The sequence below is a fragment of the Netta rufina genome (genome assembly GCF_964035555.1).
Source record: "Netta rufina genome assembly, chromosome: 8".
Classification (NCBI taxonomy): domain Eukaryota; kingdom Metazoa; phylum Chordata; class Aves; order Anseriformes; family Anatidae; genus Netta; species Netta rufina.
The window spans coordinates 26,301,300-26,530,909 of NC_140131.1; the positions used below are offsets into that span (position 1 = coordinate 26,301,300).

Consider the following 229,610-nt stretch of genomic DNA (forward strand, 5'->3'; position numbering starts at 1 on the left):
ATGTCCATGACATCACTAAAGCTCTTACCAGCATTACTAATTTTGAAAACAGAAATCGCTGGACTAAGAATGTACTGGGAAACATGCAAGCGAGCTGCTAGAAACTAGACTTTTTACCAGTCTTGTTTAAAATCTATGCCAATATTAATCATTGTGTTTAACCTTATTTCCCTACAATACGTTTGGTCCTATTCTGCCTACCCATGAAGGCCTACTTGAATCCTTCACACAGAAATTATTAGAGGGCACAGAAAGGCTCTAAATGAATCTACAAAAGCTAACTCACTGCTGCCAGGGTAGAAGGCAAATTCAGGCTGTCTTTGCTGCTGACTGCCAGCTGCCACTCCTGGCTCTGGCAGCCAGTGGCAGCTGTTACAAAACAGAGGAGCCTTCCAGCGCCTGTACTTTCTGCTAGCGGCTGGCTAGGTGGCTACACAGCTCTAGGATTCAAGTCTCAAAAGCTTCCTTTATGTCAGCCTCCGCTACTGCTCAGAGTGACTGTTATTGTTGGGCTCTAGCCTACAGATTTTTAAAATCTAAAACGTCACCCTGTACACAGAGTATTCAATGCAGTCTTAATAGTTCAATTAAAAAAAAATACACTTCAGGGATAATTTTTTCCACTGACTCACCGTGAAGATCTCTGACGTTCATTTTGCAGACCTGTAACTTATTTGGCATTCTTCTCACTAGCAGAAATCTTTGTCACGTGCTAAATACTTTGTACATGACTTCCAAGCAAAACAGAGGATGAAGTAATTGTGACTAATTTACCTAAATAAATTTGCATCTTCAGCTAAAATCGTTCCCAAAAGCATTTTCTTGCAATATAGATACTTGGTCACTGAGCCGACCCTTTGTCCATGACTTTTTAACAGAAAAGTATACCAGAGTTCAAAAGGAAAACATTTTATTACTTTCATTTATCTCCAAAATAATGTGCATCATTTTCACTGCTCCTTCCCTAGAAGTGTTTCTTTCCTGTTTACTTCTCTTACACAGAGAAAAGAATGAGCAAAACAACTGTTAACATTTGCTATGGCTAACACTCATTTTTTCCCATAACTTTTTTCATAAACACCATATATATAAATTTGAGAAGCTAGAAAAGCAAGGCTAGAGCCTCCTGCCAGTTCCTCTGTACTAAATAATGTATAAACACTTGCCCAAAGGTTTGTTTGTTTGTTTTCCTATCACCTGTGAGGCCGTGGTTTTCATTAGCTGTAACAAATAACATAGTGGTAAAAAAGTAATCTGGATGTGGCCTTAGCAGCATTACCTTTCTGTCCTAATAGCCAGAATACACAATAGAGTGTTTATGCCAGCTGCACCAGCTACAACACCTAACTCCATATAGAACCTATCAACAGAAAGCTACCATGCTGAAATTTGAAAGGGAAAAACAATTTTATAGTGGACAAATGGTTTGCATTATATAGCACTGTTAGTGCCAGAAATGATTCAGTGTCATTTAACTAAGACTTCAAATACAGTTCTGCCCCTTTAGTTCTTCATATAATCATTTTCTAAGTATTTCTATGCAAAGATGAAATAAGATAGCTTCCCGTGTAGTAGAACTTCTTTATTTTTTCTAAAAATGTATTTCAATATAGCTAAAAATGCCACAATCGAGCCATTACAGAACCAATGCACTACTCAGATTTTATGGACTTAAAACACCTGGGCAATGTGTGAAAGCATATGTTAAAATTCCAATATTTCAATTTGCTCAGTTATTTTTCTTGCTTCATCAATACAAATAATTACCATTAATGTGATCATTTAACTAAATTTATCCTGGCACTTGGATATTCATGCATGGCAAGGATGAACTGTCCTCCCAGACAAATGCTACTGTATGCATAGATGTGCAACAGTCATCCTACAAAACACAAAAGCAGAAATTAAAGAATGACAGAGTAACAGCACTGAATAGCAAGTCTTGGAGTTATTTATACCTATCTCCTGGCATAAAGTGCCTAGGATGTAAGGGAGTAAAACATTTTATGCTACATCCTAATCTGAGAAAACCAAAGCCCCATGGATCAGTCTGAAGATGGACTGGGTAAACAAGAAAAGGAGCAATCTGTGTAAATCGAAAATTAACTTCACCCTAGGCCTTAGTAGTCCATCTCTGAACACATACCTTGTCAAAACTTGGCTCTAATTACAGGTTTCTCAGGTTGTTCTTATTTACATTCTTCTAAGAAACCCAGTTCAGACAAAACAACTGAGCTCCAAGTTCAAGTTCAGCTAACTCCGCACTTGCTGGTACCAGGACATTAATTCAGAATATCCCCTCAAATTCAAACCTAAAAAGTAGAAATTATTCTTGAATTTGAAAACAGCTTCCACTCCATCCCCTCCAAGTCCAGTGAAGACACTCTCGGAACATAGCTTGGCTCCTCTGATCAGAGAATGGCACTGCACCAAATACTGGATAACGTATGGATTTTTCACATAAATGTAATTCTTACACAGCTCAGCAAGGAAGAACACTATTAAATATGAAAACATAAAACTGAAGAACTATTATCTTATGGGATATATCTAAACTCAGTAATGTATAATTAAGCTTTACAGCATAAAAGAGAATGTTGTCTCTTTTAGACTACACATAACAGCAAATACAGTTAAGGTGTGATAAAGCTGAGGCCTTGGAAGGACCGAGTAAGTGGAACTACTAATAAACAGCAATTATACAAGACTAGAGTATTCAAGGTTACCAAAAAAAAGGAGATTATATCACTAAATGCTCAAGAAAATAAACCCTTTAACTCCCTTGAGCTTTTGCTTCTATGAACCATCACTATTCACCACTTAGTTACACTAAGCAGACAAACCTCCACTTCTCGCACGTTGTGGCCCTAAGTTGTCAGGCTGTTTAATCACAGGTTGCAGGTCCATGAAGCTCTGAAGATAAAGCCACAGATTTGTCCTGAAATTCAGCAAGTTTCCTGAACTTTGTTTGCTGTGAGAACATGCAGGCGATGCACTAGCTCAGGTTGATAAAGCATGGCAGCTATTAAAAAGAAAGTGAGCCTAAAATACACAACAGATCTCTCACTACCACACTTGAATGACTGCTCCCTATGCTTTTTATTAGAAAAATTCAAAGATGCCAGTAACCTTACAGCTGGTGACTCCACAATAACAGAGGGTAGCAAGACAGAAATAATGAATGCCTCCTTGTTAAGCAGTTTAGTTTGTACTGTTCCAAGAGAGATCTGCCAAGAACTTTCCATGCAAACCTTATTTTTCTGGGATTTGTAAATTGGCTACAAAAAATTCCAGCATGATAATGCCTGCTTCAACTCAGATTATAAGTTTTAATATATACTTCTAAATTTTGGAATCACTTAAATTTATACTAAATAAACAATTTAGCACTTTATTCATTTTTAGTTTTTATATTGAAAATAATTCTGATTAGCAACTTTGCACTCCAGATCACTACGTGTTTTCTAACCCTTTGGGTATTAAAGTCTGAAGTACTGCAGTGTAAAAGGAGACTTTTGTGCTATATGTTAAAGACTCCACTGACGTATTTTCTTTTTAAGGAAAGCAATATGAAATTCTTATGAAAGACTCATGGGATTCTATCTGCTGAACAACTCAGTGGCTTAAATCTGTGCAAATTCGTAATACAACTCAGCTGACTTGGGTGTTAGGATAGGTTGTGAAAAAATTGGCAAAATAACACACCATTCTTACACAACGCAAGCTTAGAATTTCCATGTTAAAATGGTTTGGTTTTGTTTAAATCCAATGATTCAAAACTGAGCTGTGCTAAAGTCCAATTTCACTGCTCCAGCTTTCTTTTCTGGCACACAACCCATTAGGACAAGGTCATTCTGTACAGTTTCTTGCCACAGCAATATTGTTTTCAGTGGCAACTAGCAAGATACATAGAAATTAGATTTCAGACACAACAGAGGCCGAAGCCCATGCTAAAGAAGCTCTCTTTCAGGCAATGGTGAGGTATCAAGAAGCAAGAAGGCTATGACAGTTGCCCAAGCACTGAAAAGAGCTGTGGAAAGGTGGTGGCTTAGGCTCATGCCCAAGAGGAAGAAACCTCTCAGCAATTAAAAACTAAGAGAGAGAATGAAAATATACCAATCAATTGGTATGTTCTGGATATATCTGGTGAGATCATTTCAAAGGAAATACTGGAAGGAACAGGGCCAGAAAATACCAACAGACAAAAGTAGCCCAGAAATGTTTCTGCTCTCTAGGCTAATTTCTTTTTTCCTTGGAGAGAAGGTGGGGGGGATGCCTAGAGCATGTTGGCCCCCAGAATATCTCTGCCTGCCTTACAGTTAAGCACAAATTAATACTAAGTAAGCCTATGAAACAGCAATTCCGCTGACAATATTTGCAATTCAGCCAAACATGCTGGATATGTAAGGAAAAAGGCCAGAGACATGCTTCACCGGTCCCAAGTAGCCTGTGTGAAATGACGAGGAGTTAAGTCATGGCTCTCATTCTCATTCCATTCAGCTTCAGAGTAAACTAAAGCTGCAGGGAAACATCTCCCCTTGACATTAGTGATTTAAATACTTGAAAATAGAGCATTGCTGCACTATACAACCTGAACAAGGAAAAAGTGTGGCTAGACAGACAAGAGACAAGTAAGAACAAAGAGCTCCTACCAGATCAGTGGGACTGGGAGCAAAAAACATAAGGTAGAGAAAAGGCTTCTGTGTTACCAACACCGTCTGTTCTGCAAGAAGCTGCAAAGGTAGGCAGTGGTTATAAGAGGGTGTTGGCCCTGGGAAGCATGACAGTGTGTCTTCAATGATTAAAGAGCCAGCAGAAGTGCAGACACACAGCATCTCCATGCAGATGGCTCTTAATCTTCTGCTGATACACAGGAAACCTGCTCTCCAGCAGCAGCAAGGGTATTTCTGTGGGACTCAAGTAATGAAATCAGAGCAATATAATAATATCAAAGCCTTATTTGCTACTGCTTGCTACCTAAAACATTATCATTCTGACTCTGAACTAACATAGTTCATCACTTTGTTCTGCACTGTGATATCCTGGCCTCTGACTAAAGCTTCTACAACACAACACAAGAAAAATAGTATTTATAATTCTTATTTTTCATCTCTTTGTGCTTCGATATCCCACCTCCAATTCATCTCTTCCCTCAAAGAAGACAAATAGTGTTGCTAATTATACCAGCAAAAAAACACTTAAAGCCTTGGTGGTAATAGGGAAGAAAACACGACACTGTGCTCTCTACTTCGCGTACACTTTCTTACTAAGCCAGTTTTTGCTTCCCAGTGTCTCTCTTCTGGTGACCACAACTTACTGCTCTTCCCGATCCTAAAAGAAAACACTTCCAGCTGAGACAGAGCCTTAAGTACCCAATCCCAACAGACGCCCTATGCATAGCAAACTGCTCACTCAACTGAACAAGCTGGACCTGCATCAACGCAGGGGTTCATTGCAATGATATCTCTCCTGCTACCTTACATTCTCCAGTCAGGCAATTGCTTCCTTTATGTTAAGAACAGAAAATAAAGCAGGGAAGAGCTTACCACAGACAAAATTTGCCAGACCAAAGAGAAACTTACAGATATATACCCCATCATCTCCACTTTCTTGTACAAAATCTCCAGGGGTTACTTCTGTTGCTTCACATAACCATCCCCTTGATTCAATGCAATGCCTACAGGCATGCTCTTACCCTGGCTGCATCTTCCCTCATTTAGTAAATTGTCAGCTGTAAGGACTGTACTGTGGCTGTTAAGACAAAGCCTGTATTATGCGGGATTATGAAGAACTGTGCAGAACTAAGAGCCCCAGATGTTCTTTGTCTGGCTTAACTGTGTGCAGGGCAATGACCGTCACAACCCGGGCTCACATATTCCCTTAAAGAGGAAGTTTCAGCCTTCCTTCATCCTCATTCAACTACACTGGGTACTACAAAGAGATGGCTCCGATTCTGGCACCCTTGATTTCGACTGCCACTTCCATACTCTGTGCGAACAGTGGAACCATGGCTGCTCCCTGCCCAGGTAAGACAGCCAAGAGAATGCCTTGTGCTTCACCACAGCTGTGTATACTGTATGGCAGCAGAGCAACCCGGCCTCTGGTTGCTTTAGGGCAGCTGAGAAAGAGCTAGTTGATAGGTACTGGGGTGGAGCAGTTGATGAGAGTCTGCAGTTAAGCATATAGTCAGCTGAAGTCATCCTAAAGAAATGGGCTCCACTTCATAACATCAGTAAATGAAGATATGGTAATATATGGTGACTGTATGGTAATATCCACACACAATATAGGGCAGTATTCACACACAGCTTTTAAGAAGCTGTCAAGAAGCATCATTACTGACATTAACAGAATGGGCAGAAAATTAAATTGTGCAATTCTTAAATGAGCAGAATCCTATTAGGATCAACATTTGTTTCAGCAGGAGAGCACCCGGATTAGTGTCTGCAGTAATGGACTATGATATTTACATGTTCATGTTAACTGGTCAAATAGATCTGCAGCAAAAAGTTGTAATTCTATCCATTTCCAATAAATTTCTATAGGTGTTATAGTAAAGGTGAAGTAAAAATCTCTTTAACATTACAGTTATTCACATAATAACAAAACGCTCTTTATGAATTGTTTAGCAATAGATAGTCACTAACCAAACAAACAAACAGACCAAATGTAATACTGGAGTCATATGACTGGAGGGGCTTAAAGATGCAGGGGGCTGCACGCTGCTGGATGGGTACAAGGGAAATGACAGAAGGAAAAGCGAAATTATACAGAAGCCTTCAAGAAAACAGCAAAGTTACAGCAAACCGTTACAGATGGTATTAAAAAAAATAAAATTCTAACCTTAAACAGTGGTGTGAAAGGTGCTGACATAACAGAGGAACTCTTTACATGCCTTCTTGGTGAATAAACAGCTAATAGAAAAGTAACCATCCAATCCACTTAGCAGTTTTTCAACCTGCTGGAAACAAAGTGCAGGATATTAAATGCTGGAAAAGCTGTCACATCAGAGTAGGTAAAGCATCCCACGTATAACAGATGAGGCTGTAAGTACCCCGAACTGTTGGGTGGTAGGCTAAGTGATTATGTGAAGGTTAACCAGAGCAGTGAAGACTAAACAAGTAGAGGACAGAACAACCAGACAGATGCATAAATCTTTTGTAGTTAATTTCTCTTTTGAGACTCTGTAGAAGAAAGAAATCATCCGGGTTATTTCTTCAAGAACAAATATTCTGCATGACACCTTTAACCCAGAAAGCCAATTATATACAGACTTAAATTTAATCACGTCTGTAGTGGCAGTGATTTCAAATGGGAACTACACATACAATTAACCTTAAAAATCTTTGTTGGAGCCTAGTATTTATTACTAAATATAAATGTAAACACATACATTTAGTTTAGGGCGACCATTAAAGTAATTGTTGCTCTTTCCATGTTTCTAATATATATTGAAATAGGAGACTATTTAAATCAAGTTGTTCTACATGAGGCTTAGACATCCTATACAGTTTTGTACATTGAAAATGTTTCCAAATTAACTCTAAGGTATACTTCTTTAAAGCTACTCAGAAAATATTATAAACAAATTAAAAAGATGGCAGAAGAGAACTAAATGAAGTAGAATTCTGTGCACTCAAATTGTGATGACCTTCCCATGTGTGCATAACCAAAATCTCCAGGAACAGCGAGGGTGACAATATACCGATGAAAGGATACAGCACAACTCTTTGTGAAGCACACTTTCCGCAGCCACTTTTCAAAAAGCGTTCCAGCTATTTGTACTTCTTTCCTACCAAAATCTTTAAAAAATCCTCAATAACATGCAACCTCTCTGGAAGTTAAGGGAAACTTAGAAACTGCCTAAAAATTCAGTGAATTAGATGATATTTTGAAGTAGATAAATAGAATAAAAAAACTTCTTCAGGTAGTTCTACACTATTCTCTTGCTTTCCCCTCTTCATCCACCTTCACTACCATGCCTTCTAAAAACATAATTCTGTTGCAATTAAATTTTCCCATTCTAACAGAGCCATTCTCTAGTATTTGCTGCTGGTTTCACTCAGACACACACAGGCTTCAAGGAAAACTGAAAGCAGGACCAGAAGATGGAAAACTAAAGTCTATTCATGCTCCACCAACAAACACGCATATGCTTCCAACAAATTACCTCTTTTGAGCACTGAAAACTTTCTTCACGTACAGAAGCAGAATGAAAAACAAAACATCCAGTCACTTCAGTATAGTTCAGGGTAATTCAACAGGAAAAAGCGCACAATTTAGTACTTGCTCTCATTCACACTTGGTAAAAAAGTCTTGCTAACTGCTTTAAACTTCTTAGACCTGAATACACAATTCAAAAACTAGAGACATATCCATTTTCCTCTGAACTAGAGTACAAATAAAGCTTTACCTAACAGCTGTCATTATGGTAATAACACTGCATTTTATTTTTCTACAACGTGTTTTTTGAATTAAATTACCCATTATAAAATTTATCTTACAGTGCAGCTAAGCTAGCTCTAGTCTTTAAAGGTAACATTTGTAAAATCATGCTTAGGATTTTCCTCAGAAAACAGTTCAGGCACCTAGATGGCCATAAAGGAAATAGATCTCTCTTACTGAAAGAGGGCAGGATCTATTCCGTAGGTTTCCAATAAAAAACATCAGTTATAGTAGGGGAAACAGTAGTATTCTCTCTCTGCACACACACCCTGATGGTATTGGAACGTTAAGAAGAGAACAGTGGAATTAGGGAGTACTACACGGTGCCCAGAAAGAGAAGTCATCGAAAAACCCCTGGCACAAGTACAATTCCAGGAGATGGGCAGGACGTGAAAGCTGCCAATGGGAAAAACAGATGTAAACCAACAAACAAAAAAATCTTGGAAAAGACACAAAAGTAAGCAGAGAGAAAAGGACAAGGGGAGACAAACCAACACATTGTAAGTATCAAGCAAGCTGAAAGTTTTCATTTCTGATTGCAAATTAACAGAAGTTGAAACATGAAAAATACTTAACTGTTCCTGCACTTTTGTATCATCCTGAAACAGGAAGAGCACACTCCCCTCCAAAATCATGCCCTGAGAAAACTCCTACCTTGCAGAAACTGCATACATACACGTACATTTCCGTAATGACACCGGAGAAGTTTAATTATTCAGACAATCACTTGCATTTAGCAACACCTATTAAAAAAATACACTTTCCTAACTCTCCCGCTTTTACTGCTCTTATCATCACTTATGAAGAAGTATTTTAAAAAAATACTGTAAGATTTAAAGGCTGGCATATCATAGAATCATAGAATATCCCGAGTTGGAAGGGACCCATAGGATCATCAAGTCCGACTCCTGGCACCGCACAGGTCTACCCAAAAGTTCAGACCATGTGACTAAGTGCACAGTCCAATCTCTTCTTAAATTCAGACAGGCTCGGTGCAGTGACTACGTCCCTGGGGAGCCTGTTCCAGTGTGCAACCACCCTCTCGGTGAAGAGCCTCTTCCTGATGTCCAGTGATATAAAACATATCATATAACATATATATCCACATAGCAGTGATTCAATTTCAGACATCATCCTTACGTTGTAGTATCTGTAAGTGAATCCTTTATAGACTACTTGCTCAGTCTCATACATCCAACCCAGACCTTCTAAGGTCAACAAGCACACTTCTAAGGATTGCAGCAGGATGTGACTGGTTCTTCATCTGCACATTGCCAGCCTGGCAGCATCACATCAAGCTGGGCACGCTGCCTCTTCACCAGGGGCTACAGGGCACACCTCACCCCTCAGCTGCTGCCCTTTCTGTCACGAGTGCTGTAACCTCTAGAAGAGCTAAGAAAAATAAATGGGAGCATCTTACGTAGGCAAATTTCATAGTAGTAATTAAAGATAATATCCCCACGGTGTTCTTCCTAGCCTTTTTCCAACATCAGGACTAAGGTACTACAGGCTAGAAAACTTTCCATAAACTGCTGTTTGTGGATTTTCCCTACTACAGTAGTTTAAAGCAGCTGTTGCTGGTTGGTATTGTCAATTAAAACATTTTACTTCACTGTTATCACACAGTATTATTAAAAATATATACATATATATGCATTAGATCTTATTCCAGCCTGAACATTCCCTAATCTAGTGCTAGCCCTAATTTAGACTAAGGACATGTACTCTAGACACAGCTTCTTCAGAAGCCCTGTGAAATCTTGACACAAGTGAGAAAACCAAGATACATCATTGTTAGTCAAGGTTCGTTCCACTATCTCCCAAGGTTAAGACTATTAGCAACAGCCATCATCCACACCATTATTCATAGCTTCGTGGTCAGATCTGTTCCTGGTGCCTGACACTGGCTACAGGCTCGGTACAACTGCTGGGTGCGTGACCAGGCACGTGACAGTGAAGATCAGGTCTATGATATAATTTCAGAATAAAACTGGGCAAATGGGTTTCTAATCCAGGGGAGAGGGAAGGTGAGCAATGGAAGGGAAAAAGAAGGAAAAGACATCTGGGAGCTGCTGGTTTTATTTCTTAATGCTTCGCATTTCCACTTGGAATAAACTTTAAAGTATAAAATACTTTGCAACAAAAAGATTGTGTACAGAAGAGATTATCACTATTTAAAACATTTTGAGATGAATAGACAGGAACAAAGCAGAAGGGGATGAGTCCTTGCTCAGTTTTTCTGCTTATCTCCTCTGGACAATTAAATTTTAATCGTTTTCCATGTTGACTGTTGTTATCTTTGACAATGCAGTAAGCAAGATCACATCTGGCACGTTTGCAAAAGCAGAAGAACTGGCATGAGCAACCAGTGGTGGTGGTCTTTTCCACTTACACAGACTTCATATCCACTTGTTCACTTCTAAAAGCAAGCTAAAAACATTTTTATTACACTTACCACAGCCCACCTTTTCCAAAAATTCTTCTGGGGCTTTTAAAATCTTGTGACCTTTTACAGTGGACCCATACCCATCATACCTAAACGATGGCCTTAGAATTTTCATAAACATGTCTTCCTGTAAGTCAACCTAACTTTTAGGTATTTTCTTAGTCATACAAGAAGCAAGTGACTTGGAACATAGGAACTTGTTTTAGGTCTAATCATTTGAGGTTTTAAAGTTCCTGAATTCCAGGTGTTTGTTGGTATATATATAGGAGGGATTAAACAGGCTTTTTAGAAACAATGTAAAAAATCCATATCAGGTAAAATAATTTTAAGTGTCTTATATGTAACTTAGTTCCAAAGTATATTAAAAAAAAAAACATAACTAATTCAGGAAAACACAGAAGTACAGGTGTAACTTTAGTTGTTGAAAGCTAAGTATGTACTCTTTCTGAATGCAGAACATGTTCCTGAGTCACACCTATATTTTAATTTGTTCTTATTCCTCTTCCTGCTGGGGAGGATCTGGGAATTTCAGCCATATGCGTGCTAAGAAAGGGATTTCTAAACTTTTCTCCTTCCCTGCCTCCTGCTGCATCCTGCAAACAGCAAGCCCTTGTTGTGTAGCTGGCTGTGCAGCACTTATGAGCGGTATGCATGACAGCCTGGGAATCCCGTCCCAGAGAGCATGTGTCAGCAGCAGCCTCCTCACACGCTGGCCTCCCCAACCCCTTCATTTATGCGCTCACTGCTGTAACTACAGACTGCTGACACTGAAGCTGGGGAGCACAGCACGGCCTCCTAATGACAGCCTGGTATCACCAGCGCTAGCAGCAGGGCTGGCCGCGGAACCACGCCAAGCCCTGTGCCCTGATCCATTTCAAGTCCTTTTTAGAAGTAACGAGGTGATAATTTCTATGAAATGCCCCCTGAAAGCCTTACCGCCCCGTGCCCAGGCTGCACCTAAAGCCTCCCCTCCACATTCAGCTGGGGAATATAAAGCTGCTGCCGGGCGGGAATGGGGGCGAGTGGGCGAGCTTATTCTTGCTCGGGGCAGCTCCCTTCACGGAAAACCTCTGCGAAAAAAAGAAATATTAAAAAAAAATAAGTTTCCAGTCAGGCGAAGCGGCTGCACAGAGCAGGAGACGCTCGGGGTCACCTCAGCGGGCCGGACCCGGAGGGAGGACTCAGGCGGGATCCCCCCACACCCCTCACGGGGTCGCTGAGGGGGTCCCTGAGGGGGTCGCTGAGGGGGTCCCGGTCCCTCACCGCCCCCAGGGCCCTCGGCCCGGGCCCAGCGCCCTCCCGCCCCGCCCCGGCGGGGAGGCGGCAGCGCCTGCGCACGGCGCCTCGCCCGGCCAGTGCGGCAGCGGCGGGCGGGCGGCAGCCGCAGCGGCGGCGGCGGGCGGGGGGCCGAGGGCGGCGGGCGGCGGCGGCAGCGCCCGGCTGAGGGGCGGCGGGGGGCGGCCGGCCCCGCTCCCGGCTCGCTGCGGGTCGCTGCGTTTTGTGGGGCGGGGGCCGCTCAGCCGGCGATTTGACATCTCGGGGCCGGGCAGGGCCCGGCCGGCGGCTGTCGGGGCCGAGCCGGGGGCTGGCGGCCGGTTTTGGGGGGGGCGGTGGCGTGAGGGAAGCGAGACAAAGAGCGAGGAGGAGGAGGAGGAGGAGGAGGAGGAAGGGGACGCTCGGGCTCTGCCACATTCCTGCGCGGAGGAAGGCGGCGTTAGCCCGGCACGGCCAGCTGGGCTCCGCGCCCTCGGCTGCTCCTGCAGGAGGAGGAGGAGGAGGAGGAGGAGGAGGATCAACCATGTAAGTTGGGAGCCGCCAGGGGTCCTGCAGGAAGATGGGGGATGCCGCGGACGCCAAGGAGATGAGGAAGACTTTCATCGTGCCCGCCATCAAGCCCTTCGACCATTATGATTTCTCCCGAGCCAAAATCGCCTGTAATCTCGCCTGGCTGGTGGCCAAAGCCTTTGGGACAGGTAGGTGGCGTCGGCTCCTTCCCGGCCTTTGATGCTGGTTCCTGCCTGGTGGCTCCGCTCCCCAGCAGCTGCCGAGGGGCGGCAGGAGGCAGCTCGGTCCTGGGGGGTTTCTTGTTCCCCTCATCACCTTCTGGCCTCCTCAGCACCGCCGCCTCCTTCAGTATTTTCGTGTATTTTACAGCCAGTGTAATTTTATTTTAGGATTTGAACTCTACAAATCGTGGTTTGTCTTATTTTTTTTTCCCGGGGTCACGCTTCTAAAAGGCCAAAAATAAATTAAAAAAAAAAAAACAAAAACAAGCCAGCAAAACAAGCCTGTGTTTGGGTGTTGGAGAGCTGAATTGAGGGTTAGCGATGGAAATGGACGTGCGCTGCAGTTTTGACGTGTGTGCCAGGAGCCTGTAGCCATTTGAGTGGTTAAGCAATAAGAAGGATTTGGGGGAAAAGCGTTTAATGCCGGGTTTTGGCCTGCAGAGTACAGCAGGCTTTCCTTGTCCGAGTGTAAATAGAGCTGATTGTAATGCCTCTGAGAGGCGACACTTCGGGGTCTCGGAAATCCCGGGCCTTGAGGAATACCAGAGCTATTATCCTATCCTTGAAATGCTGTCAGGCGCTGAGGAACACCAGGCTGCAGAGGTCTTCTGAGGAAGGCATCTTGAAAACTTATCAGGCTGGGTGGTTTTGTTGTTGTTGTTGTTTGTTTTTATAGCTGTCGTATATTAATCGTCTGGTTTTCTATGATTTAAAAACAGGGGTTTTCTTTGAAAGGTGAGCTAAATGTTCGCAGTCTATATTTTCACCCCTCTCCTGTGTAGAATAACAGGAAAAGGTCCCTCCTTTTGGAATTTTGTGGCTTTTGTATTTAAGGCCAGAGCATTGTTTCACATACTTCACCAGGGTTAAAGGTGTGCCATTATGATGCCCCTGGGAACCAATGATATTTGACATGGGGCTTCCAAAAAGCTGCTTTCAAAGTGTTTGAACCCAGTGAAATTTTGCTAAGGTCAGTGACTACTGAAATGAAATGCATATTCATCACATGAGAAACGAAAACAGTACTTTGATGTTTTTCCATTATAAAAACTTGCCAGTAAGTATTCCTTACTTTCCTTTGTAAAACTGAGGAGGTACATAATGCTTTTGTATAAGGCTTTATCAGCTTTGCAGGCATAAGAGGGAAATAGTACTAGTGATAATTCTTCAAGTCCTTGTTCCTAGGTGTTGAGAGATGATGATCTTTTTGAGTAGCTCGGCTTTATAGGCTGTATTTGTGGGGTGTTGGGTGCACAGTGCTTGTGCAATTGCATAACCCAGCATTCTAACCTGAAAAGCTTTTGCTATTGGAGTTGGACACATTCTCAGGCTGTGGTTGAAATGTCTTGGTTCACCTTGGTGGAGTTGTTATTGGATGTGTAAAGCAACCTCCCGGGTACTTGTCAGTTAACACTTTATGGAAAGCGTGATCCAAAACAGGTTCTTGTGCTCCTTGTTACTGTGGTGGTTCAGAGACACACAAATGAGACATCATTAGAGGAGGTGATCACTCCTTTTGCCCCCTAAATAATTCCATAACCTAACTGGTAAGAGGAGAGCTAAACAAATGCACTTGTAGTGTTTCTGTTCTCACGGTTCCTCTATCTGGTTAATATCACTAGTAGCTTCAGAGTTCCTGTCTAAAGCAGGGACAAACGGTACACGAGACTTACATGTCTGCAATACAAACGCTTCCTTTATGCTTGGAGAGAAACAGAAGAACTGACCTTCACCTCTTCCAAGAAGGAAGGAAGTTTGACAGGATTGGATTTTTTAAACTATTTGTTTTAGTTCTTCAGACTAGATCACAACCTCAGCCACGTCTCCTGCCGGCTATCACTATATGCATTCATACAAAGGAATTACAGAGGATTATTAGAGTGCTTACAGAGGCCACATTTTATTTCTTTTTTTAATCCTTGAAATACTGGAATTCCGTGAGTGGGTGGGGGAAGTGAAGGATTTTTCCCCACCCTCTCTGCAAGAAATGATTGCTGTTCACTTGGATTAATGAAAGACATAAGTTGCTGTGATCCACTGGAGAAGTCCATATCTTTATATATCAGATGGGTACATCTTTCAGCTCCAGTGGGCATGTTTTGCATTCCTAAAAGCATATTGAAGTACAGTCAAAATTGTTGGGTAAAGCTTGAGTAGGAGTTGTGAAGAGAATTCTCTTGAAGAAGAATTCTGGAATATGGAGCATCCATTAAGACGTAGCAGTGACTTTTGGTGGTTGATAATTGTTATCTGCATCGAAAACCAGAGACCGATTGTGTGTTGTTATCCGTGAAGCTGTGAGAACAGTCTGGCTGACAACATAGCCAAGTCAAAGTAAGTTGTCTTGCTGGTAAGCTGTCTTTATAAGAGTAAGTACACTAACATCTTGAAGGCATCTTGTTTGAAGAATATTTTATAGGAAGATTTTTTTTTTTAAGAAATACTGACTGAAGACAGCATTCATATTTATGTATTGACAGTCTAGGGTTTTGTATCTTGATGGTTCTTGTTTTGTTTTGCAAAAAGCATCTCCATGTTAGTGCAGGATAGATTAAACATTTTGTGATAACATTTTGTGATGATTTTAGTGACACAGCTAGCAGTAACTGAGGGGCAATGTTTCACCTTAGAAATGAAATCTGCAAGCACTCAATTTCAGCATTAGCTCCCAATGCTGGGAGTTAACTATTTGAGTATAGAAAAACTGCTTTCCAAAGGAGTGCTTGAATTGTGCTGATGATATTATATGTTTTGACTTAAAATATAATAATAATTACTGATCTTATTAAAAAGAATCTAATTAACAAGAATAAATTTTAAAAGGTCTTGGTGTTTTGCTCTGTATCTGTTTTTTCTGAAACAACAAAAGTGAATGTCATCATTTTTCAAGTGTGAGGTTTTGTCTTCTCACTCTGCTGTAGTCACAGAAGATGTAGCTGGAAAAGCTCTTCTGTCCAGCATCCTGAAGATAGGCTGAGCTAAATATACATTATTCCTGATGTTTGTTTAGCCTGGGTCCTTTTTTTGTTTTGTTTTTAATCTGTAATTATAGAGATTCCATTGTATGTCTGGTAGTCAGTTTGAATCCTTATATATCTCTAGATCTTGGAAGAGTATAATAATCTTGGTGCTTCTTGCCACATTGTAAATCCATTACTTCCTTGTTTTATTGCTGGTGGATGTGAGGACTGTGGACGCCTTACCTCTTTATAACACCTTTCTCATAATAAAGACATCATCTCCTCTCTGTTCTGCAGTTTAGACAAAACAAGCCTTTTTCAAATTCATTTTAAGTCAAGCTTTTCTGGATTCTTTTTTTCCTCTTCATCATGTCTTCTGTGATCCTGTTCAGCGTGAATGCTGTACACGAACCTAGATCTAATTGTCCAGCTAAGCCCTTGCCAAATTTACAGGGTAGATTTGAAAAAAATTGCCTCATCTTTCCAACCTATAATATTCTCTTTTATTCACTAGAATATGTTTGTCATTTTTGCATCAGCCTAGAATTGTTGACTCATACAATTTGTGATTCACTATCGCTCCATATCTTTCGCTGCAGAACTACTGCCTACTCAGTTGTTCCCATCTTGTAATCGTGTGGTTGTAGGTTCCTGCTTTGCAGCTATACTTATATAACTGCATCCTATTTCCAAACCACTTCTTCCACTAATCAAAATCATCTTGAATTATAATTTTGTTTTCCAAAATGCTTTTAATCCCTTTGGAGCTTGGAATCAGTTCTCTAGAACCTTGGCCAGTGTGAATGAAAGCTCTCATTCTTGAACCTTGAACCATACGTTCTTCCAATTTGGTAGGGAACCTCTGAATAGTTTTTGAATATCTCTTTTTTTCAGCCAGCTTTGCATCCAATTTTTAGTTTCTAAGTTAAGACTCTCTGACATTTATGATTCTGAGAATATTATGGGAACAATTTTAAAGTCAAGCTAAACCTCTTGCTTTTCTGCTATCCACACAACATGTTATGCTGCCACAGTAATAAATTTCACTGACTTAGCATGATTCTTTTTGACAGGACTGAAGCTAAATAAAAGCTGCACAGGTCTGAGTGCTTGCGCTAAACCTCAGTTTGAGTGTCTTCTGCAGTCAAAACAGAATAGTCCGTGTGGCTTTCAACATCCAATTTGCCACCTATAGGTGTCTGAAGCAGTAGATTATGAATTGCATCATTTGCAACTAAACATTAGCCAAGAAACTTAAAAATAGCTTGCTCCTGATGATTAATATGTTCAGAATTGATTATATGCTGCTACTTACTGCTGTTTGCAGATGTTGCCAGTCGAACCAGGAAGGGAGGAAATGCACATTGTGTGTCTGACAGAAGCAAGTTTTAACTAAATACTCTCATTTGCTGTGCTGGTTGTTGCAGGCCAGAACGCCTCATCATCTTTCCTTAGCAGAACTCATTTCTTTACTCTGGCTCAGTTTGACAGCTAGCTAAAACTTGCACAAGAGTTGGGAGTATAAAAGCAGACGTTAGGGATTCTTGCCAGGATAACCTTTTATTTTTTTATATATATATATATGTATGTATGTATGTATCATGATGTTTTTTCTCACCTTTCTAAACTATTTACTGACAAATTGATACTTTGGTCAATCCTACTAGAATCAGTTGATTGGACTAATCATCGACTGTGATGGTCTACTTGAAGTTTATTGTATCCCTAATTTCTGTCTAATGAAATGTCTAATGAATGAATGTTTGATTGTAGATTTTTTCTTTTATTTTATTTTTTTTAAGTAAATAAAAGCAAATGAGCTTTTGAGCTTAACAGGTTTGCCAAAGTCATTTGTAGTTATAGACTGTGCATACACAGAAGTATGGAAGATGAATTATTAAGTTGTTAGGATTCTTACTACATGATAAAACGCCAGGTAAGGGAGTTTATGATCTATTCTTTCAATGACTTGATGTTATCCAGCCTACCTGGAGCATAGCTGTCATTAAACCTGAAGTGCCTGCCTGCAGAAGGTGATGTGAAGAGGCTAACGAAATGCTCATCTATGTGACAAGATGAAGTATACTTCCCTTTTATATTCTTCAACGATAATTGCCACTACTACAGCAGTCCTCTAGCTTCATTCCTTCAGTGATTTAGGATAGTTGGTTGGGTTAATTTAGTGACTCCATGTTTAAAGGTGCTCTCATTCTGACTATCTGTCCATGGAAAGTGAATTGGGAACTTCTCAGCTTTCCCATATGAGATGTTCTTGTAAGTTCATTTTTCTAGCTACCTGGGGGACTTGAATGAGCAGAGCTGGATACGATGCCGTTGCAGAAATGAGTAACTTTTATCCACTTGCTTTGGCAAACCCAGGGCTCTGAATGAATGCTTTTGGTGATCACAGTCCAGAAAATACTGCTGGGGGTGAAAATCCCTCCAGGCTTGCAAGAAAAATTAAGCAACCCGCCCCCCTTCCCTCCCAAAAGTACATCATTACTGGTTCAGGCGGTAGTAATGGGAGATCCTTGCTACAAAGTTGAAATGTGTTTGCCTAATGCAAGAGTTGTATAGTTCTAGCAGTTTCTTAACCATTTTATTTTCCTCAATTAGAAGCTAAGAGAGCCTGTAGTACAGACACCGAGGTAGATGTTTCACCTCCTGTCTGTGTAGTTATGGCTGACAAAAAGTTTTCTTTTGTGGTTTGAGGTCCTTAAGTTCAAGAAGTAACTTAATCTTTTTATCTCTAAATTTCTGAAGTAATCCTTTATTTAAAACAGTTACAATAAAGATCTGTTATCAAGATGCCAAATGAGTGTGATGGGATTATAACTATAGGATTATCTTTATTTCTTGTATCTCACCCATTCTGAAATCAAGTTCTGAAGGTATTTATGCAAGTTAGAGTTGATCCCTTTACTTCCAGGGGTAATTTTAAGTTATTCTTAGGTTTATCAGAACTTGAATAAATAGGCAGGTGTTGGTAAAGCGGATGTTACACTTTCCCGTTTTTTCCTGTATGCTTGGTGAGCATTTCCTGTTGTGCTACTGAAGACAGAATATGGGACAGGCTAGACAAGTAGTGTGGCCCAGAACAGCTTTTCTTACGTGATGCTCAGCGCTCCAGAAAAATAACTGAGGTCTGGATGGGGCATGAAGTTAGAGTCTGTTTTGTTTACTTTGTGGTGTTTGTTTTGTTTTGCGTCTGAGATAAGAAATCTTTCTAGAAACTGCGACCCCTATAAAAAATAATAATAAAAAAAAAGCCTCAATGACACTATACCTGAAATTTAGATCTGATATAACTAGCACTCTTCAAAACAATACTGTGTTGCAAGAAAATATATTTGGCTTATTGTTCGATAGCGTGTCTTCTATAAAACATTTTTTTCCATACAAAGATCAGACCTTCTGTTGTATTCTTCTTCAAGCAGTCATCATGACAGAGAAAATAATTCTCTTCCTTCGTTCAAAATAGTCATCCACAGACAAATGGCTTTTGTTGAGTTTCTTTGCACAAGATTTCCAAAAAGACGTGTTCCAATTGGTAAAGCAGGAGATGTAAGGTGAGGAATAGCTTGCAATGTACTCAACCCCTTTATATCTTTACGAGTTGTTTTCCAATTCAGTGCGTGAGGCAGAACTGAGGACTGTAGGCTTTTTGTCAGGGTAAGCCTGTAGGTATTGGAAGCTACTCAGTTGCTGTGTTTGAGGGTGGCAGGGCTTCTGTGTTTTTATTTCATGATGGCTCATCAGCAAGACACCCTCAGAATGTTATGTGAACTGCATGCTCAGAGTGCAGAGCTGCTCCCCAAGGAGTGGACTAGCAGTCTATTTTTGTGGTATTTAGAGATGGGGGTAGGGCCTGGATTTGTTTTCACAGAAATACTTTAAATAAACAAGTATCTCTCAAGTTCAGTTTAGTTGCAGTGGAGAAAGGTAAGAATTGTGACAGCAAAAGTCAGTCTGCCCTAAGTCTGTAGAAGCTGATCTTCTAGGTAGTTGCTCCTTGGCACAAGTTAATCAAGAACAGCAAAGAATGTGGCAGGCAGAGCAAATCAAAGGCCCCTCCAAAACACAACGGCAAACTGAAGTGTCTTCCTCATCTAATAAGATGAGGAAGAGTTTCATGAGGAAGCTATGAAAATTCATCAAAAGCTATTATATAAATCTCATTTTCCTGGCCTGTTCTTGGTCCTCAGGGATTCGACTTTCATGAAGGCTCTAGCTCTACTCTGTGTCGAAATGGCAATGTGGCACATTAGCAAGTGGAGTCTGAATGGCAGAAACTTACATTGATACCGTATGGCGAAGGCATACCTTTGCTGGCCTGCAGAAAACTGCCAAGTGATTGAGTCCATTAAGAGCTGGCATAAATTCATCTACAGGTTTGCGCTAGGAAGTGCTTGAAGGTATTAGTCAGAACTTTCACAGAATAAATCTTTGTTAAATCTCAAAGCCTTTTACAAGTAGTTTTTTCTTAATGTGCTTGTTGGTGGAAGTCAGTAACCTGTAGAGATGGAAATTTTCTAGTCTGAGGTTTAATGTGGCCTTTGGCTCCCAAGAATAGGGAAGCCCTAGTATTTTTAACTTGTTTATGTTATCTTCTGGAATAGAAGCCTCCATCAAAAAGGCCTCTTTTTCAAGTGTGTACGCTTCCTGAATGCAAGCATTCAAAAACCTGGAGTTGTTCACTGTCATAATCTTGTAGTCATGTAACTCAGGAATTATATTAGTCTATATGGAAATCTGGAAATTTTACCACAAAAAAAAGTTAATTTTTAGAGAAAGCTTAGACTTTCCACATTATAATGAATAATTTTCTCCCAAGAAGGACATGACACTGTCTCAAGGAGTAATTCATCTGAGCAGAGTTGTGTGTATGTTTTTTAAATAAAGCCCTTTCTAAAGGTAAATTCAGGGCTAGTAGCCATGAATTACTTTTAGGTAATTCCATCCCTCTAAAGTTAACTGTTAAACTTGAAAGGTAAGCTAGAATTATTTCATTTACAAACATCCCTTGTTTATTTTAAAGCTTGGAATGCATCCTTTCATGTTTTTCTTCTCTAAAGAGAACTTTTTTAAAAATAAAAATCAATCGATATCAAGAACAGGCTTCCGAAACTGCAACCTGTGATCCTGGTGACAATTTCAGAGGAGAAGAATGGTGTGAGTGCTCTCTGGAGCTGTGGTTTATCTCTGCTCCCAGCAGAGCTGTTTCCCAAGCCAGCTCAGGCCTCTCAGGGCTTTGACGCATGGAGGCCTGAAGCCTGTGAGGTGGCGGCTTCCCAGCCTCCTGGGCAACCTTTTCCAGCACTTGGCCGCCATTCCTGGGGAGAATTCTCCTCATGCTGAGCTGAGATTTCCCTCGTGGCAGCCTGTGACTGCTGCCTGGTTTGGGAACAGCCTGAGTCCATGTGCCCGTGAGGTGCCCACTGGGCGCTGCAGGCCGGGCCTCCCAGCCTCCGCAGCACATCCCCGGCTCCTCACAGGCTGAGGCCCGCACTCACTGTCCCCTCATATCTCTGACATAATCACCCATATATCTCTAATATAATCACTCTTCTTTGCCACAAACTCCAAGGTCAATGGTACGTTGTGGCAGAATGTGCGACACTATTGATTATGAAACTGTTACTTACTGTTCCAGCTTAATATGAAGGACTCTTGTCAGCTGGGCAAGGAAAGGGACTGCTGAAATGCACATAATGGGCATCAGTGTTAGGGCACTGCCCTGCCTCACGGGGCAGTTCCACTCTCTCCAGTCGTGCCGGCGCTGCTGCTAATAGCTTTTGGCCCCGTGGTGGTTGTGGCAGGGTGCTAGGCACAGCTGTCGGGTTGCAGCTCCCCCCACATCGAGCTGCTGTGTTTTGCCCAGCGCTGTGCTCCTTAGCTGTCACAAGCTAGCCTCCAGTCCAAATCTTCTGGCAGGATCCAGTCTGGCATCAGGCAGTCGGATACACACATTAGAAGTGGGGAAGAAATGCATATCTTCCTGTGTGCAAAACTTAGGGGACTCTTTCTGAAAACAGGTTTTCATCTTGTTACAGCAGGGCTTCTTTAGGTGTACGCTTTCACAATGGTTTGTTGTTGTGTTTTTTTGTTGTTTTTTTTTAACTTCAGAATATGTCTGCAGTCACCATGTCTCGTGGTAGCACCTTCTGTCCATGTTTTGTTTCTCCAATAATTTTTAATTCCAAGTTTATTTTCGTGAACACCATTAAGGTTCTATTCTGGGTTCATTTTTGTGACCACCAAGGAAAAAAAAGAAATGGCATAAGTATATTTTTCTCTGTTGCCCTATTTTTCAAATACAGAAATATTTTATAAAAAAATCTATTTGTCTTTGATAGCTATCATCTTGATTTTAGTGTATTGGTTTTTTCCTTATTAAACCCCAGCAATGGATGTCCTTCTTCCATGACAAATACACTTAATGCATCTTGTCACTTTCAGGTATGTTTCAGAGATAAAAGATCAGTAAAGACTCACAGGCAAAGGGTTTGCTGTTTCCTATCTTAAGATTTCTCCTCTGGCTCAATTTTGGGACTTGAAATCTGAATTTCAAACTTTCAGTCTTAAAATCCATTGTTCTGAATCTAAAGCACAGAGTGCGTAACTGCTGTTTGTGTGTATCTAACTGCTCCTGCCTCAAGGTTTTGTTTGATATGGTAATGAAGTTTTTAGGCTTTCTAAGAAATCACAAAGGATTTGATCTACTCATTTCCACCACCACCCCAGCCCAACTTCCCATGTAACTCAGAGAAGGTCTGATGTTTGTCTTACCCTTTCTTGGCTAGAAGGCGGCCAGCTCTTCGTCTGGAGCCCTTAATGGGAGCACATGGGCAGTAATAGAATATGTATGAGGAAGAAGATAATCTGTTATTATCTTGTGATGGCATGTTCTGTGGGTTTTTCTGTCTCTCCTGCTCCACCCGTATTGGGCTGTTTACTCCACCCTCTGCTTCAAATCTCGTCTGTGTAGCCATTTAGCCAGCTGAAGGCGGCGGGGATGGGAATTGGACAGAAACCTGGAGTTGCATCACTGTTTTCCTACACGCTTTGTTCCTTGCAGCAATTAAATAGGCTTTTCCACTTGGGTTCAGGGAAGGAATCACATGCTCTTTCTCTCATAAATGCTCTTGGCTTAACTAATTTTAAAACAATGTGGAGTGAAATTCTTAAAGGGGGATGTGGAGCATCTTGCAGTGCATATCTCTAGAAATTTGAAGTCTGAAATGACGTCCAAGTTATTTTCCCCATCACTGGTGATTTGTTTTACTTGATTTAATATCATATCGAATTAATTTGTAACTATTGCATTTGTGGTAGACAGCAAGAAGTATACTCCCTCTTAGGCTTTATAAAGTATTTGGAAAAACTGTTACAGATCATCTTGGACTGCCAATTTTGGGGTTAAAATCGCAGTATAAACTTGAAAGAATTTTGCATAGCTTTCTAAGCTAGTTAATTTTAAAAGAAAAAAATCTACTATTGAAAGAGAAGCACTAACATAAATAGACAAATAATACTTCAGTATTTTGTCAGAAGGATACCTATAATTTTCCTTGTTTGTTTTTTTTTTTTCATTTTAATTTCATTAAAACACTCACTTATTTATGTGTAACTGCTGGATTGTCATTCTGTGATGCATAACCTTTGACATAAGCAGCACAATACGCATATATAAAACCTAGAAGGCTGCTGAGTGGAAGTTTCCCTTTTTGCCTCAGGAATTAATCTTTGCTCAAATGTTCCATTCCATTTTATTACAGTAACAGACAGTTTTTCTGTTCTTGAATGGACATTGTTTTGTCTCTAAATGTCTGACCTATATAATATTGTGCTGAAGGGAATTAGGATGTTTGAGCATGTATTTGGAAACGCCAGAAAATCTGAAATTAATGGTAATGTAAACCACAGGTTGGCCTTCTGGTGTGGCCTTCGCAGAGTGGAACTCTTTGAATTTTTCCTTAAGTTTCTATATATTGTTTAACTGTTACCTTTGTATGCAAAGTTACTGAGTAATGGTTCCGGCCTTCCCTTGAAGGTGCTTTCTGTGACATAATTTGGAGTCCACATGCTTAAAAACAAACCAAACAAGAATTAGTGCTATACCTATCCTTTCTAATACTGACAAATGTTTTATTCATTTTTCTTTTTTGGTAGAAAATGTTCCAGAAGAACTGCGAGAACCATTTTACACAGACCAATATGACCAGGAGCACATTAAACCACCTGTTGTTAACTTGCTGCTGTCTGCAGAACTCTACTGTCGTGCTGGGAGCCTTATTCTCAAGAGTGATGCTGCAAAACCACTTCTAGGTCATGATGCGGTTATACAAGCTCTGGCACAAAAAGGCCTTTATGTCACTGACCAAGAAAAATTGGTGACTGAACGAGATCTTCACAAAAAACCCATTCAGATGGTGAGTGTTTAAAGTTTACGTGTTTACTACGTTTCTTCTGTGTACTCCCCAAAATTGCATACTTATTTCTTTTTAACATGCATCATTTTGTTACAGTTTTTTTTTTTTTCCAAATGCATTTCATTACTGGGAGGCTTATGGTTGTTTTGTTTTGTTTTTTCCATCTCCTCATAGCTGTCAGTACAAATGTATTACCTTAGTATTAATGATTGAAAACAGCTATCATTCCGCTTAGTGCAAGTGTTACATTTTTAAACATAGGAGTGGCAGTATGATCACTTTCACTTCTGTTTTACAGCATTGATTACCAGTGAAAATTTCTGTTTGAAAGGTGGCTTGAAAATTAAGGTGTGTTTTTAACCAGAGATCTCTGTAAGGATGGAAAAAAAAAAAAAGTTGAGATCATGCAGGCTATTCAACCTAATAACATTTGGTAGTCACTAGTTACATATCAAATTACTGTAAAACCTAACAATGATATATTCTTTTATGAAGACTTAATATGCTTTTGCTTTCTCCAGTTGCTTAAAACTTAAGTTTAATAGATGAATGATTCTGTTACTAATCTCCTAAGCCATGGATTCTCCTCCTTGATTGGAGATGAAGGAAAAAATAGTCTAAAACAGCTACATATGGCCGATCCTTTCCTCTAAGTTGTACGTAAACTGGCACTATGATAGAATAATCTTCAAAGTGAGGTATTTGAAACTGTTTTCACCTTCCTGTGTATTTAATGTTTGGTACAGAAAATAACAACAGTATGAGACTACTGGCATTGAGGTGACAACTTCCATTCTAACACAGAACTTTACTCAAGTTTGTTCATTTGAAATCGCTTGCAATTTTTATTATGATCTCAATAGAATTACTGTTCCTACTGCACTCTGTCCTCTTGAACTCCTCTGGATTTTATGGTCATCAATTTGTAGCTGCTGCTCAAATGGAGGAAAAATTAATATAGCAATATTTTTATGCTCAGCTCATTGGGAGTGTGTGTTTACTGACATGTGAGAACACTAACCAGCATTTGGCAGAGTATGACTAAAGGCAGCCTCTCATTTCATCAGTTGTTACTGGTTGATAAGTTATAGAGGCTTTACGGGTGTGAAATTAAAGCTACTGATTAGTAACTAATGATTTCTTCGATGCAGTATTGCCAGGAAGTACTAGACCTAATAGTTTGCACTTTGTTTGTTTTTGTTTTTTAGAGGTGGTAGTAGTCAATCTGAGATCAAGATGAAATTCTGAATGTTGGCTTTGGTTTTATTTTTTGATTGAAAATTCTGTCCTGCTCAGAGAGCGCTCAAGATCTAAAAATGCCAGTATTTCAACAGTAGCATAATGATACAAGTCAAGACACCCTTTCTGTGTGTTTTAGCTGTGATCACTGAATGCAGTGAACTTGAGATCTTATCAGTCTGTTTTTTGATGTCGATATTCCTTTTATAAAGGAGAGTTCAGCAAAGAACCAGTGGCATTTCAGTTAAAGAAGGTGCGGATATCAAATGAGGTGTTCTGAAGTGATATAAAACTTGCAGGATGTTTGCAGCAGTCATGAGGCGTTGGTTTAAAATATTCATAGAAGTAAGAACTTTTAAAAGAATAAGAAACAAATGTCCTGACTGTTCATGTTTTTATGTAACTTCATTCATGTCCCTGAATGAAGATAAGGTTGCTGACTTGCGTTTCTGAGTCTGGCTTTTTCATTTGATCCCTCTCTAGAACAGTTGCACGAGGTATCTGTTTTCAGAGCTGTCAGTTGAGATATGTCTGTATTCTCCAGTATGCCAATCTTTAATTTAGTAATTAATGTTGCTTAAAACACACTTCAGTAGCAGTCTTGTATTTTTCCAGTGCTTGAGGAAATCTGAGGCTCTTCCCTGTGTTGTTTAGGTGTGGTCCAGCAGGTACTTATTCAGGCATGAATGCTGTAACAGCCGGCATCCAAGATTTCTACTCTGGGTCACTTGTCCCTGCCTCAGTACCAGCAACAGATCCTACAATCATAGAATGGTTTGGGTTGGAAGGGACCTTAAAACCCATCTAATTCCAACCAGCTGCCATGCGCAGGGACACCTCCCACCAGACCAGGCTGCTCACAAACCCATCCAGGCTGGCCTTGAGCACCTCCAGGGATGGGGCTTCTCTGAGCAGCCTGTGCCAGTGCCTCACCACTTTCATTGTGAAGAATTTCTTCCTTATATATAATCTAAATCTCCCATTTTAATTTAAAGCCACTCCTATCACTCCACCCCCTGACAAGGAGTCCCTCCCCAGCTTTCCTGCAGCCCCCTTTAGTGCTGGAAGGCTGCTGTAAGGTCTCCCCGGAGCCTTCTTTTCTGGGCTAGCTGTTTCATGAGCAGCTGTGCAACAGCTGGGCCAAGGCAATGTGACAGGGAACACCAGGAAGCCCAACTGTCCTGGGCAGAAGGACAGCCAAGTCTGACACAGTTGCTACCAGAGAAATGGCTGTGAAAACTGGAGTCTTGATCCTAATATTCGTAGCCCAGGGGTTTTAATTTGTCATGCCATGCTGAAGTCCCCAAGCAAATTCCTAGCAGCAGCGCTGTGTCTTAATTAGGAAGTCTCAACCTTTTTCCTTATTACTCAGTAGGGTTGGCAGAGGATGTCAAATCTGGTGGTTGTACTATTGCCAGTCTTAAAATTATCCCTTTGACATCTTGCAGTACCTTTTCCTAGTCTTCCATATGTCTCCGTTCCTCCAGCTCGTACTATGTAAGCTATATATCCTGTTTTTGAGCATGGAATGATTTTTTCTTTTTCAACTGTGTAGAACAGGAAAATCTGCATGTGTAATTAACTCATGCGTTCCTCTGTTAAGCCAGATTGTGTTAAACCTGTGCTCAGTCTAATTCTGAGTAATTTACTGGAAAGCTGTATGGTAGTTCTTACCTTTGTTATCCCATCTTCCCCATAAAAAAGGAAAAGATGGTGTTTGTTAGAGGATATCGAGTGTTTTCTGCTTAGATGTATTGCATTTCTGTAGCAGAGAAAGGGTGAGTTACCTTAGGAAAATAGGAAAAGAGATATGAGTACAGAATGGCTTGTTTGATTTATGCTCTGTGTGTAGCTGCAGTCAGACTGGGAATTGCTTGTACTGTGTACGTGTCTGTAGCAAAGGGATGGCTGCAGTGATTAATTCCTGGTTTGCTTCGTGTGTGACTAGAATACTTACAGCAGCGATGTCAAACGCTGGCCTTCTCGGTTTCTTAGACAGCAACAACTGAACCTTTCGCTAGGGAGCACCTCATGTAATGGAAACAGAGAAGCCTGGAGTGGATGTGTTTCATTCTTTATACGTTTGGGTCAGGATGGGTGCTAGTTTCCGTGTTAGTCATTACTGCATTGGTGCCTAATTGGGGAAACTGCAAGTTTTTGTGTATGCTTATAAGTATGCGTGTAAATCCATGTATATTGTATGTATGTGCATACATAAACCAGGTTCCTGCATGGCAGTGAATTGGGAAAGACACAGAATTAACAGACAGTAACAGGAGAAAAGGTTTCTGTTAGAGACTCCCCTGTGTAGGGTGGGGAAGTCTGTGTGGGGTCAGGCTTGTTTTGGTTTCCCAAGTTTGGTTTGTTCACATCTTGTATTGTTTTCGTAGTAAAACTGAAAGCTGGGGTTTTTTTAGGCTTGTTCTGATTTAAAAACTTGTGATTGACACTGTTCCTGAGAGACTGCATCTTGACACAATATTTTATATCTCTTCAGTGGTACCTCTATTTCTGTTCTCCATCTATTGCAAGCCATTAATACTGTGTTTGCTTTTGTTAAATTTTATTATTTGATAGGATCCTCCTGTTGCTTTTATTTTTGGCAGGGGAGCAAAAAATGAAATACCACCTTATTGCTCTCCAGTTTGGAACTCAAGGAGTCTTGGTTCTGCCACGTTAGACTTTGAGCATTGCAAAAATAGACCAGAGCTTGGAATTGACACAACGTTCAACCAAGAACAGAAGTATATTTGCTTCTGAAATCTATACTTCAGTAGTGAAAAAAGAATTAACTGTTACTTAAAAGGTTGATGAAAACTGAGTTGCAAAAACATGAGCAAGGCTACTTTGGCAAGTTCCAGTGCGTTAACACGAAAAAAAAGTCTTCAGCAGGCACTTCCATATGGAGATTTTGACAGGCTATAGAAATTAGAAATAAGAAATAGCTTATGAATTCAGAATTCAGCACGGTTCTGGTAGTTATGCAATAATTTTTGCTTCCAGATAAACATGTGTAGGATCAGAGTTCAAATCAAGCTTAACTTTTATATTTCCAAGTTGATTTTTTCCATGTTAATTTATATATATTTTATATTCATATATATATATTTTATCCCTGGAAGTCTTCAAAAGACGTTTAGATGTAGAGCTTAGGGATATGGTTTAGTGGGGACTGCTAGCGTTAGGTCAGAGGTTGGACTCAATGATCTTGAGGTCTCTTCCAACCTAGAAAATTCTGTGATTCTGTGATTCTGTGATATTCACATAGGATGAACCAGAGGAGACTTGGAGACAATTTTCAGCATTTTACCAATAATTGTATACTGACTGAATAGTATATTTATGGCAGCCCAACCCTTTTACAAGAATTTTGGTATTTAATCATTCTGACCATTTTGTATCCATGTGCTAGTGGTCTCTGTCAATTTTCTTCAAGTGGATGGAAGAACAGATAGATTCAGTGAGGAATTAAAAATGTTTTCCCCCCCCAAGTCCCTGTAATGCATTTCAGCCATTTAGGGGGAAGGAATAAAGAAAATAAAGAAGCAGCATCTTAATTCTCTGCTGCCTGGTACTCTGCAGGGAAACTGCCTGATGCTCTGCAGGGAGGCTGAAGCTGCGTAATTACCCAAGCTGTGGACTTCTGTGCTGCCCAGTTTCTGTCCCTAACATGGCAGGGCCAAGTCTAACTAAATTTCAAGCTTGAGGGATAATAATGTGAAATCTTAAGTACCTGTTTAAAACCAGCGAGTATTAAGGGCTGAGGGGGAAAGAGCATGAACAGCTGTAGTAATACTATAGACTACTGCCAAGCTCGCACCAAAAATCTATCAATATATGACAATGAGGGCAGGAAAATGGAACGTGTTCACTTGATTTAAATACGTAAAATACTTTATTTCTTAAAATTTAGTGACTAGAAAGAGATGAGTGAATGTCATACATAAACACTATCTCCAGGCAAATAGACTATTATAACAATTTTTTCTGTACATAATTGTCTCAATAGTGAAAAATGCTTAAAAACCAAACTACCACCACCACTGCCAATAAAAAAAAAAAAAAGCATAATGCAGTCAAAAAGCATATGTTGTGCATACACCTGAACTCCTATTTGGAAAAATACTGCTGCAGAAAAACATTAGCGAGCTGAACAGTGATCTTAAATATATAATAATTCTTGAAAAATGCTCTCATTAATCAAGAAACGCTGCAATTCTCTGTGTACTCCCTGTTTGTCAGCCAGTAGTGCACTATCATCCAAATTGTTTATCAATTCAGCTGCAGATTACTTTCTTCCTTGAAAATGTCTCCTGTGAGGAAGTCTGGCAATGATTTTCTTTGTAGTGATTTGTGAACCTGTGCTACAGCTGATGTATAACTAGATGCCTGTATTAGCTTTTCAGTTGTGATCAGGAGTGCTCTTTTGATGCAAATCTCTATATCTCTCCCAGTTACTGGCTTGCGTTGTGGAGTGATCACAGCACAAACTCTGCCTCTTTCAGAAGCAGCAAAACTGGACGATGTGCTTGCTCTAGGATCACATCTACAGTTACCCACCTGCCAAGGGGTACTCGTTTCACAGGAGTAAAACTGATCTGAAGCAAATCTGAGAAGGGAGTAGAGGCAGTTCCTGGGACCTGTGCACCAGCTCTGCTCTTCTGTTGTCTGCTGGTAATGGTGAAGTTAGTTGTGGCCTCTGAATTGTCTGGGGAAGGAAGGGGGATTGATGATGCCATTTTGTACCCATAGCTAAAATCTGCATCTTTTCCTGGATAAGGCAGCAGACAATAAGTAGTTAACTCATCCTCCAATCCAGATTTTTGATCTCAGAGTGGATTCATTTGAAATGCCATTCCCTCTCATCAGAGGAATATTTATCCTTGACGAAGGACTCCAGCAGTTCACCCGTTAGCTTGCAGCTACACGCTGCAGCCTCTGCATGTTGCTGAATTCCTTTAACTCTGTAAGGCAACAAGAAGTGTACTCACACTTCACAGAACAAAGAAATTGCATGTGGCTTCTGCCTTCAAGAATTTGTTGTCTGGTTTTGGGCATGATGTAACAAGTTCCCATTCCTGTGCTATTGTGAATTACTTGTTAGTTGAGGGCACATAAAAAGAGCGTGCAGTTACTCGACTTGAGCCATGAGATATTACAATCTTAGTTAAAACAGCAGTCAAATATTAACTGACTTGTGATCCTTAAGCATCTTGCATGGCGGTATGCTTCAGTAATAAACAAAAGTAGTTTTGGCACAACCTGAATTTAGAATTATTTTCCTAGGTTTAGAACTTTCAGAGACTAACACACCACACAGAAGGCTGGGGTAAGGTATTCCTTAGCTGTTCCGTATTTTTCCTCTATTTCTGCTGCAGACTGAGTTCTAGGTCAGTCTCTTCACACAAGTCCCTTGTCGGGTTCTCATTTGCTTCAGAAGAGTAATCCGGTATTTTTGTGAGGCTGTATCAGATACCCCATGTCCCTTTGGTTAGTATTGCACAGACATCTGTCCAAGGTAGGAAATTGGGGTCCCACAGGGGGCATGGATCCCAGGCCCCTGGGGCACAAGGTGTCAGTTTGTACTCTGCTTGTGGTAACTGCTACACTCCTCATAAAGCTTGTTGTGCTCATAGGGTCCCAGTGTATTCCATGCAGTTTATGTTGATTTATAGGCTCGGGATTTTGTTCTGCCATCTCACCCTACTGCTTGTTTTTTAAACGTTTCTTATGCAAAATGTTTTTTATCAGTTTCATGTAAATAGCAGCAGGGACCAGGGGTTGTTTCCAGGCTGCCTTTGTCTAGAACTCTGTGTGCACAGAACCAGTGCAGATTATCAGTGCGAGTCACTGGGATGCGTTTTACCCAATTTTCTGGGACTGAAGAATGTATTTAATCTCAGTCTGTTCCTTTTCTGAAACTGAATTGTCTTTTTGATTATTTGGTGTTAATGCATTCTTTAGCACTGTTGATGATTAGCACGGGCTGTAGTCAAAAGAAACTGCAGCTGAACTAAAATTCCATATCTAAGTTGTTCTCAGTTTACTTTTATCCATACACATCTTAGCCTACAAATAGCTGAAAAGAAAAACTGTAGCAAAAGACAATTAGTTATTAGTAATGTCTTATGGGAGAGAATAGACATCTATTCATAGAGCATCATTTTTGAAGTCTGTTTAACACAGGCTGTAGGCAAGTATGGGTAGGAATGAACTCCAGGCATGTAGGTATTGATATCAAATTTGTGAAAGACGTAAGTAACCACAAAGCCTTTGGCAACACCATTAAGGTTTCCATGGAAAGCTGTCTACTCAACTTGTGCACCAACTAATACCGCAGGTAGCAGGGCTGCTGATGCCAAAGTTGTCTATAAAGTGTACAAAGTAGGAGTACTTTGCTGATCCTTCCCAAGACTTCTAGTGCTTTAAAAACAAACAAAAAACTTTTCACATTTACAACTGCCCCAACACAAGAAAACTGAAGTCTTCTATGTTTCTTTAGCTTTAATTTTCACACGTCATTTTTTTCCTCTTTTGTATCCTAAATTTCAGTACAAATGTCTGCGCAGGATCGTGGCTTTACTCAGGGTTCCAGCAAAGTATCTGCAGTTTCAGATTTGCACTGATAAAAATTCTTGCTTGGAAAATAACACAATCTGATTGCTTTTTAACAGCTCTTGTAAGATTCATTTCAGTTGTGCAGGTTGAATAGGTCATAATGCTTTTATTGCATTGAAAGTACCTTCTCAGAACCACCGTCAACTCCCTGATCTGTGCAGAGCTGGCCTTAGAGCTCTCTTTGCCAGAGGAATGTAATAGGCAATGTTCAGGAACAACAACAAAGTACTTCGTGCTTGTTTTGATGTGAAATTATGGGCATCATATTTCCTCGCTCTCCAAAATGAGAAGAGAATATTACAGAATATCTTCTTCCAATTGATATGTACTAACACTAAATAAACACTAACTAAACGAAAGCACTATCGTTAGAACGATGGCAGGAAATAAAGTGGAAGCATACCTAAGAGAAGCTGATGCTTTCCAAAGTCTCATGACTTTTGTGAGAAAATGCAGTAGTGCATCATTTTTGGTTGGCTGTTTTGTTCACTTCCTTGCAAATTAGGAAGCAAAGTGCTGCTGGGGCTGAAAAAATACTTGGTGTTCCTCTGCCTTAGGTTCACTACAGTTCTGAACCCAAAAGCTTCAGATTGTATTCTTGTTTTGTGTTCTTTCTCATGCTACTGTTAATCTCACACAAAAAAGGGGAAGAGTAGGAAGGGCTTAAACAACAACAGCAACGACACAGCAATCCTGGAGCCACACAAGGGAAAACAGTTAAATGGAGGGACAGATTAGGAAAGAAAAATATTAAGAACTAAAGCCTGTGAAGGATGGCAGATATCATTTAGAAAACGCTTTCTAAACTGGTCAGGAAGTATTTTCATTAATCTTGAAAGAAGTACGGTTTTGTTAAACAGCTTAAGATCATCTTCTCCCAGTTTTAACGATACTGCTTAAGTAGTGCAGTTCAGCTTTTGGCAGCAAACTGGCTGCCATAAAACTTTCTTTGTCTCTTTTTAAATATGTGAAAAGTTTATTTAAATATTTAGGAATGGTCTTAATTCTTCTTGGTTAAATGTGTATTTGGAGTTACAGCAACTAAGCTGCTTCTGAAAGAAGAATCTGTGACTTGTTTTACAGACTACCTGGAAGATCTTTCTTCATCGGTCTGTTTATATTACGTGAAGAGAAATCTTTCCTAATGTTCTTCTGATGGATAGGGGAAAGCTAAAGATCCTGCACGTTTGTAGTAGGCAGCGACTTGGTTAAGAGCAGTGCTTTCTTCCTATTATGGAAAATAGTGAGCTGCATTCAGCAGGAGGTATGGGTCTGTCGTGTAAACATAAGGAGAGCTTCACTACCAGCTCTGTGGAGTACGCACACAGGCAACGAGGGGACAAAACAGCACTGAATGCTGAAGGAATACAGTTTGTACTCACCATAATGCGGCAGCTGCTCCCATGCACTACAAAAGAATGCTGCTAATCTACATTTGTTAATCTGCACACATGAACCTGGCAGTCTGCCCTCGCTTATCAGCCAAGAGCACACTCTGTCATCACAGTAGATGTATCATAACATTAAAATCTTTATTCTTACAATCTCTTTGGAATTTAACAAATTTCTGGGACTTTTTTTTCCTCTGAAATTGAATGAACAAAGTGCTGTAAGGTGTTCATAGTATGTCCAGTCTCTTTGTTGGGCACTTAATGAAATGCAGTAAATATCAGTACGCTTGAGTCTTTCATATGAAACAGTAGGTTTTTATAAGTTTTCTATGGACTAATAGGAAATTTTATTACTTTGCAGAATGTGTTTCCAAGTTACCCAAAGTAAAATCGAATAAATTTCTCCTATGTAAATAAAGCAGTGTAAGAGTTTTAATAAAACACTAACTATCTAGTAACTTGTTCAACTATTTAAATTACAAGCTAACTGCAATAGTGCTCTTCAACAAAGTGACTGTCTACAATAAACGTGGAAGATTTTCAGCTTTATGCTATCCACCAGGAAGGGTATCTCCTAGCAGAAGATACCTCTCTGGCTTCCTAAACATGAATCTAACACCAGTGGATGAGAAGCAAAACATGTTTCAGAAAGAGATGCTACAACTTGATCATTTTTAGGGAGTGGAAAAAGCTATTTTTATCGCAATTTATATAATCATGTATCTGGATCATATATAATCTCTGCTAGCTGGAGATCTACAACAATCTGTCAAGATTGATGGCATCTCTCAGAAGTTGAAGTGGCAAAAGCTCTTCATAAGCTTTAAGCTGGATGTGTTTGGAACACAGTTTAGAACACCTCCAAGTCAGTATTTATTAAATGACATGTCTATACAATGTGAAGTATGTATTGTATTTTTAAACTGCTTGGTTTCATAAAAAGAAGTGTCAGGTGAAAAATGAGTTTTAAAGGATGAAAATTTCCAAGAATAGGAGACCAAACACACAGGTACTGGGTGAGCATGTAAGGGTGGATCACACTAATTTTTCATTTGGAATACTGAGTTTTATAGGATATGACTGTAAAATGTATACTAGGAAATCGCATACATAAACTTATGTTTCTTAAAATAGATTTGAGGTATCTCTTACTAAAGGGTACTAATATCTTTTGAAGTAATCTGGATAGTGGCATTTAGGCAACTAACCTACTACTACAGTAGATACAAAATGAATGCTGTTAAAAACAGCTAGATAGCATGTCATTTAATAAATGCAATCTGTTTTATCAACATCATTTGTTTTGAGGCTTGCTTACAGGTCCTTTAACACCATAGCCCCATTGTTACTGACGTTGGCCTGCTGACCTGTGATTTATGAATTAAGCTCTGAGGTTTGGGGGCAGCTGTGAGGTCTTTTTTTCTTCCACAAAATTATTTTGCTGCATCAGTAGTATGGAGAACCTTACCACAGGGTCTCAAAATTTCATGAATAATGGCCAGGAGCAGGTGAGCTGGTGGTGATGAGGAGGTAAGATACAGATCAGAGCAAGCAGGCAGTGATGAGATGCTCTCTCTGTCTCAAGTTGCATGTGCCGTTCCTAGAGGTGTCTGGCTACCTCTGAAACCAGGCTAAATAATAAACGCTTCGGAGCCTTCCCAGGGAATTTGTTGTGATGATTCCACTGTCCTTATTGTTGCCTTTACTTTATCCTACTTAAGTCTTTTCTGTTGCTGTATCAGCTTCTTATTTCGTGCTGTGTCTCTGTGAACACGGAGAACAGTTCATTCCCTTCCTTTCTGTAGCACTCTTCTGTGGGCAGATAACGTCTTTCTTGCACTTTATTTCCCACACCTGAACTTCATTCAGAGTGTCCTCTGTTGGATCCACCCCTTCTTGATATGTGGTGCAAAAACTGGACCCAGGATTTTACCTGGGACCTCGTGGAGGCTTGTAGGGCACAGCAGCTTCTGGGGCGTTTTGCAGACTCAGGAATGCAAGTCACACGGATGGAAGTGGCTGCTGATGTGCAGGTGACAGCACAACGCTGCATGCTCACAGTCAGGTGGTTGTATGCTCTAGGCTCAGATCCTGCCTGCTGACCAGCTGCCTCGCTGTTTTCCCCCCTGTAATGATACAAAAGGTGACTTTGGACACTTAGTTATTGTTTTCAAGCTGAATATACCACATTACTGCCTCGTGCTTTTGGTGGAAAATGGCCCGTGTTTGATGTTTCAAGGACATGCTATGAGGGTAATAAACATTTTTAAAAGCTTCCTTTGCTGTTACATAGCAATAGTCCTGTAAGCCCAGGTGCTGTGTTTCTGGGGTATTGGTTTATGGAGGTAGTCAGCTTAGGTAAGGACCTCCACTCGCTTTTAAGAGTTTTATTACATTGATACTTTTAATCACAGAGTTGTATGGGTTGGAAGGGACCTTGAAAGATCATCTGGTCCAACTCCCTGCCAAAGCAGGTTCCCTAGTGCAGGTTGCCCAGGTAGGTGTCCAGGTGGGCCTTCAATATCTCCAGAGGAGACTCAACATAATGCTGAGTGGAGGAAAAAAAAAAAAAAAGGGGGGGGTTCAATGTAAAATGACTGTGTGGAGTTGCATCTTAATTGATAAAAGGGTGACAATGAAATTGGCAATATGTTGATGGAAAGAAAATTCAGTTCAGTTTTGAAGAGCTTTTACTCTTCTCTTTTTCCCTGTGCCTGACCTCCGCCCCCCCCCCCCCCCCCCCCAAAAAAAAAAAAAAAGAAAAAAAAGGCAAAACCAAATCTGTTATTTAGAAGTTCTATGGAAAAACATGTTTGTGTATATGAGGTTAAAAAAAAAAAAAAGAAAAGTGCCCATAGGAAGACTAATTTAGGGTAATTGTCTATCATTCTGTCAGGGAGCTTCATGACTTCTGTGTTGCTGAATTCCCTATAGGGCAGCACGCCTAACAGATAGGTTCTTGCAAAGAGCGAGATTGTTCAAACTTTGGACTTTAGCTTCATCTTCAGCAACAGGAAGAAATACAGAGAAAACTTACAGGGTGGTTTGGGGGAAGTAAAATGGTATAATAATGAGGGAGCTGAAGAAGAGAGATGTCCAGAGACTAGTAGAGGACTAGTAGAGGAAGTCCTGCTCAGTTTACTTACTGAACTTGCTGTCAGGCTTAGGGTAGTAGACAACAACTGCATCAGTCAAATAAACAACTCAGGTATATTCTAAGGTGTTATGGTGTCCCCCAGGTAATCCCCAGCGGTTTTTGTATTTTTTTTTCACCCTAATTTTTAGTTAGAATGATGAATTGTATTTTCTTTAAGTCTCAACATGCATATGCTGGCAAATTCTTAATTTTCCAGGTCAGAGCTTTGGGGGGGGGAAAAAATCCCAATCCTGCTCAAGTACAGTGTGCTTCTGAAAAAATAAATAGTAATTATAATGCCCATAAGCCTCTAGGTACAGAGGGATAATTTGGTTTTCCCAGAACACAGGGAGACTGAGAATTTATGTAACAGGCTACATGTGGCTTGGTATTATTGGCTTGTACTGATTATGGGGGAGAGGGAAGGATAATGCAGCCTTGCTTGTTCTAACAAGATCTGATGTCTTAATGACTTAAACACAATTATGCTCTTATCATACATGTGGCTGTAGTGTCAATTCCTTAAGCTTAAGGTTCTTTTCCTCAAGCAACTTTAAACCTTTCTTTTATTAGAAAAGATACCAACTTTATGATAAATGTAGCTTGCTTTTTTTTTTTTTTTTTTTTTAAGCTGAAGTGGGCCCCTCCATTTCACTGTGATTTATTTGGTTCTCTTCTCAGCCCCCTCCTTACCCTCCAAATCTCAGAAGCGATTGCTTTACTCCTCTGATCTGCTCTTTTCTTTAATCACCTTTCCCACAAATCTTGCATTCTCTTCAAACCTGATCAATGATGAGTTTTTCTTCCAGGCCATTAATAAATATAAGTAGTAAGAAATGGCAAGATAGCTCATCCCTGTGGTGTTTCTCAGAGAACTCACATGTTCAGTGACGATTTGGGGCTTAGAGTTGCATTTTAAGCTTAGCTGACCAGATTATAACTCCACTTAATGTATCTCGAATTAAAAATTCCATTTAATCAGGATGGATTAGTATCAAGTCAGATGCCATGTACTTCTCAGCTACATTTGTAAATGAGTTTTTAAAGAGTGGCTTATGTTGCATAGGTTCATATTTTTAATTAGTATTTTTATCTTTTTTTTTTTTTTTAATAAACCAAGCTGCTTTGTGACTCTGAAATTGTTTTACATGGGATGAGAAGAAGAATATGAATTCTTATAATTATCTGTATTGTCTGCTGACTCTAAAATAATAATAATAATAATGATCCATTGTTTCATTGCTTCTAGTCGTTTGGAGTGTCCCCAGTGTTCTTAGTGTTACTGAAAGACTAGCACGATATGTACAAAAAGATTCTCTTTAAATTGTTTTGCAATTTTTTGATACAACTTTTTTTGTTCATTTATTAGTTTTAGTCTCTGAGATGAAGATGTAGGTTATGCATGAAATCGGCGGACTTGCAGGTAGTCCAGAGGCTATCAATAATATGCCTTTTGGAAGGCAGAAAAGACTTAAAGGTACTCGTTTCTGCAGAGCCAGACCATAGTCCAGATATATAAGCTATCTTTCATATTGCGTTATTTGTTTACGTCACTGCTTCTATGAAACTGGAACTATTGGAAGAAAATAAAACTTTGGGACCATCCATTCTAACAATTATTCAATTGAAAGTGTCGGTGTTGCATGTTGTTCCCTGCTGAGCTACTGACTTCAGATGGCAGTGCAAGCAAGTTCAGAAAGGGTTGCGTTTTGTGACCTTGGAAGCAGCAGCTTGTGCAACAAATTGATGATGGGAAATAAAGCACTGAGCAGCCGATATGAATGGGATGAATAAATACATGCTGTGTTGAACTTACAGTAGAGTGATGCTATATGCTTTTAGGAGGATCATGATTAATCTTCTATTAAACCAGCTATCTTAGGCATCACTTTATGCATCTGAACTCCATTGAGGAATCATGATTAATGTCTCTGAATTGGTAAATAAACTTAATGATGCATATTGTTAAAATATTTATGCAAAAAGCATGTTTTTGCTTTTCAGAAAGATTGGAGAAGATAGGTGCTTTCATGTCTGAATTTAAATATGCATATCTCCTGTCCACCCCTTTGCCTTTAAGAACAGCATTCAGTTATAAAATTTCAACATCATGGTGACTAACAATTTTCACCAGCTCAACACTGAGCATACTTAAGGAGGACTATGACCTCCAGAGGTCCCTTCCAACCTCAACCATCCTGTGATTCTGTGACTACCTACAGAATTGCTGGTGGTCTCTTTTGCATTTGCAGTTTTCTTGAAAAATATGAAATTTCTTTCAGGATGGCTCAACTAGAAGTCCTTCTCATCAGGCCATCATCTGATTTGATCTCACAGGTGATCATGTTAGGGTTGAGAAGCTTCACAGCCCACCATTTTTTCTTATCCTTAAACGTAGTAAGTATCTTCAGTCATCAGTGAAATGAGCAACCAACCATCTTTATAAGGCTGAGAGCTTGGGCAGCGGCACAAAAGACTGGCTGCTTTGTTATCTAAAATGTTACTACGTTCTCTGGGGTAAAAAATGTCTGCTTTTCTTGCCAGGTACATCACTTTTTCCTGTATGAAGGTCTTGGTTCATAATTATTTTTAGATAACACTTAACTAGCATCTTTATGAATAAATTCAAGTTCAAATCATGCAAGACTGATTTCCCGGTGTTTTAAAATATGATTATTTGACTGTATTGTCCCTTTTGTTGTCTTATCCAAACTGTAGTCATCTAGATTTTATCTGCTACTTACTTCATTTAGAAAAACACCATTCTTCCAGTATGATCACTGACTACATTTAGCTTCAAGTTTTCCTGAAGAGACACACTGCTGATATTTTTGTTCTTGGTATTGCTTCAGTATCTTTCCCAACCCTTCTTTCAAAAGAATTTAAAATATGGTCTGAATTTGCAAATTTAATTCTAGTCAAATAATACTTTGTTTCTAACTGTTGTTCCAATTATTTAATGGCCTCTGTGTGTCTTCTCCTTGTTATTTATCTTACAAATTCTTTCTTGCTCAAGTTCTTACAAGTATATTGGAGATATTGTTGGACTAGAGAAGAGAGAGACAAATTTACTGATGTGACAAAGGAAAGATGGAAGTGCAATCCAAGTAGCTGTGGATTCTGAGGAGCTTCCTTCCTGGCCAGCCAGCACGTATTGAGAATTGTTCAGGAAGGCCCTCAGGATGCAGGTTTGAGGAAAAATGGGAGAGATTAGAGGGCTCAGGGTGGCAACTGGGTCTTCCATGAGGGCTGCGTAGGAGGGTAAAGGGAAGTGAAGTTACTGCTGAGCCTGAAGAACACAGTGCATCAATTCACAAAGCTTGGTTGTCATCAAGCAACTTAAATTCTTTCTACTTCCTTCTATTTTGTTACCAAAAGATAACCAGAGCTGAGTGCTTGGAGATCCTTCCTGAAAGTTCTTCAGTTGTATCATCTAAAAGGTATCATCTCTCTGTGCCAACCCCAATAAAGCAGAGACCTCAAGATCTGTGTGTAGGCATGTTGTGATTATGCCTATTGCCAGGAATATCTTTTGCAGAAGGATGATAAATGATTTTCTTCTGCAGTATAACTCCCACCTCTCCTCCTCTGTCCTTGCAGTGGCATCTGTGTAGATGGTACTTTGCAGATTAAAATAATACACTGCAAATCGTTAGGCGTGACAGTATTACTTACCTTATTGTCATAGTTTCTGGGGCAGAATAATATATTTTAGTTTAAAACAGGAAATCAGAATATATTACAGGAAGTCATCGATTTTGATAATTGTTTTGTGTTTTGTTTGTGTTTTTTTTTGATAATGCTTTTCTAGCCATGTATTAAAGTGATATTTGCACTGATGCCAGTTACTAGTGTTGCTCTAAGCCCACATGGAATTCAGCAGTGAAGTGTTACAGGTTAGCTTTGAGAAGAGAAAAGGTGAAAATGAACTCTGTGGTGCACAGCTCAGGGAAATACCTTTCTTTGAGAAGTGTTGGATTACCGTGTGCTATATATCTGAGAGGAAGCAAAAAGCTTTTTTTTTTTTTTTTCTATCTTACTTTTCAATCGAAGTACAGGACCTACAGAACAAGCAAATTGATTCTCTCTGAAAATCTGGCAGTGAGGTATCTTCAGGACTTTGTTTCATTGTACTACCAGCATCACTGTAACTAACAGTGTAACAGGTGAGGGCCCCAACTTGTACTCCCTAAGTCACTTTCATGAGAAAGGCAGGTCCACATGCAGGAAAGATTGATTTTAAATCTACTATTTTCTTTGTAACTGAGGCTTCCAGATGAAAATATTTGTTTAGAGCATCAGCGACTTTCAGAGAATTTCATCTTTTGAGTAGTGCTAGAGTATGCTAAGTGTTCTTGCATCTTTAGTGTGTACTACATTGATTTTCTTTAGCAGAATTGTTTACTGTTTTGGATTATCAGGCAGACTGTGCAGACACTGTACTGGGCATTGCCTGTTACCTGTGACTAAACGTGCTGTGATATTGCTTCTTTAGAGAATTATATACCAGTTTTTGTAATGGTGTCCATGCCACCTGGTGCTATTGCAATGCTGATTTTTATCTTTCTGAAATGGATTGGCCTGCCCATGCTGACAGACAGATTTTTAGGTTTGATAATGTTTTCCTTTGGGTTCTCAGGTAACATAAGTTACACTTAATGCCTTTTATTCTGACGGCATGTACTTCAAACTGCTGACTTGTGTTTGCTCATACATTTAGTGATGTATCTCACGAGCAGTTCAGACAAGCTTCCAATAATCACCCTTTCCCATTTAGGGATTATGGGATTACAGAGTCGGGATGTTTGTAAAGAAAGAACAGATGTCTCTCGGTTTATAATTTTAGTGAGAAGGAGGTGTGGAAAAGAAAACACAAACATTTAAACACAAAGTGCAATAAGGCAGTCAGAGTCGGACAATTCAGTGAACAGCAATTTCTACATTGCTTTATTTAGTCTCATTTAAAAAAAAAATTATTAGTGGGATTCTTGTAGCAGTACCTTGTAGCAGTGTAGGAGTTTTTGGCCTGCCCTGCTGTCATTCCTCTGTGGTCCTTATTGTTCACACCACCTTGTAAACACACAACACCTGTACGTATCTTCTGCACTAGGCCTGCACTGATCTCACTATTGCAGCACGTGGCACTGCTGGTGGGACATGATGCTTAATTATGGCTGTTATTTTCTGAATCTATTAAAGAATAGTTAAAAATCCTTGGCTTTCCAGATCCTTCCCTTCTCCACCCCTCTTCACAGTTCCCCCCAGCACAAGGAGGCATGGGCAGATGGGACAAGGGGCATGGTTTTAATCCAAAAAAGGTAGATTTAGATTAGAAGTTAGGAGGAAATTCTTCACTCAGAGGGTGCTGAGGCCCTGGCACAGGCTGCCCAGAGGAGCTGTGGATGCCCCATCCCTGGAGGTGTTCAAGGCCAGCTGGGATGGGGCTGTGGGCAGCCTGGGCTGCAGGGAGGTGTCCCTGCCCATGGCAGGGGGCTGGAACTGGGTGGGCTCTAAGGTCCCTTCCAACCCAAACCTTCCTGTGATTCTGTGGTTAAGTGTGATTTAATAGCTGAGATTGGGGATCATTTGTTTTGCTGAAGCACAAGATCATTCATTTTAGCGAAGCAAAGACTTTGTCATTATGCCAAGGCCTGTGTGGTTTCTGGGCAGCGTGCACTGACATCTCTTGTGCTCGTAGCAGAGGTTTCGAATAATGCCGCTGGTATTTACCGCTGGTGTTGGAGGCGCAGCAGATGCCTACATGCATTCCAGAGATCGCCATCTTAACTCATTGAAAAGTGATATTTTGCAAATGAAAGGGTAGGAGTTAAGATTTGTCATGTTTCTGCGTTCTGCTCTTGTCTTCAGCTGTTTTGTCTGGTTTAGTTTCATTTCTCATCCCAGCCTCTTACTCAGCTTGCCTCAGCTGGGGAGAAAAGGAGGAGCAGGATTTTGCCAAAGAAAATAGTTGTTTACCCCAATGTGAATGTTATTGCTGCAGCTTACTTTACCATTTTGAGAGGTACTAATTACGCAACACCTCCTGGAATAACATTATAAACCAAAAAGGCATGAGGAATGAGAACATGATCGTGTGTTTTATTGTTTTAATCTTTAAATAGACACATGAACTGGCAATTATTTCATTACCAAAGGGAAGTGGAGGGGAGAGACTTTTCCAATTCGTTTTCATGCCTTAAAAAGTGTAGCTTACAGTCAGATACCCGTGTAGCGTGAGACCAGGCCTCTTTTTTATCTTGGCTACCAATTAACTAAGAGGTACTCACAGCATCTCATAGTGGGCTCCTGTCATGGCCTTCACCTCTGGGGAAAAAGCATTCTGGTGTTTTCTATGGAGGGTGAGGGGGGCACAAACTAATTAACCTTTTGATTTTTAAAAAGGCTTCTTGGAAGAAAATGCGCTTAGGGAAGATGGTATTACAATTATTTTCCATGCCTTCACCAAAATAATTTCTAACAGGAAAAGTCTCAGTTACTATTCCAGTGAACTTCCCATTTTTGTGAAAAGCCGATAGGAAGACATTCTGTCACCTTGCCAGGACAGGCCTTAAATTCCAGATTAACTTCAAAGAAAAAAAGTTCTTGACAAGAGAAGCCTGTATCGTAGCCTGTTTGAAGATGTTCAAGATCAGTCGCAAGGAAGCTTGGTGTTTAGTCTGGATTAACCAAACCAGTGGAAAGGCTTTTGAATGCATTTACCAAAACAACGCTGTGCACCTTTCCCACTGATGTTACAGCATCTCTGTGGACCATTTCCGTGCGTAGTAGCCACTGTTACAGCTGGCCTGTCACAATCCTTTAATCACTAGATGAAAAAATGTTGGTCAGCTGTCTGATTTAGTAATGCTATTAGTCAGCAGCTTGTCACCTACAAGGCTTTACGACAAGAACAGCCATAGGGAAACAGGTTTCTTATGATCAGTGTAATTTCCTGTGTCTGTTTTAATTTCTTTAATGCTGCTGCTAGAATTCACTTAAGTAGGAGACTGGGAAATTTCTTTTGACCTTAGCTGTTATTTTGAAAGAAAATGTTTGACAAGGTCAATTTCCCTCTCATGTCTTATTGTGCTATGTTATGGTTCATAAATGGGATGTTGCTCTTAACCCTTCAGGAAAAGGACAAATAATTCCTATTCTTAATGTAATTGCCATTACAATAATGAGTATGATGACTGTATTTCTCTGCCTTTTTTATGGTTAATAAAGAATTAGTAAGGAATGTTCCTATGCAAATGCAGGAAGGTTTCATACGTTTCCATACAAAAATTGAAGCTAGTTTTCCTCTTTTTAAAGACAGCATGCTGAAATGACCAGGCATAACGTTTTGAATTCTTTAACTGATATTTTCCTGGATTAATGTACATCTAAGGTGCTTAAAGATGAACGTTTGCCCAACAAACAGTAAAAATACACATTTGGACCATGAAGAGTGGCCACCTCAAAGAAATGAAATGACTTCTGCAAAAAAAAAAAAAAAAAGCCTTTGTTTACAATCAAAAATTCTTGCTAAAATGTCTTCACTAAGTTATTTAAAGTCTTGATTTCCGATGTAAGCAAGAGTCACACACAGCTTTCAGCTATGAGGCACATCTCCTAAGGAAAGGGAGTGGAACAGAGTAGCTGAAATCTTACCCTTCTAGGCTGGTCCCAGCACTGTGCGGATGAAGCCACGTCACCATAACATTAGTAAATGAAATTTAAGAAAAAAACGTGTAAGGAAAAAGGCAGAATGGAATTTATAAGGAGCCTTGTCAGATGAAAATGTAGGAATGTTTTATATAGCTCTTCACACACAAATTCAAGCTCGTTTCCTACGTTTGAAAGATAACGTCCTGTTTGTTTTCCCACTTCTCATATTGTCTGGTGAAACTTTAAATTTTATGTGGTAGGCTGAATTATGCTGAACAGAAGTCTGTATTGTTTATGCTTGTATTAAAGAAATACTTGATTTATATTGTAAAAGACAACAACGGCATGGTACCTTGTGTTTGCTTGTGCTGTGGATGACTTTACAGGGTTATGTTTGTTTGTTTTAGTACCAACACTGGACTTTAGTTGAAGATTTCAATTGAATGCCCTATTGTAGTCGTTTTTGGTTTGAGAAATGAGAGAACCACTGCTAATTTGATCTCTTTTACTATACATGTAGGAGAGGAAGTGGTCTGTATTTACCTGTATCAAATAGTGCTATGGAGAGCTCAGACTTGTATTCTCTTACTGAACCAAACGAGCTGCGTAGTCTTCCTGTAGGGTTGAATTTAGCCATATACTTTCCCTGAAGCTGGGATTTATACTGAGATTGAAACCAGCCAACTTTGACATGACGGAAGACATTAGGTAGGTGGTTACCCAGAGACACTGTAGGTTCTCCATCCTTGTTGATATTAAGAATGTGACTGGGGAAGCCACTGAGAAACAGGAGCTTGCTGGACCTGCCTTGAAGATATTGCTCTAAATGAAATCCAGAGGTCACTTCCAACATCAGGTTTTCCTTGACTTGGTTTTCTTTCAAATATTATTTGAGTTTTGCTCCAGCAAATTGTAGAAAATGATCTACTACTTACGTTCTCTGTAAACCTGAGAATCATCCTAAATTGCAATGAGTAATCAACCTTCCAATCTCTGCTGTGTGTCAAACGTAGTAAGTCAACAAACCAGTGTATCGTATTATTCATCACAGTAATGAGAGCAAAGAGAAAAATGACGCTAATTAGTACTCTGTGCAGAAGAGCTCATTATTAGACCTCACTTTGTCAGAACCCAAGGCCATAGGGCAGTAGAAAGAGATAAGTTAAGTTGCGTGACAGTAAAGAACCAGTTCCATGGTAAGGAAAAGGCGAAACAGAAGTGTTGTCAGTCAGAAAGCATGCTGCATCGCTTACCTGGGGAACAACTCTCATTTGTCATTCAGAAATGGCTATTGATAGTTTAATGGAAAGTAAATGAACTAGAAGTCTGGGTTGCAAGGTTTCAAAATGTCTCAGAAACTCCAGGGGGCCGTGGGTGGCTTTGTCAGTGGAACTTGGAGCACAAGGTGTTGTGCACTGGAGAAGACAGCCTCTGCTGTCACTGCCTTAAATTAGTACCCCAGACCTACATATCCTCTTATTCTGGGATCTCAGCCTCTTTTCTTTCTCCCCCTTTCTTGTACTTATAGCACACACCCCAAATTCTGTAGCAGCGTGGCTTGTCTTGTCTCTGCTGCTGTGTCTCCACCCAGAAGTGGTAGTTCTCCAGTATTTCTGCGATGAACAGGCTAGGGTACTGCTGCCTGTGACAACAGCCTCCGGACGTGCTTAGCTGAGCTGCCGGAGGAGTTACACCACTGCTTTCAGTGGCATTGCCATGCAGGTATGAGTGAGTCAGGAAGAGGGAACTACTTCCCATTTGGATATGGATATGCGTGGTTTGCAACCCAAGCCCTGTCTCTCTCTTTCCCAACTCCTGTATTCTGCAAAGATTGGTGGAGGTTGTTGTGACACAAAAAAGTTCAGATGGTATTTTATATAATTACTGTTTCTTCTTGGTTTAAATGTCTAGAGCATAAGAACAAGCAAACAATGCACGTTTGTGCAAGCACAAAACAAAAATTGTTGTATGTTATTTTTGTTTCTAGTTTATCTGGACAGGGTTTGACTGTGCGATCTAGCAAAACCCTTAATTATCAGCGAAAGCAAAATACTCCAGGAAATCTGAGGCCAGTGCTGTTTATTCCTCTAAATATGTATAACTCATCTTGCTATCAGTTATCCTGTATTAATTTCTCATTTTAGTTTAGCCTATGTAACTGCAAATATTTTATTTGGGAAAATGCGAACTTGATATGAAGACACTGATGTGCCAGTTTCTGGAGTAATTCTTGGCAGAGTGTCTGTGTGGGAATATATAAATATTATTATTTTTTTTTAAGTAGTGTGAAACTCTAAAATGATAAAAATAATAGAATGACCTTCATTTGGTAGTTCTTGATTCCAGTGCTTGTTGTGCAAGAATTTCATGTGTTTTTTTTTTCACTCTGAGGAGACCTGGAAGGGTTCAGGGGCAAAGTCCCACTTGGTGATGTGATTCTAAAAGAATTTGGGAATCCGTTAAGCATTTAACTAGGATTGAGTTAATAGATTAAGTTACTAAATTTCCTAATAAGCATTATGAAGAAACCTTAGGCAGGAGAACTGTTACCAAAATGCCTAACGTACCTAGGTTATATACTTAACAAATCTATTTCTAGATATGAATTATTTCCCATGTCAAATACGTATAGTGAATCAAACCACGATGTTTTTATACATTTATGTAACTGATTACCAAATGTAAAAAGTTAACCAAATACAGCAGGTTATAATAAACACTGAAAATAAAAGCATTCCCCCGACCTTGCAGAACCTGTTACGATGTGTTTGGCATGACTCAGTAATGCCCGTTCTTGCTGAACAAGCATCTTGCTGGAGCTAAGTGCTTGTTCCTCATGAAAATGCCGTGAGGTAATTCAACATGATCATTGCATTGCAGGGCAAGAATAACGAGACAACTGGGCTTATTTTAGAGTTGTGCTAGGCATTAGTATTGTGTGAGGCAAGTGAAGAATTAAGTCCAAAAATTGTGACAAATGGCAGGACTGAATACTTCTGACTGTTCATTTTGTTCATCAGTCTTTTAAAAGTATCCCCTTTAAAGTATCTGAATTGTCAAAATTTTAGTACATAATAAATAAATACATGATATAATAACCTTGAAGTTTGTAGTACGTTTATTGCCCATTGTCTCCACTCATAATTTCCTTCCTCACCTCCTGCAGTATCGAGCCTTGCCTGTGCTTTCCATGAGCTGCAGTTCAACCCTTTTCCACTCCTAAACGAGAACTGGAATATAGATAGTCCTCGCATTATTCTCGTAGATTCTCTTAAGACTTGGACAGTTGTAATTTCAGTGATGTTTTCTATGGGGATGATCTCTTGGCTATTGTATTCTTTCTTATTTTGTTTCTTTCCAGTTATCCTTGTTCTGTATTAACTAGCAAATAACCTGCAGTAGTAATCATGACAGGAAATTCAACATTAAATCAAGAACTGGCATATACTGGCAGAACATTGTGAGAATTGCCATTTTATTTTAGGAAATGTTACTTTAGTTAGCATTAACAGATCAGCTATTTTTAAGAATGCACTAAACATTTAACATATTTGTAGTTTTAGTGCTTGCATGTAGTATCTTCAGGCTGAATTTCATCAAGCCCATGGAGTTTACTCTATGTTTTTGTTCACTGGAGTAGCTGTCTGCAGTGGTGTGAATGCTGCATGTGAATGTTGTGACCCAAACTTGGTTGTTTTGTTTTGTTTTCTGTATTTTGAGAAATACATGGATCCAAAGCCTTTTTTCAACAGGTGAGCACAGTTGGCAACAAGTATAGCTATTGATGCAAAAGGTGATAAACCATTCTCTCAGTTAATTGTAGTGGTCTGATCTTTTCTGTTTTCTGTTCAGGTGCCCAGTCCAGCTTGAGCAAAATCTTTAGAGAGTTTAACTAGAAATGCATTTTTATTGTGCAAGTGAGAACTACAGTGTAAAGACTTTTTTCCTAAATGTGACCAAATTTCTTCACAAAATTCTTGTCAAGAAATTCTTGAACCACAACAAGCTTCCTTCCATAAGAACGTAAATATGTATTTCTGTTTACAAAAGCCATGCCCTGTCAAAGATTGTCTGTCAAAGCATAGTGAGACCAGGGGACATTTTTTTCTTCAATAAAAAAAAAAATCAAGGAAAGAGTTGGCATTTTTGTTTGTGTGTGTGTGTGTGTGTTTTAAGCATGAAGATAAGTTATATTGTCTACTTTCCTTTATTTTTCTTTATTTTTTTTCTGTCCCTTGCCTCAAATAGCAAACTGGGAAATGGTTTTCCCTATGATTTTCCTAAAGGGTCAGGACAAAAGAGACCTCCTGACTTGGATCCTTTAATGGAGTATGGTAGTAGTATGTACTAATAGCAGAGGTGTCTATAATATGCAGTATCTATCCATAAGTATCTGTGTGTGTACGGTATCATGTACACCTTTTCCACAGCACGTTTCTCTGTGAAGTTGTTGGCAATTCTTCAAGGGAGATGGAGCAAGCTCTGTAACTTAAGATGAGGCAGACAGAGGAAGCATTAGCAGCGATGCTTCAGAATAATAATTCTACAGTTCAGTAAGCCTCTTACTGAACTATTCAGTAGCAGAAAATAAAGCTGTGGAACCTACATTAAAGAAGCAGAAAGGAACCAGTAATTATATGAGATTATTGAGTTAAAACTCTTAACATTCTGTGCAGGGTGTAGCTGAGAAAGACAAAACCACGTTCGTCTTAAAAATAAAGTATCTCTAATAATATAGCATTTTGTATTTTTTTTAATAATTCACGCTGTGCCATACAAAATCTTAGTACTTTGCACCATTGTGTTGATATGATCAAGGAATGGAAAGACTATTCTTTTTTTTAATTTGGCTTAGACAAAATCTAAGCATAACTGAGTCTTGCTGTGGTAAGTGCATTACTTCCTATGTTGTTCACTGCTCATGTATTATAGAAATATCTAGAAGAAAAAAAAGAAAAAAGATTAATGCTTTTGTAAATCAGTCTATAAATGTTAATATAAAATAAAGATTTTTATTTATCCCTCAACAAGGTGTGTTTTTCTCCAAAATCATGCGTCCTTATTGAAATATGCTTTGCTGCAGTTCTGGATGTGGGAGGGATATGACAGCGTGATATCCTGCCTAGTTTTTTATTCTGCGTGTCAGAATGCTGACGTGTTGGAGGAAATGGCAGCAGTTAAGAGTACCATCCAGGTACCAGGCAGCAGCAGCTCCTGGGACTTCCTTAGGATGTTGTATTACAGCTTCTGAAGAGAAAGAGGACAGTGCTGAGCAATGATCCCAGTTTCTGCCCAGCTGAGAACGGTATCAGTGTTGCTCTTCAGGTATGAAAGATCGCTTCCTTATAGCAAGGTTCAGTCACATTTCGGACCTTACTAGTAAAAGTGGCTTCTCCCTTTTGCTTTATTAGCTCTACCTAAAATACACTGCGCAGTGAGATGCACAAGAAAGGGAACCTGACTGCTACAATAACTTTAAATTTATTTTTTTCAGAACTTCAGCAGTTATGCTGATAAACCCTGTGTTTGGAACAGTAGGATATTACTTTTTTTAGCACAGTTTTTAATTTAGGCTTTCTTGTTTAGCACAATGAATGAAAATATGTAAAAGAATGCAGCTTGTCTGACTTTATCCAGGATAAGTGGGGAAAAAACAGGGGAACTGTGTGTGAAATTAATTTAAAATGAAAATAAAAAAATTAGGTGTAAGTTACCTTATTTGTTATTTGTTTGCTTCTGGGGAGAAAAATCATATTTGATAACTTTTAATATTTTAATTACTACAGTAACAGTCTGTTAAATAAAATTTGTTTTTTTTCAGCTGGCAAAAATCCATAAATTTGTGGATTGTTTCTCAGGATCATAGACGCAAATTGACTAAAGTTCTTATTTTTAATGTTCTATAAAAATGACCTTTTGAGTGTCCTGTCTGAACTATAAGGAAAACAGGGTTCTGATGTGGATCCCATTGGTGTGAGTGAAAGTTGATTAAACCTTGTTTTGATAGTACAGACTGGCTAAGGTCATCCTTCTCGTTCCTCTCTCTGTTTGCTTAAGTAGTTTGCGGTTCATTAATAATTTGCTAGAAACATTGAAAATAGGTGACTCAGCTAGCCTGTTGTCATTAATTTAATTTTCTCAATTCATTTATAACGTATTGAGCATGTTGGTAGGCAGCAAGCAAGTAGTGAATAAAGTTTGAGTGATAGCAGTGGTTTTTGAACTTTGCTCTATTGTTTTTCTCTCCAAACCGTCACTCAACAACACGTGTATCAAACATAGACTGGGCAATGTTGTAGGCATGTATTAAACACATGAATGTGTCGATGTTCGAGCAGAAGAAATGGGCTGCATTTTAAGGTGTGGGTGTCAGAACTAAGTGGAATTTGTGTGAATGCTGTGGTAGAGTGAAGAGAGTTTTACATGTAGGCAAGGGTTTATTTTTAAAGTCACAGCTTAAATCGGAAAACCTATCTGAAATCAAGCCACAAATGTTGGTATGGGATACAAAAGAATAGAAAGTACTCTTCCATAAAAGTATATATCCAGAAATAAAAACTTTCTTGCAACTGACAGAAACTTAAGTTTCATTTTTGTAAATTTCATTTGTAGCACAGTGTAATGAGTTTACTTCCTTTAAATCACGTTTTCAGCCCATTTCTGTATTTATGGATACCATGGATACTGACTGTAAGATGTGAATAATCTGTTTACCAGTTTGTTTGGACACATATAGGTATTTTTCCTCTATAATGAGGGCAGACTTCACTGCAGCACCATGCCGTTTAATGCGATTCTTCAGCTGTTGCTTCATAACCTAATTCTGCAGTCTCGGAACCAAGCTGCTCAATGACTTTTTTCCATGTCATGATAAAACACTGCAGAGAAGGCAATGTACTTCCCTCCCTGTGCCTCGGAGTGTATTTAGGTGCAGGCCTTGGCCTTCTCCCAGCTTTGGAGTGTGTCAGAGAGCCTGTGTGTGAACACACACTGAGGAGTGGCTGTGTCGCACACTGGGGTGTAGTTTTCCAGTCACCTGTGTTCCGCTCTGAGGTGAGAGCTTGGTCTTCAGCCGAGGAGCTCTAATGCCTTAAGTCAATGTGTCTGCACACAGGAGGCTGAGGCAGGTATTTTTCAGCTCCTAAACCTACCATGGAACAAGGGGAACAGCCATTTCTGTGAACTGACTTCTTGCTCGGTAAGGTGAGGCCTGCCCAGCCTTGTCCTTGAGGAGTCTGCTCCCTGCATCTTTTCAGGCAGGCACCTGAGTTACTGGTGGAGGGTGGCAGTGGGCCGAAGAGAAAAGATGTGTGGGCTGGAGTGAGCCTTCCGGGTGCAAGAGATGGGCACTGATGTCTTGTGAGGGGATGAAGAAGTGCTGGGTGATGCTGGTTACCAGCCTGGCCGTGCTGCCTGTGCTAGCAGCATGGATAGAGTGCAGCAGGCAGAAGGGCTCACGGGGCACATCAGGGTGTGCAGAGCCTAAGCTGTTGCAGGAAGGTTGCCTGTCAGGAACAGTTTTGTGAACATCTCTAGGTAATGTATACAGTAAGTATAGCCTGCCTTTTTTGTCAAACAAAGCAGCTTAACTGCGTAAAAAATGGTGTGTGCTGCTCCCGAGGCCAGCATCCTCACTTTCTCTAGTAATACAAACACTAAGGGCAGCGTGAAACCTGAATCTGTTGGTCTTTTTCCCCCCTCATAATCCTGGACCAAGCAGTGTGTGTGTACAGCCTCAGCTGTGGTGATTATAGTGTATGGCTGCGTGGCTCGTGTCGTTCATTGCTGTTGCCATGGCTGTAAAAGCTACCTTCTGAAATATTTATATGAATATTTTCCTACAGAATTGAACTGAAGTGATGGTGTTAACGAGTGTTTGGGGTCTTTGTTTGCAATGTGAGATGTGTTTAAAGGCAGTGTTTTCAAAAATAGCATCTTTGGAAATCGTTCTGGTTCAGGAGAAATGTTCCTTAATGCTTAGAAAGCTGCTGCTGTTCTCTACTTATGAAACAGAAACACATGTTTTTCAGAAGACAGTGCCTCTACAAACTGATATCACTTTTGTAGTCATAAGTATCTAAGGAAAATCCTGTTTGTTTGTGTTTTTTTTTTTTTTTATTATTATTATTATTATTAGAAAATGTGAAATAGCCCTTGTCTTTCAATACATAACAATATCAGGAGAAACATATCTGTTAACAGAAGATATATTTTATTTATAATGCCTATCATAAATCAAGTTGTGCATATATAACTATATCTACATAGAATCATAGAATGCTTTGGGTTGGAAGGGACCTTAGAGCCCACCCAGTTCCAGCCCCCCTGCCATGGGCAGGGACACCTCCCAGCAGCCCAAAGCCCCATCCCAGCTGGCCTTGAACACCTCCAGGGATGGGGCATCCACAGCTCCTCTGGGCAGCCTGTGCCAGGGCCTCAGCACCCTCTGAGTGAAGAATTTTGTATAAGATAATTAGTTTGCTAGAAGAAAAATAAATGTTTTCTGTCATTTTTTTTTAATTAAGGTTTTTATAATTGTATCATCTTCCTGGATTATGAGTTTAAAAATAGGTAAGCCTCCACTTACGCAGTGTTCACATGATAATGATGGTTGTTTGCCAGACACTCTCAGCTTTTATTTCCAGTACAAATAACATCGATCAGGCAGCGGGGTTGTTTTCACTAGGGTGAAAACTTCAGAAGATCTCTTTGGCTCTGATAAAACATCAAAGTGATTTAATGTTTGAATCATAAAAATTACTTATTCTTTCAAGTTCATTAATTTTTATTGATTTTACTACAAGTTATTTTAATTTGCAATATCTTTTCAGTAAATGTTCCTGTGCTTTGTGTTGCTTTCTCAAATCCACTATGCATATTTCTATCATTTGTCTTTGATTCAAAAAGTGAAAAACAGACAGAAAATTGGTAGTTCTTACAGTTACGGTCTTTGTGCATGTCTGGGTATGTTTGCAAACAATAAGTAAGAAAGTGATTAGGCATTCCTGCTTCTCTTTGTAGAGTGCTCACTTGGCTATGATCGATACTCTTATGATGGCATACACTGTAGAGATGGTCAGCGTTGAGAAAGTAATTGCATGCACTCAGCAGTATTCATCCTTCTTCCAAGCTACAGATCTACCTTATGACATTGAGGATGCTGTCATGTTTTGGATAAACAAGGTATGTACACGGGAAAAGCAAGCTGTGATTTTCTTCATAGCCCATGTAATTCAATTAGAGGTGGATAGGGAGATGTATGTACATAGGTCTATCAAAACTGCATCTGATGCAGATTGTGGCTTCATCTGCTGCGTGTGGATAGTAAAAAGCAAAGTTTGCAGAAATCAGTTAAATGCGTTATGTGAACAAGATGAATGACAAGTTCAAATAAAAAACAGTAATACTACTTATGACATTGACACGTTGACTATCGTGTTGATATTCTGTGATGGTTGGTTGAGGGTCTCTTGTTGGCCCTGTTAAGAGTTGACTTTGTATTGTGTAATTTATCATGCAAAGTGTTCTGTTTATATTTGAATGCATTTTGCTTGAAGTGATCTACCTTCACCACGTAATCTAATCAAATGGCAGCAACACACTCTTAATCTTAAAATGTGATGAAGCATAATAAGGGACAGGGTAGTTTGAACAATGTAAAGCTAACAGCAAGTGACCTAAAATGCAGTTGAAACATTGACATTTGCTGGTTATGCTTCAGGGTTATAGAGTCAGAAATAAGTGTTCAATCTTTTCATTTAACTTGGTGGTGATTTACAGACCTTTAGAAAACTTGCAATTTCTACAGTTTGTTAGACCACTGAACAAGCTGTTTTGTCTCCAGGTAAATGAACATTTGAAAGACATAATGGAACAGGAGCAAAAACTAAAGGAGCATCACAGTGCAGAATCTGCAGGAGGTCAAAAGGTAGGTGTAAGAGTTAAAATGCTTTAAACAAGAATAAATTTATCTGTAAACAAAAACTACTTGCATATGGTATGTATAGGCAGACATACATTTGCAGATACTGAACTTTCAACTGTTTGTTAAAGAAAGCTTTTAGTTTTCATAGAATCGTAGAATATGCTGGGTTGGAAGGGATCCACAAGGATCATTGAGGTTCATCTCCTTTTCAGTTGTTTTGTTATTAGTTTAATGATTTCCATGAAATGGTTATTTTAAATGTAACAATGGTAGATTTGCACTTCCTGTTCCTGTTGCCCTTTTTGACAAATAAATCTTCAGTATCAGGGAAATATCAGTTATATTGGTCTTAAGGAATTTTATTAAGTTAATGAATTCAAACTGCAGTTGGAACTAAGATGAAAAAGAAAAGCATATTTTTATTCATGTTTTTTTTTTAGTGTTCACCCTTGTGAGTTAGATGCATCTCAGAAGAGATAAATCTGTTTGTGGCATCATGGGAAGCATTGCTGTGATCCATGATACTGGTTGATTACAAGTTTTATTATATAAATGATAAAATTGTTTGATACCCTTTCCTAACAAGTTTTTGTTTGGTTTGGTTTGGTTTTGTGGAGCTCAGTTAATTAAATAGCATTATATCCATTGAAATGTAGAAGGCTTTCATATGGTTCCAAAATACATAGAATTGGTTGTTTCAGAAGGAGACGATTTATCCTATTGTGATATAATTATTACTGGGGAATTGGTAGTCAGTTAGATCACCCATTGGTATTATCCCTGCACATGAAATCAGAACAGATTTCCTATCTGCTTAAAGACTGTAATCCTAGTTCTCTTCCTGATCTTGTTTTCCTGTGAGCAGCTAGCTCCCTTTTAGTGCTTCTCCGAAGGAGTTGAGGGTTACCTGGCTAGATTAGAAGTCCGGCCTCAAAAAGCATAGATGTAATGAATGTTCTTGCACTTGTGGTTTCTTTTTAAACATAAGGAATGATGAAGGCTGATTAGTAAGTATGTGACTCAGCAAAAGAAAACAGCTTTCTTTACAATTGTAGTGAGACCCTGATGCATGTGTTACTGTGTTCAGTAATGGCATAGAAGTTTTGAGAATACTAAATGCTTGACAGGTTCGTTTCTCAAGTTAAAATAAAACAAACTGGGGATGTGAAGCAAGTTAGATCCTCTGTCTTCTAGTGATTATTTTTTTCCTTGAAGATAATAGTAGGAAGTTTTATGTATTGCTTAGGTCATTTTTGGAAGATTAGAATAATTTTTAAAATCCAAAGCACATGGGAGTCTCACTGTGGCAAAGAGTGGCATATGAAATAAAACATTATCAAAGCAATGACATAAAATTATCTGTATTTGTTAAATCATTGTTGATTTTCACTTATTACTGTTTGCATTTTGTTAAGAATATTAAGATTAAATTTTTAGTTTATAATGTCATTGTTCTTTCAACTGTTGAAAGATATTTATAGGCTATAACTCTATCCCATAAGTAAACCCAATAGAAGAAAAAAATACCTAAAGATGGTGCATATATTTGTGGAGTTTTTCTTCTGAACTGTGAATATCTAAAACAATCACAGCCCTATTCTGTTGGCCAATGTATGAATGTATTTCCAAAACAGCAAAATCCTGCTACAGTTGCCGTATCATAGAAAAATTTGTAATTAAGGCCTTCTGGACACGGATTTTTAGATAGTGTTATCCCAGGTGCATGTTAGGTTGTTTGACTCAGTGTGAGATTCAGCAGCATAGATTACATTGTCATGTGAAGCATTTGCTTCTAGGGGTTTGTATTAGGGGATTGTATTATCTGTATTATTTTATGTTATCTAAAAGACTTAGTGTGGGCAAAACCTCAGGTTGACCCCTGGATGTCTTATCTGCCAGTAACAGTTTTTTGTAGACTACAATTTAAAAAAAAAAAAAAAAAAAAAAAAAAAGGGAATAAGTTCTTGGGAAAATGAGTCAACATATCATTTGTACCATGAGGTTTCAGTGAATGCAATGACAAGTGGACTCTGCCTTTAGAAAGTAAGTCTAGCATCTGGAATATTCGGTAAGCTCTATTTTAAAGTACTTAAGGATACTGAATCGCTGAACTTTTTCATTTTTTCATTCATGCAGGTAGATGGTAGTGTGTTTTCAACTTCGGTTATTTTATTCCAGGTTTTCTTTGAGAAACACTGATCTATTCAACTGATGGCTAATTTATTAGGAAATCTCAGCCATTTTTTGTATCTCACAGTATTTATCAAATTTCCACCTATTTCTGCTAAAGTAAAGGGGCGGCTGCCATTGCATTAGTTTCTAAAATGTGGTGAGCTTTTGAACCCAAGATAAATTTAAATGAAGAATGTCTCATCTGCAGATTTAGAGGGAAGGCCAAATAACCGTGGGAAGAATAGGTTGTTCTAGTGGTTAGAGAAAATTTTTCTTTAGTTTTAATTTCTGGCCGAGAAGCAACAAACTTAGGTATCTGAAAGCTAAAACAAAGTTAATAAGTAGCCTTCTGATTTCTTTTCTAATCTCTACTGTGATAAATTTCTAAATTTATCAGTTGTAAAAATAGATTGACCGTAATGCCTTATCTTGTTGCAAATCTGCTGTAAGCCTTTCACAATCAATAGTGTATCTAGTATATAGTGTATATTTATATATAAAAAAAAAAAGTGTCATATACATAAATAACATAACTGGTAAGATATACCTGTTATCTATTTCTTGGTAGACAAAAACACTGTTAACAGATTATGAGATTGCTTTTGTTTTCCTTCACTTTCTTCTGCTGCTAGCTTCCTGTAGAAGATAAGAGAGGAAGGAGTATGTATGATTTTTAGCTCCAGGTAGTCCTCTGCGGATCTTGATCTGCCGGTGGTTGTGGTAATCTCATCTTTTTCTGGTAGAGTCTCTGCATCTTCTTTCAGAATTAGGATTTCAAGTTTTGTAGTAGCTTTGGTTTTCAGGCTTCCGTTAAATAATATGTAGTGAATGTACAGTTGCACTGGTTAAACTAATTTTCAGTGTAATCAAAGCTTTCTCAAAAAAAAAACTTCTATTTGTCCCTGCTTTTGTGTTAGAGACTGACTTGGTCTTAATTACAAGTTTTGAGCCAAATCAGCGCAAATCCCATGTGAAAAACAAATTTAAGTGTATTCAATCCAAGACCTGAATTCTTCAAACGTTTTTTTAATTAGTTTAAACAATGCAACTTTTTGTGTGAAGGTAAAACTCTAACACTATAGTTCCACGATTTAATGTGTCATAAATCCACACTGCTAGTAAAAGCTAACTGGTCAAGAAGAGTTTGCAGCAAGGTCAGCCTCCTGATCTGGTTAATGCACAGCTGCATGAATACTAACTATGGTGCAAGGAAGAGACCAGAAACAAGTACTTGATGAAGGGCATGACTGCCATTTTTAAATCATGTTTTAAGCATGAATCATGTTTAAAACTTCTTTTAACAATAAACAACAGCAATATTACTATAAGACAGTAGGTCTTCACACAAGGGACTGTTTTTATTTTTGCCTTATTTAAATATATATATACGTGTGTGTGTATTGGGAGAGGTCAGTCAGGTCAATCTTTTCAGATTTTTTGTAGTAACTGACTAATTTTTAATAATTTCCAGTATAATAAATTGATATAAAGGGCGAGTTCAACAGCCATTGAACTCCCACTGCGTTGCCCAAGAGATTTCAGCTTTTCTTTATCCCCTTAAATACCTTTACAAAGTACATGTTTATACATCTTGTAGTGTCTCCAAATTAAAAATTGATAATATTCAGTGTTTGAGCCTCTTGAAGCATATTCATCATCTTAACCATAATTCCAGCTAAATAGATAAACGTGTATCGGATTGCTAGGTTTTAGTTCAGTTTGTACCATTATGGAGAACTAAGCTCTGGAATTGAAACAGCTGTGTGAAATAAATATTTAAAAATTAAAAATTAAATTTTTTTTTTTCCAGCCTATCATTGAGTAGATGTTGGTAAACCTTTTGAGTGCAGACTGGACCAATAGTGGGAAGTCTGAACTATGCTTTGCCTTTCTAAATCAAGTAATATCATTCATATCAACGTTAAGTAAAACGATAGGCAGAACAGATCTTATCTTAGTTCATTTACATAAAACCTGTCTTTGTTTTACTTCCCAATTGCAGTTAAAATAGATTTACTCTTTAAAATTTAAGTACTTTTCCATCAATTGTCTGGATTTCAGTTTGTTGAAGACAAAATGAACCCTATAGGAAGTGGTTACTTGTGTGATTGGAATATCTAGACCCATACATTAAGATGCATCTCTTGGTTCATTTCTTCTAAGTGGCCCTGGGATTCTCCACTGTGACAGCTGATTGGAATAGAGGGGAAGAATGCTGAGCATAGTCATGTTAGGACTGTGCACATTTCCTATGCAATAACTTTTTATATAAAGCTTTTTTTATCACTACAGTTGAAGTTTTTTTTATGAAGTGCAGTATTCTACAGATCCTTGATATTTTATGCAGTTGTTAGCAGTCGGAGTTTTAAAACTACTTTTTCACTATTTCCAGGGAATATTTCTCTATAAATAAAAATATTTTTGGTTCCTACACTACAATAACATAGAGTGGGTTTCTGGGTGTACTTTTAATGTTGGTACATGTTCTCTTTTTTTCCTGAGCAGTAGAAATACTACTCTAGGCTAGTCTGCATAGTTAACAGAAAAATCCACCAACAACTTCGGTATGCTTCATCTTAAGCTTTTAGGTCAAGTTTAATACCTGTAAAACTTTCTTGATAATTTGTACTTTTTGATGGCGTATCAGTTTAAAATTGCATATACCAGTTGTGACCACTTCTGTGCTAGTAGCCCAAATTCCATCTACATTTCAGATCATTGCACATCATGCAGCTGATGCTAATGTGATTTGCCATTGCAAAACTGTAACTGCCTGCACCTCTTGTTGTTATGAAAACTTATATGACTGTTTAAAAATACTCTTAAACATTATAAACAACTGTTTGGCTTTGAAGTAACTAATGCAAACTTCACTGCAAGTGGTTGTAATGTACTCCGGTGTGTTTATACCTTTTTTTCATTGCTTTAGCTTCCCTGCTTCCCCATCTATGCTGTTGGAGTTCATTTTGATACTTGTGATATCATGGCTTCAAGTCTCAAATGAATTCTTTAGTCAGATTGCATATTCAGAGTATAATTAGATGTGTGAAAGCGCTTAATAAAACTGCATTGATATAACAATCTTATCTGTTCATGTGGGAAAATTATAACGTTGATCTACAAAGATTGCAGATACTTACTTCTCCAGTATTATTTCTGCTAATGAGCTCAATACACAAAGGTTAGAGTGCACTAATGTTTACCATTAAATTACAACTCAATGTTTTACAAAACTGAGAATGTTAAAGAAAATTGCTTTGTAAAAGTAATTTATGAAATCTGATAAATTGTTCCTTTTTTTTTTTCCTTTGCTTTCTGCTTTTATGCTTTTTTTCCTACTGCTTCCTCTGAAGTCTCCTACCAAATGGTTTTGGAAACTGGTTCCTGTAAGTTTGCCCAACTGCTTCACTTTGATCAACTAGCTTATTTTGGGAATGGCATTGTCCATGTCATGCTGGTCTAGTTACTCATTTCATTTATCTCTACAAGATAATTTTGTAAGAGATTGCTCTGCAAAGGTGTGCGTAATACAAAACCCTGTTCTGCAAGGTAATCTGTGCAAAATAGATGTAAGATATGTTGTTGGATAAGGAAATACTTTTTAAGCGGTAAAGTTCTCTATGGTTTTGTATAAGATGGTACTACCTCTTACTAATTCCTGTCTTTTCTTTTTTTTTTTTTTTGCAAAACACTTTCCCATAAAGTTCCAGTAAAGATAAGCTATTTGGTATTGACCATTTTAAAAAGATCCTTGCAGAAAATATTTCTGATCATTAATACTATATAGAATCTCAAATTTTCTTTTATTCTAACAACATTCAATCATCACAGCATTTGTCTAGAATTCCATAACTTTTCAGCTGACTTCAGGTAGGTCTCTCCCCATAGAAAGTAACCCAAACCAATCCACTGCTAGTTAGACAATAATTTAATTTAGAAAGTAACTGTTCAGGTTACTTTAATAATATTAAAGTTTTAATATAAAGTTAATATTTGTTTTCTCTCTGTTTTTCCCTTGGGATTTTCATTACTGTTCATCAAATGTAAGGGGCTATTACTTATTCTACAACAGGTTTTTCAATATGTATAATATCTTATCATGGACAGACACCCGTGCTTTGGCTGGGAACAAAATAGTCAGCTGTGTAGGTATATGCAGAATGGCATATTTCTAGTCTGAATTCCAATGAACTGATCCCGATCCATCTTTGATCTAAGGATTACCAAATAACTGACCTAGCAGTACCTCAAGTCTTTGTTGTCCTAACTAGTAAAAGATTGTTCATACATTGCAAGGAGAATTTAATAAGTAACAAGACAGTTGCATGTAGACAGCAACAGAAATTACCTGGTATCTGGATTTAAAAATATAAAAATAAAACAAAATAGTACTCTTTTCAGTAGACTAATCAGTATTCTAGGCTTATAACAGGCGATGCTATTCATGCAATTTCTCTGTAATGCTGTGTATTACAGTTGTGACATTTACACACACAAAGACTCTGCTCTTCACAGTATAGAACTTGAATTTTGTTTTGGAATTAAGATAGCACAATTAAGTGGAGGGTATAATGCAAAAAATAAAAATAAATCAACAGCTGCCCGTGGCCTTCACTTACACTACAGAAAATTAAGCACATTTTTGGTTTTTGTTCCATGCATACAACAAAGGGGCTACTTCAGTGCAATCTCAGAATGTTTTTGTTCTGTTCTTGCCTACAGTGTTAGTTTACTAATCATTCATTCATTGCACAGAATTTGTATTCAAATATAAAATATTATGCTGAAAACTATAACCTAAATTTGCCTGCCAGTTGTCCGTAAACAACCTGAGGTAGAGGTATTTAATTTACTTTGAACTTGTTAGTTTAGAAGGGATACAGCAGAAACCCTGGTGCCTACTGACAGTGCAGTAGGAAGGCAGCAGCTCAGATGTTCTAACACTTCCACCATTCTTCTCATCTCCTCACTTTGCATAGTGCAAGTGGTCTACGGTGAGATAAACCAGAGCACATAGGCAGCTGAAAAGCTGAAAAGAGGAGTAAATTTATAATATGTTACCTACTATATGGTAAATGGATCAGAGTGTTCATTATTAATAACCTCAGAATACACATGAGCACTTCTGACAGGGTAGCTGATGTGCTTTCAGTTCATTTTTAGCTGACTTTGTTTATATGGCAGTGTCTAAACTATACTTAGATTTGTTCAGTGGAATTAGCTCAAAGATGCTAATTCAGGCTGGTTTCTGTAGAATCTCAGGAATAAGATGCCCGTGTGAGCGCTTGTATTTAAAAGAGGACTATAGGATTATAATAAATGCAGAGGTTTGTGTCTTGCATTATTGCATCCATATTTATTAGCAAACATTGCAACTGATTAGAAGACTTCATTGAAATGGAAGTTTATTAAAAATGCAGTGCAATTAACAGTGTCTTTTATTTTTCGGTATAATTTCTTTTATCTTTTCAACCAAATTGAAACATGATGCCTATTATACCTTAATGAACCTAGTATATCAGGTTCTATTAGTTTCTTTTTCCTGAAGTAATGTGCTTGGCCTACTGTCTGCAATGAATTAAGTCCTCTTTCTAGGTCCAATTTAATGATTTGACACAGTTTCCAGAATTTGTAGGCACTGTTCATCAGGCTCTTTGAGGCATCATTAAAATGACAGACTTTGACAGAATTTACTGTACCAGGTGATTGTATTATCAATTTAAAAATATTTTCAAATATTCCATTAAAAATGTACTAGAAGAATATATAGAATATACAGGACTAGGTGGACAATAATGTTAGAGTCTATCTGTATCCCATATTTTTGGTCATTCTTTCATAACTAAGTCATAAAGCTGTAAAGCACTTAATTCCAGTCATTGGGGGGTGGGGAGTACAGGGACATATTAACATGGTATTTGAAACTTAGAGGGTTTTCCTGGCAGCAGGTCAGTGTATTTCCAAACAACGAAAAAGAAGAACTTTTCAGTGCAAGCAAATTTGGCCTGTTTCATTCAAAATAGTAGGAAATATCCTTAACATGAGAAAAACAGTATTAATAATGCATGAAACACTACCATGGTTTTGTTTGGTGTTAGTGAATCTTTACCATAGCATGAAAAATACATGACAAAAATACCAGTCCATTTCAAGTATGAAATAAAGACTAAATCCGGTTTATTTTAAATATTACTTGGTTAAAGTGATAGTTCTCAGAGCCAAACACAAGCCCTTTGTTTTCCTAGAACTGATGTCTGCTATTGTCAGGCTAGATTTGTGCTTCTTGGGTCAGTTAGAGGACATTGACATACACTACAAATAATCCCATGTGATCCTCCACAGAGATGCAGTGACAGTAAGTATAGCCTTCAGGGTTGGTTAGTCTGTGGTTCCCTGGGTTGCCTTTTTTTTTTTTTTCCCCAGTACAGCTAGTTAAAACAGTTCCCACTCCACCCATAAAACCTCCAGCCCTGCCCTACTCAGTTGCTACAGAAGCAAAAGAGAAGAGATGTTTTACGTGGATCAACTCTTCCCGCACAGCCCCATCAGTAACTGCTCCAGCACGACTGAAAGGTCGAGGGTAGGAGATAGGAACTTCCAGCTTCAGCTTTGCAAGGCAGAATTACATCCACTAAGACTTCTCAGAATCCCCACAGGGCGACTGCCAGTTTAATGTATTTGAATGAAAGTAGTGTAAAATTTACTCTGAAACATTCTTGGCATCATAAGTAGTTCTGTGGTATGAATGGAAGAGTAATCCTTCAGGACCATTGTAAAAAAGTCTAACTAAATATTAACACATTAAAATCTTCTGCCTCCATTTGTTTTGAAGTCATGAAACAAAACTAAGAATGATAAATAACTTTTTTTCAAGTTAGCCCTAAGCCCTTTGTCCCCTCCTGCCCAAAAAAGAAAACCAGAAAAATTTATTCACTTCAGGTAAATGCTCTCTTAGTATTCTGAGCTACTGATCTCTTTATATACTGAGTTATTTTTTAAAATTGTTTCCTTTTTATACCTGGACCACTGCCTGGCCATCACACTTGACCATTAATTTTTCTCTGTGTTTACCACTGCTTAGAGTCACACTTGCTAGTAATAAAAATGTAGTTGAACAGATGCAGATTTCCTTGTTACTCAATTTGCCATTAAGTCAGATCAATGATTGAAATTTTGGGAAAGATTCTTAGGTGTTTTAATTTAATGGTCATTTGAGTTGGCAGTAAACTGAAGTTACAGCAGCTAATGGTCTGTCTTGTGTTTACATAGAGAGAATTTCTGATTGTATAGTGATGTCTTGGATGTTAAAGAAGTTGTATGATACTTAATTTAGTGTGCTATACAGGGATCATCAAAGTTCAGTAGTTTTAAAAGAAAGCCTCAATGTTAGCATGTAGGCACCTTTCCTCTTGGATGTTATTTCTGTCATTCAAAATGAGGTATAAAGTGAATAGTTCTAGGAAATTTGACACTGAGAATTTTAAGTTATTTATTGAATACTCCTTTTTCACTAACTGAGCATAAAACCTACAATACAAACCTGTTTCTTCGTATGTTTCAGAGCCTTTGTCTCTCTTAATCTCTTCATTCTACATTGTAGGCTCGCTACAGGAAGGAGCAAACGTTGCTCAAGCAGCTGCCCTGCATTCCATTGGTGGAAAATCTGCTGAAAGATGGTACAGATGGTTGTGCTTTAGCAGCCCTGATCCACTTCTACTGCCCAGATATCGTTAAACTGGAGGGTATGTCTAACGCGTCTCAGCTTGTAAACATGTGTCTGCATAAGCTGAAATGTCTGTATTTGATATATATGCCAAGGAAAGTAATAAAATACTACACAGAAGAGGCATAATTTAAGTGTGGCAGTGACAAGTTCAGTATTTACTTGGTACCTATGTGTTATTAAATAGAAAGAACCAAGGTATCCTTCCATCTTGCATTTACTTTTATGTTATCACACTAATATAATTGTACTACACTATATTATTGCAGATCTGACTGTGGCAACACATTTGCTGTCATGCTATGAAACTTGCAACCATCTGGAAAACTCTGGTTCTTGAAGCTGCAAAAGTGCTTTCATGTGAATCTGAGCAGTTACAGTTATAAAACATGGAAGGGCTTTCAGGTAGACAAGCTCTGCATAGCTGCATTGTGTGGCAAATAGTTGTTCCCTGTTCAGGGCTTCTTTGATAGCTACCTATAATATTGATAAACAGGAATATAGTGTAGAACTTAATGGTGTTGTGCTGTTCTGGAACAGCAGTTGTCTGAGGATGAGCAGCTTCATCTTCTTTTGCTCTGCAGCCTGGTTAAACTCCTATCTTCCTCTTGGCAACTGAGAGCCTCGTGTAGCTGTAAAATGTCTTGGCAGCTAACACCCGTCATTTTCTGCCTATGTTCTGTCCATGATACCTTTGATGTCGTGGGAACACTTGTACATAAGCATCCTGAGAAATCCAGGAATTATGAGCAAGGGTATAAAGCTTGAAAAGGTACTGGAATATGGAATTCATATACGCATCTGCTTTATAGGGAGCTTCCAGCACAGTAGGCGTTGAAGATGAAAGAGAATGAGATGCATGCATTCTCCATTCTTCTTTGGCCTGTGAATTTTGAAAAATACAACTTTCAATTTACATAAATGTTGCAGCCAAATACATAAAATTGTATATGGTTACAGAAAAGTTAATACTTGGGTTGTGTTGAAATTGGGTAACACCTCATTCCTTCTTACTGCATGACTGAAAATACGGACTGTCTGAAGGACCTTGTATACTACTGCAGGATGACATATTTATTTATCAGCAGATTCCTCCAGCCTCTGACTTCGAGCACAGTGAAACACAACAAGGCACTTGTCATCTTTGAACTCAGCTTTAATGTCTGTTGAGTGTCCTTCCCTAAAGACATACAAACATGCATGTCATTGTCTCGGAAGTAAATTCAAAGATACTCTAAGCAAATAGAAGCACCGTAAAAGACTTTGCACATCTTCCCTGTATTTAAATACTGTTTTTGATGCATGTTACATTTCGCTGAGATTCTGTTCTGCATTGAAACTGAGAAAAGCAGGTAGCAAATGCATATGCAAAAATACTTTAAAATGCTTTAACAACAAAGAAAGAAAGCAAAAAAGGAACCAGACTACAGAGCTCTAAAATAGGTGTTTTCTTCTCATAATGTCTTTATTTAACTTCCAAATCTAGGTTTCCTTCTAGGAATCTAAGACTATAAAGGGCTTCGTGTGTCAGTCAGACAAGAAATTGGCTATTGTTCAAAATTATATAATCCTTTGCAAGACGTTTTCATGCTCTATGATAAAACTGCCTAGCTTTTTAAAATCTGTACTCTTATTCAGACTGTTGTAGAGCTCCACTTTTTACATAGTTTTAAATCGTATTCTTCTTTCCTACCTAAACGTGCTTGTAGCCTGTCTGTGTGCATCTGTTGTTCTTCCAGCAGTGTCCTTTGCCTTGAATATCTTGTCCTAATCTGACATCTACCCCTCTGATATGTTTTGTTTCATTTTGTCTTTTTGCCCAGGCTACTGAATCAAGCCTTTTCCATTTCCCCTTGTGATGTGGATTTCCATTCTTGTTATTATCCTTAATAGTTATTTTCTGTAACCAGTCTAGTTTCAGTTCATCTTTCTTGAATATGGATGGTCATAATTGTACACAGGAATCCTGACTGACACCTTAGTACTGCCTTTTACAATGCTTCCCTGTCACTACTAGAAATATATTTTCTGATACGTGTTTGCATCCTGTTTGCTTCTTTCATAGCTACTTGATGCTGAAAGCTCATCAGCTATCTCTGCATTGGCCAAAACACAATGCCTTGCTACTCTGTATGGCTTTCAGCTACTGAATCACATTAGAATGTTATTAGGTTAAAATGCATGAGTTTGAATTTGCATTACTAAACTTAATCCTATTTTGGTCACTTTAGTCAAATATTTTTTCTATCAGTATTATACTCAGGATTGGTTGGGGTGATGGAAAGTTTCTGAATCCCTCAGGATGGGAATCCTTATCCTGTTAGCATCAAAGTTCCCTTCCAAAGCAACCTTGTATCCTACACGCTTTAAAACTGTTAAGTGGAGCTCTGTCATACACTGTTGCTTTAGAAATAAAAACCAATGCATGCTCTCCAAGTACATCTCCTTTCTTTTATTTTCTTCATTCCTCTTTTTTACAAGGGCTGTCTTTTTTTCTATTTAGTCTCTTAAGAAGCTGTAATAAAAAGAGAGCAGGAGGTTAGCTGGGTATAAATAATATTCAGAGCAGACTGTATAACCACAGTAGTCTATCTACTGCTTTGTCTTTAAATAGCACTTTGAAACATGGAGTGGTAATTCATGTATCATGTTATCTGAAAACTCATTTCAAGCATCCAAATCCACAAACAGAAATATATAAGACTAAACTGATGCTACATTTGTGTGAAGATTCAGAGTTAATAACATTAAAGTATGCTCCCTATGCAAAGAGAACTTTGTGAGAAAGCATGCACTTGTATAGAGAAAATCTAAATTTAAAAAAGGTTAGAAAATATCTAAAGCTACAAAACTGTCTTAAGATTAAATATAACATTGTTATTTCTTACAGTTCTGAAATAGAAAAATAAGTCTCTTGACATACAAAATAAAAATCAAGTTTGCATTTATCCAGAAGATGGTCTAGAATCCATCGAAAGAAAATTACTTTTTGCAGATCTGTCACTATATCTAATCTTGGCTTCTTTTTTTTTTTTTTAGATATTTGTTTGAAAGAGACGATGTCTTTGGCTGACAGCTTGTATAATCTGCAGTTGATTCAAGAATTTTGTCAGGAATATCTTAATCAGTGTTGCCATTTCAGTCTTGAGGATATGCTCTATGCAGCTTCTTCAATAAAGGTAACAAAAATTAAAAAATGTAAGCAGTGTCCACAGGACTGTTTGTTTTTGTTTTGTTTTGTTTTCTAGTGGTATATAGAGCCTTTTAATCTATTGCTATATGACTGACTGAAAAAGCATGTTGCATCTTTTTGTGGTACAGCATGCAACAGATTTCAGCAGGATGCTAAAACACCTTCTGCATTAGTTGTAACTTCTAAGACTTTCACAAAAACACAAATTTTTTAATAGTTGTTTATGGAATTATTGTTTACCATCACTATTCATTTCTATGTACTCTGTAATTTTATGTTTTTTAATCTTAGACTTTTTACTTTTGTAAACATGCTATATTTATATGCAGTTTTGGTTGGGGTTTTTATTGTGTTTTTCAGTTTTTGCTCTCCTGAGTTAATTTCGTTGAATAATCTGTTGGTTTTATGCCTGGAATACAAGCAGGGATGCAAGTCCCACACACAGATGTTTGAACAAGCAATTAAGCATTTTTAGTCACTCTAAGATTATTCTCTTTTTAGAAAGTTAAAAAACAAAACAACAAAAAAAAGTATTTTGTTTGGTTATCCTATAATTTTTAAGCTGTGTGGGAAGTCAGAATAATTGAATTATACCTTGTCTAATTGTAAATTTAATTCTTCATTATTGTGTTTCTCTAAGACTTTTCTATGTAAAACACTGTTCATTTGCTTAAGATCCTTATTGGCCTGCCTTTAGGGAATGAAATCTTATTTTTAGGGAGTCAGCATATCCATTGCAGATGGTACGTAATTGGTTTCTTAATATCTGGGTCATTTCACTGCTTTTTATGATCTTTGTAGCAACCTCACAAGCTGAGTCACAGAGGCCAAAGCCTGAATACAGCTTTGTTGTCTCCTGTAGGGTTGAACCTAATCCTTTGCAAATAAGTAATGAGCTGCCAGGATGAGTAAGGGCAGTAGGTCCAGGCCCTGTGAAGTCTAGACTACTTAGCCGTTGCTGTTCTATTTCGTGTATGCAAAGCTGTCTACTGACTGTTTTCATTGAGCTTTTGGTGTCTTCAAATTTCATGTACAGTAATCTACATACTTGAAAAAGTGTGTTGTATTGCAGTCTCTCTTGTCTGTATTTCCAATGTATGGTCCTACAAATATTTTGGAAGATCTTGAGTAGGTGTCCTCTACTGGATTTTGATTATTTCTTTTTGCTTGCCGATGTCTGGAATAAATGGAATTCATTTGTCTTCACTTTCATCCATAAAAACTAATAATGCCGTTGCTTTATAGTACTGCTTTGAATTATTTCACAAGCCACTACGAAGCATCAGTTAATGTCGATATCTCAATGCATCAGACTTAACATTGATAGAATGCTACAAACTCAGTAACTTTGCTGCTTCTGAACAGCATTTTAGAGTGGCTTTAGAGTTCTTCCAAAGATTTGGAGTATTTCTAGAACTAGAAGGCCCTTTTGTGATCATGTTTTTACAAGTTGCTGTGGTGTGGATGCTTATTTAGATGTAAATGCTACAGAGTGGGGCTGCCAAGTTTTTCTTTTAAACCTTGGCATGGAAACTTTGGCTAGTGCTATAAACTCTGTTTTTCCTGTGTTAAGAAGTAGTTTGCTTTCAAAATAAATTCACAGTTAAAGGAGCTCTTTTTAAGCTTTCCAGTGCATCTGATTAGAGTAGGTTTTAATAAATGTGTATATTCCCCAGTGAATGTCATTGTCACTTGGAAAAACTTGTATTGCAAACAGATATTTTAAATATTATGCATTGAATTATACTGGTCTGCAAAAAATATTTAATTTAAAGGTTTAGGTTTTCTAGCAGCATGCTTTCAGGTGTCTTAATCAGAGAAAAATTCTCTGTATTTTCAGGGTGACTCATACTGCACAGTAGGTGGCACTATGTTTTAGTTTAAAAGTCTGTTACACTCTCATATTGATGACAGAAATAACAAGAGAACCAAACTGCTAAGTTACTGGAAAAAGTTTCAAGAAAACATAAAATAAAGCTGAGTTTTTGCAATGATGCTGCTGGTCCTAGAAATTATGCTAGATATCCTGACTTCATGCTTGTCCCAAAAGAAGGGAGCAGAGCCTCTCTCTCTTTAAAGTGGTCAAGCACGAAGAGCTCACCTTACATTCTTCACTGGGTACACTGCACTGTGGCTTTGTGCTGAATCAAGGTAGGTTGTGGATAGTGTATGGTAAGGAAATCTGGTGCAGGTCTTGACCTGATTGTGCCCACTTGTATCTTCCCTATCAGAAAGTACAGAAGCCAAGTTGGATTAATATCAAACTTCAGTTAACAAGCATACAGAACATTTGGTATAGGCTCTCAGCTTTTGCAGCAGATTAAATTGTTTTTATTCTTTTTTAACATGGAGGAAAAATAGGCTTTGTTGGGGTTTCTAGACAACTTTAATGTGTCATAATCAAATGAAGCCAGAAAGTAAGTTTTGTTGCTCCTCGCTTGCCCATTTCTTCTCCACCAGGAAAAATACATTTGTGAAATTCATCATAAATGTCTACAAGGGCAGGGCTACTCATACATTCCATGGATGCTTGAGGCACTGCTAAGGGGCCATGCTGGTTCTTGTTTGTTTTCCTTTGAGACAGGGAAATACAAGTAGAGAGAGATGACAAAAATAATCACAGTAATTTCTGAATCCTTCCTGCCCATTTAACAAAAGGAAAGAATTCAGAATCTTGGATCTCTGGTTTTGTGCATTGCTTTTTTTGCCCTGATCATCCCTCTTCCCTTCTGTAAGCAATTTTATCCCACAAGCACTTCTTATTTTTTTTTCTTTACTTGTATGTAGGAGATGACGTAGCTCTGAAATCTTAAGCGACCTCTGTGTTGATGCACGTGTTCTGCCAATCCAGAGAACGAGTTTGTAGAACTAGAACTTGAATGAGAGGAGTGCCTTTACAGGGAGCACGAACTGCCCTGCAGGACAGTAAGGGCTTCTTTGTTGCTTTGGCCCTGAAACTGATTAGCACTGCAGTGTGATAGTGTGTAGTATCAGGGCATTAAGGAAAGGTCTTGTGTGTATATGATGGATGTTGTAAGGGTACTGTGAGGTTTCTGAATAGAAAGAAAAATGACATCTCACTTGTTCTCCTTGTAATGTGAGATATCCGTTGGAAGTACTTCTAAAAGAGGAAGAACCCATCTTTGGCTGTATTTGTTTATCTTCTTGATGTGTGAGAGAGTTCTCTGCTGGTTTATTCTTGGAGGTCCATAGGGCCCAGACCCAAGAACTGGTTCACTATCAAAGAGGGGACAGAGAGAGAGCTTGAATCTTCTGATGTTTACCAGGGTTTAAGAGCTCCCATAGGAACTTGGCATTGAATCGGTTGACACAAGTATTGCCTGTTGTAAGTGTTCCTATATCTAAGCCTTCAAAGACGTGGTTGGGTTTTGTTTGTTTGCTGTAAATAGTGATCCTCAGCTTGTGCTACACGTGTTGTTGTGCATTTGCTTTTCCTTGGTAGAGGATTGAGTCAGGGTGAGAGACAGATCGTGATGTTAGAAGACCTTCTATTAATTAAACTGCTATTATTAAGAGAACAAATCCATTATTAGTAGGAGATAGCTATTCACACAGCACATTCATTTGCTCACACAGTTCACACCAGCTCAGTTATTCTTACTGGATTGGAGCAGCACCTGGGAGCCTGCCCAGTGGCCTCCCGAAGCAGGGGTCTTACTGGCTCACTGGTGGCTTTTAGGGAGGTGTCCAAAAAATCTCTCGAGAGGCTCCTTCTCTTGTTATTTTGTGTGTGTGTTCATGTAGTCTTTGCAGATAGCAGCTCCTGCCTCCTTGGTTAGGGTTACACAACCCTAAGGCTGATGGTGTGTGCTGGTGGCCTTGGACAGCCAGCTCCTGCTCTTCTGAGTGTTTGGGTTCTTGTGGGTTTGACAGGGCCACGAGTCTCTGCAGCCTCTCAGTTCTGGGGAGGCTTTCATGTGCTGCTGCTCATCATATGTGCCACCTCTCTTTGGCTGCTTTTCTCTGGTAACCACAGAGTTCTCTCACCCAAACCCATGCAGAAGAGGGCACTTCAGGAGAACAAAAGCTTTCTGAATGTGAAGTGAAACAATCCTGAGCCATTGCTGCCATTCCTCTGAGAAGCGTGTTCCTCTGACCTAAATGTGGGCCAGAGTCTCAGCTGTTACCACATTGCAAACAAGCACAGGGAATAGGTGCCTTATTTTGCACTTAGCTACAAAGTTAGAGCAGCATCAACACCTGCACTGTCACCCGGTAAGCCAGATGGAGAGAGCCTGGTTCCAGAGCCTACAATAAATGTACCTATTGCGTGTGAGCAGTTCTGAGTACGTGCAGTCGCCCATGTGAAGTGGAAGGTGACTTTGCTAACCATATAAGCAGGAGCTGTAAACGAGCCCCATCTCCTCTGAGATACCCGTATACATCACAGAGATTAACTGTAGAAATTAAGGGCCAGGCTTTGTCCACGAGCAGAGCCTTCCCTCCCTGGCAAACCAGTGCAGATGAGGCTGTGGCTCCTGCAGGAGCTGGCAGGGCAGCTGCTGGGCTGGGGGCGGCTGGGCTGGGTGGTGGGAGGCTGCCCCAGGACTGGCTTCCCATCTGGCATCTTTAAAAGGATTGCGGATCGGGAATGAAAAGGAAGATGCAGCTGGTGAACAGGTTGGTGGTTTTTTTTTTTAAGAGATTTCCCTCACAAGAGGGACCTTTGGTTCCTCACTTATTATTTAAAGGGTAGCAGCAGGGCTTTATTTCACTGATGTTAATTGGCACGTTGTCCTGCTTCTTTGTTTTGTTCTAAAATAAGTCATTCTGGCATCTTCAACTTGTGGCATTCGTTAACCTGTGACGGGAATAGGACAAACTTGTAGCTCACAGATCCTACACAGACCAATAATCAGGACCTGTACAGTGTTTGAAACACTCCAGTTTTCCTCAGTCTTGATGCATCTACATTGACACTTCATAATATGCAAACTATGGATTTGCATTTGAGGTAGCTTGCTTTCCTGGCCTGCAGAGCAGACAGCTTAATGTGCATCATGACATGAATTTTACAGTATATTTTTATGAGAAAATTTTTGAGAACATTCCTAAATGCATCTGTGGCTGCTTTTCCATTCAAATCCAGTGGATTCTAGTCTGTCTATAAGTGATTTGTATCATTAGAATACATGAACTTGTAGTTGTTCCCCAAGTGTGCAGATCTAAAACCTGTGAATGTTACAAGTGATTTATTTGTGTGGCAAGATTGGACGTACTATTTTTGTTTTCTGTATTTTCCATTTCTTATATTGGGAATAGGGATATTAAAAAGGAAGAACTTATCTTTTCCATGTATGTTTTTATAAAACAAGCTAGCTTATGTCTTCCTTTCATACAAAAGCAAGTAACGACTTTAGATTTTATATTCAAAATAAGGGAGTTTTTTTTCAAAATCTTCCAAAATCTATTAAACGGTAGAATTTTTGTTGTACGTTACCAGAAGATACAATAGGTGAAACTTAACCAGGAGTATACCTTATTACGTGCAATTTTAATGAACAATCTGCAAATAAGGTAGAAATATGAATCTGAAAAAAAAAATCAGGACGTTTAGCAATTAAAGGCATCTATGAAGCCGCATGTCTGCCATCTGCTGTTCAGTATTTTTCAGCCAGTCTGAACTGTTCAGAGCTTAGTGGTGGTGTTTTTTTTTTGTTTTTTTTTGTTTTTTTTTTTTTTTAACTGTTACAGTCCTGTTATGCTTCTGAGTATTTCTGTGTATACATGCCTGTGATAATCAAGTGACAAACTATTAGAACACTCGTTGGCATAATCAAAGTGAAATCTGTGGAAATAACATCCTTTCCAACCCTTGGTAGCAAGATTACTACACACAGTTTTTCCCCCAAAAAAATTAAGTTACTGATCATCTGTTTTCCTGTTTGGTAATTGTTAACATTTCTTTCTGACTATAAATGACTTGGGAGTAAATGCAGTTTCCATCATGATGTTTCAACATGAAACATCTAAAGTAGCCTGAATTCTAAATTAGCTGTGCAGCCCAGAGTTTTATATTTTCTTCAATAAATACCAATTTTGTTTTCGGAAAAAGGATCTTTACTCCGTAGTTCATGACTGCACAGAAAATATTTTCAGAAGGAATATCTTAGTCCTTCATGAAATAATCACACTATTAAATGTGGCATCTCAACATAAAAATAAGAAATTTGGAGTACTGAAATCCAATACTATTTTAGATTGGAACAAAGCTACAATTAGAATATTTTATAATTATTTTTATAGTAAAAATATTTAATGTTAAATATGTAAAACTTGTAGGGGAGGGAAGAGTGGAAGTATTAATAGCTGGCATAGAAATTGTAATATTAAAGATCAAACTTTGTCTCAGAAGTGAATTTGATTTTTTTTTCTCTATGTATATTCTTTCCTAATGAAATGTGTCATACTGAAACGCTGTGCTTAGCATTTTGTTTGAATGGAAACGACTTTGCTGCGAATCTTCCCTCATTCAGCTTCTGTTGTGCTGAGTAAGCAGATAGGGGGTTTTCCTAGCCTATTTGTAGCTTGTGTATAACAACTGGCAACATCTGACTGATCCCTACACCATATACCGAAGTATATATGTACACTACATAGATCAGTGTTAATGATGTGAAAAAAGTGACTGAGGGCACTCGTAAGCACTGTTAGCTAGATATTACTGCATTTTATTGCAGAAAGACTTTTTTTTTTTTTTTAATAACAAAGTGGTTTAAATGTGGTTTCCCAATTTAAAGCATAGAGATTGGTATTGTTCAGATTTTCAGCCTCTGTAGCACTGGTGGCACGAGTGTGTGCCTGCTGGAGCCCTCAGGCTCCTCTGTATTATAGACAATATACTCTTGCACCAGAAACTGCTATTACTGCTTCTGCCTATTTTTCCTCTGTGATTTTTTTTGTTGCAGTTCGTATCACCAGCTGTTTCTTCATTTTCATTTATTTTTTCCTCTGTTAACCCTTACAGCTCCAGTACTTCTGTGTTTCGTAGCTGTGCAAGGGGATCGCTGGAAATATGAAGGCAGATGTATCAGCAGTCCATTCAGTGTGCACAGATCTTTGGAGCTAAAACCTCGTTCTAACCAGCCTGCATTTAACAAACATTGCTGCTGGGTTTTGTTCTGTAAAGAGTTGGAAATCTGGGTAGATGTTCCTTAATGTGGCAAAAATCACACGCCTGACACACAGACTCAAAATTCCATGGCTAATCTGTTTGACAGGCATCCTCTTCCACCCATCCTGTACCTCTCTACCCTGCCTGCAGGACATCAGGCCCAAGTGTATGCCCATTATGAAACATTTTGACCCAAACGGTTACGATCTGGTCAAGTTACAGGTAGTTGTACTACAGATCACTCTGACTGATCTCGTTTTCTACAGAAGTAACAGAGATGAGAATGTAAACTGTGTGAAATAGAGGCATATCCCAATGTTGATTGCACTATTTGTAGTTCAGGTTTATGTTTTAACATACATTTCTCTTATTATCATTTCCATAGAGCAACTACATGGTGTTCATGGCAGAACTGTTCTGGTGGTTTGAAGTGGTGAAGCCATCATTTGTACAACCTCGTGTTGTTGTGCATCCCCAAGGTAATTGTAAAGGATTGGTTTTAATATGTATGGTTTTAATATGTATGTGTTCAAATTACCATAGTGCTCACAAATACAGTGAATATTTCAGTTAACGGGATTTGGCAGTGTACCACTCCCTTAAAGAAGGAGCTATGTACTCTGTCCTATGTTAATCTTCATTTTATCTTTTATAATTAGATTTTTGGTTCATAATTTCATAATAATTTCATAATTAGATTTTGTTGTTTATTACCAAAGCCTTATTTAAATTATTGTGGTATAATCACTTGCAAATTTTCCTGACCAAAACAAGCCTAGAATCCATTTATGTCCATGCAGGGATTACAAACATAATGAGCCAAGAATGTAATTTAGCCTGAAAACTTGTACTGCTGAGGAGAAGGTACCAAGAGAAAGGGACAAAAATCTAGGGAAAGCAGACAAATAGTTAACTGCAGGCTTGCATTTTGCACCTGGGTGCAAAGGCACAGGCTTCTTTCAGTAAATTCCTAAATATAAAAATGCATCTCTCAAGCAGATCTTGAGATCTGTTAGTAAGTATAGAGTAATGGTTATGTAAACATTCATATAGTAGTAGTACGATTGTGTGGCCAAACACTAGGAAGAGAATCTCATTGTGTAGCTTTAACACCTTTTTTTTCACTTATATACTTTATGACAAACAAAAATATGATTTAAATTCTTAAAATATTGCTAACTAATTTAGGATGTGACCAAAATGTTGTTTCCTAGCTGGAAAGTTAAGTCTAAGGGCTTGGGGGAAGAAAAACTTTTATTGGAAAACAATTTCTTTCAGAATAAGTATATTTATTTTTGATTTAAAAAAAAAAAAAAAGATGGTTTTACTTTTACTTTTGTCTCTTACCATTTTTTTTATTATTTCTTCCTTTTGCCTTACCTAGTCTTTTTTTTTTTTTCATTCTCTATTGTCTTAATCAGTGTCAATATGGGAACTTTGTAGAAAGTAGAGCTGAAGGGAAGTGACTTCACTTTTATCTAAATAATGGAATCTCTGAAAATGTTTTAAATCTTTGGAAATAATACAGGTTATTTCAGACAGCTTTTCTGCTGTGAATTTTAACTGAATACTAAACTATGATAACTTGAGCTTTGTTCTTCCTGGCAGCTGGGAAAGAGACAGCTTCTGCTCACAGTATGAATGCTAACAGAAGAAATTATGTGGATGGCCCATGTGGTTCTGACTTCGTAGCCAGGTAATGCTGGAGAAGCAGTAGTACTCTTTCATGGTCTTTCAGTCTTTCTTTTGATGGGGTAAAGGAAAACTTTCAGTGATCTGGTCGGAACATAGTGAATGCATTATGTTTATCATTTGAGGACAAAGGTTCATGGATTGTGCCTGAACAGACACAAGAATAAAATTAGGATTTAAATTGAATATTCAGCAAATTTCTTTCTTGCCAACCCAGCTTATCCTGTTCAGCCGTTTGTTTTGTGGTGGGATTTGTTTGCTTGTATTTAGGAATCTGTACTGACTGTGAATTAGGGAATTATATTTCATACAATCATAAAATGCTTTGATCCTGAATCTTTTTACTGTGTGCATCTGAAGTGTTTCACATGTAAATTGAGCATATATGCCAGGAGAAAAAGTAGTTTTGGATATACCTTTTGAAAGAGAGGTTCCCAAACCCATTCACACCTTGCAAAGCTCCTGCAAGCAGTCCAGTTAAGAACTTTGCACTTCGTTTTTTCCTTTGTTTGTCCTACAGAACTCATCCCTGTTCTGACAAATTGTCAGTAACAAAGTATCATTTTCATTGAAATAAATCCATATTTTATCCAAACGTGTACATTTTGTCTGCAGATAATTTTGGCTTCTAAGATGAAGAGGACTTATTGAAAATTATAAGATAAACATCTGAATTCAATTCCTAAACACACCAGTAGCATTCCAAATTTAACTATCAAGTCTGTAAGTTGCCACCAGTGTGGTTTGTAATATTCCTTGTTTCCCAAGGCACATACAGAGATACAATAAAAATCATTGTGAGCTTTGTATGGTTGGTGGAAAGCATATTGTACTAGCTCATCACAACCCTTGTTTAGTTTCTCTACAAGTGATGGGTATGGTTTGGTGTTGGAGGATTATGAGAGCAATCCATAAGTAGGAGAAGGAGCTATATCTTCCTTCATTAACCAGTGTATTTTATACAACTTGGTGATACTTCACAGCATCGTATGACAAAGAAGGGACCTAAGAAGTTATTTCAGATGCTAGAAATGTAAAACACACAGGCTGCAGTTCCCCATCAGCCGAGACAGCAGGATGGCTTGGTCCTGGCCTTCCTCCTTGTCCCAACTGCATGGTCCTGTCTGATTCAGCTTTTGATGTTGTCATTTTAGTACACTGACAGAAAAAAAACAAAACAGTCAGAAAAAGTGAATATTTTCTGCTGGCTTAGCTACTGGCATGACTCAGAGCAGACTCCAGCGGAGAGCCAGCTCCAGCGCAGAGGAGGAGTGGGTCTGAGGCAGTGAGCAGTTCCAGTGTCTGAGGTTGCCATGGAGCCACAGTCATGGTGCCAAAATCAGTCTTTTTGTGAGGGAAAATGAAGCGTATAGATTTCCTTTGTGGCAGAACATATTTTGAAAGGCTGCTGGATGAAATTTTGAATGCATACTTTTCTTTTAAGATAACTATAAACATTACTTCTATGATTTAATAGTTTTTGCAAAAATCTTAAGTGCCATTTAAAGCAGATAACTTATTTAGCTAATGTGTAGCTTTTTTAAACACCAAAAGAACAGGAATTGACAAGAAACTATTTTGAATAATTGTAATATATAATTATAGAAAATGCTCCTGTACAATGTAAACTAACAATATTTTTCTTAAATTGACATGAATATTCTTCCCACAAATATTCTTCAGAAACATTTCTAAGCATACTGTATGTAAACTATAAAAGCTCTAAACAAATATTTTGAAATTAATGATTTGAAAAAGAGAGTTTGGGAGTGTGCTTTTAAAATTCAGTGAACAAGATTCAGAACATGAAAGAATTTAATTCAGCTCGTTTTGAAGTTTGGTTTCTTTACAAGCATTTTACATTCAAAAGCATGTGTCTTTATGGCTTAATATGGCTTTGTTGTCCTGGTCCTGAGAAGTGCCTGGATCACAAATCACTGAATTATGAAAGCCTATTCTGGATTAAAACAACTAGTCTATTACAGACCTTCTCTGTGAACAAGAACAACAAAAAAATCTGTTTTAACTAGAAACAGAGAAAATCTTTGTAATTAGTGTTTTAGTAGTGAATATATTTGTTCTATTTATTAAGTCATGTCTGTCGCAAAATCTCCATTATCCACTCCTAGTGCATATTGCAGTTCAGACACAATTTGAAAATTTCAGGCTAAGCAACTGAAAAGAGACATGTATAACAAGTGAGTGTTACTTGCTGCAGTCACTCAATTTTTATTTTGTCGCTAAAATCAAAACTAAAAATGAGAACCTTCTAACAATGACATTTATTTGAAGTACATCGGGAGACATGTATGCTAACATTGCTCTGTGGCCATTCGTGTAGTAGAAATACCTTTTTGACTTTGTGTCTATGCATTGCATCTAGTTAAAGGTAATAACATAGTATGCTCCTTCTAATTAATAAAGTAATGCTTCAAGAGGAGAACTACACCTTACTTTCTCCCCTGTCTTAAAAAAGAAATCTCCTTTGTTGACCCAGGACAAGAAGTCTGGCTGCCCTTTTGTAACATGGCTTTTGATGTATTCCTACTAAGTTAATGTCTCTTGCTTTATAGATTGGAAAGTCCAACTTACACACCACCTCACCAACTGCATACACCCCAGCAGCCTTATTCATCTGTCCCAGGTAATAATTTACAAGTGTGTAGAAGGGGTAATAAGGCAAGGTGTCATCTTCTGAGTATATTGCTATGTTGTTTATATTTCTTCAAACCTTGTTTAAGCAGAAGTTACTGGGAGAGATTGACATGAAAGGCTTGTGAATGAGTTCTGTGATCCACAGAACGTACAAATGGGAAGCTTGTGTTTGTACCTCTTGTACATGTTGTAATTTTTTTTTAATTTGAATTCTGTTTTCATTATGTGGAACGTGGGTTGCAACAATTATCTGTAGTATATTTGGTAGTACTTGTAGTATATTTTAATCAATAGTAAATTCTCTGAGAGATATAGTATATATACAGGATGAAATTAATTGACTCAATTGTTCTATTCTTAATATAAAAGCTTTTTTTTTTTTTTTTTTTTTTTGCCATTGCAGTGCACTAAGTAGTGAAATAAACTAATTTGTTAAAGCAACAGACTATAATGTTAAAATGATTTTTCATAGCAGTTACCTTGGGTTCTATTTTAATTTCACTTAGGAGTCATCAGAAGGTCCACGTCAATGTCTTATGTAGATGGATATGTGGGGACATGGCCGAAAGAAAAAAGGCAAGTAGTCCTATCATAAGAGCTGCTTAAAAAATGATAATGTATTGGTCATAAACAGTAGTAAACTCTCCATTGTGGCTTGAATTTCCAAAATCTTGTAACAACTTGCAGAAGTAGAAAAACAAAGAGAAAACTGCATCATGGATTCAGAACTAAGTAATAAGAAAAAAGCTTCAGAAATAAACCATCAGTCTTTTACATTGAGATGAGGTATTCTTGCATTAAATGTTTGAATTATTGGCATTAAATATGTTTACTCTTACCTATTGCAATTAACCAAATGAGGTAAGAGTCACATTGCTAAAGAGCTCACTAGTATCAAAAATTGTATTACTGTATGTAAGAATAATCAGGCTGGATGTTTTGTTTTTTCAGTTAGACCCATCATAAACTTTACATGTGTAGGATGTAAACTAAAGTTCAAATGTTAAGAGTCAGAGTGAGGGATTATTCAGCAAATCTAAATTGTCTTTTTATACTTTTCTTATCTAGCATGGTAATTTCTGTATTCCTAAAGTGCCCAGAACTTATCCCAAACTACTAAAAAGCATCGTTTGGCTCTGAAGAAAACACACACAATAAAATAGAATATAACATTTTAATTACTTTATTTGCATATTAACCTAGTCAAAATACAATACGTAACAGTCTGTTTAATACTACAGTCTTAAAAGTAATTGAAAACCCAAATGTGAATATATTGTTATTACTAATCATGAGCTGGTCATTTATTTCCTTAATTTTTATCTCAATTAGGTCATCATTGCATGGAGTTTCATTTGACATTTCTTTTGACAAAGAAAAAAGCATTCCAGTATCTACTCCAAACAGAGGTATTACTAGATCTGTGAGCAATGAAGGCCTTACAGTAAACAGCAACCGTGTGCCCAAGCATATTAGAAAAAATCTGTCCTTCAAACCTGTAAATGGAGAAGAGGAAAATCAAGATATTGAAGAGGAAAAGGATGTTATAACTCATAAAGACACAAAGGCCAATCAGTCTCTTACCATAAATCAAAGAAATGCCAATGAAAGCCATCACTACAGGTTTCCAAACGGAGCTTTGCAAAACAGAGCAGTTCTGGATGATTTTGGCAACCAGATTGAGACACCAACCATTGAAGAGGCTTTGCAGATAATTCATGACACTGAAAAATCTCCCAGAGTTATCCCACCAGACCAAATTACGAATGGATTCTTTCTTCACAATCAGGAAATGAGCATCTTGAATTCAAACATTAAACCAAATCAGTCTACTCCTGATATCATCACAGACACAAAAGGTGCTCTAAGTCCTGTGACTGACAATACGGAAGTAGATACTGGAATACATGTTCCTTCAGAAGATATCCCAGAGACTATGGATGAGGATTCTTCTTTGAGAGATTACACTGTAAGCATGGACTCTGACATGGAAGAACCATCCAAGTTTCTTCAGGATTATGACATACGAGCTGGCAATCACAGAGATCAGTTAAGTCCGTGTCCCAGCTCAGTAAGTACCAAATCACAGGCAGGCAGCAGTGCTTCTTCGAGTTCAGGAGTTAAAATGACTAGCTTTGCAGAGCAGAAATTCAGGAAGTTGAATCACACGGATAGTAGAAGCAGTGGAAGCAGTTCTCAGAAAACCACACCAGAAGGTTCTGAGCTGAACATTCCTCATGTGGTTGCTTGGACTCACATTCCTGAGGAGGCACCTGTTCCCCAAGGAAGAGACACTACACAGTTGCTAGCTTCAGAAATGGTGCATCTCAGGATGAAGCTGGAGGAAAAGAGGCGAGCAATAGAAGCACAGAAGAAGAAAGTTGAAGCTGCGTTCACTAAGCAGCGGCAGAAAATGGGAAGAACAGCATTTCTTAATGTTGTGAAAAAGAAAGGTGACGGAGTATCACCTCTCCGAGAAGAAGCAGCAGGAGCTGAAGATGAGAAGGTATTCACTGACAGTAATCGGTTGAAAGAAAGAGAAACTCTAAAACCAGATGAGCAAACTAGTAAGACTTCAGATGTAATAAAGGAAAACCCTGAAAATTCTCACAACAAATGGTCAAAGTCTCCTGCTACTCCTATGGATGCTGAAAAACAGTGGAATTTGGCAAGCCCCTCAGAAGAAAATTTTAACGAAGGAGATATCTTAGAATATACAAAGTCTATTGAAAAACTAAATTCTTCCTTACACTTCCTACAACAAGAAATGCAACGGCTATCCCTTCAACAGGAGATGCTGATGCAGATGAGAGAGCAACAGGCTTGGGTTATTTCTCCTCCTCAGCCGTCTCCTCAGAAGCAAATTCGGGAGTTTAAGTCCTCATCAAGGCAACTGGGAGCTCCATCTCCCATTGCACCTTTCTCACAGGAATCTCCTCGTTCTACACATCAGTCCCCACAGTCATCCAACAGGAAGAATGCCTCTTTTCACATTAAAATGCAAAGGACTCCTAGGCCAAATGAATTGAAAATAACACCTCTCAATCGTACGTTGACTGCCCCGCGGTCCGTGGATAGTCTTCCCCGTTTGAGAAGATTTTCTCCAAGTCAGGTTCCCATTCAGACGAGATCATTTGTTTGTTTTGGAGATGATGGAGAACATATAGGTGAACCGCAGGTAAGGGGAAATCTTTTGAAGGAAGTCAAACCTACGGAAGAGGTAGCAAAAGAAGAAGGACCAAAAGCACTGAAAAAGAGTGAACAGAAGTTGGAGGAAAAGGAGATCAAACCTCTTGAATCTAATGTTTCTGAAGTATTATCTCAGCCCATCACAGAAACTGTCTGTCTCACCCCAAATGAAGATCAACTAAGCCACCCAGTTTTACCAACAGCGGCTCCCAAAACAGCTAGCTTAATTGAAGTTTCCCTATCAGATTTGAAGCCACCAGAAAAAAATGAAGTACCTGTTGAGAAATATGAAGGTGAGAGTGATAGAGAGCAATTTGAAGATGACCAGAAAGTGTGTTGTGGATTCTTTTTTAAGGTAAGAGCTGCTACTCAGCTTCCTTTGAAAGGCAACTTCTTAATTCAGATACGGCGTTTCAGTGATGACTTTCCATTGAAATCAAAGGAGATAGTTTTGCAGTCCTAAATGTGCACATATACCTCTCGCACCTGGTGACTCATAAGAGTGGTCAGATTCTAGCACACCACAATTCTGAGTGTGCTAGAGTACTCCTTTCCTTCTATAGTCATGGAAGAGTGCTTGGGGTTTTGGGGGAGAAAGATGCATGCTGAATGTAGACTGCTTTTTAACAAAAGACCTTAATTAAATATGCTCACTTTTCACTCTCACTTCCCAATTCCACACCCAAGTGTAACTGAAAGCTTGTAAAGTACGTGTACATCCTGGGTTTTTCAACATGGGGAACGTCTCGGAGTTGCACTTCAGAGAGCATTTTTTCCCTCTACTGTCTAGCTGAGGGAGAATAGTCTTTTGAGACTCCCTTTTGAAGATGGCATTTGGAACACTCCCTGTTGTCTTATTAAAGAGTTATATTCAGGCAGGCTTATAACTATAATGTACATTATTAAGAGAGAGGTCTAGACACTGGAAGCTATCAAGATTTAGAATTTCCTTCTTGGAGTACCCCAAAATCTTGCAACAATCTTTGCTCTGCTTGTCTGGGACTATTGCTTTGTTCTAAGAAAACACCTGAATTGATCAGCCAAAATTACCTCTATATGATGCATACTTATTGCTTTTTGTAATAAACTGTCTTCCTCTCCATAAACAGAATCTTCCAAAGCTGAATGCAGTTTTTGCAGTGTGGAATCTGACTCTAAAGTAGAATATTTCACCTGGAAGTTCTTCCATGTGTCCAATATGTTTATATATATATATATATATATATTTTATATATATATAAAATATATCATGGTTGACTTAGGAAGTAAAAATTCCTTTATGGAAACTTTTTAGTAGTCCTAAGAAAAATCTCTTGAAATAAAGTTATTTCCAGTATGTCATCTTATGTTAGGATACTGCAAGCCAGTCTATAGAATTAAGTGTCTAATCTCTTTGCAAAATCAGTTGAGAAATGTAAAGATTTTAATAAATCATGTCCTTTTCCTTCCAATACTGTTTCTGCTAGGATGATCAAAAGGCAGAAAATGATATGGCAATGAAACGAGCAGCATTATTGGAGAAGCGTTTGAGAAGGGAAAGAGAGACTCTGCTTCGAAAGCAGCAGCTGGAAGCAGAACTAGAACATAAGAAAGAAGAGACAAGGTAAAACTAACTACGTGTCCTGCTTCAACTGACCAGTAACCCTGAACAAAAAAATGACATAGCAGAAAGTGCTACTTCCTTGTTCAATAATTGCATCTTAATATGCAAGGATATTTAATCCTAGAGCCAGATGTGCTGAGGAGCCCAGCTGAAGACATGTGCCAGCTGGTCCCATGAAATCAGCAGGTGGCATCAGTCCGTAGCTTAGATTCAACATGAACCCTGCTGCCCTGATTGAAGCTCCTCAGACTGTTACCATGCCTTGCACTTTATATTCTGAGGGAGAGCTTATCACTTTGGGCTTCAGTCTGCACAAGTGCACAATGGCAAGTTCCTCTTACGGATGTCCAAGAGAATTAAAGTTCTGAAAATTTAATGCCTGTATTTTCCTCGCTGGCAATGTGCTAGCTATAACTGTTACCCTGTAACGTTCTGACTGTTGGATGTATTTGATGGGGTTTTTTTTTTTAGACGAAAAACAGAAGAAGAACGTCAGAAGAAGGAGGATGAACGAGCACGGCGAGAATTCATTAAACAGGAATATATGAGAAGGAAACAGCTAAAGCTTATGGAAGAGATGGATACTGTCATAAAACCACGTTCCCTGTCAATCAAGCAGAAAAAGCCCCGTCCAAAATCTATTCATAGGGATCACATTGAATCACCTAAGACACCAGTCAAAGGTCCACCAGGTAACCGATGTTCATGTGGAAGAAGAGTCTGTTCATGCTAAAACACCAGCCTGGGTTTTGGTACTAACAAGCACATGCATTTATTAGTGCCTTGTGCCAAACTGAAGTTGCATGTGACAAAACCAGAAAGCAAAATTTGCCAATAGAAATGAAAAGATGAATGTCACTTATCTGTTATGCATGCATGCATATATCAACAAACAAAAAGGTTAACTGTATTGACCCCATGGAAGCACCAACGTATGTGACAAGTTTCATACATGCCCATGTATTATTCCCAGTCACTAATCTCTTCTTACACCTGTAGAGCTAAGAATGAATAACACTTGGCAGAAAAGAGATCAATAAATAAAATGGTCATTATAAGGTAAGAGTACTTGAGCTCCTGCTTAATACGGACAGAATTAAAATAAACTTAATGTTTTCATTCTATTTTACTCAGCTACTGCATGTGTTGTTATGAGCCGAGCAGCACTAACTGTATGGAAAACTGTAACATCCTTTTAGATACCAAATGACTGCAGTAATAACTAAAAGAAGTGTTGCCAATTTACAAAAAAAATAACCAGAGTGCTCAGTGATCCTTTTTGTTATAGCATCATATAGCTGCATTTTCTCTAGCTGCTTCCCTCCATCTTCCAGTGTAATTTATTCTCTTAACATCTTCCAAGAGTCCATCCCTAAGCTTTAAATTAAGTCTCTTAAGCTCTTTTATGAGAGCTTTTTAACTTTGATTTGCATAGTGCCCATGTACCCATGTCCACGCCTCATGTTAATGCTTAGTCACAGACTATCCCAGGTGGCTGCAAGTGGCTGGGTGTCCAAAAGTGTTCAGATAAAGCATGCCACATATGCATGTAGGTATATCATGTATGGGAGTAAGAGTCACGTGTATAAAAGCACTTAGAAACTTTCTTATGCTGGTGTTGGGTATAATGAACAGACTCTACTACTTGCATAGGTTTATAAGCTTTAACTTTGTTTTTATCCAGGTTCACAGCTTTATCGTGTTTTTTCAGTATCTAGTCTTTCGTTGGCATCGCTGAATACAGGGGACAATGAGAGTGTGCAGTCAGGCAAGAGAACACCAAGGTAAAGCTAAAATAAGCATTTTATTTAATAAAATTTGATAATCACCTACATAAAATTAGCATTAATTTTAAAGAGGTGATGTCTATATTTTTCCTACTCCAAGAGCAGGCATGTTTTTCTGATGTGAAATATTGATTGATTCCCCTGTTGTGTATTAGGGAACCAAGCCATGATAATTTGTTTTACAAATTTTACCAAGTAAACCAGTTGGGTGGCTATAAATGAGATCAAAATAAAATGCTATTCACACAGCCTCTTTAATTCACCTGTTTATAGTTAAGTCTCAGCTTGTGGTTATTTTATTAAACCTGTACACTACATGCAGCTATACAGCTTCTTTTCTTCCTTAACAGGGCAACTTCAGTTCTGTTATTTCCCCTTAGCAGTAGTACAAGTATTAAGTGTTAACTGTAATTTCAGGCTTTTCTGAACACAAGAATTTATCTTGTATTAGAAATCATCTGAAAATGAACTGAGATAAAAAATAAAACATTCTTAAGTACAAAATCTATAGTATAGTTCAAACAAATAAAAATACTATTGCTGTATAATTATTTAATTTTATTCAAATAAATACTATTCTTTAATAGAAAAGAAATGGAAGAAAGGCAAACTAGCAAAAGGGGTTTAATCACGAGTATTGCCATGTTACTTTATCATGTCATGTTTTCATGGCAAGTGTATATGCCCCATCAATTCCAACATGCCTGCAGCTGTTTCCAATTGACCTTTCCATTTCCCTGATATCTTGAGAACTGACTTTCAGGTTATTATGTAAAAAAACATTAATGCAGTGATCCAAGTACCCTAGCATCTCTCAGCATCTCTTACAAATGATCAGCTTTATTTAAAAGGGGGGTTTCTTACAGCCATATTATCTGTTGGAAGAGGCTTGATGTCGCTTACATGGACAGACTTGACAGGAGATGACCCCTGTCTTTGTAGATTTAGTTGTGCTATGCTCTACTACAGCTATAATGAACAATATCTGGCTTTAGATTCATTTCAGGGGTTGGGATTTCTTTAAATGTAATTCAGAACAAATTGCCGAGTAGAAAAGTGTTAGAAAAATTTTCGCTATCTTTCCAGAGCCATACTATAACCTCCTCTTCAAATCAGAATTGTCTTTCAGTGATGACACAGGGTGAATTTCAGTGATATGTTTGAAGGTCTCCTTCATGCATCACCCAGAATAGTTTATACAGAACACTAACTCAGTTATCCATGAATTTCTTCTGTTAATATTATGCATTTAAGTCTACAGCATATGATTCAAATTATTGTGTTCTACATTAATACACTCTGCTTTCTTTTCATGTTAAAAGGCTTCTTTTCTGACAACTGTAGTGTTTTAAATAAATTTTAAAATTAATGTTTAGGTCGGAGTCAGTGGAAGGATTCTTATCTCCGAGTCGTTGTGGTAGTCGTAATGGAGAAAAAGATTGGGAGAATGCATCTACAACTTCTTCAGTTGCCTCTGCTACAGAATACACAGGTTGGTGGCAACAATATTTAGAAAAGTACCTGGCTATTAGTAGTTCTATGCATGAAAATATTTCAGTTATCTGTTTGGAATTTTTAAACTTATTTTAGGATCCTTCCATAGAAATGTAACTTTCACCTATCTAAAACAGGCAGTAATAATGCAAGATGAAAACTTTAAATCCAAAATAAAAGTACTGACTCAGTAGCATTCGTGATAATCAGAATAAACTGCAGTTAGGCTCAGAACAGCAAATGGACCCACCAGTTACTCTGCATTTTAGTAGTCTCTCTAGAAAGGCAAGAGGAGTCGAAATTTAAGTTCAATTCAGAATAGAGTTTAAAAAAAAAATAAAAAAAGGCAGAAAACAAATTGGAATGGGAAAATCTGCCTAGTAATGTGGATTTAAATATTCTGCACCTTTTATTTTGTTGTTTACAAAAACTTAACAGTCTGACTTTTAGGGAGATCAGCTTTGAATGATGGACCTGCATAGCTTTATCTGTGCTGGCAAATGATTATTAATAACAAAAGAATGTCATTTCACTTGCTTGTGAAATTTGTGATCTCTAGTCTTATTCATAGATTTGTATTTTTATGCGTGCAAAATATGAAGGGATTTCAATTAACTATTTGTTGGCTTATTGATTAACATAGCTGATTTGTCATTCCTCCTTCACAGGACCAAAGCTGTTCAAAGAACCCAGTGCTAAATCCAATAAATACATAATTCAGAATGCCTTGGCACATTGCTGCTTGGCTGGAAAAGTAAATGAAGGTCAAAAGAAAAAGATACTGGAGGTAAGGGTATTTTTCCCTTAAAATCATAAACACACTAATCAAACCACAGTTAAGGTACTAGAAAAACATTCGAGCATAAATACAAATATCAGAAGGAATCTTCAGAGTTTATGTCAGCTCTTACTAGAAGGTTTGAGGAATTTGTGTGACTTGTTTCCTTTGTGGACAGAAAGGTTCTCTAGTACTGCAGAAACAATAGCTATTGCCTTGTACATGCAGCATGGGAGGCTGAATTAATTGACATGTTAATAATAGCTACTGTCTGTTTAATGTGGGAACTTCAATATCATTTGTTCGCAAACCTTGTTTCCCTAACGTGAAAAATATTTGTTTTATGCATATGGATCCTCAGACTGAGACCTTTAGAACTAAAGATACTTTTTTGGAAATAACAAGTGAGATATCAATACAGACTCTTGTAGTTGGAGTAACTCAGAGCATAATAACCCCCAGAAACCTCAGGAAAGATCAGCTGTAAAGTGGTTATGCTTAACTCTAGAATGCAGCGTACATCACTTGGCTAAAACTGTATGTGTTCAGAGCACATCCCATAGAAGTTGTGTTGGGTGGAGCAGAGATCTGAAAAAGAACCTTTCCTTAGTACATACCAACTGACTTTATAGTTTGAGTAAACTTGAATGGATTTAGGGATGAGTGAAACCCATTTCAGCACTGGACGGTCTTTTAGGCCCATCTAGACATGTTTAAATTTTCCTGTTCCTAAACTTGAAGGTATTAGATTTGCTTACTGAAATGGCTCTAAGAACCTTTATTTGGTCTACAAAAAAAATTGTTGGGATGTCTTTTCTTTAGGGACAACAAGACAAGTGCAGCTGAAATTGTCTAAATAAATAGGATTTCATTTGATAAATACCTACCTTATCAAAATTCAGGTGGTTGAAGCTTAGCAAATCGTAATGCATTAAAATAAGGTATTTTAATAGACAGAAGTTTCAGCTCTGATAGATTAGAAATTCAAAATGCCAGTCTGACAGTTTTGAATGTTTTCTAACTACAATGCAAATTTAATGTTGTGAATCTTTCTCTTTCTTTCTTTTAAAGGAAATGGAGAAATCTGATGCCAATAATTTCTTAATCTTGTTCCGGGATTCAGGCTGCCAATTCAGATCTCTGTACACGTACTGCCCCGACACTGAAGAAATTAATAAATTAACAGGGATAGGTCCCAAATCTATCACAAAGAAAATGATAGAGGGACTGTATAAATACAACTCTGACAGGAAGCAGTTTAGCCACATACCTGCTAAAACTTTGTCTGCCAGTGTTGATGCAATTACCATTCACAGCCATTTGTGGCAAACCAAGAGACCAGTAACTCCTAAGAAACTTCTACCCACCAAGGCATAGTAGATGGGAAAATCTTGCTCCAGACAATTATGATAAACTTGCACTTCATCTTTACTGCCTATAGGAAATAGATTTCTAGTTGCCAACAAGACTCTTAGAACTTAAAACTGGACACCAAGTTCTATTATCATGTCCAACTGGAATGTAAACACAGTGTTTAGGAGTGCAGAAGGTATCACTTCAGTGAGTACTTATGAGTGACTATGGAAATGTCTGACTTGTGTGGAGATTTGTATGTGCTAATACAACATATGGAGTATATTTGCTCTGTATTTTGATTAGATACACTGAAGCACTGAATGTTCATATTTAGTGAATCAAACTACATTTTTTTACATCTGTTGCCTTATATGTTTGTATTTGTGCTTGTCTCGAAATATTTTTTCTTTCTCTAAAGAAATACTTAATATCCTCAATACCATTGACCTTTGCATATTGACTCTTACAGTAAAGACTCAAATGATAAGTTAATGACATGTCACTGAAGAACATAAGAATGGGTCTGTTTTGCAAAATCCTATTGTGTGCTGCAACAAAATTAATTCATTCTCCTAAGTATTTATAATTCCGTTTCAATTAAATAATACTGATTTGCTTATAGACTAAACAGTAAGGGGAAAACCTTTGAATTGCATAAAGAAATATTTCCTCCAGGTGAACTATTTAGCAAGTCAGGGTGTAGTTGGATGAAGTAATTATTCCTGTTTTAATAAGTTACCATCTGAGATGTAATGACTATGTGTGCGCTCACAATCCCATTAAAATGCAAAACAAAAAGATTTGGCAGGCCTCTAAAACAGTTGAAGCAAATATGCATTATTCTACATTGTTGGAGATAGTGAGCACATAGTCAGCTACTGCTCCTCCATGGGAGGAATAGAAACGTGTGAAACACTCAGAACTAGATCCCTGATTTTTGCCTGACAGAACACTAAAAATATTCAGAAGAATCACAGAATACACTAAGTCACAGATCTTTTGGAAGCACTGTATCTAATTCCCGCTGATTTGAAGATCTAGGCCACTGTCCATTCTTCCTGCCTGCAGATCAGATTTAAAACAATTTTTCAGGGAATAGACATCCAATAAGAATTTTTGGTGTCCTAGTAAACTGTTTTCTCAACATGCTCTAACAGATGATGTCTCGTGACACCTAGTAATTCTAAATACATATGGCAAAAAAGCCTAAGTGACATTTCAATAAATTTATAATACAACCAGTTACAAAAACAAACTTTAAGCATATTTCAGTATTATTTACAAAGGGCTGCATTTTATTTCAAAACAGTGTTTGATTATTTTATAAATAACTATTCCGTTTCAGTGTTTGTTTCTCTTAATTTGCTTTTAACATAGCACTGTTCTGAAAAGAAAAAAAAAAAAAAAAAACTACAAACTTGAAGCCTCCCCTAAATCTGTGGCTATTTTGATAACGTACACCAGAGGATTTGTTGGGGGAAAAATCTCATTCTCAGGAAAAGACTTGAATGATTTGTGATTCTGTTCTGTTTCAGTGTTGTGACAACTGCATTAACATAAGACAGTATTGTGCTATAAGTATGTAGTCCATTCTGTTTCACGGGGAGACTAAAATTAAGTTCATATTTCTCTCATTAAACTGCTTTGAGAGAAACAACGCCTCACTACTATGATGTACTCATTTACTTATATAAGAGATGCACCTGAATGAGATACCATTAAACAGTTTAGAACAGTACTTTTTTAAATTATTATAAAGCCTTAGGCATCAATGCATCTGGGTTATAAACATTTTCTCAAAAATGCTGTCAGTTTTACTGTAATTTATGTTCTTATATTTATGTATATTTGTTAAATCTGTAAAAGAAAAAAAGAAAAAACACTTTAAAATACATGTTTAATATGTATGTGGCTCAAAACTATTTGTGGTTAGCTGATTCCTACTGTTTGCATGTATATCACCAGGATATGTAACTCTTATATTTCAAGTGTATACATATTGTGTATATAGGATATAAATAATATTAAAAAGGGGGGAAGAGGGTTTGCACATTCTGCCTGTTAGACAGTTCCTACAAGTACCATTGTAGGAACACCATGAATAACTCTATGAAATTGTCTATAATATACAGTGATTCAAGAAGCAAGGAGGTTGGAATTAACTCTTACACGTGGCGAATGACTTCAAAAGAAGTTTTAGAATGGGAGGCTTTTTATTTCTAAAATCTGTCCTATGGTTTAACTGAAGATTTGCAACACCATAAAGACACACGCATCAAGCTAATCAAAGTGAGCTTACATACATGACAGAGAAATTATGTGAGACACTTTAAATATGTCTGAATGTACTGCAAAATTTACATTTGTCAACAGGTTGAAGATTTGTGCAATGTCTAAAAGCAGAATGTGAATAATGCAGCTGAAGAGTCTGTTGCTCGAAGTATAAAGTTTTACTTAATACGGGAAAAGTAAAGCTATATACGCTTTTCCTTTTTAAGCCTGCAAATTTTCTAATTACAGTGGATCTATGGTTGGGATCATGTTTAAAAAATAAAAATAAAAAATAAAAAAAATAAAGGAAGCTTTCCATAAAGGCCAGTATTTATCACTGACCTTTTCAGAACACACTGGTGCTTTCATCAGGGGTATTATTATCGTTGCTATGACTGAATTGCCAAACTATCATCTTAGTTTTTGGAGCAAAATTTCATATTCTAACAGTCATAATAGCTACTGAAATCTTTTTTTTTTTTAATTTTAGTATGACTGTTAGTTTTTATTATTTGGCTGTTTAAAGCCAAATTCAGCTATTTAATTATGATTTAATGGGCACTGTTGAAAAAAATGTACAGTGTATTGTGTGCTTACTTGTCTACTCTATGGAGCATAGCTTCCATATTTTTTCAGATGCTGTGCTGTAAAATATTGTCATTGCTACTTATGTGGTACAGTGTAGTTTTTCCTTTCATTTAAATAAAAGCATGGCACCAAAAGTAAACTTTTTTGTTCTCTTGCTTACATCTAAACATAAATTGAAACTATAACAAGTTCACATTCATGGTTAAATTTTTTTCTTACTATATTTCAGCAATGTAGAAATTTTAGGATATAGCAAAATTTTGATTTCTCATTTTGTTTGTATTGCTGTCTTTCACATGTATTTCAGCTCTCTGATGTTACCAGACTGAGGCTGTTAAAGAATTAGGCTTCTCATTACATTCTTGAGGACAACAAAGAGTTTTCCTATTCTTTTTAAAAGTGAGTTTCACAATTGTAAGCCAGCTGATAAACTCCTGTACTCTGGGGTGTTGAAAAAAAACATAGAAATTTGATGGTCAGCATAATAGGATGGCTTCAGAAGGTAAGGTTTTCGAGATTGTCTAGCCTTATCTTCACACAGACAGCTAATAAAGAATATGACATTTTGTGAAATAACTTGTGCACAAGTTGTGCAATCTTGAACAGCCATAGTATGCAAAAAAAGAAGTTTTATTTTCCAGATATGTGAATTAGAAAGGTTTTCCATTCCAAATATTGCCTGTTCTGTTTTTGTGGTGTTGTGCTGGATTGCAGAGCAAGGGCTTCTGTTGAAAAGGGCCATGACATGGCTGCAGTGTCAACAGGCAGGCTGAATTGTTAGGCCAACAGGCAGATAATGAATCCGTAAATTTCAGAGGTACTCAAAAGGGCAGCTTCGATAATACAGGAAATCTGATAGCAGGGCTTTTAGTAGTGAATTGGAAACTAATGTGGGTGAAAATGAATAGCCTTCCTTCCACCCCTACCCCCTCCAACTGGTTATTTATTATTTATTTTTTAGCCAGCTCAATCAGTTCCCGTATAGCATCAAAACAGGCTCACGTAAGCAAAGAATTCTGTTGGAACACAAATGGTAATTGCACCCAGTAAAGCTATTTTTTAGTGGTGGGTCCAGTTCAAAATTTTCAGCTAAAACCAGCCTTTGTACAGAGAGACTCTGGAACAGACTTTTTCTTTACCCGTTGACAAGTAACACCATACTTGACAAACTTCTGATCACGCCCTAGTTAATTTGACCGAGCCGTGTGTCTGAATTTGTACAGCATTTGGGAATCAAAACATATGTGTACTGCTGTGGGATTCAGTGCAGATTTCTGGTACCAACAACTGCAGAATAATCATTTCAGTTACACTTAGAAACTAAGCTTTCAGATCAAGCACAACACTAAGGCGATGTACAAAATAGCTTTTTTTTTCTTCCCAATCCAGCTATACTGATCAGGCATAGATCAGTACATTTAAAAAAAAAAAAAGAAAAAGAAAAAAAAGAAGAAAACAGCTTTTCAAGAGCTAAACCTTCAACTACTGAAGTCTTTTCAAATAGGAAGTTACCATTTTTGTGATACTGTTACTACTTTCGTGAACCGAACAAAGAGTTGGAAGAATTGCAGCTATAGAGATCTACCTTTATGGCCACAGCCCTTTATGCTGGCTTTTTCATTTACCATTCTAAGCTCTTCAAACCTGAAAATTCTACTTAAATATATATATCTTATTCCAGATTTGGATGCCAGAAAAAATCAGTATTTTTATATGCATGGCAACTTTGTTCATTTATAAGCAACTGGTTGTAAAAGGCAAACTATACCATCATTCAGAAAAAAGGTACGAAGTGTGTCTGTGTATGCATATGTACAAATGCACGTATACTTTCAGATTTAGGTGTTTACATACAGATATCATAGAATCATAGAATATCCTGAGTTGGAAGGGACCCTTAAGGATCATCAAGTCCAACTCTTGACACCGCACAGGTCTACCCAAAAGTTCAGACCATGTGCCTAAGTGCACAGTCCAATCTCTTCTTAAATTCAGACAGGCTCGGTGCAGTGACCACTTCCCTGGGGAGCCTGTTCCAGTGTGCAACCACCCTCTCTGTGAAGAACCCCCTCCTGATGTCAAGCCTAAATTTCCCCTGCCTCAGCTTAACCCCGTTCCCGCGGGTCCTGTCACTGGTGTTAATGGAGAAAAGGTCTCCTGCCTCTCGACACCCCCTTACGATATAAAACGCACTTTATTTAGACAACCACAGCAAGGTTAGATATGGTAATAAAGTTACTCTAGCTTATTCCTTCTAGAAAGCAGCTACTTTGTTTTATTCAGAATGACTGGTCTACATATGAGGAGGGAAGCAATATACAATACATACATTTAAGACCTCAATAGGCATAGCCTTTGGGAGATGGAGTTCTTACCACTAGGTAAGAGCTATCATTTCCTGAATTCAAGGACAACACTAATGGACTCAAGACAGAATTGCCTCTGATCAGAAAAGATAAAAACCAGGATTTCAAGAAAGGTAAGAACAGGTAAGAATGGTAGAACAGAGGTAAGCATTCTACTGAAAAAAAAAAATATATATATATATATGTATATTTAAAAGTTTCTTCAGCCTCTTATTCAGCATTATTAAACAACTGCATGTATAAAACTGTAGGGTTAGTGGATAATTCATTATCCATTGACAGATTTATTAAGCAAGATACTGAAAAGATTTTTTTTCGTGTAAAATGTATGTATTTTTATGTCACTGTTAATCTGTTAATGGAGTTTTGCACAAAGACAAAGCTAATATAAAGCTTTCCATCAAGGCGGCTCTGCCTTATCCTTTCTACATCATCGCTGATCTAAATATCTGCATTACAAGACCTGGCAAGGCCCCACAAGCCTGCAATTATTTAAATGACTTGAAGCCAGATTATCCTTTAGCTTGGTATTTTTCTTGTTTAAGCTACCTGAAACTCAAGTTGTGATGCTGACATAAGCGCCTAATTCTCCCACAGGTTATGCAAGAGCATTTTAACTTGTTTGCTGCATTGTCACCTCAAAGTTTCAGGAAACCTCTCTTGAAATGAGTGAAGACTGTTTCCAGAAGAAAAGTTTTCAACAGATTTTTTTTTTTTTGCAACTTTTTACCAGATCATGCAAACATATTATAAAAAGTAAAGACCTGAATGGGCCTGTTATAACCACTAAAAATCAAGACCCCATTTTAATGATGACAACACGATGATGCTTTACACGAACTGCTGGACTCCACTGGCAGATCCTGTGCAAGGTTAGCACTGGAGAATAGTTATAAGAATGTATCCGACCGTGCTAACATTGTCTGTGGCCACCTGCAACATCTGCAAAATAGTTGCTTTTTTTTTTTTTTTTTTTTTTTTTTCTGAATTGTTTCCAGAACAGACTGCAGTGCTCTGCCTTGTCACTAGGCAATGGAGAGCTCCTCCTCTACTAATCCTGATTTTCAGGCTCCCTGAAGCCCACACCCAACAGCTTTGCTATTCATGGGAGTTACCTTCTCTGCAATAACCACTTGGGAGTTCAAAGCAAGCTGAGGCCATCCCAAAGACATCTTTCTATGCCAGAGCAAAAAGTTCTTAGTGACCAGAGAGCAGGGGCTTCTCTCTCCTTTACTGATAGGATGCTTCTGTGTATCCTCTCCAGATATTTAAGAGTAAAATTATTGCCCTCCCAAGCTGGCACATCAACTATTCTTCATCCCTCTTCCTGAAGGCATACTTGGTTCTTGAAATCTCTTTCCAGACTACAGGAATTTACTACATTCCTGTGAAAGGCCCTATATTCTGAGCAGGAGGGACAAAAAAAAAAAAAAATCCTCTTTTTTGGGGGTCTATAACTTGGAAAAAGCCTCACCTCTTTCTTCCATTCCAAAACTCCAGAGGTGAAGTCACAGGCTTGATCTCAGGGCCCCCACTGAACACAAAATTTTTACAAAAAGATTGTTAAACTACTGTAACACCGCTGTAAAATCAAGATTAAATTTAAAAACAGATGTGCTCAGCCCTAGCTTTGTTAAACAAAGTTTAAAGGAGACTCATCCAAACGTATGTTCAGCAAAGCTATACATACAGCTTTGTTTGGACAACCAAATTATCTTGTATCACTTGTATGGGGAAGCAGTTTCATTTCTATAATTAATTTGTCTATTAATCCGTGCCTCCAGATGTAACTAAGCAACAAGTGAGAGCTTTATTAGCATGAGGAAGGATTCAGTGTTTTACTGGAGAACCGAGCTTCCTGGGCGCGATGCTGGGACTTTGGTGGTGCAGAAGGAGCCAGCAGGTGCCACAGCCCCGCTTCTCCATTGCAGGCATTGCTGCGCGGCCAGGTGGCACCTTGCCGGGGCTGCTCCTTACCAGACGGACTGCAGGACAGCTCCGTGCAGCTCTGTGCATTCCTTTCCAGAGAGAGGGGAGGACGGTGTGAGGGGATTTCCCTGCTGCCCTTTGGCTGATTCTCAGCAAAACAGTTTGGGAGCAGAACCAGCTCACTGCCTAACATCTGCTACTTCATATTTTTAGCTATTGTTGTGAGAGAGAATCCAGTTCAGCTTCTTGTCAACCCCTGACGACCTGACACATGTGTACACAAACGTAATTTAAAATATATGTGTGTATATATGTATATATATCAGGTCTTTGCTACTTTTGCAGTCCCAAGAGTTCTCTGTCAGGAAATGGTCAGTCTCCATTTTGATGGGGCCTGCCGATGCACTGCTGTATCCACCGTGTGTTGTCCATGTACAGCACTGGCACCTCAGCGTGACTTTTTGTATTTCACCTCACAGCTCTATATGAACACAGAGAGCTCACTGACTGTTCACCTTGATCTTCCTTAGACGTTCCCCTCTCCTGACAATTACAAACAGGCATTACATTTAGCCGAATATGAAGTTAAAGGGGGGAGACGGGGCAGCTGCGAGGTGCTTGTGCTTTGTTGACCCCGCACCTGGCGCTGGGGCTCCCTCAGCGGCTCCCTCAGCCCCGTCAGGCAGTGCCCGCCCCGCCGCCCCCGCCCCGCCGGGCCGCCCCTTCCCGGTCCCCGCCCGCTCCGCCCCGGCTCGGGGAGGGGCCTGGTGGCCGGGCAGCAGCGTCGGGCCGGGCGGCAGCCGCAGCGCCCAGCGGCAGCGAGACCCCGGCCGGCAGCGGCAGCGGCACCGCCAGCGGCAGCGGCACCGAGCCGAGCCCCGCCGCGCCGCGCCGCGCCCCGCCGCCATCTTCTCGCCCCGGCAGCGGCCGTCGCCGCGCGGGGCCCCGCTGGTGAGCGCCGCCGAGCGGGGTGAGAGGGGCCGGGTGGGGCTGGGCAGGGCCGCCCGCAGGGGCTGTCGCCTCCCCCGCCGAGGGAAGGGACGGGAGGGGACGGGAGGGGAGGGCAGCCCCGCACCGCCGAGCCCACAGCGGCGTCTGGGGCGGTGGCGGCGCCGCCGTCTCTTTGTTGTGGCATCCGCGGGGCGGCTCGGCCGGGCTGGCGGCGTGTGGCGGGCCCGGGGAGGCTCCGTGAGGCCCGGCCCTGCCCTGTGGGGGCGGCGGGGACCCGGCCGCTGTGTCACGGGCAGGGCTGGTGCCGGGAGCGGCGGAGGGGAAGCCGCCCGGGGGCCGTGTCAAGGAGCGGCAGCGGGCGCTGCCTCGTTCCGTGCCTGCCTTCCTCCTGCAGCCCCCGTGCTGCCATCTGTTTGCTCTCGCCTTTGTGGCATTTTTTGTGCGGGGTGCTCGGTGTGTGTGAGCTGGCTGGCAGGCAGCGCCCGCGGTGAGGCAGGCGCCCCCAGAGCAGGGTGAGCTGGGTGGGGGCCGCCCTGAGCTGTGAGGTGCTTCCCCTGCAGCAGCCAGGGCACGGGGTCAGCCCCAGGGGACCCCTGGCTGTTAAAAAGAAGAGAGTTGAGCTGTACAAAGAGGCGAAGGGCTTCGTGTCCTCAGCACAGCTCATCTGGAGGTACGAATCCTGGAGTGGCGTGGGCTGAAATGGTTGTGATTGAGTTGCGCTCGCTGCTGTGGAAACCAGCTGGAATGAAGCGTTGGCCCACAGACCTTTCTTTCGCTTGTAGAGTAACTGGAAGATGACTGAGGGCACTTCAGGAGCGGAGCCGCTGGGTACTGCCCGGGCCCCAATTCCCCCGTGGTGGGACTGCGGAGTGGCTGCTGGGCAGGCCGCAGGGTCGGATGTAAGTTCCTGCGGGTGGGTGAAGGGGTGAGAGCGCTCTGCAGAGCTGTCCGCTGCCTGAATACACAGCACTCCTCTGCACTTCAACTTCTGATGCCAAACAGCTCGTGGAGATGCTGAGGTTTTGTATTATGCACTACAGCTGTCACTGAAGTCGGCTAAGCAAGACTTTTCATTAGGTGTTGCTTCGCGTTCGAAACGCAGGGCTGGTCTCTGTCAGTGTGACAGCTAGGATCCAGACTGTAATCTCCAACCACACAGAAATACAAGGGAGAAGTTCTGAAATGCCTTGCCTATTTTTGTGAATGCATAGTGTATACTCTTGGCAAGTGGTCTACTTTGGGCAATTAAGGCATTGGAATAACAATTATTTTAGAATTTTGCAATTCATTTTTATTTCAGAATATTAAACCTTACTGTTACTTTCTGTCATGTGATTACATATGTATTTTCAATTTCTTCTAGAAAATGTACCTTAAAGACTACGTAAAAGTCACAGTTTATAAGCATTTTCCCAAAATACTGTGTTTGCAGGCCTACTTAATCATAGGAAAATAGTTCTTTTAAAAAATTATAGCACCGTGAGAGGATTCTTGCTGTTGGTTTGTTCTTAGAACATAAGTAAAAGAATAGAACAAGAATGGAATTTCTCCCTACAAAATATACAAATAGACAGATGATGTTCCAAAGAGCCTGTTCAAAGGACATCTTGTTCACTGAAGCTAGAGGAAAGGTGTGTCAGGTTAGTGGCAGGAAAGTTTGTTGTTGTTGTTGTTGTTTTTGTTTTTTTGTGTGCTGTAGGTTAATTTAGGAGGAAAACGTGCTGAAGTACAGAACTAGGGGACAGGAGTGTGGAAAAGTTCTGTTCTAAAAAAGGTTGGGTAAGAAAAAATGGTTGTAGCAAAAACCCCGTCAGTAGAAGGCACCTGAAATTTTAAGCTTTAATACACATTTATCTTCATTTATATCTCAAGCTAGTGCTGCGCTTCACTTGTTCTTGAGTATTAGTGCTTGAGCTGATCGGATTGTGACGCTACGTGCCATATGGGCTGGCAGAAAGCAATGCAGTGGGATGGACTGGGATGCAGCTTGAGCTCTTATGTTGCGTTTCCCTGCTGCACGTTGTATTTATTTATTTATTAACACATACACACCCCACCAAATGTCAGAATAACTGATTTATTTCATAGTGTCATGTGTAAACCTATGTATATTTATGATCTCATCATGGTGTTACAGTGCTGCTTACTATTTTGACAGCATAATGCAGAGAAGCCTGGACTCATCAGTCTAAAAAAAAACCTCAATTAAGTGGAAATCTTTTATAGTAGGTTTACCATTTTCTAGCTGTCTGTTAATAGGAGTGTTGCTCTGACATCAAATGCGTGCTAAGTATTTTCAACATATGTCTGATTTATGAGTTTATTAGTATATTTCAAATCTATTTATTTCATTTTTCTTAGCAGGACCCCAAAAGTGTCATTACTTAGGCCTATAAAATAGAGGGTGCTGATCATCCATTATCCGATTTATATGGATGATATAAATAAAGCAAAAGAACGTAAGTTTTAGAACTTGGCAAAAGGATCTACATGCAGGACAAACCAGTCCTGTTAAAACTCTAATGGAAAATGGAAGCTAACTACTTCTTGCAAATGTTAAATTTTACTTAATGTGGTTGTACTCTTAAGCAAAGTACTGATTGTTACGCTCGCTTTTCCATCAACAGCCTATATGAATAATTCAAGGTCATCTTGAAGCTGTGTAAGGTGGCTTCCTATTCAGATTTGAGTTCAATGGATATAGTTGAAGAGAGAGCTGGACTTGTTCCTTTCTTCAAAGGGAATGTTAGTGTGAATTATTCTAGTAGTTTTCTTATGGTGACTCTCCATGCAGCTTTGCCTGTTTTACTTTGTTGTTTGGCAAGGAAGCTCATGTAAGTTACATGAAAACTACCAACACAATAAAGCATAATAAAAGTGAAATGCAAACGCACTAGGTGGGGAATTAAGATGTTAATGCTAAACTGCTGGTTAGATTTGTGTTGATTTCTTCTCCAGTCTGTAAGAACGGAGTTGATTTTTTTCTCTGGGAACAAAAATCCCTGTGCGGTTGCCAAAAAGGGGAAATGGAAACAGTGCTAAAACATAAGGAAAAAGCATCTTTCTACATGTGCTGGCTTTAGGTTTGTGTGTTGTCTGTCTGTTTTCTTTCCTGCAGAAAAGCATGCTGCATGCCAGATGTTCCTTTTTTTTCTTTTGACTTTACTAGGCAGGAACAGGCACGTGGTCTCTGGGTGAGTCTTCCATGAGACCTGTCAAAACGCTTGGTGATTGGAGTCTTCTGTGACTAAAATAAGAATTAAACACAGACATTTTAAAAAAGAAGTTAGGCCATTTCATCTGGCACAACTAGGTCTCTGTTGTTCCAAAATAAACTGTGCTGCTATAATCAAATGCTTTCCTAGTCAAAAGTTCATGCAAAAACCTCCTTGGAAAAAGGCTGACATATAACTGTGAGGAAGATGGAAAAAAATCCTACATGTATGAATGCCTTACTTTCTGTGTCTCTTATAGTTCAGTAGCCCTGGTTTGTGAGGAAGAGTGAGAGGTTTCACTGGAGTGTTTCTCTTCCCTTTGTCTCTGTTAATTAATGAATTACCATGTAGTACTTGGAGTCTCTTATTTGAATTATTCAAACTTTCACAGAAGCAAGTAGTTGTATGAAAGAATTCAGCAGTGTTTTTATCTTGACTTTTGACTTAAAAGGGGGAGCAATTAGGGTAACTCCAACTCCTTACTGCGGACATCTTGCTCTGTGTGCTAATCTCCTTTTTTTCATTTTCCTCTCACTTTCATTCTACTTGCCTTGTTTCTGGGAATAACGCTTCCTGCTGGGGGGTTCATCACAGATACCAGCTTCTCTTCTTTTGTGCGCTCTCATAATCGATTTAAGTCGCTTGGATGCTTTGCTTCTGCCACGGAGCGCAGCTGTGCTGGTCCCTGTCGGCGTTAGGGCCCCGAGCCTGCAGGCCAAACCTGTCGGCCTTCAGTGTATGCCCAGCTCAGCGCAAAGTGTCTGGGATGTGGGGCAGAAAGCAGGGGAGCGTTTTCCTTTTTGCAGGAACCTGGATGTCAGCTGAGCCCTGCTGGGTGGGAAGCCGTACCCAGGTAGCCACCAGGCTGCTGGGTCTTTTGGAAGAAGCCCGGCACCCGGGGACAGGGGAGTGAACGGGCCTTGTTAAATGGGCCTGGGATGGCTTGGGTTTGCAGGTTTAGATTCTTCATAAAGCATGCAGACAGAAGTAGGTGTCCTTACAAAGGAAGAATAGAAAGCTTTGGTGTCATTGCTATTTACAACTTCAAAAAAGGAGGTGAAGAAACTGCCTTTTGGTGGTCTTTGCTTTTTGGATGTATTAGAAGCATTTAAGTTTACATGTGAGATATCTAGATAGTGACATAACTAGCTTGATTCATGGTTTTTGAGCTTATTTTCTGACATGCAGATAGTCCAATAAAATTTTAAACGCTGTATACTCACTAACAGCAATACTTCCATACTGTGGTAGGATTGAAGCTTCTGTAGATCTGTTTTTCTGGGCCTACATGCACAGCACAGAAATACAAAGATGCAGTGTTAATCTTAACTGTGGCTTCATAATCAACCTCTTAAATAAACAAGATTAGGAAACTGGATTTTATTTTTGTAATGCTACGATATTCTGCCCTTTAAGACTAGACAGAAAAAAAATGGTAGCCACGATTTGTTAAACAAGCATAAAATAAGATACTGAGCATGGCTAAAATTCTCTCTTCTCTTTCCTTTTAGGCTGCCATCATGACGGCTGAAGAAACAGTGAACGTTAAAGAAGCTGAAATAATCAAACTAATTCTAGACTTTCTGAACTCCAGGAAACTTCATATCAGTATGTTGGCACTTGAGAAAGAAAGTGGGGTCATAAATGGCCTGTTTTCAGATGACATGCTTTTTTTAAGGTAGGACTTCTTTCTCCAGTGCTTAAATACCGCATACGTGAAAGCATACAGTTGGGCTGTGATTCCGTGGGCAGCCCCATGCCACTAAATAGGAGGTCTCATCTTATTCTGCTTCTTCCTGGTTCCAATTGTGTGGTCCAGCCCTGTTGAGTTCCAGCTCTGAAGTTAATGAAGTCCTTCACTTGAAGTAACTGACTAAGCATCAACATAGGCTGTAGAGTTACATTTGAGGCTTTAGTGTTACATTTGTTTGTTTTTCTTGTTCCTTCATGTGTTCATTCATTTTGACCTTGGTTATTTTTCTGGCATGCTTGTGAATTAAATAGGAAGGGGTCTTAACAAGGGCCAGTGTCAGCACAGGCTAAGTCAAAAAGTACACGAGCAGATGTAAACAGGAGAACAAGATCTTCTGTTAACAGCAGCCATCTGTTGTTACCTGCTTACCATGTCACGTGAACTGAGCATGTAGTTTATTGAATTCTAATATAAATAGAATATTTTCAGTGTTCTAGCCCTATGCTCTGGGATGAGTATAGATGTTTCCAGAGCTTTTCCCCTTAAAAATATCTGTATTTTGAAACAATACTTAGGTTTCTCTTAAAGTTAGCAATATGAAAGGGGTGCCTGAGGTCATCAAGGCATGAAAGTTTGTGTGATTTGCCATTCATGATATCAGCCTCCTAAATTATGAAAAGTAGTTATTGTAAATGGTAGGTTGTAGGTCTTCAGCATTGCAGTCTTCCTTTTCATGCCGAAGGTGTTTAAAAAACTTTTCTGGAAGCATAAGAAAACAATTTATTCAACTGTTTTTATCTTGTTTGGTAGTAAAAACATTTTTAACATTTTTTCTCATGTGGCTTCCCTTTTGATAAAATTACACATATTGGAATAAAATGAAAGCAGAATCAGAGAAAGATTGCAATTATTAATACTTTGTGTTTCATTCTTAGTTCAGTATACATCTAATGAGAAATGCAGCCTTTCCTTCTAGAACTGGACATTTTACAGACAACTCCGTGCATTATGAGGAAGTGAAGGAACAAAATTAATCTATCTGTGCAGTCTAACACACTGGTCTTGGAGTTGAAGTTCTTTTGCTGATGTAGTAACTTCCAAGCTTTTCCTTTTATATTCCTAATACTGGAGGCCTGCCCCTCTTGGTATAAAATAGGTCCAGCAGTATTTATACAATTAAAACTTTAGGTCCATTTTCATTCTTCAGGATGTCTTAATTGAATAAATGTATTTCATTTATACTTTTCAAGCAAGAATTTTAAAAATAATCAATTATCTTATACAAAATACTGAGAAAGGACTTGGATTTTGCACTTACTGCATCTATCAACTTAACATCTGTACAAAGCATTAATTTTTCCAGACAGGTTGATCACCTGTTGTATGCTTAAATATTCATTTGTCATCTAAATATACAACTCGTGATATTAAATGAGCTGATTGCTTAGAAGAAAGTTGTACTTGTCCAGTGAAATTAAAGCAGTAATTTTTTCTTTTACTAGGCAGTTGATTCTTGACGGTCAGTGGGATGAGGTTCTTCAATTTATTCAGCCTCTTGAATGTATGGAAAAATTCGACAAGAAAAGGTAAAATAGAATGTATGTTAGAGTTCAGGGTTTTGTGATATTTTTTTTAAAACTTAAACTGTGAAAAATATATGCAAAATATGTGTAATGAGTTTTCATTTTCTGCATACTTTTGGAATACGGTACTACATGTACTATTGTTTTATAGTCGGCTGAGCTATCACATTTCTGTTTAAGAAAGGAGTATGCTTCCTATACTTACTTTGCTTGTGACCCTTCAATTATTTTTATTGTGCTGTTTCTGAAAGCAATAATAGAAAAAAAAATCTGCTAAAATTTTTAGGTTACCAATTTGTTGAACTTTGATCAGAGTTATTTGTCACTGCAATTTCTATGCCTACCTCAAAAAGTAGCTGTAAAATACCCTGCTCATCTCTAAGAGAATATTGACCTATTTGATCGAGATGTGTGGTGTTTCACTGCATTTCACTTCTTACCTGCAGATTTCGTTACATTATAATGAAGCAGAAGTTCTTGGAAGCCTTATGTGTAAACAATGCAATGTCAGCAGAGGATGAGCCTCAGCATGTAAGATTTCTCTTTGTTTTGGGATTATTTTTTTTGTTGGCAAAAAGCTTATTGAGATATTGTAATTAAAAGCAAACTGAAAACTCCCATGCTTAATATACAAATTCTACCTATTACCAAATGGTTTCATAGTTTCCAAAGGACATCTATTTTTTTTTTTTTTTAAACTAATGTGATTGCCAGGTCTCAAATAGAGTTTCATATGTAAGGGTTGCTTGAAATTTAGCAGTATAGATCAGTGACCACATGTCATCTTTGTGGTCCTGATCTTTGAAGTTTACTTTAGGCTATTATGCTGAAGTACAATGCTTCTTTTCAGGAGTACTCTGAAGCAAGCTTGAAAATCAGGGAAATTTATTGTCAGAGTCAGGTCCAAATGAAAGATTCTAGTTTCAATTAATCTTAAACATAATTTCTGTAGCTTTTAGAGAGAAAGGGCATTGTCCTTTCTTTGAAAGGAACAGATGTGGTCACAAAGGACTGATTTAGTTAAATGTGCAAACAGCAGTAGCTGTGAACTTAGGTTCTTAGTATAGAAAGGGACACGAATGGCAACTCACACTGACAGAAAAGGCATGCAGGTTGTGAAGGTTATTAGTGTATCATTTCTGTTGATAACACAGAATAATAAATTTCTAACATAAGAAGTTATTAAATTAAAGGATTATAGTAATTTTAGGATGACTGATTTTGTTATCCAAACTGGATTAACTTTAATTCTCTGTCCCTTTACACATATATTAAACTTCAGGGCCTTGACAGTATAGAGAAAGCTTAAAGTCAGTCTTTATTGTTGCAAAGGAAATGCATGCTTATCCACTAAGCAGTCTATCTTTTCATGATTATTAGATAACAGCACAGGGAAAAATAAGTCAGATGTATGTTTATTTTTGTGCTGAATGTTAATAAATGTGTTGACATATTGTGGATAAAAGGTTGGTGTATCGAGAATGTGCTAGGGAACATGGATAGGATTTTTTGAATACATATTTAAAATCTTTGTAACTAAAAATACTAAGTTACATGTACTTAGCATGTTTTTTGGCTTTTAGCTTCAACAGGCTTTCTACTAAAGCCATGTATTAATTTGGAGGTCTTATCTTCAGAGATTAACTTCTTGAACTTTGTTTTGTTTTGTTTTTTACATTTTTATGATTGGAGAACAGAAAACCTTGATATAAAACACAACCTACAGTTGCTACTCACTGAAAACTAGAGAAGTATGCAGCTTTATGTAATTTACGCCTATAGCTTTTCACATGCACACAAAAGAGAAAAAAGAAATTCAGTTGGCCCTGTGAGTGGAATTAACCTTCTGTGCTACAATAAAATTGAAGCTATTTAGCTGCTGGCTTAAAATGTTAAACCTGTAAAACCTGCAGTGACATGAAAGTTCCATAGACCTGTAGGCAATGAGACTGGGAGTGGGGCTGGGAGGGATTTCAGAAAGCCAAAACATCCAGGAATTTGACTCTGTTGTAACTACACTTGCGCCAGCAATTTCGGTCTCTATATTATGTGCTGTTTTCCTTAACTAGAGACAGTAATAGTAATAGAGGAATGGTAGTGGAGAAATTCCACTACTCTTTGTTCTTCTTCAACTAACTGTGGAAACATACGTGCTACCAACTACTGTTCACCTCAATATTTCTGTAGCTGGAATTCACAATGCGAGAGGCTGTGCAGTGCCTACATGCGTTGGAAGAATACTGTCCCTCTAAGGAAGACTACAGTAAACTCTGCTTGCTGCTCACGTTGCCTCGCTTGACCAACCATGCAGAATTCAAAGACTGGAATCCCAGCACAGCCCGGGTGCATTGCTTTGAAGAAGCTTGTGTAATGGTGGCAGAGTTTATTCCTGCTGATAGGAAACTGAGTGAGGCTGGTTTCAAAGCAAGTAACAATCGTTTATTCCAGCTTGTAATGAAGGGATTGCTTTATGAATGTTGTGTGGAATTCTGTCAGAGTAAAGCAACGGGAGAAGAAATTACAGAAAGTGAAGTATTGCTGGGCATCGATCTCTTATGTGGTAATGGGTGTGATGACTTGGACCTTAGCTTATTGTCATGGCTGCAGAATCTGCCAGCTACTGTTTTTTCCTGTGCTTTTGAACAAAAGATGCTTAATATTCATGTTGATAAACTCCTCAAGCCTACAAAAGCTGCATATGCTGATCTTTTGACACCTCTTATCAGCAAACTTTCTCCATATCCATCATCCCCAATGAGACGGCCTCAGTCTGCTGATGCTTACATGACCCGCTCCCTAAACCCTGCCTTAGATGGGCTGTCATGTGGATTAACAAATCATGATAAGAGAGTCACAGACCTTGGGACCAAAACTTCTCCAATGTCGCACTCCTTTGCTAATTTCCATTACCCAGGAGTACAGAATCTCAGCCGAAGTCTCATGCTTGAGAATACCGAGTGTCACAGTATTTTTGAAGAGTCACCTGAGCGGTAAGTGCAACTGTAGCTTTATTTTTTACCTTGGCTCATGTTACATTACTAGATTCTTACATGTTGTATTTTTGAACATAATTGTAACTTTGAAATAATTGTTTAACTTCTTTTGTAAGTAAAACTGTAACTGGAGTTCGTTTTTACGCTTTTATGATTAAAAGTAGATTTTCATATTTGGGTCATGAGCCTTCTGGTTTCAAGCTGGACTTTCTTAAAGTTTAGATGTACAGAAACTTGAAATCCTGATGGACTTGATATTTTTTTCATATTGGACTTAGAGGTATTTAACATTTATTGCTATCATAACTTATAACAACTTTGTTTAATGCAGTGTAGACTGCAAAGTTGACTTCTTTATTAAAAAATAACACATGAAATCTTTGCCTTTCTACTTTACCCTTTTGAGAGAAAAGTCTTGGTAACAAGGAGAAATAGTACTTGTCAGTTAAACACTTAAGTTTTTGCTTGGCCTTTATTTTGATCAGTAATTCTGTTCCTTTTTAAAAGTTTTGTATAAATGCAGTAACTTACTGCAATCTTCTGAAGACCCTTTGTATAGGCATTTGAATGTGATACGATGTTAAATGAAGTTGATAGACTTTAACTTTTTTTTTTTTTTTTCAATGAATCTCTTGAAGTTCGGAATGACCCTACATAGCTTTCAAGACAGCATTATATTTTTCAGGAAAAATCCAATTCTGGATTACGTATCCAATTTAACTGGCAATATTTGTGAGCGTACAAGTTGGAAAGCTAAGCTTTCCCAGTATCTAGCCCCTCCATCTTTTTGGATATGGAAGAAATATGGTATTAAATTTGTAAATTGTATTTGGCAAGCAGTCACTTGTCAAAAAAAACTCAGTTAAGTAACTCAGTTAAGTAACTTTTTAAGTTACTCAGTTAAGTAACTTTTGTTAGCACACAGAGATAACAAAGAGTTCAGAATAACCTTAAAAAGCTTTGCTCCAAGTCACTGAGTAAATAGGACTTTGTAAGTTGACAAAACTGGAGTTGGGAATGCAAGTATTCTAATGTGTTGTGTGCACTTACTGCTTGCTAAAGCATTTGGGAAGGTGTTCCATGGGAAATACTTATATTATATAAGGATGGCCAATCTCATACAAACTTTTTCCTAAATAACACTTTCAAGAATGTTCAATCTGATGAATGTTAAGCATAGCTTAAATTTAGGTTGGTAGCAGTAGGTTAGTATTAATCTATCAATTATTCATTGGTAGATTAGTATTAAAACTTAATACCTGCTAGAAAGCACTAGTCACATGGTTAGTTTAAAGGTATATAACTAAAGTGTAAGGATAGAAAATAGAGGGCTTTGATATCGCATGATGCTAAGGTGTTTAGGAAAATGTTGGCACATCACAGTGCCTCTCTATTTTTTTTGTTTGTTAGTTTTTGTTGTTGTTTGGGTGTGGCTTCTTTTTAGTGCAATCAATTTTTTCTGAAGCAGTATCTTCAGTTTTATGACTTAAGTAGGTTGCACACTTTGTTATCAGTTTTTACTCTAGAATATTACCTATCTTACCAGGGGATTTTCTACTCACAATTTTTCTCATTTATGCTTTTTTATGCTTCTATGCTTTTCTTCTTCTCCATGTTGCTACAAGAAGTGATACTCCCGTGGAGCCACAGCATCCCATCAGCAGCGAGACTTTGTGCCAGAATTCTGTTCCAGAAAATGAACCAGTTAATGGAGCACAGAGTCAGGGATCTGCCAAACAAGAGAAAAATGAGGTAGTGGTTGTTTATTTAAAAATAATGAGGCCCTTTGAGCTATGTTCTGATACATTCATAATTATTTGTTTTTTGTGTTGAGAACTTCCTGTATGACAATGGATTGTTTTAAATCTTGTTTTCACATTAACAAGTGAAAACACAATATTACATCTCTGACAAATTTCTTTTTTTCCATTATATGAAGTTCTGCAATGCACCTGATGAGTGCATTCTTGCATCAGTGTTGTTAAACTATTGCCTGTATCTTAAAACAAAGACTTCAGTACTCAAAGCCAGCAACATTGAATTAACCATGGTTAAGAATCCTTTTAGTGTTTTAGTCATGAATCTGGCACGTAGTCTGCAATTTTGGTGTTAATAGCAAGCTTCACAGGCCACCTAATGTCTAGAATACAGTGTTGAAAATCAAATAATTCCCTAGTGAATGTATCTTTGCCATTCAGAATTCAATAGCATAACCTTTTTCAAAAATAAATAAATAAAAATTATTCTTTTGAAGGCCTTGTGCCTTGACTTTCTTTTTTTCCTTAACAGCAATGTGGAAAAAGGAAAGTAGCAGTTCAGTAGAAAGCAATGAGAATAGTTACCTATTCTATTCCCTTTCCACAGTTTTAAATATCTGCCTCTTATTTCAGTAAGGATGAATTATGTCATCTGAATATTTGCGTTAAATGTTTGAGTGCTGAAATAACATCAACACTGCGGTTTGTTTGGTTTGCAGACTCCAGTTTGATTTTCTTAAGTAAACTCCTGTCGTGGCTTGTGACATCTATATGGCACTGAAAACCAGTCCAGTCTTGACAGGGTTATTCTCTTGTAGACTCTGGGTGCTTGAGTGAGGCAATGGGGCTATGGGAGGATTACCAGAGTCCTTCAAACACAAGGACTGGACTGCATAACTTCGCCACTGCAACAGCATTGTGTATGTGGATTGGGAATAAGGGCGAGAGGAAAAAGCTTTAACTAGAACTATGACAGAGCAGACTGCAAATGGCAGAAAACCAGGGGGAACATTTCTGGGAGAGAATGAAGACAGGAGATGCTATACTGTAGGTGAATATGTTGGCCAGACTATTGTACACAGGTATAAAAGAATGTAACACCAGTCCAATTGCTTCTTGTTTTTTTTTCTATGTCTTAGTGGTATATGTGAGAAAGAAATTCTGTTAAGTTTATTTTCATTATTTTTTATTTTTGTATTGCTCCTGGAAAGATTGATTTATACGGCAGAATTTGTACAAAAGAACATCTGGGCAACACATTTTAGGTTTAGGTGTTGGATCATTATTATATCTTTATATAATTTATCTTATATGTATTGTTATTGTGTTATTACTCAGACTAAACAATCCAAGGATCGGATCCAATTGCAACAAACAAGTGTCAGTCATGCAAAGAAATATTGGCCAGAATATACCTGTTCCTTGAAAGGATAACCCAATGACCAGGAAATAGCTTACATATTTGAAATATTGAGAATGCTTGTTAAACTTCTGAAGACAATTGCCCAATTTTGATCTTTGGAAACCCAATGTGGTAAACATTTTACAAGTGCAGCAGTGATAGGAAACCACTAGATGACAAAGATGTCATTTCTCTTTAAGCAAGAAACGTTTTTTTTTCTTATACTGCTTTTTTTTTTTTCCTTTTAGTTGGTAAAAACGGAGTTAGATTAGTTTTCTTGGGAAAACACATGGCATGGTTGTTGATACTTCTGGCCTTGGACCGAAGTTCTTTCGGTTTCCTGTGTGTTCCATTTTTAATTTTCAGCTTGTTATCTGGTTTTGGTGGTAGCATTTGGGACTGGTGACAGAGGGAGACAGTGAGGATCAGAGAGTGCAGGTGACACAGAGTCCTGAGGAGCTGGCGGTGGCTGACACCAAAGATAGTACATAAATAGGAAGAGATCATGGAAAAGGAAGCACTAATTTGTTCTGTCCAGAAGTGCTGCATCTGATTTTGATGTTGATAAATGGCAGATTGATAGCAGAGAGGTGTCAACACAGCAGAAAATACAAAAGTTACATTGGAAATATTACTTGGAAATTGGAAAGTAGCTTATGTTGCTTTCCAACTTCTATTTTTTTCCTTTTATTTTCAGCTTTGGATTACTTATTTGTTCTGATATTAATTACTACTTTGGGAGTTTTATGGGCAAGAGCAGTCTTGTCCTGAATAAGGCACAAAGGCAGAACTACTTCAACAGTACAGAAGGACAGGGATTTCCTTCTTTAGTGAGTAAATTATATCTGGTTTTAGGGGAAAACGAAAGCTTTGTTCTTCAGAGGACAATTTGATGGCTTTGTGATGCATGTGGTGAAGTAGTGAACCAGAGTGTAAGTATTTAGGTTAACTACTGCAACTAACTATTTAATTCTCATTAATAATTCTCACTTCTTTCAAGCTTCGTGATTCAACAGAACAGTTTCAAGAATATTACAGACAAAGACTACGTTACCAGCAGCACTTAGAACAAAAGGAGCAGCAACGTCAGTTGTACCAGCAAATGTTGTTGGAAGGAGGTGTAAACCAAGAAGATGGAGCTGACCAGCAACAGAATCTTACTGAGCAGTTTCTTAACAGGTTGGGGACGTCTGTTAACTTCCTTCTTCACCCACCCCTATGCCTCGTCAAGTTATCATAATAACCTGGTTTGGTCTTCTCCCCCCTTTTTTTTTTTTTAATATTAGATCTATCCAGAAGCTAGGAGAATTAAATATAGGTATGGACAGTCTTGGAAATGATGTGCAAACACTTAGCCAGCAATGTAATGGGAGCAGAGGGAATGCATCCACTAACCCAGCAAGTAACTTTACATCACCACCTTCAGATGCTTCTCAGAGGCTAACGGCTGATGGCCAAAACATTAACACAAGCACTCCTCGAAAACGTGGATCAGCTAATCAAATACCCTTTCCTGAAGAGTCGCCTGTGCAGGGGAATCAAACGTAAGTTATTTGAAACTGCTTAGGACTGGAAATCCCCCTATTTTAGGAGGGAAGAGCTGTTTGTATTTGTTTTGTTATCACGTTAATTTGTCATTGAATTAGGGGTATATGGTTAATGAATGTTGTTACCTAGGTATTTCTATATTGATGATAAAAATCGATGTTTTAAGATGCAAGAAATAGTGGTTATTTGTGGTTTACATTGTGTACTTATTTTTAATTTCTTCTTATTCCATCTTATTTGTATAGTTCTTGTTTATTTTGTATTTCTACTAAGCTTCTGAAAGCTTTTTTTGGTGGTTGTTTTTTTTTCCCCTTATGAAATATTAGTTAAATGAGAGGCAGGACAGAGTGGCAACTGGATTTCTTCCCTTAATCATAGAATGGCTTGGGTTGGAAGGGACCTTAAAGATCATCTAACTCCAACCCCCCTGTCAGAGGCAGGGATGCCACCCAATAGATCAGGCTGGCCAAGGCCACATCCAGCCGTAGGTAAAGGTACCACTGACCTGAAAGAAATAACCATTCTTCCAAGTGTGTGTATGTTATGAAATGAAAACAAAAATCTTGTTTTTTTCTTCTAACTTTCTTTGACTCATTCAATATTTGGAGTACCTGCAAAAAATGGCAACATCTTGCAAAAACAGTAGTTTAATGATAAAGAATCAGACATGCATAACACTAGTCCACAAAAGTTAGTTCTCAGTATGAGTTAATGTAACTTCAGTCCACAAATATTTATAAACAAATCTATTCCTCCTCTTGTTTGTTTTTTTTTTGTTGTTGTTATGAATTCAAATTCTTCACCAAATCAAAACAGTGCATCAGAACATGCTGTCACTCAGCCACCGTTGGACGACTCTTCAGGGAGCCTAAGTAGGACAAGAGGTGATGAGGTGAGTTTCCTTACTGTCTCTTGCAGTGTGTTTTCACAAGATTCAGTGTTTTATCCTGAGTATGCAGCATGCTCTCAGTGTTAACAGAAGTTTACACTGAATTTTGGCTGATGTAGTACTTTGAGAATCACAGAACTGTTGATTGGAAGGGACCTCTGGAGACTGAATCCAAACCAACTACTCGAGATCCAACTAGAGCAGGTTGCTCAGGGCCTGTTCCAGCTGGGTTTTGAGCATCTCCAGGGATGGAGACTCCCCGACCTCTGTGGGCAGCCTGCATCCATGTTTGACCACCTGACCACCCTTTGTTTTTGTTTTTTGTTTTTTATTGTATTTAAAACAACAGAAATATTTAAATTGAACCTCCTGCATTTCAATTTCTGTCTATTGCCTCTTGCCCTTCAGTGGATACCACAGCAGAGAGCCTTGCTCTGTCTTTATAAATACTGGACAGGAGGAGTATTCACTGATGAAATCTGCCCCACCAGCCCCCTTCAAGCCTCTCTGTCTCTCTCAAGGGCAAACAGTCCTAGCTTTTTCAGCTTCTCCATGTGTAACAGAGACTCCATCCAGTCCCTTAGTTGTTTCAGTGGAGCCCAGCACTGGACGCAGTATTCTAGATGTCAGGTGTTAAAATGTGGCAAAAAGAACACTGAGCGGTAACTCGATTGTTTTTTAATCTATTGTACCTTCTATTCACTCTAAATAATAAAGCTGCTCCTGATTACAGCTTCCATTTGCATGTCCTTGCATTTGTCTCTGAGTCTGTACCTAAATACTACTGCAGGGTTAACTCGTTGGTCCAGTAGCATGATTTGCTGATTGAATCAGCAAATAGCTATCCAACTAATACTACTTCTGTTGGTGAAACAATTAGGATACACAGGAATTACATAAACTGCTTATCGGTAATTAAGTACTTATTTCCTCTGCTTTTTAGGTAGCCCCAAAGCTGTAATCTCTCCTCCTTGCGAAGGAAGCTACTTTGTATAGAAATTGAACCTAATTATTTCTGTCTTGCTTCCTGGGGATGTAGGGCAACAGAGTCAATACTTTCAAATTCGAAGTTGTAGATGCTGACAACTTGCTCAGTAGCATTGCAAGAATACTTACTGCACTAACTGCTGTTGCTATAATTGGCAGCAGTGTAATAGGTGATTACTTTGTGTTCTCCACGTTAAAATTAAGATCATTTGACTCAACTCAGTATGGCCAAACTCTAGGGAAATAACTTTGCAACGAGGACATTCCAAAGTTTCTGTATCACACAAATGAAACCAAAACATTAGAAAGGTGGTGATGAAGCCTTCTGGAGGACAATGTAATAAAAAGTTTTGCATAAGTTGAATTATTTTAAATATATATATATATATTTTATATATATATATATATTTTATATATATATATATATATATATATATAAAATTATATATAAAAATTGTTTTAAATGTTAACTGCATGGTGGAAAAGGTAGTTCTTATGCTTAGTATTATATCTGTTTTATAAATCATTTGACCTGGACTGTTTTAATTAAAAATGTACCTTTGCTCTCCTTACAATTTACACCCAGATCAAATATGTTCACACAAATAAATCATAATATCAGGCTTCTGAGATGGGCTGTTAAGAAGGAGAGTTGTTGGTAGCCTGGAGGGAAACTGAGAAATGTTCATCTAATGTCAGCTTCAGAGGGAGTTGAGGTAAAGAACTTCTTGAAGAGTGCAATTCCATGACCAGGAATAGACATTGTTTTACAAATCCCTCAGTTTAGTCTGGTGCTGCTGCTTTTTAATACTTATAACAGTTATAAATTATTCTAAAAAAAAAAAATAAATCAGTCAAATACACTTAAATGTCCAGTTTGATATTGTAGAGCCTAATCTGACTGTGATCATTCTACACAGGATGACAAATCAAAAAAGCAGTTCATTTGCATTAATACTCTAGAAGATACACAAGCTGTCAGAGCTGTAGCCTTTCATCCCAGTGGGAGTTTATATGCTGTTGGCTCCAACTCTAAAACTTTGAGAGTGTGTGCCTACCCAGAAGTAATTGACCCAAGGTAAGAAAGCTTGTATAGTTCTGTATTTTCCTGAGTCATAGCACTTTTCCCCTGTAGCTACTGAAATCTGTATGTTTCATACCTTTATTTTGTTGTCATAAATAGCGCAATGTTTTCTTTCAAAACCAAAACTGACAAGCAAAAATAAAAAGAATCTACTGAAGAATTTGTGTATTTGTGGACTAGTTTTTGTTCTCTTCTGTTATGTGTTAGATGCTTTGCTGCAGTACTACAGCTTTACCGTATAAAAGTGTTGTTTTTGCCCTTGTGGTTGGGCCTCTGTTTACTCTGATCGCTTCTGCTTTCAGTACTTTGGTTGTAAAAGTGGGAGAAGAAAGCATGTGTCAGCCTAAGCAAGCACAAGGTGGGTTTAATGAGATGGAGTGTTTAGCAGAAGGACAGATTTGACAGTGGAGAAACCAACAAATGTAGCTGTTACAGCAAAGTTACAGAATATGTCTGAGTCTCTTGTTATTTTAAAGACTGTTTTCCTGATACTTAAGCTCCTTGAAAAGAAAAGGGTCCTTTGTGGTTTACTGGCTACCTAGTCTTTTCTGTTAGTTTTTCTTCTTTCTCGTTTACCCCTCAAAACCCTTATTTTTAATAGAGGGGTATGTGTGTGCCTCTTTTTTCACCTGGAAGAAAATACTGCCATCTTAATAGTCATCGTGTCTCTACTGTAGTTACGTTATTTTCTTGGACCAGAGGGGAAAAACGTGTCTAAAACTTCATAATTTGAGAGAGCTACAAGTATACACAGTGACTTTATCTGGGAGACCTTTTCAGTTTAGGATTTGTGGTCAGGCTTCTAAAGTGTTCAATAAGTAATCTGTTTGGTTTGTTTTGTTTTTCCCACCAAAATATAATCAGTAAAGTAGCCTTTGAAGTTTAAGTCCAAAATACTTATTGGCAGTATATGAAACAACCAAAAAAAGCTGTTGATTTTTCTGATACTCAGTGCAACCTGGCTTGCTGGGCTTTAAGCCCAGATAACCTCTCCTTGATTGGTAAAAAGTGCAAAACTCTCTCAGTAGGACAGACGCTTTGTTATCGACTAATTACAGTCTCCTCTCACACACCTTACTTCTCTAACTATTGGGAAACATTCAGTTGACTCTGTAGCCTTTGTCTCTTGTTTAGAAAAATCTTACCAATTTAGGAGCCTGGGGATAAGGATTCATTCATTCATACGTAGCTACAATTTCTATATTTTTATCAGCCCTCTATAGATGAAGGGGTCCTATAAGTTCTTTTACATGCCTAATCACAAACACAATGGAAGACAGAGGGGAAAAAAATGATAAAATGGGATGAAGAAGATCATTTTATTTTGTCTTAGATCCCATGCATTTGTTTCAGTGCTAACAGTCTTACCTATGTCATGTTATCCAAAACAATAGGAAAAAAAAGCAGTATTTTTGTTTTAGAGCACACAACTTTCCTTGCAAATAAAAACACGCTTTTCTGTTTTCTTTTGCAGTGCTTATAATACTCCTAAACAACCTGTGGTTCGCTTCAAAAGAAACAAGCATCATAAAGGATCGATCTACTGTGTAGCATGGAGTCCCTGTGGACAGTTGCTGGCTACTGGTTCTAATGATAAATACGTGAAAGTACTACCTTTTAATGCTGAAACTTGTAATGCGACAGGTAGGTCTCTGTACAGTTTAAAGAATTTATTTTCACTTGTTTATCCGCTATTTGGCAAGACCCTTGAAATAAATATGTATTTAAATTTTGTTGTTGTTACTCCAATACTTGAATTAATTTAGCCCTTTTTCCCATTCACCATTTCTGTAGTCTTTGTTCAGCAAATAGCCCCAGAGGTGTTGGGAGTGGGGATTATCATTTGGGCTTTATTTTAGTTGGGTGTTCTGGGCTTGTTTTCATTGCAGGCATTTTTTTTCTTGTTTTGGAAGATTCTGTGCTATTGTGTTGTCTTCTCGTAAAGTGTTTTTTGTTTTCTGGTTGTTTTTTTTTTTTTTTAGACATGGGTAAACAACTGGATATTCTTACCCAATTCTAGTTCTTGATTGTCAGGAGGAATTCAAGCTCTAGTTTTCCTTACCTACCTCTGTCATCTTCTTCCCCATCTTAAAAATCCAGTATTTCTTTCCTGCAAATACTATTCTCTATGCCTGGCCCTTCTAGTCAGTTCCCAGAATGTGGCTCTTCTTTATTTTGACCTCAGGGTGACTTGTCCTACGTGACTCAGTGTTCTTAATGATCCTTTCCTCCTGGCAGAGGAAGCCTTCCTAATTCTGTTATTTCACCACAGTTTACAAAAATAAATGATTTTACTGTATAATGTTGCCTGGGATTGGCTATAGAGATACATCTTTGGTATGCTTTAGGAACTGTGGGAAGCTCAAGCAACACTCGGTGTAAATAAGATCATTGAAGCTTTTATTTGAACACTCATAACTCAAATGGGATATTCTGCAGAAAGTATGCAGTGTTTATAGTAGGTAGTGTGCCGCCCTTGGCTGAAATACTCTGCGTTATCACTGTAACTGCTTTAAAGATTGTAGCGCTAACTGTGCTAAACAAAGTATGCCTCATCATGTGTTTTATTTTTTTTTATAATTTGTATTTTATTATTATTTTAGGACCAGATTTGGAATTCAGCATGCATGATGGAACAATCAGAGATCTTGCTTTTATGGAAGGCCCAGAAAGTGGTGGTGCTATTTTAATAAGTGCTGGAGCAGGGGACTGTAATATTTACACTACAGATTGTCAGCGAGGACAAGGTCTGCACGCTCTAAGTGGTCACACTGGTATGTTGCTGTTTCTCTTTGGCACTTCTGAAGCCTGTATTAGATTCAAATAATGTTTGTTTTCAAAAGGTTTTATTTGTCTTTTTCTTGCTAGAAAGACTTTGGTCCTCCCCAGACTGCTTCAGTTGTTTTTGTGTTTGGGGATTTGGAGTATTTTTTCTTTTCTTTTCTTTTCTTTCTTTGTGGGTGACTCTGGTTGGGTTTGTTTAAATATACTGGCTGTTAATTTAATGGGAAGTGCGTGCTTCACTCCAGAGAAGGTGCAAAGCTGGCTATTGCCTTATACTGTTGGCATTTTAGACCATTCAGCTTGCAGGTTTTCCATGGGACTGTTTAATTTCTGAGTACAGAAACGTAATCAGAACTGCAGTATTTAATTATTTGATTAACATTGTTTGATCAAATTAAGAAATCTTCTTGTTCATAGGTCATATTTTAGCACTTTATACGTGGAGTGGTTGGATGATTGCATCTGGATCCCAAGACAAGACTGTAAGATTCTGGGATCTGAGAGTGCCAAGTTGTGTTCGCGTTGTGGGAACGACGTTTCATGGAACAGGTAAGACTTACTATCATGCCTCTGATCATTGTTGCATAAAAACTTATTTTAAGGACATCTAAGTAGTGTAGAGTGAATGTAGAGTGATGTAGAGTGTAGAGTGAGTGTAGAGTGATGCCCTTAAGGACATCCTCACCAATTTCCTTTTATCTGTGTTTTTATTTTTTCCCCTTAAAAATCAATAAATAAAATAACATACTTTCAAAAATTAGCTACTTTTTTTGCCTTGTGATTATCAGACATCAAAGCTGTCCAAAGCACATCAGAACAAAAGCTGCATAGCTGTTTCAGAGTAAAAAGAAGGCCAGCATTTGGTATTTTTATATAATAGCTTTTCTTTTAAGGAAGAACATACATTTGCATAAATGTACATGAATTTGGGGGGGTTTGTTTTTCTCTTGTAGGAAGTGCTGTAGCTTCAGTAGCTGTAGATCCTAGTGGTCGTCTCCTGGCTACTGGACAAGAGGACTCTAGCTGTATGTTGTATGATATTCGAGGAGGACGAATGGTTCAGAGCTACCACCCTCATGCCAGTGATGTTCGCTCTGTGCGCTTCTCTCCAGGGGCTCACTACTTGCTCACAGGATCATATGATATGAAAATAAAGGTGACAGACTTGCAAGGTAACATACTTCAAAAGATGCAAGGTTAACTTTGATGGTTTTAATATTAAGGTTGTAAGAATTTCACTCAAAAGATAGGGTTTTAGTTTAAAATGGGGGGAAAAAAAAGAAGCTTGAAGCATTTGAAATGTGTATAAGTGTGATTGTGTTGATGAGGGTTGGGAGGCTGATAATGATAAAACTAATACTGTTGCTTGATGAGTTGGCCTTCGCTTTCAGACAGCATTTAGAAAATCGACTCTTTTTTTTTAAAAAAAAAAAGAAGATTCTTATGCTTACTGTGAAGAGTTGAGATACCTGATATCTTCCCTTTTCCTATGAACTTGTTTTTCCTGGACTGCTAAATTGTGTGTGTGTGTTGAGAGTTCAACTGTGCTTCATGAGGTGAAGTACATAGTAAATTTTATTAAACAAAAACACACACACACAAAAAAAGAGCTAAGATGTAAGTTCATGGAGTGACTAATGATTTCTGTTCCTCTGCTGTAGGGGACCTCACGAAGCAGCTTCCTCTTATGGTGGTAGGAGAGCACAAGGACAAAGTTATTCAATGCAGATGGCATACGCAAGATCTTTCCTTCTTGTCTTCGTCTGCAGACAGAACTGTAACCCTGTGGACCTACAATGGCTAGAGTGCAGCTAAAGGCAACCTATGCAGCTAAAGCACAGAGACCTGAGACTACAGAACTGTAAAAACCAAGTAATAATAAATAGGCATTCAGAGAGCAGCAGTTGAGTAGGAAAGTGTCTTATCAAGAGGAAAGGCGCTTGTCACAGATTTTTCTGGTTTCTCGGAGGTCTTGGTGTTTTCAGTATATTCTTTTGCAGTGCTTTCAGTCTTCCATGTGAACTCATGCTGCTGTGACCTATTGTAGTCTTGTTGCCAAAGTCTGAGAAGAACTCCTTTGTTGTCGATGTGCACTCTGAGTAACATGAATGACGTGTTTACAGTTTGGTATTAATTGCATTCCTTGGTCTTTGCCTCAATGAGAATTTTATATAGAACCTTAAGTTGAACAAAACTTCAAGTTAATATCAAACTAGTTCCACATGCACATAAAAGATAAATTACTTCCACTGTTTTTTCAGATTTATTATATTCATCACTTCTCCACGAGAGGTCAAACTTTTTAACATCTCCATGGTTTCAACTTTTTTAGTAATAAACTCTGAACTTTAAAGTTGACTAGGCAGTAACCACATCTTGATTATGGTCCATTGTATAGTGGGGGTCTTTCCTTTCTCTTCATCTAAACAGGGGGAAGTGTTGCCGTTTTTACTACATGACATTGTTTTCGAAAAGCTAACATGTTGGAGGGGGGGAAGTAAAATATTGTTGGTTTTTTGTTTTTGTTTTTTTTTTTTTGCTGTAGAAACATACAATATTTTACTTTCTGAATGCAACAGAATACCTCTGTGTATAATGTACTGTAGAAAAGAGTGGATTGGCAGCAGTTGTCACAGTGAGCTTAATGGCTATCAGTTTTCAAAGTAAAAGGGATACCATTAACACTATAATAGAAACCAGCATGGCTTAAAATGCTATGTCTGCATGGTAATTTAAGAATTAAGTCATTTAAATTCCCAGGTCAGAAGCTTATTTGAATTTTATTTCTTGCACTGTTTATGTATGGGAAATTACAATTTTATTTCTACAGAACTTTAGATTCTAATGTTTATGTATTGTTATATTTTTCATATTGTACAGTTTCTTTTACTTTTTAATTTTAAACATTAGGTTATTTATTTATTTGAACACCTAAGTTTTGGATTCTCTTACATACTAAATTATATGTGCACTGTAGCAAGCAATTTTAACTATCGTATAAAAGTGGAAAGGTAAATATAGAAGTGTATCTGTGCTATAATCTCAATAAAGACCTCCAACACCTGCAGCTATCTCATTTGTTGTTTTAGACTGTTGTTCTATAATTCCAACGTGCTGCTCTGATACCTGAACATCAAGATCTGTTGTATGATTTGAATTATAAAAGGCTTTGGATGTTCGATACGATTTCCAACTATCTCACTTTGCAGTGTGGTAAGTAATAGTATGGCAGAGGTAAGAGTTTGGTAATTTGATATGTAGAAGTCATGTTTTCCTTAGCATTAGGGCCTTAATCAAACTACTCTATGCCTCGGGCTGTGTGCCTATTTGTGGACATAGCTGACAGGCTGTTATTAAGTAGCACCTTGTGTTGAATGCCACCTTTCCTGCGTGGGTGTTACAACAGTGTGTCTTGGCATTGTTATATGTGCTTGGCTTTTGTTGTGAAGCCAAATTGTTAATAGGGCAGAGAGCTCCTGTGTTTATTGCTTGGGTGTTCTGCAGCCAAACAAGAAAGAAAGGGGAATCTTTCTTCCTCTGTCTATGCCTGCAACGGCAGATGACACAAAGAAAAATGGCAGTTTGGACTAAAACCCCTGCATTCGACAATCAATAAGAATTTCTCCATCCTCTGCCACCCAGCCTCGTGTGGCCGTACTTGGTTTTTAGCCTCCTTATACCCGGGGGGGTCCCGTTTGGCAGCGCAGCCGGCGCCGCTCCCCCCCTCAGGGGCCGCCGCCATGGCGCGGGCAGCGCCGCCCGGGGCCTGAGGGCCGCGGCCGGGCCTCGGGGCGGGGCCGGGCCCGCGGAGGAGGCGGCACCGGGGCCGCTGCGCCTCGCGAGGGCCGCGCTGAGGCGGAGCGGGGCGGGCCGGGGGCCGGGGGCGCTGCCGGGAGCCGGGCGAGGAGCGCGGCCTGCGGCTGGGGGCTGGGGCCCGGGGCCGGGGCGCGGTGCGGGCGCCATGAGGCGCGGCGGGCCCGCGCTGCTGCCGGCCCTGCTGCTGTGCGCCGCGCTGCTGCCCCGAGCCGCCGCGGCGCCCGACGAGGAGTGGATCGACCCCACCGACATGATCAACTACGACGCGGCCGCCGGGGCCATGAGGAGGCCCTACAAGGTGCGGGGAGGGGTGAGCTGGGGGCTGCGGCAGCCGCGGAGAGATTGCCCCGGGGCTGTGGGGTTTGGCAGGGTTGTGTGACAGAACAGTAGGCGCTGTTTATAATAAGAGATAAAACGTATAGTAATACATAATTATAAATAATAGAATTATGCTTGTATCACCTTGTAAAGTTATATCCTCCATGGCGGGCGGCGGCTCTGCAGCCGCTTCGCTGAGAGGTCCAGGGCTCAGCAGCTCCTGGTGGCCTCTGAGGTAAGGGCTGAACATCTCCAAGGGTTTAGTCGGTAAAAGTTGGAAGATCCGAAGTTAGTGGTCACATTTGGCCTGGATTACCTGGTTCCCCAGTAATACAGGAGTAAAGCCCTCCAACGCCTCGTAAGCTGTGTGAAGTTTTGTAGCGCTGGGCACTGGGGTCTGTGGAAGGGGATCAGAAGGGGGCTGGTACCGCACAGCCGTGAGCCTGGAGACGGTGAGCCATGAACAGGTAACTGAGACAGGGAACTGCACTCGGCTGTCCTGCGTCGGGGGCTGTGTGTATGGATCGTGAGATGCATGTTATTTGTCTAGGGTACATGTGCACACAAGGCGCTGTAAGCCACGGGTGGTTGTACAGGCACCCCCGATCTTGCCGTCCTTCAGTTTTAACATTTGGCTTTGCAGTCTTGAGTAATGTTATTTTAATGGTTCAGAAGTTAGTTTTATGGAGCTTAAAAAATGCAGACTACATTATTCATCTCCACAGAGTCACCCCTCAGCCTGCACCGACCTCAGGTGCAGCTGGTAGTTGTCAGCATTTGTGAAGTTCAGCAGCAAGCTTTGGAGTCTTTAACTTCGCTGCCCAACTGCTTCTACTGTTATCAGAAATACTCAGAGTTCTCCTATTGTCTCCCATGAAAAAGGGAGAAATATGACTGCTTTGGAATAATCCTTCAATAATTTATTTTCTGCTCTACAGGAAGATTTTAGTTTTCTGCTGTACGGTGAGAGGTTTTAGGCAGGCTCTGCAGCCGAAACAAAACTTCCTATCGGGTGATGTGTTCTCGTGAGGCCACTTAATTCTGTGACATTTTGCTTCCTTTTGGAGACTTTCCTCAAGATGCATACCAAGTCGTGGAGAAGAAGCACTGCTAAGACTGCAGCTGGGCAGTAGCCAGAGAACGTGGGATGTTGTTTCAGGGCGAAGGGGAACAGGAAGATTAGAGCATGCAACAAGGAACGTGCTTGGTGTTTGCTTCCAGTCGGGCTGCGTGGCCAGCCAGGCTGGGAATTTCATCTGGCTGAAAATGGTGTGTGCTTGCTGAGTCAGTTTTTAGCCGGTCAGATATCTAATCTGGTGCTCTGTGGGCTCATGTGGTCACCAACACTCAGAGGAGGGGAAAGGGTAGGTGGGGGAGGAAAGGGCACGACCTCTCCTTTTGATGGCAGCATGCATTTAGATAAGCATAAAGCAATTGTCACTCTGGATGGAGCCTAAAACAACAGCAGAGAGGCAGCAGAATATAGCTGAGGGAGTACATGCAGAAAAGGCCAACACTGTTTCTAGCCCCTTTGCTTTTTTTAAAGTGAGCGGACCATAAGAGTGTAACGTGGCATATTGACAAATTGTTCTTCTTTTGTAATTTTAGGTAAACTATTATGACTCTGAGGATAAGACAGCGGATACAGTCAACACTGAAAAGTTACCAAGCTGCTTCAGGGAAGTGGATTCCTTGCAACAGAAGGTTTGTGGTGGAGCTTCAGAATGTTTTCTGATCTTTTCTAGTTTGTGTTTTCTGACAATGCAGAGGCAGCGGATAGCATAGAGCAGGTGAATTGCTGCACGGTTTGAGAGAGATCATGGATTATAAAGGGGGAACTTCTTCATGTAGCTTTAGAGGAAAAACTAAAAGTGATTTGACCTTAATTCCAAATTGCTGCTCAGCCTACCAAGGCCTGTTTCCTAAAACGTTCTGAGCTGTAACAGAAGTCAGGAGGAGTTGTGTGCTGTTCGGTGCTGACAGTTTAACCATGGTGGTGGTGGTGTTACTCCGTGCTGCCAATAGCCAGGGTACCCGACCTGTTCGAGCTGTTCAGTTCCGTAAGATTTTAAGGGGTGGGCTGTGGGTGTAAGGAGTGCACTTCCCCTGAGCTCAGAAGGATGCAGTCCTGCTGTGTAGCTACCAAGACTCGCTTCCCTCATCTGTTTGGAGATCCAGCGTGAAATGTAATTTTAATACTGCTGGACTTAGTATGTTTGGATAGGAACTTAAAAATTAAGGAGATCCAGATCTTAAGTTTTTCTTGTCTTACTGAGGTTGGTATTCAAATCATGCTATCACCAGAGCTGAAACCCCTCCTGTTTGGCCAAAGCCATGGAAAACAGCAGCAGAATGGAAACTTACACTGTACAACTGCATATGATTTTTAAATTGGGATTTAATCATGGGATTATTGCCAAACTAATGCGCTTCCATTAACTGTGGGTGTAATGTGTTTTTGTGGTGGTTTTTTATCTCTTACAAATGAGCTGGTTTGAGCAACAAACGAGTGAAAGCATCTTTACATTGTAGATCGCAGAATGCGAGAAGAGGAATGCCAAATCCCGGGAAAGCCGGAGCTTTTATATTTTTAAGCGATACTTGAATAAGATTCTAAATGAGGCTGGAAAACTTGGCCTTGTAAGTATTTGAATATTGCTTTAAAATGAATTCATATTACCATTTCCTTTGTTTTTCACAGTTAATAAGTATTGATTGGTTATTTTCTCATACTTTACAATTCAGTTCCCTTCATTTTAATTTAAAGAAAAAGATGATACAAGAATGTGCATCCGGTATTGCTGTTAGAGTTACCAGTGTTTGTTCAGTTGCCACTTTATCTGTAAAGCATCTGAGGGAAGATTGTGAAATCAGAATGTGTATCCAAGTATCGGTTGCTGGGGTGCAGCTACAGTAATACCTCCTCCAGTTCATGTCAATGGCTGTTAAACTGAAGAGAGCCTGATCTCGTTTGTTCATTGTTTTTATGCCTTTGTTTTAGACTTACCACGTTACCCATGTAGGAGTAGTAGCTTCTGGAGTCTGCGTATAAGAATCACCTCGTTAGTTTATTCATTACATTGTCTTTGGAAATGCTTTCTTTTCTGTTCAGAGGTAGAAGGATACATTTTTAGCAATTAGCAAAATTAATATTTTTAAAAAGAACATTATACTTAGCAATGTAAAATTTCTTATTTCCATGCTTAATAGCTTCTATCTGTATTACTCAGGCATGATCGAGTTCGGTGGCACACACAATGCATTAGTCATTAATAGCTATTAATGAGAAGCAATTGTAAAATTTTAATAACGCTTCATTGTTTTTAGTTTTTTGCAGTAGAATTGAAAGAGAACAAAACAGTTGAGCTCATGATTTATAGGGGTGAGGTGAATGAACAGAAAGATCGTAGAGCTATAGTGGGCTCCCTACCCCATGTCTTCATCCTGCAGACTACCACAAAAAGGGGCTGGCATAGGACGAGGGTCTGTAATCAGGATTTGGCATAGTGATACAGTTTTTCATATATCCATGTATTTCCCAATAGACAACTTCTGACCATCGTTTTGCTTTGCTTTTAACTCAGCCTGAGGAAGACATGGACCGTGTGCATTATGATGCTGAGATCATCCTTACAAAACAGACACATTTGGAAATCCTCAAGTTTCTCAACGAGGAAACGTGGCAGTCAGGGGCTGTGGATGATGCCCTTAGTGATATTCTGATCAATTTTAAGCACCATGATAGTAAAGCTTGGCACTGGAACTTTGAAGACACTTTTGGAATTGATTTATATAATATGTTTATGGTAAGAGAAGAAGGAAGGTGATATATATATTTATTTATTTAGTTAGTTAGTTAGTTAGTTAGTTAGTTATTTTTTAATTACTGTTTTCTCCAGTTTTTTTGTGCAAGTCTAGCCAATGATAATACAGTCTGAAATGCACATGAAAATCAGCTCCTTCTATTGTACGTACAGTGAGTCACTCTTGCTTCTTGGCTGCTGAAGGTAGAGGTGATATAGTCAGTTAAAGTAAGAACTAAATTTTTTCTTTTTCTTCATGGTCTGCTTTTCTTTTCATAGAATTGCAATTTTTTATTTATTTTTTTTTGTGGTATGCATTTTTTTCTTGCTTTTATATCTGTGTTGTGTGATTCCTTAGACTAGTTTCTCATCACTTACATTTATAATGCACGAGTTGCTCATTTTCCAGATTTGCCTCTTGTTCAAACAGATGCTGTAGCTGTTGGCTCCTGCAGGAGCTGGAATACTTTTCTATTGAAACAAGTATATATTTGATGTCTTAGATTTTATAGGTTAGAGTTGTGAATTGAGTAGAAAAAAAAGTGTCTAGTGTTGGAGAGGAGATTGTGACTGTGTGAAAACGTCATATTCTTTAAAAGGAATTAGAAAATGTTGAACTGAGAATAAGCTTGTCTAGTTTTCAGGTAGTTCATAGAAGACAAATAAAAAAGCAAGTGGTGCACATAGTAACTTTGCTCTCAGGAGTCCTCAGATGGAAAAAGGCTGCAGAGTGCTTCCCCGAAGTCCTGCTGCTGGTACTTAAACCATAACTTGGCCTCTTAACTGCGGCAGTCGGCTGCAGTGGTTCTGTGGTTCATAGCATGCACTTCAACACTCGTGTTGGATTGTATCCATTTTGTAGTTTTAACTTATGATAGGTAATGTGATACATGTCATAAGGAAGAAATAACAAAATATAAGGAAAAAAAGAGCAATGGAAACATAAGGCTGTGATAGGAATGACTGCTTGTAATACCATGATGCTTTTCTGCTTTGTGCTGCAACAGATGTGCTATGAAAACAAGAAGTTTCCTAACTGCTTCTGTGTAAACGATGCTGGTAAAAATGAAAGCTGACAGTTTTTTCAGATGTCCTGATTGTAAGCTTGGAAAATCTGGATCACAATTCTTTCCTATCTTCTCTTTCAGATGCTCTTGTGCTTAGTGTGCGTTGTGATTTTAATAGCTACGGAGCTGTGGACACGTATTCATTTGTTTGTTCAGCTGAAACGTATTGTATTAATAAGTTTTCTCATCAGTTTTGCATGGAACTGGTTTTACTTATATAAAGTAAGTTGTTTTGAAACCTAAATGGCTTTTAGGCTTAAAACCTGAAAGCTGTGAGGGAGTTAAGGTTATTTAGTTGACTGAAAAATAAAAGAAGGGATGAAAGGCTGTGTTTTGTTCTGTGATGCCCGCTGCAGAGCGGGGTTTGGGGTCTGGGTGCCCTGCACCCGGCCTGTGCACGCTGTGGGGATGGGTCTCGGCCCCGGGGGCTGCAAAGCTCTTGTGGACTGTCCCAAGGGTTGTGCTGCTGGCAGCAAGAAGATCTGTGGTGGGAGCAGTCAGTGCTTTTCAAACTAGTTTTGTCCCTGCAAAGAAACTTCAAACGGGGTTTGGCTTGTGGAATGTTGCTTTTTCAGATGTGCAATGAATCTTAAAAGTTTCATTCTTGTGCAATGAATCTTAAAAGTTTTTACAGATGATGGCATCTCTCTCTTTATTTTTTACAAATATTTCTGATTCTCCTGCAGCTGGCCTTCGCACAGCACCAAGCAGAAATTGCCAAAATGGAGCAGTTTGATAACGTCTGTGCTGAGAAATTGAACTGGAAGGACAGCCTTATTGGTAAATATTTGTTTAATTGTTTTGTGATAGTTTTTAAGATCACAAAATACTCAGTAATTGTGCCCCAAATACTCTAATTTCTTCATAAATTGTAAGTACACTGAATGTTCTTGAGCAATACATGATTATGTGGTTTTACCATTTTTCCATTTCACAAGACTTTCCTTGCTAGGCCTTTGAAGGAGAGCCGATGGCAAAAATGTTCTTAGGTCCTGTCCTGGGGTTACTTCTTTTCCTTTAAAACTTGGCCCATGAGTGTTTCACCAGCTCCCCCACCCCCTGTGCCGTTCAGTGCAGGTCATCAAAGATGGAACGGCAGAATCAAAGATTTTTTTTCCCATCTTTCAGGCATGTGAATACAACAGAGTTTGGAAATTCATTATTATTCATTTGGACTTTCATTATTATACAGAGATGGCTGATTTTTTTGATAGCCATTCTTTGTTATTCAGTGGTATAGCAGGTAGATTAAGTATAACAACTCTTAATGAGCGTCTGTTGTGGTCTTTGCTTGGAACGTAGCGGCTGTGATTACTTTATGTCAAATTTCGATGGTTTTTGGTATGACTACACTGAATTCAAACTACAGAAACAAACACTGGTGTCATAAATTAAGGAGTAAGACTTTCGGGTTAGATCTAAGATGCTCTCTTGAAATGTACCAGGTGCACAAACATTCTTCTGCATACTTGCAGCCTGGCAGGTAAGTGGAAACACGCAACATTACTTCTGTTCCAGTGCCTATGGACAAAATGTGTCAGATAACAAGTGTTTCCAGAGGCCGTGCTGCTCCTTCTTCTGTGACTTCTAGACTCTAAATTCTTCCAATAAAGAGAACTTTCTTGACTAAACATGGGAAAAACTTTGTTTCTTCTCTTTCCTTCCTTCTCTGCATCCCTGTGACTGGATAAGCTACATGGCCAAGCTAATCTCAGATTGTTAAAAAATAAATCTGGGCTTTGAACCATATCTAGAAGATTTCCATTAGAAGTTGAAATGCTGCTTTCTGTATTATAACGATGTCATAAAATGTGTTTTTTAAAAAGTAGTAAAAATGTCTCTCTGCTTTGACTACAGAATGGCTCAGAAGTAAGTGGACGTTTCAGGATGATCCCTGCCAGAAGTACTATGAAACACTACTAGTGAATCCTGTTCTGCTGGTTCCACCAACGAAGGTACATGCCAGACCCAGACAGACTGCGTATATTTGTTTGTCAGCAGCAACAACATCATTTTGGGGTTGTGTTTCTCTAGGCATTGGCTATTACTTTCACCAACTTTGTAACTGAGCCTTTGAAGCACGTGGGACAAGGCATTGGAGAATTCATCAAGGCGCTTATGAAGGAGATACCACTGATCCTGCAGATCCCAGTGCTAATTATAATGGCTCTGGGTGTCCTGGTTTGTATGCCTTTCTTATATTTCAAAGCTCACATTTATTTTTATATACTAAACTTATTTATACTTAAGTATCATTATGTTATTAATTATTGCTTATTTGTACTGATAAACAGATTTCCTAGCACAGATGAAATTATTTCTAAAAGGGATTTTTTTCTAGACTGTACTCTTTATTAGTACAGCTGGTTTAGCTATTAAAATAACTTCAGTTTGTATTGAAATTGCATCACTTTCCCATTACACAAGTAGGATAAAATAGCATTAAACTGCTTACAATTCTAGACTCTGACAGTTTATTTGAAATTATGTTCCCTTTTCTTAAGTATCACAGTGATGCACCTAATTGGCATTTTGTACATAACACATTGAGGTAGAGCCTTCAGCACCTTCCTTCTAGCACCAAGGACAGGTTACAACCTGGCAGCTGCTGCAGTGTGGTCAGACTGCAGAGAGCTTGAATTTTATCACAGCCATTCTGGTCATCCACGCTTTTCTTTGTGCTTTTCAGGTTTGTGACTTTGAATTCTGTATGGAACCTGTAGGTTGCAAATGTTTGCAGTTCTGTTTCTGTTTTCCCACCCGCAGGCTTTCTGCTATGGTGCAGGTTCATCCGTGCCTGTGATAAGATATTTCACATCTTCTCAGAGGAAGACACTTCCTCCACCTGACAGTCAACAGGAGAAAATAGACTTTGGGCGATATGACAGGAGTGCATCGGATGGCTGCTATTCACAGGTTGCTTACGTTTATAGAGGACCTTACGACAGAGGAGATGCTCAGCTGAGACCTGGAAATGGCAGCAGAAGCCCTGACATGCTGCATGCGAGCAGTGAGCCAGACACGCAAGTAGAAGAGTCTCAAAAAACAGACCCTGGTGTATGTTAGTCTCTGAGCTGGGATTCAGTTTGCTAGATTTGTGCCGTGTGCTAGAACGTGGTTAAACAACAGGCTTACCCAAGCCTTGTGAGGAGAGGTACCTGTGCTCCCCTATAGAACCATGTGGTATAGGTTGTTTTGGGCATATTTTGCTCTGGAAAAATACTGTGTGATGGTTAACTCTGCCAGGAACACACTGAATGAAAATATGTGGTAGTAGAGACTTCCCTTGTTTTGAGAGATCTTGTGTACTTACAACTGTATGACAGTATTTATGTCAGCCTCAGGAATATAGATTACTCGTGTAAGGGGAAAAAAGCCCAATGGACTTTCCTTTGAATTACAGGAAATTTTGTACAAACAGATTTGTACTCTAGATTGTGCTTATTTCCATGTGCTGTTTCCCTAAGGGGAAAAAAAAAGGTACCAAGACACCAGTCAATTGTACTTAAAAGTTAGGAGATCTGGGGGAGTTCTGCCCTTGAGCTGAGAGGCACTTGAAGGAATGGCCACCATCAGTTTGGGTTGGTTGATTAATAGCTTATTATTAATTTTTACAGAAGAGATTGCACACTGAGTCTGAAGTCTGTAGAGTAGAAACTGCCCCAGCTACAACTGTTACTGAAGAACATGCACGGGAACAGCAGAAACAGCAGACAGGCAAAGCAGAGCAAGAGACTGGAGAAAAATGCGATCCCAATAAAAACTTAGAAGGAACAAGTTCTACAGGGGGGCCACTTGAAGAGAAGAAAAAGAGCAGCACGTGCGACTCACAGGAAGGAGGAGAGTGAGGAACCCGCAACATCTGCTGTAAGTTCTGTCTAATCTTTAATTGTCCCATACTTAAGTAGCTCTGCTCTAGCTCTGAAATGTTTTAGTTCTAAGTGAGGGCTCAGTAAGCTGATGAGAACTCAGTGTTGGTCAGAGCAGTGGTCAGCATAGCTGTGAGGCAGGGGTGAAAAGTGGTGATGGTGTACGTACTACTGCAACTGGAAATCAATCTGCTTTTAAGAAGGATAATACAGCATTAAGTAGCCAAGAGAACAGCTCTGTACAGGTGGCTGGCATTGTTTGAAATCAAGTTTGTGGCACAAGTTTCAAGTAAAAGTAGATAGTCTGTGGTAGGAAATCACCAATACTCTGTAATTAGCAAACATAACCCTAATCAGGTAACTGGAAAACAGCCTGAAGAAAGTTGCTGATAGTCACATAATTCATGTAAGACTAATTGCAGCTGAAATAGAAGTCTCAGGAAAACCCACTCTTGTTTTTATTCTTTAAAACCAGTTTTCAGTAGATAGAATTGCTATTCATCAGCTCAGTTCTGGGACATCTTGAAATCAAGGGCAGAAGTGTGAGAAACTGATGTTGTATCAGTTTGTTTTAGGGATGTTCAAAGCTGAACAAGGAATAAGAAGCACTAAAGCACATGTACCAAAGATGGGCTCACTAAAATGATGGTACACCTGATTGCGGAGCAATGTTCTGGCATTTCTCCTTAAAAGAAAAAACAAGTTTTTGTTTCAGTAGAGGTCGATTTCTCAGGGCTTAAAAAAACTACGAGAGCAGGTCTGTAAAACTTTCAACAGTTAAGTCTACTTCCATTAGTCTTAAAATGCCATTTTATTCTGGTGCTAAAAGTAACGGTTAATTCTTCTCCATGGATATAATACTTGAATTAAAAATGGAGAACACTTCATTCATAAATAACCAAAATAAGCATTTTGCCACCTTAGCCATTAAATCAATGACTTAACTGAAGTCATGCACTTAAGACAGCACAGAGACCTCGGGGTTCTCCAGAGCCCTGTACTACTCTAGGGCAGCACAGGTGTCCAGCGCGGGTGAGCACCAACACTTAGACCAGCTTCTCTCAAGAAAGCCCCAGCACAGCACGTGGTCTTTTCAGGAGAAGTAGTTCAGGTCAAGTAATAAGCAGCACACGTACGTTTGTTTGTAATGCTAAAAATTGATTTAGAGGAGGAATGACCTGATGTCCATGGTAGCCCCTGCCAAATACCTCCCATCCCTGTAGAACACCAGTGGTGGTGGAAATGTACCACAATCTATAGAACAGCATTGACAGCTGGTAAATAAATGTACTATTATAAATATATACTAAATAAAAAATATATAAATATACTTAGATATAAGTATATCTTTAAAATAGTCTTCTGATTGTTTCCTACATTGTAGTAGTGCAGTACAGTGTAGTAGTACACATAGTACAGTATAGTTTTATATTTAAGTTAACTAAATACTGCCCAAATAAAGCCAGCATATTTTTAAGATAATGTTTTTGTTTCAAAGAGGAGTAAAACTAGGTTTTGAAATACTTTTTTTCTTTTTTAAATAATCATGACTGCAGAAAGTTTGGAAGAAGAAAAGACAGACTAAGTACTCAAGCTATTTCACAATTACTTTTATTTTTTAAAAAAATTATAAAAGAAAATGGGACAGTTTTCCAGGGAGGTACAAATCAGAAAAAAAAATCAAGTTTTCTTTAAAAAGAACATATACACTTAGGTCTTAACACTAGATGTGGGAGAATCCACACATCAGCACTGAGAATACCTTGATGACAGCAAAAAAATGATGTTAATGTTCATCAACTAGAGCAGTTAAGAGGGAGATACAGTAATCAGTATCTCAGACACTGCTAGAAGTAGCTGCCAATATAAGGAACAGTGGCAACTCCAACTACTGGTCACAAGCATGATGCTGCTATTATACAAAAATGATTAGAAAGGAGACAAAACTACTAATTAAAGTCTTTTGTAAAAAGGCATTTATGTTTTCCAACAAATATAATTGATTCCTAAGATGCTAGTGTACAGTACGAGCCTGTTAATTTCCTCAGCTAGAACTTGGTCCTTTTATAGCAGAGGGTAAGTGGACTCTTTGCTCATCCATTCTCTTAGCTTGTGATCGCAAAATCAGGCTGAAAAAGTCCTCATCTGGTACAGTTGGTCCTTTTGCAGATGATGGAGGAGCACATCTTTGATCATCCAGTCTGGAGCCCTGCAGACAGACCAGGCAATGAAGCTGCATGTTTACAGGAATATATATACACATATACACTCTCTCTCTCTCACTCTGTCTCTCTTCCTTCCCTCCCTCCCCCCCCCCCCATGTATATATCAATAAGTGAACAATATGAGTGAAAAATCATTAAAAGTTAAGTTTCTGTTTTCCCAGAGTTAAACCTATTCATGGATTTAACAGTTAGTTAAGCTTTGGTGCAAGTAGCTAACTAGGCCTTAACCATTCTCAAATGAAGTTACTAATGTAAAATTACAAGTGTAGAAAAATGGTGCCTCCAACTGTATCAGAAAATAAAACCCCCAATTTAATTCTTGTTCCTGTTGCAGAACATGGTTCAACTGTCTTTTGCTGGAAGAATTTCAGTGTTAATTCTATTAGATCTAGTCTCATATGACCAAAAACACGGTTGTCTTCTGACATACCAGCATTGCTCTTTAGGCTAGGGTTGCTACCCTTAGCGCTTCTATTACAAAAGTAAGGATTTTACAACTGACTTCCTTCCTTCCACTACACAGGGAATAAAAATAGCTACACTGTAGTAAGATTTGGATAAGCAATAATAGAGTTTTCCTTTAGACTCATCAGACTGCGATTTAATTGTATTGATGTTACAGAGCAGTTTGCATGAAATGCCTGAGCTTGTTTCTGTGTTCATTTCACACAGCTGCCAGCTCCTGGTCAGATTTTACAAGCTCTGGCTGTGGACTGCAACCATGTCCTTGAATAGAGTTGACTTTGAGATAAAAGTCTCAAAATAAGCAACTCTTTTGTGCTTTTGTGCATAAAGCAGTAACATCAGTACTGGATGACAAGACTAAAGTTTTCTATTCTTTTCAGACTGAGCACAGTCCAGGCATATTACATATTTGCTACATATAGTGCACATAAAGAGACAAAAAAAGAAACAAAATTTATCATACTAATTTCTAGATTTTTTGCTTGACTCAAAAAAAAGTAAATAGACAAGTTGCTAAAATAGGTATTTCATCAGATTATATAAATATATATTTTATATATATAAAATACATACATGTATGTGTGTATATTTATGTACATACGTGTATGTATTTACTTTCTTACCCACCAAATCAATTTGTATCTTAAAACACATGAGAAGCACAGAGACTTAGTTGACGACACTAAATATTTGGGATGCACAATCAAACCCCGAAAGACTCAGACTCTTACCTGGCATTTTATCAATATATCAAAGAAGTCATCGTCCAGCTCTCTGTTGTTACTTGCCATCAAGTGCCCCAGGACTGACTGGCTGTTGTGCTGGTTAAGACGAAGGCCGGGCAGATTACTGAAGCTAGCGCGCTGGTCGTCTAGGCGGCGGCTCTGGGAGCTGGCAAGTAAGTCCAGAAATTCATCCGTGTGGGGTGAGACTACAGAAGTAGAAAAGGCTGGGGGAGGAAGAACAAAACCAAATGAGCCCAGAAGCAAGCACCCTTCCATTCAAATACAGTTTTAGGATGTCATTCGACAGGAACTGAAAGCTACAGGTTTTGTTTTTAAAACTTACATTTTCTCATTGTTTTAGGTGGAGTAGAGGATGTTGCTACTGAAGCAGCTGAGAATCTGTTCTTCTCCTGGAAGTAGCATCTCTGATCATCCATCCTGTTACTCTGGAATCGACTCAGCAGATCAAAGAACCCTTCATCTGCCATCGTCTCTCGACTGTTTCTCTGGAGAGGAGAGAAAAAATAGAGGTACTTTGAACTCAGAAGTACCTAAACCCAGGACAGCTGCGTGGCAGTTTCATTCCAGTTATGTGTTTGATAACTGAAATCCAGTAAGCTAACTTTTTTTTAGTCACCCATTTCTATAGACAGAGATTTAGCCTAATAAGAAATGTTAATAATATGGCAAACACTTCTGGAAGGTAAATCTATTAGAAACATTTTGTTCTCCAAAACATTACAAAATAGTGCTATTATCAGTACAAATGGAGTTATTCCTCTTCAGCCATTAATCAACCAACAACCCAAATAAATGCCCATGAAAGAGAAAACAAAAAACAGCAATGAGCAATATCCATTTGCTCCTCAGGTCTGTGGTCAAAAGCTCTCTTCTCTTACCAAGACCAAATGACTTTTTTTTTCTTAAACTGATTTTTGTGAAGAGTGCAATAACCTAGAAAATACACCAAATATCTTCCTCTATTTGAATCAGAAAAGCTACTTTTTTTTGTAAGTTAGGAAAAGCAGGGTTTGGGAGAAACTCTAGACATAAAATGTATGTGCAAGCTGACCTGTAACTTGAGAAAATCCCCCAGGAAAAAAACTTCCAACAGTAGAAAAAGCTTAAAGCTGTCACCACCCAGGAGACAAACGTAGAGTGCCAGATTCTCCCATCAGTGTTTAAACATGTAAAAATGAAATGGACATCTGCAGGAATGTGTTTTTCATAATTTTGGACAAACTGAGATAAGTAAAGGCTGTCATCTCCACAGCTCTCCGAACCTACCCTCTGAGAGTTGGGAAGACGATGATCAATAGAATTACTGGCATCCTGCAAAACTTTGGAGGCGGTGCTGGTTTTGTACTTTTTGCCTTTTAGGCGATTTACAAAATGCAGTTTTGCTGAAGGTTTGGCAACAAGTGGTTTCTGTTTAGCAAGAATCTCACTGTTCCAGTTCTGAACCTAAAAAAAAGGAAGACTCATGAAACTAAGCCACCTAATTTTGATCACGTACGGTTACCTCTTACTCAGGTCTTTTCCTCCCCAAAATGAAACGTTTTACAATATTTATTTTATCCAACCACTAGGAAGTAAAAAGTTAGTTTTTAGTTCTATTTACTTGATGTGCGATTATTGATATCTCGTTACCTGAGGCAGGTTAGTACTGTTACTGACCGAAATACGGTCAAGTGGTGCCTTTAAGCAAACTTCCTGAAATTTTCCTTGCTGACTGCAGTGCAGGAGCTGTAGTTCATGTCAACTGAAAACATGGCATTCTTATCATAATAACTTTTACAAAGCATGAGCGCAAAACAAACCTAGATATTTAATCAGCTTTCTGTATAGTCCTTCATATGCACAGAATTCCCACTGAAGATTGGAGAGGAAGAGAGAGAAAAAAGCGAGCACAAGAGTAAACAGGAATAGCTGTCTATCTAATTTCAGTGAGTAACAGAACGGATAGCTTTGTCAACCTGAAAGTGTTTTCATAAAAAAGAATTCCCCTAAATTCTCTTAAAATAAATATTTTATCTATAAAATGATAATTTCATCCAGAACTAACAAACTTCTATAATCTCTACACAAAAAAAAGAAAACCTTTAATCTTGATCCTAGATCAGAAAGTGTGAACACAATCACAAATCTTTCAGCAATACTGCCTACCCTGATGAAATGACTTCTGAAGCTTATTAAAGATCAGCACACATTCCACCTCCAAGCAGCTGGTATCCCTGTGCAGCCAAACCATAGTGCTAGTGCCATACGTTCTATATATCAAAGGCATTTATGGAAAGAGTTTTTGGAACCTACCACATAAGGATCTTGAGGAAAAAAAAAAAAAAGAAACCTTTATAAGAAATAAGCTGCACTACTGTGTTACTAGTTGCTAATAAGACTCCACATTAAGCATTTTAGTGTATTTATTAGTGAAACACACTATGTGTATGTTAAGTAAATTGATTGCAGCCAAAGGAAAACTGTTTAGAGCAGCTGAGCTAAAACTTTGGCGTTTTACACTGAGTCACTTTCTGCACCAACCTCAAAACACTTTTTAAAAGGAGATGAAAGGAATTCCTTTGATGCGCACTACATTGATAATTTTGATTATTAAACCCTTACAGAAGCCTATAGATTTTGTTGCTGTCTCACCAGCAGAACAAAAAGAATAAAATTGCCAACCTTTTCTGGTGTTAATTTCATAAGTTCCATGTTCTCCATGCTGTGACGGCGTCCTACTCTGGGTCTGGTACCTTCAAGAAAGAAAAAAGAAGTTTATCTTGTTATCATTAAGACTTATTGTGTCACCTTCAAAGCTGTGGCAGTTTTCATCAAATATCCAAGATAAAGCAATTCTGAGTACCAGAACTCAGCACAGAATAAATAATCACTAGTAAAAGCAGCCTTTAAAACCACACCAATCTCAGGTATGTAAGCTGCTTTCATGGGACACAGAGAAGAGCCAAGGACCTTAGATTCAATCAGGAACATCAAATGAACCAGCTTTAACTCTAACCCCGTGTTCCAAAAAGAAGAAAGTGAAGAATTGGAAGAAAAAAAAGAAAGACATAATTTTGCAGGTATCAGACAAATCTCCCACGTTAAAAAAAAAGGGAAAAAAAATCCAAACACAAAACCCAGGAACAATTAGAAACTGAAGGTGAGGCATCATATGAAGAAACGAGGCATTAAGCTGTGATTCACAACATAAACCCATCAAAAAAGCAGGAGGTGAGGAGGTACTGCAAAAACAACTAGTTTTTTTTTTTTTGCTGGTGGGGAAAAAAATATAAAGCACCTATAGTCAGAAAACAGTGCAAATAACAGATTTGTGTTGAAGTTTACTGTTAGAAAGCATTCGGAAAAAAGCACATACCATGCAAATTGTTATCTACCACGTGGCTTTCTGACATCATGGAGTTGTTTGTGCTGTAGCTTAATCCAAGAACCATTTGAAGATCTGAGAGATTAAGTCTAGCAGTGAGTTCTCCACTTTTATCTCCCACCTGCAAACCAAATAAAATAAGCAGTTGTTACTGTAAAGAAATATATACACATGTAAATACAAACACTGTCCTCCCAGACTTCTGGGAGAAAAAGGTTTTCCTTGCTGAAAACTGAGACCACCTTTTTCATGAAGTACACAAAAACTAAAAGGTTCAAACCAAAGCCTAAAATAACCTCTGCTAGGCTAATAACTTGGATCCCATGCTGATGTTACTGGAGGTGACACTAGAACTAAGGATGCAACTGCAGTGACGTACGGCTGACATAACTTTGAATAAACTATCTCAGAAATTATCCAATATCCTTTCCATTCTCACAATCACACGTACAGACACAACCTATGTACCATCACTGCGTTACGTGAGAGCGAAAACCAGGCAAGCAGTGTATGTAAGCGTGAGCATCATACCTCTCGTGAAATCTCCAGGTGCCTCTCAGCAAAATGCATAGCCTGGTCATGATTTCCCAGAGCCGTGTACGCGTTCCCTAAACTCCAGCACGCTCTTCCTTCACCGATTCTGCGGAAGAGAAACATGCTCAAGGCTGTCTCCTAATACTCGCTGAACGCTAGGGGTCGGGTGTGCGTGATATTACCAGATTACTGTGCCAGGAACAATTAAGACTATCTTCAGAAACCATTCCACCACCACCACCACACTAAGTATTGTAATTAAAGGACTGATCTGGCATAAGCATAAATACAAACAAATCTCATCAAAATTTGAATTTTTAAATTTACAGCAAACAATTAAGTCACTATTTTCAGTTTTAGAGGCATGGAACATTTTATAACCTCCTTACTTTGCCTCAGATTGCATACTTTATTGTTTTTCATAAATTTTGCTTCCTGAACTAGAAAAAGTACATTTATGAGTTGTTTTTAAAAAAAAAAAAAGTAACTGTACACTGTACCCAATATTACAAAAAAGCTACAGAAGTCATTATAGTACTTATTTTAAAATAAGCATTATTTACTACTGGATTATTCTCCCTTCCCCACCCCTTACTATTTTCTTCATTTGTGGAAAAGTAGAAGATGTATTCTGATGAAGGTACGCAAAATTATTGTGATCAAATCATGGGAAAAAATGCTAACTTTACAAAGATGATACCAACATAAGAAGGTTCAGAGACATCCATTCATGAATCTCCCTTTCATCTCAGATTCATTAGCCACAATCCTTTCACAAGCAGTTTTTCTCTCCATTTGAAAACAAGTTGTAGGGAATTCACATTAATTCAGATGTCATTTATAGAACAACGGCAGCGGAGTTAGAGGTAACAGGGTTCAGTTTAAGTGTCATATACATAAAACAATCTCTTAGGGCTTACTTATCATTTAATTCCTGAGCAATCACAAGGTGTTTCAAGTGATAATCAATTGCTTTTTCATAGTCCTGAAGCAAAGTGTATGTGTTTCCAAGGCTGTAGCAGGCCTGTGCTTCCACAGCTCTATCTTTAAGCTGTCGAGCCAGCTGTAATGTCCTCCTGAAAAAAAAAACAAAAGTCAATTGCCTTAAAAAAAAAATCACTAAAGTTTTGAAAAGTCTATTTGCACAACTAAAAATCAGTTGCACAAGTTAAACAAATTAGGACAACTTGTAAATTAGCTGCTAACAAACTACCATCTTGCAAAATCTTAAGAAGAAGAATCCATCTTGATTACAACCATGGACTAAATGTGTAAAACCATGTTGATACGCACCACCAACCCCAGCTAATGAGCGTACCTAGGCCAGGTACCCATCTCCTCCAGTGTACTACTCAGATCATTCCAGAACTTGCTAAGACAGGAATGCTTGTTTCTAGAATAAATCTGAATAAATGTGTCTCAACAAAAAGATGTCTACAGTGCTGAGAAGAATATATTTAAAGTAACAAAACATCGAAAGATTAGCTCCCCTAAAAGAACCTGAATAGTTAAGTAGGGAAAAATGTTGGGTGGTTGGTTAGTAGGTTTTTGTTGCCTTTTTTTTTTTAAACAAATGCAGCTCTTTCGTAAGTATATTTTGAAGAGATGACTGTTCTACAGTGAGCTGAAGTACTAGGCGCAACAGAAATTAACTGGACAAGAAGAGGTATAAATTGTATTTGTAAGCAGTCAACTAACTTGTAGTATTCAGAAGCAGTTTCAAATTCTCCCAGGAATATGTGGGCATTTCCAAGATTGCTGTATGCTCTTCTTTCCGCTGATCTATCACCAAATTCTTTTGCAATTAGGAGACGCTTAAAAATGGGAAAGAATTGCATTAATTACTCCATTTTGTGCTTCATAGTGTACATTTGCATACAAAAACACGTGTTCATTGATTTCCCACCCTATCTGTTCTTTAGACCAACAATGCTTGAAAAGAACAGCCTGGACTTGAGGCTGTGCCCTTAAGATCTAAAGCTTGCATTAAAATGCTTGTGACAATATCCAAAAACCTACATGTACATAAAATCTGTAGCAACCAGTGATACTTTACAGAACAAACAGAATTGTTTACTAACACGTTGCAGTACCTGTTCATGAGCTAAAACTGCACTCCTGAAGTTGCCCAGAAGGTAGTGTGTGTTTCCCAGATTTCCAAAGGCACGTCCTTGTGCTGCTCTATCACCCAGCTCTGTTACTATCGTCAGGTTCTCTCTGTTTTGGGGGAAGGGAGGACAAGAGCAAGACTAGTGACTTTTAAGTTACGTTCTTCTCATAATCACTTAAACAAAAAAATCTTTTTCCCATTTAAATAAAGTACATTATTCTACCTTGTCCTATTTTAATAGCCCTTATGCAACACAAGTTTTCCACTGAGTAGGAAATATTTGAGATATCCAACTTAACTGCATTCTTACGCTGGCACACTCATTTCTAATGAAGCAGCTATGTGAGATGCAGAACACGTCTCAGCCTGGTTCTAAGAGTTACGCTGAATTCTAACAGAGAAAGAACGTGCCAGCTAGTAAGAGGTGTGCTGAAAATGGCAGCTTGACAAAAAATAACATACTCTCCAGTTTAAAGGGGGGGGAAAAAATCACAGGTGCATTAGTTCATGATACCACAAACCTCAATATTTTAACAAGCCAGATGACCAATCATATCCTCTCAATCACGAACATTTAAAACTGCTACTTACTCATAATAATCTGCAGCTTTTTGTAAAGCATTTTTCACATCATCTGGAAGTTCCCCTGGATCGTAAGTCCCAGCACAAGCTACATTTTTCCCTTTAGAGTGATAAACATTCCCCAGATTATACAGTGCTCTAGCTTCTCCAACCTAAAGCAAAAACAAGGTATTAAAAAGGACGCCTCAAAGACTTGTGTCACAACAGCAATTAGAACAAGCCACAGAAGGGAGAAGAGGTTTGGTAGCTACTTGTCAACACACGCTCTCGTTGCCCAAATTACTCCCACCCGGTCACATTCCTCAATCAAATTGTTTTGCACATTATTCCCTTCTGAGGTGTAAGATACATAATAACTGTTGAGGCCAATTATCATTAAAAACTAAACTTAAAAAATATTTGGGAATCTGGATACTGTAGACTTCTAGGTGCAAACAGCCATCTGACATTCTTATAGTCAGGAAGGAATATTTGAATATGCAATATTTAATTCCCCCTGAAAGGTGGCACACTCATTACCAATACAACAAGGTTCACCACTATTTGTTCGGAGTTCATTTAAAGATTCCTAAGCAATTCTTACCTTATCATTAAGTTCTCTGGAAATATCCAGATGTCTTTGACAACAAACAATAGCTTCTTCAAAGTTCCCAAGTACCTTTAAGGTATTGCCCAGATTCCCACTAGCTTTAGCTTCTCCCAGTAGATCTCCAATTGTCCTAAAATTGCAGCAGAAAAGCACCCAGTAAACAGTGTGCAATTTGAAACCAAGGACATGATCAATGCATGGCAGACAATTCAAAGAATTTACTGAAAGAAATTAAAATTGTGTGTGTGTGTTCAGTTCATTTTATATCTAAAATGCATTCACATAAATACAGCTCACTCTGTGGTTACAGAAACATTTGGTTTTGTTGGTGCTGTTTGTGCGGTATTGATCTACCTACTGTAAATCAAAAAAGAAAAAAGACATCACTTCTCCTAGGAAGAGAACATGGATACTTAATGATTATGCAGAAAGACTGTCCCAGGATTACAAATAGTTTTATAAAAATACAAATATAAATTTATACAAATCGTTTTAGCTGTTTCTGCATTTGACTTGACTATCATTCTTACATGATGTATCAGACCTACTAGTCCCCCAGAAAGCTCAGAGGAAACATTACATTTCTAGCTCCTAAATAAGTCTAAGGCAGAAGATGGGCACTTGAGCCACTCAGTCTCGGATACTTGGGGAAAAACACAACAGAAAAAAAGGGGTTCCCGCAAGGATGCTTAGTGAGTTTAGGGACCTCTCTGCTTACAGTATTTGAACAGATAAAGGGGGTGGGGAGAATAGATTTTTGCCTAAACTGTGGTTAGATTCTACATTAGGTGCTTGTGTCTTTTATTGGATCCATACTAATTAAAAGTCAGATGCATAAATAGTGTATGAAATGCACAGTAGTTTTAGACCTCACAGGATTATACCGTGAGTTTTACACAGAGAACCATAAATGTGCTCTGTCTATTAAACAAGATGACCAGAAAGACTGAATTTTAGAAACAGGAAAGGGCGGATTTAAAGAAGCTACTTAATTACCCACAACCCGGTGAGGCCTCAGTTAGTACCAGGATTACGGTGCTCCCAGGTTAAAGGGCAATCGAGTTACCTCCCTGACTCCCCAGCCCTCTGCCCTCACCTCCTTCGCTCGTTATCTACTGTTAATAGCAGGCTTTGGTAGGCAAAGCAACAGCCAACTGCTCATCTCTACAAGAACGGGATCAAACAGAGAACATGGTTAAAGCCAGAAGATTACCTTGCAAGAGTTAAATCATGGTGATGGTATTCCAAGGCCTTCGCATATTCATGCAAGTAGAAATAGGCATTGCCCAGCTGGCTGTAAATAGCACTGAGTGTTTTTAAATCTTCAGTTCCCACTTGAACAGCTGCTTCAAAGAAAGACACACCAGCTCGGCAGTCTCCTGCTTTACACAGGCGCTCACCTTCCAAAGCCAGCTCTAGGCAGGAAGCCTCCATCCTGCACAATTTAAGTAAAAAGGGAAAACTGTTATTCTGCATGCACTACTCTGTCCAATAATGTTCTGAAGAGATGTATTTTACTCCAAGGCTCTCTATTTGTTCAGGACAGGAAGGCAGCACCACACTACAAGCAATGAGCTTGACACTCTAACATCAATGGTGCTATGAAGTGAAGGCTGAAATCTAACTTGGCACTTCAGTAGTGATAAGCAAATATTTGTTCTACATAACAATAGAACAAATGGCTTCAACCATATATTTATATTTAATTTTTTATGTCTGGGGGAAAATCCGAAGTCTGCCTCATCCATACGTAGCAGCACCTGTAGGTTCTAAAACGCAGAGTATTTACCGCCCAGGCGATGTCAGAACAACGACCTCAGACTGCTGTGACTACTGGCAAATACTGATTTTGACAAATGTTGTGTAGTATTAGCTTTTTATCAGTAGGCTTATGGATGCAGAACAATCAACAAAATTAGCGTTGTAACAGCAAAACATAGGTGCAAATGGATGCGGCAGTATTTACAGCAAAAGGCAATTGCTTGCTGCTTTCCACCTCTTCCTTCCCAAAAAAAGTGGAATTGATTTTTAGGAAGATAACACAGTTACGTGCAAAATGTCTTAAAAACAAACAACAAAAATCTTCCAAGTTCAATATTCCTGTGTATCAAAGATCATGACTACTTTTCCTCAAGCTGTTTCCTATGTAGCTAAGCATTACTTGGCACTTCATTTCCTAGTGTCACTGTTAGAAAAATTCTCACAGTGTGAAGAAAAAAGTAGACTTAATTAACAAAATGCACATCAATTCCAGTTAGTTAACTGAGCAGCAATAATTTCAGAAGCCATTGGAATATTTTTGATTATTATCAGCAAATAACTGTGTGATCATACAGGTATAAAATGCTGCAAGAAGAAGGTACTAGTTAATTTGCAAATTACATGTTAAACAATGAATAAAGAAGCTCTTATAGAAAACAGTGGCTACCAAAACACATCCATATACATTTATGCTATTGTGAATTTTGGTGTACAAAAGGCAAAAAGGCAAAATTTTATTAAGTGTTAATGAATATACACGAACACTTCCTACTTCCCAGTTGTAAGGTGTGAGGGAGATAGGGAGGAGGAAGATGAAGACGACAACCTCAGGGTCTTAGTCTTGAAGCAATATGGTTCTCTATCTTTTTAAGGCTGTATGCACTTGAAAAAGCTCACAAAAATGCCACCGTTCTACTTTCTAGAAGATTTTTTTTTGAAAAGAAAATCAGTAAGAGACATCCTCTAAGTGTTATACAAGCGTGCACTTATATTTCCAGAAAATGTTGGACATCAGCCTTGCAAATTTGTATCTTGTTTTGCATTTTTCTTCAAGATGGACTGTTTTGTTTTTTTGGCTTGCAGTCCAGAACAGAACATTTTGCATGATTTAATATTATCTTTGTTATATCATTATTTGATATTTACCTAGTTTTAAGAATAGATCTTCTGTAATTCTAGCCCTAAAACAGTTTTCCTTCATATGCAAGATCAGTAATAGCAGCAATCACAAACACTCAGTACTCCAACAGCTATTTTAACAGCAACACCAGAAGACAGCTGTTTTGCCAAGATACAGAAATGCAATATGTGACAGACCCGCAATGTTTGCATTTCTGTGTTTGTCTAAATCAGAAAAAAACAAGCTACACAACATTCTACTGAAATCTGAGTAAGGAGGAGGTATTTTTGAAAAATCCTGAGTTTCCAAGAGAAATAGAAGAATTTGGATCGTAAGCAGAATAAGCTACTAGCACAAAAGAGTACCGTACCTGCTGGTCTTCGACATTCCACAACTCAAGCACAGTGAGATGACAGACATGTTTAACTTTTGCAATTACAAATACTCTATGCGTGGCACCTGGTAAAGATGCAGACAGCAAACAAGAACTCAAGCATGAAGTTCTTCCCAGGCCCAGCTTCTCAGGTTGGATATCCATACCACATGCAGTATTTCTAGGTTTGGAAACTTCTCAGAGCAGTTAAAGCATTGCTGTTTGCTAGAACAAACAACCTGGTTTTCACTACATTGTGCATTTGTTGAATGTGAGACAGAAAAAGGCAGAAATGATTAAGTACAGCATGTTACACCATCAGCAACTCAAGGTTTAAGATTTAAAACACTTCATTGGGTAATCTTAATCCTATCCAAAGAGGTTCTCTCCGGGCACCTCATGTTAACTGACACGTCCAATTAAAGTGATGGCTAGGAAATATGGCGCTCCTTACTGCAAAGATTTAGAGCATTATACAATCACATTCATTTCCTGCGATTTTTAGCTTGAAGGGATTACATTAGAGCTTCCAGGAAAATGTGCATATGGCGTCATAGTCACAGCGCTGTACCTGGCTCCAGTTCCATAAGGGAATTGTTATGATTTGCAATTTGTGATGCAACAGTCGTCAAATCAATTAAGAAAAGGCACAGACTAAAACGGTACAAAGACAATATCAGAGAAGGCTACGAAGCAGGAATTTTCAGGTACCTCTCCACTCAAGTAATTTCACATTATTCCAAAGACAGCCAAACGCCAAGGCAGCATTAGGCAGCATTACCGTTTTGGCACGGAACTTGAAACAATCTTCTGACTCTGCAGCCCAGACTTAATATAACTTCGAGAAAGGAAAGATGTGGTTGGTTGTGGTTTCATACAGAACCTAAATAGCTACACAGCCAAGTCTTATACCCAGGCTGATGAGTATCAGCTGTTCTTACAGGGCGTCAACTCAACCAGAATTACAGGAAGTAAATGAGAATAAGAATTAGCAATTGCTTGGGTATAAAAGAACTCCAAATGTAATATTACCATTGAGAACAGCTCTAGAAAGCCTGTACTGGCAGGTAGCTAGAACCTGCACAACAAACTAAAGCTACACAGCCACCTGGATCTGTGCTCACTGACCTTCTACAGTTTCAAAGTCTAAGTAAGCTACTAAAAGGGATGAACAGAGAAAATGAAATATTTATTTTCATCTTATTACAGTGGCCTACACCCAATATAAATATTTTATTCACACTACATAAAAGCTTTGGAATTACTTATTTTTGTTTGTTTGTTTTTTACCACAGAAGAGCACAAAGGTTTCTTCAAAAAGTACAAAAATGGACTCAGAAAAGGTGGTGTTTGTTTGTTTCAGTCCTTGAAAGACTGTTAGGAAAATCATGCAACATTTTAAAAAGAGGCACATAATTCTACAGTCAAAACCCTGTCATCTCTTGTTCTCAGAGGCTGCTTTAACCATCACTTCCAATGGCTGAATAGCATGTCAGCAGACTAAACAGGGCCAGGTTATCAATGTTTTAGGAAGTCATTAAATAGTTACAAGGAGAATATAAAATTACTTTCTCTGTTCCCAGAGCTGAATTGAATTACTTATTTATTCAGTACCAAATGGCTAAACAAAAGATACATTGAGCCCATAGAGACAAGAGGAGAACAAAACCCATTCATCTGGGTACTTCTAATGAAATTCTGTTCCTGCTAAACAGGATAAGGTTCTTCCAGATATTACTGTGGAAATACTCTTACAGGGCTTCATTTTATTATTCTGCTTATAGTTGCCTCGACCTGTTCTCTGAAAGGCTGGCATCTCCTGAATAATTTCTCATCTGTAAAACTACCTCATCCTTATCTCTCCCTCTAAGCTCTTCATCTTGCCTGGCTCCCTTATGTTTGTTTTTTTGTGTGAGTATGGTTTTATTTTTTGGTCTTGTTTCTCATCTTAGCAAAAAAGAAAGAAAACTGGTAGGAAATAAGACAACAGAAAACAGCAAGAAGATTACACTGGTTATTACAGTCTCTAAACACTACTAACATAGTTTTACCCCATTCAGTCCCAACTAAGAGCATTTCTGAACATTTTTGCTATTGGGGGGAGCTGCCACATGACTATGCTGTGTGACACATGGATACACAAAACATATGGACACGGAAACAAAAAAAATCCTCTCTAATTCAGAGGCATAAAACTGCTACTGCCAGTGAATCCTAGCCAAAGATCCCACGCCATTCCCCACTCCTGACCCTGTTTCTATGCTCCGTGCAGAAGCGTATCGCACTGACCGCTCCAACCAACCTGCTGCATGTCCACTGCAGCACTGTGCTTAGTCAAACTCTTCAAAAAGTTTTAAATTTTGGTGGTGTATGGACTCAGCAGGCTAAGACAAATTAGTTCTGCAAATATTTACTCAACAGATCACTTATCAGTCCAATTTATTAACATCAGCATTTTATTTTCAGTCATTAATCTGTGATTGTTATAAATCACATCAGAACAACAAATAGTTTCCTTCCGTCTCTTTTAAGGCTGCTGAAGTCAGCTCTAAGTTCACATGGGGCAGTTACCTGCAGTGAGGGGAAAGAAACAGCTCACCCAGAAAGAAACTGACCCAGAGCAAACCCTCCCTTAGGAGTGGGCCACCAGTTTCTTTTAAAGTCAGTTCCACTACAAGACCAGTAGGAAAGAAAAAGCAGTGTGAGAACCCAATGAACATGGGATGAAAAAAAATAATAATAATAATAAAACACCCCCTGATAAACATTCGCCCAGTAACACATTACGTTTTTTCCTGGATTAAATTTTAAACTACAAACAAATCAAATCTTTTGAAATTATAGGTATTAAAGCATCATAAAAATCTGATTTCTATACTGAATTAATTTGCAGTTTCTTCTTAGGGAAGTTTAATATTTGAAAAAATTTAAAAGGATTACTCCTCGGTGGTTTTTAGATGTTCATCAGATTACAGTTCTTACAGAACAGTTTAATAAGGCCACGGATATTTTTGTTGTTAATCAGTACCATTCAAGCCTGGACTGAAATACAGAATAAAGCTGTAGGACACTTTGCCTTGGCTGTGCTTGCCATATTTTTTAGAAGTTATTTTTGGCTTGTCAATTTGAAACAGGCAGCTGGCCATGCTGCTTTCTTAGTCCATTTACTTCCACAAGGGTAACCTGAGCAGCCCCTGCTTTAACTGGAGAGCGGGGCTCTGTGGGGTTGCGTGGGGACGGGCAGGGGCACCAGCTTGCTACACCCCAGAAACGCTGAGCACAGCAGAAACGTCATGCTCAGACGCTCAGGGATTCCTGCAACCGAAGCCACGACATCAAGTTTTTAGCAAACTAAAGAGCAGAAAGTAAATGACATTTGCCTATTTTTTTCCATATTGAGCATGAAAAAGCTCTTCCTGCTGAGTGCGCTGCTGAGCAGACCCAGCACCGCGCTTCTGTGAAGGAAGGCCAACCGATCAGCAATCCAACGCTGTCACAACAGCTGGATGAGAATGTTCTCAAAGCACCTCCCTGTTTTCCAGCATTAATTTTAAGCCACAGCACGTGCTGCTGTACAAGTAAGGGTAGTGGTTTGTTCCCGTCAGTTAGCCAGGAAAAAGCCCCCAAGCACGGCTGCCTGGGGGCGAGGCTGGGGGAACCACAAGAGCCGCGCTTCCCATTTGTGTTCAGAACAATCACTGCAGTGTTCCCGCGCCCCTTCCTGCTGAACGAGCCGCAAGATTTACCCTGCCCAACACCAGCCAGCCAAACACGGTGTGCTACACAATGTTTCTCTTGTTCTGGCTCATTAGAGCGAGGCTGCAACGCTAGGACGCTATCCCACGTCTGTAAAGGGGATTCCAGAAGAAAAATGATAAAAGCTCTGGGAGGGAAATGGCACGTCCTCTTGACTTGCAATAACAGCACTGTGCTAGTCCCAAGTATCACGGCAGTTTTTATCTATCAAGCATAACTATTATAGGCAGGGAAAACGGTGCTCTACGTGACAGTGCAGCTAAAAAGTCATCATTCATAGCAGCAACACGGGGGCAAGTAGAGAGGACATCAGCAGGCAGAACTTGCACAGGCAGCCCAAAAGCTAAAAAGAGAGAGCACGTATTAGCAGGCAGGGATCACACCTTGTATCATTCTGTCACAAGCCCAGGCAGAAAGACAGGGAGGTACAAACACTCGCACATTATTCTGTAGCTGCACACAGCTTCAGCATTAGGCAAGCCTGTAATTGTGCCAGTATAATCTGCTGTGCAACAACAGCGAATTTTTGTAACTCAAAAACCAAGAAAAGCAAAGAAGGTGGCGTTTTAGCTTGCAGTTTCATTAGTGCTGGTAACAGAAACACTGAGCTATTTGCTTGCTTACTTCTCTACCACTAGCAGTACTAAAGCACCCACACTGATTTAGTTGCCTTACCTGTATCGCACATGGAAGGAGCGATCTTCACGCATGCTTATCAACACATTACTTTCCTCCATCGAGTTGCATTATCAGCAGAGCAGGGACCGTTCTGCAGCAGGTAAGTGCTCTGCTGTGGAGAACTGCTGTCAGAACACCATTCCAGTCAGTACATTAACAAGGTGGAGCACAGGTATCCTAAGCTCCTGTTGAAATACTCTTCTTTGTTACTAAGGTAAGGAAGTCACTGCCAGACACATCTCACGCTTTCAGAAACGTGCTCAAGTTCTTGCATCTGTGGCCCTTTCAGTTCCATTCAGCTGCGTTTCTGCAAAGGGAACACAAGACGCGTGGCTTGAAGTCTGACAGTCAGTTCATAACTCATACCCACTCGCAGCTGATGCAGCAGCAGAGCGCTGCTCCCACCAAGCAGGAAGTGTCAATCAACAACCTGAAGCTCGCCCCGGAGCCAAAACCTGCTACATACACACGGCAACTCTCGTAGGCAAGCAAGAAAGGAGGAAGGTTTAATGAAAAACAACGCTCTCTTTTCTGCTGGGAACTTGGAGTCATTTATCTTTGTTAGTACTTCTTGGCCTCCTGCGATTCCAAGTAAAAGGCTTAAAGGATGAAAGCTGCAGGGTGAAAGGCATAATAGGAAGCAAATCACAAACTGCTTCACATGCAAACAGCCCTGTTGAAACCATGCAGCTTCCCTGGAGTCAGAACAGGCTGACACAATCCCACCTAGAGATGAGCTGTTCTGGAGCTCATCCCGCCTTGAACATGAGGAGCACAGAAGCCAGCAGATGTTTAAGCCCTATTCCCCTTCCCCTCCTTCCTCAAAAGGGATTTTTTTATTTTGCTTTTTTTTTTTTTTTTTCCATTGGCTTCACATTCCAGAACGCCGCAACATTGTCATATGAGCTCCAAACTCGGCTTCAAAGGGATCGCAGCAGCCAGTACTCAGAAGCCAGACGCGTTTAGGCTGGCAGGGAAAATAATTTACAAAAAAAAAAAAAAAACAAAAAACCACACCTCTATTCAAAAAGTTTACCCACTTTAAAGTATATTTTTAGTAAAAGAGTTGACATATTTATTGCTCAGCACTAACGTTACCTTCCTTTGCAGAGTTGTGTAACTCACAAATGCATATTTCATCAAGAGATGGCGGAGATGTCACAAAGTAAGAGCAGAGCTCAGATTTAAAGCTGTCACCAGAAGAAAATGCATCCGTCTTTAACTGTCAGTGCAGGCAGTGCTTTTCCTCTCAGGAGCTTTATCAAGTGCCAGGAATGAAGATTTGTGCTTCCCATCCTCCTCCTCCTCAAGAGCATCCTTCAGACCGCCCATCCAGCTTCCTCCCGTCAAACAACTCTGCCCTTCCATGCTCCGCAGCAGAGTTATTTGCCATCCACACGTGGGTGTGGGCATGTTTTTGCAATTACCAAGTGTGACACATACACTTTAATACCATTACAGCCCACGTCCTGGGAAGACTGCATTACTGCTGTTCACCCTCTGGAAGCCTGTCCAGAGCACTCACACCAGGAGCCAGCTCTAAGTCACCCATGAGCAGTCTTGGTGCTCAGCAATAGCAGGGAATTGCAAGTTTGTTCGGCAGCTGGCCAGATGGCCACCCTCACGTACCCTACTGCGTGCCACAGACCAACAGGGGTGTGCTTGGGCAACTGGTAGGGCTCAGGAAATAATGGCTGTGGCAAGTTGTTTGTCCATTTGCTCTGTAATGGTAATTACTAATTTGTATCAACCACGCCAACAGGCAATCAGAAACAAACCTAAAGCACATTATTTAGAGGGAGGGATTAAAAATTAAGGAGGCAGGTATCAATGAAGCCTTTTGCAGACACGATCTCAGGTGTAAGCTGGCCTTGGAGGATCATGCTTCAGCAAACTGAGCCTGGCTCTTTCAGCTGAAGCACAGTGACTTCACAGATCATCTCTGTAATCCAGCCCTCCAGAGCTGGAGATCAGCACCTCCGAGGGCACTGTACTGCAGCAGCACAGCCTCAGGAGTTCAGGGAAGCTGGGAAAAGTTCTACCATATCTGCGTCTCTCACAGTGAGAGCTTCTCCTAAACTTGTTTTTAATTAAAGCTTCATACAGCATGAGAAAAGCACTTGCGATTACTAGGAAACCTCTGTATTAGTGTGAAGCAAAAGCTTTAAAATGTATTCTCTCCACAACTTGAAGCAATGAAAAATTCCTATACACCTAAAAGAGCTGCCTTTCACACAGGCATGACTGCCATGTTGTAGTTGCACGTACACCTGGAAAATGCCCAATTTTACTACTCCAGCTAACAAATGCAAGAAGTCCTAGCCACTTTTGCCATTTTAAAATGGGTGAGAAAAGCACAAAGAAAAGAGTGGGCTTCCTTGAGAAGTGGAAAATTAATTAAACTAGTGTTCACAGTTACACAACAGCAAAACACCGAACAAACAAACAAAAATGAAACACAGCAAGGCAGATAGTAGGCAAAGTGGCAGAGTTTATACCCCCAACTGACAAAATAGGCACTCTAATAAACTCCTTCTTCTGATAAAGAAGAAAACGGTGAGCCACAGAGGCTTATCCATCCCGTCAACAAACAGGTAAAGGATCTCTAAATCAAACCATCAGTAAAAAGCTCTCTCAGCATCAGCTGGTAATCACAAGGCAGATGCAGAGGGAGATGTTTTTTTCCCCTGCATTTCCCTACCTCAGTAAATGCCTGCAGCTCCATTGGCCTCTTCCCTCACCCCACGGTCTCCCTGAGCCCGAACCTTCCCCTGCGGAGCTGTCAGACGATGCGAGGACATTTCCCTGCTCACCTACTGCTGCTGGCTGGGCACCCGGCGGCTGGCTAGGAGAATTTCACAGTTCGCTTCTGCCTGCCTTTCCCTAAAGGAAGCAACCACGTCCTGCCTTCCCCATCCATCTGCTGTTTTCACAAAGCTATAGGGAAGGAGCATCTGCCACATGAAGTCATCACTGCCTGAGAGATATAAGTTACCAGGGGAAAGGAAAGTACAGATTGAGGCAGTCCAATCACACAGATTCTATTTCTGTACATAAACTAGCTACAGAGGTTTGCTGTTTCGAGATTAAGGCAAATTTTCCAAGGTTGAACTAAGTTTGAATTTCCTTTCAGAGACAGGCATGGGTGGGAAACTAAAAAAAAAGCTTGCAATGGATTACTTGAAAATAAAGAAGAGTTTTGCAGCCCTTATGGAGAAAAAGAGACTAAGCAACAAAAAAATGTAGTGACAGCTGTGTTACCAAAATACAGAGAGTAGCTTGACTCCAGACATTGAAATTATAAAGCAGTATATAAACATAAATAGTAAGACCAGGAACACCAAAACCACAACCAGAACCAGACAAACCAAAATTTCAGTCTTCAGTGATGCCCAAGGATATTTTTAAAAATCACCTGAGCTAACACAAATAAGCCAAAAAAATATATCAAGTTTAATATTGTATTTGCACAGAAAACAGCATGGTACACAGCGTTTGTGCAGTAACAAACATTCCCCTCTGAACAAACCTTAAAATAACCGTGCGACATGTTGGGACACGGGCTAGGTTTTGCAAACCTTGAGCACAGCAGATACAAGTGGTGCGAGTGGGCCAGGCAGATACGAGGAATGCTGTAAGCAGATGACCAGCGTGGTGACTCTTGGAAGCTGAATTTTATACTCCTCTCTGCACCACTTTTGACACAAGCTCAACAGCTGATAAGCTAACAGCAAACAGAAACCACCTTCACTGGTGAAGTGAATTTGAGGTTTTATTCAGGGTGAACTATGCCGTGCAGCAATCCCTGCTCTGAAATACTGGCTTCTTTCTCCAGCTGGATTTCCACATGGAGCAGATACCCTCAGAATAAACCACGGGGCTTCTGTGAAAGGACTGGCTTCGAAGCACGCGAGATGAGCAGCGCTCCAGTCTGACACGAGCGGGCTGCACCTGAAGGACCACACAGGAAAGCGGAGGTTCATCAACAGCCACCCCACCTAGGTGCTAGTCCGACAAAGGGCATTTTGCAGAGCTTGTAATTCCTGCGGAGCATGGGCAAGACCCAGCCTAGCATATCCTATGCTATCAGGCACACCAGGCAAGCTGTAAATAAATTAATACCAGTATACAGTGTGCCTCATTCAGATGCTTCCTCCTCCGCCCCAATTATACTTGCTGACTTATAAATATCGGGCCCTATGAAACCAAGTCCCATTACTGAATACTGCAGACAATCCTGAAACAATCCTGGCAGTAAGGTCCCTTCCAAGTCTTAAAATGCTAAAAAAATACACAAACAAACCAACCAAAAGAAACCTAATAGGTGGTGAGTATATTGGAAACCAATCTTGCTCACAGAGCAGTGAGGATCTCGCTGCATCCACAGCTGAAAACGACAGCACGGACTTGAATTCACTGCTTGAGAGCGCAGCTCCAGCACCAAGACCTGCTCCCGAACCGCTAACACAGTGCTGCATTGTGGCAAGCATGGTAACAGCGGAGAGAATTACTTTATCGCCCTGTTTCTAAAAAGGCTTGATCTAATTTTTATGTTCTCTGGTTACCTAAGCCCAATTGGCCTTGCTGCATGGCGGGTTGTATACAAGGTTAGCGAAAGCTCGTTGCTTTAGTGCCCTTTCATGTGCACTCAGTCCTCCTCAGTCTCCCTCCCCTCACGGCTCTTTTTGGCCTACCACTCCAGCCAGCCTGCCTTATACAGTATCATGGTAAAGGCAAACAGACATGTCGGAGCATTTCTGCATGCCCTCTACTGTTATCTGTATATATTTTCCACTTATTCTGCAGATTGGCAGTAAGATTTTTTTCTTCCATGTTTGCAGAGTACCTAGTTGAGCAGAGTTTGGGGCTTTAATGCTAAAGGGCTTCAATATGACAAGCTTTTTAAACTCTATGCATGCGTTTTGTTCGTTTTTTCTCTCTGCTGTTACAGGGTTGTGCAAGCGTCTCCCTTAACAAGTTGGCATTGCCTAGCATTACTTGCAACATTACTCACAATTATCAGCCTAAAAGACAAGCAGAGTCTTAATGACACACGTTATTTCTGCCAGATCATAAAAAAACTATTCCCAACAACCATGATAACTGATTCCAGAAGCATCTTCCCACTGTGAGTCAGAAGGAAACTCGCCCGCATTCTTAAGGGTTATTTTCTTTTCCTTCCACACAAAACACCCAAGCCATAAATAAAAACTGTATATATATATGCTTTGCAACAAGAGAAAAGTACATTATACATCAAACCCAAGGAGGGAAAAAAAAAATCAATTAAGGAACTTGCAAATATCTGGCAAGAATCTGGGAGCTCTGCTCAACCCTAAATGCCCTGTTTGCACCCAGCAATCAGAAGCGTAAATACATTCCCTATAATGGAATCATTAATTAAGCACAGAAAGAAATGCCAGAAACTTAGGAGAGTGATGCAATACATAAGTGGCAAAGCCCCACATATCCTCATTGCTAGCACGCTCAGCAGAGCACTGTCACAGTTGCAGGGCAGCTCCATTAGCTGCAGCACCAGGAGGTGCCCTGCCAGGCAGCACTCGGTCCTACAGGTTTGTGAAGAGAAATACTTCAGGCACCTGGCAGCGATGCAGGCCCTACCCTGACTTACAGGCTAGGCATGTACTGGTGACAAAAACAACCAAAACTATCACACAGATTTCCACTACGTGGAGTAACACAAAGCAGCAGCAAATGCACGTGATACCAGACTGATACCCAAGTACATGAAATATCCAAGTGCAGGGATGCAAAGGCGGACTTCCCAGCGCCTCTCTCCCAGAGCAGCTCTCAGAATGGAAAATAATGAATATTTAGCTGGAAATCAGCGTGCTACTTAATGTCTGTAATTGCTGCCTAGTGTGCAAGCTAAAGAACCGGGTGTAGCTAACGCACGTAACCACAAGCATTTTTATTATACAGACAGTTCTGCAAACAGTTTACGTAAGCCATCCATTTAAACTCTGAAGTAAGGCAATCCCGCACCAAGACAAAATACGAAAGGCAGAGCGCACAAAGCGCCTGCAGCACAACGTAACTAATATCCCTACATCCCTATAATAAATCTAATCAGGCAACTGGGAGCTCATTCTAAATGCAATAAGAGTAAGATTTCAGATGCAAGATGCTAGAGTAACATCCTCTGTGCATTAAAAAGAGCAAAATAGCAAAATCTAAATAGCTTTTTTTTTGTTGTTATGTATTTGATACATCAAGTTATTAGGATTCCTTTATTTTTATTTTTGATTGGAATAATGAGTTCTAAGTTTTTACACATTGTCATTCCCAGACTGAAAAATATTGTGCTGCCAGCAACCTCCTTTCCAAGCATCCCACAACAGGAGATGAGATTCACAGTTTTCAAGCACTTAAATGCCACACCAGCCTTCAGTGACGATTCACAAGAAAACAGTATCTTGTGATCTTTTTCTTCTTCTCACATAAGTCACATTACCACAAAATCGGTACGAGTTGTGTAACCACGACCTGATCTTAAATTTGAATCTCACTCCTTCTGCTTGTTAGGGACAAGCTCATCATGCAAATAATGGGGTTTCTCTTTCTCAGCCATCCAAATACCTTCAGTTTGGTAAATGGAGCACGTTATAAGATGCAACAGAACACCAGATGGGAAAAGTTCAATGCAAGATGTTGTAAATATTGTGCTTAAGCTGATGGAGCATGTTTATCGCAAATCTTTCCAACAAAGTGTTCCACTTAGCTCAGCTCCTTCTTGGCCTGTAACATCTGTTAGTAAGAGATCCTGGGAAGTAAAGAAAGAAGCCAGACTGAGACTGCACAAGCACCTTGCAAAGAGAGGAGAAAATCAATCTTAAGATCTGATAAATCAAAAAAAAAAAAAAAAAAAGTCTTTCGTCTTTCTATAGAATCACAGGCATAAAACACACTAGCACGTACAGGTGAAGGAATAAAAGTGATGTATCAAATTTCCTATTTCATGCTCATTCAGAGATTAAGCAAGCATTCAGCATAAAGAACTAACTGCCACCCCAGCAAGAGTTATCCTGCAAGGAGAAGGTGTAGCTCTTACAGCAGCTGTTACACAACTGAAATGATCCCTGCTAGCTTAGTGCCACGAGCATTGCTTGGCACATCACCTGTGTCCCCCAGTTCGCAAGTACCAACAGCAAGTGGTAACATTCCTCTCACCTCTGAGCCTACAGCTGAACAACGTGCAGCTACAGCCTAGGTGCGGATGAACACATAGCACAGAAAGAAGAGCACGTGCTGTTTTTCCTATCGTTTGCTTTTTATAGATACAGGTACTGTTTATTTATGGCACAACGCTTATGCAGATTTAAGGAAAAAAATATTTGTTGAGGTGCCAAGTTGCAAATTGCTTTGCATATTTATCCCGACATTTGGGATGCAGGTGCAGGTATTTTTAGGAGCTGTTCAAATCCATTTTTTCTGTCTGTGTGACAGATGTTGAACTGGCCTCTATTTTGCCTCAGTTGCCCACAGATTTATGTAACTATATTTCCACATTGTCACACAGATACTCTTGGTCACGACACTGTATGCTGTCCAGTAGCAGCCAACGATTGCCAGGTAAGATACAGCCTCCAAAGTGTTTCTTGCCTGGAACAGTATCCTGAACAGCAAGACAATGGTAGGAAAAAAATGTGGTGCAAAGAAATAAAAGAAGATTTAGAGAGGCTTAGGTAGGTCATGTACGATTTTCTTCCCCATAATTTTCTTCCCCATAACTCTGCTGTGTGAACACTTCTCCTTCTTATCAGGAAAAGGTTCAAATTACAAAGAAGTTTTATGATCTGAACAGGATCCCTACTTTTCAAACATTCCGATTCAAGTCCTAGGGGGCAACTTGACGTTAATCATCTGTTTGATACTATATATGTCTCAGACCACGTCTTACCAGCTTTTCCACTTTTTTTCCTGTATTTTCCACTATTTGCTTACTTTTTTGATGCAATCATTTGCCTAGCTGACTCACTCTTAAATGCCTAAATGGAAGTTACAGGCTTCTTCCTTCGCCTGGTTAACCAGTCTTCGCCAAGGTTAACCAGTAACAGCCAGAGCAGGTTAATCTTTCTGAAGGCCCTAAGATCAGCACCCACTCCTTGAACACACACAACTTCATTAAGATATTAACGCTAGAGACAACTAAAACCAAAACCAGCGTTACCAGATCCGGGCATGGATGTGGAAGGTGAAGCTGACCGCACGACAGCTACAAGAACTATGAATGAGAGCAAGTAAAACACACCAACACCTTTGCTGCTAAATTAAAGAAGCCGAAAAGCAGAAGCTAAAAACGATCCTGTTGTAAGCAAAACCAAAGGGATCACGAAAAGATTGTGCCAGAGCGAAAAAACCCATCCCACGCTCAATAGTCAGGACCGCGGGCAGGCAGCGTTTGCCTTTGGAATTACTGATTATTACTGATTTCTTGTGAACGCCGCTCCCCGGCGACCAGCGGCGCTGGGACGAGGCCTGGCCGAGCCGGGAGGGCCGCGGGGGCCGTCGCGGTGCCGAGGGGCCGCTCGCCGCCGGCCCCACAGACGCGGCGCGGTGCCGGAGGCGCAGGCCGGCTGCCCCCGGTGCCTCAGGCGGCCGCCCCGCACCCCAAGGGCCGCGTTCCCCAGCCCGCAGCCCCGCCACCAACGCGAGGGGCCCGGCCCGGCCCGGCCCTTCCCTGCCCGCCCCCCGCCTCACCTCAGCCGGGCGCCGCCGCAGGCCGCGGCCCCCCCCCGCGCGCCCCCGGCCGTTTCCACAGCGACGGCGGCGGCTGAGGGGAGCGCGCGCGTGCGGCCGCCCCCGCGCAGCCGCGCTTCGAACCCGCCAATGGGCGCGCGGCCGCGGCTCCAACGGCCGGCGGGAGGCAGCGCCCTGCGAGGGGGGCGGGGCTTAGGGAAGCCACGCCCCCGAGAGGGAAAAGGGGCGGGGCCAGGAGGCGCGGGCGCGGGAAGGGCCGGGGGGCGCTGCAGGGCGGAGCACAGCGGGGAGGGGGGACACAGCGGGGAGATGGAGCCCGGCAGCGAGCAGCTGGGGCCGCCGGCACACAGCGCACTCGGCACCGAACCCAGCGCCCTTACTGACTGCAGTGCCGGGGAGCAGGAGGAGCTGCCCTACGATGGGGACGAGGGGCTGAGCTGTAAGTACAGCAGCAATGCGGAGGGGCTGCGGGACTGCCCAGGGAACATGGCTCACAGGTTAAGTGTATCGTGCTCTGAAGGTGAAGCAGCCTGCAAGGAACAGCTGCCCAACGCAAAGGTGTCCAACGGCCTCTGGCGTCATTTTCCTGAAGGAGAGTTACTGAACACATGGCAGCTAATCGAGTGTGAGACCATACCGGAGACGTCCTACACTGAAAGCATTGGTGAAGCTACAAACAAACCTGAGACTCACGAGCACGGCAAAGGCTCTTTAACACCTGAACAGGAGGCAACGACAGTGGAAGAGTATCATCGAGAAAAGCAGGAGGATGTATGCACCGCTGGGAAAAATCCAAGTGTGCTAAACGAAAAACTTGTTTCAAAGCGATCTGTTTCGTCTGCGGGTAGCTGCGGGTGCAGACACAACAGCTCCCAGTTGAGGAGCGGATACGAAGACACACACCGCTCTCACAACACGAAGGAACAGAGAGAAGTGTTTAAGAAAACCGCTTCATCTCCCAGGCTCACACATGGTGACATTCACCAGTGCCTTCCTGACTTCTCTGAAATTACTTCAGAACTAAAAGTGCCAAAAATAAATGAAAATATTAAATCAGTTCCTACAACTGAACCAACAAAATCCTTCCCTATTTTGCTCAGTCAATCAGGAACTGTGGACAACATTCTAGAAGGTAACTGTTCCCGTTCTGTTGAAGTAGAGAACCAAGAAATGAGAATTCCAGAATTGTTGCAACAGCTCAAGGTAATTAAGATGCTTTAGAACATTGTTAATACTTGTCATAGTGATGTTTACCATAAAAAAAAGATATTCTGTGTCAAGTAAAATGTAACATGACTAATTCACAAAAGCATTCTGCAGCTATCAGCAAGTGTCTCCCTTCTGTCAATAGTTGCTTTCATGTAGTGTTGTGGGACTGAGTTTCTACAGAGCTTAAACGTCCAGTTAATGATGCACTGAAGTATTATTTGTGATTGCAAGTCACCCTATCTTTAGGAAATTAATTCGTTCTCTTACCTCTAAGAATATGAATATTCTCCCAGCTGTTGTCACCTTTATATTGTGCTACCCATTTACACAAGTTCTCTGAACACAGATTTCCCTGATATCGAGTTAAAGTATTCCAGCATTTATACAGTGAGATATTATCTGTACTGAGAACACAGCAAATGATGTGGTGCAGTTATAATACGCATCTCATTAACAACTTGTCCTATGTATTTCTAAATTTTTTAGTTAAATGTTCGCAAGTGTTCTGGACCCTGTTTCTCTAACAGAAGTTCCCATTTTAACAGATACTGCCTCAGCTGGATTTTGCACCTCCAAGCTTTGTTGTTTACTCGGGAGGCGCTGGGACATCTTCTCAAGTCTTTACAGCACCTGCTCCTAACACTACACAGCACTTGCCTGATCCAAGTAAATGAAATGGCAGTAACTATGCAAATGACTCATTTAATGCAATTTGATAGTACTTGCAGGCAGAAGTTTTTGGCAGAAATTCTAACTGATCTTCTCTTGTATTATATAGGATTACCACATGGGACAATGGTATCAGCATTTCCAGCAGCTGGTACAGTACAAGTACACTGTCTGAGTCCTTCTAATTTACTGCCAGAACTAACACAAGGAGAAAAGATGTCTCAGATACTAAAAGAACAGACAGATCAACTGAAAATTAAAGTAATAAAGAGCTCTGTTTCCATATCTATTTTGCATTGACGTTCAGATTGTATATCCTTTCTGAATGCTCAGTTTTAAAATCCAATATAAAAGTATTTTCTCTTGAAGGTGGAAGATTTCACTAAACATATGACCCATGAGACATTCGTTCCACAAGACAATTACCTGGTAAATTAATATATTTTCAGTAATCAGAAATGTTCTTGAATTGTCTATAGACTTAAAATTTTCTAGCAAGATATTCAATATTTTCCTCAAATAGACATTTAAAAATCTTTTTTTTTTTTTTTAAATCAATTGCAGATTTAAATTGAGTTTCAGAAGCAAAAAAATGAAATTGTTCATTACATGGCTGAATTAGATTTAAGGATTTACGATTCAAACCTATCAGTTAAAAGCCCTAAATTGCCATAGAAGCTATGAATTTTGACATGTAGAGTATCAGTTCTGAAGTCAGTTCAATATTTTCCTTGTACATAATTGAACAGCACAGTGTCCTGGGTGGGCATATGAGATGCAGCCCTGTTCTAATTCAGAGCAGTAGCCCAATTCTTACCAACATCACCGCAAACAGCATCTGGCTTACATTGGGTAACTATGGTTACCATGACTTACTAATGAAAATGGAATTTACTATTGAATTATTTCTCACTGGTGAAGGCATTAAATCAATTGAGAAAATACCTGGATGCCTTGGAAAGGAGTTACTTAACTGCTAGAGAGGAGCACCGTGTTTTACAGCTGCAGAACTACAAGGACAGGTCTATCCACGTTGGAGAGTTTGATCCTGAAAGGTTAGAATATAAGTGCTGAGTATTGCATCCATATATTTTCCATATTTTGACTGTCTTCAAACTATTACTTCATTTATCCATTAACATTCTCCAGAGGTGAAAACATCACCTTAACATTACATGGAGTAAGCTAGAAGTGATTTGGCCAAAATTCACGTCAGGCTTTACGTATTGCTGTTATAATTAGGCTAATGGATTAATTCAAGTACTTAAAAGAGACTCAGTGAACTCCATTAATCCCCCCTCTCCCCCCAAATATTGAATGCAATGCCAAATATGGTTATTATAAGATAAGAAATGGTAAGAAATAAGTTTCACTAGCTGTGTATTGTGATTGGTTTTAGAAAGGTGGAAGGGGAAATATTTAGACTTGGCACACTGCTTGAAGACATCCAAGAGCAGACTGATGACTGCAAATACAGCTTGGCTCCTTCGCTTATTTCTGATGAATCTGCCCATTCATCAAATCGTCTTTGGGAGGTAATTCTGAGATTTATCATTTAAAAACTATATTACTCAGTTTTACTAAAGAAAATCTCCAAACGGTGTAGTTGTATGTTTTCCTCTAATATTTGTGAAGCATGACAGTTTTGGATAGCATGTCACTTCAAAGAAATTTTGTTCCCCATTAAATATCAGCTCCATTAATTTTGTTAATTCTAACAGAAAATTAAGAGAGCTTTCATAGGCACTATTTTAGAGACCAGTCTTCTCTGAATCCCAAGCTAGAGACATTCAGGAAATGCTGGCTGGTGGAAGTCATGTCCTTGTGATACACTGACCATATACTACCATCCTATGGTTACTTTGTACAGAGCTCAGTAGTTCCGAGCATTACTGATCCTCCAGAAGAAGCCACATTTCTTCACAAGAACAAGGGAGAAAACACAAGTCAGACAAGTGATGTAATCCCACAAACAAATCATCTGTTTTCTTTCGAAGCTGCAAAGTGCAATCTTTGTCCTCACATGTAAGTGTAAAGTAGACAGCTACCAAAGTTATTAAAGCTTTTTCTATAACTATTTGCTGAGTACAGAAAGTCGGGATGTTTAGAATATCTGCAAGTAGGTAGAATATTCCCAAATGACACTTAGAGAGTTCTGAACACCCAAGAATTCCTTCCAGCATGGCATTTCTACTTTGAGGCCTTTCCTGAAGCCAAGCCACTACCAGTAGTTTCACTAGAAGTTATCATATCTCTGCATAAAATTTATTGCAGCCACACTAATTCAGGATGTGAAACAGTAGTCAAAATGCAATACTGCTACAGAAGAATTTGCATTAAATTTTTAATTAGAAAAATGAGGGATGCAGATATATTCATGTAATTAACCATTAAAACTTGGTGAAACAATTCTAGAGGCCATCTCTCCACCCTTTCAGGGAGTATTTCATAGGTGTTAATCATCTCACTGAGATTAGGAAAGTAAAAACAAATGTTTTTTGCTTAACCAATTCAGGTTACAAAAGAGAGCTGAATCAACTTCCAGAAGAGAAATGGAGCCTCTGGGAAAAGGTTATCTGCTAGCAAGCAAGCATTCTTCCAGTGTAATGGTAGGAGATCTGTTTGCATATTCATTTGAACTTAGATAACCATATTCAGCTTTAAAATTATTTATGGAATATTTTTCCCCTTTTTGCACTGCATGATGGCTCAGCTTTTGAGATACTAGTTTATCATAACACTGCTGAATTGGTTTCCAAACTTGTGAAATTTGTGATCAAGTTCACTTCTCTTAAGAAAGACTTAACTGTGTTTACTGGCCTGCCTTGGTTATTTGTTCAGAAGGCAAAAATCTACAGGCAACTCCTTGCTTACAACATTTACTGTAATTTTGAGGCAATGAGAGATGTGAGTGAATATAGGCTAATCCTTCTCAAAGCTACATAGGACTTCGCATACTCCCAACTTCACAGATGAAGAAGTGTTCTTATGGTGTCCAGCCTGCTTTACAGTTACAATTGTAATAGATGAAGTCATAGAGCTGATGGCAACTAAAGCAATACAAAAATAATGTACACCCAATGCTACTGTTCACACTTATCCTGTTTGATGACTACACAGTAATATGAACAATACTAGCAGTTTGTTTTGCTTTCTGGGTGCTACAGAGATTCCTTTCACCAGAAGAAAAAGGTCTTAGATTCCATACTCAGGGTACGTTAAGTCAAAAGTGTAATGCTGATGAAGAAAATATGAAAGGGTAAGTGTATTGTGTGTTTCGGCTAGTCATAGACACTTTTCTACAGCTAAATGAACTGACACATGCATGTGCACCAGTCTTGTCTCTACACTGGATTCTGCCCAGAACACTGCACATTCAGTATGTATAAAATACAAGGATGACCTGTTTTCAGGAGTATTCCTAGTTAATCACATAAGGAACGTGATACAGCAGACCACTGGAGAAAGGGCAAAACTCCCATCAATTTCATTAAAGATTGGAATGATTTCATATTTAAAAAGCCCATCTCACTGGACCACTGCAAGGCCTGTGGTACTTAAATACCACAAACAAATTTTAATAGTGCATGAAAAGAAGAGGCTTTGTGTCAAGCCCCCCACCCCTTCAGTAATAAATGACAGAACTCTGAATAAGTAACTACGAACTATTCAGCAACTACAAATATTTGAAATTATCATTGTCATAAAACAAATCTGGTAGGCCTGGAGCATATCGATAATTCTGCATATAGTTCGGGTGTAAGGTGTAAAGGCCAATCTGTAGAGTTTCGTTTACAGAAATCTCCATGTGATAAAATACTTCTACATGCCTTAATTGGGAGTTTGAAGTTTTGGCAAATTAAATCTCTATCCAAAATCACATCTTATGATAACATGCAGTGTAGAATACAACAATTCTCTAAGTTTGCTGGGAGAAGAATGCAAGCATAAGAGAAAAATGCTCTCAGACTATTTTACTGAATAGATAATACTTATCTAGTAAAACTCACCTAACTTCATTTTTTCCCCTCTCTGTCACTTAAGAAAAAATAACTCAATCTTCTGATCCTTGTTTTCATGAGTGGCTGGAAACACTTCCAAATAAATTTGAGGATACTTCATGCCCTGTTGAGAATACACACATCAAACATGGCAAACAAGGATCTTTGATCTTGTTCTGTCAGAACGTACATCCCAAATATTCCTCTAATTCTGTAAAAGCTGTAAAAATTAAAACCTTAACTTGGCTCAAAGTTACTAAAAAAAACCTACATAATCTTTACCATTGATAATGTTGTTACAGCATGTTTAAACATTTACATGTAAATGTATACTGTTGTATGCTACATTGCTATTCAAAGCTATAGCTGTTACTTCACTTTTAGGCATGTTTAACTGCTCTGATAAGGCAAGGTCTTTCCGACAGACTATATTCTTGGACAAGCAGCCATTATTTTGTGATTGGTTAATTTTTCATTTAAGCTTCTACTTCCCACCTTTTCAGAACAGTGAAAGTAAATCTGCTATCTTCTTAGTTAAGATCTGGTTAGACGTTATTTTATGCCCATAAGACTCATACAGGTGTTAAGCTAAAATTAAGATATCATTCTATTTCCATGCTCAAAGAAATAAAAACATCCAGGAAAGGAAAACTGGAGTACATTCAATCTTCATTCAGAGAAAACCAACTGATTTATCAGACACAAATCTGAGTAAGTAGCGATGCGATACAAAGGTCAGAACCCTGTGCTTATACCTCCTATTCAATCTCGTTTAGAAATGCATTCCTGTCACATCTAAGCAGCATGAAAATTGTTTTGGAGTTTCAACAGATGGTACTGCTTAGCACAGCACAAGGCAATAACAACACAAAGTTGACTTTTGAGGAGACCACATCAAATCCACTCTTGGTCGGTGACAGACCAAGAGGCAACAGACAAGTCTGGGTACAACCAAACATTGAAACAAATTTGGTAATTAAAACATTGCACGTTAAGATTTCCACTTTCATTTTTGGAATTCAACTTCCTTATTCTGCATGAAAATCAAGAACGGTTTCTTAAATCTTTCTTCCATTCAGGACAGAGACAGACTGGAAGTGTTCTGCTTCCTCTGTCCAGCTCCTAATAGTTTCACCAAATGCAAACCAGAGCCTACACAGACTACTGTGAATGAACTAATTAAATCAGCTGTCCTCTAAGACTCCAGTTCTTAGAGGTTCACTAGGAATCTGTAAGCATTTCTTTCTCTTAGGGCATCTTAAATATATCTTCCTAATGTAGAATACTCTGAGGCTGTCTGACAAACTAAAAGAGCAGCATGAGCTGTAGTAGATTCAGCTTGAAATCTCAGCACGTGGGCTATTCATGCTCTGGGCCTACCTTTTTTCTTTGACTTCTCCGTGACGTCCTTTCACTTTAATAGAATACACTGGGGCCATTATTCTTAATGCTGATTTGGGCAATAACTAAAGCAGTGCCATACTATATCCTCCCAACTTCATTGTTATGTTCCTCTTGGGCTGCATTGTTTTCACAATGCTTGTTTTCAGTGATTTTAACCTCCAGAACAAAAAACTAAGGACAGTTAGAGGGTGTGTTTAGTTTTATAAAAACACTTCTGGGACTGGAAATAACATCTGCATTTGAGGCTTAGAGTTAAAGCTGAAAGCCAGTCTTTACAGCTCAATCCCCACCTGTAAAATGGAGGAAAAAGAACTTATTCTAACTGCAGTATTGCTAGTGGCTGTGAAGGGCTCAGAAATTACAGTGCTGAAAGCCCAGTAATTGCTTAGGTACACAGGCCAAAACTTTTAGTATTTCAGATCTTTAATATCTGTTTTGGGGATTTTAGGCAGTGATTCAGAAGACATCTCAGCCTGTGACTCTTACAGTTCACAAAGCGAGGAATTTATGGAACATGAGACTGAAAGTTACAGAACACTCAATACAAAATTACATCAAGAGAAAAAAGGTAAAACAATTGCAAAAAATACCAAAATCTACACAAAATATTCTTGTTTATAGTATTCTACTTTTTAAACATGTCTTTGTTTTCAGGATTTGAATTCAGATGCCCTAGAGAAAGCAGTTATCAACTCAAACACAGGAATTACAAACAGTCTGTTCAGTCTTGTGCCCTTTGTAGGAATAAAAATTCTGGTTCAACCTGTAAGTATGGTTTGTTACAGAAATATTTTAAATTGTGGGCTAGATCTTAAAGAGCAAAAAGTCATGTTGCTCATGTACCAAGAAAAATTTAGCTTAGCATAAGAAACAGCACTATGACTAACCAGTAAATGGGCACAGACCCTGCAAGGTGAAATTAGCAAATCCAACCTTTACACACCTGCCTGAGTTTAATCCTTACTCACAACAGCTTTTGCCTTCTCCAGTTTTGAAGAATCCTGTATTTCGTTTCAGCCAGGAGCATCTCCAGTGCTGCATGGAAGAACACTACCATTGGGCATTACCATGCCAACCTTTTCAGTACTAGCTGTTACTGAATGTAGCATAAGCAAGTATTGAAAGGAAAGACCAGCTCTACACTGAAATTGTGTGGCACACAGCAGAGTTAGGGAATACCTGTTTTTTAAAAAACATTGAACATCGAGCTTTTAAATCAATTATCTTGGATTCTACTCTCTGTACTGTAGAAAGAAATTGCAGGCAGAAAAATTAAAGTTAATTAATAAGTTAGCTACTTCTCTGTATTAAGACTGTAAAACAAAATCAAAGTGGTATTTATATAATTATTAGGATTATGATAGTCTGATGATTCAACACTTTTTTCCCCGTGCAGTCTTTCACTGTATGAAATTAAATACAAATCTATAGATCGTTTGAAGAACTAAATTCAACAGGGAACCCAAAAGGAAAAATTTGGCCTCATTTACAAAAAAATCATAACGTATTCAAATTTTAATTCAGCAGTGACGTTGAGTTGAATTTATGCTAAATGGAGAAAGGTGTTAAATATATAGAAAATACATTTATCAGTTTTAAACACAGCCTCAATATCTTAAGCTTATGCACAGAAGAGAATCTCCACTCAGAAGACTCAAACAAATAAATGGCCCCGTGAACTTGTAAACAGACTTTCTGAAAGGTAAGCTGTAGTAATAAGTGTGTGGCACAACAGAAAATACCATTAATAAAGGTCCAGCATGAAAAATATTCAGCACTATCATAAGCAGGGGCAGTGCTTTGTCTTTTTCAGAGCACACTATCTTTTAATTTAATTAGTGAGTAAAATTTTAATATATTTACCATAAGCACAAATGTAAGTAACTCTTGGAGTAGTTCTTCAATGTTTCTAGTTTAACAAATCAACATCTGACCTCTGTAGCTGACATATTTATTCCGAAAAACAAGACAGAATTAGGACTCTTGTAGCAAAAGTAATTGCATATTATTACAGACTTGTTTTAGGGATCTGTGAATGGAAACATACTCTTAATAAAGTATGTTCTGTGTGTTTTTTTTCTAAGAATTTGTTAACATTAAATTACACTCAGAGTCTGAGGAATCAAATGGATTCTTAACTATAGTTAACACAGATGAGGTAACCTGAGGCAAGTTTTGCAACCATAGTTTTTGACAGCGTTACTGAGTAGCAGTAATTGCCTGGAAGTACGGTAGCTGCGCTTGAGTATCAATGGCAGCCTACTCAAGAAGGTTACAGCACTGAGACAATGATGCTAGAGAGATTTCCTAACTCTTCATTGGGGAATGTTTTCTGTCTTACTGCAGTACAGATGCAAATTATGATTGGCTGTATTTTTACAGGTAAATGAAAGATTCTATTCACTGTAAAGTTAACTTGCAAGCGTGTTATCAAGGTGTATTTATCTAATTCACAGTTTAAAATAATTTTGCATGTTTTATTATATACTTTATATCTAGACAGATTTTTTAGGTTAGTGAATCCTCCTTTTCAAATATATATGATAAAGTTGTCCTTTCACATCAATATTTAGGAATGTCAATGTCAAGAAGTCTGCCCGAAACAAACCTGCAATCAACATCAGAAACAGAAATACCAATGATTTCAACGCAAATGTAAGACTTGAGAGTAAAAATTAAAAGCCATATCATTATCTTAAAAAAAAAAAACATATGTCCACACCATCATGGAACTGTTTAACAACACCCTTTCTCAGCGCACCAGTTATTACCATTTAAGCTTGTCTAATCCATTTGAGAATAATAATGGAACAGGAAAGAGTTTAAAAAACCTGTTCCGTAGCTGAAACTTTCCATACTAAGTTAAAATAATGATTTATTACACTCAAATCTTGGAGTAGTCTACCACATTTTTTGTTTTAAACTTGTCAACATATTTTTAGAGTACACCTGTGGAAAATGCTACACAGAGCCTTAACTGGACATCACTTCCTATTTCATACCTATGGAAACAATCGTACTCAAGATGGCTTTATTTTATTATCCCTAACAGATTTTAAATTCTACCCTGGATCATGCCATACAGACAGCAAACAGTTTGAAGAAAGCTACAGAACGAATGGTACAAGCAATTTCAGAAGATCTAGCTAAAGTTGCAAGAAATCAGCTTTAATTATCCAGTTTCAAATGCCGTGTTTTGCTGGTTAATACTGAAATATCAGTGTGTCTGCAAATATAAAATAATAAATACAACGACTGGATAGTCAGCTCGCTTCACTTCTATGACCATCAATACTGAACTAAATGAGAGCATACTGGTACTCTGCATCTTTACACTCAGTGTCTGAACTAGAAAACAAACCACTAATTTTAATAGAAGTCTTTGGTACATTTGCTAATACCTATTCTTGCTTACAGCTGCCTTCTCTTAGAATTCACTTAAGGGAGCATTACAAAAATTGATTTAAACAAGCAAGGTTAGCTTTTTGGCTTCTGTTTTCCTTCTACCCCAAACAGCAGAATAAATATCTCATTCATTACATATATTTTCTCTTCAGACTTTATAGCAGCTGCTTAAGCATGTGAGCAAATGCAAACAGCCTCTGCATCTGTAAGCATCATACTAGCATACCAAATCGCTGTTAACATATGTAATTATTTGGGTTTTAGAGTGTGTCACATTGAGAGTGCTTTAATTTTAAGATACTTCTCATGTCTCAATAACCGAGTAATACCATTGGTTGTCTTGTGTATCCGTAACAATTAAACGGTTCTCTCACTGTGATGGCCTTACCTTGTCCAATATATGTGTTGTTGAGATTTCAGCTGATGATGTAAGCTGCAGGATTTTAAAAGTTATGTAGAAATACAGTCAATCAAGAAAATTAATCTATTATTTTTCTTCTGGAAGAAGAGCGTGATGGATTCCAAAGCCACAAATTTTTAGTCTCATATTTATCAGCTATGAAGCGTTGAGCTATTGATAGCATTTAAACCCAAAAAAACCAAACACTTGAAGAAAGTTTAAATGCCGACTGTGGGAAAAATAGTCCAACACTTCAAGTTGATATTTCTCCAACCATATACAATACATAAGTATCAATACAGCGAGTTTCATTTGACTTCTCAATTATTTTAGTCCTTAAATATGACACTGATATCAGTTATTACATTCTGCACTTACTGCTTTTAAATCATTTAGTTTTATAATTTATAAACTGCTTTGAAGGAAGGAAAAAAAAACTGACCTTTTGCCACCTTCTAATTCACTTCGACCAAACTTACCTATCAAAGATGTTTTCTTAACCTACTAGTTAACCTGAGGGCAAAAAGAAGGAAAAGAAAACACATTTCTGCAAAACAGAAGATGAATACCCTTACAGTTTGTAGAAATGGTAAATAAACAACTTGAGTAATCGTGTTTTATGACATTTCTCTCAGATTTCTCTCACATATAATAAACTAGCATATCAATGCACATCAACACAATATTATCCCTTTAAAGGGTTAATAAAAGTTTACACTTAAATAACTAAGACAAATCTAATTATTAGCAGTATTACAGAACTAATATAATTTATTTGATCCACTTAATCACAAACTAATGTATTTCTTTCTTAATAAGTAAGAAAAAAAAAAAAAAAGAAATTCTCCTTGAATGCATCAGGTTTTATTGTTTGGTTTGCTTTTTTCTTTTCATTACCAAGCCCTGCCAAAGATTTGGCTGCTTCCCCTCTTTTTCTCTTTCATCTTCCTCCCCCCTTCAAAAAAAAAAAAAAAAATTGAAGCTTACAATTTTGAAAATTACATGGGAGCTAGCAGAACACTATTATAGGCAATTCCATTTATAAAACAGGCGCACTACACAGACAATCACAAGCAAGTCTGTAAAAAAACTATTTTTGGAAATTTTTAGAGATAAGTATATGCTTACAGTGTACTTCAGTCCACAATTGACAGCATTTCTTTAACGTTATTTATTGAAATTAAGTGCTCGATATGTCTATGACTGGATTTCTACCTTACCCACAACCACCCAGAAAAAAAAAAAATTCATAATGACACGTATTTAAAATTATTTTACAGAGAAGTTAGAGACATTGCACTTTTGTGAAATATACATTTTTTTTTTAAACAAACTAGTATTTACAGCTTTCTTTTGAAGCCTCTCCCTCAGACCCTCGAGTCTTTAATTCAGTGATTTTTAGAAATAAACTATTATAGAAAGGTTTCACAGTTTTCAAAAACAATTGGAGTATACATATATATAATCATGATAACTTTTATCATAACTTGTTAGGGAAGAACACGCCCTTTTGAAAAGGCACTTACAGTGTACCACCGCCTATATTAAATACAACCTAAGAAACATGTAATTCTTTTTCCCCTTTCTCTGCCTTCTACTCCCCCCAAAAAGCAGCAACTTCAGATTTTAAATGACATTCCATTAGTCCCTGTAGTATCCCAGTACAGTATTTGCAAAAGTCAGTTGCATGAGAACGTGTACATACTATTTGTCTTTTTCCTAATGCATCACCCTTTCTATTCATCCTTAATGCAGACCGTATCCTTGGGTTTACTGAGGCTCTTTACTTCATCCAGTAGTCTTCTAGGTGTCAAAATATGTGTAGAACCTGACAAAGCAAACAAATTTTTAGACTGATTAAGTTAATTGTTACGCTTTGCAGTCATTAGAAGTATACATACACACACACACACAGAAAAACAGTTCCAAATGTTTTCGTGTGTTACATAAAGTTGTGTGTTACATAAAGCCCAACTGTCACGATTAGGAAGGCCTAAGAGGGAGGTGTCCTCCTTCCACACACAGTGGACAACCAGAAAAAAAAATGGTTGTCTTTCTTGCTCTGCCCCTTGCCCCAGTTAAACAAAGGCTACAAGGATTTGGGGACCAGGAGAGAGTGGAGAAGCAAAGATGGGAGGGCAAAGACCACATCCCTAGTACTCTTACTTTGGACACCAGTTTCAAGTCCCTGCTCCGTCTGGTTTGAAACACAGCCTTGAACCTTTCACTCCATAATTGTCCCAAGCTGCAATAAATCTGCCCATTCTGTGGAAGGGTGAGTTAATGACAGGCTTTATCCTAAAAATCAGGAAGTCATCTGCATTAAGGATTACCACAAACAGTTCTCCATACAAATAATGGTTAGAGGAAGTTATCTTTTACCAGTCAACATTTCCTAAAAAAATTCACAACAAATTCCAAATTTGGAGCGGCCAAGAAAATCCATGCTATTCCTCAAGAGCACACTACTATTACTTCTCTGATTCTCATGGAGCTTCTGCCTTGAAGGGTCACCCTGCAGTTACAAAGGAAAATCTTAACCGTTTAAGATTAGGGCAGTCTCAAACCTTGAGTTTTAGCAGTGTCAATCTGTACAGGCTAGTATTCCTTGAATTCTCAATTCAAAATTGAGTAATGTTTTCATCTTGTATGGAATGTTATCACCTTCCCTCAGAAAGCAGGATTACATGCAAAGCTACAAGAATCATTTCCAAATAAAAAAAGGAAGATGATGCTGAAGTTAGTGCCAGAAATTACAATGGAAGTGACCTATGCTAGATGCAATTTTGTAAACAAGTCTTAGATGGAGAAACAGCCTTGTCAAACTACATTCCTCTTGTCCTTGTCTTCCAATTGCAACTCAACACTGGTGTTAAACCTACCTCAATCACTACTAACAAGACCAGCAACCAAAAGAAAAAAAAGTACTAATGGCAGATTCTAGTTCTCAGAATCAAGTTGTTACTGCTTTAGGGAAGAGTCTTATTTATTTAAGTGACAGTAGATAGGATTATTCCTGAGTGTCAAAAAGGATTTAAAGTTTAGTTGCCAAAACACAGGCATCTCAGGCAATTAGGATTCTTTAGATGACTCCGCACCCAGACAGCAGTTGCCACTGCACATCAATACAGGTCTCTGGTAAGGTTCTAAATCTGGGATTTTTGTTTTGATATATCACGTACCCAAGTGTTTTAGCAATTAAATTTAAATAGCAATAAATGATTATCTGGAACACCGCAGATGATAGAAAAAGCATTTGCTGCCTCTAGGTATTAACTGAGGGATTATTACTCCTGCTAGTGATTCATGCATTTACAAACACACCGCAGAATCCTAAAAAGATTAAGGAGATCACTAATTTTCACGGAAAAAGCTATTGAGCATGGTGTGTTTTATTTAATTTTTCTGAAAGAAAAACAAAAACATGACAAGAACTGCAAGATGTTGTAAAACAGACTTAGCTACACTTGAAAAAAAATTAAAAAAAAAATAAGAAATAATTATTTCTCCTCCCTCCCACAAGAAGTGATTACTTTTGCAGTATTCTACCAGCTTTCCTACTACTTACAAAATTAACCAGAATAATAATTGTAGCTGCAGGTACAATTATTAATTATTAAATTAGTATAATTTACTAAGTACAAGTATTTACTAAGGTACAAGTATTAATTATTAAAGCTGTAGGATGTAGGTACAATAATTGTAGGTAAAGCACAGGCAGACGCATGAGTTTGTGAGGAGACAGTGTAATGCAAGGAAATAAAGATTTATTAAATATTTTTTGCTATACGTCAGACTACTTTAATAACTCATTTCTCTGATTTAATTTATGATGTTACTTCTATGTTGAAAACTACCAAAGGATCTTCTCAGTTTAAACGTCTGGTTTTAAAAGATACATTGGCTGTAGTATTAGTTTACTGAACCAACATTGAAAAAGATGCTTACATTTTTACAGAAACACATCTTTAGACTACATACTCTTGTTTAAAGTAAATCTCTACGTATCACCCTGGTCCCAGGACAGACTTACCAACGATAACTTCACATGACTTGTGGGCTTGAGAAACTTCGTAAGCACTGCGCATCTCAGAATATGTAATTCCTCCAATCACAAATATAATCAGTTTTGCACTGCTCTTTCGCTCATCTTGATAACTAGCTTTAGGTTTCTGGCGAGCACTGCAAAATATTTCATAAGATGACATTTATATAGTTTTACGGATTAATTTTTGGTAAAAATGACACACTTAATGAGCAGTAATGGTTTCTGTCATGCAGTTCACAAAGCAAAAAAAATCCAGTAACTAGAAGAGTTTCTAAGAAAACAAGTTAGTACATTACACAAACTACTCAGATATCCAAAGGGAAAATAAATACAAAGCAAGAATCTTGTTGTACGCAGCTTCTCTGTCAGGAAGCTTTGTTCTGCATGCTACCTATTACAGCAGAAGCTTTCATAAGAGTTCATTTGAAAAAGCTAAAATCTCAAGTACTTCAGTGTCCATACACAAATAGAATATAACTAAAAATAGATTTATTTAGCTGTTATCAAGTAAGATTCACATAGCTAGGAAAGATAAAAAATAAAATATACTTTTCTTAACATATATACTAATTGCAGATTCAAATTACCAGTATACTGATAACACATTCTTAAAACTACTTCACAGTAAAAAGCTCAGTTGTTTAAGCTTCTCATTCTAGGAATATGGAAATGCTATTTCTAAATTAGAAGCAAAAAGGAGATATTCTACACAAGCAGCCATGCAGGACTACGAAGAGTTACTAAACTAACAATCCAGTTCAGGGTGTTTTAGATGAGTTAAAAATTATGGTTTTACACCTCAACATTACATAACCATTTATAAATCATTTCACCACTTAGAAAGTGCACTTGTATAATGCTTAACAACACATGTGACAGAAGTACTGAGAAACAGGAACATCGCATCTCAAGATATTAACCACTTTACCTTACTGCTCCTGAACCATTCCAGGTAGGTGGACACTGGGAACAATAGGGCCAGTCTTTTGAATCTAGTTTGTTTTCTATAGCATCCTGAAGGGCAAAACAAAAACCCAGTTTAAACAACCATGGAGAACCAAAGCCCAACAAGCTTCAACTTCCAGTAAGGATGTCTACCTGACATTTAATGACAGCACATATCATTTCTTAGAACAACCAATGGCAACCAGCATCGCCAAAACAGTGTTCTTGCATACCAAAATGCTAGACCACATAATACTAGAAGTAATTATAAGACTTTCATACATCATAAGGAATGGAAGTACACATGCTTTCTTTCTCAAAAGGATAGTGATTTAACTGCTCAGATATCACTAGCAGTTTTTCATCTGCAACTACTCTAACTTAACTCATTTCTCTAGGGGACTATATGAGAGAAGTCATGGTCTCCTGAAGGCACACCCAGTTAATGAATTAACAAGGTCAGCAAAACTCTGAAAATGTGTGCACTGAGTCAGACCAAAGACCCAGTAAGCCCACTATTGTCTGACATCAGTGACAGACTGATGCTTAGGAGGAGATTTAAGAATAGAGCAGCAACTTCTGCCAAGTAAAATTTTCTGGCTTCTACCAATCTGCAACTTAGATTTGCATTACAGCTTGAAGACCTACTAGAAGAAAACAAAAATGACAAAGGAGGTAATATCCAGATCTTTAGATTACACTAAATATTACCAGTGACAAGGCAGGCAGCTCAAAACAAACAAACGTTCACTTTGGTTTGCTTTACTCTTAAGTCAACCTCCAGTAAGTAGCATTAACAATAAACAGCACTCTAATTGCCTATATTATAAACAGACTAGAATTGATTGCTTTACCAGCAGAAGTATTAATAGAAGTAAGTTAAAATACTATAAAATTTCATTAGATGGAATACAATTGCACACTTGGATATATATTCCTGCATTGCACCATGAAATAATTACTTGTTCGAAATTACCTCCATAACATCTTTGATAACAGGCGTCCACCTAGAGAGTTGAAAAGTTTCTTCTAAAGAACGGTCCCTTCTTGTTTGTTTCTGTTGCTGAACAGCAGACTGAAAAGATTTTCAAAACCATAGATATATTATACAGTACTTTTGTTTTGAAAACTTATTCCCAGTTCACAGCAGGTGGGAGAAAAAAAATCAGTAAGAAATTTTAAAGAAATTATAATCAATTACGGTGATAGCATAGTATGATTGATAATCATTCCACAGGTATGATTACCTGTAGAATTCAGGATACACTAAGAAAACACCTTTCAGAGGCAAGGAACTGAGTAAGTTAGTGCTTCCCAAAACCAACCAGCTAGAGTCACCATCTGATGATGTTACAAGGGAACATTATAGACATCTCTTTGAGAAGTATTCAAGTTAATTGTTTAAAGGATTTCTCCTAGACACGTCATGACAATAGGAATGCCTAGTAATGGCCTGCTTCCAAAACAGAACCTGGTCAATATTGCGAAGAGTTGCTGAAAGAGCTGTAGACAAGTGCTTGGATGGTAGGAAATTTAAGAAAAAAAATCTTACTGAAGAGATAATAGGAACATCAAGGTATTTCCAGTTTCTTATCATATCACTATCACTTTCTATTTGTACATTCTGGATCAGCTTGTCCAAGTTCTCCTGGGTAGTTCCTTTGATATAAGAAAAACATACGACTTGGTTACCACGTGACTTCGTCAATGCAATGAGACCAATTTTGTCTCACACATTCTGGGCTGTTATTCTTTAGTCCAGGATTTTTTTTTTTTTTTCATTTGGTTGGCCAATACACTACTGTGTATTTAACATAAGTTTAACATAAGCAAATTTTTATGCTAAAATATAGGATTAAAAATCCATTTTTGAGAACATAACTCAATATTGTTACAGATTCCTTAGACCCACATTCTGATATTTTCCTCCTTTTTTTAGTACAGATTTTCTCCCATTGACTTCATTTTCAGGTTCCCTTAACAACTTCAACATTATGTGAAAAGGAGAAAAATTCTTACACACATTCAAGCACAGGAATGATGCTAAAAGAGGGTATGGATCTGCACTTCTACTGAACCTCTTGTTTCTTTATCAATACTATCTTCACTACCAATCTGAGGGAAGAGAATTTACAGAGGATAGACTGTTTCTTTTAAGTTTGACCATCAACTAACACATATGCTTGAGTTAGTTAAAATACTGGACTCTTTCACAAAATTTGAGTTGAAGTTCATAGCACTGAGACAAAAAACAGGGCAGCTTAACATACCATTTGTGCTGAAGATATACAGGAGAATAGCTCTAATTTTGTCATAGCTGTCATGATTTTTGTTGAGCAGAACTGGCAGGAGGACTCTCATTGAGTCTTTCACTTTTTGACCTTCTGCATCAGTTCCAAGAGCCAAGTCCTAAATTAAAAACAAAGTAAATCATTTCAGCAAATACACTTTTTCTTAAATGGGTTTTGTTTGTTCTGAAATATATTTTTATGAAAATAGAGGCTTCAAGAAAAAAAGGCTGCATAAAATTAAACTGTATGAAAAGTTTTAGACATAACTATTTCAATAGTGATGTGGTAATACTACCTAATGCTTTTAGACATTTAATATTGTTTGAATACACTTTGCAATGGACTTTGAGAAAGCTGCAAGAATACAGTTTACGCAAACAGATTCAAATTCTCATAAGACAATCAAAAACATCTGTATAAGAGGAATAAACCAACAGCTCAAATACAAGCAGCTACAGTCTTTGTTGTATTGTTATTTTGGACAAGAGCTCTGTCAAATTTAAACTGCTAGCCTCAATCCAGGCTACGATAAAAACAGTTGTATCCCTCTCCCCACCCAAAATAAAGATATTCTATACCTCAAAACTGTTATAAAATATTAATTCAGAAGTATTATATATCCTGTGAAGCTCCCTAGAATTCATAATAATATGAATGTTGAACTTGAGATTAGTAGTACAACTGCAATGTCTCACTCAAGCAGGTGCTTTTTCCAGACATTTAAAAAGGGCTTCCTTCAGCAGAAATAGTAAGGCAACTTCATAGGAGATTTGAATCAAGAAAATTCAAAGATCATCTTTATACAGATCAGCCAAATTCGAAGATAAAAACGAACTCTAATAACAACTCTTTAATTGGCAGAGTAAGAGTTGTATATCTCACCTTAGTTCAAATACTACTACCTCAAAAAGTGACTGCAAAGAAAGAAAAAAAAACCACAAGGGAGATACTAGGTTTGTCAGTTAAAACTAAGCACCTATTCCTGCCCACAAAAAAGTTGCATTTGCAGTAGTTTTGTGGGGTTGTTTTTTTTTTTTTTTTGTTTTTTGTTTTTGTTTTTTTTTTTGGTTTGTTTGTTTGTTTTAAACATACCTGTTCAGTTTTACAAAGCCTTTCTATATTAGGCTTGAACTTGCTCATGCAATCTTCTGCTATGTTAAGGTGGACAACTTGCTAGAAGAAAACAAAAATCCGTTTTCATAGCTTGTTTTTTTTATTTTATTTTAAACAGAGCAATCATTTTTACTGGTTACAAAACTCAGTCTTTCACCAATATTCAGAATCATCATGCATTTTCCATAGTTTACCCTTCACTTGAAGATTGATCCCCCCCAATACTTTCTAGAACATTACTCTTACATCTTCAGTCCTTAAAGTACATACATAAAAATGCTTAACTGTAAACTGTATTTAAATGAAACACGTGGAAACAAGTTTTCTTCTCAAAAATTTACAGTAGTTGAACATAAATTGGAAAAAAGTTATACACAGTAACAAGTGAATAAATCTAAACTTCAACAACACAATTACAGCACATAAATTATTTAGCACTGAGCTGTACTTACGAAATACCCCTTACCCTAGTAATCTCTTTACGATAGTGTGGCATCTTTTTCATCAATTGGGACAAACTGGATACTGATAACTGTGAAGAAACAATAGAAATTTATTTTTTCCCCCCCAGTATTAGACACTGGTACTTCCCTTCCTGATGCAGCTTTGCATTTTCCAAATATTGCAATTGGTATAGGTTTGCACGTGTATATTTAGGTTTCTCTAGTAGATCCACAAATTACACAGATCTGACCATCTGAAAATTCAATTACCAGGAAAAACAGCACTAAACAACTTACTTTTCCTTCTGTTGCTTTCTTTTTTGATGAAACTTCTTTCAGCAGTTTTGGTATTTCCCTGCATAAAAATAATGAAATAAATAAATAATGAAATGCAACAGCATCACAGTTCTTAAAATCTTAAAGAGAACTAAGCAGCAATAAGTTCTGAATGAAAGTAAAAGCTTCAAATACAGGTTTTCTGCAGAGTAATAAGTGTTTTCTACAGCATGTTTTTCAGCAGAGGAAACTGAAGTTAAACAATTTACTTTATGATATTTATCAAGTCATTTGAGGCAATAACTTCTTGGTACTTCTTGCAAAATCCGTATGAATTTAAAAGATTTGAAGATATTTCCTAGGAAATAATTTTATTTTTCCTCAAGAACTGTAATGACTACTCACAAAATTGCATACCTTTATACATACATGCTATGATTCTCAAAGTATGTTTTCTTCCTGGCAACAACTATTCAACAGCTTAACGTGCATATAATAAGCTATTTTCATTATTCCCTATACTCCTACTTCCTTGACTGTTTGTGAGACATAAACCCCTCAAAGAAACATTTATAACTTGTATTTAACAATTTGTTAATTGATTCACATACTCTATCACATCTGCAATATGCTTGTGCCGAATCTTCACCCAGAGCTCATCATCTTCCTCCAGAATTGCTTCCTTTTCCTTCCCAGCTGATCCATCTGTTTTGTACCTTCAAAAAGAAGATTTGAACGACAGGTGGTTTTGCTTTGTTTTTTCTTTCTAATAACTTGCTAGATTATTAATTCTTATCAAATAACCAACATACATGGTAGTAGAAGCAATGTACACAGGTTTTCACTCGCAAGTCCAGCTATGGTCTTACAGATAATGCAATTTATGTAAGCTATATTCTAAGACTACATCTTAGAATACACAAGGAGATGAATTTTAGAATGATTCTTAGGGGCAATTCCTTCTAGATATTCTTTTAAACCAACAGTAACTCCAGTTTCAACCATATGTTTATATGCACCTCAACTTCTTTTTAGCTTCTAAAATAAATTTCCCTTCAGATTTAAATTGTGTGTGAAATAATATACATTGATATTGCAAAGCACAGATTTTTGTACCTACTATAAAACATTCTATAACTCTGAGGGAAAAATCAAGAATCTTAGTCCCCAAATTAAATCCCATTCACACATAGAACAGACAAGGCATGACAAATTATTTCACATGCACAAGGTAACATGCTTCACAGCATTACAGACTATTACTTTCAACTATTACTTTTCTACTAACACAAATCAACCTACATAACAAAATAGTCTTACTATATAACACTTCCAGTTACAGAAACTCACAGATAGGGTGTGAAGCCAGAATGCAGAAAAATAGAAAAAACAAGATTAATTGTGAAAGCTGGATCATGACTCTACTTAGAAAACATACTCTGCTATGTTCCCATACCCAACAAATTTCAGATTTGCAAAATTCTACGTTGTATGAAAATACTCAGTGTTTCCAATGAGCATTCCTGTTTGACTATAGCAAATCAGGTCAAATTGCCTCATTGTTCCAAGAAGCAGTCATCAAAAAGAAAAGTCTTACCAAAATCTTTGGTGTCAGAACAATTCGACAGCAAAGTACCATACTCAAACAAAGTCGTTATTCCAATTAGTGATAAAACAACACACACAAACTGAACACAGCTTACCTAAATGTCTATTTGGGGTAGAAACACGTAAGTTTACAGCAACCACACAAATTAAATGATGAACTATAAAAGTCTTATGGAAAAAAAAAAAAAAAAAGCTTTTTCTCCAGAATTATCCTATTAGTGGTCCTATTTATCTTAACAGAAGCCAGGAATCTGAATGTGCCCTACCAATGCCTTGATACAAGTCTAGCACAAAGGTTGAAAACATTAGAAATAGAGATTACTTAAGCAGACAACTAAGAATAATGCATCAAAGTCAAATTTAGCAAAAATATTAATTAGTCCCCACCTAATCTCAACTAAATGAGAAAGTTAATTAAAAAAATTTGCAAATTCAAGAGGAAAGACTAATAACTAAAGCAAGTCTTACATATTAAAAGCACCTTAAAAACACCTACAGTGCAATTCAGCTCAACAATTCTGTATATATTATCAAGAATAAAGTGTTTAGATTAAAAAGAAAAAGTACTTGCTTGTAAGTATCATTTTCAATTGGTAGCAGATCATATGCCATTGCCTGGAACGTGAGTTCATGAAGTACAGTTGATACTGGGTCAAAGCCACGATCAATTATTATTAATTGTGAGTGGGTTTTAGCCTAGAAATCCATCAAATAAATGTAAAGATAAGATGCACAGTACAAAACCAACGCATCTTAAGTCTATTTACAGTAAATTACATTGCTGTACATGTTCTTGGAATAAAACCTATCCTATTGCTTGAGGAATTCTCCATAACTGAAAAAAATGGGGTCCAAATGGTTATCAACAGAAACAAATATTTAAATGATAATCAGAACACAATGCTTTTAAGTAGTAATCCTAATGCAATGCTCTTAGGACAACTGCATTACATTCACCTTATCTAATCAAAAGAAAATAAAAATGCTTAAAAAAAAAAAGCTTTTAAGGCCTCTCATTATCTATTCATAAATCTGTAAATTGCTTTTATTTCAGAGTAGATTATCTACACTGTGCTGCAATACATCAAAAAAGATCTGCACTAAGGCCTCCAAACATTCAGCTCAAAGTTCTATTTTGGGCTTTAGTGCAGTAGCATCAGATACATTTATTTCTGTAGCAGAGTGGAACATCACTAAGTCAAATCCTTTACCCCATACTTTTGTGCTTAGGCTGCTGCCCATGATGTAGCAAAAAAAAGCAAACATTTTAGTTCATTTTCTACCTTTATTTGGCTTTTCTCATCAGTTTTGTAGTAGTCTTCAAGATGTTTTTCAACAAGGTGTGCAAGTTTGCTGGCATTATCTGATGGTGCGCTGGGAAAAAAGGAAATGAATGTAACTTAGTTTCTTAATCGAAAAATTAAAATGCTACCTTTAAAACAAGGATCTCCTTAGACCAATTCCCTGGTTTTACATGCAGTTTCAGTACATCATTCTAAGTATTTCCATTATGTTTTCATTCTGATATTATAATTCCACTCTTTTCATGTTTCAGGTTCTTCAGACAGTAGGAACAGTGTCAGTCAGAAGATGGACATAAACTGTCCTATTAGTCAGCACCAAAAATCCTCAGTCAGGGAGACACGCCCAGAACCACCACCTGGTCAAGAGCCTGAAGCTATTGTTTTAATAGCCCACCATTACCTTTGCCTACTTTCCAAATTATTTTTCTTACAGGAATGTTACAGCCAGCTTGACTAATGTTTTAGGCAAAACCCAATTTAGGAAGTGCACATTATTACCTCTAGCAATGCCCACAGCCCCCAGGCTTTTCAGATAAGTATAGACATGCAAAGAAACAAGTCATCTGCAAAGCCAGATGGTACTGTGGCCTAGGCAGGGCACTGCTCATAGTAGACATTAAGACACTCTTTAAAACATCACGAGGAGAAAAGTCTCACTGCTAAATTTTCAGGCAGTTACACATTTAAATTAACAACTGGAAAAGAAATCTAAGAATTCACTTTTTTTTTTTTTTTAAATCACTTATTTCTTTGCTTCCAATATACCACAAAAGTCTTTTATAACTAGCAAAGAGATAGAGATAAGAGTTACATTTTTCCACTAAAAGAAACTTGAGTCTAATTTTAGAAGTGGAAGTTGCAATTCAGGAAAGCACAAGACTAAGTCCCTGATGAATAGTCTCTACGCAGAAATCCTAAAATTTTTGGTGCATGAAGCTTATTACAGATGAATATCAAATCAACAAGCAAATACAACACATGCAGTTCAACAAACTAGGGTAGGTCTGATACACCTTGGATATGCCTTACTGCAACATATGACACATATGTATATATTTCAAATCATGACTTTTCCCAAAAATTTAAGGTCACAGAATATCTGTGGTCAAATCTCAAAAAAGTTTCATATCCTTTTGGAAAAGGAAAAGAGAACAGAAGAAAAACAAGAAAACACACCCACAGTCAAGCAATTATTGCTTCATTACTCTCATTAAAAATATTAGAATGCCATTCCTGAGTGTAATTTCAGATGCTTACTCTGATTTCAAAGCTACTACCCTGTACTCTCTATCAAAGCTCAACAGAAGTATTCTCTATTTCTGTACTATGAACAAATTCAGGAAAAGCATTATCGTCTTTCCTAATCTCATCTGCCTCAGCAATTTATTAATTCCTTGATCTTAACTGAAGCTACAAAGCTCCCAACAGCAGCATCTCTGTTAGAGGACTCAGTAGGCATACTGCGTAACGGAGGGCAGCATGTTAGCATCACCCTATAGCCCAAACATGAAATACAAGCAATTCACAACAGAACTTAATAAGGTAAGCACTGGTACGTGCTTACACAAAGGAAGAATCCCTGTTTCACATATACTTTATGAATTCCTACCTTTCTGTAATTAGAGTTGTGGATTATAAATCAATTAATTCACAATAAAAGAAACAATTCTACAGCTTCAAGCTATTATAAACAATGTGGCAAGTCCCAAAAGTGAAAGCAGCTACACAAACAAACCACTATTTTTGCCCCACCTTTTACATCGTACTCCTGGATTCTCTTCTAGTGTGGCACACAGAGTAACAATTTGTTCAGCCATTGTTTCCATTACAGCATCTTTATCCTTTGTCTTTTCCAGAGTTGGACTATAACAGCGGTAGAATGCATCTGGGACATTGAGAGTAAATACCTAGGTAAAGTACAACCAAGAAAAAAAAAAAATGGCATAAATCATACATTTCCAAAGCATCTGTTAAACTGCAGGCTTCACTAAAAAGTTATGTAATAGTTATGTAATAAATAATAATAGCAAAGCAACCAAATCCACAGTGATGGCTTCTCAAACTAAATAATAAAAAAAAAACGCGGCCCTATCTGCTATTCTAGTTTCCACTGAGCAATTAGCTCTGGAATTTTACCTATTCCTACTCCTACATGCCAACCTACCTAAGTCTGTCAAAATACCGAAACTTAGTGCTTCAAGACAAACAGGAATACCTGCCTTCTCTTAAGGAACAGATTCCTTCTATCACCTTTCTACTACAGTTCTCTACCACAACTGACTGAGTCTTGCAAAGAGGTCAAACACAACCAGTAAATGCTCTTCCAGCACAGGAGCATTTCAACAGAAAAATACAGGAATGCCCTGGAAATACGTCAAAGTGGTAACCAGTCTCACAGTTTGCAAATAAAAGAATAGAAGAGGTACTTTATGTGATCATTTTCTAGTACATCAACAACAGTCATATAGATTTAAAGTGCTGTTGAGATGAAGAATGAAACTTACCTGAGACTCATATGGGAAGAAGGAAATGTTGATCTCCTTGCATCTCCTTATTGATTTGGAGCAGGAAGACTTAATTTTATTGAAGAGGTTATCAGGACAAACTATGGAAAGAAGATACTACACTAAAAATCTTTTGGGCATATTCCAGCAATTACTTATATCATTTATAAACTTACAACCTTAAAAACCTCTAACATTATTTTTTTTTTGTTTTCCAAAAATGAGCATTTGCAATTATTTATGTGCTTTTAGTATGACTTCCGTGTAGGTTGAGTTCTGATCCCACGGCTTTCATGAAATGGATGAGTTTACCACACCATCCAATTATTCTCCTTTCAAAGCAATACTAATTAAGAGCCAGTTATCAGTAACATAACAAAGTTGCCAAAGCTTCCTGAAGTGAAAGAAAATATACAATCAGTATCTTGTATAGTGAGATCTCTTTTTAAAGATGCATTGCTGATCATTTTTACTAGCTTTTGGCAGGTGAGTTTGTATAATAATTTTTAGTAGTGTACAGCAGTGAAGGATATCAACTATAATAAAGCAAAAATTTCTACTCTTTTCTTTTTTTTTTTTTTCCCATATAGGAGAGAGAAAACGTTTCCCATGCTACCAAAAAAAAAAAAAAAAAAGGTTAAAGGAAGAAGTACTGTGTAGATATCAAGTATAAAAACAGAAATATAGCATTCAATCACAGATCTCACGTGTTCCGCCAATTCACAGGCTACATTGGATCACAGTCTAGAAACTGAACTAAAAACCACCACCGTTTTGATGACAAATTCTACATAGACTTGAAAGTGACCATAGAAAGTATTTCTCTCTCTCAGAGAAATTTTGGCAAATATTCGTAGTGAAAGCTTGCACATTTGCAACATGAGAATACACAGGAGTATTTTCTCAGGAGAACCAAAAACTGCTGCATTAGCAGCAAATGAAACAAGCTGGGAGATGTTGCTATGAATTTGATAACTGCTCTGAGAAAACACAGTTCCTTGAAAAAGCAACTAACAATACCAACCTGAAACACCTAAAAATTTGACTGCTGGAAACAAGACTAATTCATGAAATAAATGGTTCTGTAAATCTGAAAGTGATTTGAGGGTAAAACAGAGACAAAGAATTACCAGCTTTTGCTAAGCTCCTGCCAGTGGCAGATAGACAGAGGCAGACCCACAGGAGTAGCTTGTCAGGCACAAAGAACAGTCTTCGCAGAAATACTCAACAGAAAGGGAATTTCACCGGATAAGCTTGAGTAGTTTCCAAATGCAACTTTAATGACGGAAATCTGACAAACACCTTAAAGAAACACTACAGAAATTGTCTTGTTTTTCACTCTAAATTGCTACACATGATACAGAGTGAAACGGTATGATTCAAACACCAAAACATGGTTGAGATTTGGAGTAACAAAAACCCAACCAAAGAACTACATTTGAATTTTGGTTCAGGAGCTTTTTTTCCCCTATGAGCTAGATTGAGCTGGCAAAGCAACTCCAAAGTAGCAGACACACATAAATCATCCACAACACCTATAGAAACTGCCACAATTCAGCAGCACATTTTGTTTCTTAACTTTCTCCCCTCTCTCCGTGCCATTTTAGTCACAGCGAGTGACAGTGGAAGAACACACAATCACATTAATCACTTGGTAGATACCAAGGCAGATGCCTTGCATCACCCATGCAAGAGCTACATAGGCACCATATTCGTTTTTCAGTTGCACACAAAAAATGCTGGCTCACAAGTAGCAGTGAGCCTTCTCTCCTACATAAGAAGGAACTACCTACAATAAAAAATTATAAAACATCATTCTTGCAGCAAAGCAAATCGTCGTGCATTTATATTTTTAAATAGTTTTATTTATATGAGGTACATAGTTTTACTTTATTTGTGGAATGACTGAGCATTGCCACAGCATCATGAGCAAGTTCTGGCAGCCAAAGGACAGTTGATGACTGGAGTCTCAAAACCTCTCGAGAGAAACAGGACCCAAATATTAATGCATTAACCTACAGAAAAGACAGACAAGAGGCTTATTTACTACAACAAAGTCAGACTACAACATAAAAGCTTACTTACAGTCAGTGAAATACACATATGCTGCCTTGTATCTGCTTGATGATCTGCTGATGAAGTCATCAATAAGTCCATCTACAGACTTGTGGGGGAAGAAAAATATCACTGTAGTATTTTGCCCTTCCTCAAGTACCAAAGCTTCTCCCCCCTACCCTTTTAGTTACCCAGTCTAACTAAAGAATGCTGCAAATCAGCACAAAATACTTAAGTAGATATTTTTATTATTATTCAAAAGCAACATTAATAAGCAGTTACAGAAAGTCACTCCTGACTGACTTTCCATACCCCTCTGCCAAGATTATTTTGGGAACCCAACAGGATACTTGTATCATTTTCCACCTGTCACAGTGCTGAGATTTGTTCTCTTATGAAGTTTTAGGAAGTAGCTGTAACCTCTTACTAGAGCCATCACTTCGAATTCCATTCTTTAGTGTATTGCATTATTTGCTGCATTGTGTCTGTCAGTGAGGTTACCAAAATCTACACAATGAAACATTGTCTCCTTGATCAAAAGCTACACACCTGCAACTCAATCAGTGGTGACAATGCACTGCCTTTTCACTAGGGCAAGTTAAGCATGACACAGAGCAGCGTCACACAAATATAAAAAAAAAAACACTGCATAGTCATAATCAGTACATCAATACTCAAAAAAAAGATTGCTTTTTCAGTCTGAAAGATTTTGCAGTACTTTTTTCTGAAAAAAAAAAAAGAAAAAATACGTACCTTTTTGGTCGGAGTTATGAAATATATTGCTTTCATGTGTGGAACAGGCTCCCGGTTTTTATACACGTTCTCCACCACTACAAAGTAAAAAAATACTACTTGAAATTAAGAGCTTTATGCTTTCATAATAGACAAATATTTTAGTATAGACAATAAAATTAAGACTAATGAAGTTGTCCTCAAAATTACTGCCAAGCATTTTTTATTTTTTTATTTTTTTTAACTTATTTATTACGTTAAATAGAGCAAATTACCAGAAGATTTTTGCAGCCTGCACCCTTGTGTCAGCTTAAGTTTTACATCCAGATTTTCCTGGCTATTCTATACAATGTTTGCCCTCACACAGAAACTTAGGGCAATACAAAGATGCTCAAGCTATGGGGCCCAGCATGAAATATCTTACAAGAGGACTGCAAGATTATTCTTTTTCCAGTACACTGAAGTAGAGGGAGAATGAAAACATGGAGGGCAACATTTTGGACTCTAATCCTCTATTGTCTTTTGTTCACCCTTTTCCTGTGTACTTATTCTGTTTCAATATAATAGCAGGCACAAATTAGATGTTTTCAACAAATCAGCAGGTTCATTCATCTCTTGCTTTTCTCTGTTTATTAAGGTCATTACTGTACACAGTGGTACAATACATTAAATCAAGAATGCAGAGAGATTCATGATGCTCAGTAATTTTGAGGGGGAGAAAAGAGCAGGATAAATAACGTCAGATGTGGAAAGACAGGTTCTTTTCAACACTGTGTTCACTGAAAAGAAAAGACCTCGTATTGATGAATAGAATGCATACTTACTGATTTTTTCTCACAAAGGATGGATAAGTGGTACTAATTATGATCAAAGTACATAGAAAAAAATCAGTGCATACAGCTCTGCTATCATTCTTCCTAAAGAATCATGTTATACAGAATATTCAGAACATGTAAACGCGTTGTAAAAGATAACACTGAGCAAATTTTCATAGCTTCAGGTTATAAATTGAAAGCCTAATCATGTAATCTCTTCTTTAAGCAATCTTGCTACTTATGTGAAAAAAGCTAATTCTCAATGTCGCCTCATCCTCTTACAGAAGTATTTCTAAAAATCAACTAGAGGCAATGAAATAAAAAAAAAAATCAGTAATTTAGTTTATCTGTTTCAATTTCAAAACTAAGTTTGGCACAATGATATACTAATAAGCATTACAGAATGGCCAATAAAAATTTGACAAGTGGCTTACGGTAGGAAAAACATGTTAGCTTTTATTTTTTTAAATTGTTCACTAGAGGAAAAACGCTTTCATAAAATGTGCAGAAAAACAAAGCCTAATATAATCAGGCATACCAGATCTGTTTACCAGATCTATCACAATCTGTCTCTTATTCACTTCTGACAGCAGCTAACACCAAGCATCAAGGAACATCAAAGACACTCCAGAATATGTGAGAAAAACATATCCACTAGAAACTACATACAAGCTACTGAGAAAAGTGACAACCTGATTACTTTACCTAGAAGAAAACTATACGTAGCATGAACAGTGATCATTGATATCACCCAGTTTCAAGCATTTTTTCCTGTTTTTTGTTGTTGTTGTTTTCCCAGTAAAAGTTATCTTGTTTTGAAAATAAGCCAGAATATTTCCGCGCAACACAACTCAAATTTAAATTTTTGTATCCCATCCACTTGCTTGCAACCACCCCTCATCAGTTTTCTGTTGTTGCCTGTTGTTTTCATTTTGTCTTCAGCACTTACATTTCCATACCCTTCTATACCCATACCCCAATTCTGCTGCTCATGAGCATACATGCATTCAAAGCAGTGGGTATTAGTCACTTGCAGAACACATTAAGAAAATTATAGAGAGCAGTTTGCCTATTCTTTTAAGTGAACTTTAGTAAAAACATAATTCTTTACTATGCTCCTGTATTCACTTCAGCTCACAGGTAACATCCTCAAAAAATTCAGTGTAATGGATAATTCATTTACCACATCCAGGACATCAGAAAAACAAAACAAAAACAACAAAAACCAACCACCAACACCCTTAAAGCAATCTTTTGCAGTAAGACAGGAAAAAAATAGCTTCCGAGCAGAGACATGTTTAATTTTCTATTCAAATAGTGAAATTGCAATTGGTTGGTTATTATAAGAGCCAGTTTTCTAGTCTAATACACCATGGTAATTTGGCTGTTGAAGACAAGAAAAAATAAAGTTTTATATGAGGGTACCATCAACTTTATTCTTTGCTTCCTTTTTTTTAAATCAAGACATAACGTGTATATTGAGAAGAGCTGTGCTTACCTGTGATACCCTCTGCCAGCAGATCAGTCATCTTACAGCAGAGTGACAGTAATTTAGTAGTATAGTCATCTAAAAGAATTATCTAAATACATAAAACATCGATTAGATAAATTAATCAGCTATAATAAAACCATATTATTTCCTGAATAACTTGCTGTGAAAATTTGACACTGAAATCCACTTCTTTACTCTGTATCTTTCATTACCTGTATATAGCAGCTGTAGGAAGAGGAAGAAATTCATCTCCAGTAACATCAGAAGGATGCTACGTACAGCATCTCAGAAGACGAACTGCATCTTAAGTACCTTGGTACCTTGTCCCCTCGTCTCAAAACTTTCACTTGGACACAAGTCTTGAATTCTGCCTAATTTGCACTACGGCCGACTTAAGTGTATCTGTTCTTAGTCTAAAAAGTTTTACAGCTTAAGCAGCTGTTCTCTCCTCCCACCCCACCCACCCAGGTCTAACAGTTTTTTATGAGATAATAATTTCTCTTAACTAACCAAGTCTCCTTCCTATCAGACTCCTCAGGTGATCAAGCTCTCTCACCCTTCCCAACCATCTCTGTGTATCTTCCTGTGCTTACATCAATCTTGAGCCATTTACAATAAAATGCAAGACCTCCCTGGTATTTCATACCACTGCTTAATTACTTTCTCACGTCTTCACTTCTCCACAGCTCAGAAGACACATGTGAATTTGAAATATTTCATTAAAAAAAAAAAAAAATCAGTCAAAATGAAGTCAGCCAAACTAATTGGCATAATTTTAGTCCCGAGAGGAAAAAATATGATAATGGATTTCAGACACAAAGTCAGCTGCAAAAAAAAAAGAACAGTCTGTTTGCATTTCTTCCCAAAATAAGGGGATCAGTAACAATTGGCTTAAACTACAACAACAAAAAATATTAGCTAGAAAAAAAGGAAACATAGATATAAGAATATACCATGTACTGAAAAAAACAGGACATAAAATCAGGAGCTCTCCTTTAAACAAAACTTTTAAGAATGACAAATAATAATTAGATGATTAATATGGTCAAGTGCCTTTCAAAGGCAATCTACGGAACCCCAGGAATCTGTGGGCTGCTGCTTGAGGGCATCAGCTGAAAAGTAATTCAGAAAAACAAGGCAACAGTCAGCAGACTACAGGACAAGAGGGAGTGAGAAATAGGTCACACTTGTTCTGGAAGATATATAGAAATTACTGATCAGAAAACAATGCAACACTTGAATCAGATGATTTTCTCAGGGCCATTCAGCTGTACTTCCCTATTATTTTTATTACTGTTGATGTTATCACTGAAAACAGCAAACATTGGTGGAGCTGGAGTCTGGAGCAAAGCCTATCTCATACTGTTGAATCCTGCTCCACACATACCACACAGCAACATTATTTTCTCCTGGCCACCGGTGCAATTAAGGCAGCAACGTGGAGTTCTAAAGAACTGCATAAAGTGCAAGTCATTCAGAAAAAAAGTGAAGATAAACAGGAAGAATTTCTAAATTTAGCAAAAAAAGAATTGAGACAACTGCCATTTGTTCTTCCTCTGCTAACCCTTACATTTTTCTTTGTGTGTTACACAGACCCAACTTAACAGAACTAAAATTCCACTATTTGGAAAGCAAACAACATTTTAAGAAAAAATAGCCATTAAACGATATTTATACAAAACTATACCTTCCATTCATCCTCTTTCCTGCAGTCGTCAAATATTGCTGATTTCAGCTCTGTAAGAAGGAACAGAGATGTTACCAATTAGAAGAATCAATTTTTTCTAAAAAAATACTAATTTTTGCTAATGTAGAGAATCTCCATAAAATCAATCTAAACGGTCATAGGCCTGTTAATATTTCATTTTGTCTTTTTTTCTTTATTATTTAGTGGAACGGTTTAGTTCAATAGAACAGATTGCACACATGCAAAAATCAAAGTTACTCTTCAAGAAATGATAGTTACGCCAACACAGTTAAACCTGTTTTCCAATATGTGTACACTTCACATGTCCTTGCTCTTTCTCTAGAATTCCAGAAAAAAACTACAGAAATACCAGTTTAATCAGGAAATAAAAAAGTTACCTTAAAACAGGTATCCGTTAACTTTTCCTGCTATTACAACTTTGGGAGAAATGTCAATTATAAATCATGTATAGGATTCAGCACTAAGAGTTATGTCCCACAGCCATTACAGGTCACCAGAACTACGAGCTGCAGCTTTCCAGAGCACGGTCCTCACTCTAGTGCAAATCTGACTATGGCAGTAATATTTACAAATTACAAGTCAGAAAATTTGGAGAATTGATGAGCCAATACTTTTATAAACACAACCATAAAGAAGCCTTCCCAGAGAACAGAATTTCAGATGAAGCTGTGAACTATGGCTGTCATCAGTTAGACCTTTTTCCCAAGTCCAAATATAAAAGTAAGGCAAACAGTTCTGAAATACAGACTAACAAAATTGACACACATTTTGTGATTCCTGCCAAGTGAGACAATCACAAAGAGCTCCAGAACAGTAGCTGCACATACAGCAAAGTCCATCTACTTCTTAAGTTTTTGTAAATATTAAGATCTTCATTTACATTCAAGGTCCTTTGGCATGATACTATCTACACCCAAGATACCCAAAACTAATACCCGAGGCCATTGTGTAATACAGGAACATTCTTTCCTGTCCCTTTTACACTTCGTACATTTGTTGCATTTTCTTCTGGGTTTCTACACAAGTTATAATAAAAAAACGTTTAGATTCATGAAAGTTTATTAGCCTTTGTATTTTCTGAAAACACTCTTACCAGACTTAGTCTTTAGCATTACAGAGATCTCTTTAATACTTGGACTCAGAGTCCCATCCAAAATCTCAAGTATACTGTTTCCTACAACATTTTCACTTGCTTGCCTATAAAATAATCTAAAACACACAAATGCACAATCCAGTTGTCTCAAACTTACTCAAACTTAATTTCTGTAATCAAAAAAAAGTCAGCTTTCTCCCACTGTGGAAGACAAATAGCATTATTCCAAGCTACCAGTTTCCCAGATACAGCATATTTTCCAACTGCTATTTATTTTATCCCCAACCTGCAACTACTTCACTCAAATAACTGGAATACCAAAGAAACTATACTGATTTACAGGATCTCAAAGTCATCTCATTTGCCTCCAGTAAGTATTCTGAAGGCAACAAAAACTATCATAAGGCCATGCATAAGTAGTGCTCCATTCTCGCCTATGGTGTCATTTCCTTAGTTCTTGTCTTTCCTAAACTGCCATACGGCAAATAAAGCCAAACACAAGAACAAACAAAAAAAAGCAACCCACGCCTTGGCAAAGCCAATGACCCATTCATGCTGTACTTCCTTAAAGTACTACAACTGCGGCTTTCACCAGAAGCAAGTGCCAGGGAAAACAAAGCTGGAAAAAAAAAATGCTGAATCATAAAAATATTAATGGCTAGGTTAAAATGTAACTATACAAATCTAGAACGCATTTTAAAACTGTTACAAGTTTTTAATGACAGAATTGCTTAGGGAAAATAACCTTATTTACACACACACACAGATGCAGTATCTGTATCTGGTTAGTTTTCTAACTTCATTCACAAAAACTAATGTCTTCTAAATACAAGTAGCTTTCTTTTTATCTTCCTCCCTCTTTATTATTCTCTGTAAACTTTGGTAACTTTTTCCACACACTTCTGCTTAGATTTCATCTCAAAGCGCACCTTACAGAAATATGCATTCCCAAGGAACAAAGACTCTTAAATAGCACCATGCCACAGCATAGATAAAACACTCTTTTTTTTCCACAGAACAGGAATAAGATATGCATTGTTAACAATGTGCCACATGAAATGTCAGCATTACTGATGGATTATTTCCAGACAAACCAGCGTTAAAAACATTTCACGGAAATATTACGGAGCTGCCACTTCTGGCCTTGAATTACCCATAAACAAAATGCCAATTCACTAAAAACACCTGAAACTTGTTCACCAATTTCAGAATTGTTGTGGTCTTGAGAAGACAACAGTAACTAGCTATCTAACAACAATTATTTTCAAAGGAAACTTGACTTTTACGAGACGTTTTATTATTAAACCATGAAGCAGTGCTAATCTTTTTTCCCCCTTCAGTCTCGTCCACGCCAGCAATGCCACTTTCCCAAGTTCGCGTGTGCCCTGATAACACACCAGCACTTTGATCAGGTTCCCTCCTCACGAGGCCCAGCTCTTCTCTAAACACCTCAGCATCCCCCAGAAGAAACTCTCAAGAAAATGTCACAGTCAAAGGCGCAAATAACTTGGAGCAACCCAGGAGAAGGAAAGCAGCAAAAGGGGATTTCTGAAGCTCAAATGCTAAATAAATGCCTCTATTTACAGCAGCTAGGATATTTGTCAGTAATTTGCACACTGAGTGCTCCAAAAACGTGCCCCTTTCCTCCTTCCCCCCTTTTTCTCTTCCTTCATTCCCTGCCAGCAGCCAACCCCCGGAGCTCGCAGGTGGCAGCAGAAGGCAGGGCGGCCACAGGCCCTTCCCTGTCAGCCAGGGTCGGCCGCCCACCAGGCTGCCCGAGCAGCCCCAAAACACCTCAGCCTGGCGTGGGGCCGCTGCCCGCCTGTCCCGAGGCTGGTTTCACGCTACCGAGCCGCCACCGCTCGGCGTTTTGGGAGCGATACCGGCAGAACCTGCTCCCGAGCACGGCCATAAAACCCTGCAGCTCACTAATAAAAATACCTCCAGTGGTGTTTTTTTTTTTATTATTATTATTTGTATATAGTTTTTCTGCTGAACCCTGCCAGGCGCACGCTGCCGCTCGCTGACAGACGGGCTCGGCTCCCCCAGCAGCTCCGAGGGACCGGGAGCCCCCCTGCGGGACCCCTGAGGCGCTGACTCCCCTTCCCCTCCCCGGCAGCAGGCAGCGCTGCCCCGACCCGCGTCCCACCCAGCCTCGGAAGGAGGCAGAGCCGAAATCCCAAAGCCGTGGCAGCGCAAGCCCCTCGGACGGCAGCCCCCACGGCTCCCTCACGGCGGCAGCGAGCCGCGCACTCACTCTGCCACACCAGGCTCTTCAGCCCCCGCACCGCCGGCGCCATCTTGTCCGCGCTGCCGGCCCTGCCCTGCCCTTCTCCCCTTCTTCCCTTCTCCTCCTTCCCTTCCCTTCCCTTCCTTCCCTTCCGCCGCCCCGGCCCGGCCCCACCGCGCCCCTTTCTGAGGCGGCCCCGGCCGGCCAGAGCCGTGCCCGCCCCGCCGCAGCCGCTGTGGGGCACCGCGGGTCCCCCCTGCTCGGAGCCCGCAGCCCGGCCCCTGGGGAAAGGGCTCCCCCGTAAAAACTTCCCCCAGACCCTCTGTAAAAAGTAATCCGACACAGCCCTGGCGGTTCACAACGAGATCCCCTTTCTGAGCCCGTAAAATCAGCGATATGGAGTTTCAACTTGACGTTGTAAAGGCCGTGTCGTTAAAAAAAATCCCAAACGGAGTCAGAAAAAATGAGAGAAAATGTCTGTTTCTCTTCACACAGCACAAGGCCTGAGGGAGGCTAAAGCTGGTACAACATCTTTCCAATCAAAGTATGACGAGGGGTTAATACCAGACTGAAAAAAGGTGCTTGTAAGTGGACAAAAGTAGCAACAGTGAACTGAACAGCAAATTCCTAATTTGTGTTGAGCTTCATTACTTCATGTGTCATGTGTACTCAATACAGAGACTGTATCTTGAAGAAAGGAAAAAAAAAAAAAAAAAAAAAAAAAACACCTGCCTGCCTAAAAGCTCCTTTCTGTGTGGGACTGTCACAGAGGAGGGCCCAAGCTAAGGCAGCCTGCCCTCACCCGGCGGGTAAAGCTCCTGTGGCCGCAGAGCCGCTGTGAAGTATTTCCACTCATCGCAGGCATCGGCTTGAGCTCATCCAGATGTGAAGCCTGGAGCAAAGTTCTGTCACGATGTGCGGCTTAAAAAGTCGGTCATTAGTTTTCCTTGGACTGGTTTACAACAGCCTAGAAATGGTGAGTGCAACTGATTTTCTTTCAAATTATTTTCTAGAATGATACTGTGCTCTTTATAAAGGTAAACTAAAAGCTAAAACACATTCATACTTTGTTACTGTTACCCTTATGCAAATATTTACAAGCGACTGGCTAGGTTTTAAAAATAAGGGTCAAACATAAAACAGTATTTTAGGGTCCTTTCAAAGTCTTTCAGCAAGTGAACACTAACTCAACAGGCAGATTCAGAGAGGAAAATGAAGTAATACAATCTGCACATCTGTACCAAATCTCACTGGTTGCACAAACCATCTGCACTTAAAGAATTGGAACAAATACATCACATCAGTAGCTTTGTGCTAAAAAGTGTCATGTTTTAAGCTGTTACTAGTACTATCAGGGTTTTTTTAATTTCCCAAGTAAGATATTTCACTTTGTATTTCTAATTTTTTACATCTTCCTTTTCAGGTTTTTTCATCTAGCACAGGTAAATCTTCAAAATGGCATTTTGTCTGTGCATGCTTATTTTTGAATGGGTCTGAAGAGAACAAACAAGTTTCTGATTTATAAGAAGTACTGTTTTCACAGTTTTATAAACAAAAATGTTTTCAAGTTTGATTGAGTTTCAAAAAAATAAAAATAAAAAATCTATGTTGATATCTTTATAAACTTGAAATCTCATTTTGAAGAGCCCCAATTCTGTTGAACACTTGCACAAAGATTCTCACAGGCCACTTATACCATGACATTGGTATTATCTCCTAAGCACTAAACGTTTTTAATATTTCATGGCATTTTATACTTCTTACAATCTCACATTTTGTGCCAAGAGCTCCTAGTGTCTTAAGCATGCATACATGTATTAACTAGATTAAAATATGAGGAATGCAAGACTACAAGGAATGCTTTCAGAATCGATTCATTTTCTAAGAAGGCTGATAGTACATGTTTCTGCATATACTGAACTGTTAGAGTCTTGTTAGAGCAAGAGTTAGATTTACTGATTTTCTTGCTAGAGTTGGATTTACTGAAATGTTTTTCTGATTGTGTTTTTTTTTTTTCTTTCTGTTTTGTTGTTGTTGTTGTTTGTTTGTTTGTTTGTTTTTTAGGTTTCTCTATGTCTATATATGATGTGACATCAAGAAGCATTTATCTCAGATGGCCCAAGTTTTCAGGAGCCTTTACCTACAGAATCACAGCTACAGCTGTGAATACTGTGGGCCATTCTTTACAGGCTCATTTCAGTGGTATTACATTTACAGGCACGCTAACTTCATTAATTCCCAATACTGTTTATGTTATACAAGCAGAAGCCATTGACATGAATGGAATTATTCTGGCTGAAACACAGATTATGCAGTCAACAGGTTAGTAAGAGAACCTACATGAAATATGATTTCCATTGACTTCTGTAGCACTGGAATTTCATCCCTGGTGTTTATTGTACCTGTAGGGAATAGCTGCCATTCCTGTTGAAGCCTTTTGTTGGTCCTCATACCGAGTTCAGTAGTAGCATGATTAGCTCATTTTCCCCTCTTCTTTTTTCATGCATGTTTCCCTAAACTGCCACACACAGCTCACTCAGACTGCAGCTTTCCAAATCATCTACTTTCTCATTACAAATGCTGATGTGAAGCTGGATACATTTTTTGGTACTAATGCTGATAAATTATATTTTTGTTTCATTTGCAAAAGGACTTGTAGCATAAAGTCATTGATGGATAATACAGAATCTGCATAAACAAATTTCCTTTTTTATCTCACCGCTGAAATGTAATTGAGAAACATTCTGTTGAAATTTGGTTTTTAAAATACTTAAAAATTAAGCATCAAAATTAAAAAGTAGCAGTGTTTATCCCAATAAATATAAAACCCCTCTAGTGATAGATTAGTTATCCGAGAACAGATGTTAATGACTCACGGTCTATAATCTATTTCTGATATAAATCATATGCTATATATTGTCTACTTGACCTTTGGGCAAGCAACTCCCTTAGATTTTCATAAGGGTTTCCTGCATATATTTTTTAATGAGTTGTTTATGAAGATAATTTATTATAAGGAAAAATAAGATCATAGTGCAGTAGCTGAAAATTTGCCCAAAGGCAGAGAAAGACACACCTACAGATGTTCCATAGGTATCATGATATAGAATATATGTTACCATTTTTAAGAGGGGGCAAAAGAGGATGTCTGACTATAACTAAATGAGAAAATGCTTGGGTCTAAGAGTGCAGAGATAATGCTCAAGGGTTGTATGCCTATGCTTAATATTTTCTGCCATCTCGGAAACCCCAAATTAGCTGCATCGCTACAAGTAATTTTGCCTCAAGGAGCATACTGATGTCCCCCATTTCAATAGTGATTTCAGGAGTACTAGAATATCTTAATTGGAAGATTAAAAATGATCTAGAATACCTGAAAATTACACATGTTTTGTTAATGTTCATTTACACTTATTTTAGACCTAGTGCAGAATCATTTGCCTTTGAGATATATAACGTCTTTCATATGAGGAGAGGCTGAAAAAGTTGTGACCGTTTAGCTTTGAGAAGAAAAGGCTCAGGGAGGATCTCAGCAATGTGCATATATTTGCTTGATGGGAAAGAATGAGGGAACCAAACTTCTCAGAAGCACCCATAACAGGACAAGAGACAGTGGGCACAAATTCAGACACAAATTCCATATGAAGAGGAGAAAACAGTTTTATATTGTGAGGGTTGTCAAACACTGGAAAAAGTTGTCCAGAGAAACTGTGGGAAAGACAAGCAGACCTGTGTAATAAGAAAACCCTAGAAAAGCCACATCCTCCCAAACAGTACCTATCAATCTAATTGATGCAGTCTTTCACCCTTGAAAGACAAATGTGTGTCACACCAGTAGCAAGTCTCATGAGAGTACCCAAATATTACACAGTTTTCAGTAGTCATGCAGCATGCACTGAAAAATGTTTTATTTCCTGAAACAAAAGTAAATACACTGTACTATTTAACTTCGTTTAAATTGAATAATAAAATTAAAACATTAATAGAAAGTGTAGACCATTTGTTCTGATCAGTCTTCGTGCAATGTTCAGAGCACACTGTTTTAGAGGGCTAAGTACCCCAGTGTCAGCACGTCTCCTGTTATTTCTGTTTTAGCTCCAGACATACCTGTTATCGATCAAGCTTACTCAAAACTTAGCAACAGTATCACAGTGGAATGGAGAGCGGTGCCTGGAGCTACAAGTTATCTACTGTCTGCACAAGATGGAGATTCCTGCATTGAAACTACAGTCACAAATCCACCGGGTACAGTTATGGGATTGAAACCTGCCACCTCGTACAGAATCACTATCAGATCTATAAATGCAGGAGGAAAAAGCCAGCCTTCACTTTCCAGAAAAGCAAAAACAGGTGGACTTTATTTTTATTTCAAATTCTTTAATATTATACTATAAAGCACTCATGGAAGCATCCTAGCTTAAATATATATAGTATAACATATATATATATATATATATGGAACAAAAAAGAAACAGTGTAACCCAGAAATGTACCGGTACCACTTATTATAATTTTGTATTTTAAATTGTATTGAGCATACTCTCCTTGCAGTTTTTGAGGACTAGAATTTGTCTGTCTCTAACTTAATGAGCAGGACATAGGTCTGACTTGGTGGTTTGCTTTGTGACATTAAGTTAAATGTTTAATAGAGAAGTTTTAATAGAGTCTGTATGAATATACTGATTTTATTTTAACCAAAGACACATCTTGAGATAACAGAATACATAAAAAAGTAAAAATAAAACAATGCAAAACTTAGATGATGGGAAATACAGTATCTTCTTAGTGATTTTCATTCTTCTGCACACACTACTTTCACACATTGTGTATGAGTTGCTTTCACTTTACAAAACCTGTTACATAATGGATCTACCAAATCAGTTTCCTGATTTATTCTGTCAAATTTGCACTATTTTGTCTTCCTGTTGTTGTTTTAATAATTTGTTGATTTTGTATTCTGTATATTCATCTGGAATTTGGACCTTCCGAACAGTATTACTAGCTAACTGCAAGCTGAATTGATGTTCTTTCTCAACAGTCCTGGCTGCTCCAGTTCTGTCTGTTAGTTCCCCGAGCTGTGACTCCATTGCAGTGAGCTGGAAAGCTGTGTATATGGCAGCTGGATTCTCTGTGTCCCTGATGAGATCGGATGGTTTGGGCAGAATGCTGAAGCAGAACACCACCAATACTTCCTTCGTATTTACAAATTTAGATCCAGGAACTCTCTATACTATCAAGGCATATGCCTGGAATGCCAATGGGCTTCCTGGAGATGATTTCACATACAACCAAAGAACAAGTAAGAAATTTTATTTTCTAAAACTAAGTAAGCATTAAAAAAAAAAAAAAAAAGGATATACGAAGAAGTGTTTGTGTGTGTATGACTTGACTGTGTTATGTTTTTCAAAGATATATTGGGTAGATTTTCAGAACATGTAAATCTTAGCCCATCTCAAACTTACTGGAAACCAGATGGTATGTCTATATCTAATGAGTATTACTGAGGCAAACATGCCATTAACTACCAGTGTAGATTTACAGGCCTACGTAAGGATTACACAAGCTTAAACTGTTTGGGGGATTTTTCTAACTGTGAACAGCAAGCGTTCAAATAAGGCAAGGAATTTCAACAGAAAGCTTTATGTCAGCGTACAAACAGAATCATTTATTTAGAAAATTATGTTGCAACTTTACTATGAACAAGGGTAAGGTGTGCACCACAAAAAATTGTACTTCATTTGCAAGTTCTGAAAAACTTCATGTCTGTAGGCCATACGCAAAGTTGTACTTAAAATTATTCCTAACTGATATGCCATAGGTCCTCAGGCGCCAGTGGATGTTCAAGTAGTTTTCAATAGCGGTGCTTTAAGAGCTGTTGTTTCTTGGATGCCAGCAGAAGGAGCTCTAACTTACACTGTGACAGCCTCCAGTGGACTCCTGAAACTGAATTGTAACACATCTTCTGCCTCCTGCGTGGTACTGCCACTCCAGTGTGGATCTGAATATTCTGTTTCTGTCACAGCACATAATGATGCTGGATCCAGTAAACCTACTGATGCAGTAAGCTTAAAAACTAGTATGTGAATCATTGATTCTTACATAGCTTATGGCATTTTAACATACATTTCTTTAACTTCAAATGCTAGTCCGATACAATTCATGATTCTCAAATAGTTGTTTCTGCTTCTGAACTCTGCACATGAACTATACCATATACTTTTGTACTAAGGGGATAATAGCCTAAATTTTCTTCATATTTCCGTGTGTAACTTGCATCAGTATATATATTGTTAGCTGAAACAATAAGCCTGCATTTTCCTCCTCCCAGAAGTACTTGTTCTAAAGTCAATTTTCTGAGTGTAAAACTAATCTAAGGCATAACAGATCTGCTCCAAATAGATTGGGAAAAGTCTGTGAGGAAATAGCACGGAGAACTGGCTTTAGGCTGAGAACTGCTCTAGGCTAGATTTAGTTGCAACTTAGAAAGCAGGTTAACAAATAACCACTTCGAGCTAAATGGTGCCATGGAACTGAATTCAGATAGTCACAGGCTGTTTGCAGGTTGCAGCTTTGTCAGTACAAAAGATTGCTAGCCTCAGCTACTGAGCACCACTGCCATGTCAGAGATTTGTGCTTCCTGATCTGTTAGATGAATGGCTCACATAAACAAAACCTAAACCATTTTTGTTATGTGCTACCTTAAGGACAGAGCTTTATTTACTGATTTATTTAATGTTACTTGTCTCATTCTGACCTCTCACTGTATCAGTTAGAGATCACCCCTGTGAGCAACGCAAAAGTAGTTCTAATGGGATGAAAGCCTTTAGCAAGAGACACTTTTAAGCTGTTGGCTGTAATCTTCTCAACCAACATTGCTTCAATTAGATCATTTATGTTCTAGTAGCAGCAAGCTATACTTTTTGAACCAGGAGAGGAAAGAAAAATGTTATTTGAGGAAACAAACAAACATACATGGAGTTAGAAGTTTATTGTGAAATTTTGGTATGATACCAGAAACGAAAGCTGAGCAAAAGATTCTTCTATGTCAGACAGAGTCAGGGAGTTTCATACCAGTATATAAAGAGTTTTCACATAAAGGTTTCTGGATGTCGATGGTTATTCAAGATATTATTCATGTATTCATCCAAAACTGCTATTTGTGAGCATAGAACGTGCCAATTCCTTTTCAAATACTGACTAGTGTCTCTTTTTCTTCATGGGGGCTCAAGCAGGTCTCTTTTATGTAAGGGATAAAGGTAAGATCTGTTTTTTTCTGTAAAAATCATACTCACTTTTCATCTAAACGTAAGAAGCATCCTCTGTAAAGAGGTATGAGTTGCTTTTTTTGATCAAGACAATGATAAATGTTCAAGCTGAGTAGGATAATTCTGTATATTCCTGTATTCCCGATTTTACTTTTTTTTTTCCATAAAGTATAACTTTAAAATATTTTGATGACAATTTTATTTATTTATTTATTTTCAGTCCCTTGTGCCCCAGGAAATATATCAATTGAAGAGGATGAACCTGGCAACTTGTTGGTATCATGGTCTAGCGTCAATTTTGGCCATTATTATGTGGTTTTTGTGAAGAGTGATGATGGCTTGGAAGTGCACTGCAACACATCACATACTCAGTGCCATTTCCAATCAGACTGCGGTTTTACCTACTTCATTAGCGTCTTTGCATACAACAAGGCAGGGCAGAGTCCTTTAGGCGATGTATTCAATTACACCACTGGCAAGTATTAATATATTCTTGCAAATTCATTTTGGATTCGTTAACTGTATTTATGATAGAGCTGACTGGACTTTTCATTTGTTTGGTTTTGGTTTTTGCGAGATAATGACTTGAACTGTTTTTATTCAATTTGGGGACAAAACACACAGAAGTTGGCAGAGAAAAATAACCACTTCACATTGCAGTTGATTTTAACTTAACTAGTCAAATGCAACATACTTACAAACTTGAAGATAGCCTTATGTTCTACAAACATTAGACAGGAACGTATGAACAACACACAGTCCTGGGATGACATTTGAAGTGTAGTCCTGGATTTTTTTTCTGTTGCCTTGAGAAGGATGTACAAAAGTGTAAACTTCTTTAGAGATGGTTTTCATATTTGGAAAACTAAAAATAACAATTTAAATGTGAAGAACATTGTTGGAGTTACTTTAATGTTACTAGAGTTACTTGGAATTTTAAATCAAGGACATACATAATTCTATATATATATATAAATATGTGTTGCATTAGAATGCCCTCCATTAAAGGAGGGATACGGAAGTAATTCAAAAAGTAAGTCTGGAATTAATGGTATTCAATTTGCACAAAACAAAACACTTTTAGAGATTTGAGATATGAAGCACAGAAGTAAACAACACAACACTGTTCAGTTTAATGCCCGGTCTCTGTTCCTGCTGAAGTTTCCACCTCTTTCTTGCCTCTCCCAGCACCTTGCTGCCCCAGTGACTTCCACGCTGTGCTGGTGACAAGTGACACTGTGGAGGTGACCTGGGCTCCTGTCCGCGGTGCTGAACTGTACGAGACAAAAGCTGCTGAGGGGAGCAGTGCTGTGCTCTGCAATGACACCGCCACGGCCTGCACCTTGTCTGCTCTGCGCTGCAACACCCTCTACAACATCACTGTTTACTCATTCAGCGAGGCCAGGGGCAGCAACACATCATGCACATCTAAATACATGGCAACAGGTATTATGATCTTTCTGATTTTCCTTTAGAAATAATTAGGCTGCAGTGATTAATGGATGAAAAGAATTAATAGAGGGAGTGCTAAGGTACTATAACTAACCCAAATGAAAAAGCCTGCTGGAAATATTTAAAAATATATTGTAATTGGGGACTTTAAAAGGGGTTGGACTGAAAGCTACTCAATGCTCCAAGTTTTTGAAACTCAGATTTAAAATTAGTCTGTTTTTCTATGCAAAATACTTACATTGCTCTTTCTCTCACAAGTTCTAATTTCTCACCAGAAGCAACTCTTTAAGGATTATATACTTCTCAGAAGTAGTTTGTCAGTTCTCACTGGAAGGTAATTTTCACGTGTAACTGATTTAGTATGCATAAACACTGTTTAATAGCTGTTACTGTGAAACTTTTCAGCTCCCTGCAGTCCTGAAATTAAAAATATCTCAAAGGAGGCTCTTTCTGTAGTCACTGTGCATTGGCAGTCTAACAATGAAGAAGCTACATATACTGTAACTGCACGAGGAGAAGCTGGACTTTGGCATTGCACAAGCTCTGGAAACTTCTGTACCCTAGTTAATCTTCCCTGTGGATCAGCTTTCTCTGTTAGTGCTATTGCAAGGTCACCCGTTGGACAGAGCTTACCCAGCTACAGCGTTCCTTTAGAGACAGGTAAGTGGGAATTGTAAAATATTTAGCATCTTGACATTAAAAAAGTTAAAACATAAAGAAAGTAGAAATATTTTAATTACCCCATGTGTAAATTATATTTTCTGTTGCTGGATGTCTTCTGCTTAAATGTGTGTGAGAGAAAGAGAGAAGGGCATTTGACTGATACTGCGAAACATGAGTGCAATCAGTTACCATTTGTCACAGCTAACTACTATAGTAACATCATCCACTAATATAGCGCATAAACTCCTTGTCAACATTTTGACTTTTAGCACTGCCAGGAGAAGCAATAAGGTGGTGTCCACCCCAACAACTGGAACAGTCTGAAGAACAGATTAAAGCGCATCTTACCACCCTTCCTGCTATTAATTTGTTAGCACAGTTTTGTCATATTTTGTTTGCCCAGATAATTCCCAGGCACAGTTGTGGGATAAATGTAAGCCAGTGTCAATTTTTAGCAGGCAGTTTGTCCATTAACAGTCATTTTATTTTGTCAAGGAGGAAAACTTAAACAGAGACAGAGCTAGACTGAGTCATATGACTTGACCAGTAGAGATGGACCCTGCTTAAATAAACTATAGGTACAGCCTGAGACTGTTTTTCACTATGCTAATACTTGCCTGAAAAGTACGCAAGCTTTCATTCCTTCACTCTTCAACATGTAATACCGTAGTAGCAATGCCTCAATTATTTAAGTTTTACAAGTAAAAAGCAGAAAACATTTTTTTTTTCCCTTTTTAAGCTCCTTGTTGCCCTAACGACCTGACACTGACTCAAGTGACACAGTCTGTAACGAACATCAGCTGGTCTGCTGGGATGGGTGCTCAGACATATGTAACAGTGCTGGAGTCTTCCAAAGGATGGGCAAAATGTCACACTCTCCAAACCTACTGTCTCCTGGGATGCATCGCATGTGGCACCACCTATACAGTTTCGCTGAGAGCAATCAGTGAAACTGGTTTGACATCCAGTTGCACATATCAAGGATACTCTTCCAGTACGTAAATAATAAAAGCAATTGGGAAGACCTACTATACAACTTGGTGTAGCGTTCCTCTCGTACAAATAGCGAAGCTGAAATTCAACAAATAGTTAATACACTTGCAGTTCCCTCTTTTACATAAATGCACTGTGGATTAATTTCACATATCATTCAACCCCTGGTCTTTTAACTGTTATCAGGGGCTATATAAAGAAGTTTTAATAACAGCATTCCAGAACCAAATATTTAATTATGCTAGAGCATAATTAAAATCTGGAGTCCACAAAAGGATCCTTACCTTTCTAGGTAGCCCTAGAGCCTCCACGAGACAGGCAAGAGCAACAATATTCCCATGTATAGAACAAGTACCAAATTCCAGCTCTATAATATGAGTCTGATAGAACATTTTCATCCCTATTCAATATTATTCTGGCTTTCTGCTAAATGCTAATTGCTCATTGAAATGCTGGTATTTAGTGGGGTAGTAATCATATCACATGGTATAAATGCACTATAAAGTATTGTGGATTTACAAATAAGGTTATTGATATATTGAATATCTTATTAGGTGCTTGCTGTCCTTCTGGAGTGAAGCTGTACAGAATTGGCAATAACGGTATCCGGGTGTACTGGCGAGCTTCTGCAGAAGCAAAGAGCTACAATACTGATTTACGTGGGTCAAAAGGCAATTTCACCTGTACCCCTAGCTCTGGGCGAAGTTACTGTGATATCACTGAGATACCTTGTGGGGACGTCTACACAGTGGTAGTATCTCCAGTTACCGATAAGGAGCCAAAGCTGACTTTTTGTCCTAAGAAAATATATTCAGGTAAAACTTAATTGAACAATGTATTTCTGTCAATACATGCTAGATTGTTAAAATGTAATCAGAAGTTATCTGAGTAAAGGTAGCACAACCCAGAACTTTTCTATTTTAATGTTGACTCCAGAGTAACCTTTATGAGTGCTATCACGCAGTATCTGTGACTGGAGCTTCACAGGGACATTTTGGGATTAATGCAAGAAAAAAGTTGTTTGTCTCGATGTATTTCTTGCATAAGGATCACTAGCACTTATCTACACAGATGCTTCTCAACTCGATCATTTCTCTGCATAGTGAATGCAGAGAAGTTCAGTTTCAGCTGGGATAGTAGTTGTTAGACTACAGAAGCAAGTAAAAGAGGATTTTAATTGATTTGTCTTATATTGTTATTGTTTGTGGAAAAAAAAATTAAGAACTTTTTATGAACCACTCCTAATGGGATAGGAGGTATTATACATAAAAATTGTAGTAGTAATAATTGCAGTAATCTCCTTGGGATTCCTTTCCCAGGACATAAATTTAAACTATTGTAACTACAGTTATCTGATGAAAACGCACAGTTGAATAACATGGACTACATTGTACAGCCTACTGTTTTCCAGTTTACAACCTGATATCTAACATCCATACCGCTTTCATATCATTTCAGTAACCTGTTCTGGAAGCTCTGTTGGAATGGGTAAGAACACATAGCACATAAATTCCAAATTCTTGATGTTTGTAAAGCTAATTAACATTGTAACACCAAATAAGCTGCAAATAAGTTATATTGGATAGTTAAGGCTCAGTGTTGTGCAGGGTTGACTCACCCCTATCTTATAATGCATTATTTGAAAAATTCTTGTTACCTATGGTATTGCCTTTATAGTATCATGCCATTCTATCCTGTCACATGACATTTACTGTTTATCTAACAGTACATAACAAAAGGCAGGCTTTTGTAGCATAGCCATACCGAATTACAGATTAAACTAGATCACTACTCTGGCTATGACTTATCTGAATCTATACTACCGTATTTTGCAAGTGCTTCAGAGTAGTCTTGTGCTTCATTTCTCTATATGATGCTGAAAGCAGTTTCAAAAGCTTCTCCCTAGGCAGTTGCTTTACTCTAATTGAGATCACCTTAATTTCTGAATTCTGTTCCAGTGATTTATAGAGGAAAGAACAATGCAGAACATGTCTAGATGGACAATCTGGTTCAGACAGGGAGGTAAGTTCTAAAAGTCGTAAGATTAGGATGTTTGCTTTTTTCAGCTGCTTAAATCTTCGGGACTGAAGGGATAAACTGCACTAATTCTATCAAAGTTATTTGTTAAAATCCATCATATTTACCTCATGTTGCCTACTCCTACTATCAATACTCGTTTGTCCTCTCCTCCAGTAACCTATCTTTAGCTTCCTTAAGCCTTTTCTATTGATTTTATAATCCCCCATCAGAGGAACCCTACACCAAAGACAAACAAATCAAGCTACTCTCCAGTACTCAATTGCCTTCTTTCTCCCATCCAAAACTACTTGATCTCCCACAAAGTACTTGTTTTCTGGGCAAGTTACTGTCCTTGTCTCAAGGATGTTCTCAAAAGGATGGTGAGAAGACACTGCCGGCTTTTTTCTTTCCCAGGGTTGATAATTTCCTCTCCGCTGCTCTCCAAGAGCTACCTTGGATATTAAGGATGTTGCTAACACCATCCTCCCTATTGCTCTTTCCCTGAAGCTGGAAAGATGACATCTATGCTTAATTGCAACAGTCACAGCTGCTTCAAGATGGGGAGGAGGGAAGCTGAACACCTAGCTCTATCTGAAATCTAATCCAGAACACTTGAATTTCAGCCCTAAATGAGATCATTTTTAAATGCGGATGAACGTAGATAGTGATAGTGGTTACCTTGAACTGTAGTTTTCCCTGTACAGCAATCAGTTTTAGAAGCTGTTCCAGAAAGCTGTTACCAATCACTAGGGGCATTCTAGACCTAATATACCACTGAAGTACTGAAGGCCAAAAGAGTAAAAAATTTTTTTTTTTTTTTTTTAAGAAAAAACAACAGTTTAGGTGCTCTCGAAACTATTTTGGCACAATCTAAGTATGCTATTTAATTTTAATTAAAAGAGTAAGTTTCCTCTTTATAATTTTGAGGTGACTCATGAGGGTAAACAACAACCTCTTCAATCCATATTCTGCTTTGTAGCTAACTAACAAATGCCATTTACTAACATGGTTAGCTTTCTTTTTTTTTTTTTTCCAAGGCAGAACTTTTTTCATACTCCGCTGTGGTTACTTTTTCAGCCAACATAGCAAATAAGATAAAAACATGTGCAAGAGTTCCAGTTATACATAAAATTATGAAAAGGTATTTTACAAAAAGTCTTCAGAAAATTATGGCAATAAGGTTACCAAAGTCAAGAGGTTTCTTTGGAACACTTTTCAGGTTATAAATGCCATGCATTGTGAAGTTTCCTTTCTTTGCAGACCACAGTTGTACTGGCTCAGTCACAGGTTCTGCTCTCTTACACAAAACCATCTCATAGGAATCTGACACTTGAGCGTAGATGTCACAAGAAATCACATTGCTTCTTAGAAAACGGTTTGCATTGCCTCACTGTCAATCAAGTCTTTCAGAAAAGAAGGCCTAAAACTGCCCTGCATTATTTAACAGTTGAAATTTCTTATTTGTTAGGGAGAAAAAGTTTTGTTCAGTTTACCTGTTATAAAAACACATTTTGCAACAGTATTTGATAAGTGACTGGATTTTCAAAAGTCTAAAGCAGTCTCTTTTGTAATCATCTTAAATTTAGACCACAGCTTTCCTCCTTTCATGTAAAGGATCCTGATACTTTTGTTCTCTCACTTCTATCAAGGAAGTGCTCAAGCATGTACGATTCAGTGGAAGTCATCTAATTCTTTTAGCTTCCTCTTAGGATTTCCTGATGCTTTGTATACTGTTTCTATAATGAGTCTACTGTGACATTCAGCTTTAAATACTAAAACTACAAGCTCAGTAATATTTCAGCAACATATGAAAACAGGTGCACACAATTACTCCCACAGAATGCAATCTGGTGTATAGCCCTGCCGTTCAGATTACTTTTTCCAATACAGAGACAATCAAAATACCATTCTCAACATGTTCAGAATTCAGAGATGCACAAGTAATTTTTTTTTATTTACACCCATTCCCTGCATAGTTGTGTGGCAATAGATGGATGTAAATCATTGGGGTCACAAAGCCTTCATCCTTACTTAGAGGATGCCAGTTTGCTACCTCTTAATATCTGAAATAATGTTAAGCTAATTAGGTAATATCTTCAAAAGGAAAGGAAAGTAATTAAGTATTATATTTCTTAAATTAGTATCGTCAGTCCAGATAAGTACTTACCTTTGAAGCTACAGGAAATTTTTAAGACAGATTTGGCTTCAAGAGAAATGACTACATAGGTGTGTCAATATGATCAAACACTATGGACACACGGTAAAACGTGGAAACTTCAAGTTCACAGTGTTAGACTTGTTGCACCTTTAACCTCAGAACAGAGTAATTAAACAGGCTCTTGTCAGAACAAAGCTCTGTAACCATGCCTCCTGGGAGAAATGAAGTTTTACAGAACTTCCTCCAACAACCAGGAGACAAATCAGCGCTGCAGCTTGTACTGCTAGCTACCACATCAGACCTATCAGCACTCCACAGATCTTACTGTTTCTGATCAGAGCTGTTGTGGAAGTTCTTTGGATCTGTTCCTTCAGGTTTCAAGGACAGTAGCACAAATTAAAATGGCATCAGAAAGACAAAAAGAATTAAAGAGTCCCTGTATCCAAACCCAAGAGCTGTAAGATACTAAATCCCAATAATTTAAGACAGGTGTCTTGGTTTAAATGATTTTCACATTTTGGTCAGTCACAAATATTGTGCTATCCCCTACATTGCTAGCTCAAGTACACTATACAGATCAAATCAGGTCCAAGAGTCAAAAAGTCCTATTTATTGAAAAAAGGCAAAGTCCTCAAATTATTGCATTTGTAAGAGACACTGGCATGGGCTGGCCTTTGCACAAGCTGTATCAAAACGTTCACTATTGTCATTAGAGTAAGACAGCTCTATCCACTTTAAGGAGATAGTTTCTCCTGTATCTGGATTTTGTCTGCAAATAAACCAATCCTTCACCGTAACTCCAAGCAATGGGAAAAGAGAAGCACTGAAGACAACCTGAAATCAGTAATTAATTTTCCCTGGCATAATGAACACTGGCCTTACAGCTGCTCTGCCACAAAATATACTTATTTCAGAAACTCAGTGGCTGAAGGTTAAAAGCTTACAAGCCCTCCAGTAGCAAATAAGGTGTTCCACAGACATCAAAGCTGTCCTAATTCTTTTGAAAAAATCCTTCCAGACTCTCCTGGTGGACTGCAAGGTTAGTTCTAATCATCTACTAATCACGGTATTTCTTGAATGGCCAACACAGCTTTTCTCCTCTGCCACTAAAAGTTCAAACACCGCAATTAAATTACAGTGAAACTTGTTCAAGGATACACTTAGTTTCAAGCTCAGATTTTAAATTCAGATAAAAATATAACACCAACTAAGCAACCTCATTATCGACGCTTCTCATACTGCTGATCATGGTGACAAAAGAAAGACTAACTCCTTGCAAAGCACTAAGTGCAGAGAGGAAGAAAAAATTGAGTTTGTTATTTTTGCTTCCTTAACTCCTACACAATGAATGGTATTATTAAAAATCAAGCACTTTTTGTTTTTTCTCCTCATGAAAGATTAGTGACAAGGTAAGAATTGTTTTACTACAGTAGGATTTAAGATAAATATTTAGTGAATACTCAGGAAAATGGTGTAAGAAAATGTTAATATTTCAATATATTATACCTCGATGACCTGCATCAGACAGAAGCAAAAAAGGCACAAACATCAATTTATTCCTACCTTCACTTCACTTCAAGACCCTAACTTAAGTCACCCGCACGTTCTTCCCATTTCCCGGGCTACTCCATTTCTTTGTTAGTTACATGTTCTACATAAGGTACCTGTTACATAAAAGGCCTTATTCATAAAGTGTCACTTGGTTTAAAATGAAAGATGGAGGAACACAAACACTTCAACTGGCAATAAGCATGCAGGGAAAAGCTGAGACCCAATACAAAGGAATTAATTGAGAGTTTATTCCAGATGGTTCTCCTCACTTAGTATACAAGTCAGAATAATCTATCAAATAAGCCTGGACTTTAATGAAATGGATTTTGTTTTTCCCTATAATGCATTTTGGTTTTTGCTTCTAACAACCTGTTTAAAAAAAATCTGCCAGATGAAACGTTCTGCACAAACTGCAATCTTCCTATTTGTAGAAAATATGACTTAAAAAAGGACACTATCAGGTAATTCATATTTTAAATGTTTACACTTAGAAAAATGCTTTGGAAGCTTGAAACTGAAATCTTTTGTAATGATCTTCTTCCTCCTACCTCCCTCTTCCCATCTTAAATGCCTTTATTAGCCCAGGATTACCATAAATGACAGAGTGCAGCTGCTGATTAAAAACATTAGAAGACCACAAATGGATGAACTGTTTAAAAGAATTGGAAGCTTACATGATTATTTTTTTTCCCAAACAAAATGCATAGATGGCTACAGTACTCATCCATCAACCTTTACAGTGTCTGCTTGAGGTAGCCTTCCTAAAGAGTTACTAAACAAGCCCCAACACAATCTAAAATCTTTGCATCAAAACCACTATCTCCTTCAAAGTCCACTCTCAGTTTAACACCAGCGGTGATCAACAACATAATACATTTTAAAAGCTTTTGAAAACAGCAGGTACAGTGGACATAAACGTTATTCTAAATCTGCAGCCCTCCGTGTACGTTGTATGCACATAAATATCTCAGCTATATTACACATTCAAGATCCACCCCTAAAATTGCCATACTATTATGTAAAGCACAGCCATGCTAATTTCAGGATACAAACCATAATTCCACGTCTACAAAATGCAAGTAGAATTAGTGGCAGTTTATTGCCTCATACAAATTTAACCAACATGGCAACCATGCCAAAGGAATTAAAACATTTTCAGGACATATGTACAGACTGTACATTTCAGAAACATCTGAACAATAAAAATGCAAGAACAATCTCTGCATTACGAATTAAACTAAACAAATGGTTCGAAACCGTCGATGTGTTGAATGGGTTTACAAAGGCACTTCCCTACCCAAAATAGGAAATGACAATCTGCAGCCTAGAGGGAGGTCGGAGAAGAGTGCTCATCAACTACTGCACAATCTCAACTTTAAGAAAAAATAAGCAGGATTTAATCAAACATTTATAGGATTCAATGTGATCCACTTCCGAAAGAGTTCACACAGTCTCATCTTTGTTTTTGTGTTGCTTTTCTTGGCTCTCTCGCTCTGTACTTTGGCTCCTTCGACGATCGTGTTTGTCTGAATGGTCCTTGCTATCACTGGGATCGTGTTTGTGGGAACGGTCTTTGCTTCTACTACGCTTTCTAGATCTTTCTTTACTGGGACTGTGGTCTCGTTTTTTGGACTTCTCGACACTATCTGTTCTTCCTCTGCTTCTGCTCCTACTTCGTTTATTTGATTTCTCTTTGCTTTCGCTTTTATGTTTACTTGATTTCTCTTTGCTCCTGCTTCTGCTGCGCTTACCTGTATTCTTACTTCGACTTCTACTCCTATGCTTTCTTTCCCGGCTTCGACTCCTACTATGTTTTCTCTCTTTTTTGGAATCCCTCTTATCATCCCGGTGTTTCTTGTCATCTTTGTCATCCTTGTGTCTTCTCTCTTCTGGATCTCCCTTACTTCTCCTTTCTTTTGATCTTTCTCTAGACCGATCGCTATCTTTTTCCCTCTCGCTACCTCTCTCCTTGTCATAATCTCTCTCTTTTTTCCGGCTGCGTTCATTCTCTTTCTCTCGCTCCCTGTCCCTGTCTCGTCTATCTCCTTTCCTGTCACGACTCCGACTACGGCTTCTGTAGCGTTCCCTGCTTCTGCTTCGTCTCCGTTCTAGCGTGCGATCAGTGCTTCGAGATCTCCGCCTTTCTTTCTCTCTCTCCTTAGCTTCACGTTCTAATCTCTGCCGTTCCCTCTCTCTTTCTAGCTCTCTGTCAAAGCTAGATGATCCATGGGGTTCCCGGTGATGACTTCTGCTTCTGGATCTTCTAGGAGACCTCCGGGGACTGATGGATCGCCTTGGAGACCTTTAAAAAAAAGGATATTCAGTAAGAAACACACTTTTAAAAGCAGAGGGAATCTCCTTACTTTCCAATTTAAATACAGGCTGTGTATGTGAAGTATAATCTTGAATACCAAGTATCCTGCAAATACTATATCATCTAATCTTAGCCATTAGCATTCATAAACACTTTGGGCTGTTGCCCTGAAACTCATCTCATTGAAAAAAAAAGACACATTTCTGGTAGTAAGTCATTCAATATTGACATTTCAATGTTAATTTTCAAAATAACATGCATATGACCTTGAACGTCTACGTTCTACATGCCGGTCTATTTCTTCCATTCCCTCCTTGCCATCTTTCTTGATTTTTCTGGGTCTGCTTTTAATTTGTTGGTCGATAGTTTTCTGGACTGGCACAGGAATTCTTGGAAACAACGTGGAAAACCATTCCAGCTTAGTGAGGAAGGAACGAAGCATCTCCCCGATGGTCATAACACAGCCCCCGCCTGCCTTCACATCCAAGTCCTACAAAATACAAACAAAAAGTATTCTGATGGTCAAACATATTCTTTACTGACTTTCAAAAAAAATGCTGCTATATTACTGCCCTCTTGAAGTCTCATGACTATGAAAGTTTACTTGTCTTTTATTCTAATACATTTCCTTAGAAAACTTCAAACTCTGTACCCTTTGCATTTGGCAGTATGTTACAGATAGGGCCTGGGACTTAACACAAATGCATGCAGGAACTCGCTAATCCTGCAGCCATCTGGGTGGTAAGGGACTGTCAACGAGGAGATTAAGACAAAATCCCCTTACAGTCTGGTTACATGGTATGATCTTGTATTTTATATAAATGCCACAAAGTTGAGAAGTCCTCTCAAACTACATTTAATACTTCATTTTGTGGATGCACAACTGCGTACCATCATACCCAACCCTGCGGCCTAAATCATTTAAGAACTACATCATTGCCTATCTAAAAATGATCACAGAAAAATCTGGACTACAAAATGGCATCCTACCAAAATTGGAAGCAATAGCAAACCAACTGCCATGAAGCAGTGAGGTTTCTAATTTAGAAACATGTAAAAAAATAAATAAATGAACAAATAATTGGAAACGCATAATCCATGATGACCATTGTCTCTGAAAAGGGTCATTACCGCATGAAGGCCTTCTTGCTATGCCCTCTCACAGCTCAGGACATGTTAGTCAGCTATTGTCAGTCCCAAACCTATAGTGCAAGCACACAAGGAAAGTGAGATTTGTTATCTAAACAGGAAGAGAAAATCTAAATGTAAAACTGCTTGCACTCACACACATTTAAGTGTTCAGATATACAGTATTTCCAAATATAATCGCTGCAGAGATCTAAAGAAGAAAAAAAGGAGTTAAACGTAGCACCTGGAGAGTACGTACAGTTAAACAAAATAAACATAAGAAGCATTTTGAAAGAAACCCTGGGAAGTTTTTCTTTTTCACGGCAGCATGAGAAAAGATGAACTGCTTCCATATGCTTAAGAACTGGAAGAAAAAAGAATCCTGTAGGTTTAAATAATTTTATAGATAAGTTGGCTTCATCCTTCAAGTTTGACCAGGACTGGTAAGAAACTTAGGAAAAACAGCCCCAAGGCACCTTTTCCTACATAATGCAACGCTACTGAAAGCAGCTTGGAAAGAAACACTAATTCCAAGAAAAACAGCATTCCAATGGGATGTTTTCAACAATACACAAATATGTCCTGATAACCAATCTTCCTGGTAAAGTTTAACGCAGCACTGCAGGGAAGAGTTGATAATAACTAGCTCCTCCTAGGGGAGAAGGAGGGTATCACAGCTATGCAATCAAAATTCAAATTTGTTTTGATTTTGTTACAAACATACAATAATATCAAGTTCCCTGAAATAACTGCTACCTTTGCACATTGTTTTTGAAACTTAACATGAAGGAAGCTGTTTAAATACACTGTATGGCATGTCAGAGGTATAATTAACACTTCTTTAATACAAGTATTTGGATATCATTCGCAACTACACGTGAAGTTTCTTGAAGTAGACACCTACTGTCACACTGAAGAGGGCAAATGATTTTGCCTGTCCAATTCCCCAACCATGGGATACAATTTTAAACGTGCTAAATAAATACAAATCACCACACTACATAGCTGACTATCTACCTTGAAACCTCATCCACAAGCTCCTTGTTCATTTCTCCAAACAGTAAACAGGACTAAAGGCATTATCCTACCCTACAGGATAATAATGCCACCTTCTTTACTGCATTTTTTAAGTTATCAACTCATGTTGCTTTTTAGTGCCCCTTACTGAAGACAGTAAGGTCAATAACATCACTTGATGCAGCAGTTGTTGGTTACTCCTCCCCAGAAATGCTGCCTTTATTTATTCCAAAACATAAAAGCAATTACCAGAGAGATTTTTTTGGTAATTTCATCTTATTCTAAGGTGAATATTGGTTTCCACTACATACTTTCCACTCTTCATGTGAATACCAACTCCTTCCGTCCCAGTGATAAACAGGAAAGACCAATTTAGCACTCAGTACTTACTATACCTTGTTTAAATAATGATTTTGTCTTGAAAAAAGCATACAGAACCCACACTCAGCCTACTGCCCATTCTGATTTAATGAAACTCTTTTGCATGGCATCACAGTATTTGACACAGAAACATCCTCATCAATTGAAAACTCCGTTACATCTTGGAAATCCAAGCAAAATGACCCAGGTCCCAGGTCTGATCTGCTTTCTGCACCATTTAATGAAAGAATACAATAACAATATTATTTGCAGCATTCAAACTACAGCAAAACTTATCAGTCTTTAATCCTAAAGCAGTTATATGAAAAGAAACAAAAGAAAACAAATTATTACCCTCGGCGACATACCTCTTCATCATCAAGAAAGGATTCAAACCAGTCCCATAGATCTGTAGGTGGTTGTGTGTACCTTTAAGTACAAAAAGAATGCAAAAGCTTTAATGCAACTTTCTGTACAGTAAACTGGTCATTAGCTGACTGTATTGACACTTACCTAATATACATAAATCCAAGAGCCCTAATATATGGAGAGTCTGTATGAGTTATAAGGCCCATCACTTGCTTACGGGTCAGCTTCAGTGTAAATAATTTGTAGAGCAGACAAAAGGCAGTGGACACAATTCCTCCAGTTCCAACACCACGGACCTTTCAAAAAAAAGTTAGGTGACGATACAGGAAGCCACAAAATCTTTATCCAGTATCTACAAACATACAGTAACTAATACAGGATGAATTCCAAATCTACAAATGTAATTATGTGAACAAAGTAACACTACTTGCCTCCACAGTTTCAGCTCCTCTGGAAGCAAGGGGAATATACCAACTCTTTTTAATAAATCCTTTTACATGTAGGGACTTAGCCAACAACCAACATACAAGAAGTTTCAGCTATGCTTGGGAAATGTTTTCTATCAGACACAGAAAAACGTAAGAAGGCACGTACTTCTACTTACCCCTCCACACATTCCTGTCTGGCCTGCTGTTTTTCTACTCCCCTTTTCCCATGGTTCAACATGTGTAACCTGAAAGGGTGGGGGAAACAAAAGAAAGTTACAATTATAACCTCCATAATGTTTAACTGCCTATACAAACTTAATTTAGACAATGGGTTTCCTAAATCAATCTTGAATAGCATGTTAGAAAGCAAACTCAAAACCAAGTCTGCTCCGTCCCTAAAGCAGAGCATTTGGCTTTTTTAATGCATTAAAAAAACAATACCCCCAAATCATGGATGAAGTAAAAACAAAGTTACCAACGCAAGTGTCTTATTCTATACTCCAGTTTCAAGTACTCCATGACTAAAACACATCATTACTACTTTCAGTGGTGACTAAATGACCTTTATTTAAACTTTCTGAAGTTCAGTGATACACGCTGGTGACAAAAATCTAGTCTCATATCCAGAAATCTCATTTATGCAGTGAGCTTAACTAGAGATTTCTTCTGAGTATTACCTACAATTAGAAAAAAATGAAGATGCCTACAACATAGTGTTTTAATCTAACAAGCTGATGTTATTTTTCTTGTAGACTGCAATGATGATCCTGTAGATGATCGTGAAGACTGCAATGAAAAATCCTAGGTAAAATGCTTCCTACACAATAAGGAATAAAGTTTGCCCAATTCAAATCTTCTTTTGAGATGCATTTAGAGTGCAAGAACATAATTAGCCATCATTCCTTAAATATGACAATAAGAGTCAAATTAAGAATCATAAGAAGACCCAAACTATATTTGACATAGTGAAATTCAGAGAAGAAATGTCTGTGTTAATGAACAAGTAGATTTCCTAAACACAACTTAAAACCAGGAAAAAAAGTGCAAAGCACACCGTGGTATTATGCTAGACTGGGAATAAAGGCATGTGGCCAAGAGGCACCGTAGTTGAGATATTACAGTTCTTGACCAGTACATGAAATAAAGCTAAGTACACACACAATCACTGGAAATCCTAGAGATACTAATGGACAAAGGAAGCTGCTGAACTGCTTTTGACAGCTGCTGTCTTATCCGAATGTGAAAGCTGAGATGCCAATACTACATGATTTGAAATCCACAACTTCCCACGTTATTAGCATCACATGAGAAGTTCAGAAATGCTACATAAATAATAGTGCATACCCTTCAAATTACTTCGTTTTGCCTCAAACTAAAAACTGCTTTTCATATCCTATAAAAGGTTTAAGTGCGACACTATCACAATAGTAATCCCTGATTTTTCCTTCTTAAGTTACAGTTACATTTTTATCATACAAGTCTTGATCCTTCAAAGACTACTGCATGCACTCAACTTGTTGGAAGTACACAGATGAAATGAAGTTGAGGAAGAGCACAGAGATGTAAGATCAGGAATATAGAAAGAAGTCACCCATTTTGCAGATACAGCACTAAAACAGATAAAGAGAAAACTAGAACTACATGTGAATTAACGTAAGTATCTACAAAGAATCTCTATTTTCAATAACGGATCCTACCACTACCTGTCTGTGTTAATTTAGAACTTTTTCTCCTATATCTCCAGCACCCAACATTTGATTTTTTATTTATTTATTTATTTTTAAAGTGAGCCATTTATTCTGGTTCCTAAAACAAATACACCTAAAAATACTCATGCTGCACTGGATATTGCGCTCATTAAAAAAAAAAAATCAGGAAGAAAAATGGAGACCATAAGTTATTCAACATGATTCAGGAACCTGAAAATATAAGCAGAACTGAAGTCTTGTGAGTATCAGCTAAGTACCTGAACCATGGGGCCATTTTCTGCCTCTCATATACTATTTATGAGTAAGTCAGGGTCTGAGCATTCTCTTCAACGTGCATTTTTGAGTCAAATAACTGTCAAGTTCAGTAAATCTTATTTATAAGGAATTAATATATTGATACCTAATGATGCATCCAAATTCTTCTCCAATTTAAGATGAAGCCACTTATGGAATGAAACGCTAGGACAAGCAAATAGAACTAGCTGAACTATTGCAGTTGAGCTCTACCAATATAAAGAAGGTGGAACACATCAATCATTTTTGATCTCATCTGAAGAGATCCACCTAACAAATGTTACGTTCTCAAATTTCCTCCAAATGTCTTAAATCAATTTTGAGCTCTTGACCTCAGTTGCAAAAATAAACTGCTGTTTTACACTCCAACAGAACAAATATTTTTTTTATCTCATATGCAGCAAGTGCTAAGTTTACTAACAAGCTTTCTCTATAATCTATGTTAATCAAAGTACTAAAAAAAAAAAATTAAATAGTCTGCTTGAAGTGCCAAAGTCCAATCAGAGATGTGTTGTCAACCCAAGGAACAACACACTGTCTTCATAAGCGCGTGCAAACAACATCAAAGATTTTAAAGTGTTTCCAAAGAGTTATTTTTCACAATTATGGTGACTTGACTTGCCTCTGTTAAATGGATGCTTTTTTTTTTTTCTTTCAAAGAACTGAAATCTGTTTAGTGACCCAGTAACGTTACTGAGGAGAATCAACATCCCTCAAAGAGAATCCCCATAATGTCCTACCTACAGCTGACTGAAAACATCAACCTGAATTATCAAAGTTTTATCAGAACAAAGAACGAGGCTGTGCTGACGAGCATTAATTATGCATACCTCTACCTGGGAGAGCGGCTCGATGAAAGCCTCACTGCAAAACTGATTCAATCCTGCTAACAAAACAAGAACTGAGCCAGAGGTGCGCTGACGGTTATCCTCCCAGCACATCCAACCTAACGCCAGGAGGGACGCTAGGAAGAAACTGGGTTTGATTGGGAAGAGAGCCAGTGGATTTTAATGGTAAGAGCGCCATTGGGGCAATCCCGATGGAGCCGAGGCAGAAGGGCCACACGCAAGCTGCTGCGGCGAGCACCTCCTACCCGCCCGGCCGGCCCTGAGGGCCCCCCGCAGCCCCTCACCTTGAAGTAGATCTCGTCCACCACCTCGTGGTACGTCTTGAGCTCGTAGAGCTGCACCTTGAAGTAGGGCGAGGAGAGGATGTTGGTGAGGATCATGGGGTTGAGGTTCATGGTCTTCTCGTTGCCCCACAGCGGCAGCACGTTGCCCTGCTTGCCGGAGGCCGCCGGCTTCGGGGCGCCGCTCTGCAGCTGCTGCTGGCCCGGGGCGGCGGCGCCGGCCTGGTGCTGCGCCGCCTGCTGCCCCTGGCAGTTGCCGGCGCCCACGGCGGGGCTGTTGTTGGCCATGGCGGCGGCGCGGGGCCTGCGGGGCGGCGGCGGCCGCGGCGGGACCGGGCGGGACGCGGCGGGACGGGACGGGACGGGCGCTGCCTCCGCCGACGGCCGACAAGATGGCGGCCCCCGCGGAAGTGACGCCCACGCCTTCCGGGGCCGAGCCCGCCAATCCCCGCGGGGCCGCGCGGCCGGGCTGGGGGGAGGGGCCCGCGGAGAGCGGGAGCGGCGCCTCACGGGGCGGTTACGGCCGTTAAACGGCACCGGGGGCAACAGGGCTGCGCTTAGGCGTCCTGTGCCGCTTTTATGATAGCTTTTATGATAATTGCTACCAGGGAACAGCAAACTGCGCCGGTTTTGGCTGGGATATCTGAGAGACAAATTCAACTTACGTTTTCAGGTTGTATTTAACTTATTACTCTAGTTTCCCACAGTTTTTTTTCGTTGCATGCTCTTGTAAAAGCAAAAAAAATCACCACCACCTATTAAACCCATTACCTGGGTTTAATATTTCTACCTCACGAACAAAAGGGAGACAATGCAAGGTTTAGAAGAATAGTAAAGGCGCTGTAAACACCACATGGCTGCAACAAAACCGAAATTCCACCAAAGTTACTGCAAACCGTGCATGGTGGAAGAAAACAAACCCGGTTGTACACGCAGACACGAGATCCAGGTTGCTCAGCTCGTCAGGAAACGAGTGGAGGGTGAAGTTGATGTGGAAGCATTCATGGAAATGACCTCTCTACACTTAGGCGATTTAACACCAATTGAGATTTTGAATTTAAAAAATTAAAATTGGAAATTAATACCACTGGAAGTAGCAATACACGACCTTCACTCTTCATTACACACCCAAGATTCAAGACCTGAGAAAGAGTACCTCATCTTCATTGCTCAGGTCTCTTAATCTACCTTGGAGCAGTGCTCATACTATAGCATTATCGGACCACGGCAGTTAACAGTTTCCCTAAACTGCCTGCTCTGCTATCTAGGCTTTTCATTCCTGTTTTCTAAGAATAACTTCACCAGCCGCCCTTCGGCCTGCACTTCCATGTCATCTAATTTCCAACAATTGGAGGACTCTGCTGTCATCATCATCATTGCTTCTGCAGTAAACATCCACTTAATCTACAAAATTAAAAGAACTAATCACAAAATAAATTCTGAAATAGAATCTTTATAGCAATAAAGTAATCTTATTCTGCAGGCAGCTAGAGTAGTAACTTTACTTTGAGGGGTTGTTTTATTTGTTTGTTTAGCATAGCCTTGACTCTTTGAGCATGTCCTTCATTATTCTTGCATAATCACTTCAAGACAGCTTGCATTTGTTATCATTTATATTGCCACAATTGTTTATTCACATATTTCTCTTTTCCTCTTGGAATATTTAGTGTGTTTCAAAAACTCAATGTTCTTCCTCTGTAAAAGTTATCATTTTTGCAATTCTTAGACAGTTCCTCTTTTGCGGTGATGCCGCAAGCTTAAGTTTAGCTGGAACCTATAATCCATTTGCTTCAAATTAGATTTTCTTCCCTCAGGCATCCCAGCTGGTCTTCATACAGAATCAGAGCCAAAAGAAAAAAAAAATCAACAAGAGAGTGATTTTGACTTGCAAAGAGTAAGGAACTACATATAATTACAAAAAAGGAAGATGATGGTGATGTGTGTAAGAGCTCATTTCTCATTCACATAGATTAATTGAGAATTTTTCTGGAACAGGCATGATCTGTTAGTTGAAGCTGAGAAGAAAGACGGTAATACCTAGTCATAAAACAATCTTAAATTTGGTTTGAGCGGAATGATTGTTAGCTCTTGAGTGATAGATTAAATAGTACTGATACGTGGATTTTCCTGTCAAACGTCAGTGTGGACTAGTGTCTTCTGGCAGCGGCACTGCATTAGCTTTCTTTTGCTATCATATTTAATTATATGTATTGCAACTTTAAAGGGAAAGTACAGGATCTCCACACCGTTGTTTTTCTCATCCCAAGAGCATTAAATAAATGTCAGCAGTTTAGGATTTCTTGATTAATGCATTTCCACTGTGAGATGCATTTCTTTATTTATAACCACGATTCGTTGCTTTCTTTGTAGTACAAATAGAATTAATTCCATAAGAATAACCCACAGAATTTTGCTGAAATTTATTTTCTGGTAATTTTGAAGGATTGACAAACAGCAGTACATTTTGGAGTACTGTTAGAAAATCGTACAAATTCATGTATTACTATAAATAGAATTTTGTAGGATACCAGAATCTATAGAATATTTAAGCCAGGACATACAAGACATACAAGTTCATAATAATGAACTATATCATCTCTCTCTGAGGTAGAAAAATATTATGTGCAGTATATAGATGGTACAATTGAAACGGAGATACTAAATGATGGTTGAAGGCTAAATAATAACTCAACAGCCCAAAAGAGCAAATGCATTATAAACCACAGAGCTTTCATCAGACATTCCGAGTATCAGCCTATCACATCTTGCTCACGTGTCCTTGCTACAGTGTGTTTTCCAAAATCAAAACCTAATTGAAAGGTAAAATGAATTTACTGGATTAATCTGAAGGATTTCATGGGGATTACTGTCCAGGCAAGTGTTTCTGTGTATGGCCAGCTTTGGCCGTATGGGTCCTTAAGTCTGCTGGGAGGAAAAATCCTACAAAAAATGATTGGTCAGGTTTTGTATATCCTTTAAAGTAAATTTCCTGTATGATTAGAGATTGGTAATAGTGCAGCACTTATTTAAAGCCTGTTTGCCATCCGCATTCTGTTTGGCTTACCCACTCTCAGGCTGCCTTGCCCGTGCTCTGGTCAGCACTTGAGCTGTTGTAACGAAGGGAGTTGTAGAATTGTAGACCTGCTACTCACACCAGAAGTGAGTATGAGCAAGAGGCCAGCGCTGCTGCTCTAAGGTAACTGAGGGACGAGCTACCCCGGCCCCTCTCCGCTCCCTCCTACTGCCCCTGGGGCCACCTGTGGGAGGTGGGCGGTGGGGGAGAGGATGGAGGGCGAGGCGCCAGTGGGCGCTGACGCTGAGAAATAGGTTTTTTCTGTCCTTGACGGAAAAGTTAAGGAAGGTTTGATGTTGTAGTCGTGCCAACACCATGGAGGATGGCCATGTTCTGGAGGGGGAAGAACAATAAATTATGAAACATGCGTTTTTAAAAATGTATATAATATATGATTGCTTTATAAAAGGGTTATTCCCATCACTGTACGTGGATGGGGCAGCTACAGCCTAGTTGTGCTAATTCCTGTTTTTTTGTCATTCTGTAAACACAACAGGGACCAGGCCTTCCCCTGCCTAATTGTTAATTTGTTGCCACTGAAGACAGCAAATTCTGTATTTTGACATTATAGAGTACTTAAGAAAATCTTTTTTTATATATTTATTATTATTTCAGACTTACCAAAATACAATGGATAAGAACTTTCAAGAAGAACGGTGTACTGGCGTGATCAAGTTCACACCACCATTGTACAAACAGCGGTACCAGTTTGTTAAAGATTTAGTGGGAAAATACAAACCTAAGAAGGTTGGTATATTTTGTCTTTTTGCATTATAAATTTGAAAAAAATATATATATTAAGTATCTCAGAAAGGTGGGAAATGACTAGATAATCCGGTGACCTAATTAGCAAGCAACAGTACTGGAGGAACTATTGTTAAAACCAAACTGCTTAGAGAGAAATCTTATGATGTTTGTTTGTTTTATCAGGAATTAATAAAATTAATGCTAGTTGATGGGAAAAGGGGAAATATGAACAAGAAAAATGCCTTAGCATTTCCTATCTTGGAGAGTAGTTAGCATTCTGGTTGTAATTTAATGTTGAAGACTTCAGTTCAAGTGTCTCTCATCATAGTGTTTTTGTTTTTTAAAAAACTTTCTAAAGCTTTTAGGTCCACGTACAGTATTGGGTTTACATCATCATTGACAGATGCTTTCAGATGAGAAGTGACGTTAACAGTGTGGGATTATGTAAGGCTAACTTTTCTCCACCTAAAAGTCTGATTGATGACTCCTGTTCCTCCTCCAAGCTGTCCTGGGGCTGGTGAGCCTACAGCTTTAATACTTACTCCCTCCAATCACTGAAGTATGATATTATGCCTTCATGTGGAAGGCATTCTCTGGAGTCAGTGAATGATGTACATGTGTTTGTTTATAGCTCTAATAACAAAAGGTACCCACTTTAAGCATCTTGTAAGATCCTCATATTATTTTTAACACTTTCTTAACTTTGTCTAGCCTGCTAGAAGTTAGAATCATGAAACGTTTTATCATTATGATATTTTGATTATAAATACAGAATTATTTATGAAAGTCTCAAATTATTTAATGTGCAAGTGCTCCATATTTCTAATATCTAATTTACAGGTGGCAGATTTAGGATGCGCAGACTGTACACTTCTCTGGATGCTGAAATTCTACAATTGCATTGAAGTGTTAGCTGGGCTAGATATCTGTGCAAGTGTGATGAAAGAGAAAATGTAAGCTTTTGCATTGTGTTTTTTTAAGGCTTATGATTGGTTTGACCTACTGGCAAGATACATAATTTATTGTCAGTCATTTCAAAATGAGGGTAAATGCAGAAATACCAGCTTCGCAAATGGAGAGCTATCCATTGCTAATTGGTTATGATGCAGGCTGTGTCAGATTTGCTGGGAGGGTTGCTGGGCTTTAACATCCCCTAGTGCAGCAGAAGGCTGTGCTCATGGAGTGGCCATGAAGGTGTGTACATCTGAGAAATAGACTATTTGGAAAGGTACAAATACCTTGCGTGTAGCTGATGTTACTCAATTTATGCTCGTACATGAGATAATTGTATGCAAAACTGATCTTTTTGAAATGGGCACTTTACACTTCTGGTCACTATGGTGGTGCCTTCGTTTTTGTTCACCCATTTGAAATGGGAAGGCTAGCTCAGTGGTTTGTGTTTGACTTATAAAGCTCTAAAACTTGAAGTTTATGTGATGCTTGAGGCATGGGGCAGACTTCTGAGGAACAACAAAGTTTTTCTCTTGAAAGCTGTTTTCAATTCAAAGCTTGATACGGTTTCAATGAATAGGTATCATCTAGATGCTGACCTTGTCATTTGCTCTTTCTCAAGAATGAAGAAAATAAACCTTTTATTAAGTTTAATGTTTATTTGTATTTTTTTTCTGATGTAGTATTTCAGAATTAAATTTGCACATATATTTTACTTTACTTTCACTTCTTTTTACTTTTTTTTTTTAATTTGAAAAAATATGTTAATATGCTTGCTTCATAACTTCTCCCAAAATCCTGTAAAGCAGGTCTAGAACAGACTTACCGTGTTTCTAGAGTTGAGCTATTGTCAGAATTTACAGTATCTTCTCTGTGCAAGTGCTTTGAATACAGTGAAAATTTTTGTAAACTTGAAGGACAATTGCTGGCTTAATTCCTCTGCTCTTTCTGTCCTATTGCAGATGGTCATCAAACGTGCTTTTGTGTTGTTGTTGTTATGTAAATATTTAACCTTTTGGAGATTTCCAAAGTATCTAGGTAGGGCATTTGCTAGTACAGTTGCATGCAAAATTCATCTTGTCCTAAGGGCCTTTGTATGGTATCATGTTTTTAATGCTTTTGTAGGCACAGGTTGTATCCTCTTCCTGCTGATTATTTGCAGCCATCTGAAAGATCCCTAACTGTTACACTGCATCACGGCTCAGTTGCTCATGAAGATCCCTGCATGCTTGGTTTTGACTTGGTGACATGCATTGAATTGTGAGTATTAGGCCAACATGCTGTGTTTTTCTAAACTCATTAGGGTTTAAGAATTTTATTCATAATCTAAACAAGACTTGATCAAACCTCTCAAATAGAGGAGTAGCAAAATGTGGCATCTTCTAAGTTGTGCTTAAAATTAATTACACCAAGAAATTCAAGTGGTGCTAGCTCATTGTGGCAAAAGGAGATGCCACAATTTTAATTTGATAGGCTAAGAAAATTAAAATGCAGTAGGGCCTTCTTAAAGGACATATGTAAATGTGTGCTTGCAGGATAGAGCACCTGGAAGAATCAGAGCTAGAGAAGTTTCCTGAAGTGGTGTTTGGTTTCATGGCTCCAACCATGGTGGTTATCAGTACTCCAAATTCTGAATTTAACCCCCTGCTTCCAGGAGTGACAGTTTTCAGGCATGAAGACCACAAATTTGAATGGGACCGAGCACAATTTCAAAGTTGGTGAGTTTACTAACCATCTGCAGACAGCTTTGAGTGCTAAGTAATGTGAAAGAGGAATATAGATTCAGAGGGGTTTGTATATGTGGGTTGCTCTCAGAGTTTGACGCCTACTGATTTGGTGAAATGTTTCTTGGCTGTTGTAAATAGTTAAGTATGCTCTGTGGGTTTTGTGTTTTATGATGAGTTGGCTTGCTTTTACTGTAACTGCTCTGCAAAAAAATATTTAAATTTTTTCATACATTACTGTTACAGTTAATGTGTTTCAAGTGTAAAGTACTAAATAAGCCCTTTCACATAGTAATACCCTGCTGTAGAAAAGCTTCGTGGAAACAGAAGGATTGTGCTCACTATGTACGGTGTGTAATCAAGGCACTCAGTTACCCTGGGCCTTTCTGTAATAGCACACGAGCAGATTTATGAAATAATAATTACAATGGAAGAATGGTTTAAATAAAGTTAATGATGGTTTAGTGGATTCTGGCACAACGAAAGACTTGATGCAAAACATGCAACCATGAGAGGGTTGAACAAGATACAGCAGTAAGTTTTGGTTGCCTAAGTTTCTGATACTAAATGATTCAGACTGGTAGGAATACGGTTATGGCTCTGATCCAGCAGAAGCCTTTGTAGTGCTTATCTTCAGGCATGTATTCTCGCATCTGTGGGAATGCATCTTTATCGCATTAAAGATGAATATTTATTATGATCAAAACATGTTTTCTTTTAGGGCGTTAGATGCTGCTAAACGCTATGGTTACTCAGTGGAATTTACTGGTGTAGGGAACCCACCAACAGGAATGGAGGATGTTGGGTTTTGTACCCAAATAGCCGTGTTTGTTAAAAAATATCCTCAAACCAGTGAACCAGCGCAGTCTAAGAAACCCACTGAAGCAGCTTACAAAACAGTAAGTATTCTTTTTTTCTTTAGGAAGATGAACGTAGAATAAAACTTTATATGACCTGCTGGTGAAGCTGTTCTTGCTATAGTCTACTGTTGCTGTCTGGTCTTAGCTCCAATTAACACAATCCAATCACCTCAAAAAACTCAGAGTCTATGACTTGCGTTTCTAATTGTATGAAGGCCTTTAACCTCTCATTTTTTTGCTAAATAGCAATATGGATAATTATTCTTGTTTTACCAGACTATTATCCTTAGAATGAAAATTCTCCTTTCTTACAGGTATACTCTGACACTGTAATTTTCCTCAAATCACTTTTTACTTTATCATAAGGCCGTTAAGTCTGTTGGCACTGATACAGACTGTTTCACATGCGTACAAAATAAAAAGCATGAAGAAGTATTTCTAAACATGTATGTCTTGAAGAACTGCATAACCTTGTCAAATATACTACTTAAGGCGTTTTCCTGAAATTGCATTGACAAGAGCTGTTTTCTGTGGTTGACTTTACTGTCTAGTGTTTCTTACACCCTAACTTTAGGGTTTTCAGGTAACTGGTTCAGGCTTTTTGCAAAGTCATAGGATCTTGTGAAGTACCCCGTTCTCTAGTGGTACACAGGAAATCTTTCTTTTCTTTATTGTTGTTTTTAGGACTAAGTGGTTTGAAGTTTTGTGTTAAAGGTTTGTGTATACCTGTTCTCCAGAAAACAAACAAAAAAAAAACAGCAAAACCAACAAAAGACCTTTTTGGACCAATTGTTTTATGATTAGATACACGTAGTTCTTTGTGACTGAGGGATATTGGTTTCAGTGACACACTTCTGTGTTCCCTTGCTGTGCTCTTAGGACTGGTGTAGATCCAACATTTTTACATAGTTCTGTAACCATTTTGTGGGAATAAATCAACAGTTCAGGATCTCATCAGAAAGTAATGAGAAATTGTTATAGACTCCAACTTCAGTGGCAGTGTTTGGTAGTGTTTTGATATAAGGCAGTTACTAGTAAGCTAGTGGGTATGAGGTTGTCTACCAGATTTCTTTAACTTCTTGGAGTATAGCTCAGCATAGCACATAAAGCATGTTCACTGATTTTTGATGTCACAATGTTTTTAGCATTCTCCGCATCTGAGAGAAAGTTGTAATGGTTTGCTCTGAAAACAGAATAAAAGGCATATTTGCAGTCCCAGTTTCTAGATTAATTTAGAACCTATGTAGCCATGGAATTGTCACCAGAGCCTCGTGATCAGTAATGTGTGAAGAGAATGATTAAAAAGAATTAAATAATTGCAGGGCTTTACCTGGCCTGATTTAAAAGTACAACTTGTAGATTAAAGCCTGATTTTTATTTTTTAATTTATTACCTTTTCTAATCACCACTGTAGTTCTAATATATAAGATCAAGTCATATTGTCCAGTTTTTCAGTACCTGAAAATGTTTAAAGTCCAAAAATGAAGCAGGACTGAATCAAAGTGGTTTGCATTTTAGAAGCTTTTCGACAAGTGAGTGTTTAAAATCAGAATCTGTGGTAATATGTGTTTTGTATGTTCCTGCATGTTGTAAAGGTCTTCAGAGCAGTGTATCCAAGTCTTAAAGATGAGAAGTACCTGCAGAATGCAGTGGTCAGTGAAGTTATGTTCACAGCACATGCCATTAAGCGAAGTCTGCTGGACCATTTAGTGTCAGAACAGGAGGACTATAATGATGATGATCCTACTGAGAGAAAATTGCAACTCCAACGTTCAGTGAACTGTTTTTCAGAAGATCTTGAAACACTGGCTGTTGAAAAAAGCATGGAGCCACTTACCAGTGAAAGTGTGGTTTATATACCTCTAAGGAAAATATTTTCTTTTCCTAAAGTGAACCGACTTTGTGGCACCTTTGAGAAGTTGCGTGAGCTTATTACTGGCAAGGTCACACTGAGCAGCGATGGTTCTGCTGTGGTGCTCGATACTGACCATGAAAACGAAGAGAATTAGATCACAGATTTCTCATTTAAAGTTAAATTAAAGTAATGAAAATATTGACTTCAGTAGCTATAGAATGGTATGTTCTGTATGCTAACTATAACCACAAAATCATTCTTAAACTTAAACTCAGTTGTGTATCCGTTCTGACAAAGATTCATAATCACACTTGGGATTTTGAGGTGGAGTATCAGGTGCTAAAAAAGAATTCATTTCATGAAGCAAAATTAATTGTGTGTTTGCCATTATGATGTTGAAGCTATCATGACCGAGACTCTTGGTAATATTTTGCTAGCTTCAAGGGTGGTTGATAACACAGAACTATGTTGTTATGCTGAATAATAGTGTCAGACATAGATTTGGGGCAAGGTTGTTTTTTGTTTTTAATAGAACAAAATTTATGAATGCCTTGTTCAAGATGAGCATGTGCCCAGCCTTGGTAAAAAACAAATGTTATTCTAGTAGATGTCTGTGACATTCCAGTTTAAAGGTCAATAAATTCAACAGTCAGAGAAAGTACCAGGATGTTGAATTTAAGGTGACAAACAAGGGGGATTTAGCCCTATGTCTTTATCCAGTCTCTTGTTAACTGCTGGTTGGGAAAATAATATGCATCTCGCAACTTTCCAGAAGCTGAATTTCAGCAATTTGAAACTGCTATCTTTGACTGTTGTGTTTTTGAAAAAATGAAAACCCCGTCATTGTGAATGCCAACCTGGATCCAGTTATGAAAAAAAAATCTGCATTTTCATGCATGTAGAGATGGTTAATTAAAAGGCTGCATTTATCTTTCAAAATATCATTGGCAGCCTGGAATAAGCTAGTACTATTGGAACTGATTGATGTTTGTGAAACAGGATTTTTGCAGTTTTCTGAAAATAAAAAAAAAATAATGTGTAAGCCGTGACTGTTTCTTAGAGAGGATGGTTGCATTCTACCATACATTTTTTTGAGTTTGTTTAAAGTTGGTCCAGGTGACAGACTAGGCATAAAAGGAAAAGGCAGCTGTAATTCTCGGAATTGAGAAGTGGTATGTAGTCTATAGCAGGCTGTGTTTCAAGGAAAAGGGAATTACTTACAGTGTTCTGTCTGAATAATTTATTTATTTATTTATTTTTTAAATTGTTCTCCCACAAAAAATAGGCATGGATTATTAAAAGTAATATACTAGTTAGAAGTACTTATTAGAATTAATTAAAATTAATCTTGAATACAATATTGAGAATGGTTTCACTTTTGAAAATGAACTTGCCATACTCTCTACGTTACAAAGTAAGCATAGCTGTTTGAGAGTTGGCATGGTAGCACTGCTTTGCTATTAGAAAATCCCCACAGTTCACTGTATGGTTTAGTGTAGTTAGGGTTTTGTACCATGGAGCTTCTTCCCGTGTAGTCTCTTCTTGAAATATTACTTCAGTGTGCTTTGTAGCATGGTCAATTGAAAGTGAGGAAAACGGAGGGGGGAGAGGATCTGTCCGATTTGGAATGATAGGTGCTTTGAGTGCTGTATTCAGGTAGCATCTCATTACAGGGATGTCTTGTGAACAGCCAAGAGTGTATACAAGTACACACTTGTCTTCTGCAAACGTCGTACCCCTAAGTCTTCATTGCTCTAATTAGAAAATGGATGAGGTGAATATTTGGTGGACTGAGCTGAAGGACACAAACAGTAATCCAGTTTTTAAGGGCTTGATGAATTCTACCTTTCTTCTTTGTAAAAGGGTAGAGGTGTTTTTTTTTTTTGTTGTTGTTTTTTAATGATAGTTTGGGCAAGTATCAGGTCTTATATTCTTGCTTATGCCTTTCCTGCGCAAAAATCTAATGTCAAATGACAGATGTTTGGCCATATCTGTTCAGTGTTCCTTACTACATGTATGCATACTGAAACTGAAGACTCTATTACATATCATATCCAGAAGACCTATTTGGAATAGATACATTTTAATTGAGGCTGCTACCTTTTAGTGAAATAAGCTGTATCACTTTGTGTGCCAGCTTTCCAGGTTTCCACTGGCTTACATCAGTTTTAATTAAAGTCTTCTTTAAAGGATTGAGTTAATAGTCTTTTCAGGAGCAGTTAAGCCCTCTCACACAATTCATTGTGCACAGCTCTCTGTTTATCAGCTTGATGTTTCTGTTATTAGGCCTTCACTGTGTCACATTTAAACTTGTAGCATGAAACCGACCAAGGTCAATTATGATGTCTGGAATCAGGATGCTGAAAAGAATTTTATGAAGAGTAGATTTTTTAAGTTGCATGTGGCCATATTACCAGAAGATGGCACACACATCTCAAAACAGGTCAACCTTAGGTTGTTCAAAACTAAAATCCAAATCAGGTAGATGTGATTGACATTTTGATAAAACATTCTGATGTGAGAAATATGTATCTATTACTATCACAGGAATTGTAGAAAAAGATAACAGGTATAATAACTATTTGCTCCATTTATACTTACTTTGCATCAAATGGCTTTATGTTAAAATTTTGACTTTGGGCTTTACACAGAAGAGAAACTGCTCTGGGAATTGCGTTTAGTTCCCTAGAAAGCCCAGTTGTTGTATAGGCTGAAGCTGGGTCCAAGAAGAATTTGGTCTTCTTAGACTTTTTTGCGTTTATTCTTTTATAAAACTTTCTTAATGAGGGTTGGTAAGCAGATTTCTATATACTGCACTATTGAAGGCTGTGGGGGTGGAATTGC

General features: G+C 38.5%; 9 protein-coding genes across 22 annotated transcripts; 6 read left to right on the forward strand and 3 right to left on the reverse strand.

Annotated features, from left to right (window-relative positions):
* Positions 1 to 12,725: 12,725 nt before the first annotated feature.
* On the forward strand, positions 12,726 to 91,965 carry CAMSAP2 (calmodulin regulated spectrin associated protein family member 2; the record flags this gene model as incomplete). Of its 4 annotated transcripts, none has more annotated exons than XM_084291083.1 (18): positions 12,726 to 12,864; positions 24,030 to 24,289; positions 53,345 to 53,506; positions 54,168 to 54,251; positions 59,774 to 59,806; positions 64,021 to 64,162; positions 67,183 to 67,322; positions 74,857 to 74,950; positions 76,080 to 76,167; positions 78,737 to 78,807; positions 79,325 to 79,394; positions 80,151 to 82,362; positions 83,474 to 83,610; positions 84,082 to 84,302; positions 85,295 to 85,394; positions 86,774 to 86,889; positions 87,560 to 87,678; positions 88,741 to 91,965. In XM_084291083.1, 18 exons carry the CDS (start codon positions 12,726 to 12,728, stop codon positions 89,044 to 89,046), a joined length of 4,494 nt encoding a protein of 1,497 aa, XP_084147209.1. In that variant the 3' UTR covers positions 89,047 to 91,965. The 4 variants fall into 4 exon arrangements, with proteins under 4 accessions (XP_084147209.1, XP_084147210.1, XP_084147211.1 ...); XM_084291084.1 differs by having other exon boundaries at positions 85,322 to 85,394; XM_084291085.1 differs by lacking the exon at positions 59,774 to 59,806.
* A 5,003-nt stretch (positions 91,966 to 96,968) lies between these two features.
* On the forward strand, positions 96,969 to 120,104 carry WDR47 (WD repeat domain 47). Of its 6 annotated transcripts, XR_014618648.1 has the most exons (17): positions 96,969 to 97,130; positions 97,913 to 98,029; positions 101,857 to 102,023; positions 103,541 to 103,624; positions 104,068 to 104,152; positions 105,809 to 106,611; positions 108,240 to 108,369; positions 110,774 to 110,952; positions 111,060 to 111,317; positions 112,138 to 112,213; positions 114,118 to 114,275; positions 115,756 to 115,925; positions 116,885 to 117,055; positions 117,483 to 117,614; positions 118,019 to 118,237; positions 118,727 to 119,049; positions 119,127 to 120,104. XR_014618648.1 is itself a non-coding variant. In XM_084290798.1 (16 exons), exons 2-16 carry the CDS (start codon positions 97,925 to 97,927, stop codon positions 118,867 to 118,869), a joined length of 2,880 nt encoding a protein of 959 aa, XP_084146924.1. In that variant the 5' UTR covers positions 96,969 to 97,130; positions 97,913 to 97,924; the 3' UTR covers positions 118,870 to 120,104. The 6 variants fall into 6 exon arrangements, 5 of the variants coding, with proteins under 5 accessions (XP_084146924.1, XP_084146925.1, XP_084146926.1 ...); XM_084290798.1 differs by having other exon boundaries at positions 118,727 to 120,104; XM_084290799.1 differs by having other exon boundaries at positions 108,240 to 108,366; positions 118,727 to 120,104.
* An 842-nt stretch (positions 120,105 to 120,946) lies between these two features.
* Positions 120,947 to 133,855, forward strand: CLCC1 (chloride channel CLIC like 1). Of its 2 annotated transcripts, XM_084291213.1 has the most exons (11): positions 120,947 to 121,179; positions 122,808 to 122,903; positions 123,732 to 123,839; positions 124,784 to 125,005; positions 126,151 to 126,291; positions 126,756 to 126,849; positions 127,927 to 128,024; positions 128,104 to 128,250; positions 128,836 to 129,126; positions 129,687 to 129,936; positions 133,715 to 133,855. In XM_084291213.1, exons 1-10 carry the CDS (start codon positions 121,027 to 121,029, stop codon positions 129,915 to 129,917), a joined length of 1,581 nt encoding a protein of 526 aa, XP_084147339.1. In that variant the 5' UTR covers positions 120,947 to 121,026; the 3' UTR covers positions 129,918 to 129,936; positions 133,715 to 133,855. The 2 variants fall into 2 exon arrangements, with proteins under 2 accessions (XP_084147339.1, XP_084147340.1); XM_084291214.1 differs by lacking the exon at positions 133,715 to 133,855 and having other exon boundaries at positions 128,836 to 129,130; positions 129,690 to 129,810.
* Positions 131,590 to 148,425, reverse strand: GPSM2 (G protein signaling modulator 2). Its single transcript, XM_084291215.1, has 14 exons — positions 148,239 to 148,425; positions 141,767 to 141,988; positions 140,548 to 140,683; positions 139,974 to 140,116; positions 139,366 to 139,489; positions 138,971 to 139,086; positions 138,193 to 138,348; positions 137,270 to 137,378; positions 136,730 to 136,859; positions 136,036 to 136,106; positions 134,641 to 134,817; positions 133,697 to 133,859; positions 133,360 to 133,577; positions 131,590 to 132,147 (listed from the first exon to the last, which is right to left on the reverse strand). Exons 1-14 carry the CDS (start codon positions 148,298 to 148,300, stop codon positions 131,983 to 131,985), a joined length of 1,992 nt encoding a protein of 663 aa, XP_084147341.1. The 5' UTR covers positions 148,301 to 148,425; the 3' UTR covers positions 131,590 to 131,982.
* An 8,666-nt stretch (positions 148,426 to 157,091) lies between these two features.
* Positions 157,092 to 167,417, forward strand: AKNAD1 (AKNA domain containing 1; the record flags this gene model as incomplete). Its single annotated transcript, XM_084291190.1, is given in 16 exon segments — positions 157,092 to 158,165; positions 158,717 to 158,837; positions 158,950 to 159,101; positions 159,210 to 159,269; positions 159,762 to 159,895; positions 160,240 to 160,375; positions 160,711 to 160,865; positions 161,356 to 161,449; positions 162,008 to 162,099; positions 163,467 to 163,552; positions 164,694 to 164,813; positions 164,900 to 165,010; positions 165,866 to 165,947; positions 166,763 to 166,815; positions 166,818 to 166,900; positions 167,298 to 167,417. Coding segments are annotated over 16 exon segments (2,673 nt in total).
* A 1,515-nt stretch (positions 167,418 to 168,932) lies between these two features.
* On the reverse strand, positions 168,933 to 192,830 carry STXBP3 (syntaxin binding protein 3). 2 transcript variants are annotated; one of them, XM_084290844.1, is made up of 19 exons: positions 192,735 to 192,830; positions 189,364 to 189,413; positions 187,683 to 187,764; positions 185,391 to 185,467; positions 184,668 to 184,746; positions 182,583 to 182,683; positions 181,831 to 181,985; positions 180,058 to 180,148; positions 179,346 to 179,470; positions 177,778 to 177,882; positions 177,188 to 177,245; positions 176,914 to 176,979; positions 176,427 to 176,507; positions 175,314 to 175,452; positions 174,596 to 174,702; positions 174,020 to 174,118; positions 173,027 to 173,112; positions 172,084 to 172,232; positions 168,933 to 169,878 (listed from the first exon to the last, which is right to left on the reverse strand). In XM_084290844.1, exons 1-19 carry the CDS (start codon positions 192,775 to 192,777, stop codon positions 169,787 to 169,789), a joined length of 1,785 nt encoding a protein of 594 aa, XP_084146970.1. In that variant the 5' UTR covers positions 192,778 to 192,830; the 3' UTR covers positions 168,933 to 169,786. The 2 variants fall into 2 exon arrangements, with proteins under 2 accessions (XP_084146970.1, XP_084146971.1); XM_084290845.1 differs by lacking the exon at positions 192,735 to 192,830 and adding an exon at positions 189,762 to 189,780.
* Positions 192,831 to 193,649: 819 nt separating this feature from the next.
* On the forward strand, positions 193,650 to 204,582 carry FNDC7 (fibronectin type III domain containing 7; the record flags this gene model as incomplete). Its single annotated transcript, XM_084291560.1, has 12 exons — positions 193,650 to 193,683; positions 194,131 to 194,149; positions 194,772 to 195,029; positions 196,803 to 197,057; positions 197,746 to 198,006; positions 198,526 to 198,783; positions 200,193 to 200,447; positions 201,161 to 201,418; positions 201,830 to 202,084; positions 202,827 to 203,081; positions 203,635 to 203,895; positions 204,539 to 204,582. The coding sequence occupies exons 1-12, from the start codon at positions 193,681 to 193,683 to the stop codon at positions 204,580 to 204,582; spliced, it is 2,382 nt and encodes a 793-aa protein (XP_084147686.1). The 5' UTR covers positions 193,650 to 193,680.
* Positions 204,583 to 209,882: 5,300 nt separating this feature from the next.
* Positions 209,883 to 217,948, reverse strand: PRPF38B (pre-mRNA processing factor 38B). 4 transcript variants are annotated; one of them, XM_084291053.1, is made up of 6 exons: positions 217,560 to 217,948; positions 214,601 to 214,669; positions 214,141 to 214,292; positions 213,996 to 214,056; positions 211,389 to 211,612; positions 209,883 to 211,110 (listed from the first exon to the last, which is right to left on the reverse strand). In XM_084291053.1, exons 1-6 carry the CDS (start codon positions 217,842 to 217,844, stop codon positions 210,252 to 210,254), a joined length of 1,650 nt encoding a protein of 549 aa, XP_084147179.1. In that variant the 5' UTR covers positions 217,845 to 217,948; the 3' UTR covers positions 209,883 to 210,251. The 4 variants fall into 4 exon arrangements, with proteins under 4 accessions (XP_084147179.1, XP_084147180.1, XP_084147182.1 ...); XM_084291054.1 differs by having other exon boundaries at positions 214,591 to 214,669; positions 217,560 to 217,582; XM_084291056.1 differs by lacking the exons at positions 214,141 to 214,292; positions 214,601 to 214,669; positions 217,560 to 217,948 and adding an exon at positions 212,254 to 212,324 and having other exon boundaries at positions 213,996 to 214,033.
* A 1,533-nt stretch (positions 217,949 to 219,481) lies between these two features.
* On the forward strand, positions 219,482 to 226,920 carry HENMT1 (HEN methyltransferase 1; the record flags this gene model as incomplete). Its single annotated transcript, XM_084291112.1, has 7 exons — positions 219,482 to 219,498; positions 221,245 to 221,376; positions 222,217 to 222,329; positions 223,453 to 223,587; positions 223,863 to 224,045; positions 224,773 to 224,950; positions 226,507 to 226,920. Exons 1-7 carry the CDS (start codon positions 219,484 to 219,486, stop codon positions 226,918 to 226,920), a joined length of 1,170 nt encoding a protein of 389 aa, XP_084147238.1. The 5' UTR covers positions 219,482 to 219,483.
* Positions 226,921 to 229,610: the final 2,690 nt, after the last annotated feature.

What these genes read in the sequence shown, in the direction of transcription:
- WDR47 (XM_084290798.1), top strand. Translation starts at nt 97,925, where the DNA reads ATGACTGAGGGCACTTCAGGAGCGGAGCCGCTGGGTACTGCCCGGGCC. An exon ending in GAAAAATTCGACAAGAAAAG is followed by an intron (nt 103,625 to 104,067) that starts GTAAAATAGAAT and finishes TCTTACCTGCAG; the next exon opens with ATTTCGTTACATTATAATGA. An exon ending in CCAGAAGTAATTGACCCAAG is followed by an intron (nt 114,276 to 115,755) that starts GTAAGAAAGCTT and finishes TTTCTTTTGCAG; the next exon opens with TGCTTATAATACTCCTAAAC.
- CLCC1 (XM_084291213.1), top strand. Translation starts at nt 121,027, where the DNA reads ATGAGGCGCGGCGGGCCCGCGCTGCTGCCGGCCCTGCTGCTGTGCGCC. An exon ending in TGGATTCCTTGCAACAGAAG is followed by an intron (nt 122,904 to 123,731) that starts GTTTGTGGTGGA and finishes TTTACATTGTAG; the next exon opens with ATCGCAGAATGCGAGAAGAG. An exon ending in CTCAAAAAACAGACCCTGGT is followed by an intron (nt 129,127 to 129,686) that starts GTATGTTAGTCT and finishes TAATTTTTACAG; the next exon opens with AAGAGATTGCACACTGAGTC.
- GPSM2 (XM_084291215.1), bottom strand. Translation starts at nt 148,300, where the DNA reads ATGGAGGAAAGTAATGTGTTGATAAGCATGCGTGAAGATCGCTCCTTC. An exon ending in TCCTTCCATGTGCGATACAG is followed by an intron (nt 141,989 to 148,238) that starts GTAAGGCAACTA and finishes TAAATTGTGCAG; the next exon opens with GATGGAGGCTTCCTGCCTAG. An exon ending in ACCTAAAACAATGAGAAAAT is followed by an intron (nt 133,578 to 133,696) that starts GTAAGTTTTAAA and finishes TTCCTCCCCCAG; the next exon opens with CCTTTTCTACTTCTGTAGTC.
- STXBP3 (XM_084290844.1), bottom strand. Translation starts at nt 192,777, where the DNA reads ATGGCGCCGGCGGTGCGGGGGCTGAAGAGCCTGGTGTGGCAGA. An exon ending in ATGAGAAAAGCCAAATAAAG is followed by an intron (nt 179,471 to 180,057) that starts GTAGAAAATGAA and finishes ATGGATTTCTAG; the next exon opens with GCTAAAACCCACTCACAATT. An exon ending in CATATTGCAGATGTGATAGA is followed by an intron (nt 177,246 to 177,777) that starts GTATGTGAATCA and finishes ATTTTTATGCAG; the next exon opens with GGAAATACCAAAACTGCTGA.
- PRPF38B (XM_084291053.1), bottom strand. Translation starts at nt 217,844, where the DNA reads ATGGCCAACAACAGCCCCGCCGTGGGCGCCGGCAACTGCCAGGGGCAG. An exon ending in AGACAGGAATGTGTGGAGGG is followed by an intron (nt 214,293 to 214,600) that starts GTAAGTAGAAGT and finishes TTTTTTTGAAAG; the next exon opens with GTCCGTGGTGTTGGAACTGG. An exon ending in CCTTTCTTGATGATGAAGAG is followed by an intron (nt 211,613 to 213,995) that starts GTATGTCGCCGA and finishes TGTATTTTGTAG; the next exon opens with GACTTGGATGTGAAGGCAGG.